General features: G+C 38.7%; 1 protein-coding gene across 1 annotated transcript; it reads right to left on the reverse strand.

Moving 5' to 3' along the window:
- Positions 1-1,418: 1,418 nt before the first annotated feature.
- Lhfpl6 (LHFPL tetraspan subfamily member 6) lies at positions 1,419-231,939 on the reverse strand. Its single transcript, XM_026408748.2, has 4 exons — positions 231,646-231,939; positions 229,580-230,143; positions 32,838-32,936; positions 1,419-2,505 (listed from the first exon to the last, which is right to left on the reverse strand). The coding sequence occupies exons 2-4, from the start codon at positions 229,962-229,964 to the stop codon at positions 2,387-2,389; spliced, it is 603 nt and encodes a 200-aa protein (XP_026264533.1). The 5' UTR covers positions 229,965-230,143; positions 231,646-231,939; the 3' UTR covers positions 1,419-2,386.
- Positions 231,940-277,568: the final 45,629 nt, after the last annotated feature.

The following is a 277,568-nucleotide window of genomic DNA, read 5'->3' on the forward strand; positions in this document are numbered from 1 at the left end:
TACACCCTTAGTTCTTAACTGCATTTTTGACTTAACAATATTTTCAACTTTCTGGTAGTTTTCTCAGAATGTTACCCCCTTATAAGTTGAAGAGCATCTGGATACACTTTTCACACACTTTGTTATTGTTTCATGAATCCTGATTTTCATTTCAAAAGCAATATATATGATCCTTAATAATTTAGATACTTCTCAAAAATATCCTGCAAGAAAAAAAAATCCTATGATTAGATAGGACTTGCAACACAAGAGATTGTCATTTGACTTTGTCAGGTAAAGTGATCAGGTTTTTATTTTAATGAATCTCTCTGATGTTTAAAATCACACAGACTACATGAAAAATGACAATGCCATCGTTAGGCATGTCCAAGAAATGAGACCTTGATGAATTCCATAGAGAAGTCTGACCAGATAATGGAAGCTGAAAAGTCATAATACTATTCTGACAGGAAGGTGCAGGTTAAAAAAAAAAAATGAAAAGCACCAACAATTCATGAAAATGATGGGCTAATTGAGGAAGCAAAGTGCAATCTTCTCCTCTCTGCAGGAAACCACAGAGTGGAGAAGCCCTTGCTCAGCAGACAATGAGACACAATCAAAGGACATTCAGCATGTTATAAATGAAGCATTTGAGAGTGGAATGACTTTCTCTATACCAACAAAGCCTCAGAAAATCCAGAATTTTATTGGTGAGATTCTTGCATTGCAAGAACAATGCAGCATGGATCCTCACCCTGAAATGATTAAAAGTAACTGAAGTAAGTTTGAGGTTTAAGTTAAATTGATAAATATTTATATAGAGTATAAAAAATGTAGTCACATGTGTAAAGAGCTATACTGTTCCATTTCAAATACAAAAAGCATGTAATTTAGAAACTAATTGAAACTGAATTTGTAAGTATTTGCTACACCTCAGACTTGCTTAATAAGAATGTATCCATTATCTAATATGCAATTTTTGCTCCTGGTAGAACTGGTTCTGTTAGGAGGGTCATGAAAGGATCTCAACCCTTTTCCTTAGTCAAGTCTTGCTTTCAGCTATGAGCAGGAGTACAAGATAATCTTTCTTAAATGACCCAAATTTCTAGATCCTTTTGAGAATTTGGTTATGACTGAAATTCAATGCACAGGAAGTTATAATGCTGGTTGCAAAGAATTTAAGCTGAAAATGGAAACCATGTCTCACCTTAAATACACTGTATGTCTAGAACAATTCCTGGTTGGATAATCAGTGAGTGATATAATGGGAGGTCTTAAGAGAAGAGGAAGATTAATAGGACAGTTGCAATTGGAAGGCTATATTGAAGAAATTAAAGAAACAGACCAGATAATTGAATGAACACTCTAGGATTCATCTAGCTATTGAACAAAGAGAGAAATTTATTCACAGAGTTTTTCAAATACAAACAAAATAGCACTTTTTAATTGTTTTTTTTTTTTTACAAAATGAATATTGAAATAAATGTGGTACAGCACAGTACAATAATGGACGAAAGAAAACAAGATCTAATGATTGGAAAATGTCTCTCATGACTCTCATCTCCTCAACGGAAGTCTCTCCTACAGTGGACAGAAATTTGCCCCCTTGACTTCATAAAAATATCATATCAGAAGCTACTCAGAGAAATATTGCATACCTTTGAATAATATTGAAATATGAAGGCTTAACTCTAAAAGTCTGCATAAACACTGAGAACATGTGGAGTGGCTAAAGAGTTTATGCAGGATATACAAAATACTGATACAGTGGCATATTGGTCCATTTATTAGGTTAAATGTATGTTTTATAAAGGGATAATACTGTGTTTTCAATGGATAGTAAAAAGAAAACAGAGGAGTAATGCACTAGGGAACCCCTCCCCCACAGTCTGTGTGATGATTTACCTGTGTTGCGTGTGGCATGTGTGGATGTGTATCTGCGTGTGTGCTCGTGTGCTTTCAGGAGTGGCATTACCTACAGGGAACGTTTGTGGGGTACCCTGCTTCCCACATAATACTGTTTCTACTAGCCCTTTTGATTCTCCCAAGTCCTCGCCATTAAAAAAAAAAAAGCAACCAAAATTCTTGTTTGCATAATTAGATTTGCTTTGCATGTGTATGCGATATATGCTGACAATATTGTGTGGAATAGAAACACCCGATACCCTGCAACTCTTAGCCTTTGTTTGGTCCATTTTTTTTCTTTCCTCCATCATTCTCCATTTCTGTCACCAGCCTCCCACCACCCTCCCTTCATGTATAATGTTCCTTGTCCCATCGGGTTTCCCTTCATTAGCACGGTATTGAATCAGAACCACTATTCCACCTTTTAGAAGTAGCCAGAAGTTTTGGCCCCTTCCAGCCCCTGTGGCCTGTCTTCTCTTCGGCTTCTCCTGATGGCTCCGCCTCAGTATGGGTAGTGCTTCTGTTTCTTGCCCGAGAAGCAAGCCAGCCATGTGCACAGCAGCATGGCGGCAGCGGCACCTGCTCCCGTGCAGTAGTAGGCCCAGCCGATCTCACACTTCCCTAGGGACAACGAAGGGAGAGAGAGCAAGAACAGATGAAGAAGGCTTTGAAGGAGGTTTTGTCTGTTCCGACGTGTGTGCTCTGAAAGAACCTGGTGTTCTCACTCAAATGGAGCGATACTACGCTGAAAGCTATCTTGAGAGTAAGTTGGTTGTATGCAGTTCAGAAGGCTCCCAGGGTCTGTGACTCAGGCCAGCCAAGAGGACAAAAGCCTGTTCCCTTCACCAATGCCCACAGCCCTGGCTGAAAGAACAAGGAATGGTGACACCCGAGAAGTTAGAAGGAGTCGATTCTAATTTGACACCTTTAACCCAAACTCACATGCATAATAAGGCATTTTAGAAGAAGAATTCAAGATACAGGTACCATCTTTCTGCAAACAGGCCACTTTAAGGAAGAGAACCATTTGAAGGGCAAAACTAAAATGAATCCTGTATTTACATGACATTGTTGAATGATCACCCTCTTATTATCCGAATTATAGAACAAAACTCCCTGATTCTCCCAGGGTCAAGGCCTTTAAAGTGTCCTTCGAATGAAAACAATGACAAGAGCCAAATGGCTCCCTCTGTCTCAGTTGGTTGATTATTAATAATAATAACACACCCATGATTCTAAAAACAGAAAGATTTTTTTTTCATATATGGTCTTTGTTGGTTTCTTCTAACAACACTGTGAGGTGAAATGCTGTTGAGAAGCAAGCTAGGATTTAGAAAAGTTAGTGGTTAACCCAAAATCATATGCTTACAATTGTTAGTAAACTGAACCAGGATATAAACCTGAGTTCCAGATTCCAAGAATAAAAAGTCATTTATTGAAAATTTCTTTTCTGAGTTCATGAAAGTGATTTTTGCACTTGTGAACTTTTTTTTAATAGTACATTTTTCTACATTATTCTTTTTTGTGTGCAGAGTGAAGAAGACCTCTGTATGTTACATTAGACTCTGTCCTTTCTGCTCTAATTCTTACTCCTCTTTCCTCAGGTCTGACCATGTTATCAGACAATGTTCCAACAGCAACCGTTTTCCTCTCTTTTGTTCTTGCTTACACATCACCTTAGAAACAACCACAAACAGCGGAGACACTTGGATTTCAATTGCATCAACTATAGGCTGAAAACCATGTCCCTTTTTGCATAAGTCATTCTTGCCTTGTTCATTTGTGATAAAAGTAATAACTTCTCTATTGAGAAATGCAAAGACTGTTAGATTTAATGTGTAGTTCAACTTCATATTTGTTTATAGTTTTGATATGAGGGATCTCCCAAAAGCTCATGTATGAGAAAATTCATAAATAGAGGTGATATGAACAGATTATAAGAGTCATAATTCAATCAGTGGATTAATCCATTTGATGGCTTAATGGTTTGAAAAGACTACTGTACTTGGTGGTGACTATAGGCAGGTAGGATGTAGCTAGCAAACCTCTCTCTCCGCTTCCTTGCCACTAGGAATCAAGAAGTGCTCCTCCATTATGCCCTTCCGCCATGATCTTGGACCCAGTGCAATGGAGTTGGCTGATCATGGCCTAAACCTCTAAAACCATAAGCCAAACTAAACATTTCCTCCTCTAAGCTGTTCTTGTTAGATATTTTGGTCACAGTGATGCAAAGCTAATTAACATAGTATCTCCACTGGAAGCTTACAGAAAGGGTAGTCGTTATGTGCCCTATGTGTAGATAAGGCAAGGTGAGACAAAGTTAAGCAAGTTATTGGCTTGTGGTCAGCATGAAAAACAGCACAATTAGATCAAGAGCCTTCTCATCTTTAAAGTACCCCAGGATATTACCATGCCCATGGACAGCAGGCTGCATTGTTCAGTCTTCAGCCCAGCTGTCATCCTGGATTTGTCCCTTCTACATGCAATAATAGTAACAGAAAATAATAGACATATATTTATTACTATTTACACAAAATTATTAGGAGAAATTTATGTGAGGTGAATACTAATGTTTCAAACTACTTACAATAGCAAAAATATGAAATCAACCTAGATGTCCATTAGCAGATGAATGGATAAAGAAAATGTCACACACACACACACACACACCCAGAGTGGAATATTATTCAGTCATAAAAGAATGAAATCCTGGGGCTGGGGTTGTGGCTCAGTGGTAGAACGCTTGCCTGGCATGTGTGAGGCACTGGGTTCAATCCCCAGCACCACATAAACAAATTAAATAAACAAAATAAAGTTATTGGGTCTATCTACAACTAAAAAAAAAAGAATGAAATTCTGTCATTTGCAAGATCATGGCTGGAAGTGGAGGTCATTATATGAAGTAAAATAGGTCACATATACAAAGACAAATACCACGTGTTCTCACTTGTAGAGATTAATAAAGTCCATCTCACTGAAAAAGGAAATGGATAGTGATTGCTAGAGACGGGGAAGGTCGAGAGGCAAAGGAACATGAAAACAAAGTATATGAGATAGAAAATATTCAGAAAATGAATAAGTTCAGGTTCTTCCATAGCACAGTAGGGTAACAGTTGATTTAAACAATCTATGGTATATTTCAAAGTGACTAGAAGAGTATGAAATTTCCAGTCCACAAAAAAGATCAGTGTTCCAAGAGAAATATTTATTATGCTGTCGTCACACGTTATACACATACATTGAACTAACAATAATAAACCCTATAAAGATGTACAAACATTGTCTCAATAACATTTTTTAAAAATATATTGATGCATTTGATTCTCATGAGAACACAGTGTGGCAGGTAAGTGAATGTCATCCCCATCTTTCAGACAGGAAATTTAAGGCCAAGCAAAGTTTGATGTCCTGTGTCCCTCTCCCCAGTGCCTGCCGAATCCCTGGCATCCCTGGCCACTGTGTCTGCTGCCCTTGTCCACCTGTCTCTCTGCTTCTACTCACATAATCACAGCACAAAGAAGGCAACCATCTTTTGAAAGATAAATCAGATCAAGTCACTTTTTGACTTAAAACCCTTGAAAGAATTCTCCAAAATCCGTCTCCTCCCTGTGGGCTCTGGGGTCTCAAATAAGCTGGTATTTGCTGTCCTCTCCGGCTTCATGGTCACCCTCCTCCTGTGCCTCTCCAGCCACACTGGCCACCTTCTCTGTAGCACATCCAGCTAGTTGCTGATATGAGAGCTCCACATTAACTATTCCTTCTATCCAGAAAATTCTACATCCAGACTGTTGCAGAACTAACTGACTCCTTCTCCCAGTGGCAGCTCCCAAAAGACACCTCCCACCCACTGTGGCCTCTGTGGTTGCTCTCTTGCCTCTGCTCACTGTATTGCCTCCACAGCACTTTCCATGGATTATAAATTCAGTGTGTGCACTTGATTTCAGTCTCCATCTCTAGAATGAAAACTTCAATAAGGGGAGACTTCCTATATTTTATTCCCAACTATCCACTACCACTGTGCCTGACCCGCAGTGGATACTCGATAAATGACTGATGAATAAAAGGCAAGATAAAATAAAAATAAAGAAAGGAAACAAAGCAGGCAGGCAACCGGCTCCTAAAAAAACAGTAAATCTGGGATTTTATTTTAAGAATAACTCTAATCCTATTTTGGAAATGAATTTTTGGAAAGACGTTCCCCAAAGCAAGTATGTATTTCCAAACCTCCTACAGAGTATTTTAAATTTAACAGGGAGCTCAATTCTGAAGGATCACATCTCCACCTTGGGTAGGTGGGTCTCACAGGCACAATGACCTCCATTAATTCTGATAGACAGCATAAGCATTTTTCAAGGGTAACAAAGTCCCCCTTCACGGACCACGTTTGCTAATGTGGCTTGTGAGTCCTGGGAACTATCTCCATTTTGAATTATTCTTTACCTTGATTAAATAAATCTAGAAGGGAAAATTAGAAGGCAGCTAAAAGATGGCCAGTGGTTTAGACCCTTCCAGAGAGTCAGCAGAATGTGTCGTCTATCTGTTCCACACAGAGCTCCTGACGTGGAATAGAAGCCATTGCTCATTATTAACAAGGTATTGACCTACATGCAGTTCCATGACCTGACACGCAAAGCAGAGTATATAATTCTTTATTAATTATAGGACACTTTCTTGAGAAAAAGAGGCTGGCAAGGATAATTATTTCAGAATAGTATATGTGACAGCAGCACTGCTTATTAAAGATGAAAAGGGGGGAGGCTACTAAAGCATTGATCATCAGAGGGCCAAGGTTAGAGGGGATAATATTTTTTCCTATAGTTAAGTCAATAAAATATAAAAACTTCAGAGGCTTGTGCCTGGAGGGGAAACTATAACTGATGGTGTAGATGCTCCGCCCCATTCCTCTGGATCCCGCTGATGTTTCTGGGCTCTTAGTCCACAACTTCTGCTTGCATTTTGCTCCTAACAGCTCTCACTTGAAACCCACCTCAGAGGACCCATGAGAAAAATGGAACCAATTTGCCTCTCCTCTCTGACAGCTGAAGTGGTCCCCAGTATGACCTGTAGCCCAGGTGATGACTCAGGACTGGGGCACAAGGGTGAAGACCCAGTGACTTCTTGCCTCTCAATGGGGCAGACTGTGCAGTGTAAGGAAATGTTCCAGAACACCTGTGAGCCGAGGCTGGGACCTCACCTCAGATTGCACCTGTGCCTGGTATTCAGTCCTTCATCACTTTGCTTTGAAATCTGGCTCATTTCCTGAACCACTTGAACACCAATCTTCACCTCAGCATTTGCTCTAGGGGACCAGATCTTAGATAGCAGCAATGAACAAAGTTTTCTTGTTTTTCTTGACCAGAGGGGCTTGTAGTCTCTTCAGGTGTCCAAGGCTTAAGCACCCCACCTACCTACTCACCCGAGTCCTGTCAGCCCCTGAAAGACTCGGAGCCTGAGCCACTCTTCCCTGTGCTGCCGTTTTCCAGGGCAAGCCCAAATCCTTGTCGAGAACAGTGTGTAACTGTCGTTTCTAATCACTGTCATGTTCCTGGATCCATTCTAGTTTATGTCACAAAGCACATGGTGGGCCCATCAGACCAATGGTCGATCAGCTGGGAGGAAACTAAATAAAGGTTCTTAAAATGTTTGGCAATATAAGAAAATGTGATCCCTGATTACACACATCTATGCAAGTTCATATGTTATGATTTATACATTTCGTGGTTAAATCCAGCGGCTGATTAAGGACCAAATGAGCAATTAATGTTTAGTGCAGTTTGAAACAAAATTATTCCTGTATTTCAGATACGAAGATAATTAGGCAATTTGAGAAAAAAAATTAAATCAAAGGTGACTTTGATTTGTTCTAGTATTCTGGATTACACAGAAATAGAGCCATCTCATCAAACCATCCTCAAAAATATATGAAATATACGAGCACTCCCACACACATATCTTTAGAAAAGCAAAATAATAATCCAGATCAGTCCAGTAAGACCAAGATGTATCAACAGGGTTCAGGCAAACATGAAGAAACATTAAGTCTACAAACCCCTGGTTCTTTATTCCCTCCCTTCCTTCTCTCCCTCCTTCTTTTCTTTTCTCCCTTTTTCCTCTCATTCATTGATTCAACAAATACGGATTGAGGGCCTGGGCCCACTGGCAATCACTGAGTCCTATGAAGTTAGTGGAGAATAAGATGAATATAATTCCTGCTCTCCAGCTTATTGTCTAGTCAAGGAAATAAATACTAAATAATATTCTTACACTTACACAATAAGTATGATAGGCTCTTGAAAGGAAAAAAAAATCCAAGATACTACGGCAGCAAATCTCAAGAGATGTATATAGTGTGGTCAAGTCACTGAGGGAATGCCTTAAATTAGGAGTGAAATTTGAACAGAGTCTTGCCAGATGAGTAGAAAGCATGAACATGGGAGGCCTAGTTCATTATTATCTCAGCACTGATCACGCAAGTCCTGGTCCAGTTGCTCCTGCCTTGGGGTAGTTTCCACTCATCACAAGATCTTTAAGGATCAGAATTGTTGTTCCTGGAATCTAAGGTGCTTGACTTGAAGCAAAGGACACAGATGAAAAACGGAGACAGAGATGCCAAGCTTTTTATATCTGCAGGCCCAAGTAAAGTGTCAGTGTTTTTAGCAAAATGAGACTCTTAAGTCCTTGTTCCATGATCACTCCCTGAGTTTGAGAGCATGAATTCTGGAAATTTCTTCTTTACAATTTTCATTTAATTTGCTGGATAGAAATATAAGATACTCCACAATCACAAATGAATCTTAACGACCTATTTTCTGTTTTGCAAAGTTATAGAAACTGGAGATACCACAGTGAATAATACTGACAGGGTCCTTGGTCACATGAAGCCTACTTTCTAATATGACATTAGCTGCATTATTTAAATATATCCTGTGTATATTGTACATAAGTTTTATAGAAATTCAATGAAATAACACAGACATAAATTTTTCTTTTCATAGAACTATAAAGTGAAACATCTGAAAGTCTCTGAGAGACTGGATTTATGAGTCATAGACTTAACAGTATGTCTTCAATTGCTGCAAAGAAAGGGAAAGTAGATTTTTCTTCCTGAGCATGATTTCATTGTTAAAACCCACATGCTCAATGATTAAAAAAAAAAAAGTACCGTGTTTTACAGTCATATAAGAAAAATATCCTTCTGAATACTTTAGGCTATTAGAAAACCGGAGACGTTTACATTTATATGTTTGAAGTAGCACAGTTTCCCATGAATTTTAATAGAACTAACTGGAACCAGGAAATTTGGTGTGTGTGGTGGGGTGTGGGGGGGGGGTGGAGGGAGAGCCTCTCAGGGCCTCTCTTTTTGCCTGTCATGGCAATAAATGTTTGTTATTATAATGCAAACAGAAAGCATTTTACCAGAGGGCAAGTTTTGTCTGTGATCCTTTCAGGAAATTAGAGAGGCAAATCTATTTAAACTTTCCCTTTTGCTCTCCGTAATGCTCCATCAAACAGGACTCCAAGCTTGCTTGGTTGGCAAATTGCTGCTTTCAACAATGGGGAATACTATTCTTGACAGATAAAATAGAGGTTAATGGGACAGAAAGCAGCATACCATAGCCACATGCCAAGTCCACAGACAAAGGCTCCGTGGCAGCATTCCAGGGCAGCTCCAGTGTGGGACAGCGGTGTGGAGAGGTGTGGTGGGGTTTTTTTGGTTTTTTGTTTTTTTTGTTTTTTTTTTTAGGGTGGCTTAAATTCGTTTTTAGTGCATCTTTTGGAAGTAATAGAGAAAGAGGCGCTCCAAAGAACTTGGCCCGACTTCAAATAACCATGGCATTCCATTGATCTTTTCATCTTTTAAGGACATTGCAGTTTAACCTCTGGCCCTCCATTAATTTGTTCAATTAATGTTTTGGTGTCTATGATGCGCGACCGCCAATGCGCGTTGTGTGTCCTGTGCTCAGAGCAGCACCTGGACCCAGGAAGACAACCCATACACATTTGAGGCCTGAATGGACATCAGAGCCTTGACCTGTGCTGACAGAAGAAATCCAACATTAATGATTATATAATAGCTGTCATGTAAACACTGAGGGAGGGGCTAAACCGTTAAGAAATGACACCTCACCTCAATTCATCATTTTTGTCTATGATCCTGTTAGGGTATGAGAGAGGCAAATCTGTTTGTATTTTCTCAATCTGATTTCCATGAAAGTTTGTATTTTCTCAATCTGATTTCCATGAAAGCAAAGTAATGAGCTCTTTACTTATATTAAGTAAATGGTGAACTTGAGCTTGAACTTGGATCAAACTGATTCTAGAATTTTTTTTCTGTCCTCAGATGATATGTAAGGAAGATCTAAATTAAATTTATTTTTTCTTATTTGCTAGGTATCTAGTAGTTAATCTTTGCTAGAACTCATATGCCAAGAAAAAAAGTTCATCTTACCCCTTTGACTTGGTGAGTCTTCTTAAGAGACTCTACATCCTCATGTCCACCTTGGTTGGAAGGTTCTAATTATCAGAGGACTATATCTCACAGAATTCCCCCCACCCCCCAGTTCCTAAGCCAATGGAACCAAACTTGGTACTCTAAAGAATGTGTCGAGGTGAAGTCTAAAACAAATTTGCTCAAGGGATTCTGACAACCTGTGTTTCTGACATGAGAACCTAGCTTACCATGTGCCTCCAGACTTGGCGTGTATGGCCTGCCTGGTTCTGTCTTGAGCCCTGCCTGATGAAGGGCTCCAGGTAGTGGGCATTCTCCAATTCTCCTCCAGGGCTGCTGATAGATGATGGAACATTTGGGGACTGGGATCTTCAGGGAGGACCTTAGGTCATTGGGGACATGCCCTAGAAGGAGACTGTGTAACCTCAATCTCTTTTTCTTTCTCTGTGCTCTGGTTAAAGCTATGATCACTTGCTGCTACATGTGTCCTGCCAAAATGTTATCTACTATCAGAAGTCAAACCAATGGGGCCACCTGATCTTATACTTGAATTTTCAAAGTTGTGAGCTAAATGAACCTTTTCTGTTTATAAAGTTAGTTGCTTTGGGTATTTGTTTGTAGTAATGCAAAGCTGACTAGTACACCATTTGTCACAGAATCTTGATCTTTGCTGTGTCTTCCTGTCTCTATTTTGAACTTGAGCTCCATGGGTTCTTAACTTATTTCTCTTTTCTTATAAGAGCGCTGCTGAGCTCCCAGCATGCCTTGTAACCACAAGTGCCTGCATCAGGACAAACAAAGCTGATAGACTTCATTTATCAAGGCTTAATATTTTCTTTGATATTTTGAAATTGTTAATGCCTTAAGGTATAAATGCAAAGTCTAAGTAAGAGAAACAGACACATTAGATTTTGTCCTTGTTCCTTATAAATAACCAAATCCAGAAGGTAATAGGATCAATGGAAAGAGAAAAAAATCTTCTGTAGTCTTAACCACCACAGACAAAATTTGATAGGTCTTTCTACTCTTGAATAAATTCCTTCATACCTCTTCCTATTCAGACCTTCTTTACATAAACATTAAAATACAGAACAAAAAGAATATATCATGAGACCAATTCCACCTGCTCTTTTGTGAAATTACTGAACAAAAGTGGCACTTGTACAAAGAAAAATTATTGAACCTTTGACCTAAAACATACAAAGTCTTTAATTCAAACTTTTAATGGAACAAGTAGTAAAAAAAACCATACTTCAGGTGTCTGTAAAGAGAAGAACTTGGTTGGTGGGCAGAAAATAAAGAAGTCAAAAGGTTGAAAGAATGTGAGGTTTGGTTCTTCTTAAAACCTTTGCTTGTTTCTTATGTCTGTGTATAACTGGAAGTATGAATTCAAATTAATTATCAGTGTTGAACTGTGCGTGACTCTAAGGGCTCCATTTATGTTGCAGTTTTTGCACTCCCTAGAGATGGGCCCCAGGGGGTGCTGTCCTCAAGCAAATAATGGGAAGGAGCCCCCCCCACCCCCCCACCCCGCACACCACCACCATCACCAGTGTGTCCTTAAAGACTAAGTGGTGAAGAGATGTGGGTAATGGTAGAATCTCCCCCACCTCTATCCAAGTACTGAGTCTATTTACAGAATATTCCAAGAAGTGGACATTTTGATGCCTCCGGAGTCACCACAGTGAGGGGCCCAGCATTGCTCCTCAGCAAAACCTCTCAACTCTAATGTATGAGACTGACTTTTCTGTCCGTCCAGCTCATTTTTTCTCAGGTTTAAGGGACTAAATGGTAGAGATGGGGTCACTCATGTGCATCTTTCATTTGCTGTACCCAGGGTTCAGTTGGTCTGGCCCAGTATGGTAGGATGTAGACTCTCTTTGAAATAGAACAATCTTTTCCCCAAAACACATAGTGTACGTATGTCAGTACGAGATGTTCAGCAAGACATTCGAAAAAAAAAAAAAAAAAAAGATCCCCTCATCACACACCTTTATTATGTGCTCTTCTTTTTCCATAAAGCTAACTGGGATGCTGGAAGTCAGAATGTACAGTGCCGATGTGTCTGTTGGTGAGAACCCTCACCCCAAGCTATGGCAGTACCCAGTATTCTCTATATCTACACATGTTAAAGGGAGCAGGGATTTAGTTTGGGGAAAAGATATATATCTACAAACAGCTTACAACAGCACTACCTCTCAGGAGATATATTAGGGGGTAAAGTTTAATGGGAAAATATTTATCAACCTTGTATTTATCCAATGCAGTTTAATTCATTCTGTCACCAGAATGCAAAGAATAGGAAGGGCCTATACAGTACAGAGGGAAACATTAGAGGGAATGACCATCTGTTCAAACACTACACTTAAATACAAGTTCAGACTTTAAAGAAAAGGAAAAATTAAAACTTCTCAAATTATTTCTATTGTATGCATGGTATATAGGTTTTTCTTCTGGGTTCCCACAGAAATTTTGCTGAATAGTCATAATTTTAATTTGCTTGATTTTGTCTCTTGCTCTGAAAGAAATATTTTAGCTCCACCCTTGGATTAAGGGGCTGAGGAAAAAGAAAAAAAATAGTTTTAGCCAACTTATTGTTCCCCAAGGGGTATCATTGACATAGGAATTTACCAGGAAGTACTCTCCAAGATCACATACTTGCATAGCTGCTTCAGCTCAGGAAAAGGGCAGAAGACACAGAAGAGGGGCTGAAATTGATGTGTGGTTCACTAGCACTGAGCCCAAGTTACTAGGGGTAAGAAGACATGGCCATTCATCAGCAGCATTGTTATTACTATTATTAAAATCTTTCCCTACATCTTAACAATTTCTAACAATAGTGTACAGGTTTGGGAAGCAAAATTTTATTTTATTTTTTTTAAACTTAGAGCATCAGGAGATTTTATTTTATTTAGTGGTGCTGGGGATTGAAACCAGAGCTTTATGCATGCTAGGTAAGCACTCTGCCACTGAGCTACAACCCCAGCCCTGGGTATTTTAAAGAGTGCTTTGTGCTTGTTACACTTTGCAAGTAGAAAACCATAAAACACAAAGAAAATCCACAAGAAGAAATAGAAAATAAATTCCATTTCTTTTATTAATAATTCTGTACTAAAAAAATATTATCAATATAAAGTCTATATATTGGGTAATAATAGAATGTCAATGTTGATCTCCTAATTTTGGCAACTGTATGGCCAGATCAGAGAATGGCATTTTTTTAAAGGAACTACCTAAGTAATTTCTGAGAATGAGTGGGAAGGAGACAAAGAATGATAAGGCAAATGTGACGACATTTACTTTTAGAGGAAACTAGGGGGAGAGTATACAGTAGTAATTCTTCATGTTATTTTTGCAACTTTTCTACATATTTCAAGATTAAGGTTTAAAAAGTTTAAATATGTAAACGTATATTTATTTATATTCATGTACATGTACTACAAAATCAGTGAAGGACTTCTATGTTTGTAAGTATAAGGAAAAAATCAATAAATACATGGGTAATATGGCAGGCAAAATGAGAAACTGGGATAATGAATCAGTCTCTCTCTCTCTCTCTCTCTGTCTCTGTCCTAGGAATCAAACTCAGGGCCCCACACACATGCTAGGCAAGCACTCTACAGATGAGTTACATCCCCAGCCCATTGACTATTTTTATTCTATAATTTTCCTTATGAAAATCAGGTAAGTATTCATTTACCTTCTGTTATCGTTAGGATCTGAAATGTGCCTCAAAGGCTTGTGTATGGAAGGCTTGGTCCTCAATACAGCAGTGTTCAGAGGGCAGGCTTTTGTGAAGTGATCGAATCATGAGTGCTCTGACCTTACTGGTGGATTAATCCACTAATGGATTCATAATTGAATGGATTGTTGGGAGGCAATAGAAACTGTAGGAGGCTGGAGGAAGTAGATCACCAGGGCATGCACTGAAGGGTAGATCTTGTGCCCAGTCCCTTCTTCTTTCTCCTCCTCCTGCTCTTCCTCCTCCTCCTCCTCCTTCCTCCTCCCCTCTCCCTCTCCCTCTCCCTCTCCCTCTCTCTCTCTCCTTCTTGGCTGCTGCCATGAGGTGAGCAGTATTGCTCCATTACACCCTCCCCACCATGATATTTTGCCTCCCTATAGGCCACAGCAATGGGACCAAGTGACTGTGAACTAAAACTTCTTAAACCGTGAGCCAAGATAAACCTTTTCCCTCTTTTAAGTTGTTTTTCTTAGGTATTTTTGTCACAGTGATGAAAAGGTGCCTAACAAACTTCTTACATCCCACTTGCAAGTGTAGCTTTATAAAGCACAGCACACAATGAGGTGGCTTAGATGGTTCCTGCCCTCTGGCCACATCCCATCTAAGATAAAACCTTGTCCTGTTCCTACCAACCACAATCAACAAAGCAAACAGCCAATAAATTAAATCACTTAAGTCAAGATGACCTTCTAGCATTAATCATGCAATCTAACAATGATAGGTGAGATGGATACGTATGCAGGACCCCTGTGCCCAGGTGGGAGGGAACCGAGCACCCATCCATCAGAGCACCACACAGGACCAGGGCAGCACACAGGGGCACAGGAAACCCATTTTCCTCAACAAAATGCCTCTGGCCTGGCAAGATAAAGTGGTTCTATATTCCACATGGGAAACAATTATATCTCACAGAAGGAAAGGAATTTTTCCAGCTGATACATTTGAAGGATTTTATACAAGCAGAGCATGTGCTCCACAGAGAAAGACGACAGGATTTTTATGTGCAATCAAAGTCGTTCCAGGCAACTCCAGCTGTGAATGCTTCAGGCAAAACAGGAAGGCAGGAGGGATGGGAGGCAGGGATTACTGTGAAGGGATTAGACCTGAACAGGACACAGCCTCTTTTAAATTCAAGCCTTGTCAAGAACCAGCGCATCAGCCTCTATTTCCATGTCCTTTTGACTTTATCCTTCTCTCACTTCTCCTGCCACTGAACACATCCCAGCATCACAGATTTTATTTATTTATTTTTATTAGTTGTTCAAAACATTACAAAGTTCTTGACATATCATATTTCATACATTTGATTCAAGTGGATTATGAGCTCCCATTTTTACCCTATATACATAATGCAGTTTCACATCCACTTTTTTACCTACTGCCATACTAGTGTATGTTGTATTCTGCTGCCTTTCCTAACCTCTACTATCCCCCCTCCCCTCCCCTTCCCTCCCCTCCCATCCCCTCCCTTCCCGTCTTCTCTCCCTACCCCATCTACTGTAATTCATTTCTCTCTTGTTTTTTTTCCCCCTTTCCCCTCACTTCCTCTTATATGTAATTTTGTGTAACAATAAGGGTCTCCTTCCTTTACCTTGCAATTTTCCTTCTCTCTCTCTTTCCCTCCCCCCTCTCATCCCTGTTTAGTGGTGATCTTCTCATGCTCTTCCTCTCTATTCTGTTCTTAGTTGCTCTCCACCATCTCTAGCAGTCAGAGAAATGCATCACAGATTTTAGACCCAAAGAGACCTGGGAGAAAGTTCACACAGGTCAAGGGATTGGCAATCTGATTCTAAACAGGGCCAGACAGTAAGTGTGTTAGTTCAAAGGCAACCACAGACGCAAAATAAATGAATGAGCATAGCTGTGTTCTTATACATATATATATATATATATATTTTTTTTTTAAATTTACAGAAACATGCAAACCAGATTTGGCCCTGAGTTTGATAATCCTGTATCCATGTCACCTCCTGTATTTTATTCATGAGGACACTATTGTCCAGGATACTGGAATGACTTTCTAAGATCTCTTAAATGTGTTCTGTTCAGTGACTATTTTCTTTTGCTTATAATTTATAATTTCCTGGTTGTCAAAGTAAAGCAGGCTGGTGTAGCTGTGTTATTTATTCTTAATAAAAAAATAATCTAGTCCTACCAGGCGCAGTAGCACATACCCGTAATCCTAGTGGCTCTCTGGAGGGTGAGGCAGGAGGATTGTGAGTTCAAAGCCAGCCTTGGCAACAGCCAGGTGCTAAGCAACTCAGTGAGACCCTGTCTCTAAATAAAATACAAAATAGGGCTGGGGATGTGGCTCAGTGGTTGAGTGCCCCTGAGTTCAATCTCTGGTACCCCCCGCCACACATATCTAGACCTATTTGGGTAATGAGTATATATACCACATAATTACCTGCCTGCATTTTAAAAGGTGAGTCACATACTCAAAGCAAAGTATAAAGTTAACGGGGAGAAATAAGCCAACAACCTTTTTCTCTTTTGCCAACAATCCTGGACATTTGGAGAAACAGCTGGGGCTCAGTATCTGCTATCTATGCATCACAGATTCAACCTACTTCAGAGCAAAAATATGCACACATTTCCAAACTGTGCTACACGATACAGTTTAATATATATACATACACACACACACATACAACACACACACACACACACACACACACACACACACGGCAGTTAAACTGTATTAGGTACCATAAGTCGTCTACGGATTATTTAAAGTATGCATGAGGATGTGTTCTTTGTATGCAAGTCCTAGGCTATTTTACAGAAGAAACTTGAGCATCTTCTGACTCTGGCCTCCATGAAGGATCCTGGAACCAATCCCTTTTGGATGGTGAGGGCTGACTGTGTGCACTTCATGTCAGTATATGTAAACCACCAGTGTAAAAGAGATCTAGACCAAACAAAAGGAGCAGGGCTCACCTAGAAAGGAAGACACAGAGTTGGGGAAGTCAGAGCTCTAAGAAATGGACATTCCTGCCATGTTGCCAGGCATGAGGACCACACAGAAACAGACACTTCTTCACTTCCTCTCTAGGTTCCTGGGGGATTACCCTTTCATACCATAGCGAACCTCATTCTTTTTCCTCTAAGTACCAGATGGACTCAGGATCCTCCCTCCTGGACTTTACATTGAATCAAGGCCCTGCATCACCCCCTCCTGAGATTCCAACAAGAATCACAGAGCCACGAAGAGGATGGCATCTCTGCCTCTTGGCATCCTCTCAAGGCAAAGGAATGCCCAAGAAACAAAAGTACCTTGGCTCCTCCAGAAACAGCATTAAATTTCAGTGAAAGTGTTAAAAAAAAAAAAAAAAAAAAGCAGGATGAGAAAGTAGAGCGGCTTCTGAATTCTTTTGCTCCCACCCGTGAAACGGGCCTCTGTTCTGTGACCCACTGGATACAGTTCTTAATACACACATTTGCACCAGGTACACATAAAAAGCAGTTTACCCTTTGTCTTGTCCTGCAGGCTGAGTGTCTGCAAGCGCAGTTGCTATTAATCCTTGACCCTTAGCACTGAAGCCATCCTAAAAGTTTCACTAGAGCTCATCCACTGTTAAGATGACATTGGCTCTGTGTACAGAATGTACAGTGGTGGCCTTTGTGTTCCCACTGTGAACTGACACAGAATCCGATCTCCGTGTGGGGGTGGCTAAGATAACCAGCAGGGTTTCACTCAGGGTAGGGAGATAAAGATTCTTCTTTACCTTTCTGTCTGTAGCTGCTGTTTATAAAGGCTGGGACTACCTGAAACTCAGGTCTTTGATTCATGGATGGCCCAAAAAAAAAAGAGTGTGAAAAGGCTTGGTGTGTCTCTAAACTACGGTTCCCCGGTGTGTCCCAGGGATGCAGCCAATGTTCCAACAAACCTGTGGGAAGAGGTGCTACATTCCATCCGGATGACATTTCATCCGCCCTCCCTGTCGGTACCCATCACACCTCCCTCAGCTGCCAAGTGGCCTCTGCAGATCCTCTCTAGGCATCCGGTTCAATGGGATTGTGCTGCAGCAAGGACTGCTTTGATGTTGGTCAGCTACCCTCAGTCTAAGAGGTTTTCCTTGTTGATCCCTGCAGGCTTGTAAGGCAGCTCTTGGAAACGGAACTAAATCCAGTTTGGTCAAGCCCAACCTTGCGACCCTTTTTGGCAAATTCCAATACCCATTTAAAAAAAAAAATGTAAGAGATTGTGAGGGATAGTTATTCTTTCACAAATTATAATGAAAGCAAGTCTCAGACCAATCCGGCTACACATGCAGATACTTATTTAATGAAAAGCCATCAAAGAACAGGCACAAAATAGCTCATCACTGTGTGCTGGGAGCTAGACAGATCCTCACTTTCTGTCTTTCTAGGTATTTGGGTTACCAACTTGAATGAAAGACAAATGGGGCAAGCTTCCAGGTTTCTGTTCCCATTGACAACAACCAACCAGGTGTGCTTCAAACGGAAGATTAAAACCAGAACCCTTTACGGGTGATTTGTCCATAGATGCCATTTCTCAGAGCACACAACTTGAATGCATCATTACAGCTGTATTGTGGTCAAAATATGAAAATACATACCTCTGTACTGGGAGGTAAACAGCCATGGATCCAAGTTCCTCAAATATCCTACAGTGTCTCTTTTCCCTTGAGGACCATAGAAAATCCTAGCCTCGGGCGGGCTCCAGATTACAAAGAGTTGAAAGACCTAAGCAATCTCATTCTACTTGGGACCTCATTTTGCTTGGAAACTTAACCTCTGACCTACTGTAGTCCTAAAGTCAGGAAAATACTACAGAAAAGCTCCGTGGAAACAGTTCTCTGGAAAAGCCGCAGATGGTGATCACCTAAAATAGGCCAAGATATGCACATATCTGAAATTCCAGATGGCCCCCACCTAGGTGTGGTGACCAGTATCTAAGAGAAGCCCTGCAGTTTGGCAGGTACCCCCCCTTTTGACATCCTCACGATTTAAACCAATCAATTTTAAGTGCGTCAACCCCTTGAACTAACCAATAATTCTTTCCAGATTCTTTCCCACCACTTGATACACTAATCATGTTTTAGAGTTGTTATTTGATTTTCCCGTGGTGTGTGATGATTTGCTAAGAGATGCTGTGATGTATGTGGGGGTCCCTGCCTTCTCCAAAGAATGTATAAAACTACTGCAAACCCTGGGCTCAGGGCCTCTTAGCATCACCTGTTGCTGTGTGTGCATGGAGGACCAAGCTAGCTCGAAATAAACACCTTTTTGCTGCTTACATCGATCTTGGTCTCTGGTGGTCTTTTGGGGGTCCCGAATTCGAGCATAACAGAGTTAATGGCTGTCCCAGGAGGTACCCCGTGGGAGCCTGCTTTCGCACAGTGGCCAGCATTTCTTTTAGTTCTGATTCCTCAGAGTCTAGGACATATTGGTTATTCAGTATTTTGACTATTACTCAGGCCAAGAAGAATGCCTCTGTGCCTGGATGGATCCTTAAATCCTTTCATGCAAGGATACGATATAGCTCAAGCTATTTTAGCCAATCTATAGTCCTGAATATTTTGATTTTACCAATTAAAGTCCATTTTTAAACATTCACCACGTTAATTAATAAAGCACTAATTATATGAATAAAAATCCATTTCTGAAAACTGTTACACCAATTAGTAAAGCTTCTGGTGTCGGTGGAGATATGAATGACAGCAGTATTTGTACTAGCAGCATTGACTATCTGCCCTGGAGTGTATACTTGAGCTGAGGTTTTTTCCTCAAGAGCATGCGTACATCAATATGCTGAAGTATTTTAAAATGAATCATAGTCGTACTACCAGTGCTGTTAAGAACTGTGAAAGGTCTGAGGTTCTACTCTGTTTGTGAGCTAGAGTGAGACTGCCAAAATTTCATGGATGCTGGCAAAAGGTAGGAGACTTCTGGATCAGAGACAAGAGGACTGTGTTACTCACATAGTACCATCCGGCAACATGAGCTTCCTGTTTGTGTCCATTAACTTTGCCTGCCCAAGTAGAAAAAGCAAACAGTGGGTTTGTGTCACAGTTGAAGAATCTTTCCTAATGGGCTGCAAGAAAATCTGTCCAATTTTTACCTCAGAAGGAGATAATATATATTATACTGAACAATAAAACAAACCTGGCCCCAATTTTGTCTTCCAAGACTGTTTACAACACAAATATCTTTGAAAAGATAATCCAGAAAAAGTGCCTCTTATCACAAGATATGCTGAAATGTGACCTCCATGGAGAACTGTCTCCAATGTGGCACAAACAAAACTGGTTAAGATCATAAAGGAAAGCATATGTAACTCACTAAGAAGATTGAGCAGTCAATTGCACGGATGTGATTTCTAATTAAAATGGTGTATAGGAGTACTTATTTCCACAATGCTTATTGTACATGGGGACATTTTCCCCTACACCATTCACCTGACAAATACTTTCATATATAATGAAATCAAGTCAAAGGGGTCCCATGGCTTTACAGCCTCTTGGGGAGATTTGAGGTTTTTCCAGGAGGTTATATCTAACATTCAGATCCCTGAGCTTTCCAGTGTCAGACTTCCCAATGTTGTTTGCCAGAGGTTCTGTCTTCAGATATCAAGAACCAATTAGAATGATGAAAAGAAAATCACATGTACCTAGCACATAAAAATTACACACAGCTTCAGTAGGTTTACAAATTCTCTGAAGCCTGATGATGAACTATGGGCCCCTTGAAATGGTCTGGAAACCTCAAGTTAAAATAAATCCATGGATCAAGGTTACCATAACATTGAGCTCATTTACTGGTGTCATCAACACATCCTGTTGCTAACCCTAAGAAGCATGCTTATGCAAATGGCATATTCAGCTGTCCAAAGTATGACCCCAAATCAGGAAGTTAAAAAGCATTGGCCAGAGCATACAAATGTCAGTGCTTCAATGATATGAAGTTCACAGAAACAGAAAACTGAACAGTGCTTCTTTAATGTGTGGCTGCAAAATGACTTATGATAATTAGACAGGACACAAATTAGAAGTGAGGGAGCGAGAAACAAAAGACATAACTAATAATGGCAGTATATAATAGGTGACAGCGTGTCATAAAACTGCTTCAAAACAAAACAAACCAAACCAGAAAGAACTAGAAAGTTCTTTCAGTCTTGGTTATTCAGTAAAGGTGCACAACAGTTAATGTGTGTCCAGAACTCTTAGGAAGGACTCCATATAACAGTATAATTTTTGCTTATTTACTTTTTATATATTCTGGTTGAAATGATGGGGACATAACATACTTCATCCTTAAATTATTTCAATGTTGTTGTAGTCAGTTTTTGCAATGCTGTGACCAAAAGACCTGAAAAGAACAAGTTAAAGGAGGAAAAGTTTGTTTTGGCTCATTGTTTCAGAGGCTGACTCCATAGCTCTGGGCCCAAGATGAGGGAGAGCATCATGGCAGAAGAATATGGCAGAGAAAAGCATCTCAAGATGTGTCAACCAGGAAACACAGAGAGCTCTGCTCACCAGTGACAAAATATGAACCCCAAGGGCATGCTCCCAGTGACTTACTTCCTCCAGCCAAATCCTACTGCCTCTAGTTACCACACAGCGACACCATATTAGTAGAGCCTTCCAGACATTAATTTAAAGCTTTCAGAATCGAATCATTTCCTCTCTGTGCATTCTTGCATTGCCTCACCCAGAGGAAAAACCATAACCATATCTAAACCGTAACAACATGATTAAAATAAAGACTGTGTTGGTATTTTAGGCAGAACGGAGGACTAACACTTGTTGGATTTTTTCCATGTGCAAAACAATTCAGGCTGTCATACTGAGTCTTTTCAATAGTCATGTGAGAAGCAGGTATTGTTATCCCCTTTTAGAGAGGGAATTGAGATCCTGAATCAAGTTGTTGTAAGGGATTGACATTGAGATTCAAATCCAGTTCATAGCTGGTCAATTTGTTTGTTTCCCATTAACTAACGCTTTCGGGGGAAAAATACATTTATTTGGAATAATCCTTTCTTATGGTATTTTCTGAAAAGATCTGATAAATGAAGTCCCACTATAGACCATTGCTCATTTAGTGATTTTTTTAATAATTCCTCTTTATTCCTTATGTTTGTCAATATATTACTAGGTTAAAAATCAGACTAGAAGTCAGATGAGTCCTTTTATTATTTCTGGTGATCCCAATGAATAATGCTTACAAATGACCTTTGCCTAACTGCGGGACACCTGTTAAAACCAGTGGCTACTTTCCATCTTTTGTTATGGAATGAAGGCAAAAAACACAGGGGCAGATCACTAACACCTGAGGAAGCCCATCAATATGAATTTTCAGTTCTGGGGCAGAAATATTTTTCTTGGGAGTAAGGGCTCTTATAGAAAGATTTGAAAGAACTCTCTTCAAATGTCTGGTAAAGACAAATCTCCCAGCAACATCAGAATAGTGTTACTGGTCTAAACGCACGTGATTAGAGAAGAGACTATTCCAAGACACCTCTGTGAATGTTTTCAATTATAAGCCCCATGAAGGCAAGGAGCAGGCAGGGGACTTTCCACGGGGACTGTATTACATTATCAGAAGTAGTCAGATGGTGTCCTGAAACATCATCCCCAAACCCTCGCTACCAGAACATTTTAATATAATCTATGGGTTTAAGCAAGACGGTGCTCATATCGACAATTTGTCTCAATTGTCCTTTCTTCCTTTCCTACCTCATTGACACAGTCTGTTGAATAAAGCTCACTCCTGAGAGATGATCCCAAACATTAAAAAATATCTTCCCCAAACAGTTACATTTGAAATGAAGTGTTTTTCTGGCTCCCATTTAACATTCAAATGAGACATGGTAGTAAAGAGCTGAGCGCACCTGATACAAAAGAATCATCAGAATGAAACTGTTCAGGTTCCTAAATCTCCTTCAGGACTTTACACCCCACCTAAGAAGGCACAGAACTTAGGTAGACCTTTGTTTTTCAAATAAAAATATTGAAAAAAAATTAAGAAGAATCTTGAAAGGAGAGACCAGCATATTCTCTGGCCGTGCCTCAAGACATCCTATTTTCCAAGAGAATTTCCCTCTTTCTTCAGCCATAGATTGCTGTAAGCTACTGAATAAGGTTTTTTAAAGGTATTAATGTAAGAGGGGGAATGATTCTGCACTGAAATAACCTAATCAAAAAAAGAACTGAGGAAGAAAAGAATTTCAAGCAATTTTCTGTTTTCACCTATCAGAGTATTTGGTTCTTTAAACTATGACCCTGATCTTGATTTTTTCTGGGAGGAGACTAAACTATTACAGAATGATGCTACCATTTTTGCCAGGTATTCAGAGCCAAATATATGCAGAAATGTGACAGCAGTTGCTTTTTTAGTTGTTAAAAATTTATAGTAAGTTTTTTTTTTCCTTCTTTTCTTCATTTCTTGCTTCCTTCCTTTCCCCTGGTCCTCCTTTCTGGGATTCTTTTCACCATTCAGTAGATGGCAGATACACAGCATGCAGGTAGGGATCATGTCTATCTTATTCATAATTTTTTTGGAGGGATATCAGGGTTTGAACTCAGGGGCACTTGACCACTGAGCCACATCCCCAGCCCTATTTTGTATTTTATTTAGAGACAGGGTCTCACGGAGCTGTTAGTGCCTTGCTTTTGCTGAGGCTAGTTTTGAACTCGAAATCTTCCTGCCTCAGCTTCCAGAGCCGCTGGGATTACAGCTGTGTGCCATCTATCTTATTCATAATTTTATCTGTGTGGCGAAACTTGGTACTTAGAATGTGCTTAATAAATATTTGTCGAATAAATCCATGCATCCATTGAATTTCAAACACTAAGCTAAGAGCTTTAACTGCAAGAATCCTGTCCCAGAATTCCAGATGACTGGAACTTGCAAAGATGTATTTAGGGATGCAGACAGAATGAGATTTATGATTGTACAGAATGGGGCACTTTTTCCTAAAGCAGGACCAGAGTCATTTACTAAGTCATAACTTAAAGTGGAAACATTCACATTCTAATTTTGTTATCATGGAATCTACTGGAAGGGGCAGTTTGAATAAATGTCCCAGAGATGAATGTGGTATTCTTTCTGTGCTCTGGAATGAATGTAGAAAACCCCTTATCACAAGAAAAGAAGGCACTAAGAAGACTGAGTGACATGACCAGAATCCTGATTGGCTTTTTGCCCTGGAGGTACCTGAATACTGCACTCAGTCATGTCATCACCCACCAGCTTAGTTTCTTTGGCCTGTGGAAGTTTCCCAATATTATCTGGAGCTAATTTTGGCTTGGTTTAACTCTTAGAAGCTTCCTGGCTTTTCTCTATCATCCTCCTGCAATCAAGCTCTGGATGAGGGAATCCAGGCTCATACTGAACCTTCCAATGACTTCCAGTGACTTGAACCTAAAGTTTAGAATAGCTCCATTCATAGCCACATAGAAGGCAAGACACCATTGTTGCTTTAAGGACTTAAAATCTGGTTAAACCTCAATGCAATTCTCAATGCATGTTCAATACATTACTATTAAACAGTTTCCCAACTAGCAATCTCCTAATGGAATAATATATTTACTTCAAGCAATAATCAGTGAATGCATCATGTGGGAGGGGTCCCTTGTTGAACTGAGGGAGGACCCTTTAGCTGCTGGTTGTAACAGGCAAGTCCTGCTCTGGCACAAACTTGAAGTCCCTGGGTAGAGCTTCAGCTGCCTGACCTGGCTGAGCACAAAGCATCCATAGAGGTCCACATGAGCCAAAGGAGACTTCTAACTTCTGGCCAAAATGATGCTTGCTACATTAGATGTCATACAGACCAACATTAGGTTCTTCTAGTGTCATCTCCAGTGTCATCTCCAGTAATAGAGTCTTCTATGTGAATGACAAGAAAACTAGGATCGCTTAGCTGGAGAAGGACCCGCAAACCCCAAGCTTAAAAAGTATACTATTTTTGTTTCTATCTTTACCCACATGTTCTTCTTGCAAATCAAGTATGATTAAATTTGAGGAAGGAAAACGTGAGTCAGGTGTCAAAGAGCTAAAGGAGATGTGTCCAAAGACGGGTGGGCTGGCCACTAATCAGACAAGACTAGAAAGGATTTCTCTCCTAGACTGAAGATAGAAACAAACAGACTGTCATTTTCTCCAACATTGCTGCGCTCCGAGTTTAGAGTTTATGGTACTGTTCGTAAGACACCAACAGCATAATTTCAGGAACAGGAAACATGATGGCTTCTTAATCAAATTAAATAGCAAAATGAAAGCAATAATTACTCAAATTTACTTGGCAAATTAGCAAGACAAATTAATTGAAACACTACTTTTGATCATAAGGGGATATAATTAGAAAATTCTTTGGTGGATGAAAATATCTCTGAGGCATGAATTAAATCAATTGGACAACCTGATTATAAAGACCTTATGCTTAATGTATAAATTCAAATTTTCTGATATGAAATATAAAATGAAGAACAAAGATTGAACAGTAAATATTCATTAAAAATGGTCCTGTCCAATAGCAAACACCGTCCTGACTTTTGTTATGTGCCAGATGGCTATGCTATGGATTATTCTTATCAGTAGTACTGTTTTGAACTCCCAAAAAGTAATAAGTAAAATCACCATTGTTTATGCTTCAAAGCATAAATAATTACTGACCCTTTGTTTACAACCACATTAATGGAAGGGGCAGTGACAATAAAAAAGATAGGCATGCTTCTTAGCTTCATCTACAATTTACAAATCCAACAACTTCTCAGAAAAATCCAGTTCCAGAAAACTCTAAGCACTTCCAAGAAGCTACTTACCATATGACATCCCCCTAGCAGCAGCTTCTGTTCATGAGCAAACATGCAACAAATTTGGCCCAACTTGACTGAGTAGAGGAGCTGGGGGAGAAGCTTGCCCTCTCTTTTGGAGAGAGTCATAAGTGCCAAATGTATTTATGACCACAGAAGAACTAGCTTCAGGATGAAGCCAGCCTACAGATGGCAGATGGTAGTAGCCAATCTACAGATGGTGCTTCCCAAACATGGGCCCTGGGCATCTCTTTGAGTCCTTGGATCAGTCAAGACTGCAGCTCATCCCTGCTCTGGCCTTGCTGTAATAAAAGATTTTAAGTGTCTTCTTAGTTTTATCCAGGTGTTGAGTCAGGCTTTTGTAACTTAAACCTAAAAATGATCTATGTTTAAAACAAAAATGAGAGTCATAGTTTCTGATGCTTGGATACTAAAAATCTACATTCTCGACAGGACAGCTTCTGATTCTAACACTATAGGTCGAGAGCTACTATCAAGGCAAATGACACTTCCAGTTGGAGAATTTTGACATTCATTGTGAAGCCTATTGACACTCCTGTTTTCCTGTATTAAAAATGCTCCACAAATGCTCCCTTCTTCTTGATAAATAAGCTAATTCAAACATGGCAAGGTAACAATTTTGATCTGTAAAAGTGGACACTTTTGCAAAATCACTTCAAGATTACACTTAATACACAAATGCTTGATAAATCATCAGTAGACTTATAAAAACATTAAGGCCTGTAAAAACAAAACAAAAATACCCTTCTTTCTCATTTTGCTTTCTAATTTTTTTTTTTAAATTGTAGATTCCTACCACATTGCATTACAACCACGATTGTAAGTTTCTTATGAAATCTCTTCTTGCCTAACTACTTTCAGTTTGGGATTCAGTTTAAATGTTCTTCCCTTGGAGTTTCCTTCTACCCACCCACCCACAAGCTAAGTAAAATATTACTTTGTATCTTGTCTCATGACTGATATTTGGGATTAAAACAAGTTGAAACAGGAAAGTAGAACATAAAGTAGGCTCCCTCCTGACTCTTCCCCCTGCCTGCCCTATAGCCCACCCACACCCACTCTTTACCAGCCTAAACCTTATGTAGCCTTGAGTGCTCAGGTAAACACACTTCTTTACGAAGCTCCAAGCAAGGTCTGATGGCCTTGAATTGTGATCTAGCAAAAAACTACCAAACTGCTACCAGACTGCTTTCAGGTGCAGGTGCAGGTGCAGGTAAGTGAGTTTCAGGGATGGCTGATCCACAGGCTGTGAATCCACCTCTGTCCATACTCCCCTGTTTACTCCTATGCTTCCACCTGGTCAGAGGGGCAGCCAGGGAAGGGAGAGCACATCTTCTGGTGCCCTTCTTCAGAAACCTCTGTTTATACCTCCTCCAGTCTCACTGGCCTCAGTGGGTCGAAGCCTTCCCATCCCATGCTAGTGCAAGGGGCACTGTGACCAAGATAGATTTACAGTGCACCTTGTTTCCCACCATAACCCAACCTGGAATGTACAGTATTTGCACCGCTCACTGGGGTAACTGAACAGGGCTGCTTAGTGCAGAGTTTCCACTGCCCTCAATCCTGACTGGCTACCCTAGAGGCCTCCAGGATCAGTAAATGACATAATTTGAAATGAAACCATTTCTGACTTGTCAGAGATGTTATTTGAACAAAATCAGACATTACCAAACTATGACCCCAGGGCCTGCTTTTGTAAATGAAGTTTTATTAGGGCCATAGCCACCTATGTCCCATATACCTATTGACGTTATGGCTGCACAACTGCGCAGCTGCCACAGAGACCACATGCTTGCAAAGCTTACAGTCTGGCTCTCTGCATAAATGCCTGCCAATCTCTGACTCTCACGGATCAACTAGGGTGGAATAAGCTCAGCAAGCCAACCACAATGCCCACTGTAGCTCCTGACACTCTGCCTGTCCGACATACTTTATATGAATATTATCTGTGTTAATATCTAGTTTTAAACACCCCGAGGGTCATAAATAGTTCTTTGACACTGTAAACACGACATACATATTTGTTGGCTGAATAATTGAAATGAATTCACTCTTCAAATAATCCACCATGGAGAAACCAAAGCAATTACTTCTTTCAGGATGCTCTGGCCAAGACAGTAACAGCAATTCAAAAACAGGATGCCAGGGCCAGGGGTGTAGCTCAGCTGTAGAGCACTTGCTTAGCATGAGCAAGGCCCTGAGTTCAACTCCCAGCTTCATCGACATACAAACAAACAAAAACCCCAGCATGGCAAGAAAGGGACCCAGGGTCCACATAAAGGACTGCATGAGCTTTACTAACAGTACTGTTTCCCAACCTTTGAGAGGAACATGTGCCCACAAAGTGTCCTCTTTAAAATGAGGTAGAGATGAGCTTGCATACTCAGAAGAGGCAGGGAGGGTATGGTTGGGGCCAGCAGTGTGCATGCCACTGAAAAGTGGCCCCGGAGCCCTCCTTAGGGAGGATGCTCACCCTTGGACTCCTGTTGTCCACCAGCCCTGGTCCTAAATGCACTCTCAATTTAGTTCTGTAATTTCTGTTTTTCTTTTTTGTGGCATAGTGGGGTGAACCAAGGGCGAAAACCACTGAGCCACATCGCCAACCCTTTTTATATTTTATTTAGGGACGGGGTCTCACTGAGTTACTTAAGGCCTCTCTAAATTCTTGAGGCTGGCTTTCAACTAGAGATCTTCCTGCCTCAGCCTCCTGAACCACTGGGATTACAGGCATGCACCACTGTACCCAGCTAGCGCTGTAATTTCTGTCTTCACTAATCCACAGAGTTTATCCATCATCGGAGTTCAGGGGAGTAATAACAAATTTTTAAAGGAAGGAAGCATAGGAAATTAGGTGGGATGGGCCTAGTGATGTACAGTTTCTCTTTGGGTCTCTTTTGAAAGAAAAGATAACAGAGTTCCCAAAATAAAAACCTAAAGCAACAGAGGTCAATAAGCACAAAATATTTTTTCAGGGTACCTAGAATTCCTTTTATCTGTAGATGATAACTTTGCACCTTCTCGTCCAGTCTAAGAGACATTTAAAAGCAAAAGGGCAGAAATTAAAACAGGACTATCATTCCTCAAATTGGTTTTATTGAATTTAATAAGAAATCATAATCACCAGTGAATAAAAAAATCACAAATGTCTTTTTAGGTTTTAATGTGACATTCAAATTTTTAACCCACAAGTCTGAGAGGATACAAAATACTGGGGTGCCGTAGGAAAACAGCAGCAGTAACAGGAAGGGAGTTTCATTATGATCTGCTAATTAATATAGCAATGCACAATAACAACAGGTCAGCGAGAACAGGATTCTAATCAAGTCTGGGCCTGGAATGCTTCAAACACGGGAGAAAGAAAAATGCCAAACATCATATTAAAATATCTCCCTGGGCACAGTTTGCTTTCCAAAAAAAAAACAAAACAAAAAAGCTGGTGGACAATTTTGTGCCAGCATTTTTTTTTTCTCTTTTCTACATTATGCCAATCACAAAATTAATCCAGACAGGAAAACCTGTCCTCAAGGAGAGGAGAACAGGCAAAGGGGAAGATATGATTCTTTTTATCCATGCAAATTAGGTGAGTATTTAAAAGCCAGGAGAAGTGGCTCACACCTGTAATTCTAGCAGCTCCTGAAGCTGAGGCAGGAGGATCGAAAGTTCAAAGCCAGCCTCAGCAAAAGTGAGATGGTAAGCAACTCAGTGAGACCCTGTCTCTAAATAAAATACAAAAAAAGGGCTGGGGATGTGGCTCAGTGGTTGAATGCCCCTGAGTTCAATTCCTGGAAGGAAGGAAGGAAGGAAGGGAGGGAGGAAGAAAGAAAAGAAAAGAAAAGAAAAGAAAAGAAAAGAAAAGAAAAGAAAAGAAAAGAAAAGAAAAGAAAAGAAAAGAAAAGAAAAGAAAAGAAAAGAAAAGAAAAGAAAAGAAAAGAAAAGAAAAGAAAAGAAAAGAAAAGAAAAGAAAAGAAAAAGAAGGTTAGTATTTGGTCTCAGAATTAATTTTGAGGAAAGCAGAGTGGTTGTCATCCATTGATGACAAACAAATTGGTTTGTTTTGAAATTCACAGACTTCTGATATTGTATCAGTTCTATTTTCTTCATTATCTTAAAAAAATTTCATGGGTGTGTTCTAACATAGAAATCAATGATTTGGCATTTACTAATACTGCCATTTGACCAACAGAAGTTTTCTTCTTGGAGTGAGATATTGCATGTGAAAAGGAGATGTCGAAGCTATTAACTAGCTGGAACATTAACTGTCAGGAATCTGGTCCTTCCATATGGAAAATCCACTTGCTATCATTATGCACCAGTTGGCTTTGGGACACATTACGTGTGCTGCTCCAAAATATATTTGAGAAAATAACAGAAGCAGGAAGGTCACTCTGACCTTACCTTGCCTTCTCCCCTATAAGTCTTATAAAACTAGGAGGGATTGTGTGAACTGCCCCTTGAAGCAGGAGACAGGATCCTAAGACCTCTGAAACCATGAGCCCCAAATAAACTTTCCTCTTCTATAATTGTTCTGGTCAGATCTTTTAGTCACAGCAGCGTACTAAAACACAGCCTTTAGCTCTGAAGACAGGGACACAGAGGAATCTGAACAAACTGGCCTCACTAGCTCTCCCCCAATCTACCACCATTCCATGTGTTCCCATTGTCTAATTACATTTCTCCATGACTACCCACTTCCTCATTACCCTGCATAAAATGTACACAAGTTTACCCTTTTTCATCATGTCTTTATTTCCTTATGAAGTTTCTCTTATTGGGCTCAGTTGGTAGAGTGCTTGCTTTGGATACACAAAACCCTGGGTTTGATTCCCAGCACTGCCAAAATTAAAAAAAAAAAAAAAGGTTCTCTTGTCATGCAAAACTTATCTTAAATAAATTTCTACTTTTTTCTCTTGTTAATCTGCCTTTTGCTTCAGGAGCCTTAGCCATGCACATGGGGATGAGTGAGGAAAACATACTTACTTTTCCATACAGCAATAAGTATTTTGTAGGTTCTCTATTAATTCTAGAAAAATACTCTGAAGGAAATAATTCAGTAGAGATGACACAGTCATGAAATGATTCAGTATCATATGTCTTAAAACAATAGAAACTGAAATAGACTAACTGTTCAATCATAAAGGAAAAAGGAAGTAGTTACATAATAGAGAATGAGAGGCTGCTTTTACTAAGAAGCACTGACTCTTGGGCTTAAAGATGTCTGATGGGTAACTAAAGAGGCAAAAACAAAAACAAACATACCAAAAACTTGGCATCTCAGCCTTCTTCTTCTTTTTTTTTTTTTTTTTTTTTTGTATCAAGAATTGAATGAGCCAAATCCCCAGCCCCTTTTTTTGTATTTTATTTAGAGCCAGGGTCTCACTGAGTTGCCTAGTGCCTTGCTTTTGCTGAGGCTGGCTTTGAACTTACAATCCTCCTGCATCAGCCTCCCTAGCCTCTGGGATCACAGGCATGCACCACCACGCCCAGCTCTGTCTTCATTTTGTAACTGTCTCCTTTCTACCTTAATCTTTGGGTCAGATTCCTGCTCAGCTATGCAACAGATATATTAACCATTTAAAGAGTGTCTGCCTAAAGACTAGCGATACAAGGATGATTACTTCTAGTTTCACCTAACTTCTCTTGTGCCACTTCACTAAGATAAAAGCAAGACATCTTCAAGATTCCAGGAACAGTGAGCCTTACAAGCCGATCACCCCATGATGGAACCGTCCCCCACAAATAGAAGCCATTACCCCCCAATACAAACTGCAGCTACCCCCCAGAGCAGAAGCAATCATCTCGTCCCACAAAGGATAATGACTTCACCAGAGTCTTCAGGACTTCTCAGAACCAGACCTGAATTGATGGTTGGCCAATCAGACCACACTTTGACCAAGGCGGCTTACCTGTGCAAACTTCTTGCCCCACACACTCTTGTTTCTGTCCATATTTAAAGCTGCAACTCTTATCAGTACCCCCGGAAGACAGGGCTGAGGACATTTGGTCTCCCCTTGTTTCCCCAGTATGGATATACTGAAAAAAATTCCTTCCCTGCTTTTCACCTTTTCCATTTGATTTTTGGAGTGAGTGCCCAGATCTGATCTACTGGGACTCCCTGAAATGAAGACCCCTCTGGCCTAGGACATCAGTAACAATTAAGTAAGTGTAGGTTTATCAATGAAGTGAAACGTTACCCAACTATTACAAATTAAAATGATGCACAGTATGTAGTACAGTGCAAAATTTTGATAGGTCGCCCAGTAAAAGACTCTATAGCTACAGTTGGAAAATACCTAAAATTTTCTCAATATACAGAAAAGCAAATCGATGAGGTGCCCTTCATCAGTGTGTGAACTCTTACCTACTCACCATATCTTTACAGTGGCACCTATTCCTACTGATGGGGAGGGTCTCCTCTGTAGTCTCCCATTGAGCTTTTCTCATCTCTTCTTGTCCCTTTGCTGTACTGTTCCTTTGTTTAACTGCTAAGTGCTCTGTCTACTCCTGAGAAGCCACAGACTCACCTCATCCAAGACCTGTCTCCATTCTCGCCTCTTTCAGAAAGTGGTCTATTACCTCGAACTGAAATTGCTTCGGATTCCTCTGCCCTCATTGTCATTTCCTTGATTGTTCTGTTTGCTTTGTGTTCTCAGCTAGACTGCGAATTCCACAGTTGTTCTCAGCCCATGAGTAAATACGTGATTTTGAATGAATTGATCAATGAATATTAAACTCTTGAAAGCAGGGCCATTTCTTATCCTTGCATCTACAGTACAAATCATTGCGCTGGACAAACAGTAGATTATCACTAAACAAATGGATAAAGGAGTGTACATATATCGTCACACATGACTACCAGCTGCAATATAGTTTCCTTCTCCATTATTTTTCCACCTTCTGCTTCTAGGAAATATCACGTGAGGTTCTTTTTGTAAAAGAAGTGCCATTCATGAAGAGAACTTACCCAGGTCAAACTGGCCAGAAATGTAGCCACAAGTCTGTCGGACTTCCTCACTGTCCCAGCCCAAGGGGTACAGGGCACAGCCAGCACCAATCAACAAGCCTGCAAAGAGATAAGACAAGAGAGCCTTTACCAGTGCACCTCTGCCTCCCTGGGTAAGAGGAACAAAGGATCAATATTTGCAACATAACAAGACCCCCAGCCTGCATTTGGAAAGCACCATCCTAAACTCCCTTAAACAATCTGAGGTCAGTTTAATTCTAAGAACAATATCAAGTTTGCCTAAAAGAAAAAAAAAAAAAAAGCCTGACAGCTCAGTTTGGTTCCAACTTGGCCTTTCAAAAGCATTAAAAGCCTTGCAAATCCTGTTTAGGAAATACAATCCACAGCCCTTTTAATCACTCTTGTAAAAAACCAACCAATTCCACCATTAATCCATGTAAACAAGTAATTTAAGAGCAAGCAAAATTTCTTAGTAGGTTATCCATCATTCTTTCGATTTATTTATTTATTTTTGTTTCCCACGTGAAAATCAAAATAGAATGTTTCAACCTTGTCAAATTTTACCAGGGGCAAAAGACACAAAAGATTTTCATGAACCACTTCAGCATGTTGATTGAACCTCTGAACTGTACTGCCTGTTTTATGCTCCACTGAGAATGACTGAGCATCTACACCTCTCAGAAATACTTCACGAGACAGACACACTGTAATCTGTGTCCTCCTTACAGCAGAAGCCAAAAGGTTTGAGGATTAAACTGAAGAAAGCGATGATGGCTTGATTCTAATGTAAATTAAGTTATCATGACCGCACACTGCGCTGACAGCTTTCGATTAGTGAGTCTTTAATTTTGCATCAAAACCTCATATGATTTTACAAGAACCTGAAGGAGATTTCAACACTCACTATTTGAATCCGTGGGCTCATCTGAAAGTAAGATCTTGTCCTGTCAATCAATGAGCATTCTCATCACCTGTTAGTACCACAAGCTGCTGAGGCAGTAGGACCAAGGCATACTTAGCTGGATGGGTGAGAAAGAGGGTTATCAGGTGCTAAACAGGAGGTACCCATTGGGAAATGCATTAATATGGTAATGTGGAGGAGGAATGGCAGAGCCCTAAGTGCATCTAGAAGAGGAAAGCTTCAATATTTACGTACTGAGTCCTTTCTGTCCTTTCCTGTCCCTCTTTTGTCCTGCTTTCACCTCCCAGAGGGTGACTAAGTATAAATAACCTGTTTCCTCACAGGATCTAAGGTCAGGCAGCTGTCCAGCTCCTCCCCAGGCACCATGCTGAGACCTAAGGACAGACATCCCCAAAGTACTGGCACTCATTTTCCTACCCTGGCATCCTTCCCCTCAGCCTGCCCCTTGGTGCACAGGAAAATGACCATCAAATACAGAGCTGCTTCCATCAGAGGGAGTGCCCAGAATCACTGTAACTGCAAATCACAAATCATGTCCTAGGTACAACTGTACAAGGATGAATTGTGTTGAAGGTGAAGAACAATCCAGAAAGCAGTATTATATGAGGTTTTGCTGACTAGGCTGTTTTCCTCAGTGATTTTTTTCCCCCCCCATGAAATAGAATTTACAGTATTCTGAAGACAAATCCTAATTAGTTTTATCCATCATCAGGTAAAGAGGTAATTAATGAGGATGCCAAACTTTGTATAAATTGAAATTTATGCATGTTCAATAAACAATGTGGAACCATTTTCAAGATACTGGGTTCTGAAATTAACAGAAAACACACCCTCTTTTTGAGATCTTTTGAGTAATTTTTTTTTTCTATTTTAAATTGTTTATTTAAATTTTCCAGCAAATGGATGGATCTGGAGACTATCGTGCTATGTGAAGTAAGCCAGTTTCCAAAACCAAAGGTTGAATGTTTTCTCTGATATGTGGAAGGTAACACTCAATAAGGGGGGTGGGAAGGGAAGAATAGAAGTACAGTAGATTAAACAATGGGGAATGGAGGGAAGGGAGAGCGGATAGGCTAAGGAAAGACAGTGGAATAAATCTGACATAATTTTCCCATGTACATATATGAAAACAACATAATGATTCCCACAATCATGTACATCCATAAGAATGGGGTTCTAACTAGAAAAAGATATAATCCATGATTGCATGGTTATGTCAAAATGGATCCTGCTTTCATGTATAACTAAAAAGAACCAATAAATAAGAAGGTAGGGGGCTGGGGATGTAGCTCAGTGGTAGAGCACTTGCCTAGCATGCATGAGGCACTGGGTTCTATCCTTAGCACTGCATAAAAATAAACAAAAGAATTCTGTCTATTTATAATTACAAAAAATTAAAAGCAAACAAAAAACAGAGGGTAGTAGAAAGAAGAAAGGTAGAAATAAAATATAGGACAATGAAATGAAACAGAAATAGGACGTTGGCACCCCACAACTATATCATTTAAGTGTAAGAAAAAGTGCTGAGTTATCATTTTATTTTATAAAATGTTACAAACATTTACACTTAAATGAGTTTAGATGTCAAAAAACATGTTACTTTTTCCTTAGTCAAATTCTAAATCATGCACTGATACATCACCAGATTATTTTCTTCACTTCTTTGATTACATACATCTATGTCCCTCTCACACCCCACTTCTCACAAACCCTGAAAGGCCTAAGGAAGGATTCCTCTGTTCTGCTTCTTTAAGGACAAAAGTAGAAAGGTATTTGGAATCAGTAGAAAGTAAATATTGAACTGTAAGAAAAAATGAAAAATAGTAACATTTAAGCAATTAGTAGTGAAACAAATGATAGTCTGATTTGCTAAGGTTTCTTTTTCCTTTCTTTCTTTTCTTTTTTTCTTTTTTGGTATGCCTGAAAAATAGGTGTCATGAAATCACAAACACCTACATTGGTCCAGTTTTATGCTGGCCATTTTTGGACACCAAATAGAAAGGAGCTTATAAACTCCTATATGTATGGCAAGTGGGCCAGAGGTTCAGAAAGTGGCAGAAGACCTGGCAATTGAGGATCTTTTGTTAAAACACTGGACTATCTTTGTGATGCTATCAAATGTAGCTTCAACTGTATAAATTAGGAGTAATTTTATACACAGTAAATTTGTGTTATGTGTATGATTTTTTTAAAAAAAACATTTATTTTTTAGTTGTAGGTGGACATAATACCTTTATTTTATTTTATTTTGAAAAACATTTGTTTATTTATTTTTAGGTGGTACTGAGGATGGAACCCAGTGCCTTACGCATACTTGGCAAGCGCTCTTCCTCTGAGCCACAACCCCAGCCCCTGTGTATGAGTTTTTAAATACCATGAACTATTTTTTAAAATGTTGTTTCATAGAAGGCAACTCGTCATCTGAATTTTTATATTAATATTTATGTAGTCTTTGTTCTGTTCTCTGCTACTGCTTGCTAACAGGAAAAATACCACAGACTAAAGATTTGGGAAACATTTCTGTGAGATAAGTGTATATTGCAAACAGGCTAATTAGCTGTCACAATTATTCGGGTCTGTAGGTAAACATCAGCAGCACCTCCACTGCGTACATTGTTTGCATGGTGAGAGTGCATCTCATGCGGGCTCTGGAGACTGAGAGAGAAGGATTGCAAGTTCAAAGCCAGCCTCAGCAATGGGGAGGCGCTAAGCAACTCAGTGAGACACTATCTCTACATAAAATACAAAATAAGGCTGGGGATGTAGCTTAGTGGTTGAGTGCCCGAGTTCAATACCCAGTACCAAAAAAAAAAAAAAAAAAAAAAAAAAAAACATTCCTTGGGAGAGTGTGTCTCAGACTGAATGCCACCAAATACCCAACTGATGTTTAATAGGCAGTGAGTATCACAAGCAGTTGGGAAACCAACTGCATAAACTCAGGGAAATCCTGCCTCCCCCAATCACATAGTCACCCTAACAAGTACCTCACGTGAAATTCTTGACACACCATGAACCCAACAAATACCAGAGAGCAGGATCAGGGAAATTCAGTTCCAATCAGGGAACAGTGTCTTCCATGAAATGGAAGAGAAGAGGGGTCAGGCGGAGGAAAAATATGGGTTCTCACCTGCTTGTCCAAAACAGCAGCCTTGAGCTACATGTAGATAGTTAAATTTAAGTTTATTTAAATTAAATAAAACTCAAAATTCCATCCCTCAGTCTAGCCACATTTCAAGTGTTCAATAGCCATACATAGGGTGCTAGTGGACAGCACAAGTACACACCATTTTGGTAACCACAGGAGGTTGCACTGGGGAGGGCTGCTGTGGGCCTCAGTCATTCCTGGAAAGGATGCTGGGCTTGTCAGATTCTTGTCCTGGGCCTGATATTGCTTGTGAAGAGTCAAAATCTTAGCCAGGCACATTGGTGCATGCCTGTAATTCCAGCGGCTCAGGAGGCTGAGGCAGGAGAATCACCAGTTTAAAGCCAGCCTCAGCAATTTAGCAAGGCCCTAAGAAACTCAGCGAAACCCTGTCTCTAAATAGGGATATAGCTCAGTGATTAAGTGGTCCTGGGTTCAAAAAAAAAAAAAAATCAAAGTCTCCCTAGTCTTAGCTTCTTCCTTTCAAGGTAGGACTAGAGGCTATGAAACTGTTTGGGGAACTCTCTGGCTGGCAGGAGTTTTGTCACACTGTGTCAAGGAGAAGCTGATGTGTGGGACTGAGAAGCTAAAAGGGAAGGGTGAACTGTTGTCCCCACTGGCGGCTGCAGCCTGGAGCAGTCTTTCTGCAGACGTAGATGGGATATTTGGGGACTGGCTTCCAGACTCCTCCTCATCACCCACTGTAGAGCAGAGAATCCACTTCCTGTGATCCCAACACGACCTGGTTTCCTGAATTCTTCAAAGCAGCTTCTCTGACTTTCACTTTCCCAGATCTTCAAATTCATGGGCTGCATCTCCTCCTATTTGAGTTATCTAGTGCTTTATTTTACTGCTCGAACCTGACTGGTATATATATATATATATATACTCTACTCCTGTAAGGGCAGAGGGGCCAATGTAGATCTTTACTATATGATCATATTCCCTGAACATTATTCATAGCCTCGATTAAAAATTATCTCGAATACAATTTATGCTAATTATTAAGTCTCTTGGGCAAGAACAGACAGTGATATTCAAAGGCTCTGCCTTTAATATCCTGTGGTATCCTCTCTGGTTAGGGAATTTAACATGCTAATTAACCTCTCCAGGAGTGCAAATTTCTAAAGAGGACATTTCAATTGTTAACTAACTGCCCTTAGGGTGTGGACTGACATTAACTAGCACTTTATGGTCTGTGCTGAAAGTACTATACTGTAGAGACAATTAAATGTGAAAATGAGAACATCTTTTTAATGAAAGAAATTTGCCACTGTCCAGTTTTAGCAGTGCTAAACCTTAGTCCGAGTTGTGGGATCAAGTTTTGAAGGAAGCAGAGTTTTAAAATTCCTGAATTAGATTCCAGTTGGGTATTATAGGCTGACATGAGGTTCGCACAACAGTCTAAAATCTGAAGCGATTGCCCAAATGGTATCTTAGTGATCCATGAGGTTTGAATAGATCTAGTGGTCTAATTTGCCCCTGGGCAATAAGTAGCTCAATTAGAATCTCTAGCTCACAAACTTTAATAGTATTTACAGGGATTTTCTTTATTAGATTTATAAACCTTGTGGTTACCACATGAGCTTAATTTTAACCAAGTTCCTTTGACACTGCCATAAAAGACATCATGAAAAAAGCCACATTATCACACTTCTTAAAACTGTGCATTTGGAAGTGGAAGTGAGAAAAGGCGCTGTGAAAGGAGACAAGAGCCTGAGGAAGGTGCTATCAGGTGATCAGCTGCAGGAGGTGTGAGATCATTTGCAGCTACAGGCTCACTAGCAATTAAGCAGCAACCTTCCCCCCACCCCAATCCTAAAAAAATGCAACTTTGAAGGGGTCATGAGCAAATTACAAATTGTAAATCAGCTCAATCTTTGGTGGGCACCCAGCACCACCACTGAAATCAGCTACTCAGAGGGGAGGCAGCAGACCATTCTGCAAGAGATGCTGCCAGAAAGAAAGAAAGAAAGAAACCCAACAGATGACTCAATAATTCAAAATATTTAATAATGCATTGATGATGAGGCCATTTCATCCTGAGTACCCAGGGGTTTGGGACTCACTCTGTTCAAGGACAATTAAAATATTTTAAGAGCTCAGTCAGCGGAATGACATTTAAGGAGAAGCCAATGTTAATAGAAAAGAGAGGTGGGCACTTGAGTGCTTGAGCAATGACACTGTGGTAGAAAAAGAAGTCTATTCTTTAGTCCAAATGAGCTCCTGGGCCAGACCTTAGCCCGGATACACTCTCTTTTGTCCATAAACCACCTGCAGGAGAGTTTCTAGTAGTTCTCTTAGTTTTCACAAAATGCTACAAATATCTGCCATGATACTAATTATTTTTTTAGAATTTGAGCGTGAAGCCTGAAGTGTGTGAAGAGCTCAGTGGCCCAGGAACGAACATGGGGCTGGGAATTTTCCCTTCTGTAAAATGCTTTCTATTCAAAGGCAGCACTTAACACTTAGACAGTGGAATATTAACATAACAATTCAGCTCCTGCCAAGAAGGCAAAACAAATCTCTAGTCAGCCAGGGCCAATTACTCTCCACAGGTGGGAAGAATGGAGTCTTCATGGCCAACTTATAAAGCCTTATTTTTTCCAGGCTACTTTTGAAAGTTTTTGTGATCTCACTTTTTTCCCCCCATGACTATCGCTCCATTCTTTTTCCACACTTTATTATGTTGTTTTTTTTTTTATAGCGTGACTTTTTCCACCCACTGCCCCTCAGTGGTCACACCCATGTTTCCCATCAATTCATCTTTTATGTTTTTTTGGATACTTTGATCCGTCGTCTAGTTCCTTTATCTTCCTTTCTGTGGCAAGCACCGAGGGAAATCGTTTTCTTTACTGTTCTCAGGAAAGCTGCTCGATCTTGTAGCCTGTTATCTGGACTTCCCTTTGGAAGGGGTTGGCACGTTTCCATCTCCAAGTCTCCATATGCTAATTTCTGGACGTGATATCCCTCCATTTCCATCTCAGATAAGGGCCCTTTGACAAAATGTAATAACAAAATAAAGCCCGTGGTGGAGAGGGAACAACAGCAAGGGCCAGTATTATAACTCTTCAGACCCTGAAAATGCAAGTAGAACTATGTAAATATTCTACTTGGAAGCTCAGTGTGGCTCTAGTAAACTGTATCTCTTTTCCAAGAATTTTCTGGAAACTGAGGCACAAGGAATATCAAAGGTTTGACCAAAGATACGGAGCCCAGATTAAGCCCAGGATTCCTAGATCCCAGCTCAAGGATCTTTTCCACCTACCATGGGCCCAATGCTTGGCCAGAAGTCTATTCCAGGGTCACATACTCACCACCCACAACCTGAGGTCAAGGCGGGATATGTTGGCTTTGGCAAGCATCACATTTTACTCTTCATTTCTTTAAACTCTGATGTCTCCTGTCTCTTGAATAACTGAGGTCCCGGGGCTGAGCTCACATGCAACTGTCTAGAACCATCCTGTTAAGCAGCTCTAGCCCTGGCCAATCTCAAAGGCACTTCCAACTGGGGATCCCTGTTACTGCACCTACTGCTGCTGGCTCTTTGCATATGTCTTGAGCTTTTTCTTCGGATTCCTTCTCTCTGACTGAGATGCTCTCTCCTTCCTTACCCTAGTAAGGAAGCTCTCTTCTTCCTTGCCCAGAATCCACTGTCAACATACTAAATGAAACCTCACTACACTGCCTTGCCTGGGCACCCCAGCAGCAGCAAGCTACAGATTTCACTCCTCTCTGAGCTCCTATGGTGACACACTCTATGATTTATTTGAGGATTACCATTTTGCACTGCAGTTATTTATGTAAGTATTACATCTCCTGGGAGACCAGAAACTCCACTGTACTGATCTGAATCCAACTCACTCATTCATAAAATTTGTCAAATATTAAGAAATAGTTATATTTATTTGATATTTACAAAAGCCTCATAAAACATGTAATAGTTATTATATATAATTACATATATAAATAATTGTGTAATAAATATAAACAGTTATTATATAGTTATATTTATATACTATCCCAACTCTGGGCCTTCTATGTCCACATGGGTACTGAACCCTGCATATAAATGGAAGAGGAGAAATGCAGAGTAAGATAAGCACAGATTTCATGTTACCATTTCTTGGAAGAATGACTCTGCTTCGGCCATGGGGAACACTCTTACTGTTGCCTGTGATTATAGACAAGGGGTAGGTTCTTTGGATCCTGCAAATTGCCTGCTCCCTGGGTGCTGGTGACCCAGGTGTGAGCTCTAGCACACAAAGAGTTTCTGTCCACAAAGAGCACCCACCTTCAGGCACCAAGATGAGCAATGAGCTTCTTATCATCAGACACTTATCTCAGCACTAAAGTAGACAATGGGAATATGGTAATTTTTTAACCATGGGAAATATTCTATGAAATCACAATGAGTGAGACTATTTCTGTGCTTGAAAAGATTTTGAAGAAGACTGTATAATTTGTGTTTTCTTGAGATTTTTTTTCCCCCTAAATATCTCATTGATTCCCATCTCTTTTCCTTTTCCAGCTCATGTCAAAGAAGACATCAAACACAGATACATTGGGTTGGGTACCAGAATACCTGTGTCTTAGCTCAGAGCAGAAATTCACAAGCTAATTTCAGCCATGAGTGACTTGTCATCTTTTCTCTTTCTAGGGTCCCGTTGCTAGGGGAAAAAAAAAATAATAATAATAAGTTGTTTCAAACAATGAAACTTTGGGGGAGATTTTGCAAAGGGTATGTGAAAGTTTTCTGGAAAATGCCATCTGACTTAAAGCAAAATCTTTCTCATCTCAGGAGTGAAGAGCATCTCAGGCCCAGCAATTCACTTCTCGAGGACTTGGTTTTCCTGATCTGTAAAACAGGAACAACACTTGCCTCTTGGAGCTGAGGTGGGTTTTGGAAAGAGGCAGAGATGGTGCTTCCAGCCAGCATTCAATGAGTGGTCTTCATTGTTAAACTTTAGATCTGTGCTGCAGATAGGAAAAGGTGGTGGTGGATTTGGTTCATGCCAATGTGTTTTTGTACACAGTGATCTAATATTGACCGGGTCTTTTACTCTCAGAGAATATCCTCTTCTGAGAGGGACTGCAAGGAGGCCCCCAGCAAGAGCATCCTAGCCATGAGCAATGAACACCGCCCAGCAATCACATCCACCAGATACACCCCATTGAGTGCTAGTGGAACAGCCATAAGTGGTGACCTCACCCTTGAGGGAGGATTAGTCCACCACTACCATGATGAGAGGGCTTTTGCCTGTTCCTTTTTGCTTGTTGTTTGATTTTTAACTTTAAAGGCATCTTTAGCTTTTTCTGTGAGGCGGCTAGAGCCAGAACTGATGTCCCACTTATGGATGAAGAAATAGAGTCACAGACAGGTTGGGTGATGTAACTGCCATTCATCACCTGGGTCATGAACTCGGGGCTTGACTCCTGTTATAGGAATAGGAACTTGGTTTCACTGCCTTCACTCAGGCTGCTGGAAGGGAAGCTGACGGGCCGAGCACTGCGGCCACACCTCTGAGATGAAAGAAATATTAGTTTCCTAGGATGTCTCATACCAGGAGAAAAATAAAGATTGGTCCAGTACAGAGTTGCTAGACTGATATGCACAAGAAACAGCCAGGGCCTTGTTAAAATGGAGATTCTGGTTTCAAATTCTGATCAGGGCTGATCTCCTGAGTTTCAAACCACCTCCCGAGGAGGACCACACTGCTGCCCAGGACCTCACTTGCTGCAGCGAGGGTCTAGTGAAATAATAGCTCAGGCTTTGAAGTCCTTCATGGCAGGTTTCAATCGTGATACCACCTCAGTTGACGGGTGACCTTGAGCAGCATGGCTTTGACTCCTCTGAGCTCAGGTTTTCGTCTATAAAATACACCTAATGGTTCCCATATCTCTAGCATGGTGCCTGTATTTTTAGCATTGTTATTAGAAATAAACGAAAGGCTGAATAAAAGTACCCGGTTCAGAGCTTGACATATATTAGGGACTCAGTATACTGTAGCTGTTTGTGTGGATATTAATAATGATCTTGCTGCTTGTCTTAGAATTGCAAACATGACATTCCCTTGCACCTGCCAATTTCAGATTCTTCATTAGCAGCTCTAGGTGTTCATGATTTTAAAGTAAGGACCTACACAAAAACATTACCTAATCCAAAGCAGAGTCTCTGTCTTATTGTTTGCTTGTGTCTTCACAATTAATCTATTTTCTGAAACTGTCCACAGCTCTACAACTAAGAACTATTACATTCACTTCTAACATGATATTATAAAAAAAAAATTCAAATTTACAGAAAAGTTGGAATAAATTTATAATGAACACAAAGACATCCACCATATAGATTTTATGATTAACAGGTTTTTGAAAATTTTTTTATCATCTATCTACCTAGTTTTTTTACATTCCTTTATGGGTCCAAAACTCCATCTTTTCGAAGGGGGATGTGGATGCTTGTCATAGAAGGTTTCAGCCTCAATATGTATAAAGTTTCCTGTCCCCATTCATGCATTATCTTTTTTCCTTCATTTGGCCCAGGAAAGACCATATTGCATGTCATATGCAGACCCATGACACCAACACAGAAGTCAGAATCCCAGAGCCGTAAGTGACACAAGAATGCTGAACTAGGGCACGTCAACTTGAAAAGTGATTTCTATACAACTCTAGAAGCGATGGATACTTCTAATCATTTTGCATTTCTCAAACGACTATCCAACAACCTAAAATAGGACCACCTTGCTCCAGCTCTATCCCAGAAATACCAAACAAAACTTAGACAAAACAAAAACAAAAGCAAAATCTCAACTCTAAGATACACTGAGCACCTGGAACCCATTCCAGCTCTGCTTTGAAAATACAATGCTAATTCCAAACCAGACTCCATTTGGTGCATATTGTCAAACTGTGTTTACCTGAATTCAGATGAATATTTCAGAGGTAAACTGTCCAGAACAAGAGCTTTGGAATCAAGAGTCCCGTGTTGGAATACTGGGTCTGCTACTACATACTGGCAGAGCAAATCTCAACTTGAGTCCCCACAGTTTATTCCATAAAATGGATGTACCAGTGCTTCTTACAGAGTTGTTGAGATACTGGACAAACTGTGTTTAAAGTTGCAATGCCATAAAAAACACACAGAAGTAGTTTCTCATATGAAATGACAGGGAAGGGGAGGGAACACTCTAAACATTTATTTTTATTTTATGTAACAGTTGCTTTACGAAAAGGAAATACTCCTTTCGTATGCACTGTTTTGTGGGACAGCTGCAGAACATATGCAGATGATACCAGGAACCTCAAACCTCACACAACACAACTCAGCATCATGAAGCAGAATGCTATCCGAGCATCCCCCTGACATCACCATGGACCATGGCTTTGATTCCTGATAAAGCGCTGCTAACTCAGTTTCCTTCACCGCGAGGGTATACAGGGTTTGCTCGGGGTGTGGGAAATGACATCCTTCTATGCCCCATGCACTCATTGTGTAATCTTCCCTGGCTGAGGTGACACCAGGGACGCTGGTGATGGGCAGTGTGTAGACAGCGTGGCTGGAGCACAGGCTCCTGCTGTCCCCTGCCTCCTGCAGAAAGTGGAGTTGGTTTGGGGGGTTCTGTCCTGTTGGAATGGAGACGTTGGTTAACCCCAGCTGCCCCAGTGCTGTGCAGATCATGTGGGCGGCTACTGTCTTGCTAATGCATAGTGGATCCTTCCTCTGGGAAGAGGCTGGCTGGGTGGGAACTGGTGGGCTGTGACCAAATTTTCTTTGAAGAAAGGAGAACCAGGAATGTGGGTTGGGGAGAAGGGAAGCAGGGGTTGAACCTGTCCACAGGGTTGTGAGAAACATTAATTTGTACATTTTTAATTGTTATTTACCACCAAAATGAGTGAAGAAGGGGCATGGTCAAGATTTTTTTATTATTATTATTTGTCGTTTCTAGTTATACCTGACAGTAGAGTGTATTTTGACATGTCATATGTACATGGAGTGGAACTCCCCATTCTTGTGGTTGTACATGATGTGGAATTACATTTGTCATGTATTCATATATGAACATAGGAAAGTTATGTCTGATTCATTCTATTGTCTTTCCCATTCCCATCCCCTCTCCCATCCTCTCAACCCCACCTCCAATCTGTTAAACTTCCACTCCCCCCACCCCTCCCAACCTATTGTGAGTCAGCATCTGCATATCAGAGAGAACATTCATTCTGCCTTTGGTTTGGGAGGATTGGCTTATTTCACTTAGCATGATAGTCTCCACTTCTATACATTTATGGGCAAATGCCATAATTTCATTCTTCTTTACAGCTAAGTAATATTCCATTGTGTATATGGACCACATTTTCTTTAGCCATTCATCTATTGAAGGGCACTTAGGTTGGTTCCATAGCTTAGCTATTGTGAATTCAACTGCTATGAACATTGATGTGGCTGCATCACTGTAGTATGCTGATTTTAAGTCCTCTGGGTATAAATGAAGGAGTGGGATAACTGGATCAAATGGTGGTTCCATTCAAAGTTTTCTGCTTTCTAGAATGGCTGCATCAATATGCAGTCCCACCAGCAATGTATGAGTGTACCTTTTTCCCCACCTTCTTGCCAGCATTTATTCTTACTTGTATTCTTGATGATTGCCATTCTAGTTAGAGTGAGATGAAATCTCGGTGTACTTTTAATTTGCATTTCTCTAACTGCTAGTGATGTTAAACATTTTTTTCATATATTTGTTGACCACTCGTATTTCTTCTTCTGTAAACTATCTATTCAGTTCCTTTACCCATTTATTGATTGAGTTATTTGATTTTTTTGGTGTTAAGTTTTTTGAACTCTTTGTATATCCTGGAGATTAATGCTCTATCTGAGCTGTAGGTGGCAAAGATTTTCTCCCATTCTGTAGACTTTCTCTTCACGTTCTTGATTGCTTCCTTTGCTATGAAGACGCTTTTTAGTTTTATAATATCCCATTTATTGATTCGTGATTTTACTTCTTGCACTTTAAGAGTCGTGTTGAGGAAGTCAGTTCTTAAGCCGACTTGATGAAGTGTTGGGCCTACTTTTTCTTCTAGGAGGTGCAGGGGCTCTGGTCTAATGCCTAGGTCCTTGATCCACTTTGAGTTGAGTTTTGTATGGGGTGAGAGATAAGTAATAAAGGATTTCTAGTTCTCGCAGCACATCATCAGTATTTAACAAATGAGGTCTTGAATTGGGGGCCTGTGGTACAAGAAGTACAGTCAGAGTTGGAGCAAGAGGGCCTTCTTGTGAGTGGCTTTAGTCAAGTCACTTGCTTTGTGCTTTGGCACTGACTCGGGGCTAGTATGAATGAAGCCACCTGCACCTCTCGGAGATAGTGTGACATCAAGCAAAATACAAAGCCACCCAAACCCTGCTAGGTGCTGTGGTATCTGGTAGCTTACCACAGTCACACAGGAGAAGGGAGACTGCTGTGTAGAGAACCACTCAGGATAGAGTCACAGAGAGGGCTGGCTTCAGAAGACAGTATCTCCCTTTCTGGTTTCAAAAAATTCTGAAGACAGGTATAGAAATTTAGAAGATTTCAGGTACAGAAATCTTCTAAAGGGATGATAAGTTCCCTGGGAATGTTCCCTGGGAGTTTCTCTGGATAGGTAAACTCTATTTTAGAAAGCTGTTTTAGCTCCAACATAATATTGATAAGGAAGAGGAAAAACTCTCTCCCACCAAAACCCTGGACCAACACATCAAGTGCTGACAGATGTGCAGATTCCTTGCTCCCAAACGCTCTTCATATTCACATTTTTCTAAGGTCCATAACTAAGTTAATCAGAACCCACAACAACACTGAAGTAGGACACCAGGCATATTTATAAGAAGTGGTAGAATCTACACCTGATGAAATACAGTGGGTGACTTTCTACCAGATGAGCTTAGATGAGGATTCTGTGAAGTCTGTAACCTGCCACAGCCACTTGAAGTTTTCAAGGGGGGAGAGTATTTAAAAAATACTTTTTAAAAATGGAATGATGAAAATCCTATGCGGTACTGAAAACAAGCATATCATATTTGACGTGGCATTTTTTCTCTTTTTTAAGTTCTGGATATTCTGATGGCAGTCACTACGTATTCCTAGCTTGCAAACAAGAAAATTAAATCATGAAGTTACATGGATTATGATCTTGATAAATACCATGGCAGAGGCTCACCTTGCCTCCAGGTCTTTCCTACTCGTTTGGTTGCCTGATTGAGACATGTTTGCAAGGTGATTAAGGGTACAGCTTTAGAAGTATGGTCACTGCTAAACAGAGTTTATAGGAGCCCATGGGTTTAGACTGCGCTCCTGTGCTCGGTGGTAACAGACCAGACCCAAATGGAGTTGCTCTTGCTAAAGCTGCACAGCACCCAGCCGAAACTAACTTGTTATCTGATCTTCAAGAAACCAGCAGAGAGAAATAACAGCCAAATCCTCAAATAGCCCGTTTTAGCCAGAATGATATGGAAGCCCCCTTTGCTTTGACCCTTCCCAAAATGTCACCTGACGTTAACCAGGTTTTTTCCTACTGTTCCGTGTCCTTGTTCCCACTGTGTGCTGTTGCCCAGGGAGCTCTTGCTCTGTGTGGTAGGATGAAGGCTGTCTAGATTCCTGAATGGCAAATAAAAGCCATTAAGTCCATAACTAAAATTGTTATAATTTTGTTCTTTGGTACCACATTCCCCTCTGGCTTTGAAATGCCAACATTGTTGCCTTTCTCTTAGCCACGTTTCCTCATCAGTAAAACAGGAATAAAACTCATAACATAGAGATGTGGTAAGGAATAATATATATATTATATATTGCAGATATAATATATAAACACACACATATAAATGCATACACATGTGTTTATTTGCAAATACACATATATAGACTTTACATATAATTATATAACAATTATGTATGAAGCTTATATCATTATTTGGATATAGTATGTACATATTTGAATAGACCATATATGACATTTATAACAGATTTCTACTAGGTTTTCAACTTAGGATACATTTTTTTTTCATAAAGTCTTCTTCTCACCATTACAATTTTAGAGAATATGCACATATCATAAGAGTATTGATAGGTACCATCAATATGGTGGTAGAGGTGGCCAACACACTCAAAATTCTTTAAAGATATTTTTTTTCCTGCATCTACCTTCTGGGACATCAGGAAATAAGAACCTCATCTAGTTTCCTCAGGTCTTTTAAAAATGCCATCAATTCCACACAAAAAACAGTAAAGCCATCTGGAATAGCTGACAGACAACAATTTGGAAGCAATTTCTTTTAAGACATCTATAATGATTTTCCTTTCTGTTTTCTTTCCCTCGTGAAATGTCAAGGATAACTGAAACTCTTTACTTTTCCATCTGTGGTTTAATGATCAGTCCCAAACAAGTTTTAAAAGTACTCGAGAATTTCCAAGTCAGTTCAATTCTGTTTTTTAACTTTAGCTGAAAGTTTTAACTACTTTATTCTATCTTTAATAGTTTTTAACTTCTAAAAAAATGAAATATTTATTAAAAACATATATTGAATGATGTTTACCAAATATTTCACAGTGGGAAAGATATTCCATTTAAAATATTGTGATGAGAACTCACAATTAAATCACTCATAATTTTTAAACAGCACATTAAAAAGAAGTAAAAATCAAACTGTCAAATGAGTAAATGCTGTATCTCACATTGAAGAACTAACAGAAGATATGATCGAGAATACTCGTTTTTAGCCTGATGAATAATTATCTGAATATGATTTTTATACAAACAAAACCCTGAACATTGAACACCTAATGTAGACCCAGGGTTCAAATAATGAAATGTATTTTAAAATACTTAAAAAATAGATTTCTACTGTCATGTATATCTAGAAAGAACAAATTTTTTTAAAAAATCAACATTTTTTAAAAATTAAAAAATAAAAAATTATTTGTAATACACATAAAATAAATATATGAATATAAAGTATATTTTAAAACATGTTATATAGAGGAAACAATATGGATAGATCTCTGCTTCATGAATGCAGCAGGCAAGCTTTTGACTCCCCACCCAGCCTGATGCTTGTCATGTGAAAGAATTAAAAAGTAAACAAACAAAAAACCTGAAGAAACGATCCATTTACTCCAGCATTGGAGAGGAAGAAAATGAATGCAGAAACAACCACAATTCAAAGTTGTATCCCTGTCATGTTAGTAAACAAACCAATAATCACCTTAGAAGTCAGTTAATTTCAGGCTGGGAATAATGTAAGGTGACCTTCATAGGATGAGTGAGTTCAGTCCATGGACACAGTTCTGTCATTAATTCTGGGCCAAGGAAGTTGGCCTGCCTTTAGTAGGCAAAGGGACACTATATTAGTCTGCTTCAGTGACCATAACAAAACACCACGGACTGGGTGACTCCGACAACAGAAATTAATTTTCTTATGGTTCAGACACTAAAAACCCAGGATCAAAGTGTGGGCAGGGCTGGTTTCTCCTGAGCCTTCTCTCCATGGCTTGCTGCTGGCTGCCTTCTCCCTGCCTGCTCACGTGGCCTTTCCTGTGTGTGTCTGAATTTCCTCTTCTATAAAGTCATCAGTAGGATGAGGCTTCACCCTAATGCTTCATCTTCTTAATCACTTCTTTAAGGCCCTATCTCCAGACATAGTTACATGCTGAGATATCGGAGGATTAGAACCTCAACATATGAATTTGTGGGATGTGAAATCTGGCTGGTAACAGGCATCCAAAGGTTTGGGGTTTGAATTCCCAAAGGTAAGAATTGAAAGGGCCTCTCAAAGTGAATCTCATCTGGGGCTTCAAAATATTCCTCAACCAGTCCTCTTCCGAAACAGATTTCTCTTATGTCTTTTTGAAAACTTATTGTGGAATTTTCCATTCTACTCCACAGATAGTCTGTTTTTAATATATAAAAAATGCTTTCCCCAGAATGCTGGAGTAAAACTGATGCTCGGGTAAGGTATCTGGAGTTTATCCTGTGCCTTCACGAATCCATAGCACATCATCTGTCTCCCTTTTAGTATATGTGTGGCTTAGTGTTAGAAGGCTGAATCCTAGCTGCAGCTCAGAAAGATTAGTGGCATGCTCCATGTCACAGTTAGGTAGGGAAAACCATCAGAAATGCAATGAAATCTTTTACTTCTCATCTGAAACTTTTTCTGCAATATCACATTGTCACACAGACAAGAACGAAGTGGCTGATGTTACCTGCATAGGCCATGCCACATTCAAAAAGGTTCAGAGGTTACCCAGTACAGTGTGGAATGAGACACGGACTTCCCCAGTGGGCCCCCACCAACCAGCAGCCCGGCCAGTCACTGCCCCCCTGCAATGCTGCAAAAAGAACAGCCCGAGAGGTGCCAAAGAGGTGGCTCAGACCAGGCTGTCTCTAGGGGAGCGATCCTCAGTGGCAAATTCCTAGCTTATCTATGAAGGGAGAGCATTGTTTCGGATAAACGCCTCCTTTTCCGAGTAGAACTGAGCAGCTGCTAATCAAAGGCTGTCAAGTATGATTTGTACTAACCAGGGCTTCATGGGAGGCATAAAAAGAAAAACCTCAGTGCCATGTTTATCTCCCTTCCATTGCTGTTTCTGGCAACAGTATTACACTCAGGCAGCCTGAATCCAAACAATTTTCTAAAAATATGGATCAGCTGAGACCATGTAAACCCTCCTTTTATAGAGTTATCATCAGATTCTCCCCTTTGGGTTGCTTTGTGTATGCTTTCCCAGAACTGTCTCTTCACTATCTAAGCATCTAAAAATTACAGTTCTTACTCTTTGCCAGGGGACTTGCAGTCTCTGGAGGACTGATAAGCAGGTCTTCGATCTTCCCAGGAGCCTGAGAAACTATAACTAAGGGTCCCATTGGTGGACACAGCCTGATCTCAGTCAGACTCTGCGTTGGGCAGTAATTGGTTTTGTTGGTGGACCTCGTGCTGCTCAGCAAGTGGGCTTGGCTGTGGATCAGTTTCAGTATTTCTAAGAACGAATTTTCCACCTTCTCCGTTTTTACAAAAGGAGGAAGTTAGATTCTCCAGAGTGAGCTGTAGGCCACGGTTCTATAAGAATGTCAAAATTTAGGGGGACGGGTGGTATCAGCCCTCAGTTTGTAGTAGGCTTTTCATCCAGATCTATTTGAATGGCTGATGCTGGCAATTCTAAGTGGACATTGGAGGGAGGCTGGACTCTATTTCCTTTATATTAAAACTAATAAAGGAAATGAAACAGCTTTCAAACAAACTTTATAAAGGGGCTATTTTCAGAATTTATGTTCCTTAAAACTGCCTACTTGGAAAAGGAACCCAATGGAACATGGAGTTCCACAGCTTTATGTTGTTCCTCAGATCCCTGATCGGGGGAGAAGGGGGGTCTCTGTGGAGTCTAAAGAGTAAGTGCTTAGGTGGGAAAGAGAAAGGAGGCCTGGGAGGGCTGAAGGGTGGGGAAGCTGGGCTCCAGGCTGCTCCCACAGAGCTGTGCGGCTCCTCCCTGCTGTCTGGTGGAGCTACCCTAGGAGAGCAAGGTCGGGCTCCTGAATATATTTAAAAATGACACCAACCTGGTATTATGGGTTTGACTGTGTTGCCCTCTCCCCCAGAAAAGAGATAGAGAGAGGTCCTAACCCCCACCGACACTGCAGACCATGATCTTATTTGGAAACACAGCAGTTTTAAGTGTGATTAGTTCAGACGAGGTCAGACTGGAGGAGGGTGCGTCCCTAATGCAATATGACTGGTGTCCTAATGTGGAGACAGGGGCAGCCACACAGACGCAGAAGGAAGATGACCCTCCAAGATGGTCACCCAAACTAGCCTTCCATAAAGCTTGGAAGAGGGAAGAGAAGACTTCTCTAGAACCCTCAGAAGGATCATGGCCCTGCCAACATCCTGATTTCTGACTTCTAGGCTCCGTTAAAAATATATCCCTCGCTCATGCTCTGTTTAACTCTCTGGGCACTAAGTTTGTACAGTAAATGGACAGATTAAAAAGTAGAAAGTTACTTCCACAGTTTGCTGACCTGGGTCCCCACCTCCACCCCCCAGATGTCTCTTAGGGAAAGTTCTCCAACAGGAAGGCATACATAGAGGCTCTAGTTTCTCCAAGCACAAGGCCAAACTTCAAAGAGGTGTCTGTTCTCAGATGCCACACATAGCACTGTAAATCTCTCCCTTAACATTGGGTCAAAGAGGGAAGGTCAAGCAGGGATCCTCATCTTTAAAACCTGGAGGAAACATAACTTACACATCAGACACAGCTAACCAGGCATGCCTGACATGTGAGATGCAAAGCTGCATAATCATAATTTATATTTAAATAGCTCCTTTATCCAAAGAGCTTGAAGAAATTTACAGACTTTTACTTAATTAATCCTTGCAAGCCATCCATGACAAAGGAAAGTAAGGTCATCTATCCCTCTCTCCTCTGGCATTTCAAGGTTTAGCCGTTTGTTCTCCTCCTTATTCTTGTTTTCAGGATTGTTAAGTTTCTCCTTTCTCAATACACAGACTTTTATTTTGAAGCTGATAATCATATTTCCAATATGCCCCTATTTCTGGGAGCTCCTGGTTAGCTGAAGAAAATAATCTCCATCACATCTTCTTTTATTGGGTTGGGGGTTTTGCTCAGAAAGTCCCAATTTATTCTGAAAGAATTTGATGGGGAAAAAAGGCAAAGGGAAAAATAGAGGTTGGGAGCAAAGTCCTTCCTTTTTCGTTTTCCTTGATTATTGTTCCATCACACATTCCAGCCACGCAGCCCTCGGAGGAGGGCCAAGGAACAGCCCTAAGAACTGGTAAAGATGTGCTTGCAGAGGGACTTGGAGCTTTAACTACCAAGTTATTTTGAAATCTAGGAAACTCAGAATGTGTGTGTGTGTGTGTGTGTGTGTGTGTGTGTGTGTGTGTGTGTAAAGAAAAACCGTAGCTTTGCCAAGGAGCATAAAAGGTGTTTGAAGGGTGAGGCAGCTTCTCGGCAGACACCTTGTCACTCTGCAGGCACATCTTTAAGGACTCTTTTGGTCCCTCCTCAGGATGTTCCATTGGCCCTCCTCTGAGAGCTGCAAGGCTGGAGTAAATGATGGAACAATAATCAAGGAAAACAAAAAAAAGGGAAAGACTCTGGTTCCAACCCGTATTTCTCCTTTACCTGTTTTCCTGTTGAGCTGCTGGGAAAGCCATTCTGTCTCCTGAGCATCCTCGGAGATGTTGCATGAAGATTTAAGAGACAGCAGCACATTTCTTTGAGCTCTTTGGTGAAAGATGTTATTTAAAAAGAAAAAGAAAATGCAACGTAACATTGGATTCTCTGGACCTAGCCTGTGAGGCTCATTCTTTTAATTTATCCAACAGTGAAAAATGTTACCTATATTTCTCCATTGCCTAACTGTCCCAGTTCTTTTGCCAAGGGCAGTGCAACTGTAGCCACTTCAATCTCTGCTGGTCCCCATCTTTGAGGTGACTCAGCAGAATCCATACTTTCAGCCTTGGAAGTTGGGTTGTTACTAGGTTGCCATCTTGGATATTGTTCATTGATTGGATTTAACCAAGAGCCACCAGCTCCTTAATATAGGAAAGCACTTTTCACAATCTTTTGACATGTGTGGAGCCAGGACACCCTACAACCCAAGTTTTTTCTGGAATCAATGAGTGTAAGCACTCACATTTTTAAAACCTCTATTATTCAGACTCTATAAGAACTTCAATAAAGAGTTCTCAGTGTTTCAACACAAACAAGTGGTTTGTAAGCCAAAAGGGCTTAATGTTCAATCTGGCTTATCCTGCTGCTTCTATTAAAATCTATTAACTAACCACATTTATATAGTATTTATAGCTATCTCGTTGAGAAAGACAGTACGGCATTACAATCTAAAGTAGTTTTTAGTTATTCATTTCTCCTATTAGTCTGGAAGATTGATTTAATCAGGAGCTTAGGATAGTAAAAATTAACTCTTGCTTATTGAAAAAGGAGAAATGTGGGTTTGAAAGGGGAGTGAGTGCTCTATATAGATCAAACTAGAAAAGCAAAGAAATTCATTGAAAGGCTAAAATAATATGGCTCATACCACCTTCTTCTTGCGTTTGAGGCAGGATGAATTCTGTTATCAGGGGCTGAAGGGGCTCCAAGATAAAAAGACTCTGATAGGGTTTAAAGAAAAAAAGATATAAAATAAACTTTGATCCAGGAAGGCAAACCCAAGGTGAGGTGGAAATTATTAATGGCCAAATTAAAAAGAAAGATGGTGGTCATGTGGTTTCATGTGCTTCACTTGGTACTTTCTGTTAATGTTAGCTTGTAAAAAAAAAAATATTTGAGTTCAATAAAAATGTAAATTTTTAGAAAATATAATTAAATTTTCAGTGCCACCAGCATGCTGGCCACATTCCACATGTTCCACAGACACACATGGCCAGTGGTCACCACAGGGGCAGCACAGACATAGGGCATTTTCATCATTTCTAGACAGTTCCATTAGACAGTGCTGCTTTAGAGAGAATGCCTTTCAGACTTTTCAGACTCTTAAAAGGATAGCTGATATCAGTAATATCCCTTTATATCTTCTCAGCCCCAAGTCACCTGTCAGCATCAACCACCGTGTTTATTCTAAACTTCCTTCATTCCTTTTCACTATTACGTATTAGTTTCACCCATTTTCAAGCTTAATCATCAAAGAAATAAACCTAGACAAAGTATCACAGAAAATGACAAATTAAAAAATGTATACTTCATACATAGAAAACCAATTTGGATTATTCCTTCATAGAGCCTATGTGACATCAAATCCTGATCTCATGGTTATGTTAAGTATAATTACAAATATCCATAGCAGACACACTGAGTATTCTGAGTCCAACAATTATGCATTGTTATGGTTTGGATGTGAGGTGTCCCCCAGAAGCTCACGTCTAAGGCAATGCAAGATGGTTCAGAGGAAAAATGATTGGATTGTGAAAGTCTTGTCCCAAACAGCGAGTTAATCCCCCTGTGGGATTAACTGAGTGGTAACTGAAGTGGCAGGTTGTGGCTGGAGAAGATAGGAATTAGGGCATAGCTTGGGCTTTGTATCTGGAGAATGGAGTCTTTGCTTCTTGATCACCGGGATGTGAGCTGCTTCCTTCGGCCACACACCCCACCATGATGTTCAGCCTCATCTCAAGCCCCAGAAATGGAGCTGCCCTTCTCTGAAACTGGGGCTGAGGTTGTGGCTCAGCAGTAGAGCATTCGCCTAGAATGTGTGAGGTCTGGGTTTGATCCTCAGCACCACATTAAAAAAATAAGTAAAGATATTGTGTTCAACTACATCTATCTATCTATCTATCTATGTGTGTGTGTGTGTGTATATATATATATATATATATATATTTTTTTTTTTAAAGACTGCAGAAACCATGATCCCTCAAATAAACTCTTCCTCCTCTATAATTGTGCTGCTTGGGTTTTTTTAGTCACAGCAACAAAAAAAAGCTGACTAAAACACACATCTTCCCAAATCCTTTCAAATGTGAGTAACTTTACATCATTTGTTTGGACTTTTTAGAAATGTGCACACAGACCCAAAGTCATTTGCATGAGTCCTCTTACACGAGCCACAATGAAAGTAGAGGCTAGTAGAGGCTAGACAGGAAGAAAACAAGTACGGGTTTGTTTCCTCTCTGTTTCTTTCCTTCAAAACTGAGAATTCACTGCTTTCCTTCAGGGGAGAAACTCATCGGCTTCATGATGATGCAGATGAGGGAAACCTGAGTTCACAGCGGGAAATGTTGAGCTCACTGTTCTAGGCTGTCCATCAGGAGTGTGTGCGAGGGTTGATCTGTATTTGGCTACTGAACACTTGCAATGTGGCTATTCCAATTTGCAATAAGTGCAAAATATACACCAAGTACCAGAACATTATATGAAAAAAGAAAAGGAGGAGGAGGAGGAAGAGGAGGAGGAGGAGGAGGAGGGGGAGAAAAAAGAAAAAAATGCCTCACAAATCATTTTTTATTTATTACATGTTGAGATGACAATACTTTGGCTATCTAAAATACAGTGTTAAAGTTAGTTTCATACGGTTTTGCTTTCTTAAATGCAGGAATTAGAAAATTTAAAATGATATATGTGGCCCACACTGTATTTCTATTGACAATACAGGTATAGACTGTGATCAGAGACTCCATCGTCATACAAAGAGTTTAGAAAATGCTGACTCATGAAAAGCAACCTTAAAAATGATCTGCAATGAGGCAAAAGAATCCTCCAGCAACAAAAGCAGAGGAGTGGCTGGGATTGGAGAAGGCATCATAAATATCTCTGCTATTGAGAGCAACATAAAGGCCAAGCCCGCAGTTGAAACTGCGTAATCTAGCAGTATCAAAAAGAAATCAAACACAGATTTCAAAATCCCTGCCTTCTCTTTTGAACTCACTGTTAGAAAGCAGCTTTCACAGGCTGCTAGGGGTTAGGGCTGTGACTCCCGCAGAACTGAAATCCTCACTTTGATTTTTCTCTTGATCAAAGATGGAACCTCATTACTGAAAAAAAAATAAATGCAAAGCTTCCTGGAAGGAATTTCCTCACACAGTGACGCAAGGAGATAGCAAGGGTCTTTTGACTCATAATTTAAATCTTCAGATATTGAGAAGGAAGGGAAAATAGAGATCAATACATTTCATGCAATATGGGAGGAAAAAAGCTTTTGTCCTTTGCCAGTTCAAGCCATTCACACAGCTAGACAATGAAGGCATTTGCCAGTGAAGAAAAGAGAACATCCAAGTGGCTATCCCATCCTCCTCTATTTCCTTGCTCTGAAGTTCTTTAAGTAGCAAGAAGGGAAGTTAATCAGTGTCTGTTTTCCCAACCAAGAATTTTGTTCTTGTTTCCTTTCCAATCTTTCCAGGCTTCTCTGTTACAAACTCTGCAATTTACTTCAAATTACTTCAGTATAATCAGTGTGATATTATGCATAGATCAGTTAGCTTAAACTTTTATGCCCAGGAGTCACGGAGCTACATACTGAGAAGAATGTTAGGCAAGGGTGGCAAGGTAACGTTCCATCAGAAAGAGCCCTGCTCCAGAGGCAGCTACTACAAACCCTTCTATTATCTGTGTATCAATCAAGAGCAGAAACTTGGCTGATAGCAAATAAACATCAACAATGGGTTTTTATTGGTGAAAGTAGTGTTTTGTTAATTAGCATGATGAATGTAATAATAGGATCTCATTAGTGATGAGGTGGTATTTAAGATATTCAAAGTATGGGCATGAATAAAAATGTTAGACATACCCCCACCATTGTATGAGGATGTTAAGAAACCAGCCAAGCCTGTGTCTTATAGCCTTTAGGCTTAATCTTGCACCTCTCTGAGAATTGGTGCCTGTGGCTTCTTTCCTAGTTGGATCTGTGCCCAGCCACTAGTTTAGGACAACTTTTGATTTACAATACCAAGTAGTAGGCCTGGAATCCTATCCAGTCAGTGCTAGTATTTCTGCCTAAAACCTTTCATGCAGGGCAAGCTCAGCATACTTAGAAGTGCAGAGAGCTGAGACCACATGGAGCTTAAGGAACTTCAACTGTTTGGGGCCTGCTTTGCTAACGGATGTTTAGTTAGTAAGTGTGGGATAGAATTTTGTTTGAAATTTATGTTTTCTAACCTAGTAGCAACGTAAAAATGGAGTGGCTTTGTCTTACCTAACTTTGAAAACTTCTTAGTTGCTACTGTTTAGAGTGATTAATCTCAGTGTTGTGCATGATCAAACTGCCTTAGGTCAGTGAGCAACAGTCTTATCTTTCACCTTGATCCAACAATTGAGCCTTTTTTCCATCCCCTGGTGCATAATCCATGCAACTTTAAGAGGACTGTGATTTCTCTACCAGGTCACTTCTGATTCAATCTTTAGATCTTAACCTAAATCATGGACTCTCAAACTCTGCTGCCTAATAGAACCACCAAGCTTCTAAAACACCCCACTGTCTGTCACACCCATACAAATTTAATAAGTACAGCTGCAGGTGGGAGCCAGGTACCACCTGGCTGTATTTTAAATACTCCCCAGGTGATTTCATTGCATAGGAAAGTTTGGGAACCACTGGCTTCAATATTATTTTTTCAGTAAAATTTTCATTAGTCACTCCATCTAATATAGGTTCCTCCATCATTTTGTTTCCTCTGACTCACGGCTCTCTGCACTTTTCTAATTTTAGAGTTAGTTACACCATCTGTGTTTTGGTGATCACTCGGCTTCCTAGACTAGGCTCAGAGGGCCAAGACTGGTCTGTTATTTTTCATCTCAGCATCTGAAGCATCAGTATAGTGCTCAATATGTTATTTGTGCAAAATGAATGGATTGATTAATTCAGTATATACTTTTCCACTTTCTGCCCCAAATTAAAACTAACCAACCAACCAAATATTTGTGTGCTGTGTGGTGAGTTTTCTAACAGATCCTTTGGAATGAGAAAAGAGAATGCATAAGCAGAATTAATGCATAAAAATCCATAAGAGAGCTGGAGAAGGCAGAATATGTAAAATCCAGGGCTTAAATAAAATGGCAGAAAGTATAGCCAATAAGGATGAACACACATATGGGGACCTGCGTCTCCCTCATCTTAGCGAGCTTGGGCATAGATGGTCTAATTTATAAATCATATAATGCAGGTTGTCTTCATCCATTGCAACTTTGTATCTGTCTCTCAGAATTTCAATTTCACTACTCATCAAGTCCTTCCTGAACTTTATGCAACATTTGCCTAAGTCAGCAGCCTTTCACTTTTCTGAGTCAGAAAACCATTTTCACCTATCAAATGCGAAAGATATAACTTCATTTTGAAAGTTGACTGCCATCTTCATTTCGTTTTGATCAAGCCTTTAGGATAATATTTAAATGATCAGCCCCATGAATCACAGAGCTGTGCTAGGAGAAACAGATTTGTTTGTGTACTCTAAAATATTTTCTCTCTTCACATTTTTTTATCCTCCACCCAAATTCTAGACGACATAAACATTTTCTGAGCTGTCTCTGCAAACCAGGATTCCTGCATCCGGCACAAATAGATAACTCTGGAGCAAGAATCCAGACTGGGGGCAGGGAGCAATAAACACTCTTGCTAATTTTAAGAGGTTGACACACAAACAGACTAAAAGAAGCTCCCAGCACATCTGCCTCATAGCATAAACAGGTGCGCAAATTAAGGTAATGTTCACAGGCCACATCAGAGGGAGAGGAAGAATAAATTCTAAGGAGCTCCAGGGTGAAAGAAGGCATGTGGTAAAGGTACTAATGAAGGACACGCAAGATTAGTCCCAGTTGCTTGAGGGCAGAGACGGCCCTTTCCTAAGCCAAATCTGACTTAATGGCAGGATCATCCTATTAAAGAAAAGGATGGAATTTGTCCAAACTATCCTTGCAATGGGTAACCTTAAAGAGGCCTCGTGGGTGTGACTGACATTAATTTATTATTCTCTGTTGTAACTGAGCTCCCTAGAGTTCAGGATGAATGGGAAACGACAATAAGGCGTTCACAGTGGTTTCACTCCATGGTCCAGCTCGGTCCTGCGCCTTGAAAGCAGCAGATAATACGCCAGGTCAGGGCTTGAGATTGTTATGTAAAATGTCTGGTTGGATGCCTTTTCTTTTTGATAAAAAAAATACACCATTCCAAGAAGAATTGTGTCAGAATAGTATTAATGTGTGGTTTTTTGCCCGCAGTTGAGAATATCCAGAAGTTATTTTTAAAAAATGACTATTCTCAAAGTTCCAAAGTCCAACTTATACAATCTTTGTCTTCTCTTTTAAAATTTATCCAATGCTAACAAGAGTTTTTGGGTGATCTTTGATTAACAATGTGCTTGCATTTATTAATCTAATCAAACTCAAAACCTATAAAATGTTTACAATTTTACTGTTTATGTTCCATAATTGCTTCAATTGTTTCAGTACAAGCAAATGCTACCACACACATAAGTAGTTCTTATGAATATAATAAATTAAAGCTAAATGGCTTTTAAGTTATCTCAAATGGTTCCACATTGCTTATACATTTTCTAAGATTTCAACTTAAGTGGTAGAGCATGTTCTTAGCAAGTCTCCAATCCCCAATACCAAAAATAAACAAAATTTTAAAAAATTAAGATTCAACTTAAAACTTCAAGTCTAAATAGAATAGTCAAATATCTACTTAAATGTAATAAAAAAAACTTTAATGCGGATACTCAAACAAGGTGCCATAAACATTCAATTTTATTAACATAAAAGCTTTTAATGTTATGGGAGAAATTTTTTAAACATTATACATTTAATTTTAAGTCATCATGGAAACAAGTGAACCGCTTCAAAGAATTTTGTGGTCATCCTGACAATATAAAATATAATATAAAAAAAGCAGTGGTTGAATATAAAAAGGCCCAGGGTTACACTCTAGGATTGCAAGTTATCCACAGTAATTTCCCACACTACTATCTTCAATACACCAAGAAAACTATTTGACAGTCATTGGATCAACATGGATCTCAAGACCACATGGAGCCTCTCCCCCAGAGAGATCTCACAGCACAGGTTGCTGGACTTAAGTCAGATCTTTATTTAATTTGCTTCTATCAAAAGAATTTTGAGACCCAGATGAAGATTTGAGGTATATCTTTCATGCTTCAATTGTATCGATTTGTGTTTAATTCATTTCTTCACTGGATTCTGTGGATCTCCTCAGAATTTTGGTCTATACTGACCAAGTAGTTAATGATTTTCCTAATCTCCCTACACTGTTGTAGGATCCTCTACCTGAGAAATAATTTCTAGAGAAGACTCTAATTCTTTCGGACTATGCCTCCCCGATTATTCCACGTTCCAGCCATATCTCATCATGGAGTTCACCTTGATGCATGCTAAGGCATTGATTTGGCACGCAAGTTTTCCATTTTCCAGATTTTTAGCTACAAACATCTTCGCTAACTTTCTTGATCTTCTCCAGGTAAATTCCAAATGGAGTAGGAGTCAAAAGGCTTAAGAAACTGAAAACTGGAAGAAGTACATCATGTTTCCCAAACTTGATATTTGCTAAGGAGAATGACTTGGAAGTGTTTTTGAAGATACCTGCTTGTACCTGAGGGGAAAAATGTGAGCCACAAATAGGAGATAAATGTAATGATCTATGGAAATGATGCTCCCTACATAATGCATATTTGTTTAGAAGGGGGTTTCACTTTTTTATTCATTGTTCAAACATATACCTAAGTAACACAGTACATCTGCTTTGGCTCATGATTACTAATAAAAACTAATTTATGACCTATCGATTTGTTTTCTTTGAGAACATGTTATAGAAGTTGACTTATTTGGCCAGTCATTAATAGCTATCTAAAAAAACCACTTATTACAGTCAGACAAACAGTAGTGAATTCTCCTGAGAAAGAAGTGGGCCCTTCTTCCAGGAGTCAACAGGAGGTGGCCGGTGACTGTCTGGGACACAGCATTCAGCACTCTGCTTTCCTCCTGCATAATAAGTGAGCAGCTGAAGCGGATGCCACAGACTACTCACCCATATTTGACCTGCCATAGGATAAAGCAGGATGTTCATGCTAGCTATCTCAAATCCTTCTTGAAAAACACTGGAAATTAAATAAGTGAAAATGAAATATCAAAAACTATTAAATAAACTTCAATGATGCTGAATAAATAACTGAATTTTAGATAAACTTATTAATAAAATTAGTCATATCAATTAAAATTGTTCTTTTATTGATGACACTATCTCGGTGGTCTAACTTATAAACTACACTTGCCTGCTGTAAGGCAGTCAGAAGTCTTACCCCAGATCATCAGAATAGGCCAGGGAATTGTCCTATAATAATTAAGATATCTTTTCATTTTCAAATTAAAAACAATGTCATAAAGTTCCTGGCATAATCACTTTAATTAAGTGTAATTCATTTGATCCTTATATAGATCTTGCAGGATTACTGCTTGCAATAGCCAATTATAAATATCCAGAGACTTTGCAGTTCTAATTATAAGAAATTAAAATGCATTAATAAATAATGCATCTTCTCACAATTTGGACCCATTCTATTTTGGATATGGTGTCTTCCAATTTTCTACCACACGTACAGTACACCCTTATTCCTTATCTTCAATCTTCTGCTCAGATGGAGCTGTTGTGGCTTGTGTCATTAAAAAATAAAAATCCAGTTCCAGTATATGTGGACCATGACAGAGGATGCCCTGTTACAAATGACAACTGTCTGTTAATAAATGAAAAAGGAAGACATCCAGTTTGGAGCTCCCAGAAGACTAACCAGAAACACAATTTAGAGAAATATTTTTTTAATAGTAATGGAAAGGACAAGAGGTTTGTGCTATTATTTTTAAAATTGGCCAAGGGTCTGTCATCTATAGGAGCATGAGAACTTGCATTTGTTTCGTTTGTTCCATCAAAGTGACCTGGATTTTTTGGTAAAGAGCCATTATGGATGGTGAAAGTTACAGCAGGTCATAGCTCCATGATGGGAAAGTAACTTAGTGAACCCTAAAATATGAGGAATGTGTAGGGACTTTGACTGCATCTCTGCTTGGAGGTCAGTGACTTTTGTCTTGACATATTCTTTGGTTCATTTGATCTGATACACAAATGTTTCATAGTTTAAATTGAAATGTACTGAGATATTGGCCTTGTGAGGCTTCTTTATTCGGGGTGTGCAGTCCCAGTGTTCCTAGCCCTGATGAGCTTTAGGTACTCATGTGTGTCTGGGCCAAGCTGGACTTATTGATTCAAATGCCTTGCTTCCACAGTATGTGCTTGGACATGACTATTCAATATATGCAACAACTCTTCATTTCCCGAAGTAATCATTGAATCATTTAGATAAAATTTACTAGAACCTCTTCCAGTTACAGTGTTCAAAATTGCTGATTGGTTAGGGAAGAGATGATGTGGGGAAGAGAAGGGAAGGAAAGAAGACAGAGAGGGAGGGAAAAGAACATTCAAAATAATCCCTTCTATAATAGGCTCCTTTTGGCCTCAGCCTTTTCTAGAAAAAGAAGATTCCAACATCGTTCAATGCTATTCAGAAGCACGGCAAGATCCCTGAGCAGGTTCTCAAGAGCTTATCATCTTTTGTTCCAGACACAATAATTCTGTGCTAGAGAATGCTCAGCATGAAATGCCAGAAAAATGTTTAATTTAAAATAAAAAATTGTTAAAAGACTACACAGACTCCAGAAATCATTGTTCCGGCACCCAAGTATTATGTCCATAATTTTTGTGTGTTAAAACTGTCTATCTGACAGATGTCTACATCACATTTTGGATAATAAGGATATCATCTGAAGGGGGAAAAATGTTCTAACTATGATGGGGGGAGGTGGAAGCCAAAAACAAAACCTCTTTGACGACAGTTCGAAAATCCTGAGGCCAAATTTATTCATTCCTTTGGCTTTCAAGCAGGCATCTGCTTTGTCCCCAGCAGTATTATGCAAGCTTACTTAAGAATACAGAAGAGCTCAGAAAGCTGGAAATTCTATTCCCATTGCCATGGTGAAAACCAAGAGAAAGAAGACAGCAGCCCCCCAGACGCAAGTAGGGTGGTCTCCAACCCTGAACTTAAAAACCACATTAGAACTTAGAAACGAAGATCTAGGATCCAAAAACACACTTCAAGGAAACAGCTCCTCGTTTTCCCCATCCTATAAACAACAAGGATCACCATGAACGAAACAAACAAGAGATCATCATGAAAGACAGAAATTTTCAGATATCCAAAAAAAAGAAGGTTGATTGACATTCACACCAGATGTTTCCCACATCCTGGGGGAAGGGCAACTCATGGTAGCACAACCTAACCACGAATATTCTGCGCAAAATCACCCAGAGGACACCCCCACTGAGACGAGCAAGGAGCCCACAATAACTTCAGTATGGTTTTCCAAAAACAAAGTCTCTAAAAAATGTTAATAGTTTATTACTTCCTTTCCTAAAGGCTATTAAATCAGGAAATCATTGTCCCTTACCAATCTTTGCAGGGAGAAAACATAATGGCAGAAATCTCCGACAACTTCCTGATAGCACAGCACACCTGCTTGGCTTCCCATCAACATTCAAGCAATGATTACATGTTTAAATCACCGTATTAGAAGTAAGTGGCTTACTACAGGGGAACCTTCCCAGGTGAACATCTCTGTCAGAGGGATATTTGATGATGTTATGTTGCTTAAAATAAACGTATTTGCAGATGGGCAGTATGAAATGTACCTGTGAGTTTATTCCATACCCTGAGGGCGGTTAGTTGCTCTAGAAATACACATTTCAACAATAGTTAACTAGTATTTCATCAAAAGGTCACACTTCAGGGTGACTCCTGCCGATTTACTTTTGTTATTTTTATGCCTAAACTGTGGAAGATTTTATAATTGGAAAAATGGATGTAAGAGGTGTGGGTTTCAGTCAGTGAAAATATTGGTGCTCAAGCTATGTGAATTGGATAAGAGTCTAGAGACATTCTTTACTCTTCTGTGAACATACTAGAAGAATCTAGAAGAATCTAGTGAGCTATGGAGGACATAGACTATGAAATGATTCCTTTGGAGCCTGACTCCAAAACAGTGATGTATCCAGGAATGATTCATAGGACTTTGGTTGCCTGATTGCACTTCTCAGCTCCATTGAAGTCTTGGCCATACAGTGGGGATCTTTCATGTCAGCCATGGTTGAAGTGTCTACAAAGGACAGAGAGCTGACTTTGATGGTTTTCAGGAAAGACCTCAAGATTATTGAGGCTATATGAAGAAATCTCTTCTTAGAATGCTTCTGTATTTGCAGAACTCTCAGGGAGGAGAGATGTACCTCTCAATAATGGCAAATACTGTAGCTCTTCATGAAATTCAATTTCATCTTCTGAGGCACATCCTGAAATTATGTTTCCTGGCCTCTCTTCAACTGGATGTGGGACTTAACTGAATTCTAGTTAAGGAATGTGAGAGGGCGTGATGGTGCCATCTCACATCATGGTTTTTGAGAAATGGATGCACCCTCCACCATGCCCTTTTTCCCATTTTTCAGCTGGATATAGGTACAGATCAGGCTTAGGGAAGTGCATGACTTCAGATAGACTCAAGGTCCTTGAATCATCACATGGAAGATGCTGGTAACATGTGGACTGTAATGTGAGCCAGAAAAAAACCTTCCATTGTGTTTCAGCCATTACATATTCTTGGATCTATTGGTTACCGTAGTCTAGCCTATCTAACTGAATCAGGAGACTGCCAACATTTACATAAAAGAATCTATTAATTGTAAATGACCAGATGGATTGGGAATACTTTAAATATATTTTAGCACAAATGATCCGTGCGCTGTATTTGAAGAATATCTGAGAAACAACTGTATTAAAGAATTAGCACACAGGGTCTTTACTAAGCAATTGTGTATTTTATGTATCATTTTTGATCACTAGTTTGGGGTCTTTTCATTTTTTTTTTCTTTTCTTTTTCTTTCTCAGGAGGAATCCTAATAGGAATTATGATGATACTACAAGGATGACTAAAATTAGCAGCCAACACCTATTGAGCACATAGTATGTGTCAGGAGCTTTATTTATTACACCTTAATTCATTTCCTCTCTACAATTACCCCTAAGAAGTAGGTTTCACGCTTGTCCCCATTTTACAGAGAAGGAGAAAGAAGCCAAGTGATCACAAAATCATACAAATTATAAGGGGGCGGAGAAGCAGCTTGAACCCGTGCAGTCTGACACCAGCATGTCCTTTCTTAAGCTCCTCACAGCACTGCCTGTCTTCTGCAGGTTATCACAGAAGATTCAAAGATGAGTAGAATTGACCCTGCCCAAGGAGCTTACAAAATTAGATGAAAACACACAGTAGTACTATATGCATCACTAAGTGAAATGCAAAACATTAGGGACTTTCAGAAAAGGGAGAGATGATATCTAACTAAAGAAATCTGGAATACTTTCTGGAGGAAAATAGTATTTGTTATTCATTTTAATTCAGTTCAGCATGCTTTTATTGAATACCATTTTATGCCAATTCTTTTAAAGAGTTTGCAGTCAAATAATAAGTACAAAATATATCCACACTGATAGGTACTAAGGAAAATATCCTACTCTTGAACATGGGAAATACGATTTAAATATGCATACATCATGTTTCTATTTAAACTTCAAGCCCAGAGCATCTCTCTTTCTCTCTTTTTTTAAAGTATGTTTTAAATATGTTTTTCTGCTGTTACTCTCTTTAACAAGGGAATCAGTATTTGCATTTGCACAAGTGTATTGAAATCTAGCACACAGATAAGTGTGCCTACAAGGGCACAGCTCAAAGAAGTTTCATAAACTGAACACACCATGTAATCGTCACTCAGATTAAAAAAACAATGTGACCAGTGCCCCAGAAGCCACCTTTCTACTCTCATCCCAAGGGCAACCATTATCCTAACTTCTATCAGAAAAGATTGGTTTTGCCTGTCTTTGTACTTATATAAATGGGATCATAAATTATGTACTCTTCTGTTATAGCTTCTTTCACTCAAATATATATTTAGAAGAGTTGCCCATAGTACTGAGTGTAATTATTATTAGCTTATTTTCATTGCAGTACAGAATTCTGCTGTATAAAAAAACCCCCACAATTTATCCACTCTACAACTGATTGGCTTTTGGATCGTTTCCAGTTTGTGGTGGTAATAACAATGATTCTGTGACCATCTTCATATGTCTTTTCAATCACACATCTATCCATTTTGGAGTGGAATGTACAGAGGCATAGCATTACTAGATCGTAGGGCATAAAAGCATCTAAAAAGATATTTCCTACATAGAAAGCAACCTTGGTAAATAATGTTTCTTGTTAAACTACATTTTCCAGCTTCTTTTCAATTGGAAGTGGGCATTAACTGATGTCTAGCCAAAGAATACGAGAGCAAGTGATGTGTGGCATTTTACACACCAAATCAAAGCAGATGAGTCAAATTAGGAAGCCTTAATAACACATCAGCATTGGTTGTGAGAACGGAAGTGTCAAGGCTCACACAACACATTCCTCCTAATGACTCTTTCTACAGTCAGATTTTAGATACAGTTCAGTGGTACCCCACCCCCACCCCCCATCATGGGGACTGGCGTGCTTTTTCTTATGAAATAGCCTTTCAATTGCCACACTGAGCTTTAGAGCATGTGCTTGGGAACATGTGATGGAGCCCTCATGGTTGATTTTGCCTGGAGTGCGGATGGAGCAGGGCCTCTCTGCATTGAGTGAGCTGAGTCTCCTAAAATCTCTCTTGGGGCACTGTTGGCACTTACTCTCCTTAACTTCAGGTTCAGTCAAGTGCTTCAAATTCCTGTTGCTGTGGGCTCATTTTTACTGCTTATGTTAAAACGTGCTAAGAAGGTCTTGTTTATGAAACTTTGATAGAAGGCATAACACAGCCAATTGTTGGTCTTGTCTCTGCCCAACCACCTAAATGGTATCCTTAGTGATTCATTCCCCCAGCCCCCATGCCTATTGGCATTGACACGGTTGCAAATGTTTGACAAGTTGGGGGAAATTCAACTGAGAGAAATTTAGCATGTTAATTTATTTCAAAACATAAATAATTTACTAGGATCAGTTTAAATCAGTGCCTTTGTGAAGCACGGGACTTGAGTAAAATTCACGATTTGAGCAGGGTCTTTTTTTCTTAGAAACACAATTGAAAGGATGGCTCAGATATTAAAGTCTGAGTTTCTCCCTTTTCCTAAACTGTTAGGTAGCATGTGACTAGTTTATTTGGTGGTGGACACATTCCTCAGTGCCTAGGACAGGCCAACTTGGCTTGGATTAACTTGTGCTGTGCCTTTTTGTAATAGCAACCCAAGACGGAAACATCTGGAAAAATACCACGACTGAGCTGGGGGGATCAAAGACTGAACTGAAATGGCCCATTGTTAATTTCCAGGAACCGACAGAGAGTACAGAATGAAATGATTCAGTTTGGCATGAATGCTGTCGGATTTTTGAAAGACTTGTATATCATCACGTTGCCTCAGCAGATAGAAGAAGGAAAAACAGATCGACAAAGCTGAGAAAAACTAAATCTTGGTGTATGTGTGCGCATGTGTGTATACACATGCATGTGCCAAACCCAACTCTGCATTCAGCGTGTAAACAGTGTATTCCTCTAATGGCAAGGACAATCTGCCATGGAAAATACAGAATTCCAAGGCAAGCTGAAGAAATACTTCAGTTTCTCATGACTCCAAGTCAGGAATTATGTTTGCAAAGAAGCCTCCTGATCTCCTGCCAGACTGAATTCTGGAGGGCAATCGCTGTCGGTTCATCCTTGCTCTCCTCAGCAGCTGCGAGAGTGTCTGGCACAAAAAGTTTACTGGGTGAGGAATAAAGGAGCAAATGAATGAATGGAAGAATAAATAAAATAAGCAGCAAAACTATGTAGGTTCAGTGCTGAAACAAAAGGGAAAAATCTAAACCTGACTCATTTGCAGTTAGAATAGCTCTTCGACCTTTGGAAAATACATTAAGAAATGAAGAGAGGAAAGAAAACAATACTTACCTACCTCAAGTAGAAATCTGATGCTTAGGTTTTTACAGAATTAGGACTAGAAAGGTCTTTCAGATATCACCTCTGTCCATGTCTCTGCCCTTGGGACGTGCTTAATGAAAGGCAGAATGCCCGTGAATTAAAGAAATGTCCCAGAAATGAGATTACACAGACTCCTTGGGAACAAATAAAGGGAGAATACTGAGAAAATATAAATTGCAAGGGAACAGAAAAGAAAATAGGAATTGAAGTTCTCTATTGGGAATAAGAGCACTGAGAATAATTGGGGGAAAATAATCTGAGCAATTAGAATCAGGTTCTACAATTCAACCAGGATCATGCCCTAGATTAAAAACCCCGAGACAGCAGACGTTTTTTTTGTTCTGTTCATCAATATATCCCAAGGGTCTAGTAAAATGCCTGGCACAGCAGAGATGGTAGGCATATGTTTGTTGTATGAATGACAAACATTATGATGTTAAAAAAATAAATAAAACTACATACACACACATTTAAAATGGAGATGTTAGACTCCATTACTGAAGGACATTGGTTGACCAGTCCATTTATTCTATATTTCCTCCAACTGTAGAGTTTACCAAAGAAACTTATGATTACAGAATAAAAAGAAGGGACTGGGGTAGTGGCTCAGTGGTAGAGAGCTTGCCTAGCATGTGTGAGGCACTGGGTTTGATTCTCAGCACCACATAAAAATAAATGAATAAAATAAAGGCCCATCAACAACTAAAATAAATAAAAAGGGGCTCAGTGATGGAGTACCTGCCTTGCATTATAGGCATTGGGTTTGATCCTCAGCACCCCCACAAAATAAATAAATAAATAAAGGTATCATGTCCATCTATAACTAAAAAAAAATGTTAAAAAAAGAATAAAAAAGTAGAGAATAAAGGATTGCCTCCCTTCCCCCACCTTGGGCTCTTTTTCCATACAATCTCTTAAATATTTGGGCAATAAAATCACAAATTTGCAACTGGAGAATAGTAGGGTAAGATTCATCTACTTAATGCAGGAATGCATTATTTAGCTGCAAGAGAAAGTGCTGGCTTTCTCTCGTTTACAGTTTGTGTGAACATAAATCAAACGTAGGGAAGTTACAAAGTCATTGTGCAGTTTTTTAAACTTTTATAACACCGACATCAGAGGTGGCGGAAATAATTTGTAAATGGCGTGTAAATCAAATTTCCCACCTAAAGTTGTTAAAACCTCAGTTCTGCTAGTCCCAGCACCTATTTTCACCTTTTTGCCTACAATAGGCACATAAATATTTGTCACGTTTTGCACAATCACACAAGGTTTTCTTTTGCTAAAACACGAATTAATGCATTTTTTTGTTTTGTTTTAAAATGTCATTTGCAGATTTCTTCTATCCTGCCTCCACAGGGACAGCATTACAGTTCAGAAGAGCCTAAAGGCACATGGAGATAACTCTTCATTCCACAATGGGACAGACCAAGTTGCTTTTATTACACTTCTTATCACTGTCTTTTCTCTCCTGTGACATCATCCTGTGTGATTCATGTCCCTCTTGAGACAGAACAAGGCAGGACTTTACCATAAAGACTAACTACCCACCCTTTCTCCCAGAGGCGCTGTCTGTTGGCAGACAGGGTGCACAAGAACCCGTGTGAAGCCCCCGACTCCTCTGACTCCTGGGCCACAGATTGATGAGGCCAGATGAGGTCACAGCAGCTGCATAATATTAAATAAGACAAGGCTGCCCCAGCAAGTCTAGGAGGCACTTGCGGTCCTCAAAGCTAGAATCGGAAAATCAAAGTGGGAGTTTTTGTTTTGCCTTTTGTAAATACCATTTTTCTCTTTCCCTCCATCATCGTGTAACTGACGGCTCCTCTGACTCTTCCTCAAAAGGGCAAAGAGAAGGGGAAAAGGAGTCACGTTAACTAGCGAGCGATTTTCCTTCGGAAAATTCTTCCCTGTTAGCCATTCTGCAAAAGTTCATTAGCTGAATAAACCATTCTCCACAGGCCTCATTTTTATTCCTCTCTCCTTTCCCCTCCCCCTCCTTTCTTTTTAACCTTTCAGCTCAGAATTAAGTCTTTGTGATGTTCAGCACATCAATGAACTCTCCCCCCTACCCCTCAGCCAGGCAGAGATCCTGGGCCAGGGCTGGGTGACTTTGTGGGCTGCATTCCAATTTAGTGAGGTGGTGACAAGGAGACCCAGCCCCTGCCTCCAAATGGGCCTTCTGTCTCAGTATGATTCATAACACAAACATGTTTAGAAAGCCAAAGAAAGGGAGAAAGGGGCATGGGATTTGGAGTCGTTGAGTCAGGACTATTGCAAAATTGGAGCATTATGAGGAATGAGAGAGAAAGGATTGTCTCTCTCTGTACCTCATCTGTAGGCAGACCTGCATCAAAAGAAGCCAGAATGACATTTCACAGCATCTTGTAAGATAAGCTCAAATTAAAACAAAACCAAGCCAAACTTAACTGCTCTCGCCACCTCACCATCCCACTTTACCCCGTCTTGGCAGAATAAATGAAAGAGTGAATGAATGAACGAGATAAACAATCTCAATAAACACTTTTGGACTATGATCAATCATATTTAGATTTTTTTTTTCTTATGAACAGGGTCGTATACTGAAATAACTAATTCTTTTTTTGTAGGATTTGAAAAAAATGCTGCAGTTATTTAAATATTCAATGAACTTAAAGAAAAAAATTAATTTAGGTATCCTCATTGGGACACAGAAGTTTCCATATGGACTGTAACAAATTCAAAGCTAAGTAATTGCTATGTTCTGACTTCTAAAATAAGATTTGAAAGAAAAGAGAGTAAAGCTTTTTTGTTATTTGTTTTCTCAGGATGCAATAGAATTAATATCTGAGTGAAAGAAACTGGTCATTTTTCTATGACCCCTCCCCACTTTTTTTTTTTAAAATAGAACTGTGTGTATTTTACATTTTATCTAGGAATCTGCTTACAATGCAAGTGGCAGCTGGGGGGAAGTCAAAGCTGCATATTAAAACCAGGGGAGAAGCTAATATCAGCTTGAATGTGTGCAACACTAGTGATTATCAAACGTTTTAAAGGACACACATCTGCAAAGGCCCTCATTAAGGCAGAATTCCTTAAAGCTCCAACTAGCAGCTGTGCACTTTCGTCAGTCATACAAATAACATATCTGATTTGGCCACAGAAACCTCACACTATTGCCTTATCTTTGAGAAATTAACCAGCTTCCCCTTTAGCATTAACATAAAATTTCCACTGTGGTCCATGAGTCCCCTGGACTTCACAGCATGGGAAAAAAAAAATCACATTTATCTTGAGCTGCCTAGGAATCAAATGGGAAAATGATCCAATATTTAGTGACCATATCAGGTGCTATCCAATGAGTAGAATAAAGACCCCATAGATTTACCTTGTTTCAAACATTTCAGTAATGCTTTCCTTATTTTAATTTTTGAAAGAAATGACGAGGGTGTCGATTGCACTTCCCAATGCCCAAACAAATGAATGGAGTCTACATTTTAAACGTTGGGTGCCCTAGTGTGCCCACGCTGCTTATTGACACAGCACCACAAAACTCAAAGCAGGCTGCACTCCTTCTATACTGACCTCAGTCTTGCTGACACAAGAGCAAACAGATGTAAGCATAAGGGGGGGAAAAAGTTAATAACAAGTCGTTTCTCTAAGATTTCTTTCAAGTAAAAATACTTTATTGCATCTTGCAAAAGTACAAGGAAAATCCCTTCCTCAGCAGGTTCAAGCTGATGTCACTGGTGTAAGGCAAGTGGCCCAGGGTCAAAGTCTTTTACACAAAGTCTTTCCCATATTGTCATACAAGACAAGAGAGGAATGTTTACAGGAATCTTTGGATAAAATGGTTTCAAATCATATTTGGTATTACCATCTTCTTCTCTGGAAAAGCCAGAGGGGAAAAAAGAAAGTAAAAAGCTTTACAATTAATAAATGCTCATTCATTCATTGTGAAGCAGGAGTTTTGTTAGTCTTCTGAAATTAATCAAAATATTTTAACTCCAACTAAAGCTGTTATATTTCTAATTATTTGGGGGAAGGTTTTAAGTTCATAATTCCTTCTAAATCCTATTTTTCATTAAAATTTCTAATCATGATGCGTTCTGTACACGCTAGTCAGCCCCAAATAAATAGGAAAAAAAAATCATGTCCCCTGCTGCCCACACAAAGTTCATAAGGTTTTTTCTTACATTTCCTGAGGATTTTGTTTCCAAAGTAAGGCTTAATAATATAGGTTAGCACCAACTAAATTTTTTTTCTAGAAATACTTAAGAATAAAAAAAAAATTAAGCACTTTTTAAAGCTATTAACAATAAGATACTTTTTTTTTGGTAGAAGTAAAAATGTAGATTTTCAACAAAGTAACCAAAAGTACAAAGAAATGGTTCAATAAATGCACTGCTTGACTGTGTGGTCTTAGAAAGTCTCCCACACCATCTGCATTTGTACCTGCTTAGCCGTCCCTGGCCTTCATATTATCATGCAGGCCCTGTTAGCTTTCTGTCACTATAATATATACCTGACATAATCAGCTTATAAAAAGAAAAGGTTATTTTGGTTCAGTTAGAGGATCCAGTCCATGGTCGGTTGGCCCCGTTGTTTTAGACAAGACAACGCATCATGGCAGGAGCACGTGCTGGAGCAAGGAGCCTGGGGTCCCCAAATCCTCTTTGAGGGCACACCCCTAGTGACCTGAAGACCTCACATGGGACTCTACTACCTCACAGTAATGTGAAACTGGGGCCAGAGCCTTTAATACATGGGTCTTGGGGAAATATTTCCCATCCAAACTACAGCAGGCATCCTTCAGATTTGGCTAATGGAGTCTGTCTCCACCCACTTTTCTCCCACAGCTTCACTTCTAATGGATGCTAACCACCCTCTTAGAAATCAGACTTATTTTCCAAAGACTCTGAAGTGTCTGAAGATTTTCTATTCTGGTTCATTATACAATTCTCAACATACGAGCATGCGTTTGCCCATCAAAGTGGAAACTACACCTTATCTTGAGTAGTAATTAATGGTGCTAGCCGTGTAGGGAAAATAAGACTGGCATTTAAAATAACTGTTCTATGGACAAGAATGGTGTTCGCTACGGGCAAGAATGGTGGCCATTGGGAAGGATGCTAGGGGGTGGGGAGGATGGAAAAAAGTCAGATAAGGAGCACAAATATTTCTGATTTTCTATAGCACTAGGTAAGCGGTGGTTATAAGAATCTATGATGCATTTCAAGAGTATGACAGGTCCCAACACATAGAAATGATTACTGTTGTCAGAGATGGAAGTGCTTATTACACACATTTCATCATTACACATAATTCAGTACACACGTATTGAATTATCATACAGTACCCCATAAAAATGTACATAAAGATGTACAAATATGTACTATGTTGCCATAAAAAATATAAAATAACAAATAAAAAAACTGTTCTAAAGGAAGTCAGAGACTGGAAACCTGTCACACCAATTCTCTTAACATCAAAATTATAAGCTTTTTAATATGTGAGTATAACCCAAGACCTCCTTCAAGAAGTGACTTGTGGATACCAAGATTGGGTATTAAAAATTATCACCTCAAGACTTTTGATAAGGAAGGGGAAGGCAGAGTTGGTCAAAATTTAGAAAACTTTCAAAATGCTATCTGAAAAGTTTCAAAGAACTGCATTTTCACCTTCTTTATTTAAATTTTCTTATTAGCTATACATGACAGAATGTATTTTGACATATCTATCGAGAGAATAACTTCTCATTTTTCTGGTTGTACATGATACAGAATTACTTCAGTTGTGTAATCATATATGCACATAGTAATGTCTGGTTCATTCTACTACCTTTCCTATTTCCATGCCCTCTCCCTTCCCTGCATTCCCCTTTGTCTAATCCAAAGTACTTCTATTCTTCCCTATCCACCCCCTTATTGTGAGTTAGCATCCACATATCAAAGAAAACATTTGGCCCTTTTGGGGGAGAGGATCAGTTTATTTCATTTAGCATGATGGTCTCTAGTTCTATCCGTTTACAGGCAAATACCATAATTTCATTCTTCTTTATGGCTGAGTAATATTCAATTGTGCATATATACTACTTTTTCTTTTATCCACTCATCTATTGAAGAGCATCTAGGTGAGTTCCATAGTTTGGTTATTGTGAATTGAGTTGTTATGAACACTGATGTGACTGCATCACCGTATATGCTAAGTTCTTCGGGTATGAAGAGAGGATTGAGATAACTGGGTTAAATGGTGGTTCCATTCCAAGTTTTTTGAGGATCTCCATACTACTTTCCAGAATGGTTGCACCAATTTACATCCCACCAGTAATGTACGAGTGTGCCTTTTCCCTCACACCCTTGCCAACACTAATTGTTGCTTGTATTCTTGATAATTGCCATTCTGACTGGAGTGAGATGGAATCTGGGTGTAGTTTAATTTCTCTAATTGCAAGAGATGTTGAACATCTTTTCATATACTTGTTGACAAATTCATATTTCTTCTTCTGTGAAGTGTCTGTTCACTTCCTTTGCCCATTTATTGACTGGGTTATTTGTTTTAGGAGTTAGGTTTTTGGGGTTCTTTATATATGTTGGAGATTATGCATTTTCACTTTCAGTGTATATGAGCGAGATGAGCATGGGGAGACATGGGAGGAGAGGACCTTCCTGGTCTGTGGCTGGAAACTGTCAGTAAGATCAAAACTGTTAGGAATTTCTCTAATGTGTCTTTGTCCCTCCTACCTGCCCCAGCAGTGCTGGAAGGCAGTCTCCTTCTTTTCTACGGTGCATTCTCAGCAACAGCAGTAACTTGCCTCTAAAGTCTGAGACTGAGTTATCTTTTTTTTCTTCTTCAAACTAGGAAACAGTTTGGTAATAGAATAGAAAAGGAGTGGTGCATTTTCGTTTCTGTTTTGCCAGGAGGGTATTCTTATTCCTGGTGAATCGTTCTGTGCATGTGCTTTATTCTCCTATTGACCTCCTAAAAGACAAGCTGTCAATCATGGAACAAAGTGAAAAGATTGAAAGCAAAACTTCAAAATGTGGCGAAGGGGTGCTGAGGTATTACATTAACTCATTGGTCTAAAATTCCTCCACTATAAAAATGTTTTCTTGACAAATATTTCATAAATTATCATTTAAAAATCACTTCTAGGGATATTACTAAATGTTGGATTCCATACCCTGAAGCCGTAGGTTCATAACGCACCAATCTACACATACTGTGATGAGACAGAGTCTAGCATTATAACCTATCCGACATATTGAAATAATTTAAAAACCATTCTCAATGTCATTTAGACTTCACTGGGTGTTCCACGTTCTGTTTTGCAAGGCATGAAGTCAGATGTTTCATACTAGAAGTTGTTATCATTTCCAAATGAACATTCACCTGGCAAGATCCCATGCTAATGGACTGACAAGCTCAAGGCTCAAGTTCAGTTCCACTGTAAACAATGAAGAAATTAATGAGGCTACTTTAAAAACACAGCCGTGATCTATGCCAACGGACTCAACCCGGTCCAACAGAAGGACCTTCGGGGGAGGATGTGGAAAGGGAGAAAAGTGGTTTCCGTCTGACATAATTTGAAGGCCAGCCATATGAACAAACCCTCTTTAACAATATATTTGAATTCTGTTCCTTTAACCTAGCAAAATACACGCAAAGGAAACCAACCTGAGTACCTGAATACTCACAGAGAACAACTGTGTTATCTTAACACTTGCCTAGCATGGTCATATAAAGGATGGAGTAAGCATAAACAATCTGTTTGGGGATGCTATTGTTGCTATTATTTATTGCTTAAATCTTCAGGAGATGACCTTATCTCTTATCTCATGCAACCTTTCTGGCAGATTTGTCAGAGATCATCATAGGTCAGTAATCCATGGGAAAGTACCTGGATATAACAAGTTATGAAGGAAGTTGGGCTTCTCTGGTGATCCTGTACAGAATGGCAGCAGACCACAAGGACATGCTGTGATGTTAGGTATCACCAATCCTGAAGAAAAGATGCTGGGGTAGTCAACTTTAAGAAGAGAAGGCAATGGGCAATGGCCACGAGTTCTTTGTACATATGCAATCTTTTATCTACAAAGTTCCCACGCAGGGTCTTTTCCCTCAGCAATTTATTTTGGGTAAGGAATCTTATTTGCATGATTTTTAATGCAGCCAAGAATCAAAGGAAGGATTTTTACATGTGTATAATTCTCAACAGATCTTTCGATACTCAGATTATCTCAGATCTTACATGAAGATTTACATGGTTGGAATATCAACACTTCATATATCAAATGACTTTAGCTAAGTCTTGCTTCAAGCATATTTGAAGCATATACTTTTCAAACACACAATGCAACGAAATATGTAAGATTACAAGGACTATATACAAGGTCCCAAGTTCAGCTTTATGAAGCTTCACAAATGCCAGTTTCTACAGTTGAGAATTGTACTTCCAAAGAACCCTCATTGCTCTTTTATTGTTTTAAGTTTATTTCATATTCTAGTGGTGACCACACAATGATCAGCAGTCTCTTGCACTAAACAAAAACCCTTAATGTCTAATACATTATCAGAGTATAAGAGGATTTCTGTTCTCTCTTTATCTGACAACCATCCATTTCCTTGTTCTTCGTTGCAGTGGGAAAACTGCATTCCTGGATCATTTGTGTGTGTATTTGTTTAGTTTGGTACTTACTTTACAGACTGGTCTGTCGCTGGTAACATACCCACCACCTTCTATATAATCACACTATGGACCATGATAAATGTCAAGAAGACATAGGGCTTTGGACTAAGCTGTTACTAAACTGGGGCTCCTTAGACCAAGAGCTGAATCTAGACTTCTGTTTAATATCAATCATTCTTTGAGAAGTTTATAGAGGTAAAATTAAAACTCTACAAAAAATCCCCCCCCCCCCAAAGTCCCTATGGTTATCAAGTGCTTTAAGGATTTGACACTATAATTAAAGCAATGATTAACACAGGTATAACTGGAGTACTCTTTTGACTTTGGTTACATTACTTTTTTTAGACACGAGATGAGACCTAATATAGATTAACACAACATCAGCACAAAGGGTTGGTTGAATGAAACCTTAAGCATCATGACATGAAGCAAAACAATTAAAAAAAAAAAAGATAAAACAAGAAGGATTTGAAATATCAAAAGACTTTTTTAATCAATTTTTAATCAAAGCAACATTGATCAATACTGCCAAAGTTCAAAAGTAAATATTAAAAGATATGCTTTTGCCTAATTAATATGGATGAATTCTCCTGGTATTAACAGCAAATTAAGATTTGATAGAAAAATAATAATTTGAGACAACTGATTCTGCTGCCAACATCTCTTTGACATATGAAAGTGGCTTGATATATACTTGTCTAAAAAAAAAAATTATGTAACATGAATTGTTTTCCCAAGGTCTTTCTGCTTCATATCTCCCAGTGACTGTCACCCTGTATCTTTTATTTCCCTTCTTGACCTGCTTCTCAAATTTCAATACAAGTTAACCTTAATATAAAACTATAATTTTATTTGCAATACAATTTTAGTTTGATTTAATATTTATGTATATCTACATATTTTTATTGGGATAAAATATATAAAATATGAAAGCATACAAAATATTGAAAATTAATCATTTTTAAGATACAGTTCAGTGGTTTTAAGTACATCCATTGTTATGCAACCATCACCCTGTCTATAAAAAATTTTCATCATGCAACCTAGAATTCTTACCCATTATGCAGTAACCCCCCATCTCTACTTCCCCAGCACCTAGTAGGCACTATTCTACTTTCTGTCTCTGTGAATTCGATTATTCTAGATATCTCACATAAGTGAAATTAGGTGGGTTTAATTTTTAAACGCACAAGTAGAATAACATTTATTTCAACAAACTAAACTAATTAGGTTAGGTTTTATTTATGGGTAGCCCTTTTTATTTATTTATTTATTTTTTGGTCTTGGAATGAACTACAATAGGAGGAAGTAAATAGAAAAGAGGAAAGTCCTCCTTTTTTGCTCTAAAATGACCATGAAAGCATTCTGTTGATGATGTGCGCCTTTCCTTTCCAAGATGATCCCTTTGTTACTCAGCTCCTCCCATATACAGATTGGATAGGCAGGTCCTTGATGTTAATCAACTTGAAGATGATCAAGAAAAGCATGGACCCCAACCCAAAGGAGCTCATGATTATAGGGTGAGAGTTATGGCTTGGGTATGAAGTATTGCCCCAAATGTGTTGGAAACATGATATCCAACCTAGTAATGTTCAGAGGTAAAATGATCAGACGACGAGAGCTATAACCTCACGGTGGATGAACTCCTTTGACTGATTGATACTTTTAATTGATTATTGGCTGGTAAGTGTAGGCAGGTGGGGGGTGTCTGGAGGAACATCACTGGGGATGTGCCTTTGGGGGTTCTATTTTGTCCTTGGGGTGCTCTCCCCACCCGCTCTGGGTTTCCCAGCCACTGTGAGCTGAGCAGCTTTCCTCTGCCGCCCTTCCACCATGATGGTCTGCCTCACCCTGGGCCCAGAGCAAGGGGGTGGGCCATCGTGGGCTGAAGCTCTGAAACCTTGAGCCCCAAATAAACTTCTCCTCTTTTAAATTGTTTTTGTCGGGAATTTTGATCACAGTGGTGAAAAGCTGACTCGCACAGAGGAAAACGGTTAACAGGAAACTTCAACACTCCAACACAACGCTCTGATAGGAGTGGTGCAGGATGTCTCACGATGCATGAGGGGCAAAGCCTGAGAAGAAGACTTCCAGGGAGAGGGGTGTGTGAGCTGAGACACGAGACACGGAGACAAGAGGGGCGAGGGAGAAACAGGAGGTGGCAGAGTGATCCCAGCACAGGAAAGAGGGTCTGTGACAAACCACTGAAAGGATTGTAAAGCAGAATGAGTCAAGGATGAGAAAGGAAGTAGAGCAAGATGAGACAGAGGGGAGCAGCACACCTGGACTTGTCTACGTCGAGCTGAGCCGTCTGGGTATTTTTTCCAAAGCAATGGAGACCTACAGAAGGGTTTATGTGGTGTTGTGACAGGATCACCTTTTAGAGCACTCACTCTAGCTAGAACTGAATTAGAGGCAGGAGAAACTGGACCACCCCCCAAAATCAGCCGGGAGACTACCGCATGCTCAAGGTGAAGGATGGGAGTGGGATGAGCTCTGGCGATCGGAGGGAAGTAAGCAAGATCTACCTTGTACTGAATGCCTACTTATACTGAAAAATTCATATAGATATACATAAAATTTTTATTATAGAACACATAAATTCTAAAAGATGACATTCAGAACAGTTAAAAAAACTATAGCTTTTTCCTAAAGTAGCTCATGCATTAGGACGGAAATATAAGCAAAATTACATGCAATTAAGTTGAAAAGTTGCTTAAACCTAGATTTGGAGATTCAATAAAAATTAGAAAAAATACATTTCTAGTCTCAATCCCACCAATTTAGAGAATGAAGTTTTAAGAAAGTTTAAATAAATGAACATTGTGAAAAGGAGGAACACGAGAAGTTATGAACGGATTGTTAAGTGCAGCTGTCAGCTATTGCACTATGAGCTCAGTCTGATATTGATAATCATAATCTGGGGGCAACAGACATCCATATTGTATGAATGTGAAGTGGAAGGGCACATGAGTAAAGGACACTGCAAAGTGTAGCTACCAAAAATTTATCACCTGCTTATGTGCCAGTTTACATTCACATAAATAGGTAGTATGATAACATCCAATTTAATATTATGGGGACTTTTACAAAGTTAAAAATGCTACTGCAATTTTTCAAGGTGATGAAAATGTCCTGGTATAATTTTAGAGATCTGGAATCTATATGGCTACCACATCTCATTTCTGTTTCTAAAATATTAACGTAAAACTTAGCAAGAGAGCACTGTACATTCCTAGAATATTTCCAAGAACTTTTAGATGTAGTAAGGGAAAAGATCTTAGCATTTTTTTCCAGTATAAAAGCTACAGTCTTATTTTGTACCCTTAAATTGTTTTAGACAAATTTATTAGGTATATGCAAAATGCAATAAACACCACATATTTAAAGTGATGAGCTTAGGTATGTCTTTACCCAAGAAACCATGATCACAATTAAGATAATGAGGATAAGTGTCACTCCTTGAAGTTCCCTTGGGTCCACCTGTAATACCTGATCTCTCCCCCTCGGTACACACCTCTGCCCGCATCCATGGGCAATGATTTGCTTTCAGGCATGATAGGTTAGTTTGCATCCTCTAGAGTTAAGAGTATAAATGAAATCATACAGCATGTAATCTTTGTTGGCTTCCTTCATTCAGCATAATTACTTTTGAGTCATCCATGTTTTAGGATATATCAATAGTTTGTTCATTGTTAATATTTAGTAACAGTCCATTGTAAATGTTCATTTATTTACCTGTTGATAACATTTGTATTGTTTCCAATTTTTGACTTAAAAGCAAAGTTGAAATAAACATTTGTATACAAATCTGTGTATGGACATATATTTGCTTTCCTTGGGGGGGGGGGAAATACCTGGGAGTGGAGAGACTAGACACATGATATTTAATTGGGAAATAACTGCAAAACTGCTTTCCAAAGGATTTGACTCTTCCATCAGCAGTTCTGAGAGTCCCACTTCATTAACATCCTCATCCCTATTTTGTGTGGTCTTTCTAATTCTTGCCATTGTAATGGGTAGGGTAGTGGTAGCTAGCACTTTCCTAACTCCTAATGTTCATGTTTGTACTTTTATGTGCTGACCAAATGTGTCATTGTTGGTGAGGTGTCTGTTCAGATCTTTCTCCCATTTTTTTTTTGTCAGTGGATTTTTTTCTTACTAGTAAGTTTAGAGAGCTCTTTATATAATCCAACACAAGTCCTTTATCAATATTGATGTGCTAATATTTCCTTCCTGTCTATGCTTGACTTTTCATGCTAATAGTCTTTATTGTGGTAAAATATGCATAACATAAATCTGCTATTTAAATCACTTTAAGTGTACAATTCAGTGTCATTAATAATTAGGCTTACAATGCTATGTGACTCACCATCATCATTATTTCTAAAACTTTTTCATCACCTCCAACAGAAACTTTGTATCCATTAAGCAATAACTTCCTATTCCTTATCCCCCACAGCCTCTGGTGGCCTCTAATCTACTTTCTGTCTCTATGAATTTGTTTATTCTTGATATTTCAGGTAAGGAGATTCATATAGGATTTGCCCTTTAGCAACTGGCATATTTTCAAAGGTTCGTCCATGCTATGCCATGTTCGACAGCTTTAATTATTTTATGGCTGGATAATATTCTATTACACATAAATACCACATTTCACTTATCCTCAAAAGTATTATAATGAGCAGAAATTTCTATATGTATAAAGTCCAAATTCTCAATTTGTTCTTTTATTTATTTTACAATTGGTAATACATCTTGGACTAAGCAAAGATCACAAAGATTTTCTCGTATGTCTGCTTATCTGTTATACATTTTTATGGTTTTAGAGGTCTTGGCCCTTTTTTTTAATTTAGATAAAGTAGGATATATGGATCAAAGTTCATTTTATTGCATATGACTATAAAATTGTTCTAGCTCTATTCTTTGTTTGGGGGTGGGGGTTACTGGGGATTGAACTCAGGGACACTCAACCACTGAGCCACATCCCCAGCCCTTTTTTTTGTATTTTGAGACAGAGTCTCACTGAGTTACTTAGCCTTGCTATTGCTGAGGCTGGCTTTGAACTGGTGATCCTCCTGCCTTGGCCTCCCAAGCCCTGGGATTACAGGCATGTGCCACCATGCCAGGCTTAGCTCTTTTCTTCATCCACTGACTTGCCTCTGAATTTTTCTCAATAATACACACACACACACACACACACACACACACACACACACACACACTGCAATACATAAATATAAATTTAATTTTATGTTATTTCCTGAAACTTTGCTAAATTCATTCATTAGTTCAAGAAGCTTTTTATGGGGATTCCTTTTAATTTTGTACATACATGGTATCTGAGAAAAAAGACAGTTTTCCTTCCTCCCTCATATTCTGGGTGACTGTGTTTCTTTCTGTTGTTTTATTGTACTGATCAGAACCTCCAGTCCAACAATGGTGAATGAAAGTGGGAGACTTTCCTGTTTCTGATCTTCAGGGAAAGCATTCCATCTTTCATTGCTAAAATTTATATTAAATATGTGCTTTTCACAGTTGCCCTGTGTTAAGCTATGGAAGTTCTTTCTATTCCTAGTAGGTGTGGAGTTTTTATCAGGTACAAATGTTGGGTTTTTCAAATGTTTTACTGCATCTACTGAATAATTAGATGCCTTATTTAGTTTAAAATTAGGTCACATGTAGATTGATTTTATAAAATATTGAACCAGCTCTGGATTATTGGGATAATTCTAATCAGCATGATATATTTTTCACATATTGTTGTATATGACTTGGGAAAATTTTTATTTTATTTTATTTAGTTGTAGATGGACACAATACCTTTATTTTGTTTATTTTTATGTGGTGCTGAGGATCAAACCAGTGCCTCACACATGCTAGGCAAGAGTTCTACCACTGAGCTACAACCCCAGCCCAATTTGGTAAAATTTTTAAAGAACTCTGCCTCTTGGTTTCATGTGTGATAGTGATCTGTAGATTTCTTTTCTTGTAATGTCTTTATCTGGCCTTACAGATAATGTTGGCTTTATAAAATGAAGTGGGAAATACTCTCTCCTATTCAATTTTCTGGATAAGATTTGAAGAATTGCTATTACTTCTTCTTAAATGGATGGTAAAAATTATCAGTGAAGTTAACTTGGACTACAGTTTCTTATAGAGAATATGTTTTGCTACACATTCATTTTTTAAAATAGATATAGTATTACTGATATTTTCTATGCTTCCTTTAGTTTATGTGTTTTTTTAAGTAATTTTCCATTTCATCTAAGTTGTCAAATTTATTAGCATGCAGTGATTCAGAATATTCCCTTATTATTCTTTTAATAACTATAGAATCCTCAGTGATTGTGCCTCTTACATTCCTGATATATATAATTTATGTCTTTTATCCTCCCCTCACCACTTCATCAGCTTGACTAGAGCTTCATTAATTTAATTCAACTTCTCAAAGATCTAGATTTTGATTTCACCAATATCCCCCCGCCCACTTTCGATTTTATATATCATTGTTTTCCACTCTAATACTATGCTTTCCTTTCTTATCTTTTGCTTCTTCTTCTGATTTTTGAAGTGAAAGTAGAGACCATTAATTTGAGACATTTCTATTTTAACAGAGAAGTAACAGTAAATTTCCCTTCAAATATTACTCGAACAGTATCTTAAAATTTTGAATTATTTGCTTTTATTTTCATTCTGTTCAAAATACTTTCTAATTTCCTTTTTTTAAATTTTTATTTTATTTGATTTCTTTGACCCATAGGTATTCAGAAGTGTCTTAGTTAATAAATAATTACTAATTGTCATGTATCTTTATATTATTATTTCTAATTCAATTCCATTGTGATCAAACAACATGTATATGACTTGAATCTTTTAACATATATTTAGACTTGTTTTAGTTAGGACTATCTTGGTTAATGTTCCTTTTGCACCTGGAAAAAAAAAAATGTGTGCTCTGTTCCTGTTCAGTGGAGTGTTCTGCAAATGCTAACTAGGACAAGTTGATTGACAGTGTTGTTCAATTCTTCCATTTCCTTGATGCCTTTTTTTTCTAATTGTTCCATCAATTAGCAAAAGAAGGATATTGAAATCTCTTACTATAATTGTGGATTTACCTATTTCTCCTTGAAATTCTATCAGTATCTGCCTCACGTATTTTAAAACTCTATTGTTAGGTGAAAAAATATTTAGGATTTTTAAGTATCCTAATACATTAATCCCTCTATCACTGAAATGATCTTCTTACTTCCTGATGACACTCTTTGCTCTAAAATCTACTTTGTCTGCTATTGATAAAGCCACTCCAGCTTTCTCTTGATTATTGGTAGCATGATCTACTTTTTCCCTAACCTTTTATTTTTAACTAATTGTGCCTTTGAATTTATATTGCATTTTTCTAAGCACCATACCATTGAGTCTTTCATTTTTATTCAGTCTGACAATATTTGCTTTATATTTGTATTGAATGTGATTAATGATAATGATTTTTTTGGGGGGGTTCTTCTTATAAAACTCCTTAAAAGAATGGTGTGCGTGCACTATCTCTAAATCTTTTCCCTTTTTCTTTTGAGCTGGCTCGGTCTGGCTCTAGTCACCTATCAAGAACCCAAGGACCTGGAGAATTCTTGGTAGTTTTCTCTCATATTCTATATCAAATTTGTCACCAAACCCATTGGCCCTATTTTCAAACAATTTAATCATGTCTCACCATTATTGCAAAATCTCCAGGTCAATTCTCAGTACATTTGACCTCTCTGCAGCACTTAACGTAGGTGATCACTGTGTCCTTAAAGCACATTTCTTTGCTGGTTGGCAGGACTCCATCCTCTCCTTGCACTCATTGAACAGCTCTGATGATTTCTTCACAAGAGTCCTTTGGTCTTTCCTTCTTATTTCCCCACCCTGTTAAAACCTCATAATGCCCTGGGGCTCAGGGATCAGTCCTTGGACATCTCTAACCACATTCATTTTTTTCCAGTGATCTCATCCTTCCTCCAGACTTAAATACTACCTGCAGTGGACGCTGGGTGTGTCATCCCGATCCCTCATTCTTTAGGAGAAGGCATCCATTTCCCCTCCTGTTGATAGCTGATATCCCAAAGCTTGTTCTTCTACAAGTCACTGCCCTCAGCTGAACAGAGCTGGCTCACTCAAGGTCACACTCTTGGGCTTCTAGTAACTTGTTGATGTTGGGGGTTATAAATTATGAAAGTTCTGTGTAGGGTCTTTCCAACTTGAGAGCTTTCTTTGGGATTGGTGAAAGCACTTACTGATGATCTTATTATTCTTTACAACTATTTCTCTCCAGAGTCTTTCGCAATAAACTGTCAGGTGCAAGTTCCCATCTCAGTGTCTGTCTTTTGGGAAAGCAGATCTGTGACATCACAGATTATATGTTGACACCTACAAGCTTACACAAGCAGCATATGGCATATCTTTTGTCTGAACCTCAATATTGAATATCTTGGTTCTTGACTCCTCAGCTTTTCTTCTCATTTTGATGTCTAATGGAATTCTCAAATTCATCCTATCTGAAAGGGAAACTTGATCAAAACCATTCCCCTTTCACTAACCCCAAAGCTACCCAACAAACACTATTTCATTTAAATGGATAAAAATCCCAACTTCCCGTGGTAGTTTTCTCTCATATTCCATATCAAATTTGTCACCAAAACTGTTGGCCCTATTTTCAAACCATTTAGCCATTTCTCATGATTCCAAAATATTGCTTTGAGCCAAGCCATCATTATCTTTCCCCTGGATTACTTGCAATTCCTTCCTACCTTTTTCCTTGACCCTTTTTTATGTTCTGAATGTGTTCCCCAAAATTCCTGTGTAGAAACTTAACCTCCCCGTCACACTGCAGTCATATCAAGAAGTGGAGTCTTTGAAGGAGACATCCCCTCTTTTCAATGGATTAGTGCCTCACAGGGATAGAGGAAGTAGTTTAGGCCCAGTTAGGTCCCTTCTGCGTCTTGAAGACACCTATAAGGCACCCTCGACGAGGAGGAGGTCTTCACCAAACTCCAAACCTCCCAGCTTCTTGATCTTGGACTTCCTAGCTTTCAGAATTGTGAAGAATTAGATTTCAATTATTTATAAATTACCCAGCCTAAAGCTTTCATTGTCGTTATTGTTTAATAGCAGCACAAATAGACTAAGACACTTTCTACAGTGTCACTTTAGCACAGTGGCAAAAGTGATCCTACTCAAACATTAGACAGATCACTTCATCTTTGATCTAACTGGCTTCTCTCCTTCAGTTTCCTCCTTACCCACCCCAACTCCTTTCTCTGACCTTATGTTCAGCACTCGCTGCCCTTCTTTTTCTTCCTCAGGGTCTTGGTACTGAGCCCCAAGTGCTCCTCTCTCAGACCTCCCCAGCTCTGCTGGGCTCATTCCCTCTTCTATGTCAGGTCTTTGCTCAAATCCCTGTTAGGTCTGTCTCAACTCCTTCATTAAGACTGTAGCCCCATCCCTGCTGCTGTTTCCTTTCCTGGCTTTGTTATTCTTCTCTTCCTTGGCACTTAATGTCTTTTAATAGACTTAGAAATTTTTTATTTTTTACTTTTTGCAGTCGTGGGAATTAAACCCAGGATCTCACCCCTGCCAGGCAAGAGCTCAACCACCGAGCTGCATACCCCAGCCCTGCAATTTATTGTTTTAAGGTTGTCTGTCACCAATTCCCAGAAATTAAATCCCATAAAGTCATATGCTTTTTCTTACCTGTTTTATTTATTGTTGTTTACACCTGGTATAAGATAGACAGTCAATATGTGGTTGTTAAATCAATTCATCAATGAATTAAGCAATCAATTACTGAATTGATGACAAAACATGTTTTGTTTTGCCTTAATTTTTGTGGCTGAAATACAAGAAAACAAAATACATACATGCATATGATATATCATTAGTGAATATATACCCAAACAGAAAGTAAATTCTTTTCAATTTATCCTCCCATGAGACAAAAGAATACATATACAAAAACTCATTTAAATTATTTAATCACTAAGATCATTCTTTTATGCTAAAATCAATAAATATGGGTTCTATTTGTAACTATGACTTTTCTAAGTTGGATTTTTTCCTCATCTTCAGTATTAGGGAACTGACTAGAGAAGCTCTCCTACCTATAAGTTGCTATAATGTTCTGATTAAGTATCAGAAACAACTAATTTGGTGAGTAATCCCTTTCTCTCCAAATGGCAGTTAACTTTCACCATGGCATGTATTTAATTGTAGCTAATGAGTCAACTGACAAATTAAACAAACCAAAAATCCTAATAAAATTATACATTTCTTGTGCATATAATGACTTGGCTGGTGGGTACAGAGCACTAGAGTGACAGAACTTGGACTTAGCATTTGCAAGACCCTGACTTTGATCCCAGCACCAAATAAATAAAATAAACACAAAAGAAATTTATAACTTATATGCTAGATGTGTGTGTGCAAGACTATCTTTAATACCCTTTGTATAAAGAGCATGCAATATGTATGTGTAATCCTTTGATGATCCATCATGTTGAGGAATGCTGACTACATATCAAAAAGCAGCAATTAAGCCAGGGGAAACTCCTGACAGGTTGCAGACATCTGGACATGCACATCTGTTCAAAAGTCAGTGATCTGTACAGAAGACTCCAGAGAAAAAAATCAGTGTCAATCCAATATTTGATGACAAATGATTATACCAAAAATCCAATATGACATCAGGGATAACAATAAAACTGACAAGTTAAGTATAAAGTGAGTGACCTCAGATGCTTGGAAATTTGAAGCCTATGATAGCTGCTCAAAGCTGCCACGTTGGCAAGAAAATTCTCACCCAGCCTACGAGTGTAAGAATTCGTACTCTCCAGCCTGGCCCTATCAACCAACCAACTCTCTCTGCCACAGAGTTGGAATAATCCAGCAGTTACCAGGGGTCTCCTTTGCAATACAGTTTATTTCTTCTACTTCTTTCCCTGGCTCTCTGGACATACCTGTGACCCTCCTCCTGTTTGGGGGACTCATAGATACTCATCTGGCTTTTGGACTTTTGTGTGTCACTCCAGCTTCTGACATTACATCTAATGGATTCTCAAGTTGCACTCTCAAGGGGCAGATATGGTCCAGAGAAGAGACTTCTTGGCCTAAGCCCCGGATTCGGAGAGATATTCCCATGCTTTTAATACAAATCCAACAGCTATATCCTACCTAATGGGTACCCTATCAGGTGCTTTCCGTACAGTAGTCTCACTTAAATTCTACATCTTAGTGAGAAAATCCATTATTATTGACATTTTAAAGATGAAAAAAACTGAGAAATTAAATTATGACTTGTCCCAAATCACAGAGCTAAAAAAAGTACACTGAGAGACACCAGGATTCTAATGGCAGAGTGCATGCTTTCTGCTTTGTCAGTTTCCCTACCAAGTATTTATAGCATGAGTGATTCCAAGGCTATGTCCCCCTCTGTATATCATACAGTAGTCAAAGGGACACAAATGTATTGATCATTTTGGTGCCAAGTTTTTTTTAAAAAATTAAATTTAATTGCCAGCGTCAGTTAAGAATATCATTGATGAAGTGAAAATTATCAATTTTATTAGTATCACACCTTGAGTACACGGTTTTAATATTTGATTTGATAAAATTGGAAGTACACACAGAGAAATGTGACGGATGTCTTGAGATAAAACACTGGCACAGAAGATTTTTGATTTAAGCTGAACTAGTCTCATTTTTCTCACAAAACACCATTTTTGCTTGAAACAAAAAATGAAAAAGTGTTGTTCAGACTTCTGTATTTGGCAAAAGTTTTCAGGACAATGCAAAAAGTTGAGCCCAGCATTTACAGTTTTTATGTTGCCAGTGATAAAATCTGAGTTTTCAAGAAAAATCAGCATTTTGGAACATTTGTTTACATCATAGTATGCTTGGTGGCTTGCGAACACTTAAAGACTTTTCAGATGAGATCCTCAGTGATTGTAATAAATATATATTTTTACATTTTTACATATTATAACATGATATATACCAATACTTGGAAGACATACACAACTCAGTAAATCAATGTTTTTCCAAATGACTCATGTATGGTGGCACAAAATTACGCAGGGGTAAATGTTCTTTTCAAAATGCAAGCTAGGCTGGTGGAGTTAGCACATACATATGTATGCATTACTACTTACCTAACAGAATATGAGAAGTTCATGGATTCCACATTTCAATCAACATTTCTAGAAACAACCACTTGTCAAATTTTAGTGTGGCACCCATAATTATCTGAAAATATCGTTCAAGTACCACTGTCTTTTACAGGTACCTATTTGTGCGTATAAATAGTTCTTTATTTATACTAACACGGTTTAAGTATAATATGGTCTCTAAATTAATAAATATGTTAAACTTTCCTAGTTTTAATATCTACAAAGGTAAGCATCAATAACTACAATACATATAAACCAGAGTTCTTTGGAGTCCCCAATAATTCTGAAGCATGTAAAGGAGTCTGGAGACCACATTGTTTGAAAACTGGTAATGTAAGAGAAGATTAGGGAGCTACTAAACATTCCAGGAGAGTACACCCAAAAGGTTTCAAAATATAAAATATAATACACATGAGAAAAGGAACTGAAGAGAAATGAACTTCAATGTTCAAAGTATCTGCAAAGATGTGAAATTGTAGTAATTTTATTTTGATGTTTTGGTAAGTTTTTATAAAATAAGCATGGCTTGCTTAAGTAAAAAGCTAACAAAATAAACAAATAACTGCATTGAGTTATATACTATGAGTTTAGTTGAGGAAAGAATCATTCTTCATTGCCCTTTTCCTTTGTATCAATCCCTCCCTTTCTTCTTGCTGTGACAGAGAATTTGGGTGGGGGTAGGGGGTTGAAGGGGTGCGGGGGAGTGGGGGGTGGGGGTTATTAGAAATAGAACCCAGGAGCACTCTACCACTGAGCTACAGTACCAGCCCTTTTAATTTTTTTGAGACAGGGTCTTGCTAAATTGCTTAGGGACTCACTAAATTGGTGAGGCTAGCCTTGAACTGGGAACCCTCTTGCCACAGTCTCCCTAGTCACTGGGATTACAAACAGCTGGCATTGGGCATTGTTTTAATAGTGAAAGTGGCTACTCTCTCCTTTGGTCTACACTAACTGCTTTTAAGCTTTGACAGTCAACACACAGTCTGAAGCATGAAGTATCAGATGGAGAAAGCTGGCCATTTAAAAGGGCAGAGAAGGAGACCACATAATCTCTAACCTAGATGACCAGGAGTTATTGTGGGGAGAACAATCTGCAGAAATTGTGCAATAATATATAATATCTCATAAAGACAAGGAAGTATAATGTAGGGCAGGGGTGGTGGAAAAAGACTTGAAGACAAACTTTCTTAATTCTACAGTTTAATTGTGAGTTGGCTTTATAACAGAGCTTTGGTGTGGTCTATATTCTGCTCAAAAATCAGAGAGACAATACCTAGGCTCTTCCTTTAATTTTATTTGTAATCGCTTAGTTATACCCTTCCAGTGCTTGACACCTGCCTTGTTAGATGCATCGGTCATTGGACTCTCAATTGATCAGGAAATCAAAAAAGCCTAACAAAGGACCAGAAACCACCAAAGTCAGAGTGACTTAAAATAGAGCTAACAATTTGTAGACGTAAAGAAGTCAATTTTAAGCATTTTTCCAATTATAGTTTTTGATGTGAAAGAAAAAGTTTATCCCTCGTTCAGATATATTGCTTTAATTTTCTCATCAGTTAAATTCAGAATTCCTGGGGATGGGGGGACAGACTGCCTCGAAGATCAAATATTCTTCTGTGACTGAGGGAGAAAACAGAATCCTTAGAAAATTAAATAAGGGGCTGGGGGTGTAGCTCAGTGGTAGAGCACTTGCCTAGCATGGGTGAGGCACTGGGTTCGATTCTCAGCATCGCATATAAATAAATAAAACAAAGGTCTATCAACAACTAAAATAATATTTTAAAAAAATCAAAGAAAATTGCCCATGTTTCAATAAGTGATCCATTAAATTCTTTTAAATGTCATATCACAAATGCTTTGTGCTTCCCATCATGAAATAACATCTCTACATATTAAGAGATGATGCGTGAGAGCGATAGTGTAAGAAGCTCTGGAAGAAGCAAGCAAGAAAAACACTGAATACTTGTCTTGCAATTAAAAAAAAAAAGAGGTTCCCACATGGGCAGAAACTTTCTGGGAAGACTCATGTTCACATTTAAAGTATCATTCTGCAAAGTGCTAAAGGTCTGTGTGGGCAATAACTAGCTGCCATGGCAAGGGAAGGGCTGACAGCTGAAGCCCCGGGCTGGAAGTCAGAAGAGAAAACAGGTCTTGACGCACTCCTCATTAGGTGTGTGGCTTTGCCCAAGTGTCTTTATCTTGACCTTGTTTCTATGAGTGTCAGGTTGAGAAGATTAGACCTGAAGGGCTCAGAGGGCTCTGATATTGTATCCTTAATTTCTTTTCTTGCACTGTGAATTTTTTCTAGTGCCAGTTCTCAGCCTTTTGGATTTCTCTGTATCATTTGGCACTACTGACAACAGTGTCCTTCTTCAAACTCTATCCTTGATTGATGGTGAGGACAACTCCGGGACTCATTCCACTTACCTTTGTGATGGTTGGCTCAGTTTCTGAACTAAACGCCCTGTCTGTCTGTCTCCCTCTCTCCTTCTTTCTCTCTTTTTCTTTCCTCAGTGTCTTTACATTGGTAACTTACAATTTCTGTTTGCAGGCTACACGATGTCAGATCAGACAATGAAAAGCATCTGGATTTGGAACTTAACAATACTTAGAGAGGGCCTTTAATTCATGACTTTGTAAAGACCTGCTGAAAATAACTTTTCCAGTTTTACAAATTAAAAAGCAAAGGATTAGAGAAGCCAGACTAATTACCTATCCATGTACTAAATTGGACCCAGCCAAAATTAATGGAAGAGTGCCCAGTCTTAATACTGAACAGATTTCAACAAACTTTTGTTACAATATTCTTTGAATTCCCTGCCAGGTGAGGTATTGAAAGACACAAACATTTGGAATAATTACTCAGGGATTCATAGTTACTTGCTTTTCCATAATTTATTTAACAGGTTTTTTTCCAAGTAACTATTCAATTGTTCATTAAGGGACATGTATTGGTACAGCCTGCATATTTGTAGCAGAATAAAACAAACACAAAGAAAAAGGAAATGGTACTGTCAGAATAACCTGGATTCTTCAAATGGCAGCTTAGAGTCTTCCAAGTAGAAACCCCACCTGAGAGGACACTGAAGCCTCTGCAAAGGAAACAGAAACAACCTCTCCAAAATGAGTCTTCAAAGATGGTAAAGCAAAAGAGCTTTAAATTTAGCCCTCCCCCGCCCCCAGCATAGTACTTTAAGTACAACAGATGGATCTTCATAATTAGTATCACATTTGCATTTTTCTCTCCATAAGAAAAAAAAGAGCTAATAATCTTAGAAGGAGAATTAAAAAGCATCATTCCATCATATTTTTATTGATCTTATTTATAATTTGTATGCCAGGTCTTCTTTATGGTGCCTATGATTTCCAACCCTCTCCTAAGAGACCAACAAATTTACAAATGAGGAAATGAGCAGAGTAGTTACTCAGGGACACAGACTTAAAACTGACTTTAGGACTATAACTAACTGGAAGGTCCTGATAAAGTGGAAGGAATTGGAGGTTCAGATTCAGCTTGAAGCCCATCCCTGCAATTTCCCTCAACAGAGTAGGTCTATTTATCTTTTGTCTACATTTCTATGAGACCCTTATCTTCTCCTTTTGCCATGCAACCCTCAGCACTCAGCATCATTCAGTTTAAAGATGCTCTTGAAGAAATGAAACCATTGAACAAATTGCCCTTGGTCTACAGCTGGAGATAGCAGTTGCATGAACAAGAATGGGTGAGGGTTGAACAGATGCCATTGACAGAATACAGAGGGGTGGAAAAGGTCCTGCATGTAAAGTGTGGAGATTGCATCCCCCAAGAACTGGGCTGATGGAAACAAGGATCATATTCCACCCTGCATGCAATAGTTAACATTATAACCTCCTTAATCCTTACAACTTTTCGATGAAGCTGATGTCATCTTATTGTGTAGAGATTCTAAGATTTTGAAAAGTGAAACATGTTGTCCAAAGTATTCTCACAAAATGGCAAACTTAGGATTTTCTTTCAGATCCCATCCAACACAAACTTTAAAATCATAACTGGTGTGATATTTTGACCTGTCAACTATATGCAACAATTTTGCACTGATCAAGGGTTTGCTTTGATCTAACCATACCCAATCCTCTGCAATCAATAACATAACCTTGCAAGTCACCTAAATAGGGATTAGGTGTGTAATCAATGACCATGAAACAGAGAAGATAAACCGGTCCACAGGGAAACTGAACTCTTGACCTAAGGCTCTCTGGGGCTGCGTTCTAACAAAGTCAGTTAATTAGCCACAGGCGATTAAATGAACAAATCCCTTCAAACCACATATCTGAACTGACCCCGCAGGAGCACAGAGTTAATATGCACTGACTTTGAATATGTCCTAGTTAGTACAGTGCAGGCCCTTGGAGTAAAACAATGGAATTATAGAGGAGAATTATATATTTTTTAAACTTTCTCTTTCAGTAATAATGCTCATATACTAATGTTCTATTTTTTTCTGCTTTGGAAATGATATATCCAATCGAGGAATCAATCCCTTAAAAAAAGTATCCTGGTCAAATGACAGATTTTCAAAAGATTGATTCAACTTCTCTGCATAGGTCAACTCAGACGTGGAGTTCTTGAGTTGGAGGATAATCCCATGAAAAATACTGAGTGTCCTAAATAAGAAGCAATAACAACACGCACCACTGGTGAGATCTGAGATCCCATCAAAGGAATCCCCTTTCTGTAACCTGTTGCTACAGGACTTAGGCCTCTTCAACAACACGGAGCGCACGTTCTGCACACCAGGCTCAGTCTCACCCACCTACTTCTCACCCAAAACGATGTCATTCAAGAGCTGGTTTCTGGCCAGGCAGAAGAGGAAAGAGAAGGAGGCAAGTTGGGAGAGTTTCATCCTTCAAAAAATACAGTGTTTAGGCTGTCGCTCTTTTCTACCCTCCATTAGCCATTGATGATTTTGAAAGGAATGTAAAAGAAGAAACAGAAAGAGTAAAGGGAAGGAAGAGAAAAGAGAAGAGGAACCTTACCTGGAGCTACTCTTTCATTCCTTCTCCCTCGGTCTGGACTCTAACATATCATTCCCTATCTTTGTTCTAATTTCTTGACCCAGAACATTTGCACCACCCCATTCCCAAATCCCTAATCTTCATTGTGGTAGGCCCTGGGCTATAGCAATCCCATGTTCAGAATTGTGGAGATTGTCTCCCACTTCCCAGGAAAAAACGGGAAGGCGCACAGGTCAAAGCTACAGAGTTTTAGTGAGAGTAAATTTGTTGGTGGGCACTTAATTTAGAAGCCTGACTTTTGGTAGAAATAATGTTCTCCAAAATGACAGAGTTACATTGCACCATTATTCAGGGTACATTTTGAGTTCAACAGGCTCTGCTGGCTAGCCTTAGATTCTAAATATCATGTGGTAACATTCTCAGTTCCAAACACATTTTTGGAACTCAACTTGCTCCTTGGGGAGCCTTGCCTCTTCTGTGCTGTGCTCATTCACTCATCAAGTAGAAAATGGGAAAGGGTACAAAACAGAGAAGTGTGTTTTGAGGACGCAGGAATGATGTTATCTCAAGAATCTGGCCCACTGAATAAATTCTATAATCATGAAGCATAAGACCATGCATTAGACACAATATAAATCATTGTTCATTCCAATATCTCCAACTTTATTTTCTGTAAACAATGTACCACTTAATGTACAAAATTACTAGGATCATATCTGATGGTAGCTCTGGGTTGAGATATGGGAAAGCCTGACTAAGAGAAATCACATGGTGATAATTATTTTTAATGGAACTTTCAGTTATTCAAACCATCATTCATGAGGGAACACTGAATCCAGAAAAGCGAAATATTCTATTCATTTTCTGATGTTAATCCAACAAGATCATTTGGAAATATTTAAAATGCCTATAACAGAAACCATTTACTGGAAGACTATAATGAATTCCTTACTGTGTTTATTTCAGGACAAAAATAAGAGTAATGTTCCTCCTTTTTTTTAAAAAAAAAAAAAAGAGGGAACATTAACAAGATTAGATTTACAATGGAGGGAACTTGAAGGAATTTGGCCAGTTAGAAGCAGGCAAAACAATGTAAACATATGCATGGGACAAGATCTGACCTGGGAAACTGATCCTGATACTATCATACCTTCTATAGCTGATTCAACCACGTGGATGCAAAAATGGAAACTTCTCAGTTTGCAGCTTTCACAGAGGCAAAGGAAGTCTACTTACTTCACAGTAGGAGGGAGTTTTTCCACTGCATTTCATATGTCTACCTCTCACAGATGCAGAAGTCCAGATCAACCAGGAGTTGAGCCTCTCAACCAAATGACCACTGATTTTCCTTTTCTTTCTTTTTTTTTTTTTTTTGTCCTGGGGATCAAACCCAAGGATGCTTAACCACTGACTCACACTCCCAGCCCTTTTTATATTTTATTTTGAGATAGGGCCTTACTGAGTTGCTGAAGCTGATCTTGAACTCAAGATCCTCCTCCCTCAGCCTCCCCAGCCACTGGGATTATAGGTGAGCATCACTGTGCCTGGCTACCAGGGATATTTCACTTTATGTTTTATGACACGTAGGCTGAAATATGCACTAAACTCATAAAGTTTTGAAATGCACTTAATGGCAGACCTAAGAAACGGACACTCATTTCCAAATCAGGCAAATAGGCTCTACTTATGCAATTATAAAGGTTTAAGGTTAAAATTAATACTTTCTAAAGTCTCATGGTCCAAAGTAAAAATGAATATGACATTATGAATAGTGAGAAAGTAATATTGATAGGAAAATCAATTTTTAAAGGTTGCAACTACTATGAGTTATCTATAATCCTTTTTACCAAAAAAATTATAATTATAATTTTAATATTAAAATTATAAATTTAAGATTTAATATTAAAATTATAATTTTAAGATTATAATTTTTATCATTTAAAAATACAGTGATTACGAAATAGTTAACATTCACCTCAACTTTTAGATTTAAAAATGGGCCAAAATTTATGCAATATACTGCCCTACCTTTAATTTACATGATAAAATTTTTCAAAGGACAGAATATCAGATATAGAATGATCCAGATTATCCAAACATTGAAGATTTCATTACTGTAGACACCACTGGATCCCACACTGAAAATTAAATGGTATTTTGCTGACCTAGAGATAATAACAATATCTATGACCCAATTGCCAAGTCTACTCCAGGTCAATGCTTAAGGGATCAGTGATTCTAATGTGCAAAAGAAACAAAAGGAATTCCAAACTAAAGTTGAAATATCGGTGATTTTCAGCAGCTGTGCAACAGATTTACCATCTCTGGTTCCTTACAGTGACATCGCACTTACCTACAAACATCCACCTGGCAACCTAAAATATCTAGAATGTAACTGAGATCAATCACAGAAGTCAAACTACAAAACTCTTCACTATGTCTTGGAGGAGAAATTCTTGCACAATTAATTTCAAAAATGATTTGCTTTTACACTTTGTCTACAAATATTACAAGATTGGTAACCTGTTTTCTAAATGCAAAGCATTTTCTAAATGTGAAACCATGAGTAGGTGGGTTGAGTCTTGCCATAGGTCTTACAAGAGCAGAGAGATGATGGTCAATAATGAGAGAGAAAATAGGAAAGCCATTAGAACTAGCAAAAGCTTAAAAAGCACAATATTTTTGGAAGATGGCAATAAAACCAAATGCAACTTACATGGTCCGGCTGTATCACAATATGAGATGAGTGGCAGATCTGATATTTAGTCTGAGGTCTAATTCATTCTGTTTGCTTTGTTTAGTTTAATAAGTTATGAAAAGTGTCAATCCCTTTTAGGAAGCTATCCATTTAAAAGGTTCAAAATAACATTTATACATATGTGTGTGTGTGCATGTGTGTACATGTGTAGATGGGTGTGAGACACTCATCCAGGTACAGATAAAGAGAGACATTTGTCCATGTGTCTACTTATTGAGAGATGCTTAGATTCTGGGAACTTCAAGCCAACTTTGCCTGTACTCATTTGTTACACCCAGCAGTAACTCAAAGGGTGGCTTCTATCCATGAAAGAGTAGGCTTGTTGTACATCTGATCTAAGTGAATTCCATTTTGTAGGCCAAAACAGTCAAATACCCACCTTTTCCTGTGGCTCTAGCTAATACTGTACTTTTCCAAACATTACAGGACATTTTGTGATCTCTGTATTTTGTCCATATTATATTTTACCAAGCTCAATTATAACATTAGACTAAATTGTAAGCATACCGTCACTGAATATTAGAGACTCAAACTTGAAAGAAAATTATCATTTATATTCTAATAGAAACCACAGTGATGAAAAAAATGCTAATATCTGAAAGGTGATTTGAAAGGACCCTCAAGCTCCACAAATTTGCCATGGAGAGTTTAATTCAAATTCGTATTAATATTTCATAATATCTCTACCGTCTAGAAGAAGCAGGGACGTAAACTCCAGTTGCTGACTTATGATCACATAGGAAATGTGGACCAAAGCAGAATTAGATGTTAACTTTTTCTCTCAGGCCTGAGACCTCTTTTGTTGTTTGTATGTTTTAGCAAGGGAGAAGTAGTTAAATATAGTGTTCACAGCCAATGGAAAAAATTATAAATTTGTCCATATTTCTAGCAGAAACAACAACAACAAAAAGCCTCAACATTTGTTTTATTCTACAATGACTAACCTTTTGGGTGACGAGCAATAGACAAATGTCAACCACCAGTTGGTTTTATTAGAAACACTCATATCTGAGAGTATGTTTTTTGGTTTAAGAAGATCAGGACTTATAATCATTGGTAATTTTTTCAAAGAAACAACTGACCTGCAGTCAACCTGTTACATAACCTAACCAAGAGGAGAAAACAGTTCACAAAAATCTGCAATACTGAATATTTTATTTGTGAACTTAAATGACCTTGTTTTGTGCCTAAATGTAAGTCATTCAGAAGATGAAAGTAATATGTTTTATTATTAGAACAAAAGCTGTTATCACCAAGCATGGTATTAGAATAATAGTTTAATTCTTTCCATGTCCTATAGCACAAATCTCTACTGCTAATACTCTCTTTTCATTATGTCTCCTAAAGTAGGCATAAACCAAATTGATTTTATTTTCCTGTTTTTTTAAAGCTTTATCAAGCTATATCCTTCATTAATATTCCTAAAGATTCAAGCACATTCAAATCATTTCTGTTAATTATTAGGGGAAAAAAATCCTAAGTATGGTAATAAAACTACAGAAAGCAGAAGCATAAAGCTACAGGAAATATATATATGTGTGAATATTGCTCTTCTGAGAATAGATAGTCTTAAGAAATATTTTTGGATCAGGGCCATGAACTGAATAAACATGGACTTCATGGAGCCCCAAGAGGAGCCCTGCACATTAAAGGAACAAAAGCTGCCTACAGAAAATTTGTTATGTACAGCTACATCAAGTTCTAACAAAAAAAAAAAAAAGGAGTGTAAGAGAGCTTAAAAGAGGTCAGCAGAATTGCACCAGCTGGTCCCACTCCCCACGGGGCTGCAAAGGGAAGTGAGGCAATCCACAGGATACCTGAGGCTTAATCCAGACAAAGCATCACAGAAAGAAAATCAACGCAGTTAAATTGCACTGAAAACAATCACCAGCCCTCCCACATTATGCAACATTAATAGAACTTAATATTCGAAATGTTTGCCCTTCAAAGAGAAACTCTTAAGCTCATTAGCTCTGATTTCAATACAAATTGCCAAATTCAAAAATATAGCCTTGCACATAAGAAAAAGGAGGGTCGTGCATTTTGGTGAATGCAAACATAAAACCATACTTGCCAACAGAAGAATAAGGTTCTTAGGATCTGAAGTGGAACAGTAGGGAGATGCTCCACCATTTCTTTACAAATACCAGAGCTGTCCCACTTGGGTGCTGCAGGGTGGGGAGAGGGACTTCGCACAGACTCTGATATGGTTCATTATGATGATACCCAGACACTGGACGCCTCACACACATTCCTCTTCTGCTGCCTCTTTAAGTCTTTCCTTCAAATATAGGAGTTCAGATGTTGAGGAAATAATTCAAGTTCAAGGAAGAGTAGCAGGAATAATGACCAGTGCCTAAATGTAGACTGTAGAAGCAGACATGTCCATTGATTGAATTAAGTGTGACAGTCACTAGATTAAAGGAAAGGACATTCTAGTCTTTTTCCTTTTATGATGTCCCCTTGCCTAGCCAGTCTTGTTCTCCCAATACACCCTTTGGCTTTGATATATCCCAATTTTCTCCCCTCAGAGAGTCTGACCTTAATGTCACTCTCCAAATAGGCAGTAGATGCATACTCCAAGGGCAATCTGGGTAAAACTGAGATGCTAAGAGCAAAGAGGTCTCCCTGGAATCCAGACCTTTACAAGATTTTTATGAACCCCTGGGATAAAGAGAAGCTGACCGACTTTGCTCAACTATATACACTGGACAAAGAAACATACAGGGCCATTCTTTTTTAGCCTTACCCTGGGAGTCGAATCATTCTTCCACCTAAGAGAAGTAAATGCTTTAGTTGAAGAACTGCATTCACATGATGACATTGTGATACTGTTTTAAATAAGATGAGTTTATTCAAATAAAATAACTTAACAATGTATCATTGAATGTACATGCAAAAATTTTAGAAAGGCAGGGGTTGGGGTTATGGCTCAGCGGTAGAGCACTTGCCTAGCATGTGTGAGGCACTGGGTTCAATCCTTAGCACCACATAAAAACAAAATAATGGCATTGTGTCCATCTACAAACAAAATTTTTAAAAAATTTAAAAAGGCAGCATCAAATAAATTAAGAAAGATTAGGCTACATGGATTATAGACTTTTGTAGTACTTGTGTTTTTATTGTAAGTAAGACTTGAAGTATATCATGATGGGTATTTAAATTTATGCATTGCCTTTCATTTAAAAAAGCAAATAACTTCTGTGTATCATGTGTTTTGTAGTCCTTAAATTAAAAAAAATTAGATTAATAATGTTATTTGATTTTCATTAAAATATCTGACATCGGGAAGGCAGGTGTTATTATCTCTGTCATGGACTAGAAACTGATATAAGCAGCTAAATGAAATTCAGGGCCCACAGTTGGTAAGGGAGTGTTTCTGTTTCTACTTCATCACTAGCTACCTGACCTGAAGTGGGACCCTTCCCTTAATCCATTCCTTCAATCTCTAGTTCAACACCATGACTGTGGGTTGAAGAAAAGAGACTATTGCAATATTTTTACCATCACTGGAGAAAGAATTCAACAAGCAAGTCATGTATGATACATTTAAAGGAAAGAAAAATCTAACTCTCTCTTCAATACACTAAGCCGTGAACCATGAGAATTAGAAGAGACCCAAATCAAGGACAGGGTCAGAAGTTTTGAGAGTCGATATGTGCTGGCCTGAATATACTTCACTTGAGTATCTTACTGCGTCCCCCACGCAAATGTGATTAATTTCAAAATTATTTACTCCTTTGAATGGTCCAACCTAGTTTACTTCCATCTGTGGAGATAATTTAAAAATTGATATAAAATTGAGAATTTAAGGACTATTAGACCCGACACTACTATAATAACCTTTTAATATGTCTCTTGTAAAAGTTATTATATCTCTACAGGACAAGTTAAGAGAATAGCACAATAAAACCAAGGTTACTGAGATCTATAGTTAACACTTTAAAACATCATGCAATGCCATTGACCATCTGGGTTGGTGACACTCTCCTTTTCTGTATAACATTTCCTGAAGAGCTATAATCGTGGGGTACTCTGATAACAGTCAGGGATTGCTTGAAGTACTTAAATTCTTTCCAAAATTCCATTTTAGCATCACCTGACCAACATTAATACTTTAAAGAACTGCCTTTTGTAGATAGAACAAATAGATTATTACACATATTCATCACTTCTGGCTTCCTAGTAATACAGTTCAAAGGGTGGAGAAATATATTCATCCAATAGTTCATAGTGCCTATAATTTCTGACATCTTAACAGTTTGGAAAAGTAAATGTTATTATAGCTCCTTCACTTTTGTCTTTTTTACTACTGTCATTTTGGAGAGTCTTGTTAATAAGAGTCAAGCGGTTTTCCATTGTTTAAATGTCTATATCACTAAGATCAACACGCATAAATCAAAGGCATTCCTGTATATCAGCGACAAATCCTCTGAAACGGAAATGAGGACAACTACTCCATTCACAATATCCCCCCAAAAAATAAAATACTTGGGAATCAACCTAACAAAAGAGGTGAAAGATTTATACAATGAAAATTACAGAACCCTAAAGAAAGACATAGAAGAAGACCTTAGAAGATGGAAAAATATACCCTGCTCATGGATAGGCAGAACTAACATCATCAAAATGGCGATATTACCAAAAGTTCTCTATAAGTTCAATGCAATGCCAATCAAAATCCCAACAGCATATCTTGTAGAAATAGATAAAAGAATCATGAAATTCATATGGAATAATAAAAGACCCAGAATAGCAAAAACAATGCTAAGCAGGAAGTGTGAATCAGGCGGTATAGCGATACCAGACTTCAAACTATACTACAGAGCAATAGTAACAAAAACAGCATGGTACTGGTACCAAAACAGGCGGGTGGACCAATGGTACAGAATAGAGGACACAGTAACCAATCCACAAAACTACAACTATCTTATATTTCATAGAGGGGCTAAAAGCATGCAATGGAGGAAGGATAGCATCTTCAACAAATGGTGCTGGGAAAACTGGAAATCCATTTGCATCAAAATGAATCTGAATCCCTATCTCTCACCATGCACAAAAGTTAACTCAAAATGGGTCAAGGAGCTTGATATTAAATCAGAGACACGGCATCTGATAGAAGAAAAAGTTGGTTATGATCTACATGCTGTGGGATCGGGCTCCAAATTCCTCAATAGGACACCCATAGCGCAAGAGTTAACAACTAGAATCAACAAATGGGACTTACTCAAACTAAAAAGTTTTTTCTCAGCAAAAGAAACAATAAGAGAGATAAACAGGGAGCCTACATCCTGGGAACAAATCTTTACTCCACACACTTCAGATAGAGCCCTAATAACCAGAATATACAAAGAACTCAAAAAATTAGACAATAAGATAACAAATAACCCAATCAATAAATGGGCCAAGGACCTGAACAGACACTTCTCAGAGGAGGACATACAATCAATCAATAAGTACATGAAAAAATGCTCACCATCGCTAGCAGTCAGAGAAATGCAAATCAAAACTACCCTAAGATACCATCTCACTCCAGTAAGATTGGCAGCCATTAGGAAGTCAAACAACAATAAGTGCTGGAGAGGATGCGGGGAAAAGGGCACTCTTGTTCATTGCTGGTGGGACTGCAAATTGGTGCAGCCAATTTGGAAAGCAGTATGGAGATTTCTTGGAAAGCTGGGAATGGAACCACCATTTGACCCAGCTATTCCCCTTCTCGGTCTATTCCCTAAAGACCTAATAAGAGCATGCTACAGGGACACTGCTACATCGATGTTCATAGCAGCTCAATTCACGATAGCAAGACTGTGGAATCAGCCTAGATGCCCTTCAATAGATGAATGGATAAAAAAATGTGGCATTTATACACTATGGAGTATTACTCTGCATTAAAAAATGACAAAATCATAGAATTTGGAGGGAAATGGATGGCATTAGAGCAGATTATGCTAAGTGAAGCTAGTCAATCTTTAAAAAACAAATACCAAATGACTCCTTTGATATAAGGGGAGTAAACAAGGACAGGGTAGGGGCGAAGAGCTTGAGAAGAAGATTTACATTAAACAGGGATGAGAGGTGGGAGGGAAAGGGAGTGAGAAGGGAAATCGCATGGAAATGGAAGGCGATCCTCAGGGTTATACAAAATGACATATAAGAGGAAAGGAGGGGTAAGACAAGATAATACAAATCGAAGAAATGATTTACAGTAGAAGGGGTAGAGAGAGAAAAGGGGAGGGGAGGGAAGGGGAGGGGGGATAGTAGAGAATAGGACAGATAGCAGAATACATCAGACACTAGAAAGGCAATATGTCAATCAATGGAAGGGTAACTGATGTGATACAGCAATCTGTATACGGGGTAAAAGTGGGAGTTCATAACCCACTTGAATCAAGCCGTGTAATATGACGTATTAAGAACTATGTAATGTTTTGAACGACCAATAATAAAATAAAAAAAAATAAATGTCTATATCACTTAATAAAATTTTCTGAGAACCCGGATGGAGTCCCCAAGAACGCACCACCTGGAGTAGCTGCAAGAGGCAGGAGCAGTTGCTCAGCTGGCCCTGCAATCTGGGTTGGTCACTGAAGAAGACAGGAAGTGGGAGAGCTGACGTTTTTCCCAGAATGCTCTGAAATAACTGGATTTAAAAATACACTCTAACTCCATCCCCAAAAGAAAGGTGTGGCCATCCATGTTTAACATCAAAACATTTATTGTTTAACTAACAAATCCTTTCTTCTATCTTGTCAAAAATAATGACCTGTATTATAAATCTCCAAGAGTTTCATTAGTTCTGGAGAAAGCAGACATGCCATCACAGCAGCAGTGAGACCTGCTTAGAAGCCTAAGGAAGAAAGACAGTTTATGAGAACAATAACCTGGTTTTATTTCACTAGGGAACAGGCTTTCAAGTCTCCTGTTACTTCTCGAGGTAGAGGTAATGTATTTATCAAATGTTGCAAAGCATTTACTTCGTCTGCTCTAGTCATTAGTGGCAAATAAGATTACCATGTGCCAGAGTAGAGACAGGAAGCTGTTTTCCTACCACATTAAACCATGCAACCAATGTTAAATGAACAGACACATGCAAAAAAAGAAGTTGGAGAAGTTTGATTACATTTCTGATAAGCCATATGTGTATAGGAATATATGCATGCATATGTCTCTGAAACCACATCGTCCCTCTCAAACAATAGACAGGTCTCGAGTATATTGATTTTTAGAGGTTTGACTGCCAGAGGCTGAAGGTGATAAAAGCTGCAATGCACTGCTCAGCATGGTGACCAAAGAAAGAGGAACAGTCTAATAGCAAGCGAGGAAAGGACACAAGCTTCCAAAGTGCAAAAGCTATTGCTAATGAATTTGGACTCACATCTACACAAGTGTCAGTTTCTTATAAGTGCTTATTATTTGACCTGAGCCAAATCTTTTTGGGGATAACTTGTAGACTGGCAGAAAATTGAGCCCTTTTGGGAAAAAAAAAATTTTCTTTTCCAAATCTCAGAGGATTGTTTAAAAGACAAACTAAAGGATTTAGCTTTACCCCCAAGTCTGTAAAAGACTGACATTAGATTACAGAAATACACTTTTGGTTGGTAGGTTGGGAAAAGTCAAGGGATCGACATATTTCCTTGCTCAAATGGATTTCAGTATGTCAGGATATCCTCACTGTTATCCATGAAACTATCTGGCCTAAAAATCTAGAACAAGTCCAGAAATGTAAGGGTTGGAGGGAGGAATGAGAAGAGCTACATGAAGTATGTCAGTCTCACTGGGTTTATCACAGCATTTTAAAACACAAATTTAGAAATAATGCCAAAGCTAAGAAGCTTTATTTTTTATTTTTTTTTAGTTGTCGATGGATATTTATTTAATTAATTAATTTGTTTATATGTAGTGCTGAGAATTGAACCCAGTGCCTCACACATGCCAGGCAAATGCTCTACCACTGAGCTACAATCCCAGCCCTAAGAAGTTTATTTCAGAAAGAGAAGAAGAGGAAACACGTCCCAAATCACTTTATGAGATGTATAAGTATCCTGATGCTGAAATAAGTCAAAGACGTTACAAGAAAAGAGAACAAAAGACCAGAATACATAAAGGTTAAAAGACAAAAATTGACTACGGAATCCGAACCCACTAGTATTATGCTGTTTTTAAATCCTTTGGGTATAGACCGAGGAGAGTGATAGCTGGGTCAAATGGTGGTTCCATTCCCAGTTTTCCAAGGAATCTCCATACTGCTTTCCATATTGGCTGCACCAATTTGCAGTTCCACCAGCAATGTATGAGTGTGCCTTTTTCCCCACATCCTCGCCAACATTTATTGTTGTTTGTATTCTTGATAGCTGCCATTCTGACTGGAGTGAGATGAAATCTTAGAGTGGTTTTGATTTGCATTTCTCTAATTGCTAGAGATAATGAACATTTTTTCATATATTTGTGGATTGATTGTATATCCTCTTCTGAGAAGTGTCTGTTCAGGTCCTTGGCCATTTATTGATTGGTTATTTGTTTTTTTTGGTGCTTAGCTTTTTGAGTTCTTTGTATACCCTAGAGATTAGTGCTCTATCCGATTTGTGAGGGCTAAAGATTTGCTCCCAGGATGTAGGCTCACAGATTGTTTCTTTTGCTGAGAAGAAACTTTTTAGTTTGAGTCCATCCCATTTATCAATTGTTGGTTTTAATTCTAAAAAATAAAAACAATTAAAAAAACCTGAATCCACCACTGTATAATTAGGACAACCTCATGACCATGTAAGGATTTTCCCAGGAATTAATGATAATTTATGCAATTATTAATGGATACTTTTGACAAAGATAAAAAGATAATTCAATGAGGGAAATGATAAACTTTTCAATAAATGCTACTGGATCAACTGATCATCCTTAGAGGGACCAATACTGCATTAAAAAATCAAGCATAAGTGGATTAGGGGTCTCAATATAAAAGATAAAGAATAGGAGAGAAGATTTGTGACATTTAGTTAAGCAAAGATTTCTTAAGCAAGAATTGAAAAGAAAAAAACCTGCTAAAATGGACTTCATCAAAATGAAAAACTTGACTATTTGAAAGATACAATTAAGAAAACAAAATTATAAGAAACAGACTGGGAGAAAATATTTGCAAATGTATCCTCCCAAAATAGGTTTTATCAGAATGTATAAAAGATCCTTTCAATTGAAGAAGACAGACAAACTCAAAAGGAACAAAAGATTTGAGCAGACACTTCACAAACGAAGGTATACTAATGGGTAAAACAAGTGCACAAGAAGAAGTCCTATAGCACTAGTTATGAGAGAAATGTAAATTAAAACCGCAAAAGATAACACCACACAGTTAAAGAGGCTGACAATACTAAGTGTTAGAAAGGATGTGGAATAAAAGGCATGCTTGCTACTGAGAATGAGGGGAAAAAAAATTGGAAAACAGTATGGCAATTTCTTATAAAATTAAAGCTCCATTTACTGTATGATCCCGGCCACTCCATTCCCACGCATTTACTCAAGAGAAGTGAAAAGTTACATCTGCACAGAGGCAAAACCACAAGACAAAAAGCACATTAGAGAGAAGACTAAGCCTAGAGATCCCAAGGCAACTTTTTAAGGTGAGGAAGCTGTTTTATATCTTGATAACGGTGGTGGTGAAGCTATTGTATACATTACCCGTATCCATCAAGCCACACCATTAAAGTGAATGCGGGTTATTGTATGAAATAATACCTACGTAAATCACAGTTAAAGCTATGTAAGTGTTCCTATTTATCCACTGCTTCTTGGTATAGAAAATAACAGAATGTTCTTACAGAATGACACAGTGAAATTAAAACTTGGAGAGGAGAATGATCAGAAACCCAGAGTCTAAAATGTCAAGTTCAGCCCAAATAGACTCCCTTCGAACATTATAAATATCATCCAGTAGCTTTTATTTTTGTGGGAAAGTCTTCATCAGATGAGGGGAAAAACAGTAATAATAGCTGGTTCTGGGTACACTGGATTGCATAATGGAGAAAGAGCTGAGTCTAATAACAGATTTCCAATGTCAGTCATCAGCCATGGAAAGGAGAGAGGAAAGAGCAGGATAGGGATAGAATGGAGGAAAGAGAGTTAAAGAGAAAAGGCGGTGGCATCAGAGCACTTAACTGGCTTGTGCCACACCTGGGTTCAATCCCCAGCCCTGCAAAAGAAAACAACAACAACAAAAAAAAAAAAAAAAAAGGAAAAAGAGGAAAAGCAGAGAGGGACACCAGCCAGCAGAAAAGTACCAGGCAGGGAAAGAGGTTAAGGGAAACACAGAGGAACAATTGAATGAGGCAAATGGAAAAGCATAAAGAAAAATGAGACACGAGAAAGAAATCAAGCTAAATGGAGGCAAGCTGAGTCTGAAACGGCATTAAAAGGCTAGAGAGAAGAGAAAGACATGGAAACTTCAAAACAACACACACACACACACACACACACACACACACACACACACAGAACTTAAAGAGGGCTAAGAAGTCCAAATTTGGAGGAGAATGTGAGATATGAGACTGCCGGTGTTATTATTTTGTTGCGAAGTTAAAATATGGTAAGGGAATATCAAAGAAATAACTTTAAGAATTTCTATCCAGATGTTTTCAATTCAATTCTTTCTCCATCTATGAAATGTGACCTTTGGGGGCTTTCAAAATCTTATTTGGCTCCCTTAAACTTAAATAACTCAACCTAAAACACAGTTTCCCTTCCAAGGAGTTTTCCTTTCAATAATAATCTTCATGGATTTTCAAATGCTTACAAAAGGACTTCCCACCGTGAAGCAAAGGAACAAGAGGGAGACAGATTATAAAGACCTACCTCTATTCCAAGTGCAGGTCTGTCATGACTGTGTGAACTGGACTAGTCACTGTCTGTGTGTGTATATCTTAACAAAATAAATTCTTTCCCAGTTTTCTTTATTTCATTCTCTCTTTCTCTCTTACCTTTTATTACTTACTTAGTTCCCTAATTCTTTTCTCAAGCCCCCCCCACCCACCTTTCTTCCTATCTCCTTCCCTCCTTTTGCTCTTTTTCGGCAAAGGTTAAGAATGTAGACCAGGCTGAGCACTCATTGCCAAAGGCACAAAACCACACTCCACTCAGTTCTGGCTCAAGGTTTGCTTCCCTGGAAGATGGCTCATTTATCCTCCAATGCTTTAACAATAAGGAGAAACAACTGTTGAACCCTCTACTTTTTAATATCAATCCTTTTAAATGCAAAAGTAAGATTTTTCTTTTGGTAAATTTAAGTCTCTTTGGACACAACATTTTTCTTGTTATACCCTCATTTATCTCTCCATTTCCTAAATGTCATGTCTTCACATTTCAGTTTGGAATTTTTTAACTCAGCCTGACAAGACAGCCTGAGGGTCCTTCCTAGTTGAGGCTATAAACATAATCATGGGAACTTGAGGATAATCGTTGGTGGCAGTAAGGAAATTTACCAACAACCTAAAATAGAAACACCTTCAGAAAAATGTGCTGCATTTTGGCAAAGGCTTTGATGTGCAAAAATCACTTAAAGTAGGTTTGAAAACATCCTAACCGGCACAAGGGATGTACCCCAGTATCCCTTTCAACTCTCCAGGTTCCCACAATCATCAGAGAGAATATAGAATAAGATTTTTTTTTAAAAGATCTTAATCCCTCTCTTCCTTATTTTATGCTGTCCAATTAATCCCTTAAGCATCTGTAGAAATTTCCCTTCTTATGCTGCTGTAATTTAGGTCTTAAGTGTGTCCAACAGGTCCATGTGGTGAAGACTTGTTGGGAGGTGGTGGTGCTTTAGGAGGTGGGGCCTAATGGGAGGTCTTTAGGTCATTGGGGATGTGCCTTGAATGGCACTGTGGGACCATGGCTATTTCTTCTTCTTCCCTTTAGCTTGCAGCCCACAAGGTGAGTGGTTTGCTCAGCCACACCTTGCCATCATGATGTGCTGCCTTGCCACAGAAGCAACAGAGCCAACTGACTGTGGAATAAAGTATCCAAAACGATGAGCCAAAATAAACCTTTCTCTTTAGAGGCTGACTATTCAACTATTTGTTGTTGTGATGGGAAGCGGACTAACACATATTCCATGACAAACTAGTCTCTGCAAATAAGCAGGTGTTCCAATCGAAACTTCACGTGAAATCCTTGGTAATTCACTTGATAAGACATGTGAGAGCAGGCTCAAGAAAGAGCAAAGCTCATGTTCCCTTTTACAAAAGCCAAGGTTCGAGAATCCAAGGGTTGATTACCTACAGTACGATCATGAAAAGTCCTCGGATTGAATTAATAAGAAACTCCAACCTTTTCCTTTGGGAGAGGAATGGCCGCTCAGATCATTCCCCCACCTGTACCCAAAGCTCTCTCTTAGACTAGAGGAGACACTTCAACAAGAACAATGGTCCAAATATAAAAAATGCCTGTTTGTGAGACAGCACGCATTTGTGGGAGAAAAGACAACACCACAATCAGCTAGTTCAAGATGCACAACATCTCTCTCAGAGCAAAGCCGAATTACGATTTCCTAAAATCAATACCTGCTTCTTTTAAGTCACATGGTACAGAACCCGGGGTAACATTTGTGTGCACTTAATCAACAGTATTTGATGGGAAAACAAACGCAAGCAGTGTTGGCAATTTGTGCTCCTGAATGACCTGAACTCCTAACACGTGCTCTATGCAGGAGTTAGGCTCCTGTAGAGTAAATATTTAATTTGCTTTTTAGACATATGAATGGAGGAAAAAAGACGCTGTGATCTTGTCAGTGCTTTATAACAAGATATCTTTTCATCTGTGTAGGTTTACAGCTGTGTGTGGGCAATGGTCAGTGAATATAATTCTACAGCCTAGAGCTGGTCTGGAGAACTTTAACATCATCCCAAGTCACTTTCCTTTAAGCAAGTTCTCCCTCACAGTTAGGACATTATGAAGGATGATTAATATTCAGAGATGCTAGAATTATTCTATGTAAATATATATATATGAATATATATGATCTAGGATACACCTGGGAAAGGGAACAGGGATGAATGGAGGCAGAGGGATGGTTGTGCTCTGGTTTGTGCCTAAGGTTTTCCCCCAAGGGTTCATGTAGTATAAGTTCAGGCCCCAAAGTGGTGGTGTTAAGAGGTAATGGAACCTTTAGGAGACATGGTTTAGTGCAGGTAATTATAGGTCATTGAGGGCACTGCTCTCAGATGGAATTAATATAGTTCTCATGGGACCCGAATAAGTTCCAGTGAGAGAAGGTTGTTACAAAAGAGCAAGACTGTCCTCTTCTTTCTCTCTGGTTTTCTTCTGGCTATGTGATCCCTTCCATAGACATTCCCTGCACTGGGATGCCATTTGCCATAAGGTCCTCACCAAAGACCAAATAGATAGGCTGAGTGATCTTGGACTTTCAGCCACCAAACCTCAGTTAAATAAACCTCTTTTTTATACATGATGCAGCCTCAGGCATTTTGTTATAGTAATAGAAAACAGACTAATGCATTTGGAAAAGGCAAGATAAAAATCTGCTCAGAAATTTGCAATTGAAATATACAGCTTGAAAAAATTCTCATCCCAGCATAAGATGGTACACTCAAATGGAGTTTCTTCTCCCCTTAATACGAGCTTACTCCAGGCCTTTGTCATGTCAGCAACTATTAGTATCTTAAGAGTCAGAAATCTCTTCCAACAGACAGAAGAGCAGACTAGGTATTTTAAAAAGCCCCGTGGCTGAGTCTTATCATCTAGTCTATCATCTAATTTAGGCCCCATCTTGGGGCAAAACTTACCAGAGATGGGGCTGACTCTACTGGGTCTCCTGCCTCAGATAGGTTTAGGAAACATAGCAACCAGCTGTCAATCTCCTTTCAATGAACTATGGCTACCCTAACTCTCTGAGGATGAGTGGACACTCAGTAGCTGATCCCCTTTCTCTCATTCTCTCTCAGAAAGCCTGGGGACCACACATGCTAACATCCACCTCTGGCTCAACACTCATAAACTTCCCCAATGATTTATTTATCCACATATCACAATGATAATCATAATCTTCCCAAATAGTGCTTCCTCAATAGGGAGCTTCTTTTAAGCTTCAACTAAAATTTCTTTGCTTTGGTGGCCTGTGTGTGTGTGTGTGCTGCTACATTTCACACACTATATTCTAGAAAGCTTAGCAGATAGAAAATATCTGGCTTTTTGTTCTCACTTACATAATTGTCAATTGTTTTCATTTTAGGTCATTTCCCTCTACAAATATTTTCAAATTCTATCATCTTATTGCTATAAAGTTGTATGTCACTCAAAGACTTTTAGGAAAAGAAAATAAACCCATTTTAAGCAGCAAATAAGTGTAATGCTAGGCTGTGCACTTGTCATTTGTGAGCTCACTCTATGAAATGAGAGGTGCATGTCACTTTCACCATTTTACAGATGAGGGAACAAATTCAGGTAAGTCATACAAGTGGTACATGGAAGAAGTAAGAATAAAATCAGGTTTGTGTGATTCCAGGTTCCAGTGGTGTTCTTTCCTCTGCTTAGTGGGATACTCAACAAATCTCAGGATTTAAAGTGTTGTGAGAACAAGGGGGGAGACTCCCTTGATAGGTTTGGAATCATTCTTTGGGATAAGGATAGGGGTGTTGTTATTGTTCTCTACCATGAAATGGCTATAGCAAACCAAACTGTTATAATACAAGCCAGTCCTGGCCAGTGCTGTCTAATTCTACAAAAAGGGTTCCCTGAGAAAGTTCAAGAAAGGAAAGAGAATTATCATCCAAAGGGAATTACACAGGAGTACTCTTTCTCTACCTCGCCCACAAAGGAGCAACAGGAAACAGATTTCATCATTACTGTCAGCTCAAATAGAGAGATTCTATTAAAGGTGATGGGTTGAAAAGATTCTGGGCCATGACAAGAGCACAGAATTGATTAGCAAATGCTCACAGCCCTTCCTTCATTTAAGACCCTGGTGTGATTCTACCCAAATGATTCCAACCTCATATGACCTCAGTCTCTTTTATCATCATCCCTACATTTTTCTCCAACCATAAAACCATTTTTTCTTTGTTAATTTACATATTGTCAAATTATAAAAAGGATGGAGGTGGTTTTGATATAACTAGTGGAGACTGATCAGAGATAGTCTTGGCAGGGTGTTTATATTAATAAACTACTCAACATAGCAAAAGTGCCTCCAATATAAAATGATCTAATATATTCAAACTTTTTATTAACATACATATTACATTCAAATATTTATTTGAATAGGGGTAAAGGTCACTTTACCTTAATTTCTCAGTAGGTGCCTATGACAGTCCATGAGTCCCCTGAATGAAACACTCTACCATTGAATGAGAAAGTCTGAAGATTTCAGCTAGAAACTTTGAATCAAACAAATCAGGACAGAAAGAGGCAGGGAGGTGTGGATTCTCTGTTATTTTTCTTTGCAGTGGAGAATTCTCCTATAGCAATGGTTTGCTAGGGGGCTCTGTTGTACTGCACCCTTACTTTGATTGACCCTATCTAAATGAAAAAAAAATCTGATATGAATTGCACATATAATACACTGCACTTGGTCTGCAACTCCCACCCATCAGCCTCAGTCTAAAGACTTTATGGGTATGCAAACTGAGAAAGCCTAATATGTTGATGCTGATTGGATGTGGAGGCCTTTATTATGATGAGGTAGCCCTCCTATTGCTTTTGACAAGGCTATGCCAGAACTGGGACTTGGAATTGTCCCAGTTCTGAGACATACATACATTTTATACAAGCAAACTATGCCAGGCACACAGGGAGTTATGAACTAGGGAGATGCTCAGAAAGGTGTTTTCAAATAGATCTATGATTTGCATTTCTTTTTATAATTCAGTCATGAAGTAGTGCATGAATTAGAACTCAAAGGAGTGTCATATTAATAAATCTGCAGTTACACACAGAAACTATGGTGAGAACAGGTGGATCACAGCAAACTAGAAGTAATATTTTGGGACCAAGCAAATCCTTCCAATGGTAATTTTGATACAAATCAATGAATCGAGGGACTGGTGCTAAGAAATGGACCTTAGGCCAGGTGTGGTGGTGTACGCCTGTGATCCCAGAGGCTCAGGAGGCTAAGACAGGAGGATTGCAAGTTCAAAGCCAACCTCAGCAAGGTACTAATCAATTCAGTGAGACCCTGTCTCTAAATAAAATACAAAATAGGGCTGGAGATTTGGCTCAGTGGTTGAGTGACCCCGAGTTCAATCCAGTACCAAAATAAATAAATAAATAAAATAAAACAGCAAAATAAATGAACCATATATAAAACAGCAAATGACAATCTTCATTTCACATTTGACTTAGACTAACAAAGTTAAAAAAGCTAATTAAACAGGCACAGAAGCCAAATGGAACTGAAGATAAACTCATAACCATAATAGTTGCTAAGGACTATAAATATTGAATTTGAAGTGATCCATAGTACTTGATTCCATTATGAGAGAATGCCAATAAAAATGTTTTAATACCAAACTGCTACAAAAATATGAAGAAGCCCAAATCTGTGTTTCTTTTATTCTGCTACATGATGTCCATTAACTAAAGGTGTAGCAAAATATGATTTTATTATTATAACATGAAATGTTGATGGAAATAAATGTAGGTATCGGGCTGGGGCTGTAGCTCAGTGGCAGAGCACTTGCCTAGCACCAATAAGGCACTGGGTTGGAACCTTAGCACCACATAAAACTAAAACAAATAAAATAAAGACACTCTGTCCATCTAAAATAAATGCAAGTATCACAGGAGAAAAAAAAACACCTATTTTGTCAAACCTAAAGTTTTACTTTGTTTGGGTTTTGAAGATTGGTCACTGTGTATATAAAGTCTATAATCTATTCCAGAAAGCTGAGAATCATGTACTTGTTTCTCGCCTTAATCAATAACATACAATGGGGAAATCACAGCCTTAACTGTTATTCAAGCTAATTATCCTGGAAGGAGATCTCAGACTCATACTGCAGGAGTCCTTCAGACAGCTCAGTATATATTATAACTGGGAATATGGTCTTCTAATAGGGGCACTTATTAGCTAAAGAAGAACAAAGAATCAATACTCTTCAGGGATGGCTGCTGTCAAACAACATAAATCAGAGATAACAATTGATCACCTAATTTGAGCAGCAAAACCAGATTTGGTTGCTATGGCAATAAAGATAGGATTGAAGATCTGATCACCAAAGAGATTCCTTATTCTCATGGGACTTCACAGAAATCAGCAACCACAAAAAGAAAGTGCCCATTTGTACTGACCACAGCCATAAAGTAATGATACTTTAAAAATCATTTTTCTTTTGAATAAGTGGTTTTACCAGTAAAAAATTTTTAGAGTGACCTGAGAAAGCTAGTGCCATCCCATGCCATCATTTCCAAGACACTCACTGAGGTGATTTCTAGAAAGAACATAGATTGGAGCTCAAAAATTCTAGTCTTGCCTGTCTCTGTGAGCCCCAAAGAACTCACTCCTCCTCATGTAGGAAGTACTTTCCCACAACTTTCCAAGTTTTAAACTACCACTACTCAATTAATGAAATGCTAGGTTAAAGAAAGTGAGAATACTAGCTGTTCTGAGATCAGAGCCCACCAAAATGCTGCCTTCAGTCCTGGAAACTCAATTCTAGAAAGAAGAGTGAGGGAGTGGAGCAGGTCCTATAACTAGGCATGCTCATCTGGAAAAGACAAACTGGCAATGGCTCAATAACCCTTGTCGGAAAATACTTGAAATATTCATCGGTAGGAAACAAAAACAAAATCGCAAAAATGATGGAGTGTCTCCTACATGGTTTCCAGGGGCAGAATTCCTGGGTAGCCTAGAGAGAAGAGGCAGCTGGTGAGAAGAATCCTGGTTTGGGTTTGAATCAATATGAAGTCATCTGCTTGGTGTGAGACAGAGAGCTCCTTTCACTGAAAAAAGGTCTATCAGAGGCCTAGAGTGACCTGGTGAGGAGGGTCTTTGGAGGATTCCTCAGACTGCACAGAAGACTGGGCTGGAGAAGGTCCCTTGTGGCTTCCTCTTCAATCCAGTGACTTTTCCTGAGTCTGGTGCTACTGGGTAGAGAGTTCTTGGTCATACCTGGAACACTGCTTTCTGCTCTATGAAAAAGTGCTTCCTTCCTGAGGCCAGTCTTTAAGCAGGGCAGGCTCTGTTTATGGGGGAAAGTCCACTTTCCCCATTCTTTAGCTCTGCATCTTTCACAGGTGGAGAGATTCAGATTCAGCAGCATGACTTAGTAAATCTTGTTTTACAGCCAAACTGTTGGATCTGAGTTTGTTCGATTTTTCCCTCAGGTTCTCTCAATATTGTCCCATAATTCTAGATACTCCCAGAGAGAAAAATGGAACACTTAGGCACTCTGGGCAGAGGGGCGAGATCTCTCAATTTGGATTAATCTCCACCGGACATCATCAGCATGGGTTCAAGTTGAAAAATATCAATGATGCCCCTGGAGACATGCGTAGAACTGCTGTGTGTGGTAATAAAATCAGAAGTGACTATTTCTGTGTTTACACATCACCATGTTGAATAGAAGATTTTAAGCACCTTATGAGTGTGCTTACTACACAGTACTTGAGAAATAAGAAAAAAATAAGATTCAAGAAATTACAGCATTCTCTTTCAGGGTGCTTATTTAGGCAAGTATTCCATTAATAGTTTGAAGCTCAAGCTTTGGATGGCCAGGCTGAACTATTAGTCAGTCAACAACGAACTTAGTTGTTTGGAATATCTTCTCATTTTATAGCATTTATAAAATTAATTAAAGTCTTTACTCCTCTTTCATATGTCCAGATAAAATAAATAATAGTTGAGTTTATGTAAGACTTCACAGTTCATCAGCGAACATTTTTTTTTTCTAAGCAAATCTGTTAGGCATTTATCATACAATGGCACTGAAGAATAAATCGCATTTGTTGTTCATTGGTAAGATTTTTAAAAAGAAACTTTCTGTTCACCATATATCAAATGTGTAAGAGAGAAACAGAACTTTTATACTGCCTTGATTCATCTGCTGGCTTTATCCTGTAAGTCCTTTCTTCTAAATCTAAAGCATTCCATACACATTTGTCGAATGGGTGAAGGAATGAATCTTCTCTAAATTATTTTCAACAGTCATCCTTCATAATTTTTGTAAGGTGTCTCCATGTCCATAGGGCTTCAGACCCCTCCTGCCTGCATATTAATGCTGCACTTCTTTCCCTCCGGTTCAAGATCCCTTCCATGCACTGCAATCAGTCTTTCCCAACCACTACTGTCAGTGAAATCTTTGAAGTATTGCTGTCTTTTTCTACCAAACCCAAATCTTCAAACTTGTTGTATGTAATGCAAACTTCATTCGTAGTAGCTGATCGGTGCAAGCCTCTGTACTTGGGATATTCCTCTCACACTTTTCTCCTGTTTCCTTTCCGGAAAAATCTTCACTCCATAATTCCTATTTCCCTTTTCATTTTTCCATAATACAAAAAGACCATTAAGCAGTTCCCTCTCCAGCTGCTGTACCTTCATCGAGCATTTCTATCTGGCTTTAATTACTTGATTCCAAAGAGTGAGCTGGGTGAGGGCAGCAGGGACTGGATCTTATCACCTGTGCTCCAATCATTTGGCAAAGCACCTGGTACTGAGTAGTTCCTGGTGGGGAAATGGCTGCTTTTTTGAATTGGGCCAAGAGCCATGAGCTAGCTTGACATTTCTGTCATTGGCACAAGGACTCCAAGATGCTCTTCATCCTTGGCCATGTCCTAAAAGTAATGTCATGAATTGCACTTTGAAGGCCATCAAAATTATTCATAGTCTCCAGGAAATTATCTGAATGTAGTTTCCTGACTGAAAACATCCAACATTATTATCCTTTTACGGTCTCATTACTGACCACTTACGACTTCCCCACATAGGATAAAAAGTCTCCCAGGAAGCCAAGTCGAAGAATGTTTCTCGCCCATCAAAAATTCAATCCTGGCTTCAGAGGGGAATTAACGTTATCATTAGTCAGCAACCTCGTTTCACCGTTTCTATACTTGGAAGATGCCAAAATGTAAGAGCAAAAGCCTAAATGGGTTCAGATTTCGACATTCTATCAGGTAGATGCCCAAGCATGGATTCCTAAGCTGGCGGAGGGAGTTTTAACTCCGTTTGTACACCCCAGGCTAGCGTTAACTCCTACTGCTCTTCTAGAAGAAAAACCCTACCCGTAAAGATTTCAACTGAAAGTTACTAGCATGACATTTCTTAACTCTCTTGGCAGCAGAGATGTCCTCAGAGCATCAGGTTAGGCTCTGCGTGTTGTCTCCTGGCCTCCCTGACAGATTTTTTCCTCTTTCCTCCCACCTCTTTCTCACACCCTCCACTTTCCATCACACCCATGCTGCCAGCAGCTGGGAAGTAACTCAGCCTTTAAAACTTAGGCTCTTGTGGTGACTCATTTCAGGGTTCCATCCCTGCCCACTCCTCCAGCCTTATGTGCACCACCAACCACTGCTCTCACATAAAAGATGTGCAACATACGAGTCTCCCAAGGTGCCTTATACCAGGTCGTCCTCTCCTGGGCAGGAACTCCAAATCACAGTGCTGCTTCCTTGCAAATGCATATAAACAATAGGGACCAAAAACTCCATTAGAAAAAATCCTCAAAAGAATACAGGAAGTCCTGTCTTTGGAAGGACAAATGGGCTAATGGCATGAACTCCACATTTGTGGATTTGATTGACCAAGTAGGCTACCAAAGTGAAACACCAAAGGATAATTAATTTCATAAGTTTCTTTTGGACATCCACTGTGTGCTCAACAAGGGGGGGAAACAAAGATAAAAATGCCACATGCTGCCTCTTTCTGCAAGGCCCTTACAACCAGTTGTAGGCCCAGACATAGATATAATCACACTGTGATATGAGGACACAAATCACCAGTAATCAAGTATGCCTCAGGGAAGAGAAAAGGGAATATTAAAAAAGTACAACAAGAGGTGGTATTTATATCCAGAACTGGCAGTGAAGTGGCATTCCAGGTTTGCATAATCCAGCTAGCCATCTCAGTTCTCTGCACACATGTAGAATACAGAGAATCAAAACAAAGTCAAAAGAGGCAGCTAAAATAAAAGATCCCTTTGATAAAACTTTTGCTAAACTAAATAGGCAAGATGAACTCTTTTTCTTTTTCAGTGTCTCTCTCATATAAAGTATAGTATTTTGTACTGAGTGTGTTAAAAGAAGTACAAAGGAAAACCATCCACTGTGTTTAATTTGTTAAGAAAGCTCTTGTCAGACTTAGGGAATAATGAGCTTTGCTTTCACTTTAATGTTATTTAGTAATTTATTCATATTCTATTTTTTTATACTTTCAACTTTTCAATCACTATCCTCTTCAGTTTTTCTCATGGTAATTACATATCAGCTGTTAAAACTAAATCAAAATGGAAACTTCTTTCAATTACAGATACAGACTTAAAAAATTCTCAACAAGGGCTGCAGTTGTAGCTTAGTGGTAGAGCACTTGCCTAGCATGTGTGAGGCACTGGATTTGATCCTCAGCACCACATAAAATAAATACATAAAATAAAGGTCTATCTACAAATACATATATCAAAAAATCAAACAAATCAAAATGAAACTTTTATTTTATCCTGCGGATATAATAGATTTTTAAATTTTTTTTTGTATATGGACACAATGTTTTTATTTATTTTTAGGTGGTGATGAGGATTGAACCCAAGGCCTCACAGGTGCTAGGCAAGCATTCTACCACTGAGTCACAACCCCAGCCTGATAAAATAGATTTTAATTCAGCTGTAAACATATTCTTCTAACTTACCAAGCAGAGAAGCAGTCAGTCCCATATCATTGCAGTCAATGCTATGCTGATCTATTATTTATAATCAATTGTTACTAATAGATGAATATGTCAAACCATGGAGAAAAAGCCTGATTCCTGATCCACCAACTTTCTGAACTAGAAAGTTAAAGAGAATTTAGGTGCAAAACAACACTGATTTCAAAACAAGTTTACTAAACTCAGGTTTCAGAGAATGCTTTTCCATTTGCCAGACATTATTACATGATGGTACTACACATTTCAATTAGTCGTTCAAATCAGAAATCTGATCGCTGCCCTATGTGCCTTCTTCTCCCTGATTCTCCACTCCGGGAATTCAGACATTTGCTCTCTAAATAGTCATTGTGCAACCACAGTGAGCAAAGATCTATTCTAGCCACTGCCAACCACATAGCTGAACCCAAGGGGTCCTTCAGAAAGGACTTCAGAGACCAGCCAGAGAGACAGCCAAGAGAAGAAATTGCATCCTGCAGTTATGCCAGAAGCAGAAGTGGGGCAGCATCCGAGTGGACAGAGGAAGAAGGTTTTCTGGTGGAAGTGACACCTGTACTGAATGAATATGAAAGACAGACGGAGGAGAGAGGCTCTGCAGGCAGAGGAGGCACGACTTCCTATCATTTCCACCTCGCCACCCTGCCCACACTGCTCAAGTCTGCGTCCTCACCTCCACCCTCGCTGCCACTGCTTGGATTCAGACCTCCAGCATTTTCTACTGGAAGACATGAGTAAATGAATTCCCTGGAGGTACCAAGATAACTTGCGGTCCACTGAGGGCAGAAAGGAAAGGTGGTCCCTTAACTACAGGGCAGACAGCTAGGATGCCTTTAGAGTCCTCAGCCACTCACAGCCCACCCAGCAAGTCCCATAAAATTGTCACCTTGTGGGTCATGGGGGCTTAGAGACTCTATCCAAGGCTGTGTCCCAGACTTATCTCTGAACCCTTGCATAAAGATTTAGCAAGAACATCCACAGATGGTGTTAAGTAGAATTTTAACTTGTCTTACATTACCTACTATTGCTTAGGTGTGTTTTGTGTTGTTTGTACTGTATCTAGAGACCGGGATGGACAACTCTGCAGAAAGATTAATCAAAGCACAATAATTCATATATGACATTAGGTATGATTCAGGTAGTGCAAAACTTTAAGCTAATGTAAACACAATCATCATTCCCATTCATTGTTAGCCTAGAAAATCCAAAGTTTTTTTCCCAAAGAATAAAGGATTTACTCTAACTTTTTTTTTCAACAACTCATCACCAAGTGAGTCTTAATCTTTGTCCACAAGATGGTATGAATGAGATACATAGAAAGCATTTATTGTCTTTCACCTGCTCTCACTGGAAAGGAAAGTGGTATTCTGAAAATTACATAGTAAATAAGTGAGAGACCTAAAGCCAGAACCTGGGACTCCTGGGTCTTCTGGCTCTCTATCCATTTTTCTTTCACCTTTTCATGTCTTCTTCCTGTGACTTTGTATCCTTTATCAACTATTCCGTTATTGGCACAGGAGAAAGAAATCAGATAATAACGATTAAAATCACTAACTGTTTTAAATCCAATTTAAAATGCCTTCCCCTTCTGAGTTAGTAGCATCCTTACAACTTCCGTCCACTTTCTTAAAGGCCCTTTCCCCCATTAGAAGTACGTAAGGAAGACAACTAGAATGAGTTCAAACACAGAAGCAAATGAGCCCCTATTCCCATTCCCGGGGTGTCCTCATTGTTATAGGATTTGTGCTTTGAAGTCTGATAAACAACACACAGCTTCTGTTTGTTTTATTTCCTGGGGAATATGCCAAGGCTCAGCAGTGGGAGAAGGAACCCTATTTTCCCTCTTAATGAACTTGAAAGGTTTCTTTCCTTTCCTTATTAACAGCAGTCCTTTGCCCTGATACACTCCTTTCTGCAACTTCATCTAAAATCCCTTGACAGTATTAGCCCTTCAAAGATAACTCTGCATTGTGTGAGTGGCAATTACAGAGCGAGGAGGACAGCTGAAGCCAAGCCAGGGTGTTTGTCTCCAGAGATCAGAGCACTCCCCGAACCCTCCAACTGTCAGGGACACAAATATGGGGTAGAGTTGGAAGGTGGGGATGCGGACCAAGGAGCAGAGGCTTCCATGGATTCCTCCTCTAATGCCAGACTTTTAAAAATGGCCAAGGTCCTCTCTGTAGCCACGAAGGCCAGGCCCTGATGCCACCTCTCCTGCCCCCTTTGAATAAGTGTGTGTTAGGAACCGAAAGTCTCTAGGGAAATGTTCACTTATTCCAGAATAAGGAGAAAAATCCCAGAATGCACACAAGTGCGCGCGCGCACGCGCGCACACACACACACACACACACGTGCGTTTATATGTATGCACATATTAAACAGAAATACATTTTTAAAAACTTACTCATCCAATATGCTATGCTGAGGTACATTACTTTAAATATCCAGATAATCACTGAGTTCCTTAGGGACTCCAGAGTGAAAGAATGAAAGCCAAGGATGGTTTAGGTGACCCATGTGACATTTTGTTCTCCTTCGATACTACACAAACTTAGTTTAATTTCTCCCAATATAAATATGTCCAATTTCACTTATTTAGTTAAATCACAAGATTTTATATATTTGAGCATTCTTCTTTCTTTAAGTCCCTCTTGGCTTCAACCACAAAAGTCCTACTTGGGTCACTTTATGTGAGTATGCCACCCACTGACATTCAAGAATGGAAGAACTCTTTGGTGGACAGGGGTACAAACTACAAAACAAAACTACCGTGTTGTGAAGAATTTATGAGAACCAAATACTAGCCCAGGTCCAGTGCTAACGGTCTTCAAAACAGTCTTCAGAACACTTTAAATGGGTGAGAAATCCAAGTGCAGCTTATGACACAGGAGGGTTCTGGGAGGGAATGGTATTTACATGTGGGTGTAAATATCAACAGGTCACCCCGTGGTCAGTTGCAATACCAATATGAATTTCCACAGAGACAAATTTATAATTGCCTGTGCAAATGAGAGTCTGGCAAACAGCAACCTTAAAGCTAAATTAAGTCATCAGTGCTACTTCAGAATCTTCACTAGATTCTTTTTGTATGACTACAGAGCACGTGAAGACCATTTCTATCCTTTATTCTGGAGAAACAGAGAGACACAAAGAGGGAAAACTTGCAGGACTAGCTGACCATTTAGTAAATTTCCAATTACACAAAATGCCCTCAATAGGTTGGGACAGTTTGGAGAAAGGGTAACTATTCAATATGTGGCCATTGATTGGAGGGTAATGTTGGGTGAATAAAATTGCAATTGTAACACCAGAAGAATTCTGCCATAGAGCCTCTGCTTACACATATTTTATGGGTATGCCTTTTTTTTAATGACCCTATATTAAATATTCTGTACCTTGTGGTCTGTGAAAATATAATAAAAAAAGGCTTAAGTAATATTGCTTTAGAAAGAAAAGGAACAAATTATCTACTTGTTATAATAATACAGCTTTCTTATTTTATGGATTTGTTTAAAATAATAACACAAATTAATTTTCAGTTTCATGAAGAGAATTTCACTTGTATTTGCCTTTGCCTTTTCTTTGATCTGAGTCAACGTTCACTTTTCATGTGAGAAGAAACTGGGCCCACAAGTTGTTAACAACTTATTTCTATTCAGATTTGACTTTTCTCTCATAACTGAAAATGTGCTATTATTACTTTCCCCTTAGTTGCCTCTTTTTAGAAAGAAGAAGAAAATGTTTCCTTACCTTCTTTCTCAACTTCCTAAGTCAAACTAACAAGTCATTGTGACCAATTGAAAGAATGTTCTTAGGTTCACTCAATGCCATGACACACTAAGTCTGAGTTGGCAATGAACCAATAAATAAACATTCACTACATTTTATTTGGTATGAGGCCTTGAGATAAGTACTGGTCAAAGGAAGCTGGGAGATAATGTTCCTACCCACAAGGAGCCTGTGCAGCCGTGGCAGAGACAGGTGCATACCACCAACAGTGACACGTTCCACTCCTCACAACGTCAGGGGAACAGGTGGAGAGGAGACCCTCTCAACCAAGAGAGAAGAGAACATGAGAGCCTGCAGGGAGGAAGGGAGGGCCTCCCAGATGGATGGCGGCAGAATTGATTCTTCCAAGAAGGAATTCAGCTTGTAGATCAGTGGTTCTCACATTTTAGATTGAACTTGTTAAAAATAGAGTCCAACACTGCTTTTTTTGGAGAATCTATGCAGTACATTTCAGATGTGACCCAGAATTCTGTGTTTTAATAAGCTTTCCATCTGATCTTGATTCAAGTAGTCCCAGGACTATCCTTGGAGAACCACACAGCAGACAGATGGGATGGGTAGTGGGGGTGGGGGTAGCATGTCAGGCAGAAAGCACCATCTGTGAGACTATAAGTAGGGCAGAAAGCACAGGCAAAGAATGACTGACACACTGGAAGGTGAGGGTGTCAGAGACATAGGCAGGTGCCTGATCAGGAAGACTTGTTTGCCAAGTGTTGGAATTTGAATGTAATCCTAACCCATTTAAGGATTAAAAAAAATACAAGAAATGTGTTTAGATGTGCTTCATAGCATGCTAAAATTTATATTTTTAGCAGATACATAAAAAAATCATTATTAATGAGGTATTAAGTAATGTCTCAATACATGTATACCTTGTGGTGTTTAAATCAGGTTAAACACATCCATCTCTCCAAACATTTGTCATTTCTTTATGGCAAAAACATTCAACATCATTTCTTGTAGCTTTTTGAAATGTACAGTACATTTTCATTATCTATAGTCTCCATACTATGTAACAGCATGCCACAACTTCTTAGAACCCATTCCTCAATTTTTCCCCATCACCCGCCCCCCTACAGCCACCAGTAACCACCATTCTACCCTCAACTTCAATTAGATCAATGATGTTATATTCCATAGATGAGTGAGACCATGCAGCACCTGCTGTCTTTCTGTGCCTGGCTTATTTTACTTTATATATTGTCTGCAGCTCCATCCATTCGTTTTTATGGCTGAATGATATTCCATGGTATATATGTATCACAGTTTCTTTGCCCATTCATTCATATGTTAATGACATTAGAGATGTGCTTAATAACCTTTAATGATAGCAACAAAGTGAAAGATCAACCTTTTCAATTTGATTATTTGATATATTTTATTTTGTAGTAAAGCCATGAAGAAGTAAAAAAAATACCTTCCCAGTGTAGTTTTTAAAGCAGAGAGTGATATCAGAATACAATGAATTAAAATATCCATCCAATTTTTAAGGGTGCTATGGTGGTGGCATATCTTACAACAGATAACATGGGGAGCTGTGAATGCTGCAGATACCATCTGCAGCCACTCACACAGGGTTTCTAAGACAGCACTGACTTTTTCTTTGGTACCATGAGGTCTTCATGCCACTCAGGTGAGACCTGAGGCGAGAGATGTTGAAAGTAGCAAAGATCACAGAATAACGAAGCAAGAGTAGTTATGAGTCCCAGTAAAGACTGTAAAGGATCACCACCCTCCACCCACACCCCGCCCCCCAAAGGAAGCACAAACAACAGGTAGCACTTCCATAAGAAATGAAGCGTTGTGTCCTCATTCCCCTTGGTCCCCAAGTAGAGAAGCTACCTCACAGAAAAAGCTCCACAGTGCAGCAAATGAAAAATAATTCAGGTGATGATTGTGTGCTTCTATCTATTCTGACTATATGTCATCAGTATTTTTTAAAATTTTGTGCCAACTACAAAAATTGATTTCCTTTTTCCATAACAGAGTATATAAACAGAGTATTCACTATTTCTATTAACAAATTATGGCAAAAATACATGATTAATGGTGTGCTTAACCTAACTGATGTACTTTGTGTGGACATATTATCTTTTTAAAATCTAGCTCCATTACTTAGGTGTGATGGCTCATTTTTTGTGCTAATTTGACAGCCCCATGAGATGCCTATGTCAAACCTATTACTGGGTGTGTCTGTAGGGATATCTCCAGATGAGATTAGCTTTGAATCAGTGGACTCAGTAGAGCTGATGGCCCTCCCAAGGTGGGTGGGCTTCATTCAGTCCTGGGCAGAAAAAGAAGGAACTCACCTCTCTTGCTTCCTGTCTGCCTGCTAGAACTGGACTCCATCGTTTCCTGTCCTTAGGCAGAGATTTATACCACTGGTTCCCCTGGTGCTCAAGCCTTCAAACTTGGATCAGAATTACACCATAGGCTTTCCTGGGCTGCCCACTTGCAGACAGCAGGTCACGGGACTTCTTAGCCTATATACTTGCATGAGCCAATTCCTCACACACACAAAATGAAGAATAATATATATATAACTCTACAGATTTGTATATTATGTTTTATATATATATATATATATATATGTTTATAAATACATATACTTAGAGAGATATGTAATTGAATGTAGAGAAAAAATATATGTGTATGTGTGAATATGCATATTCAAGTGCATATAGAGAGAAAGAGAGAGGGTGTGTAAAATCTCTAATGACTCAGGTTATTAATAAATTTTATTTTAGTGTTACAACACACTTTTATAGTTTCCAAAGTCTGTATTATAAATGTAGTATATTCACATTAAAAGCAAACACTACTTATTGAAAGAAACTTAAAACCGCATTGGAAACATATATAAAAATGGTAAAAAGAGTAATATGTCACAGAAGAGACTTATTTGAACATTTATTAAAACGGGAGGGGAATTTTTGTGGCCTAATCTCTGCTCTGTCTCAGCTCTCTAGCTATACACCCCTCCCCATTGTCTTCTCTCTGGGGGTCACATTTGGAGCAAAGCACCAATGGAGAAATGGCACCAATATTGTGACTTTGGAGAGCAACCAGAAAATGAAACTTTTCCATGCCCCCTAACTCAAATCTAACATAAAAATGTCACATATACAAAAACAATAGGTCTGAATTATCCCAAGCCCTTGTCTTCCTGGTTACAATTTTTTTTTAACAAAACCATATCTTGCTACTTGTCATCCAATTCTGCCCCAGGGAAAGGCATTTTATGATGTCATGAAACACACAGTTTATTGGTACAGATTCCATTTCCTTTAATATTTTTTAGATGAAACACTGAAGCAGGTTTCTTCATTGGTTTCAGAATCCAAGTGGAACAAATTTAGAAGTTTACAGACACACCAAAAATCAATGCAGAGGGAAAGAAGATGGAGCCGCCAATGTAAATAGCTTATTGACTGATAAACAGGAAGAGGCTGAGATATTCGTGTAAGTGAATCCTGCATGGGAAGAGAATGGCTTAAGGTTCACTGCTGTTTGCTTCTCAGCACATACAAGGGACTCAAGATGCTTAAGGCAGTTTGAAAGTTGGCATCCCATAAGGAAGAAGGTTTGTTACTGATCAGGCCACAGGAAGCATTACTTACCTTCTTGCTTGAATAATTATTTTTCTCAGTTTAAAAACATTCATTTGGAGGAGAACTATAACAAGATTGGTTCTTCTCAAATATTCTGTTTACACTTGTGTGTGTGTGTGTGTGTGTGTGTGTGAGAGAGAGAGAGAGAGAGAGAGAGAGAGAGAGAGAGAGAGATTGATTCTGATACCAGTCTTGGAAATCAGCATTGGATCCTGATTCCTCTGTGTTGAAGATTAAACACCCAAGAAACACCAAGACAAAGCATACAAAGCAAATTTTATTTAAGAGAGAGAACAGAGAGACAGAGATAGACTTCTCTGGAAAGCTGGGACTCAGGTGCCCATGAGAGTGGGAGTCTCTTGTCTTTTTATAGACCACCCACCCTCTCTCTCTCTTTCCTGCCCAGAAGCGGGAAAAGAGCTCCCCAGGGGGGTGTTGAGGGCCACAGCTCCACAGGGGGGTGTTGGGATGACCATGGCATTTTTGCCAGAATGGAGTGGTGGAGAGGTGATGCCAGCAAGCCTTTGAGATGATGATGGTTTATGTTAAGCTGTGTATTCAATTGTATATTAGAACCCTGCTGTCTGCCTTCCCGGAGGAGGGATTTCCGGTTGGTGTGGTGTCTCCCGGGAGAAGGCTGCGTGCGTGGCGTGCGTGGGAGTTCGGAAGTAAAGTTTGTTCCTGCTTGAGTGGCTCATGATTTGTGCCCAGCCAGACTGCGGCAGGGGAGTAACTGCTTATGTTGGAAAGAGTGATCCTTCCCCTCCCCCGGAGGTGTTAGCAACCAACTATGTACCCACTTCCTTTTCTTGGGTAATCAGCTACTTGTCCTTTGCCCTGGTCTCAAATCCACCCAGAGCTATGCTTTGTCATCCAGTTCTTTTTGCCAATCCTATCCTCTTTACCAAGCTCTAGATTCATTTAATTCATTCAGATCATTCAGTTGCTCTTAAGCTATTTCACATTCAACAACACATAGCCAGGAGGAACTTGCAATTCCCTAAATCCACATTCTTTTACCCTAAAATGTGTGTCTCTCTTAGCAGTTATCAGAACATGTCTCTGCCATCTACCTATTTGCTTTAGCTCTAAACTTTAGAAATGGGCTCGATGTCTCCTTCGTGTGTTGCGGTTGTTAGAAAATTGAGAGCATCCCCAGGCTGATCAGAAAAACCATTTCTTCATGAGCACATGACCCTGATTCATAAATGATGTGGATTCTCCTAGGGAAAGCAGCTAGTGATGGAAAATTGAAAGCGCCTCCCTCTTGCTTCTTTTCTCGTCTTCCCTTTATTTTCCTCTCTTATTCCTCATTCCTCTACAGGATATGCTTTCCTTTTTAAAAAAGTTCTCTCCATCAATGTAAACTCCCTCTAACAGAAACAAGCATGTAAGCAGGAGACTGCAGTCAGCTGCGAAGGTTTTAAATACTGGATGATATCAGCCTGTACCTTGCTGGCATTTGCAACAAACCACTCTCAGGAAGATCCTTCATTGCATGCAGAGATTCTCACTTCGGGGGTTGAATACCAAAATGAGGTGGTACAGCCTGTGTGTGATAGACAAATTCCCTAGAGATTTACATATGAGGCTGCCTATCATCGCCCTAACCTTCAGAATGGCTGATGGACTTTTTCTCCCTTCCTTATTTAGACAAAGGGAATATACTGATATTTACAGTGATGAAAACAAACGCCCAAACATGGCAGTTCTCATCTGTACACAATTCGCAATTATCCATTTGTAAACCTGTGGATTTTCCCATGACCTATATATTCAATTCTAGAAAGGTTTCTACTAATACCCCATATGTTCAGACTCACTTTCCCCTCATTAGTCAGTGACCACTTAGGGAGTAACAATTACACTTAATATAAGATTAAGCAAAATATGGAAGGAAGACAAATCATCAGAAAAAAAAATCATGCTGCATACAAATCATGAATAGGAATGTTTTCAGAAGTGTCAGATAGTTCGCATTATCAACATCATGATTTTTTATAGCCGAACAATGCCTTAGAGGCATTTTAATATGGAATGGAAATTTTATTTTTTAGATTCAAAGAAATCTAAATTCTGGAACACATACAAAGGATTGTAGAGGTTTTCTGGAAACATCTGGAACTTTTATTTTTTAGGTTAAAAGAAATGGATTCAGCTATTTTTCCAAATATACTACAATTAATTACTTAATTCATAAGTGAGTCAAAAGAAATCTCTTCTTCCAGATGATAGTCATCTTTTAGTCATTGCTGATGTCATGAGGAGCACCATGGGGTCAATGGGAAAGAAATAAAAGGAAGACAAAAATGAATTCATTTTGCTGCAAGATTGGGCTAGAAAACATACTAAAATAAGGTTTCTTGTTGTTCTACCTTGGAATTTTAATTATTTATATGTTCCTTGGCTTCCGTCACTGTGGATAATCAAGAGCCAACAGATATGAAAGCAGCTATGAAAATAAGTACGTTTTCAGAGAACAAAAGAAATCAGGATGAAACTAAAAAAAAAAATGAATGAGCCCAATTTTTAAAATCTAGAAACTGTAGTGAAATAAATTTAAATTTGCTTTGACCTCCTATAGCATTTACACATATACCAACAACTTAACACTCAGTCCACACTTATTCTTAGTAAGAAATAATGGGGTATTTATTAGTCGAAGGCTTTGTAGGACACCTTACCAACAAGGTTTCTAATCCTTGCAAAAGCTCCTCAGGATCAGTATTGCCATACCCATTTTACTGATGAGAAAAATAAGGTTCAGGGATGAGTAATCTGCTGAAGGCCATGAAATCCACTGGGTCAATAAGGGTTGGAGGCTAGACAGGCTGACCCTCACACCCATTCCACACAGCTTTGTCAATCGGGCATGACCATTTATAGGTCTGATCCTTTTTCTTATTGAGGAACTAGACACATTCACTGGAGGATGGGGTGGGCTTTTTTCATGGAACAAGACCTTGACTTCCACAGTTCCAGTGGAGTGCTCAATAAGCACTATGGATTGGGTCTCCATTTTGGCAGATGTTTTCTGTCTTAGAGTCATTTTTGTTTCCATCGAAAGACAGCTACAGCAATACAGTTGCTATATAGGGAGATAGCAGGGCTTTTGCTATCAACAGTATAGATGGGGTCAACTAATACATTTTAAAAATGCATTGCAACCCTTTACCATCACTTTTAAATGGATGGCATATATACAAACCTATCCCAAGGGGACCTACAAACCAGAAATCTCTGAGGCAGACAGAGGCTACTGCAGGTCACTAATGAGAACAGACATAGGGGCATAAACCGTATCATCCCAAGCAGTTACAGAGTATTACCGCCAACGCAATGACTGTGGTCAGGGTGTCTCGCTTTTCTCTAAAGATAGATTTGCCAGTAAGAGAGGCATCGCAATCTGTCACTACAAAGGGTAAGTGCAATCTCACCAGCTTAAAATGCAGGGGTCACTTTGAGCCCCTTTTATAGAATAGAAGAAAATGCTAACATACCAGGGTGATGCAAGTCAAAAGAATAGTTTAGCTTCTTATTGTATTACTCTGGCTCAATAATTTCAAATGAGTATGTGGCCCAAAAGAAAAGCTTCAAATTGTGCCTTTGCTTATTAAAATTTGCTAAAATTGTTTGAATATTCTTGTTAATTCATTCAATAGTACTTAGTCAGCACATGACAGACACTTTGGTACAAATGCTATCTTCTGAGGAAGCGACACTTCACACAAGAGCCAAAACTCAATGAAATGGAAAAGTACCTTTTTAATATAAAAAGGAAGATGAATCACTGATATATGAAACTCAAGCCGTTTCTCACAAATGAAACGTAATCTTAGGCATTTTTGGAAACCATCACAAACAAAAGTTCCACTCCTTTTGGAAGCATTTCTTCCAAAACTGGTTAAAATTGATAAACGGGCCAATCGTCAGTCAGGCAATCCTCTACGTCCCTCTGATATTAGCCAAGAAACAAATGGAGACAGAATAGAGATTATTCAATATTCAAAACTTTGCAATGACTTTTTGGCTTGATTTCTAGCAGATTAAAAAAAAAAAAAAAGAACAATGTCTCCATTTTTAGTAGACAAAGGATGCTGCCGCAGCCTGGAGCTCGCCTGTCCTGCTTTGGTTGTACCACTGGTTTCCTAAGTGACCTTGGGCAAAGCACTTAACCTTCCTACATTTTTGTGTGTCCAACTGTGAAATAAGAAAGATAATGACAACAACAATAATAAGGCTCTGCACCTACATGCCTTGATGAAGTGTCTTATGAATTAATCATACTGGGCTTCTTTGAAAGTGCTTTGATGCTTTCAAAGCATCTGACAAACAGTTAGCAAGCTCCCACATGCATGTAATATACCTGGTCCATAGAGTTATGTCAGGGACTTTGCATGGTAAAGTGTGTTTGGGTTACTTTGTAGGCAAACCTTTACGTGACATTTAAAGAAATACTTTCCTTAATTGCTTTTGCTATTTACCCCACCGAGGAAAAGGAAGAAATCTATTTTTCAGAAGCCTTCTCCAATGCTATGGTTGAATATTTGTGTTTGCCCCAAAATTCATGGTGAAACCTTCCCTACAATGGGGTGGTATTAAGCAGTGGGTTCTTTGGAAGAGGAATAGGTCACAGCTGCTCCGCCTGCATGGATAGGTCGTGGGCCCTGCTCATGGAGGACCTTCCACCATGTAAGGACATCATGAGCAGGTGCCATCTATGAGAATGAGGCCTCATCGGACGCATCTGTTTCCAGGGCCTTGATTTTGGAATTTTTACCTTCTAGAATGATGAGCAATAAATATTTGTTGTTTTTAAGCCACCAGTTTATAATGATTTCATTATGACTGCTCAAAAAAAGATGTCTGGTTGAGTGCAAATTATAAAAGTGTCCAAGTAAAAGATCAGCCTTTGAGAGTTTTAATGCCAGCTCTGAGAACAGGTAATGGATAATTGGTGAATCTGTGTTCTCTTTTATCCCCGCAATCTATTCCTTTCCCTATCCTTCCCTTCACAATGACCTCCCTCTCACTCTCCACCACATCCTATCTTCTTCCCCCATTAAAGATGCAATTTCTAAGTTCAATTTCTCAAATTAGACAAATCCTCCTATCCCCACATGAAGAAAAACTTAAACAAAATTAAGATGTAGTTGTGTCTTGTGGCAATGGTTAACTGCAGTGCACCTTATGTTGACATATAGTCCCAGTAGACTCAGCACCTACGGGCCAGGCTAGGGCTCCCATTTCCTGAAGAGAAACATGAAGCTGAGAACACTACTCCTCACTTATGTGGCTGTGCAATGGATGGTGCTGACTAGTTTTAAAACATCCTTACATATTTACCACAGCAACATGGTTCCAAAACTAAATGATTACTCACACCTACCACTTGCACTCAAAACCTGTGACTCTGCAGGTATTGCTTTACATTCTATATCCTTCAACCTACATTTGAAAGGTAGGAACAAAAACATCTTTAAAAGAAAACTGTTGGGTTTAGGTGGTTCCTTATTTTTTTTTCTTTGTCTGTTGGCTTTACCTTCCTTTTACTCCATCTTCATGCCTGAAGATTGTTCAGCTCTGATGGGTTCTTGGCTGCTGATTGTGAACTACTACACAAACTTCTAGAGAGCTGGAATAAAGTTTAGACTTCTATTTAGAGAACTACAGAAGTAATCATCTACATAAAAACAATAAAGATACTAGATATGAAACTTAAAGCAAGCACCAATTTAAATCAAATCCAAATTGCTGTTCCTTTAATGTCAGCTAGAAAGCTGGAGACCAGAAGTAGTAACAGGTAAAAAAAAAAAAAAAAAAGAAAAAAGAAAAAATCGGAAAAATAGTGAGTTAAAGAGGATGCTATAGGGGACCTGGTCTCTTTTTATGCCTCACTTATTCCTCTTTACTGATACAGAAAAGACACAGGAATTATTTAGTTATCCTATTAATTATCCTATGCTCCACATAGATAAGATAGAGAAGACACAAGAGGGAGAGAAGTCCATAAAAGCTTGATAGGGGACCAGAGCAGGTGGACAAAATCATAATGTGTAATGGGGGCAAGGATGAATAAGACTCATAGGATACCCACAAAGAGGGCAGTTCTAGTTTTGCCAGTGGTTGGGCATTTCTCAGGTATGTCAATCTGGACGTCATGAATGTTGATTTCTGGAGTGTGTAGTGAAAGGACCTGGCAATCACAAGCCAGTGGTTGCTAATGCTGGAATTACAGCTACATCTGCAGCCATGTAATTAGCTGTGCAGCTAAGCATCTGCCACAAGAGTACAACTATAATATGTTCACTGATAACGCCTACGATTAAAACAATAACACCACACACGAAGTCTCAAGGAGGCTTCAATTATTCATTTAATCTGAAAAGTGAAGCTAGAGCGGACGGCTACAGAAGATGCAGCTTGTCTTCACAAATCGATGCTTATTTGGCTTGGGAGTTTTTCAATTGGTAATGCAATTCTTTCTGCATTTAACGAACTCCGATTTTCAGCTCTACAAAATGATCAGTATAAAATCCCTGTGTTTCTAATTATATGCAGCAGGTAGGCAAAATATTAACTCCCTAAAATGGACAATCAACTCAAACTTCAATAGAATAAAGACCACACTGCTATTTAAGGCCCTCAAATGATGCTATGAAAATAAAGATAGTGATTGCAGTGTGTCTCAAAATTTAGTAAACAAAGATTTGTGCGTCCTATATGTGGTACGTATAAACTATTCTAAGACTTTACAGTGTAAAAGAAGGAAAAAAAATTTACAAGGGGCCCAATACAACATGATGAAGATTTGGGCCTACTTTTTCTCCTGTAATAAGACTCCTATAGCCCAAGAATTAAAATCAAGAATCAATAAATTGGATGGATTCAAACTAAAAAGGTTCTTCTCAGTAAAAGAGACAACCAGTGAGGTGAATAGAAAGCTTACAGAATGGGAGCAAATTTTTACCACATGCACATCAGATAGAGCACTAATCTCTAGGGTATATAAAGAACTCAAAAATCTTAACACCAAAAAAACAGATAACCCAAATAATAAATGGGCCAAGGAACTGAACAGACACTTCTCAGAAAATGATATACAATTAATATGTATGAAAAAGTGTTCAACATCTCTAGCAATTAGAGAAATCAAAACTACTCTTAAGATTTCATCTCTCTCCAGTCAGAATGGCAGCTATTAAGAATACAAACAACAAGAAGTGTTGGCAAGGATGTGGGGGAAAAGGCACAACCATACATTGCTGGTGGGACTGCAAATTGGTGCAACCAATATGGAAAGCAGTATGGAGATTCCTTGGAAAACTGGAAATGGAACCACCATTTGACCCAGCTATCCAACTCTTTGGTTTATACCCAAAGGAATTAAAAACAGCATATTACAGTGACACAGCCACATCAATGTTTAATAACAGCACAATTCACAATAGCTAAATTGTGGAACCAACCTAGATGCCCTTCAGTAGATGAATAGATAAAGAAAATGTGGTATATATACACAATGTTATACTACTCAGCATTAAGAGAATATCATCATGGCATTTGCAGATAAATAAATGGATGGAGTTGGAGAATATTATGCTAAGTAAGCCAATCCCAAAAAACCAAATGCTAAATGTTTTCTCTGATATGAGGATGCTGATCCATAATGGGTATAGTGGGTGGGGGAGCATGGGAGGAATGGAGGAACTTTGGACAGGGCAAAGGGGAGCTCCTGTTATGGTTTCGATATGAAGTGTCCCCTAAAGACTCATGTGTGGAAGGCTTGGAACCCAGTGAAACAGTATTCAGAGGTGGACTTTTGAGAAGTGAATATACCATAACAGCTCTGATTTCATCAATGGATTAATCCACTGAAGAATTTATAATCTGACGGCATTATGGAAGTTGGTAGAAATTTTAGGAGCTGGGGCCGACTTGGAGGAAGCTGGTTACTTGGCGGGGGGTGTCTTGAGTGTGTGTGTGTGTGTGTGTGTGTGTCTGTCTGTCTGTCTGTCTGTCTTTCTCCTTCCTGACATGAGCTGAGCAGCTTTCCTCCACCATGTTTTTCCATCATGATGTTCTTCTTCACCTCAGACCCAAGCAATGGAGCCAGCCAACCATGAACTTAAACCGTGAGCCAAACTTTCCTGTTTTAAGCTGTTTTTGTCAGGTATTTTGGTCATAGCAACAAAAAGCTGACTAACACAGTTCTGACGAGGATGTGCAAAGTCAATTATCTGTCTGACGAGCATGTGCAAAGTCAATTATCTGTCTGACGAGCATGTGCAAAGTCAATTTCAAGGGAAACACTTGGAATCCTCTTGGGAGGCTACAGTAAGTCTGGGAGGGATTTGGTAAGGACGTGGAGTGAAAATGATGGGAAAGGACAGGTCCCTCTTCCTACAGCAGGGCTCTGCAATATAACTTTTTTCACTATCTGATGCCACCAGCTGAACTTGAAGTATGACTAGGGCAATACAGAAAATAAATTTTTAATTTTATTTAATTTAGATTTAAATAACTACATGTGATTACTGTATTATATAGTGAATTCTCAAGTAATAAACATTGCCACAGGTAATATGTCAAGAAAATAAATATAAATAACTACATAAAGATATTTAAATAACTAGAGGTAAAATATTATATTACTTTGGCTATTAAATTTTTGGTAATGAGCCAAATGTCCATTCAAATAGATTATGCTGTGACTTCCACTGGGGGGACAGAAATAGTTTTCATTCATCTTTCCATCTCCTTATCCCTAATACAGTGCCCAGCACTTCAAGTGCTCAATGAACACCTCTAAATGAATGAATGAATGAGTTAGGAAATGAACACATTGTGAGCAGGCAGTCATTCCTTAATTGCTACAAAAATTAAGACTCGAGAGCATATAAACTAAAGAGACTGAAGAATGGACACATGCTTCTCTTAGTAACACTGGCGTATCATTTTTGTTTAAGAACGTTGTTTAAGAACGTTAAAACAGCTGGAAGGATTCATATGAATGCTAGAACCTTAAGACCATTGTCCATTTAGTTAAATGCATTTAGAAAGCAATTTTCTGTAGACACTTTGTAATGCATTAAAATAATAAAAGAGACAATGAAAGTTACCTGAAGTTTTTTAACCAAAGGCATTGGTTGTTATTATGTTTCCTTTATGTCTTTGTTCTGTGTGTATAAAATACAAGTCTATAAACTTTTCTTCCAAAAAGGCAAATAGTAATATTATGAGCAATGTGGATTTTCTTCTAAAACAATTTTAATAGTTGTATATATTCCATCATGTGAATGTGCCGTAGATTATATAACCATCTCCTTATTGTTGATCACTTCTTTGTTCCAGTCTTCTTCTTTTTAAAATATTTTTAGTTGTAGATGGACACAATACCTTTATCTATCTATCTATCTATCTATCTATCTATCTATCTATCTATTTATTTCTAATGTGGTGCTGGGGAACAAACCCAGTGCCTCACGCATATAAGGCAAGCGCACTACCACTGAGCCATAACCCCAGCCCTATTTTGTTCCAGCCTTCTAAAATGCCATTTGCCAATACACATTAGGTGACTTAAAATACTTATAGTCTTGATCAAGTAATTCCACTCTGAGGAATATATTTTCAGGAAATGATACCCAATGGGCATCAAAATATCATTCATAAGAGAAAAAGATTACTAAAGGGCATTAGTATTAAATAACAAAAGAACAGTAAAAAATGTCCCGTGAATGTGATACCACTTAGCTACTAATGGAAAATCTGAAATGAGATAGGAAATATTTATAAAACTAAAAGTATATAGAACCAAATTACATAGAAAGTATAATCACCGCTTTTTAAGCCAAAACCTAAACATAAGCATGGGAGGTGCCTGGCTTACGATAAAATATTAGCAATAGTTGTCCTTGGCAAAGACACTGTACTTTTATTTGCTTCCACCCCCAACTTTCCCACACATTAAAAGCTCTACAGAAGATACATTTTCTGTTAATGAGTTAATAGGGCATTCTGGTTAAGAACACAGGGTGCTCTGACTGCTACTAATGTCCTCAAGGAAGACATCACAGCCCACGGTGATATCCAGTAACTTCTCTTTTACTGTTTAGAACCCTGGGAGCCCAGTTTCTCCCTGTTCCTACATAGAACAGCAAGCAAGCATGATTTCTAAGCTTAAAAACACAGACTTCACAGGGAATTGCAACCCAGGACACATTTTGGTCCTTCTGAGAGGGTGCAAAGATTTAGTACCCAAGTTTTAAATCTTGGACAATAGATACCATGTTAACCTAGTCTATTTCCCCCAAAAAGGAAAAAATCATTACACTGCCATCTTGAAGAGTCCCAGACCCCACGTAGAGGATTCTGCCAAGGGTCCCCCACATATCATCCCAAATCTCTGGGCAGGTGCTTTTTATTCCTAGTGATGGCCATAGTGCTAAAGCAACCACCATGTGAAAAGGAAGAAAGTACCACTAAGGACAATGGTCTCCAGTGCCATTGGCCATCTGCAAGACTGCTGCCAATGCTTGCTCGCTCTCAGCACTGTCCATAGGAAGCTACTCTGCTAAGTCGTTCATATCATTTTTCACCATTCATTTCTCCCTTTGGTAGCAGAGAAACAGTCAGTGAAGACATGTTCCAATCCCCATTTTAAACATGGGGGAGATTAAAGGATGTTGAAGGTAACCTGTCTGAGGTCTCTTATTAAAAAGCATCCAAGCAGCTCATCTCCAGAGCCTGATTCGCTCATGTCCACTGTGACTCCACCACGCTTTTAACCCCTGCTCAATATTATTCCCATAGTCAGGTTGGAGTGCTCACCTTACGCAAACAATGGTTAATTAATGTAAAAAATTATCCCAGGAATATCAAAGTACAAAACTAATCCACAATAACCTCAATAAGCTATAAACTAAAGCTTGGTAAACTATAGATGGTAGCTAATATATTTAACTGGAATTAGGTTTGACAGTCATTGAAAATTTAATTTGACTAAAATATGCTACACTTAACCGTATCGACATATTTACAGAACAGAACTATGCAGTGCCTAGATAAAGGGGTCTCTGACTCAGATTATGGGCATTCCTTTTCTAATTAATTAGAGAGTTCAGAAATTTCCCTTTATATTGACAGGTTGCTTATAATGAGCTGGAAGCAAGCAAGTCATTTGACTGTGTAGGTACTCCACTGTATATGTCAGTCATAGGTATTTGGTTAGAACATGAAATGACTGCACCCCTTTCTCATCTCCAGCTCTCCTTACTCTCCACATTCACGTCTGCTGGCAGACGGGAGCAATGGGAAACAAGTGAATCCAACTAGCTCTCAGATAGAGAAAATCAGGCCTTCAGAAACACGTACTGTGGATCAAAGAGGGTCATCTATTTTCCAAGTAGATTTATGATGTATTGTCTTCAGATATTGCAATGCATTTTATTAACATAAAAACATCTCTAAATCACTGGATCTGTTCAGATTTCATGGCACTGGTCTCCCAAAACCTCTTTGCTAGGTACAATTCCCAACTTACAACTTCTTTCACTCTGACCCATTGATTTCCTTTAATAGGATTCAGTGACTCCAGTCAATCATACGTGGAATTTCTCTTATAACTCGTTTTATAACAACAGTACCTTTCATTTGTATTGTACTTTCGTATTGGGCTTTTTTGTAAGTGCACAAATCCCTAAGTACCAAAGAGGATTGTTTGCAGGACCCCCAGACACCAAAGTCCTTGGGTGCCCAGTCCCTTCTATAATAATTCGGTTCTTGCATAGAACCCACATGCATCCTTTTAAATACTTTAAATCATCTCTAGATTTCTTATAACACCCACTATAATGTACATATCATCTAAATAATTATTATACTCTATTGTTTAGGAAAAAAATGACAAGGAAAAAAAAGTCCACTAATGTTTAGTACAGATAAAATTATTTTTTTTCCAAATGTTCTCATGGTTGGTTCAATTCATGGGCACAGAATTCATGAATATGGAAGGGACCAATTGTATATGTTGATTTAATGATCAAAGTATTGCTTGTTACCTACTCAAAATGGCTAGGCATAAATATTCATAACATGCCTACTAAGTGCCAGGAATCATCTCAAGCTGAGGATAATAATAATAATAATAATTATTATTATTAGAATTTTCCAGGTTGTGCTGCTGCTTGGCCAGAGTTGGGGCCAGTAGAGTTATGAAAGCACTCAGGATTTACGGACCTGGGATTAAATCCAGCTCAATTATTAAACAACTAGGTGACCTTGGAAGTCATTTTACCTCTCCGAACGTTAAGTGTTTTTTTATTTTTTATTTTATTTCAAGTCAGGAGAAACAATCTCTCAAAGCAAACACATAGGTATAATAAGACAATAGATTAAAAAGGGCCTGGTACACAGCAGGTATATAATTAATGGTTACTCTTAAAAGAGATCAGAGAAGAAGAGAAACGGAGAGCTCAGTCAGCTCCATCCCTGTGTCTTAGTCTGCTTAGGATGCTCTAATAAATAACCATGAACCAAGGAGTTTATAAATGACTGATGTTTCTTTCTCACATTCTGGAGTCTGAGCAGTCCAAGATGGACAGTGGATCTGGAGTCTGGGGAGGACCCATCTTCTTGCTGTGTTCTCACATGGGGCCAGGGAGCTCTCTGGGGCCTCTCTTATAGAGGCCCAAATCTCATTCACAGAGCCTCCACCCTCATGACCTAATCACCCAAAGGCCTTACTTCCTAGCCCATCACCTGAGGGGCAGGATTCTAACACTTGACAGCTTTAGGGAAATACAGTCAGAGTACCCCGAAACCTGGATGAAACAAGTTGAATAAAATGTGGTAGATCAAAACCCTAAAGAAGGCTCTTTGAACTGGGCCCAGTGGTGCCATACCCAGTTACTCAAAGACAGCCTGGGCAACTTAGAGAGACCCTGACTCAAAATAAAACATCAAATTTTTAATAAGGCTGGGGATATAGCTCCAAGGTAGAGTGCCCCTGGGTTCAATCTCCAGTATAGCAAGGGGAATGGTGGAAGAAGGTTCTCTCAAAACCCAAACCCAGTACTTCAAAACTACATGCATGCTGGTACTAGCACCAAAACAGGCATTGGAAGAGAACAGAAGACACGGATAATCCCACATAAATACAGTTATCTGATATCAGACAAAGGTGCCAAAAACATACTGTAGAAAAAAGATAGTCTTTTAAATAAATGGTGCTGGGAAAACTGGAAATCCTCATGTTGCAAAATGAAAACACACCCCCCATCTCTCACCCCACACAAAACTCAACTCAAAGTGGATCAAAGACCTAAGAATTAGACCAGAAACCCTACACCTACTAGAAGAAAATATAGGCCCAGCATTCGAATGTGTCAGCTTAGAAACTGACTTCTTCAACAAGACCCCTGAAGTGCAAGAAGTAAAATTAAAACCCAATAAATGGGAAGGTATCAAACTAAAAAGCTTCTTCACTTAAAACACACACACACACACAATAATAAGTCAATCAATAAGTGGGCAAAGGAACTGAACAGGCACTACTCAAAAGAAGAAATATAAATGGTCAATAAATATATGAAAACCTATTCAGCATCTCTAGTAATGAGAAATACAAATTAAAACTACATTGAGATTTATTTCATCTCATTCCAATCAGTATGGTAACTGTGAAGAATAAAAGTAACAGTAAATATTGGTGAGAATATGAGGGAATAGGCACACTCATACATTGTTTGGTGGGACTGCAAATTGGTGCAACCACTCTGAAAAGCAGTATGGAGATTCCTTAAAAAACTAGGAATGGAACCACCATATGACCCAGCTATTCCAACTCCTTGGTATATACCCAAAGGATTTAAAATTAGCATACTACAGTGACATGGCCACGTTAATGTTTATGGCAGCACAATTCACCATAACCAAGCTATAAAGCCAACCTAGGTACCTTTCAACAGATGAAGTGGATAAAGAAAATGTGGTACTTATACACATTGAAGTATCACTCAGGTATAAAGAAGAATGACTTCGTGGCATTTGCTGGCAAATGAATGGAACTGGAGACTATCATGCTGAGTGAAATAAGCCAGGCTCCAAAAGTCAAAGATATAATGTTATCTCTTGTATGAAGAAGTTAATTCAAAATAAGGGGGGGGGGAGGTAGATAAAAAAATAGAAGAAAGATCATTGGAGGAGACAAAGGGGAATGAAGGGAAGGGAGGAAGAATGGGATAAAGAAAGATAGTAGGATATATCTGATATAACTTCACTATGTATATATATGACTATACCACAGTGAATATCACTATCGTGTACGTCCACAAGACATTGATTTTAAAAAATAAACTACAGATAAATAGCAGAAAGATCAGTAAAGAGATGGAGGAGGGAAGGGGAAGTACTAGGGACTGAATTAGAACAAAGTGTATCCCATGCCTTTATAATTAGGTCAAAATGAATCCTACTGTCACGTATAATTAAAAAGAACACACACACACACATACGTAATACATGCATGCAATTACAATTATACCTCCCAAATGCAAAAGGTATCAGGTGTCTGAATGCCAAAGAGAGTGATATCCTTCCTGGACAAAATGGGGTAAATCCTCAGCAGAGAGCTACAGAAAAGAGCACACAACTTCATAAGTAGCCAGACCAAAAATAGTCTCCCTGGAAGGCAGGCCATCTATCATTTAGTGAAAAGGCTAATTACATCCCATTTTAGAAAATGTTTGCTCTACTAGCCACCATTGAAATCCAGGGGGCGCTCTTGCCCAAGACATCTCCAATGACCGGCTTGGGGTAAAGAGCTATCATTACTTTCCACAAAACTCTGGGTGTATCTCAGTTGCCAGAGGAGATGACCACAGCATTGGCAGCCTCTCTGATGTGCAGGCTGCAGGTGGCTCCATGAAACCCCTGCACTAAAATCATAACACTCTGAAATCCCAAAGGCAGATGACTATCCCAAATCTAACTGCTGGCTGTAAATTGTGGAGCCAGAAAAATAAAATGGAACTATTACCTTCAGCAGGGAGTATGGATTCGGCGATGGAGTGCTTTGCTCTTCATCTGGAGCAAGTAAACTACTTTCAAAATCCACTAATGGGCTTCAAGCCAAACCCCCACTTATTGCAGTCTCCACGAGAGGCAGATGGGGGCATAATGTCAGGTTTTATGGTAATGCTGAGCAAAAGAGAAGAGAAAATCAGGTAATCACAAAACTACAAGGGCTTTCATTACTGGCCCTGACTTTGAACACTACGAGAGAAAGGTCAAGGTGAAAGAGTTATGAAAGAGCTGATTTTATTCTCCATACAGAGTTTCCAATTTGACTGTCTTCGTCATGACGGGGGAGGGAGTGGGGAAATGAAGAGAGAATGCAGAATGCTCCTATTTACAGAAACTCTACCAAATTTCCAGTAGGAACTTCATGTCATCCCGGGTGCCGTTCTCATGCTAGGAACATGCAAGGAACAGACTCATTAGAACAAAATGAGCATTTTTTTTTTTTTAAATAAGTGCTTGGCTAAAATATACTAGCACAATTCGCTTCTCATAAGCAGAATTTTCTCTTCTGACTTTGTACAGCCACAGGAAAAATTAATTTGTGACTAATGAATTTGTAATATTTGAATAGGCATCAATCAGCAAGAAGCTCTCCTGCTTTGATTTTATATTTAATCTCCTGAGATTATGACAGCAATCCCAAAGGGGGGGGGAGAGGCTCACGCAGCTGTTTAATTTAGGGCTTATTTTCTCCCATCCCTTTAGAGCGTTGAGAGTGCCAGAGATGACGCTAATAGCATTATCTGATTTGATTTGAGTGGCAATCTTTTCAATTTAATATCTCGGATGTCAGTTTCTCTGTCATGTTGCCAAGTTTAATTCCCACTTCTACCGCGATTAATACTCTAATGAAGACACTGATTTCAGTGCTAGTACACACTTGGAAAGCTCCGCTCTTCTCAGCTATAACTGCAGGCTCTGCAGACAACTATGCTGAATCCACCCGGCCCCGGAGTCCCTATCAGTTATGAGATGAAAAATCACTGAGTGGTTCCATGTCACTCTAAACCTGTATCACTGCCTGACATATTTAACATCTTGGCTTCACTTTACTTTTGGGTGACTCTTTCCAAACCAATCCACAAACACTTTTCTGGTTCTAGAGGAACTTCCGGAGGACAAGCAGCTTTCCCAAGATCAGAGTTATCCCATAACCCAACTCAGAATCAGCTGGCAATCTGTTTCCTGGTCAGCTGCTCCATTAAGGTAAAGCATCCCCTCTGTGAAGGCTGAGCTAAACTTAGCTACCTTTCAGTAATGTGCTTCTTTCCTATTTACATATGAAATAGGCAGTGTGTCAAGATGGTTTTTAATTCTAGAAAGCCATATTCATCATTTTACCCGGAAATTTGTTCATTTCAAAGGTTAAAATTATGGAGGAAAAAAAAAAATCAGTAGAGAAAACAAGTCTGAATAACTAGAGGCTGCAACCGTGGTTTGGAAGTCTACTCTTAAAGCTTACAACATTTACACTGAGGAAAGATATACAAGCCCTCAGATACCTAATTTAATGAAAGTAAGAGAAAAGTACTGTCAGCTCTTTGTGCTAAAAATTTAAGGGTAAAGGATGTAGGGAGCAAATGTCCAGTTCTACACCCCTGGGTACCACCAGCTGCACAGTTCATTTTGGGCCCCCCTCCCCCCATAACACCCCAGCAACTACAAAAACCTCCCCTGGTAATACCGTGAGGCTCTCTTTTTCCCCAAACTTCTCAACTTCACAATAAGTATTAACAGCACCCATTAATCTCTTCCCTACACTCCAGGCAGGACAATGAGCTGTTTTCCTCTTACTGACCTGTTAAAAGTCAGGGTGATTATTTCCTTACAGCAATGATCATAGTTTGTCCTCTTGGGTTTTGCAGGAATGAATACGAACCTTGCCTTCATCCATCTGTACCTGGATCAAACAGCATCCGTGAGCTGGAGTCCTTCCTGGGTCCTCTGCTCCCTTGGTGATCCCTCTAGTGGGCTCATCCCTCAACCACCCTAGACACACCTTTTCTGTAACCACAGTCCCGCTTCCAAAGGAACCCCACTTAGTGGCCCTACCTACCATCTTTTGGGAAGGATGTGGACCTGGTCTAGACTGTCTGAAGTAAAGGCTCAATTTTAGGATACTATCTGGGGTTTTGATGACTTAACACAGGCCTGGAGCTTCAGGTCACTAACTTAGTGATGCAAGAAGGGTACCTCCCTGAGAAAGGGGTTGGCACAGAGATAACAAGGAGACCCATAAATAGTGACTGGCTGGAGCTCCTGGGCCTGGCAGGCCCCGAGTCAGTTCTTCTCTGATCTCTATTGACATGAGTTGAGAGATCCTGTTTTGATCCAGGCACTTTCATTTGGGTTTCTGTCACTGCTGAATGATCACAGCTGGTACAACTGCACACGTCTCTGACAGAACACTCTGACTCCGACTCTTCAAAGATGCTGCCTTTCTCGGGATGCTACCAGAGTTTCCCCAGAAATACAAATGAGTTCATTCTTCCTTTCCAAACTCCACTTTCCAGTTTGGTCCTTTTACTTTCCAAAGAGCCACTTTCTCTCTGCCTGGACCCCCTCCAGGACCTCAGTGCATTTCCCCAAACTCTTTTTCATTTCCCTTTTCAAGTAAAAATCCTTTTGCATCTTTCAGTGCTTTTCTCCAAACAAGTCTCGATCTTTACTCTACCTCCCACCAGCACCTCTTCATCTCCTGAACTCATTATTGGGCACCTGAAGATAGATTAATGGAAGCATTGTTCCCTCCATTAAATTATAAATTTCTTTAGAAATCATGAATCACGAATGTCTCAAACCTTGTAAAATGTATGTTTCTCTTTTTTAATAACTGTAAAAACTTCTATACCTCTTTTAACACTTTTTAACATTTATTTGGAAATCTCAAAATAAATAATCTGACCCAAACCAAGTCCAATATTCAACATAAAATCAAATATGCATTATTAAACTTGGATAAGAAATGTGGACGGTGTGCCCTCAGACCAGTGGTTCTCAAACTTGAGCACGTATCAGAATCACCCAGAAAGCTCAGGAAAATGCAGATTGCTAGGCTCTACCCTGAACATGGCTTTTCAATAGGTCTGGAGTGGCCTGAGAATGGGAATTTCAAAAACATTCCCAAGTGATGCTGAGGGTCCCTGACCTGAAGGTGTATCCTTTCTCCCCTCTGCCCTATTTTTGAGGGAAGTATCTTCTCAAAAGGATCTAGTTTTGAGGTCCAGATCCAGAACTTCATTTCCCGCTGTCTGCGATCATAAGAAATTATGACCTGAGGCAACAGCTCAAGGTTCTGAGTACGAACAAACTCTGCAGTCAGACCAAGGAAGTTCCCTTCCCAGGCCTCCTGGGGTTGGGTGTCCTTGACTGGGCTCCAGGTGTAGCTCAGCAGCAGAGTTCTTGCCTAGCATGAACAAGGCCCTGAGTTTGAGCCTCTGCACCACAAAAAAAGTAAAAATTAAAAAAAAAAATTTAAAAAGCTTGAATTTCTTAATGCATAGCATGAAGCAGTAATAGAACTTCCTTTATATATAAGGGTTAAAAGTGAAGTCCTTCTCATAAAGCCTGGTGCATGATGAGTGCTCATTCGATTCTGAATATTACTACTACTGTCGCTATTATTGCTGTCAGAAAAAGGAATTGAGGGATGGGATTGTGGCTCAGTGGTACAGCGCTCGCCTCACACGCATAAGGCCCTGGGTTAGATCCTCAGCACCACATAAAAATAGATAAATAGAAATAAAGATACTGTGTCCATCTGCAACTAAAAAAATAATTTAAAAAATTTTAAAAAGAGAAAGAAAGTTGATGTTTGAGGCAGGACTAGTCTTCTCATTCTCAGTCCAGGTTCTTTTAACTCGGTCACAATATTTTTTATGTGAATATGTATATACCTTTCATTAGAGTAACAGACTCTAAGTTATCCTTTCTCGTGTTATTCTATTCTGCTATTAGAATGTTTGAAATTATCTTCCTTTGAACAGTCCAGAATTATGTCCTTAGACCATAAAATATAATTTGTAGTCATCCCTAATTCAATTAAAATTCAACTTTTAGAAAGTCTATGCATTAAAAGAAATGTGACACTGTGCCTAAAATCGCCCTCTTTTTCTCCCCTAACCATTAACAATTTTCTTACAAAGTATATTAAGGCTTCCCAGAGGATCCTTCTTTGGATTTTCAACCTTGTTGCCACCATGAAGGATGGTTATTTGTGGCATTTCATTAGGGAGAAAGAAAAGGTTCATTGTTTTCTGCTCTCTTTCCACTCACTCCGTGAGCACAGACCTGAACCCTTGCTCTTGCTGTGGCCATGAAGTTCCTCAAGAGGCATCAACCACGTGTTCCAAAGCTTGACAAGGGGCTGCCTCAGAGTGAGTCCGGGCAGGGAAGCATGATGCTAAGGAAAACAGGAGCCAAGAGTCAAGCAATTAACATTTTTTTCATGCTTCACCATAATTAGCCAGATCAAAGGGGACCCTGGCTCACCGATTTCATCAGGCCCACATGACACTCTGAGAACAGCTAGCAAACAGTCCAGTGGGCCTGAAGAACAACTGATTGTTGACAGGAAGAACTCATTTTCTGGTAAACCACTCTCCTATGCATCTTTTACCAGTTATTCCCACTCTCAAGAGCTACCTGGGGACAAGCCCTGGGACTTACATGGCTCCCATTTACTGAGTGTTCCCTGTGTGTGTGGCAGACTGTTCAACTCCTCAACACAGCCTGTGGAGTGGGCATTGAGGCTCAAGGTGGTCACCTGACCAATGCCTAGCTGCTAGGAAGTGGCAGCAATGGAACTCAGATTTTTCAAACTGACAGTGATTTGAACATGTTCCTGAAAATAAAAGAAATATCCAAGTTGCTTTTTAACGATGCACATTTTGATCCCAGCAGGTCTGGGGTAAAGTTGGGAGACAGGATCTTTAACAAAGCTCCAAGCAATTCTTATTTTTATTCAGATTTGATAAACCACTTCCAAATACTAAGAGACCATCTGTGGAACTTTACTCCCAACATATTACAAACAGAAATTCCATTGCACAGGAGTTTTAAAGAATTCCTGATATGACCATCTCTTCTAGTCTTTTTTTTTTAAATTGAGAGACTTAGAATAATAAATGCACTGTCTATCACAGTCCACACATATGAGTCCTCTGCCCAGAACCTGAGAAATTCCTAGCTGCATTTAATACAAGATCCAGAATCCCTCCAATGGCCTAACAAGAGCTATGTTATCTGGCCTACTCTGACCTCTTTGATACAACACTCCCTGACTCATTCTCCAGACACACTGCCTCCCTGCCATTCCACAAGCACTCTAGAAATTCCCACCTTTATGTCTTTGCATTGGTTTATTCCCTCTGCCTACACTCTTTGCCTCTGGCTCATCCACCTGGCCAACTTCCTCACCTCCTATCTGCTCAAACCTCCATGCAATGAGGACTATCATGACCATCTTATTTACCAATGTATCCATCCCACACTACCACTTCTAATCCCCTTTTCCTTCTGCCACTTTTTCTTTTTTTCCCATAGTACAGTCACCTTCTTAATATATCACACAATTTACTTATTATGCTTATTATTTATCATGTACTTTTTCCCACTTCCAAGTAAGCTCTATGAGGTTAGGGATCCTTGTCTGTTTGTCTGTTGGTGTATCTCAAGCATCTAATGACAGTGCTTGGTATACAGCAGGTGCCATATGTATGTCAAGTTAATGAATATAACCACAATAGAATTTTATACAATGATTAGCCTTACTATGTTAAGGAAGGTTATCAATGTATCTGATATTGCCCACCTGATTCTATTCTAACTTATGTAAGTGTTGGCTGCAACCCACTAATTGGTAACCCACAGTTTGTAATGCAGACACATAATTAATGTTCTGTCTCCATTTTGTCAGTAACTTGCTGGGTGCCTATTTGGGTCACTGGATCAATTTCCCACAAGGTGCTCTTTGGCCAAACATGAAAAGCTTCTTCCAAAAATCCTTGGGCAGGCTAACAATTATATGTGATTAGAGACCATGTGAAAATAAGAAAAAAATAAAGTGATGAAATTGGAAGTTTGGGCATATAATTCCTTGGCAAAATCATAGCTTTGGTGATGCATGACAAAGTAATAAAAATATGAGTGTAGTGGGGCAGCACATCAGTTAGTCACCACAAGGACTGCTAGCATGCCTCAAATTACATTAATTTAGTGATTGTAGAGAATAAAGTTTTAAAGCATATAATTTAGTCACCATGCTTTGTGAGTTTTCCTTTCAAAACTCTTAAGAACAAGAAGAATTGGGTTTATTTCAAATGAAAAATTACAGATGAATAAGATCAGTAGATCCAATATTATCTCTAATAACCAAATATTTGTAGATATATCTGATAAGATATTTGATTTTATATCTTCTTTAATCTTAGCTTGGGTTCGCACTGAGAATTTACTCAATAGGCATTTTCTCATTTTACTAATTTACTAGGGCTGCCATAACAAAGTACCATACACTAGACAGTTTAAAGAACAAAAGTTTATTTTCTCATAATTCTGGAGGTTACATGTTCAAGGTCAAAATGTTGGCAAGGTTGATTTCTTCTAAGCCTCTCTCCTTGGCCTATACATGGCCATCTTCTCCCTGTGTCTTCACAGGGTCTTCCTTCTGGAACAACAGTCATATTACATTAGGGGTCAGCCTAATGACTTCATTTTAACTTCATCACCTCTTCAAAGACTATATCCAAACACATTCCCAATCTAAAGTACTGGAATCTAGGGCTTCAACATATGAATTGTTTTGGAGAGGAAGAACATAATAAAGCCCATAATACCCACATCACCCACAAAATGCCAAAAGCTAAAGAAAAATACACAATTTCATATGCAATGTACATGACCTTTCTGAAATAAACAGAAATGAACTGGCTAGTAAGTGAACTAATTAACTACAAATAAAATTTCTAGTTAGTTCTCATCAAATAGAGAGGAAAAATAACTTTTTTTTTCTGTTTCCTCTATTTTTTTATTAGTTGCTCAAGACAATACAATGATCTTGATAGATATTTGACTCAAATAGGGTATGAATTCTCATTTTTCCACATGTACAGATTGCAAAATAAATAATTTTTTTAAAAAAGAACTTATATTTTCCTCAAAGGTCAGGCTTCTTTCCTAGATCTTTCATGCTAGATTAGTTTATATCAACATGTCTTTTTCTCCTAAACATCCTTTTCTGTGCACTGGTGCAAATTAAAAAGAGAAAGGAAGGGTGGATTCACCAACCAAGGAAGGAGGAAATAGAAATCACATGAATAGTTTAAACATTGATGATATCAACCTCAAAACATCCTAGGAATCACTGCTATTTCCACATTCCAAATAGTAGGACCTTAGTAGAATGCAGTTGCCAGTAGAATTTCAGTGGATATGACTGGTGTCAGGCTTCTGTCAAGACCTTCACTGAGACCTACTGTGTGCAAGGAATTGCGCAAGACCCTAGAGGAGACTTAGAAACTACTGAAATAAGTGAGGACTATTTTACGTGGGGAGTGAACTAAGAATTTTAGTGGAAATATGAGTACTATCTGAAAAACTGGGGCGGGGGGGGGTGGGCTTCCAGGCAGAAGAGGATTCAATTTATTCTCAAAGGCTCCAGAATGTCAAGTTTCATCAATTGGTTAAAATGCCAAGAGGCTGATTTTGGATAAAAGATGGATGACCTTTCCAACAGAACTATCCAATAACAGCAGGGTAGTGACTTCCCTCACGTTGAATGTGTTTAATATTGTTTGAGGGTCTCATGGAGGGATTCATGTGTCAGGTGGAGATGCCTTCCTTGGCTTCTTCCAAAGCTAAGAATCTTCCAGTAGGCCTAAACCTTCTATAGGTTTCCAGTGATGGAGCGGAAGACAATACGTACATCTATGCATCATCTAAATTATATTTTGCCTTAAGTACCCAAAAAAATTATCTATGCAAGGATGGCTTATTAGTCAGCTTTATATCATTGTAATCAAAATACCTGATAAGAGCAACTTAAAGAAAGAAAAGTTTATTTTGGCTCATCATTCTTGAAGTTTGGTCAGCCGAATTCATTGCTCTAGGCCCAAGGTGAGGCAGGACACCAGGGTAGAAGGACATGGTGAAGGAGCACTGCTCCATTCATGGGGCTAGGAAGCAGAGAAAGGAGGAGGGGATACAGGGAAGTTGTACCTTTCCAGGGCATGCCTCCAGTGATCCATCTTCACCTGCCATATCCCCAACTGCCTATTCAAACTAGGATGAACTGATTAGGTCACAGCTCTCACAATCCTATCATTTCATCTCCAAATAGTCCTATGTAAACACAGGTGCATTTGGGGAACACCTCAAATCCAAGACATAACAGATGGATTTCCTTACTATCATAGAGATATTATCAATGGTTTCTTATTAGTCATTACACAGAATCTATGAAATATCTCTCTCCACATATCCTACCACTTATCTCAGACATTTCCATTCAAAACTGACCTCTTTGTCAGGCCAGTGATCAAGCATCAACTAAGTTCTTTTTTTTTTTTTAACAGACAAAATAACCCCAAGTACACTGCCCCAGGAAAAAAGAAATAAAATCACATAACTTTATGCTCTACCATGATGGAATTGTGTTTGTCACCTTTTTGTCACTATGACAAAATACCTGAGATAAACAATTTATAAGGAGGCTAGATTTATTTTGGCTGATGGTTTCAGAGGTTTCAGCCCACAGTGGGTTAGTCTTGTTGCATTAGATCTGGGGTGGCACATTCCATCACGGCAGGAGCAAGTGGCAGAAAAGACTTTTAACCTCATGATGTCCAGGAAGCAGAGAGAGAGAGAGAGAGAGAGAGAGAAAGGGACCAGGGGTCCCAGTATGCCCTCTCTTCAAGGGCATGACCTCAAATGACAACTTCCTTCCACTAGCACCCCTAGCCCTAAAGGTTCCACCACGACCCAGGAGTGCCACAGCCTGAGAGATTAAGACTTTCATACATGGGCCTCTGGGGGACAGTCAATGCAAACTCTAGCAGTGATTTTTGTGCATTATCTTTCTCACAATAACAACTCTTAGGGAATAATGTGATGATTTCCGAAATTCAGTACTTGCTTTTGTGGACTTCCTATTCTATGATCCACAGTGCAGTTAGTAGTTGTGATTAGGAAAGAAAAAAAAAAAGTAAGAGGCTGCCACAAAATATATCTGAATGAGGACCCGCAGTCGCAGCTCTCGATAAGTTTGCCAAGTTCTTCAGGAGGGGTGAGGGTCGGAATAGTGTCCAGCTGCGAATATCATGATCAGCTGTGCGAGAGGACCTGAAGAACCTCAGAACAGCAGTAGGGACACTGACTACAAGAGAGTAAACATTTGTCAAAGTTAAGTTCCATCTGATTTCACACTCTGCTGAGCAGTAGAAAACCAAATTACCTAATTTTCTACCCAGCCAGGTTAGGATGATGATCCACAGTGAGAAACATTTGACACTCAAGTCAGTTATTTCATTTTATTTTATTTTATTTTTGCTTGTCACCCTTAAATTAATCAGGGCCACTTCCGTTCGGCAGCTTAATCAACAGAGCTCCATCATTCTGTCAGGTCCTTAAGAAGGAAGGGTGAGGAAGAAGGCCAGGGTGGGGGAGGGCTGGGTGGCAGAGAGGGGAGGAGGTGGAACAGGGAGGAAAAGAGAGAGGGAAAGGTGTGGAAAAATAATGTGAGATCTCACGTATAATCTGAAGCTGAGGCAGCCGTGTAATTATAAAGCTAGCTTTTCTTTCACTTGACAGCACAAGAAAAGGAGGTGAAGAGAAGCTTTTAAATGAAACATGACATTCCCTTATTAAAGTCTGATTTAGATTTTAAATGGCTTAGTGCTTTGCATCTACTTCCACGCTCCAGGCTAGGCAAGAAGTAGATGTTTAATGGAAACAGAAACCACAATATATATATATATATATTTTTTTGAACTGTGGACATGCATGTGTCTAAACAATTTCTTGATAAACATTCTTGTGCTTATAAAAGCTTTTCGCGTTATCCAAGCAATAGCTGGCCATCTTTTGGTAAACATAAATATATTCCAGCATACTGGGAAAAAAATGCATGGTATGTCTTTTGTTTAAAAATTACATGAGACATAATGTGCGCAATGCATTAAGAATTTATTGCCGTTTTTTGCTTCAGTTCCTCTCTGTTGGGGGTAGACCACAGAAACTGCACGTCCTTACAAGCAGTGCTCTGTGGCCCACATTAAATCGGACCAGTGCATGCTGGGACCCGTAGACCCCAATCAGGAGGGCAGCTGCAATACATTTCCTGTGCAGTCAGAGGTCTAACAAGTTGCAGGTTTGATCTTCCATTTCACAGCAAAAGGTGACATACCTGCTTCTTCCGTCCACCTCACACTTACTTCAACATCCAGACATTTACCCCCCATGTGGAAGGTAAATGACCCAAATTGCTGCAGTTTGTATCTGCAAGTGAAATATCATCAATGATGTTCATAATAATGGCAAATATTTCTTGAGGATTTGCATATTGAAAAAGTATATTTTTCTCACATTATCTGTGTATCAGGAGGATATTAGTAACTCTGTGTTACAGAAAAGAAAACTGAGCTCAGAGAGGTTATGCAATTTGCAAGTAAATGGAGGATCCAGGACCCCAGCCCAGGTCTCTGATTTCAAAACCTTTCCTCCCACCTCCCTCCCTCTCTTCCTTTTTCCCCCTTCTTCCTTGTCTTTCTTTTAAACAGCTTTATTGAGATATAATTTACACACAAAAAGCTGAAGTATACCATTTTATAAATTTTAATGTACAGATAATAGTAAGAATACCCTCAAAATTAAAATAATAAATACATCCATGGCCTCATCAAGTTTCCTTGTGATCCTTCACAATTTCTCCCTCTCCCCTTTCCAGACTTCTCCATCCCAGGTAACTCTTAACTTTCTTTCACTATGGATTAGCTTGAATTTTCAAGAATTTTATATAAATGGAATCATCCAGCATATATGTTTTTATCTAGCTTTTTTCATTCAGCATAATTATTTTAAAATTCATCCTTGTATCATCCATTCATTCTTTTTTGTTGCTGAATAATATTCTAGTGCATATAGTTATACTACAAATTGTTCACCCATTTGTCTACTGATGATATTTGCATTGCTTCCATCTTGGGCTATTACAACATTAATGAACATTCATACGCAAGACTTCATAAGAATATATACTTTCATTTCTTTTTGGTAAATATCCACAGGTGGAATGGCTGGGTAGTTTGGTGCTATAGTTTAGATCTGGAGTGTCCCTGAAAGGTCCATAGGTTAAAGGCTTGGTCCCCAGCTTGTGACACTCTTGGGAGGTAATAGAATCTTTCAGAGATGAGGCCCAGTTGTTAGGAAGTTAGATCATCAGGGCATGCCCTTAGAGACATTGAGACCCTGGCCTCTTTCTGACTTTTTGCTGGCCACGCCATGAGGCGAGCAATTCTGTTCCACCACATACTCCCCACCATGATGTGCTGGCTCACTATAGTCCCAAAGCAAGAGGGCCAACTGATCATGGACTACAAGCCGTGAAACCTTAGCCAAAATATACCTCTCTTTTAAAAAATGTTATTATCTCAGTTATTTTATTACAAAAACAAAAAAACTGTCTAGCACAACTGGTATGCACATGTATGACCTTTTAAAGAAGCTGTCAAACTGCTTTCCAAAGTAGCTGTAACATTTTACATTGCCACCAGCAGAACTTGAAAGTTCCAATTCATCCCCATCCTCATTTACACTGAGTATAGTTAGTAAGTGTTTGTGTTAGTTTTTCATCATTGTGACCACAATATCAAACAGCAACAACAACAAAAAACTACAAAGAGAAAAAGGTGATCTCAGCTCATGATTTCAGAGGTTCAGTCTATAATCAGCCAATTCCATTGCTCTGTGCCAAGGTAAGGCAGACATCATGGTGGGAAGGCCTGGCAGAGGAGTGCTACTTCAATCATGGCAAACAGGAAGGAGAGAGAGAGAGAGAGAGCGAGAGAGAGAGAGAGAGAGAGAGAGAGAGAGAGAGAGAGAGAGAGAGAGAGAGATGGGGTAAGAGACACAGGGAAGAAAAACACAGGAGTTTTGGAAGGACACCTCATTGCTAACCATATCAGACTTTTTAACTAGTCATTCTACCAGGTGCTCAATGGTATCTCATTGTGGTTTTAATTTATATATCCCTAAAGAAAAATCAGGTTGAACATCTTATCATGTGATAATCTGACATCCACATATTTGTTCAAACATTCTGCCCACTTTTTAAAAATTGTTCTCTTATTATCAAGTTATGAGTGTTTTAAAACAATTTGGATGAAAAGTTATTTAGCAGATAAGGGATAAGAAAATAGATTTATGATTCTTTTCTTTTATGAATCATGCTTTTAATGTTGATCTAAGAAATCTTAGCCTAACACAAGGTCATAAATATTTCCTTCCTCTGTTTTATTCCAGAAGTTTTATATTCTGCAAATTTTACATTTAGGAACATAAAATATTTGGTATTAGTTTGGTATATGGTGCAAAGCATGGAAAAAACTGGCATGTGCATATATTATAATTTGATTATTTTTCATTCCACAATTTCATATTTGACTATCTTTTTTATTTCAAGACTCTCTTATATTCTAGTATTAGCAATGCTTTTTCTTTAAGAATACCAAGATGATCAATAAAGAAAGGATTCTAAAGAAAAGACGGTTAGATGGTATAACTAGATAATATTAAAATCACAACTTGTAAGAAATAGAATAGGCTCTGAGACACGAACTCAAGGTGCTCAATGAGAATCCTGAAGAAGGTTGCCTTCTATTCAACTGCCCATGGGCAGATGGTAACAACGAAGGCTAATAATAAATATGCAGTGTTCTGGAGTGCGCTACGATCAAGGCATCTCAACAGACACTCACAGGAAATTGAAGACAGCATCATCCACCGAAGGCAGAGTTAAGTCTGTAGAATGCTATAAATGACCCATGCTGAGTGGTGCTGGCTTCTAAGTAACATTCTTCAATTTTTTTTTTTTTTTACCCCATTCCTCATTATAAAACCTATTTTCACATGACACTATTTTCCAGAAGTCACTTTGACCCTGGGACAAACTGTGGAGATATCTGTCCTCGTTGCCAAGAGGACTGCTGTGTCCCTCCCCAGGGAGAAGTCACTAGAAAGGGCAAGACCAGAACCTGAGTCCTCCTTCTGCTTTCAGCATTGGGAGCTGGGGCTGGCACGTGCCTGAGAAACTGTATTTTACATAGGTCTAAAATCACTGGTCTATAACCTAAATTCTCCACCAAATCCTATGTTAGTCAACAGGTCAGAATGCATCTGTCCAGAGAAAGAATACACATGCAAATGGAGAAGGTAGAAAGCTAGGGGTCATAGAAATTAATTAAAAGGATGTATTCTTTACAGAAATGGGCAATTTGGCTTTCTGGTTGGTAAGTAAAACAAAACAAAAACATTTGGAGGAAAAACTGCAATTTAAACCTCAAATTAAATTACTGGATCTGGTATTTTTAATTATCATTTTAAATATCTTCTAATAAAGTACTTCCAATATACAAAAGGTCATGGGTTAATATAGTCAATACTTTGAATCCACTTCCCAAATTGTCAAATCTTAACATTTTGTGCCAAATCTGTTTGTTTATTTATTATTATTATATTTTTTTTTTGGTGGTACTGGGGATCGAATCCAGGGCCTGCACATCCTAGGCAAAGGCTCTACCACAGAGCTACCTCCCCCAAATCTGTTAATTTCTTAGAGTAATATATTATTATACATGTACTCACTTTTGATTAAAAATTTACAAATGAGGATGAACTATAAGACCTGACAAATAGACTGAGCATACTTCATCTTTGGCGGACATCCATAACCAAGCATAGCACTCTGTTTCTAACAATTTATTAAAATTGCCTCCAAAAGAAAAACAGAAAAGAAGTACTTTTGCCATCTCTAATAAATACATAAGAGCCATAAACAAAGGAGTCAACTAAAGTCAAGGGGAAACAGTTGAGCTTTTCAGCCCAATTAGCTTGACTTTTTAAACAAAGAATGCTTTAGAGTATACAATTCAACAACGACAGAAATTTTGCTTTATGAAAAATGAATAACTTCAGGTTAACCTATTTTCTTTCTTTCTTTACAAAACCTAATTTTTCTTTCTTTTAAGGGCAAAGTTTAGGAAGATAATAAAAACTATTTTTCCCTCTGAATTTTAGTAAAAATTTTACAATCAATTACCAATTTAAGATCACGTTTAACTTTTCTCTAGATCAAGAGTTACCTTGAAGAGGTATTTGCTGTGCATGTTTCTGTATGTGGTGCTACTGAGCATGATTTTGCCTGTGTTAGGAATCTACTCTTGTGGAATATGAGTAGGGGCAGAGCTCTCCTTGAGAAATACTTCTCCACAGTAGCAATGACATGTCCCTTCCTACACTTTCTACTGTAACTTTCTATCATTCTTTAATGTTTTCCATAACTTTCTGGAAATCAGATTTCTCATCCATCCCAGTCTATGCCTCTGCCTCCTCTGAATATTTCCTTTTCCTGACAAGTGGTTTCTAGGTCTCCCTGGGACCACGTACTAATTAATACCTATTGTTTTCTGTTCCAGAGTGCAATGGCTCATTAAAATGCCTTTTTATTTGAAGATCTTATAAGCAGAAAGATCATATCAAGTCTTGATATCTGTCTATGGTTTCTTTCGGATCCTTATCCTCTCCATCATGCTTCAGCCTGTCTTCATGTTCTTCCTTATCTCACCCTAACTCTACAAATCCGTGTGGAATCTGTTTCCTTGACCAAAAACCAAGTGATGCCTTTCACTCCTTCTTTTCAGAATACAGAAAGCATGTAAGAAATAAGATCAAGTGTCTCTGTCATCAGTTACAAAGTGACCGAGCCAGCCCTATCCTCATTTCATATTTTACTCCATTGCAGTTGTTTTGGAAAATATTCATATCTTCGGACCACTCTTCAATCCCCAAAACAGAGCAAATTGATGAGCCCTGGCATGTGTGGAATCTGGCAAAATACAGATGGGGATCCAGGCACTCCCCCTGCCAATTTGGTTCCAAGGACCATCCCCAGTCCTGGGAGGGGCAGGATGGTAGGCCGGGTTAGAAAGTTCCAGCCAACAACAAGCTACTTTGTTCTGCCTTTCATTTCTCTGCTACTGGTCACTTCATTGAGACTTATGACCCAGATGTTCTGTGTTCCCAAAGGAAAAAATATCCCACCATTCACAGGCTGTATACCTTGACCTTTCCTTATCCTCTATCCCCCATTCTGTGCAAGTGTCAAAGTGTATTTTCTGAATAACAGTGAATAATCTAACAGTGGTTTTTACAGGGTTCATCCATGTGAGGTGGAATCATTTTACATCAAATCATTTAACCCCCAATTGAAAGAATGGTTTCAACTTCCTAAGAAGGGGACTACCCTTCTTTTAGAATTCCATGGGATTCTGACCTTAAACTATTATTTTTTTTTTCTGATCCTAAGAGTAAAGTTTTCTCAGCTGTCCTCTCTGATATACCCAAGGTTGTGAATCTTCTAAATTTAGCCTCGCTTCTGACATGCGTCTCTATCCTTCATCTCCCAGGGTTTTTCTTGATTGAATCTCTTTCTCAAAATATATTCTGAAAATTGTATGGGAAAAAATGTATACAAAGATAAAATGCTCTGAGAGTGAAGAAATAAGTATACCATCTCTCTAGGGTGCTCAGAAAGGTAGGCCTTGGAGAAATGTCAAAATGAGGAACGTAAACTGTACTTTATTGGGGACCTATTATGATCCAGGCACTGTAGAAGAAGCTTTACATTGTTATTGTATTTATTCTTCATAAGAGTTCTATAAACTAGGTATTACTTCTTTGACAGGTTGGTAACTAAACTTCAAAAAGATAAGTTTCAGTGTGACATCTTCTAAGCCAAGATCCAAAGCCAGGACTTCATGAGGGAAGAAACAACATATATAGGACCCTCATTAGCTTGCCTAATGCCTTTCCACTTGCTGAGTATGTATTCTGCCATGCTTACTGTACCAGAATTCTGTTGGATAAATGGTACATACAATTTAGCCTCTCCTGTTAGCAGCTTAAGTATGAATAGATTCCATTACTTCCAAGACAGAGTCAAATAATGAACTTTAAAAATTGGGGTTGAGGGTCACAAAAAATAAATAAATAACAATATTTTAGGAGAGTTAGACCTTGATGGAGATATAGAAATGGAAAATCTCATGGAGAAGGACTAACTAAAGCAAGTCTTAATGAAGCTTAAGATTTCTGTCTGCACTCACCTTGTCTGTGTATTTTCTTTCACAGACTATTCAATGTTATACTGGGGTGTCCTGGAATACCAATTCTAGCTCAATCTTATTGTAAAAAAGATGAGAATTCTCAAGCCCAAAGATAAAGCAATACAATTTAGTTTACCCAGTTAAAAAGGATCAAACTTGAGATTCTGATCTTGCCCCTTGTTGAATTTTATGTGTCTTCCACTATACTACAGTGCCAAAGCATTCTCAATAGTCATTCGTGCATTTTTTCTTCAACCAATATTCAGTCCCAAGTGTATTCCAGAGAGAGACAGAAGCTGAGGAAATAATAGGGAATATGCCAGGTGCAATCTTCACTCGACAGAACTTATAATTTGGATGTGGATTCCCCAACCCCAACAAAACCAACAAAGCCATAGACTAGAGCTACAGAACAGTTATTCCTCCCTCATGAAGTTCAAGAGATAATTAGTTATCTGTGAATCTTAGCTTCTTCTCATATAAATGTTCCCTTATGACCCATTCAGTTTCATAACTATAGTCTATGCCAAAGGGAGGACAGAAAGAATCCTTTAGATCAGTGGTTCTCAAACTTGAGCACCCATTAGAATCACCTGGGAGATTTGTTAAAACACAAATTGCTGGACTCTACCCAGTTTGTGATACATTAGATCAGAAATGGTGCCTGAGAATTTGCAATTCCACTAAGCTCCCAGGTGATGCTGCTGGTGCTGGTGGTGGTCTGGGGACCACACTCTGAGAAGCACCAGGTTAGATCAACCTCAAAATGAGCAGCCTCGTACACGAGAAACCTAGGACAGAATGGACGTGTTCATATCATCTCTTCCACGGTGAGAAGTATTTTCACTGTGACTTTACGTATACGGGAGTGGAACCAAAGGAAAAGTCAAATAGCTTGCCCAGGAAGAACTGTGTCAAATGGCTCTTGGCTTGTCAAAATGAAAGCTAGGAGGTTAGATTTTCCCAAGCAAAACTAAAAGGTGTCACAGAGAATAAGACTTAGATCTTTATGCAATCATCAAGGAATGACACTCTGAGAACCAGTTTTTTTTTAAAGGGATAAATTCATCCTGAACCCACTCTTTCCAACAAGATTCTTGAAATCCATAATCTTCATAACCACTTCTTCACATTAAAAAAAAAAAAGCCTGAATGATGGAGTCTAAGAGGATTTGAGAATGTGAGAGACCCACATTCAGCTCTCATTTTAGTCACTGATGATTTAATCTGTCCAAATTAAAGTAACTGAGCTCACTCCCTTCCTACATGAAACAAATAGAGGTGACTTCCAAAGCCCCTTCAAGTTCCAGCATTTTATAAGTCCTTCTTATTTCTCTGGTTGTGAATAGATTAGACGGGTGAGGGGGTAGAGGGAAACCACAAGTGACCAAGCTCTAAGTGCCAGGGTCTCTTCTGTAAGCACAGAACAGAAGCCCTGTGCCCTCTCTGCATCTGAGGCTCAGTCTATTCTCTGGAAGTCCAGTTAGTCTAAACACCGAACTGATAAAGGGAAGGTGCTTTGGCATCCATACGGGTCCCTTGGCATCATGTTTGTACCTGTGCTGGTTATCAGATGATCGTTCTCGTCCAGTTACAAAGAACCATGATCATCTGAGCAAGAACACCACGCTGCAAGCAAAAGCAAGATTTCACCAAAGAAACGGGAGCCACGCACCTGCCTGTGTAGTTTGCTATTATCCAACCAGTGTCAACCAATGGCTGCCAAACGATGGGAGCAGGGGAAAGGCACCTTGTCACTCTCTGTAGAGCTCCAAAAACAGGGACAGGGAAGGGGCAGCAAAAGTGCCAAATTCAACATTTACTTAGAAAAAGAATATACTCCCAAAGCTGAAAAAGCCAATGAGAACATATGGATTGATGTAAACTCAAACTCCAGCCAGAAGCCAAAAGAATGAGAGTGAAGGGCGAAAGGACAAGGGACTCCCATCCCCCAGGTGATGTCTCATATTAGAAAACAAGCTCCGAGAATGTGTCAGACGAACATGTGAGTTTTCTAGGAACTTGCAGGAGTAGATCAAATCAATAAATAACTACCAGCTCAGAGTCCTACACCTTCCTTTTAGGACCCCCTGAGCCCCTCTGTTGAACGGTGTTGATTTGATCCTGATCACACCTGAATCCCCTATAAATGGAGTGGCTGCACCTGTGACAGCTCTGCCCACTTCACCTGGCAAAGAATCTTATGCTGTTTTATATTTCGTGGTATTGCTGACAAAATCCTGTCCCTGCCTGTTGGCTGCACTCACAAAGCAATCCAGGCTGGAGATGCATGGATGTCGCCTTCAAGAAGAGGGGCACCCCCGCACTCCTGCCTCTTCTGCAGGTCTGCCACTTTTCCATCAAGGGTCGAGGGTTTTTCTCTTCAGGAAGGAAAATAAAAGCCCGAGGCACACGAAGCTATAAATCAGTGGCAGGAAACAAGGTCATGCATTTTACAGCGTATGATCCAAACACATGCTGTGCCAAATTGGCCTTTAGTCACTTGAATTGACATAAAATGTGCCGGGGTTGACACTTTATTTTACCATTTGCCCTTTTTGCAAGATAAAGGCTGCCCCTTTTCCCCTTCCAGGGGACTTCTCTCTGGTTTAACAGCTTAGTAAATGCTTGCCTTTGTTTGATAATCATTTTAAGGTATTGTTTTAAATCATCATTCTCTCTTTCTAAATTATCTCTGTCAGACAGCAAAGCAGCGCCAGCTATCTGGCAGAGGCAGGTGATTAACTGGCTCACTGATTGCCCCTGTATTAACATTAACAGGGTCTCCCCAGCCATCAGGATACAGAAGTGGTAAAGAGGGAAGAGAGAGAAGGAACACAAGTTGAAGAAATTACTTAAAAAAAAAAAAAAAAAAACGGTTTACTCACTAAAGAGGAAGGCCAATAATAAAAAAAAATATTTGCTTTCATTAAAAAAAAAAAAAAGCAACTATGGGAAAACAATTTAGCCAGAGAGGGCAAAAACAGAGCATAACCTGGATCATGTTTCCAATAAATTTGTTCCTCTAAAGTTACATAATTACAGTATATCCTTATCCTTCTGTATATTCATGGTATGCAACACAACTTCATTAATTAAATTTCACCCAAGGAATTTTCAAAGTGCTTTTGCATTCCAGCATATCCTAGAAGGCTCAAGACTATGGAGGCTAATTATGGGTTCCAGCTGTCTAATTCTTCTGAATAGTCTCTTGCTGGATTCCTGCAAGTTTTACATTTTGTATCTGGGCTATAAAGCTCTTGAGCAGCAGCAACCACAACAAAATATCTAACAGCTATGCCACACTTTCAATAGCCTCTAGGAAATGAATGCAAAATATGTGTGTCCTGGCAAAGACTTTGTGCCCCTGAAGTGAAGTAATTTATTTGTAGGCCATCCTGCCTTCTGCCATGCCAGCTTTCAAATACCAGACAGTATATGACTTATCATGGAACGCCACTCAAGCACCTAGTGGTAAGCCTAAGCAGCCCCTGTCTTGACTTTGCTGGCATGGGGTAACAAACCCCTAGAGAGCCGCATCTGCCATGCAGGAGATTATAATAATTGGTCTCTATATGTTTCTCATTTTCAGGTAAAAGATAATTCACGAGCATGCAGGATGTCCCATAAATCCCATAGGCGTTGAGGGTCCTTAAACACAGCCAGTTCATAACAAGAGCGACAAGGATGACGAGATGATAATTAACTGATGGATGAATATATAATGCAGGAATCGAATCAACAGGAACTAAAAGAAGACTCCTCCAAGCAAAGACATTAAAGTGTTAGATGACCTTGGCCAAGCACTAGACCTCTGTAAGCCTCAATTAGCCAAATAGTAAAATTAAATAAAACAAAAAACCTTGATGAAAATTAGATGTTGAATTTAATTTATTCTGATGAGCTTGCCCGAGTAATTTACAGTCCCAAAGACAATAGTCAAAACACAAAGCAAGCTTCAAACATGCCCACACAGGAGGGAGTCTTATCAATGCAGCGGTCCAACATATTACAGAAATCATCTTACATCAGCCTGTGAGACATTCTATTAATTTAAAGCACAGGGCTTGATAATCACTTAAATCTTTCATGTTGAAATAGAGTGTGCTTTGTAGTTCTAGAAGAACCATGTGATCTCTCCATGTGATCCAAAGACAATACCTTTTCTAGAAATTGTGTTCAAGGAAAAGGCTTGCCAAATGCTCCAAAGGTTCCAAAGAAAAATACTGTAGACTGTAGGGGGTAATGAGAACTTTTACACTTCTAAATTATATAATTAGTTCCTCAGTGCCCAAGACGATTTAGAATGTAATTTGCTAATTGGAAAGGAAACAAGTAATGAAGTACAAAGAGCATAAATGAAGATACCACTTGTAAAGCCAGGGAATAGTTCATAGTATGGGGGGAAAAACCAATTCCTATGTACTCATTTAATTTTCAATGCTTTTGATTTTCAAGGGGATCAAATGAAGAACAACATTTTTGCTCTGGTTTTTCAAACACATACAGGACACTTGACTCTCTTCATTTTATCCAAAAATCTGGAATAACCTTCAGTAATCAGGGGATCATCTTTTATCACTCTTATCTATACCGAAGACCCCAAATATGTGTCTCTGGCCCAGATATTCTTCCTGCCCTCTAGATCCAAATATTTGCCCAACTTCTCTCAACTTCTTAAAAATCCCTACAAGTTATCCTTGTTCTCTCCACACTTAGCCCCTTTATATGTCCCCAACTGTCTGGATCAGTTTTAGATCATGCTTGTCATTCTGGGATAATTCTAAATATCTTCCTTTCACTTTCACAATGGTCCACATGGGAAGGATAAATTATGTGGTCACCATATGCACATTTCCCACCCACTCTGTTCCACTCCCCCTAATCAGGAAGATGTGCGTCATCGACTCTAGCTCCAACTGTTGAAATAATCTATTGACTGGCATCCAGTCTACACAACAGCTTCTCCTTCCTCTGAAGCATCCATTCACTCCAACAGAGCGCTTTCTAAAGTGAGAGATCTTATTAGGCCACCTCCTGCCTTTGATGGCTTCCCCTGTATCAGGATAAAGCTTAAACTTCTAAAGTAGTGAAGTTCACAATTCTCCATGATTTTACTTCCCTCAGTAAACCTCTCATGGCATGTTTGTTGAATTCAACTGGTTAATAATTTTACAAAATTTGGAGTTGGTTTTCCCAGATCCCGGGAAGTATTGAAATGCCAATAATTTAGGTGTCAAAACACTTCCATTCTGGTATAAGACCAATAGATCCAAGATGTTTGGCTACTGTCCCCAGTTGGTTGTGTTTTGAAAAACTACATGCAAATATGTCACACTTTTAAACAACTTACATTTTTAAAATCAACTTATTATCTTGAATATACCAAAGAAGATTTCTATTAGAAACAGTGTCATAGAAAATCCCAAGTAGTGAAAGATTCTCCTATAATGAATATTTTGCCTTTGTTAACTTCACATCTTCAAAAATTTTCCAAATCTTTTCCAAGCCTTTCTAATAGTTCACATTGAACCAACCCTCACGGAATCTCAGGGTTGGAAACATTTCTTCAGACCATACCTATATGATATTTGAATACCTGTATTCAAATTTCTCAGCATGGGAAGACGTTAGAATCACCCGGAGAGCTTTTAAAAACTACAGATGCTCAGGCAGCCCACCAGTGGTTTCAGGAATCAACAACAAAGGTGTTTGCTGATGACAATGATGAGTAGCATCCAGTCTGTGACAGAGCCTCCAAAACACAAGCAAATCTGCAAAACCAAAGCTTATCTGATGTTAAAATGAGAATTAATAAACCAGATGTTAAGCAAAGCAACTATCTGGAAAGTCAGAACCCATGTATGAGATAAACTTTAAAACATATAAATAAGCACACTGGAATCCATTTATTATAATCTTTCTTCATACTGTCCAAGAATTTTACATAATCCTCAAAGTGTGACTACATATATGAAGCACATAGCAAAGCTAAGTATATTATCAACTTGTGCATATAAAAAGCTGTTAAGAGAAAACTGGATCTAGAGTTCAAACCAGCATTCCATCATGATCTTGTAAGTTTCATGTGGTGCATATACCTGACATATTACATTGCTAATGATACAATTCTCTAAGACACAGTTCATCAATAAATCCATGAATCATATACTACCAATATGACACTTTACTTATGAGCCAAGATACACAGCTAAGAAACCTAGATTGCAGGCAAGAGTGCATTCCCAGTGCCTTATTGTCCCAGCAACATTCCTATTGTCTTTAGGGCTAAGAATTAAGATCAAAATAATTAACCCTTTAAGAGCTCAAAAATGTAAAATAGGATTATCTGTAAGTACCTAGAAAGCAAGGTTTCTCAAAAGCACTTTCTTCTCACCAAAAAGTGAAAACAACTATCCTAAACCTCAACACTCCTGGAGACCATTTCACTTCTTAAAATAAAGCAAACACATAAGACAGCTCTTCTTTATGTCAGTTTTCAGTGATCCCAAAATGACCTCAAAAGTCAAAATCCTGATTCCACTGGGTTTCTCTTCTTAGAATCATAGTTCATACTATCTGTCAAAAAGTTGTCAAATCATTGCCTATCGTATAAATTGAGGTATTTTGGTCAGAATGGATCAGGAGACAGGCAAATGGTACTGAAAGCTACTTAGTGAGTTTTTGGATATTAGAACACAAGCAGGTTCTAATTCCCTTCCAACTCACAATAACAAAAAAACAACATGCTCATAAAAATTATTTACTTTAAAACAATCAAATCTCCAAAAACCAGCAACAGTTTACCGAAATGAAAATACTATCGTTATAATAAGTCTTTCTACTATGGTGTCTCAAAACCACAGATTGTAAACAGATCTATCAAAACATTTCAACACACAATGTTTGCAAACACTACAATTTGCAAATCCAACTCAAATATAAATATACTTAGAGAGTTCGATAATGGTAGAAATTCTACCATAAACCCACTTTTAAAGACTTGCTAATTTATTTGACTTATTGTTGACATTTGAACATATCAATTTTTCAATTGAGCTAGTACCATTTCCTCAAATTACTGATCAGGTCAACATCAAAATCCCAGCACACTCTGAGTATTAAAAGTTTTGAGAGATTATTTCCTTCCTCAACTCCCCCTCAGCCTATAATTAAGGTCAAATATCAATTATACTAAAATTTTCTTCTCATTTCATGACTTCAACAACAAGCAAAATCCTTACTTATTGAGCATTAATAGACATATATTTTTTTCTTTTTCTTTTTCTTTTCCCCAAACCAGTTAACATTGCTGAAACTCAGTATAAGATGATAAATACACTATTGAGGGCAGAGACCAGAGGTACTGAGCTGAGATTTCAACCTCTGAAACCATGAACCAAAATAAACGCTTTCTCTTTATAAGTTAATTATCTCAGATATTTTGTTATGTTGACAGGAAGCTAACACCAACTCTTTGCCTTTCTTTTAACAACTATCTTCCTAGTTCTGAAATAGACCATTTACACAAATCAGAGGCAGACAAAGGCCCTTGCTCAGAGTGTCAATCAATCAATGCTCCTTCCCTGTTTGAAGTCAAGATGCCCTATTTTTAAACTGGGTCACTGTGAGGGCTGCACATTGTAGTACCTCTGTGATCCTTTCATCTTGAATTAAATCTAGGAGAGAAGAACTTCAGTGTCCTGAAATATCAAACATTACACACAACCAAGTTGTACTGGTAGCCTATGAGCTGCTAACCATGTGTTCTGTGTTTATTTCATGTGTAGAAAAGGAGATTAGAGGCTTAAAATGAGTCTTATATTTCCTCCTTCATATTTGAAGAACCTCTGATCATCATGTTCCTATCATTTGGTCAGTACGTACCAACAGGGCTCTGGTAAGTCATGCCGTGTGCTGGCTTTATCCTGGGTATTATTAACCACATCTTATTAACCACATCTACACAGAGAGCGAAAAATTGAATGGCTTCTTCAAGTTTACAGAAGTAAAATGTGGTTATGATAAAGACTTACTATCCATCCAGATATCGACAACATGTCTTACTGTGCCTGTAGCCTAGCAGTTGAAAGATTCTTGATTATTTGCTTTTGGCTAATAACTTTTTTTCTCTCCAAAAGTCAGAAAAGAAAAAAAAGAGTTTGTGACTCAAGACTTATGAACCACTAAGGCTAGCCCAATGAGCAAAAAGGAAAATTAGTGGAATCCTGAAAGAAAGTGGCTCTCTCACATTCTCTTTACACCCTCCCTCATTATTTCTTACCCAATCCATCGGCTTTCTGATTGCTTCCACTACAGTCGCCACCTCACCCCAACAGCCGGCCACACATACAACCTCTCCTCAATCCATCCTTCTCATCCTCACTAGAGAAAGCATTCTGCTTCCAACTTCTGTCATGCCCCTTTCCTACACCAAAAATCTACCCTCTATTGAACAAGCATTTAATACCAGGTACCAGGCACTGTGTAAGTGCTTCACAAATATTAACATACCCTCACAAAAATCTTAACAGGAAATTGATATTTTAAGAGATTTTTCAGATAGGTAAATCAAGAGGCAGAAGATTTCGGTAAATTTCCTAAGGATATGCAGTGAGTAGAGGGGCAGCACAGGACTCAAGTCCAGGTGGCCTGCTTCTTATCAGTAAGTAGTACACAGTCAACAGCATCAACAGCATTGCCAAGTCCAAGATCTTTGGTGTGGCAAAGTCATAACCCAGATCTCCGGTGCTGTTCTATACTGTGCTAAGAGCCCCATGCTGAAGTGAAAGCAGAGAACTCACCTTCCACTTATGTACCTGCCCCAGGCTGATACCCATATGCAGGTGAGATCATCATGGCCTGCACAGCCTGCCACATCCCCTTTGAGGTACAGCTTGCACATGACCAATGAGAGATGGACTCCCTCTGCCACCAGACAAGATGCGGCCCCTACCATTCAACTAGGTCTGTATATATCCAGGAGAAATTCATCACAGTATACACATAATTACCTGTAGACTGGTTTGTTCTTTCCTCCTCTGAAGCCACAAAAGACAATATTTTGTTCTTTTTGCTATATAGACAGGATCTAATATGGTGCCTCACTCCTGTTGATTTCAGTTGCATTAAATTCTTAGGCATGATATCGAAATATTAGTTGAATGGCATGATAGTTAGAGGGATTTGTAGCTTGTAAATTAACTGTACCTAAAAAGAGCTGGTTCATCAACTCTCTCTGAAATGCGCTGCATCAGGGACAGTCGCCCTGACAGGAAGCTTCTGGTGCTGGGCAACTCTCCTGTGTTCTAGGTCCTGTCTCAACGAACACTTTTTGGCAATAACTTGCAAGCAGGCACAGAAAGAATGTTTATGAGGTATTAAAGGATGCAAGAAGTATGAAAGGAAGGGAAAATTGAATTATAATAAAATCAGTCTTAAAGAAGAGCATAGTTGGAATATCATATGAATTGGTATCTGACATTAGTAAATGTTAAAGATGTAGGATGAGGGAAATACAACTTCAGGGGTCTTTACAGAAAAAAAAAATATAAATCTACTTGACTCTTCCTAACTGCATGTCCTTGGACAATTTACATAACTACTTTGGGCCTTTATTTCCTCCTCTATCTAATCTTATGCTTTGGAACTAATACATGCAATGTGCCTGCTATGCTGAATTCAGGCAGTCTCAGGTAATTATTATTGTCATTATTATTATAGGGAGTTCAGGTTAGGTTAGTTAGGTTGCTGAAAACTAATACAAGTCAAAAGTATGTCATGACTATGAATACGAAGAGCCAGATCATAGGAAGAATGATCCAACTGGACTCTTCATCAGTTAGAAAACTCTACAACGGGAGTGGATTCTGGAGAGCTTTCCAGAAAGATTTCCCAAAAGAAAACATAAAAAGTCTGAAAGAAAATTCTTAGATATAGAACTTATTTTTGTATCATTTTCTACCACAGCTACTCTGCTACATAGACATACTGATACAAGTGAGCACATAATGTAAAAGTTGCAGAATCCAGGCTGGTATTTGAATCAATGAGAGGCAAGAGACAGAAAAGAGCTTAAAGGAAGAGAGCCTTAGAGGTAAAGAAAGACTCCATAAATACGAGTTAACAGGATCTTAACCCTGAAAAGAAAGGTTTGTTTGAACAGTCTCATTACCGAGGGACAGGAGAAGATGGCATAAGAAGACATAAAAGGTGTCATAAAGCCAGGGCGGATAACAGGACGGTTGAAGTTCAAGCAGGCCATTCTTTAATAATGTAAAGAAACTGGTGATGATCTAAATTATAAAATGCAAGCTTAGATAAAGAAAGAAGCTAAGGGATTCAAGAACACCTCTGCAATCTTGAGAAATGAATGTAATCGTCCCTGGGTATGGGTGGTGGTGGGTTCCAGCCCCACCCATGAAACACACACACACCCAAATCCACAGATACCAGGTCGCTTACATAAAATGGTATAGTATTTGCATATAACCAAAACACATTTTCCTTCACACTTTAAAACATCTCTGGATGACTTATAATACCTATGTGAATATTATTCCATGGTATTGTTTAGGGAACACAAATAAGAAAAAGAAGACTATACATGTTCAGTACAGCCATAACTTTTTCCTGAACATTTTTAGTCCACAGCCGGTTGATCCCAAGGATGCAGAACCTGGGACTACAGGGGGCCGACTGTGTTCAACAAATGTCAATTTAGTACAAATATTGAGGGAAATCCAGCTTATATTGACTTTATATACCCCGAATTTTCCTCAAAATAAGTATAATTTAATCAGCAGGACTTTTTAGGAAAGTTGTAATTCAGAGATAAGGCCTGTCTGAAAACAGCAGAATAGGAGGCAGACAGACCGCCATGTCTTCAAGGGGGTTCATAAATATCACATAATTTTCAGGACCAGGACATATTTGGAGCTGGTAACCTTTCCTGGCTCAAAGCCTCATTGAAAGAGAAAGGAACAAGGTCTTGATTTTACTTTCTAGGACATTTGCACTTAATATATTTTGACCTATAGAAGGTATGCAAAAAGAAGGAGCATGCCCAAATTTTTATAAAATACATGTCTTTTGGCTAAAAGTACTTTGAAAGAATGGTATAAATGTGCATAAATATCAGCCACACTTGTTGGACTTCTTTCTCTTTACACTTACTGTGCAACAGTGAACCCAGTGAGAAATAAGACAAATAGATTTCCAGCTATCATGGACTAGACAGGCCATCAGGGAGACGGTCCTTCACACAACTAAGTATAGAGATAATGAACTACTTTCTTGGTAAATGTCCTAAGGAAGCAGAAACAGGCCCTAAAATAGCATGGAACTGAGATTACTCTTCTAGTCTGGGGTATAGAAATGTTGACAATGTAAGATCAGCACAGGAAATAAAACTTTTTGAATAATTTGATTATCTGCCAAGGAGAGGCAACTTTGCCATACGGCTAATGAAAATAAAATAAAATAACCTCAACTGACATAAAGGAAAGGGAAGGTGACTGCAGAAAAGGAAGAATGTACCTGAGGATCACCTATGGCAAAGGCTCAGGGCGTCTGAGCTCTGTACAAAGGAACCAGAACAGCCAGAAGGATGCAACACAAGCTACCTACTGTTTTCCTCCCAGTCTTGATGCAACCCTTTGAATGGCATGGGCTTTGTCTTGTTTTTTATTTATTTATTTTTTTAAGACGTGAATCATATTTCTAACTGTGAAAGAGCCATTCTCATTACAGACCCTAATCATGGGCTTGTTTCTGAGGTCACCACCTGAGAAATGATATCATCTTTTCTAAAATTCAAATTTCTGAGCATTGTAACAACAGTTCTCTCTTTTCACTTAAAATTCATATTAAGGGGATAATGAAATAACTAATTTCCATAACAATATATTTTGTCATAGTATTGCATTTCTGGAAGGATATCATCCTGTTTGGCAATAGATTTCTCTCTATTTAATTTATCTTAGCTCTCCATGTCAGCCATAATGAATTTACTGTTAGTTACTAATTCAAGAGGAATCACTTAAGGGTTAATTTAACAGTGAGAAGTGACCAGAAAAGGAGGGCAACTGCTAAATGTTAATTTTAGTGACTGCATAACCTTGCATCTTCCTCTTGACATTGAAGAACAGTGACAATTTAAAATTATTAATGATGACCAGGTCAAGAACACGGGGCCACAAGTCACAGCATGTATTGGAGGAGCTCTGCCTCTTCTTCAGCTGGTCCATCAGGAAGGTGCAAAACTGCATGATGCAGACCAGTGCGTGCAAAAGGCACTCGTCATCATCTATGCAATAAAAACATCATCCTCACCAAGTCTCGTGGTTGCAGATTTATAACAATTTTTCTCCCTTTCACATAAAACTCAATGGATATAAGAATGTTAATAAGGAATGCTTCTGGACAGTCACAGAGAAAAAAGAAAATACTACACAATAGGCACTAATCCTTAAGGAATACAGCACCCAAGATAGAAACCAGTCTTGCCAGTTAAAATAAAGACTCTCATCTCCCTCTATTAACATGGTTTCACAGCATTATCTTTGTGTTATACAGGAATAAATATATGCATAATGCCCCCAAGTAAGCAGAAATCTAAAAATAATTGTGTTATGTAATAACAATAATAATCCATTATATTGACTGACAAAAGCTCTCGGAGCTTATTTACCATTGTATTGCAAGGCCCTAGTACAGAGATTAGCACATTGCAATAAATTCTAGTTGATCTGGAATTAATTGAACTACATTTTAAATAGCCATGCTATTTATGGTAGATAGATATGTAGATACTGATATTTATAGCAGATGGATTTATAGATATTGATATAGATCTTAATGATATAGATATACATGGGAGAGGTTGGAGGGAGAAAATGATTTTGGTACCCAAAAGAAAAAAAAAAACCTAAGCTATATTAAAGACACAAATATTGGTGTTTAAGAAATATCTGGGACTATTCCCACTGTAATAATTACTTCAAAATACTGCAATGACAACTAATAATGAAAGCAATCTACAACTAGCCAAATGTGGTTGGAGAAAATTTCCCTGAGTTTACATTCTAGATTCTTTCTGCCTGTCTAGCGCTCTTAATGCATTACCCCACGTTTGGCCAGCCACTTTGCATTAGTGTTTAGCATCCGATGTGCTGATTCTACATGACATAATCAGAGACTAGAACAGCATCTCATGAAGTCAGACACTTATTCATTCTGTCCCTACTTGCTTTGCCTTCAGACCCTACAATCTAGCCTCAAAGTAGTAATTGTCACCATTGAAATCATGTGTAATCTCATTTTTAAATCTGTAATTTTGAAGGCTTTGAGTGCATCTCCACTCTCAGAAGCAGCAACGTTGAAATAAACATAAATCTTGGGTTGTGAATGCCTTCAAGAATCAAACAGTAGATACTGAGAGAACCTTGATCTTTTGAAATCAATTTTCAAGTGACAGATTTATTGAAATTTCAAAATGACATCTTTAATCAGTTTGTTCAAAATTCTGTTAAGTTGTACTACAGGTTTTGTGTTACATCTACAGACTTTCTGGCTCCCCCACAGTAATACTGGCACTTAAAAATCTCAGCCATTGCATGGTACACACACCTATAATCCCAGCTACTAGGGAGGCCAAGGCAGGAGGATCACAAGTTCAAAGCCAGCCTCAGCAACTTTGTGAGGCCATAAGCAACTTAGAAAGGCTCTATCTCAAAAGAAAAAAATAAAAGGGCTGGAGGGTGTGACTCAGTGATTAAGTGCCCTTGGGTTCAATTCCTGGTACCAAAAAAATGAAATTAAAAAAAAATCTCAGCAACCTTCCATGCAGTAAAAAGTGTATCTGTCTGGGATTAGCATTCTGGGGTAAAGTCTTACATTTCCCTTTGTTCAATCATAAAGATTTCTTATTAAATAATGATTGTATGATGTTGCATGCTCCCTAGTGTCTTCTTTTCCTCAACTGATCCCTGGCCCACCAAACTGTAACACATATCCCTAGCAAAGAGACCTTTGAACTTCATGATGCTGCCTGAGGTGGTGTGCTTTCAAACCACTCCAACACAGTATCATGCAATGAGCAGGATCCTCCTGCTTATTAAGGACACTATTCTCCAGAAGAAACCTACAATAACTTCAGTGGAGGCTAAGTCCATGTTGATAGATTTCTGTCTCCTGTCCCTCTTTGAACTATTGACAGCATGGTTCCATCTGTGTTAGGAAAAAAAACAAATGTATTCTACCATCTGATGAAATCCAAATTTACCTCCTTGAGTAGACAGGAACACACCTGGGGTTGTTTCCTTATTCTTTCCTATGACAGACCTGTGCTGTTATCCATGGACCTGCATCGTGGAGGCCAATTCCACAGGATGCCCCTGTGCTCCCAGAAGCAGAAATCATTTAATGCTCAGAACAGACTGTGAGGTTTCAAGTCTAACCCTGATACAAGAACTACCAATGTTGGTATCAAGCTGAGGTCTGCTTCTGGTTATATATTCCTCATTTTTCTGATTTCTTGCTCCTTAGCTTTTACAGATGTTTTTAATTTTCTCAAATATATTATAAAACCAGTAGGACAGGTATAAACTCTTACATTTCTCTTTATTTCTATCACAGAAACTTCCCTGCACCCACTAAGGGTTTGACCATGTTGTCAGAGTTAAGAACTTCCAATAATCTTTATTTCTAAATTAATCATTAATCTTCAATTTCCAAATTAATCTTATTTCTTTAAAGTAGGTGGTCATAAAATTTTAAGCTAAAAAATGTTTTTCTATCTGACCTGTCTCCTATTTTGTACAGACTTGATAGTTTATGGTCAAATACTTCCGGATGAGATGGTCCTACAAGAAGGGCAGACATCATTTTGACTTTTGTTCAATCATAACGATTTTTTTTATATAATGACTGTATGGTGCTTGCATGCTCCCTTGTGTGTAAGGTCAGAAAAGGAGTTTCTGGTCCAATTATGAATAAAATAGAATAATAAAATTATGAATAAAATAGAAACATTTCCCCACTCTGAACCAAAGAGCCAAAGTCAGCTCTAAACTCCTGAATATCCTCTAGTCCTGCCCTGTCCCCCAGAAACAAGGCTGAATCTGATTCTTAACAGGGATACAGACCACCTACCTCTCAACTTTTCTCTCCTCTGCCTTTATTTTATTTATTTTTATGTGGTGCTGGGGATTGAGCCCAGTGCCTCACACATGCTAGGGAAGTCCTCTACCACTGAGCCACAATTGCAGCCCTTCTACTCTGCCTGATCTCTGGATATTGCACATGCTGATCAAGAAAGAAAAATTACAACTCTTCTCATCAGCTCCTACAGTCACCCGCTAGTCTTTAAAAGCAGCTTGAAGACCCCAAAGCGGAATAGTAATGACAAGACCAGCAGCATCCTGAAGAGCTCAAGGGCTGGGCTGTAGGGCATCCTTCTCTCCCAGAGACCAGCTACTAAAATAGACCTGTGTCCCCATGAGCATCCACCCACCACACTGCCACTTTTACAAATGACAGTGGAATTTCTCTGTCTCTCCTCTCTCTTTCTCTCTCTATCTCTCTTTAGATATTAAAAATTATTTCCATTTTAGGGAAAGTGGCAGACAAGATAAAACAGAGTGGAAAATAGAATTTATGAGCTGCTTCCCGCACTGGTGGGCTACAATTCTTGCACTTGTCACCCCTATTGACAAAGTTAAAATAAAACCATGGACTTTTATTTTTAGGTCTCCAGCCATTCTTCCGGGAATTCCCTGTAAATTCATTTTTCCCCTTTGGCAAGAATTAACACAACACAGAATGAATAATGAACTGATAGTATTGCTTATACTCTTTGGAATGGGAAAAAATGTATATGACTTGATTTTCAAAGAATTTACTCTATCTTGTCAAAAGCAAGGAAGATGGCTAAGGCCATGAAGACTAGCTACTTCTATTTAAGACAGCTGGAGGGCAAGCTTATTATCACCTAGTAGCCAATTAGCAGAGATGCCACTGCCATGAAAGAACACACAAAATATATGCCAACTCCTTCGCTTCTAGCTACAACCATATATAATGGCAGAGTCTGTGTGCCATGTGCATTGATTCAATAGGCATTCACAGGTCCCTACTGTGTTCAGGGTCCTAGGAAGTGGGGGGAAGAGAACTCCTAATGGCTGAACACTCCAGTATGCTCACACCTGGTGTATGAGGGCTGCTAATGTGTTAGGCACTATGCTGTGATGTACAGATGTGATCTCATCTGAAGTCTAAGGACACAGTAAAAACAAAGAATAATTAGTCTTGAGCTATTTTCTTTTTGTCCTCCCCTGAGTGCTTAGCAGCCTCCTGCCCTGATAGTCTTCTTCCCTCCAGCATTTGCACACCCCGAACCATGTTTCAAATCATTTTTGGTTCAACCATGAGAGTATTAAAGAATGACGGTAATCCATGGATACAGATTATGTTATGGTTTCAATCTGGAATGTCCCCCCAAAGACTCATGCAGAGAAGACTTGGTCTCCGGTGCAACAAGGTTCACAGGAGGGGTCTTTGTGAAGTGACTGAATCATGAGGGCTCTAACCTCATAAATGGGCTAATCCACTGATGATGCATAGATGAATGGGCTATTAGGAGGTGGGGGGGGTCTATGTGGAAGAAGTAGGCACTGGGAAGGGTGTGCCTTAGAAAGATTCCTTTTGTCTGTCTCTGTCTCTCTGTCTGTCTCTCTGTGTATGTGCAGCACCTCCCACCCCCCATATGTCTATCTATCTTTCGCTTTCTCCTTCATGACCACCATGGGGTGAGCAGCTTGGCTCTGCCATGATGATATTCTGCCTGACCACAGGCCCAGAAACAATGGAACCAGCTGACAATGGACTGAAACTGTGAGCAAAAATAAACCTTTCCTCCTTTAAGTTGTTATGGCAACGACAAGCTAACTAATACACCTTTGGTGGCTTCCAAGTGCTATTAAAGTAGGCATAAACTCACAGCCTTGAACAATATATCTCTAATAGACATTTTTCAATCTAACAACTAATTCACACTGCTCACAAATACTAGCAACGATCTATCAACTTATTTTTATTGTAGTAACACAATTTTCCTCCCAATCCTGTACATGATCCAAATAATATAAAGCAAATACCGTTTGTCATTCATAATTAATAAATCAATTCAAATTTATGTTATTTTCTGCCTATAAAAATAAATACTATATAATTTACTGTACTCTGTATAGAGCCTATGACACTAAATGTGAGGTACTTCAAGGTATTACCTTTAAAATAAGGTAAATATGAATCCAGAAGATGAAGATGTGAACTGCCTAGGTCTCTGGGTTGAGTGTCTTAGGATGCAATCTAAGCTGCTGAAAACAGGACCCCCAAAACACAAGGTTTCAGTGAGATAGTGTTTACTTCTCCCTTGAGAAGTCTCCCAGGCCTCTGTCCTCACTATGTGGCTTTCCTCTTGGGTCCAAGAGCTCCTATTCCCACCATCACACACATGTGTATCTGAACAGTAAGATAAGAAACAGTGAAGACACACTTTCCTTTTAAGGGTAGGACTTGGAAGTGCCCCATATCCCTTTCATCCATATCTCACTGGCCAGAACTTGGCTACCTGTCACATATAGCTACAAAGGAGGCTGGTACCAGCTGCCTAGCTAAGTTGCTGACACCCCTCCTCCCCCCCAAAAAGGAGATTCTGCTACCATGTTTCTTGCAAAGATATCATCAAGTGGAAGAAAAGGACTCCCCTTCCCCATTGGTGTCCATGCCAAGAATGAAGGTCTCTGGATGAGCTTATGGAAGTACTGGCTACTCATCTTGTTTCTACAGCAGATTGGAAGACACATGGTCTTTTAGGTGTCCCTGTGTCTGCAGCATAGTGGTAATGCCACAGATACTTCCCCACTCCTTCACCCACACAAATATCATTTCACATCCTCCCAACTGCCCGCTATAAGTTTCCAGGGAATAACCTATAACCCCGTAGTTAAGTGGTAGCAACAATAATTTGGGAGTGGCATGTTGGGTTCTGCGTGTCACTGGCTCACAACCTCAGTATAAAATACACATATACCTTTGTTTTTCTGATCCTACTTAGGAGCTTTCAGAAATATCAAAACCAGGCTCTTTACTTTGCTGTACATAAGTTCAATACAAAGAAAAATTAGATTTATAACACCAAAGAAATAGTGTTTTTCAGTAATGACAAGTTAAAGACAAGGGGTAAGTATTTGAACATGAAACTTACCTTGAGGCAATTTGGCAGTAATCAGGACTACCTATAAATATTTCCATTTTTTACTCTTTTCAGGATCCTAGAGCACAAATGGAATTTGATCCTGTTCCAAAAGTAAACACTTCTTTTATATTCTTTAGGCAAAGGAAATTGAAGCTTTTTTGTTAATCCTTCTGCCTGTACCCAAGAACAGGTTCAATAAAATATGTAAACTACTTTGCATAGTACCTGACACATGGTAATTTTCAAAACATGGTAGTACTATGCATTCCATGTATGGGGCACTAACCCTGACAGCAACATAAAGTAGACAAAGACAATCACTGGGTTTCATAGATCAAATTTAAATTTTCTTTATTACATAGTAGCTCTAGAATCATTAAAAGATCTCAAAAGATGTTGGAAGTGAAAAAAATCAGCATTCAAAATGTGTAAACAGCATGCTGCCATCTGTTGAGAGGTATGAGAGAAAGTAGATTTTTATGTGCTTGTGAATACTTTGCATACTTTCAAATGATATCTAGGAAAGTGGTAAGGGTGGTTGTCCTCTGGGGGAGACCTGGGTAGGTAGAGGAGAATGTCATGAGCGATGCTTCTGTGTTATACCTGTATGAAACTGTAACATATCCCTACTTTATCAATTCAAATAAACTGAAAGTAGCAATTATATCTTTTTTTTCTTATTGCTATTGTACAATCTCTTCACTCTCTTACTATTTGAAATACTACACATATTATTTTCCATACTATTTTCCAAAGGCTGCCATAACTGGTTATCATAAGACAGTAAGCATGTGTTCTCTCCTAGTTCTGGAGGCTTGAAGTCTGAAATCAAGGTCAGGCAGAGCTGTACTCTCTGCCAAGCCTCTAGGGAAGGATCCTTCCTTGCCTCTTCCAGCTTCTCATGGCTCCAAACATTTCCTGATTTGTGGCAGCACAGTGTGTAGTATCTGCCTCTGTCATTGTATAGCATTCTCTGTGTGTCTTTGTCCAAATGTCCCTGTTCTTGTAAGGACCCCCATCATATTAGATTAGGGCCCACTCTAGTGACTTCATGTTAGCCTGATTCTATCTGTAAAGAACATATTTTCAAACAAGATCACATTCACAGGTACCTGGAGATAGGACTTCAACATGTTTTGGGTGAACACCATTCAACCCAAAATGCTACCATAATCCATACCCTCGCACACTACGTTCTATGAACCTCCGTTCTCTGTCCCTTATTTTTCTTCTGAGCTCCATACAACACAGCGACTAAGTAGTCCCACTAATTGCTTGTCTTCTTATTTAGCTGACATCGTAAAGAATGAAAATGTATTTCTTATTGGAATATATTTAGATAAAAATCTAAAAGAACAGAGACTGGATGGATATTTTAAAGCTATTTTTGCAGGAAATAAGGTCATCCTATATCACCAAATGGGAATTTCAGGCGCTCAATCAGCTTACTCCGTGGATTCAGAGACAGTGTACACACTCTGTTTTGTTACTTACCAATTTTTATCTGGGAAGTTGAAATACATAGATTTGTGTGTTGTTGCATTTTTACAGCTGAATTAAAGCAAACAAGAAATTAATTGAAGTTTTGTTAAACACAAAACATTCTTCTGCTGCGATTTCATCTCTTCGTTTGAGATTCAAAATCACCTGTTCCTATTTATTAAAGTGAATAAGTGGTCAAGCTCAGGATATAATAAAGAAGGGGCATGAGGGATGACCAAGACCATGAACATTCTAAAGAAGTATCTCAAGCAAGCAGAGAACAGAAAAAATTTATCCAACCTTCCATGACACCAACTTGATCACCTACTTCAGCTTTCCACCTGACACTGTGTAGAGAAGGAAAGATGAGACCTGGGGAACTCATTCCATTCTCTTCATGCATTAAGTGCCTTTCACCATCTTGTTGGCAAGACATCTACTAGTTTGTTATATCACAGCCCCATGTCCAGCAAGCAGCAAGAAGCAAATATTCTTTATCAAAACATTTTTTCCTCTAGAGCAAATTCTATAATGTTAAAGAAATAAATATTGCAGAGGGTCACTCTTTGGCCCTCTCTGTTCAGTTTAATTATACAACCAGGTGACTGCCATGAGAACATAAAGCCCCAGAATGAAGAGAAGGAATGATACTAGTTTCCCTCATGATCTCTGTATGGCAGGCATGGAGCTACCTCTCAAAGGTAGAGGAGAGTGAACAGATGGACATTGGTTGTCACAGCTTCAGTCCCTCTGCACACATGCCAAAGCCAGGCCTCCTCCAATGCGCTCCCAGCCAGTGATTGAGCATTAGATCTAGCCATTAGTTCTACCATTTCTGCCCACCACAAGATTCTTCTAATAGGCAACTCTGGCTCTAAGACTCCCCATTAGCCTCGCTAAGATCTTTGTAGAACTGCACCAAAGTCTGCAGTCTTCCTACCCAACCTTTCTTCCTTCCTTTCCTCATTTCACAGTCTCAGCCAGTTTGGCAGCTCTTCCTCCCTCTTCCTAACCCCTCCCCTTTTATCTTCCACCTGCATTTCCCTCCCCACACACCCAAATGTCTTGCACATCTGACAAGCAGAATGCAATTTAAATTCTACTTAAACTAGTATAATAATAAACCAGTGCATTATGAGTCTAGTTCCGATGTACCACTCTTCTACTTACAACATCGTGAGCAAGTAACAGGCAGTTTCTTCTTAGGCAATTTTTTACTTTTCCTAAAACAATGGATTATGATTCTTTAATTTTCAATTCCTGAATTAGAATTAGAACAGGTCTTCTCTGTACCTATTCTAACACATCCATTCCAAGAGTAGCTGAGACACCTCCCTGAGGTCATTATGAAGCTGTTGAGCGTGTTCCCTCTGAGGGGCTTATAACTCTGCACCTGTCATTTTGATTAACTGTCTTCCTGCTGATGGAAGCCCTCGGAGCCAGGTGGGAATTTTTAAAGTTCATTCACTCTTCTGTCTGCAGTGTCCTCGCTCCTCATACTCAAGCCCTCCTCTTGCCTTAAATGCCTTCCTGTCTCACAAGAATGGGACAGCATTAGGTCACTGGCAGCTCTAAGTCTACAGCCCTAAACACACACCAAACAATTCTACAGGATTTGGGGTAAGGTGCATCCAAAACTAGACTTGGGCTGTAAAACACAACTTTATGAACCGAGGGAATAATAAGTATCAAGCAAAATAGGAAACTTAAGACTAACACCATGAAAGTCCATTTTAAAAGGTCGCAAGTCCCAGCTCGTGTCTGCCTCAGGCAGATTTATTCTTCCATATCCAGTATATTTCATGTTAAGCAACTGTGCCAACTCTACAAACTTCCATGCTGAAAAATTTCAGAGCTTTCAAACTTCATTCAAGTTTTTAGCCATTATAATTACCTAAAGGCAACTGTTAACTTACTGCTTGGTTTTCTCCAAGTCTCAATGACCACATTTCTTTCACATCTCATTATCCAGAGTTACAATCTTTCATCATTTTTGTTATTTTTCTCTGCTATTGTTTCACTTAAAAAGAAATACAACTAAAATGCAAACCTGAACAATTCAGAACCCTAACAAGGCCCAAGTATCAGGAAAACAGGTCTAGGTCCATTAAACTCAACCATGACAAAAGGATTTCATTGATTCGGAATACAATCCAGACACAAGACCATTTGAAAAGCAACAGTGAGTCAAGGTCAGGTTATTACGCAAGGTAGGCAGCCTGGAACAATAAAGGCAGTCAGAAATCAATGTCAGCTTGCAAGTTCCACCACCAAATCCTTATTCCTAGCACTCCGGATGCTATTTTTCTTATCTTTAAAAAAACTTGTTGAATAAGCTAATAGTCAACCTCAGTGTCACTAATCATGGCACAAATCCTCAGAATTGGAGCAGATTTGAGAATCATTTTGGGCAATTTCTGGCCCCTGTTTAGCTCCAATGTAATTGAGATCTAGCTTCCAGTTTAAATAAATCCAGGGTCCACAGGAACACAGCCAATGATTCCACTTGCAAACAACCATATATATTACAGATATGTTCTACAGGACGAAAGGCATGGACTTCTCAGGAAGTCACTGTCATGACAAAAGGGGCATGTCTGGATTCAAGATTCTTGAGAGGCACAGTCACCAGATTCAAGGATAGTCTTGGAGGGACTCTGTCTTGGAAAAACCAGTTACAACTGAGAACATTTCATAAGAATGTATCAAATTACATTAAGCAATTGCTATTAATTTTGTTAGGCATAATAATTCAGCTTGACTATATAGAAATACTGCTTTTTTACAAGATATTTACTAAAGGAATTAGGGGTGGGATGTAAAGGTATCTGTAATTTACATTAAAATATCTCTATGTAAAACGTGATTTATTCATCTACCCTAGATATTAGCATACTTTTTCTGTAATGGGCAAATAGTAAATAATTTTGGCCTCACAAACCATATAGATTATGTTGCAATTGCCAATGTTACCACTGTGACATGAAAGCAACCACAGATGATTCTTAATTGTGTGTGCATGGCTGTGCTTCAATAATACTTTATTTACAAAAAAGAAAGAAAGAAATAGGAACTTACAGGCCACAGTTTACCAACCCCTGTTCTATGCTTTCATTTTAAAATAGACACTGAGCTCATGACAAATATAGTCCGTGGCCCCAGTATACAGCATAACATTTCCTTAGCATTTTAGTTTTTTCATTTTACATTTAAAATAGCAGCAACATATGGTTCCTATTCACATTGAGATCCATATTATCTGCCAAGTGTTTTCCTAAACAGTTAGTCTTTTCTCTATTATATGATTCAGATATTTTACTTAAAAAACAAAAGTAATATGTGTACAAAATGCAATAATCATATCAGACGACGGCTGAATTCTGAAAAGGCTCTTATAGCCCATGGACCAAATGCACCAGGGATCTTTGGCCCTGGAGGTGACTAGTATTTGACAAGTATAGTCACCTATTGTTAACTGTAATAAAGACCTGAAGTAGATTGTTATGGTTTGGATATGAGTGTCCCAAAGACTCATGTGTTGAAAGCTTGGTCTCCAGAGGTGCCCAGGATTTGGGGAACTGTTTGGATCATCAGGGTTCTGGCCTCTTCAGTCGATGAATCCATTTTTGAATAATTTGATAGCATTATTAGTAGGTGATGCTAACTATAGGGAGTAGGACATGATTGGAGGAAGTAGGTCACTAGGGACATGCCCTTGGGGACTCTATCTTGTCCCTCCTCCCCCATACACACTCTTCCTGGCTCCACCGTGAGCTGAGCAGTTTTCCTTCGCCATGCTCTTCCACCATGAAGTTCTGCCTCTTCAGATCCAAAGTAATGGAGCTGGTGACCATGAACTGAACCCTCTGAAACCGTGAGCCAAATCAAATCCTTCCTCCTCTAAGTTGTTTTTCTCAGGTGTTTGTCACAGTGACAAAAAGCTGACTGACACACAAATAACTTTAAAAAGAGGAAATGGTTATTTTGGCTCCTGGTTGGGGAGGGTTCAGTCCATGACCCACTGGCCAGTTTGCTTGTGGCATAGTGTGCATCATGGTGAGCATGTGGCAGAGGAGGCCCATTCACCTTGAATGAGGGGAATGAGAAAAAGATAACAGGAAGAGGCTGGGGTCCCACAATCCCCTTCAATCAAATGCCACTAGTCTCCACCTCCTATGGTGTCCACCTCCTATGTGTCCACCTCCTATGGTGTCCACCTCCTATAATGCCAACCTAGAGACCAAGCCTTTAACACAAAAACCAGTCCTTTGTGTCAAAGGCTTGCTCTCCACACATGACATTTCAGACCCAAACTACAGCAACCAGTTTATGAAAGCGAGTGGAAAAGTCATTGGGTTTTTCACTTCACTTCTCTCCTGGAACCCAACTCTTTCTTTCACCTCCTACATAATATGCTGCTCAGGCTCATGGCCTGGGAGACTGAATACAGGTTCCCGGTGATACTGGGTAAACTATCATCAGCAATAAGCCACTGGGGAAATTGGACTCAATTAACCTGTGTACAGCATAGGTGAAGTCAGTGCCTCTTTACCGAACAGAGGCAGAGGCAGATGCAGATGCAATTTATATATATATATATATATATATATATATATATATATATATATGTCTTTCTAGATGCTTATAAATGAACACTCTTCTAAGAATGAGCCCCAAAACTCAGACTGCTCTTCAAGATGACATTAGAAATATTTACAAGTCAGCATTAAATATTTAGTGAACTAATTAAGTTGCACCATTGGTTCATAGAGCCTATTAAAAGTTTACCTGTCACAGAACACGTCAGTCTCTTTCGTTTTGTGCTCTTCCATTAAAACTGCATGTAATAAACTTTTATAGAATATAACATGTTCATGAAATTTAAATAGACTCCGTTTCTGAAAGAATTCCATAAAGATGGCAAGTAAAAACTGAGATAAAATACATGTTATATAGATTCTTATTAATGAAAACAAAGCTAAATTATGATTTAAAACTTTAAAAAAAAACTCACAGTTAAGTTAGCCTATAAATTCTTTGGAAATATAAAAGGATGGGGATGGAGTGGTAGAATTCCTGCCAAATCATAAAAGTAGCTGGAATGGAACACAAAGCTGTATATAGGACCACATTTTTCATGATAATATATTCATTGTTCAAAGTGGGCAGGAAAATAGGAGACTGATGAAAAAATAGACTAGCACATTAGAGTCTTCTAATTAATTCTATGTATTATTTGGGTAATCTTAAATTAAATTGACCAGAAACTATACTTTTAATTCTTATTAGAAAGTTGTTTATGGATATAATGTTTTATTTAAATATGATTTATTTTTTAAAATATCTGCTTTTAAGTGTCCTACTTCCCAGGACATGATACACACATTACTAGAAATATTGCATTTCTATAACAATCTGTGCCTTGAAGCACATGTTAATGTTATTGAAAGGAGAGGAAATTTATCTCTTCCCTAACCCAGTAGAAAGTTTTTTTTGTTTTTGTTTTTGGGGTTCTTTTTATGGAAATAAGATCACCAGATTATGAAGAGTTTACTTAATATAATAATTCATTGTGGATTTTAATCCATGGTGGGGGGGCTTGGAATTTATAATTCATATTATAACTATAAAAATGGTTTCATCCTTCTGTAAAACACGTTTCCATTGGACAATATTTACCTAAGAGTGGGAACAATTATGTTAATGAAGAAAAATTATAAAATTACACTCTTATCAAAGTGAACCGTCAAACCTCTGTTTAGCTAATTTAGGATTTCCTCTTAATGACTTGGATCAAAGGGCACTTTGCCAGGGAGTAGAAACAAATGCATTTACAAGTATTTTTTTTCCTCTCAAAACATTTACACACCAATAAACAGAAAAGAAATTGAAACTATGTTTCAGTCTTGAATAGAAGTTTATGTGAAAACAGAATGGCTGGCAGGAAGGACTCTGGCATGGAGAAACAATTATATGTATAGATAGTTGCTGTACCCTGGCTATTCAGGACCTGGCAGGATTGGTAAGGTTTGTGTCTCCAGTAACTTAGCAGGTCATGTAAATGACATCAGAATGCACAGCATGGGAATATGAGCTACCCTGGGCTGCCCAGTATCACTCCTCCTTCTCCACAGTCCAGCTGGGCCCTTGCTGGGTAAATGGATCTCATGGACAGCCAACCAGGGAAGAGTTTGGTTTGGGTCACTCTAAGACCACAGCTTGAAAACAAATTAAGTCCTGCCATTTTTACCTTTTGGCTCTCTATGAAAAAATTTTTAAAATTACTCAACTGGCAATGACAATAACCACGCATACAAACAACAGATTATCTGTCCTGCTTGAGTCTTCACTCCATTGTGTTGAATGTGACCCCACCACCAGCTCAGACCTTCTTAGAAGGCTCCACCCATAACTGTGTAAGACAAGCTGCTCTGCTGTCCGGATGCCAAACCTCTGGCAAGAGCTATTTTTGCCACTGTGGGAATCTATCCTGCCAGAGTGAGCTGGAATCCCCACTTCTCTGCAATCCCTGACAAATTTCTCTCCCATCCCTTCTCCTCTGGTGCCAGGTTCAATTCAATTCAACAAATGCTTATTAAGCTATGTGGTAATTGCTAGGGAAGGAATTAAAATGAATAAAACATCTTCCTAGGTGGTTGTGCATGAAGCAAAATACCCATGACATAAAATTTACCATTTTAGCCATTTTTAGGTATAACAATTCAGTGCCATCAAATACATCCATGATGCACAACCATCAACACTATCACCTCCCCAAACTTTTTTCATCTTCCCAATCAGAAACTCTGTACCCATTAAACAATAACTCCTCACTCTCCTCCTCCCCAGGGCTTAGTACCCACCATTCTATTTCCTGGTTCTATGAATATGCCTAGGGTAAGTTCCCTATGTTAGTGGAACAATACAATATTTTTTTTTCTGTGCCTGAATTATTTTGCTTAGTAAAATGTTTTCAAGGTTCAGCCACGTTATAGCAGTTACCAGAATTTCATTTAAGGATGAAAAATATTCCATTATATACACATACCACAAATTATTTATCATTCAATGCCTCCTGTTTTTGAGTTTATTGATTTGCAAGAAAAAATGTACCACTCTTTTGTCTACCAATTTGCAGATCTTTTGTCAAGTATCTGTCTCCGCACCCCAGAAGCATCCATCCCAATATACTCAGTGATCTGCCTGGAAGACATACCTCACCATGCCACTGCCCGTCATGGTGCTGGCAATAATCATAGTCATCCCTTAGTAAACCAAACCTAGGGATTGGTTTCAGGACCCCTGAGTATTCCCAAATCTTCAGATGTTCAAATCCCTTATGCAAAATTATCTGGTATTTGCATATAACCCATACACCCATCCTCCTGTGGGCCTTTCAAAATTATCTCTGGATTACTATAGTATTTAATACAATCTAAATGCCATGCAAGTAGTTGTTATATTGTATTGTTTAGGGAGTAACAAGAAAAACGAATCTGCGCATGTTCTGCACAGACACAGTTTATTATTTTGAATAAAGTTATTGTCAATCTGCAGTTGGCTGACTTTGCAGATGTTGAACCTGTGCAATTGGAGGGCTGACTGTAAGGGCAAATGGCGCTGAATCTGGAGTCAAGGGATATGAACTCGAGTTCCAGCTTTGCTATGACGTAACCTCACCAAGTCATAGGTTTCTCAGGCCTCAGGAATCGGTGGCTATAGTCCAAAATAAGGCTGCTGAAGCAGTTCCATCCAGAAATTGTCTGATGCAAATTAGCATAAAACAGACACAGCAATATCTTGATGAACTGTTTCAGACACATCTGGATAATGTCTTAAAAGATTCCAAAAAGTTCTTATGATCTACCACATTCTTTAATTTACAGCTTCTTTAGCAATTCCATTGTGTCACTTCTCATATCTCAACCACTTAAAAACTATCCATGACTTTTATAAGAAGTGTCATTTCCTACTGGACCTGGATTACTTAACTGTCATCCCTGAAGAGCAGAAGGAAATAAAGCTTATTTTGCCTAAAAACTTGAAGAATGGAGTGAACCTACTACTAAAAGAGAGAAAAATGTTAATAGATGTAAAATTTGGGGAAATTGTTTAAGCTCTTTGACCAAGGAAGAATTTATTTTGCAGTCATCTTTGGCCACCATAGGGTCTTTTATGGTTTTAGAACCCTATCTAAATATATGATCAAAGAATTAAATTATTAGACACCTTGCTGGCTTATCCAATGCTGTTTGGCTACTTGCAGAAGGCAACTGATGAAATCTAAAAAGAGGAATCAAACACCAGTGGATTAATAGAGCAAGGATAAGCTCCTTCTAGTACAGCACTACAGCTTTTCTTCAATGATGCTGCTTAAGAATCCAAGGAGCTCCCGTGGTAATCCTATGAGTGTCCTGGGAGTGTCCTTGGCCTCCTTATTGGGGGATGATCAGGGAATAATGATTGCAAACCATAGTAGAACAGGTAAGATGAACAGAAGCCCTCTCAGTGAATGGGAATGATTCCTTCCTCATAAAATATCAAACTAACTTATTATAAATTCACATGTAAAGAATGAAAAAAACCTACAATCAGGTAGTAAGAGAAAATGATGCTAAAATGAACTTGTCAGTGGGAAAACTCCTAAGAATACACCTGAAGTCAAAAGTTTCAAGTATTTTTTTCATTATTAATTTTGCATTGTTCATTGATGATCCAAATAGATTTTTAGAGATTGGAACTCAATCTTTGGGCATAGGAGTCTACATGTTTAATAAGCACCTGTGAATATTCTGGTGCACATTTTCATTTGAGAACCAGTAATCTAGTATTCTCAAGTTTTAGTCTCTGCAAAACTTTGGTACTTTTTAGAAATCCAAATTCTTGGGTCCACTTGACCCTAGTGAACCAGAAGTTCTGGGACAAACCAGCCATCGGTACTAGAAATGACAGTATAGTGTGGGAATCCCAGCATTAATCTGCACCTGCTCATCCAAACATAGCCAGAGATAAAGGCACAGAACCAGAAACCCAGGATCATCCTTGACTCGACCCCTCTCTTTCCCTCACATGCCAAATCCAGCCAACCAGCAAGTACTATTTTGCCCTCTTTCCATCCCTACCTCTAGTTCTCTATTCCAAGTCTCCGTTTGCTTACTCCTTGAATTAGATAGAAGTCTCCTTCCAAATTGCTTTCCAGTATTATTACTTTCAAATTCAATACCTAAATTTCAAATACTTTCAAATTCGCACCTAGATTGCAAAACTGACAAGGTCACCTCCTGCTTAGCATTGCTCAATAGCGTCTCATTGCTCTTGAGACTAAAGATCCTCAACACGGCTTACAAATCCTTTCATGCTCTGCCTTTACTTACCATTTCAGTCTCACCAACAACCATCCCTGTCTCCAATTTCCTGCCCTAACAGCACCAAATCGCTTTAAAAAGTTTCTTCCCCAAATTCTGCTGTTTTCCACATCTAAACTTCAGCTCCTGCTACTCTTTCTCCTTCACATTCCACTCTCCCCACTCCAGGGTCTGGTTACTTGGATTAGTTCTAACTTTTACTTCCTTGTTATCAGGAGGGAGGGGGATCCCAAGCACTTTTGATCCTTCTCCCAAGCCTGACGTCTATTCCATTCAGTGGTTTCCCATGAGTCATCTCTTGCACCAGTTACCTGCACTCATCTTTGCATCCCCAATAACTAACACAGTGCACTGACACACAATGAAACCAAAATTAACATGCTGAACCATTAAATTCACCAATAACAAGCATTTACTATGCTTTTTTGGCTGAAACTGGGTATGTGGTCTGTGGCCAGTACTTTATTTCAATAGAGAGTCTTTCCAAGGAACTGGTCTCAAATGCCTTCCCACAATTCTCAAATTAACTAATTTAGTGAACACAGACACTATATCCTGAATTCTTAGCAAAACAGTAAGATACTATACAAATCTGGCCTTTTTTAGCTACAAGGCTTCTCTTTCAGATGCTGCTAAACTTAAAACCTACAGACCAAAAAGTTCTGCCAATTTTGAAATCATAAAATTTTACAAATCAAAAAGCATATGTAACACTTCCAGACTCTGTTTTAATTATTTATTCTTTCTTTTGCTTTCCTCTGGTGTTATGAATGAAGTATTCTTCTGATATTAATTACTGATTTCAATGATCAGAATCAATAGAGATCCAAAGATAGGAATGCTGTGCTATACTGTATCTTTTTTTAAAAAAAAAAAATCTTTATTTTGTTTATTTATTTTCATGTGGTGCTGAGGATCAAACCTAGTGCCTCACATGTGCGAGGCAAGTGCTTCGCCACTGAGTCACAACCCCAGTCCACTATACAGTATCTTAGATGCAATTTTATAAGACATTTTCTTCTTGAAAGACATGAGACTTACATATACTGACCCCTGACTCACCCATAGGAAAACCAACAAAATATGAATGCCATAAAATTCAGTGGGACCACACTGTCTTATCTCACAGATAAATAATTGCCAAGGCAAGAAGAGAAGGGCTTAGAGATGTTCGCCAAGTATTATAAAATATTGCTTCCAAAAGAGGACATCTAGGTAATAAAATGAAACTAGAATATTATAAAAACATTACCTAGAAAATCGCCTATTTTCATATATGCAGGAATCGGATATTGCTTCCCACTATTTGGATGACAACAGTTCTCCAAGAGGTTAGCCACTAAGGAAGGTTAGGTACAGGTCAGATGGGATATGTCTGAAGACAACTCACAGACACTTAGGAACTTTTTTCCTTATTCATGTTTGGAAAAGTCATATTACCTAACTTAAGGATAAAGGTCACATCCAAAATAATTATGCAGAATTACTCGCAAATTTAAGGGAAGAAAAGATTTTTTTAAAAAAAATCAAAATTCCACCTCCTTAATACCATATCTTAGCAAAAGAAACCACCCCTTTTCCAGAGAAATGGCTGATTCCAGTGTTGGCAAGCAAAGCACAGGGTGAGGCAAGGGATATCTTGTACCAGAAATGATGAAAGGCTTAGGGGGCATGTCATGGGATACAGGAGTCAGCTTTAAAACATCAAAAGCACAATCAATACAGATAGAACGGATAAACCAGACTTCATCGAAATCAAAAACTTCCTTAAAGGACACTGCTCAGAAGAATGAAAAGAGAAGTCATAGAAAATATTGCAAACTACATATTTGATGAAGAATTTGTATTCAGGATATATGAAGAGATCTCAAGACTTACTCCTGTTAAAACAATCCAGTTGCAAAATAAAAACAAAAGATTTCTTTTTTTAAATTTTTTTAAAGAGAGAGAGAGAGAGAATTTTTAAATATTTATTTTTTAGTTTTCGATGGACACAACATCTTTATTTTATATTATGTGGTGCTGAGGATCAAACCCAGCGCCCCGCGCATGCCAGGCGAGTGCATTACCGCTTGAGCCACATCACCAGCCCGAAAACAAAAGATTTAGAAGAAATGCTTTACCAAAGAAAATGCATAGATGGTACACAGGAATATGAAATGATACTCACTGATCATTAGGAAAATGCAAATTGAAATCAAATATATATTCAACTCATCTTTAACCAAAGTGCACAGGCAATTCAGTGGAGAAGGAATAATTTTTACAACTATGATGTTAAAACAATTGTGTATCATATGCAAAAAAAAAAAAAATTAAAAACTTGACTTCCACCATATGTAAAAAAATAGATCTAAGTGTAAAATTTAAAACAATCGAACTTATAAAAGAAAATATGGAAGAAATCTTTGTAACCTTGATTTTGGCAAAAATTTCTTAGACACATCCCCAAAATCACAATGAAATACCACTACTACAATTTCAGAATACCTCAAATTAAATACACAAATCATACACAGTGTTGGCAAAGATTATATATATATATATATATATATATATATATATATATATTTATATTTATATTTATATATTTATATTTATATAAAACTGGATTTCTCATATATTGTTTGTGGGAATGTGAAATGATACAGCCACTTTGTAAAACACCTTGGCTTGTAAAGTTCTGCACACATTACCACATAAGCTAATAGTTTTACTTCCAGTTGTTTCTCCAATAAAATGAAAACTTGTGCTCATACAAAAGTTTCGGGCAAATGTTTAGCTTTTTTATCACTAAAAACTAAAAAGAAAAGAAAACAAGTATTTGAGACCCACATAAGCAAGACCACAGTATGCTACCCTGAAATAAAAAAGCAACAAGATACTGGTTTATGCAAGAATATGGATGAATCCCAATCACCTTATGCCATGTGAAAGCTGCCAGACTCAAAAGGCTACATTAGACACAAAGTGGTTTAGTGGTTTCCTGGGACTGTAGAGTGTGCGGGGAAACAGGGAAATGGGAATACCAATAAATGGGTATTAGATTTCTTTTGAATTGATAAAAATGTTCTAAAATTGATTTTAATGATGACTGGACATCGTTGCAAATATACCAGAAACTTTTATTTGCATACTTTTTTTTAGGGGCAGAGAGAGGTACTGGGAATTGAACCCAGGGGTACTTTACCAATGTGCCACATTCAATCCTTTTATTTTTTAATTTTGAGATAGGGCCTGGCTAAGTTGCTGAGGCTGGCCTGGAACTTGTGATCCTCCTTCCTCAGTTTCCCAAGTTACTGGGATTATAGGCACGCGCTACCACACAGGGCCTGATTTGTGTACTTTAAAAGAGTAAACTCAATGGTATGTAAATTTTATCTCAATAAAGTTTTTTTTAAGTTATATATATATTTTATACAGCCTTCTGGAAGAGGTAAAACTATAGATACAGAAAACAGATCACTGGTTGTCAGGGTGGGTGGTAGGGTGACCACCAGGGGCTAGAGGGAACCCTGGGGGGTGGGTGGAGCTTTGTGTATCTTGATTTATACTTTTGTCAAAACTCACAGAACTCGACAAGATGACTTTACTCCAAGTAAATAATATGTCGGTAAATCTGACATTTTTTTTTTTTTTACACAACTACATTTTCCATTAAGAAAAATAGACTTTAGTTTTATGGCTTTTAAATTGTATACTGAAGTGATAGGACTAAGTCACCTACTCTCAGGTATCTTATTGGTCAGCAGGTGGTCACTATAATTGTGGGATTCCAAACATTTAGCTTGTCATTGTATTTTTATAACTGAAGTGGTTTCATTCCACTCTTTAAATTTTCCGAATAAGTCTGAGGTAATGCAGTAATACACATTTCCAGTCACAATTATAAAGCTATTAACTAGGTCTGACTCTATTTATTATGGTTTTATGAATAAGATAAATTCAGTTTACATATGCTTATTAAGTTAACAATGGGCTTTGCATGCTTGAAAAGCTTATGCAAAGGAAAATTTAATTGTCTGGTTAAAAGAAATGCTCCAAAATTGAATTATTGGGTTTTAGATACCTTTTAAATGTATGCTAGATATTCCTATTAAGGAAGCAGAATTTTTTTTAAATCAGAAAAAAAAATTCAAACATGCAAAAAATTTGCAAGAATAAGAACATTTAAATAACATTTACCCAGATTTACTTATTGCTGAACTTTTAACCATGTTATCATTTGTGTATATACATACATAAACACCTTTGAGCTGTCTCTTCTCTCCACTGATCTATGTGTCTTTCCCTTTGCCAATCCCACTAATCTGGATTAATGAAGCCTTTCGATGAATATTGAAATCATTGTCAGAGTATTCCAAATTAATTCTTATTTTTCAAAATTATTTTGGCTACATTTATTCTATTATTTTTCCATTTAAATTTCTGAATCAACTTGCCAGCATCTACATAAAGTCCAGCTGTGATTCTGATTTTGATTGGGCATGCTCTGAATCTATATTTCTACTAGGGGAAAACTAACATCTTAACCACAAAGACTTTCCACACAATGGAAACACAGTGTATCTCTTTATTTATTTGATTTTTTTTTCTAAAGGGAAATTTAGTTTTCATTTCCGGCATCTTTGATTCCTACCTATCCCTTACTCCATTCCCCACATTTTGACACATTATAGAATATGCTTCAAACACAGACAAAAGTAATATATATTTTTAAGTGTTTGATTACTAACATAATGATAGCTCTCTGTACCTAGAAGTTTTACTTAACAATGACTCAGAATATCTTAGCTAACTTCTTTAATTATGTGTCAATAAGCTAAATAGGTTGGCCTATCCTTTTTTTAAATATTTTTTTAATTGCCAATGGACCTTTATTTTATTTCTTTATATGCAGTGCTGAGAATTGAACCCAATGCCTCACACATGCTAAGCAAGCCCTGTACCACTGAGCCACAACCCCAGCCCTTGTCTATGTTTTTTATTAGACAAGGATGAATATTTGAACACCAGAAAAAATCCACAAGAATTTTTTCAAAAAATTTCAAAAATTCTGTGCAATGCACCATTTCCTTCATGGATCAAAAACAGTGTGTTTATCTCACTCACGAGGTTTTTTGATCAAAATAAATTATACACATGGGTAACCTAACCCCAATATCAGCAAGTGGCTTAATCACATCCCCTTAAAACCTATAACAGAGGCCAGGGCCAGCATTAATATAAGGAGAATCCATTAACCGAGAGGAACACACAGGACCCCATTCAAAGACTATGATTGTGACAGTAATTGGTAAACTGAATATTTTTCAAAAAGTCTCTTTGTTCTTAATGGCACAGAAGCCTTTGTTAGGCGATGACACACTGTCCCTGTTCTGAAGGCTATAGACTATTGGTGCACTCCAAAGATCAAAAGCTGTGATGAAAGGGTCTGTAATTAATAATAATTGCTTCCCAAGTGTCTATTTTACATAAAGATTCCACTTCATAGGGAACACATTCAAGTCCACTGGATAGGCTTAATATTTTCACTGTGGGTGGTCTTTTCTGGAAAAGCTATTCAAAGGCTCTACAGGGGGCTAGCAAAACATCATTAATAAGAATGATGTAGGCGAATTACAGAGACAAAGCACACCTTGCCACTGGTGACATTTTACAGTGCACCAACCTTATAGCAAAAGCAGCCCTGCAAGCTTCAGAAGCTGCAAGATGAAGGTCTCCACCCAGGGACAATGAAGGTACAGTGACATTTATTCAAATGCTTTTATTTACTGAGAGCTTTTTAGGAAATGGTACCAAGAGTGAAATGATGCTTTGGGATGTTTTATTTGCAGGATCAGTGCCTACCTACACTATTATTCTGTGGGTAATTTTAGGTGAACAAGGGAAATTTTATTAATGCTTTTGAATGCAGTTAAATGCAGAAATACAAAGCCTCAGAAACCAAGTGAAGGGAACTCTGAAGAATATTCCTATAATTCCAACAAAATGTGGGTCATTTAAACAAATATTTCAACACTTTTAGGTTTACCTTAGAAAAATCATTCATTTTAATTTTCATTGGGAAACAATTGGATATAATTAATGAAATATCACTTTTAAATTATTTTGATCATCACCTAATGATTATGAATCACTCTAGTGGACTGATTCTAGCATAGCCTCATTTTTCACCCCTTCCTATAGCTATAGTCCTTGAAATGTTATTGGCTGTTACACCCCATGACACTGGATTGGCCTTGTAACTTGCTTTGGCCAAGAGAATGTAGTGTAATAGACATTGTGTCAGTACTGAGATTAGATCTCAAAAGGCCATGTACACCTGGGAATCTTGCCCCTGCTGTTATGAAAACAAACAGGCCAGGCCTGCTGGATGATGAGAGCCAGACACACAACATCATTCCAGCAAGGTTCCTCCTAGACCAGCCAGCCACCAGCCAGACACATGACTGAAAGCAGATGTCTCTAACCTAAGCCAGCCAGCGCAGACCTAATGAATCACCCTGCCAACCCATAAACTCATAAGCATCCTTAGCATGTGGTTGTTGTCTTAAGATTTAGGGATATTTGTTATAGGGCACATGGTAACTGATACAATCACCTTCCTTCCAAAGTTGCTCCTTGGACTTCATTCTGTCCCTCCTTTTTTTCCCTCCCTTTCTGTTTTCTCAGTTACTATGAGCACTATATCTTATGACTCCTGATTCATCAATGCACTTTGATCTCTCCTCTAGTTTACTTCACATTATCGGTCATTTAAGCTTGTAAATTCTGTACATAATTGGATCCCAAAGCTCTGCTATTATTCTCCATTATTTTTGTCACTGCACTAATATAGACCTTCATTATTTGTCCTCTAAAAGGTTTCTTTTCCTCATTCTTTGGCTCCTTTAATACACTCTTCAATCATGACAGTACTTTTTTTACTAAGTCAAAATTGTTATTTGACTACAATATTATGTCAGGACATATCATCACATAAATGCAAGTCAGATCTTTAATAGCTGCCAAGGTCATAAAGAATGCTCTGAACAAATTAGCATGGGATTCAAGATGTCCCACTATCTCATCCCAACGTTTCCTTCTAGTTGTTCTCTACTGCATCTCTTCCCACTTGTTCAGGCACATCAAACCAGAATCACCAAACAACCAACCACATTCTTTTGCATCTCTGTGATTTGAAATGTTGTTCACTTCCCCTCTGACCTACTAAAATTCTGATCAACCAATTAATTTAACCATTGACAACTCTTCTCCAACAGGTACCAACCATCCTTGCCACCCCATCCCCTTCCCGGTGCCATGGTCACATGGATTTGTCCTTTCCCCTTAACATCTTGAACTGCATCATGAGAAGTTTTTCACTGCAGCTTAATCTCTATTTAGTCAAATGCTGGAGTGTTATAAATTATTTGACAGTATGGCATACGAATCTCTGTACCCCTCATATGCACACATATATGTACAAGGCTTCATATGCTAAATGCAATGTGCTACATGGATCTTGCAGACTCAGAGGGCAGAGGAACTGTTCAGAGGGAGTTCAACTTTCTGGCCAAGAGATAAATACAGGTATGGGGCAAATAGATATCTCTGACCCATGATCAAAATGAAAAGCAATGTAGAACAGAAAGTTAGCTTTTGGCTTCTTCAGAATTCATCACTTAAAACATCACAATACAGCATCAACTACTTCACTCCTAGGCAGGAAAATGACAAATGTAACTATGTGAATATCAATTACAACCAGGCCTCAGAAGTATTGTAATATATTTCTATTCTAACCCTTGTCTATCTTACATAATTGGCAGTATCAGAAAACTCTTTGCTCTTTGTAAAACAGACTCCCTCGCCCCATTCTGCTATGAAAATAAAGAGTTCACTGCTAGGACTCCCATACTCAAGCAATAACTATTTACATGGACAAATTATTATATTCAGAAGAAAGTTCTGTAATCACATAGTCAGTGTGCCTCCAAAAAGAAACACAGTGACCCTGAGCAGTGTCTCGTAATTTTTCTAGGTCACTATTCCTTACCTACAAAATAAATGTCTCAAACTAAGTGAGCACTAAACTTCAGTGAGTTTGTCAAAACATTAGTTTATTAAAACTGATGTTCACAATAATGTTCACATAAGGGAATGCCAGGGTTTTTGCGACAAAAATTTAAGTGTTATGTTATGCACAATACAAAGATAACAACACACACCAATATAATTTTGAACGATCTTGAACAAAGTAAAGGAGTTATTTTCATGGCCTCCAATGATGAACTTCAACTAAAAGGAACACTCTATCCCTACCACGTGGTCCAGTTAATCAAGGTACTATTTTACAAATTAAAATACTGGAATAATAGAGAACGATAAAAGGCTTTGTGGGTGAATGAGCTGTAAGGCCTAAGACAGGATAGCTACCCTTCATCCCATTATGTGAAAAATTGCAATAATAATTTCTGTCTCATTGGAGGTTGCAAAGATTGAACGAGATAATATCCCCACGGTGACTAGAACAGAGAAGATGCTACATAAATGTTAATTTTCCTTTCTCCACCATCCCCAAGGAAGTTCAATAGAGCACTTCATGCATAGTTGGAAGCTACCTCTCAGCTGATTAATGTGCTTATTTATTTTTCCATGATCCAACATTCTTTCATAATGATGAAATGTTGTATTTTCACAGATAATACTTCCTTTAGCGTCATTCATCTCCTCTGCTTATATAAGGCAGGCTGATAATAGCATTAAATAGGCCACAGGGGCTGGGGTTATGGCTTGGTAGTACAGCACTTGCCTAGCAAGTAAGAGGTACTGGATTCAATCCTCAGCACCACATACATAAACAGAATAAAGATACTGTGTCCATGTACAACTAAAAAAAAATATTTTAAAAAAAAAGGTCACAACAGGGTTGGGGTTGTGGCTCAGTGGTGGAGCACTCTTGCCGGGCATGTGCAATCCTGGCACTGAGTTTGATCCTCAGCACAACATGCACACATACCTATGTAAAATACAGGTATTGTGTCCATCTACAACTAAAATAATTTTTTTTTAAAAAAAAAAGGCCACAATATGCTGGGTGCAGTGGCACACAACTGTAATCCTAGCAGCTCAAAAGGCTGAGGCAGAAGGATCCTGAGTTCAAAGCCAGCCTCAGCAACAGTGAGGTGTTAAGCAACCCAGTGAGACCCTGTCTCTAAATAGAATACAAAATAGGATGGGGGATGTGGCTCCTTGGTTGAGTGCCCCTGAGTTCAATCCCTAGTACCAAAAAATAAAAATAAAAAGCCACAATAAATTTATTCACAAAACAGGTCTCACACAAGTTTTGGCTTCAGTTGTATACTGGCATATGAGATAAATAATTAGGTAATATTAGACTATCTCTTTGTTTAGCAGAAATACTAGAGAGAATGGAAAGCTTTGATCTGCTCTCCTCTGTACTAGGCAGGATACTCCACTTTAGGAAGGGAAGAATCTAGCACCTTCTTACAGAATGCTTTCTAGTCTCTAAATGCCATCCTCGTCATAAACATAAGCAAAATCGACCTGTCAAAAAAATTTTATTAGAAATGAGGAGCATGTGTCCCCACTCTGAGGGTGAGAAATCAGACAGGAAGACAACTGTCTGCACCTTAAGAAGTTAAAGTCTAGTAGAGGAGGCAAACAGAGGAGGTTGTGTTCAGTGTGAGGAGCGCCAAGCTGCAGACAGGCACTGCATGCTGCCAAGCACAGGAGGGGCCCTAACCTAGATGCCGCGGAGTGGGGAAAACCTTCTTGACCATATTCAATACGTGTCGCTGAATTAAATCACAGGCCGTTCTGTGACAATTCCCTGTCTTCTCTTCCCTAGAGAGAAAACATCTCTTTGACTTTATTTTTAAACATTTAAGAAAATCTATCATAGTCTTTACTGAACACCCTTTAAATTCTCTCAGCATTGCCCAATCAGACAAATGGTAGTGTGTGCCACCAACAAAACCACCTTCTGGTGTACCAAGGCAAAAGAATACCATACAGGAGAAGAGGCACTCTGCAATTTATGAACCTGGTAACTGTCCATATCTACAGGTTACCTCCTAGGCAATATCAGCTCAAAATCAACAGCTCTTCAGGATCCAGACTGCCCAGTTCTAGGAACCTTTTGCCCAGATGGCCCAGTTCTAGGAATCTTTGCCTGCCTCCTCCCCTTTCCCCAGTGGGAACAGATCTCTTTCTGTCTCACTGTATTTTAGAATGCCTGTAATAAAGCAGCACTAACCACCTGCATCAGGACTGTCTCGCCAACTCTCCCTACAGCCTTTCTATTCAAGCTTGGTCTCTGGACCAGCAACATCAACATCCCCCCAAACCTACAGCATCAGGGTTGACGCTGTTAAAATACCCATGACTTATGTGCCCTTTACACTTTGAGAACATCGCTCACAGGCTATGAATTTCAGGATAAGAGATGTGGAGTCTTATTTATTAAGAACTTAGCCCAGGACCCAGCACTACATAAATACTAAGTACAATAAATGTCATCAAAATGATGACATGCTCTTATTTGATTCCCTCAACAGCACTCTGAGGTAGGTACTGCTCTATGTTACAACAGAGAACTCAGGCTAGATAGAGACTTGAGGTCATTTTGCTAAAACTCACAGCCAAAGACCAGCAAGATGAGTTTAAATTCCTGTAACTTCAAATTCTGTATTCTTGTCACTTCCCTACAATCTCTGCCATGCATTATAAATCAGAACAAATATTTATGCAATAACTCTCACAACATTTATGCTAGAACTAGAAAATTGCCCAGACAGGGTTCACAGTCATTTTGCTTCCATGTTCATGGACTTATTTATTAGTGTAGATGGCAAGAACCTATTGTGCTCCCATCATGGGCAATGCATTACACTCTGTATTAAACATGAAGAGACAAATAAAGCAAATCAGTTCCTGCCTTCATGGGGGTACCAACCCATAAAGACCAATCCTCAACCAAGGTGAGAAGTACTGTGCGCACGCTTCTGTGTGTGTGTGCACACCGTGTGCATGCATGCAATAAACAGTAAAAATATGAGGAAAGGTATTTTAACACAACTATAACACAGACTGCCAAACAAAATCTGGTAAGGAAAGATAGAGAAAAAGACCCACCAGGGTTCCATTCAGTTTTCAATGCATCAAAGATTTACACACTCTTCCCATTATCATTAATGGCTGTTATGAATGTAATTTGTCCCCACGCACCAAGGGGAGAATAAATTCCTCACAGAGGGGAAATGGAGGGTATTCAAGGAAAAAAATATTTTACACAGAAAGCTGATGACTGGTAGTTGATAATGAATGCAACAGGAATAATAGTATTGTCTTTTAATTCCTCAGGACATTAGTCATTAAGGTCACGGGGCGATGCCAGAAAGACACACACACACACACACACACACACACACACACACACACCACATAGCACCTCTGAATTATCTAGCAAAGCAACAATGGAAAAAAATGGCCTTTTAAAATTCAGGGCTAACGAAATTAAAAATGAAAGTCAGGATGCAATAAAAATTAAAAGGAACAGAATTCCCATAACTTTACATTGGAAAGATGACATTGGAAGCAGAGAAGTAAAAGGATGGTCAAAGAAGAAAGTCCCTTCTTCTGAAAGTCCATGCTCCCCCACGTCACTAGAGCTACCAATGACAGAAACAAAATACAGAAAGACATCCTGTACAGGAAATAAGGCAAACCCATTCTTAAAAGTGACTAGAATAAATGAGTCCAGGGGGTTGATAAGTGAATACAGATAATGGCATGAGGGACCACAAATATTCTTAGAGGTAAAGCTTGCAAGTCAGCAGACAGAGAGGTTTCTGTGAGCAGCACTATTGCATATTTTAATGCCCTCTTGGCTAATAAGAATCAAACAGACAGGCCAAGTGGAGATATGGGACTTGGAAAATAATTTCTGCCTTCCTGGGGGCAGCATATCTTCAGGTGATTGGGAGGTTTTTGCTCCTCATCAGATCTTTATTAATCCATTGTCATGTCTCTGTATTTTATTATTCCTGCCAGGGTAACAGATTATATTCATGATTTCAGGTCATAAAGTATAACAACTAGCTCAGGGGACTAGAAACAATTTTAAAATTAAGAATGAGATACTCCACATTCCTTTTCTTCTCTGAGCCTCTTCTTTTTCGCTCTGTACAATGAGGTTAACACACACTATCCCCAGGGCTGTCACCTAAGAGAACAGACTCTTCTTGTAGATTTCCCAAAGGCAATGAAAATCCTGTAACGTGTAGCCTCCCAGTACCATGCTGGCCCCACGGGGAGCACTCGGTATAAACATGGGCTGCTACTGTCACTGCAGTGGAAACACTGCCACCATCCAGAGTCATGAAAGCCAGAAGCCTATGAGCTGTTGTCCTCTGATAGTTCATTTTTATTTATTTTTAATAGAAACACATTACAAATTTGGCCAAATTGGCAGACAAGTTGCCAAGGCCAGGAACAACCTTGACTTAGTATGCTCTGATTCTAACATCTGGTTCACCGTTATAGAATGCTTAATGAGAAATATTTCAGAAAATATGGTAAACTCTACAGCCAGGACTTGGATTCCTTCCAAAAGGAAGCAGTAAAGGAAACAATGAGTATTAACTATAACTATCTGTTTATAGTAAATTCATCCAGACAATGATATCCATATGGAGTCAGAGGAAGGAATATTTGTGCACCTTTATATTACTGAACTTCAGTGAGTGGACCATGCAGTACAAAACTCAGGAGCACTAAATAATGGTCTGGCTCTGCCTGTAATTCATCACCCATAACCGCCCTACCTGGAAGTGAACTATATATCAAAAAGAAGTACTGTGGTGCCAAACGAGGCTCCTTAAAGCTGCATGGTGATATTACACTCCTTTGGTTGCCTTTGGGAAATATATAGGTAAGTATCTAGCCATAGGTAAGTTAAATGAGTTTGGGATTGAGGAAATAGAAACTCTGATGGAAAATCAAGTTTGTGTACTTAAAGGAGAGACTTTTGTGCATGAAGGGTTAAGAATACTACATACCACCCTCCGCCAATGAGCAATTGGAGCAGTATACTAACTCTAATGGGAGAAATTTTTAAATGCTGATGGAACAAGGTTTTGTAAAACTTGTCTTCACACTTTATTATATCTTGATTTAATATTATTATCAATAATAAGTAGAAGAAGTTATTTAAATATTGTACTTTTGCAGAAGAACTGCTCTGGATGAGTGGCCCTCGAAAAGTTTAAATGCCTCCATTCCATCGTTGTAATAATATTCCAAGGGTCAAAATGAACCCCCCTTTGCTTTTAAAATAAAGTCACTTAGAGCTGGAGGTGTAGATCAGTGGTAAGACAGTCACCTGGGATGCATAAGACCCTGGGTTTGATCTCTAGCACCAAAAAGCAGAAAAAGAAAAAAAATAGTATAAAAGATACCATTTGCTTAGAATAAAAACAAACTGCCTTGAAATAAATTTACCATCCAGTTCATCCCATACCAGGAGGTAGACAAATGGAGAAAGAATAAACAGAAGGGAAAGCAATGGCATCACAATATCAAGGGGTGACAGAGTATTCTTAAAAAATTAGATCCAGTTTATATCAAAGAGAATATCAGTTCTAAACCCTATAGACAAAAAAAAAACACTTTTTTTTTAAAAATTGCATTTTGTTGTTCAAGTTTACTGTAAATTACACATGACAAAGTAGTTCTTAAATAGTGCAAAATGAAGCGGCAACTACAATTTTGGTGCTGCAGTTTTTATATTTGGGTAGCTGTTAAAATAAGATGGAATGCTGGCACCACTATCACAGCAGAAAACCAGCCACTGAATGAAGAGGAAATGGCCAAAGAAACACTGAGAAGTGACTGATAGTTTCCAAGGGATTTTAGTGGGATGATGAGGGGTTTTTTTAGTCAGCTTTACTTGGGTTATTTCTGAATGAACATTTGCTTATTATAAAAGGGCATTCTGTGTATAATCTAGTAAAACTGAAGATTCCTGGCAGAGTCAATTCAAAAGAATGAAGCTGACAACCCCAGCCTTCTTTCGAAACTATTTGCAGGAGAATCATCACTCTGAAGCAAGCAAATTCCAGTCTGTTTCCTCACTCCCTCAGCCACCTACTCTGGGGCTCCTCTGGTTGCCTTTGGGAAATATATAGGTAAACATCTAGCCATAGGTAAGTGAAATGAGTTTGGGATTGAGGAAATAGAAACTCTGATGGAAAATTAAGTTTGTGTACTTAAAGGAGAGACTTTTATGCATGAAGGGTTAAGAATACTTAACCCTTGGGATTGCAGAACCAATCAGCTCATGGGAGTCAAGTGGGGAATGACAATCTGAAGGCACCAGATCAACAGAAAGGCCATTTTATTTATATTTTAACTCAACTTTTAAACGATTACGTCCTAAGATGTATCTGAAACAGAAACTCAAACAAATGCCGAAAGAACTTCTGGGAACTTGAGAAACTGAATTCTTTTTATGGCAAGTATGTGCCTCTCAAGTTGAAAGTTCCAAACTTATGATTTTAACTCCTTGGAGAGACTGGAAAGAAAGAGGAGGAGGATGCCTTCAAACAGAATTCGCCCTTCTGTTTGAGGGTAGAAACTTTTTTTTTTTATTGGTTGTTCAAAACATTACAAAGCTCATGACATATCATCTTTCATACATTTGATTCAAGTGGTATGAACTCCCATTTTTACCCCTAATACAAATTGCAGAATCACATCGATTACACATTCATATTTTTACATACTGCCATATTTGTGACTGTTGTATTCTGCTACCTTTCCTATCCCCTACTATCCTCCCTCCCCTCCCCTCCCATCTTCCCTCTCTACCTCATCTGCTGTTGTTCAATTCTCTCCCTTGTTTTTTTTTCCCCCCTTTCCCCTCACAACCTCTTATATGTAATTTTGTGTAACATTGAGAAACTGTATTTAACTGCACAGAAGAACACAGGATCATGAGATTGCTCATTTTCCCACCCCTCCCTTTTTTGTTAAATTCTCTAAGGCAACTGGATTTTTCCACGTGCTCAACTTGAAGCATCATTTGAAATATTAATAAATCCTTAGAAAGCAGAAAGCATGACTCAGTGACTCTCAACAAACATTACCTATTTGCAGTATCACTTGCATATGGTTCCTGAGATGGAACAACGTCATTAACAACAGAGTTCACTTTGAAGGACATTGAAAGAAAACTGAAAGTGACCCTGCTTGGAGAATTGGCCCCAAACCTGAGTTAAAGCCCATTTCTGCCACTTCCTGGCTGGGACAAGTTTCCCATTTTCTCTGTATCTTTACTTCCTTGACTTTAAAATGGGTTTTTAATCACACCTATCTTTTAAAATAGTGAGAAAATGTAAGGTAAGCACTTAGCAGGGCACCTTTCACATAGTAACCACTGAATGTTAACTGTGTTATTTTTTGGCTAATGTCAAAGAACATCGCTATCATTGAAAAGGTCTTGGTGTGGTTGGTTTATGCTCCAAATAAAGATCTGGAAACTCCAAATTTCAGGCATAGAATTTAAAAGGAAAACATAATTAGTTTTTACGATCTCACTTAAAAACACCTTTCAAAGTAAGAGAATAATGTACATTTCGAAAACTCCCTGTAAAATCTTAAGTTTTAAAAGAATGAAGCAACCAAAGAAAACTATCAGTATTTCTTCTGATACCCAATATACTCTCAAAAGTTTAACACTGCCTTCTTCCCTAATACATTTTCTTGCTCCGTATTACTGAAAGTGGAAGCATGAAAAAATAGAAAATAAGTGCAAAATCAAATCCATAACTCCAAATTATCAAGCAAAGTCAATAATCTTTGAGCTGAAGGGTTAAAAGACTTTTTCCATAAAATTCCAAACAGCAAAGAAATAAATTAGGCTTTGTGGGCCACCTAAGGGGTGTGTTTGAGGGGAGTGGGGAGTGTCCCTCTCCTTCCTCCTCTTCTTCTTTTTCTTCTTCTTCTTCCTTTTCCTGTTCCTCTCTCCTCCTCCTTCTCCTATTTTAGCAATGCTTTAAAATTGTGAACCCCATCCCTTGCACAACGGCCAGATAAAAACAGGCCTCAGGGCTGGATTGCTAACAGGAGTCAACAAACCATAGAGCAGAGGTCAGATCCTGCCTGCAGCCTATTTTGTAAATAAAGTTTTATTAAAAAACAGCCTGTGCCATTCATTGACAAATTCCCTATGGCTACTTTTCCACCCCCAAAACAGAGATGAATTATTTTCACAGAGACCTTATAGCCCACAAGGCAAAAATATTTACTCTCTGGCCTTTTTTTATAGGAAAATGTTTGCCACTGTCTGCACGAGAGTATTGAGGATATTCATGAATATCACTTTTCTCTTTCCCTCGCCCCTAGGAGAAGAATTAGAGCAAATGGTCTTGGTTACATCCCTGAGAGTTGGCTTTTCTTGCCAATGTGAAATACCATAAAAGTCAAAACATGACAGATTTTATATACGAAACTAGCGTTAGGTAGAGAAAACTTCCAGACACCCATTTGTTTCTTAAAATGGGTGGCATGTATTTTCATACATTTTGTAGCAGCAGAGAATGGGAAATGCTGCCTTTTATGAAATGCTGTGAGAAAGCAATAAGAAGCTGAAATAGCCCATCTAAAAACCCCAGGATAAGATATACAACGTATACACAGGCAGAAAAACACCCTTTTGAAGCATATGAATGTTGGGTGAGCATGCATGGTACTTTAGAGAACACAGCTGTGTCGTTTTAGTCAGGATGATTACCTGCTTCTACCTACCCATTTCAATTCAGTCCATTAAAAGGTATAAAACTAGGTAAATAGAGTAAAACACTCTACACATGTGTATACATTAATACAAAATCTAGCCCAAACAAAATCATTTCCAAAAGCTGCACTTCTTAACTAGTCAGCTCTCTCTCAATTCTATATATGGAATATTTTATCTTAGGAACTAGATTTGGAAAGTACTTTGAAACCGTTTTTATATCTGTTTGGTTTTCACTTTCCCTCTGTAACATGCATAGTCAAAACTCCTTCCCGCCCGGCAGAAGCTCCAGGCTCTGACTCTATCCTGCCAAGTTTTGATGGTGGCCAGTCCAGCCTCAAGGGAAGAACCTGCTTTACTGCCTGGCGAAAGACTAGAATTTGAGTTGATTGTCTCCAGTGACCTCAATCCTAGAGGCTGGGAGATGATGGAGGATTCAGCAAACAGAGATTCTTCTGTTGAACCCTCACTGTCTTCAATCATCCTCCAACCTGAGCAGTCAGCTATTTTCATTGGTGCATAAAACCATTTTCCATACTGGTTTCCATGACTGCTTGGAAATTGAAAATCCCAGCAGAATAACTCCCATGCAGGCAGAGATCATGTCTGTTTGAGCTCCCCAAAATATATTTAGCCCTTAGTGTATTTCACAGCATAATCACTGTAAATCCATTCACATATTTCATGAGTATTCATGCATCCTTATCTTGCACCAAAGATAGTTTTTGAAATAAATGTTTTTTTTCAGTATACTGGCATAATTAAAATAAATAAACTAAAGCTTATCATTGCGATCACAACTCATTTTTTTGAAAAAAAAATTGTCATAAAATCTAAGACAATTATTCAATGAGACAGGTAACTCAGTGCCTGGCATATATTAGAAGGTTAGTGCACAGATGGGTGGATGGATGGATGGGTGTATGGGTGGACATATGGGTGGGTGGATGGATGAATGGATGGGTGGATAGGTAGGTGGGTAGATGGGTAGATGAATGGATGGATGGATGGATGGATGGATGGATAGGTGGGTGGGTGGGTAGATAAGTGGGTGGATGAGTGAATGGATGGGTGGGTGGGTGGATGGATGGATGGATCCATGCATGTATGGGTGGCAATGCCAAACATCAGATTTGTGCTTAGTTTCTCGATTATGCAGTTTGTCCACAAATTTCTCTGAATACCTATTTGAATAAGCTTGTGCCTCTTGCTCACTTCTGTTGAGAGCAAAAAGTGATATAGGAATTTGTTATAGGGATCTATTAGCAATGAATTGATAGCAAGGATTTCAGTAAGCTAAAAATCCAGGGCTTGCAACCCATCAAACTCTTATTTTCTCTCAGTTTTAAAAGGAGAAAACGTTAACTTTGTGAAACACAAATCAATAATTTTATTGTTAAAGCCTGAAAAACATTGCTAATTTAAGTATTAGCCAAATATCTTTAAAGACTTTCTCAAGAAAAAGGTGATTACCAGAAAGAAGCACTGTATCTCTGAAAATAAACTGTATTAAATTCACCTCAGTTTTAGTTTTCATACAAGAAAAAAATGGTATAAGTATGATGTGTCTTCATTTTAACAAGATATTTGACAATGTTGATGTTCTTTCTGGTCAAAATGCAGATTGGCTGGCAGTAAGGTGATTGGAAAAAAGCAATGGCTAAAGATGCCATTAATAAATGACTATGTGAGTCTTCTTGGATGTGCAGAAATGTCCAGCTAGAAGTGAGCAGGAGGCATGAACTTGAATAATAAAAAAAAATTGAAAATGTTGACCATTCTGCTGTAAAGTGGATGAAACAATTTCTGGAAGTCTTAAGCATTTGATTAACCACAAGTGGCTCTACCCATAGAGAGGGAATGACTTGGAGCAATGGAGAATGGTGGGAGAAAAACAAACTCATGCACTGTTCACTTTGAAATTCTAAGAGCCTATGAAACACCTATGCAGAAAAAAAAAAAAACATGTGTATCTTCTGGCCCCCACTGAGATTTTCATGCCTAATCTTTCTTTGTTCATATTTACCACTTTAGCAAAATTATAATATGCATAGTTTCCCAAAGACACACCACAATTTCTAACTTTTTCAGATTCTTTTCTATTTTATCATTAATATTTTATATTCATATTATAATTTTCTTCCATGAGTAAAATTCTTCTCACCCTCTCAGTCCATCTCCTAAGAGACCTTCAGCTCTTCTTCATCCCACCCACTCTCCATTTCATATCTTGGCCTTTCTTGGGTAACATCATCTTGTACATCCTACAAGGGATTTCTCTTATTCAGCATATATTCTGCTTAGTGCTCTCCTGGCTTCTATGTGCTTTCTAATAATCTCTTTCACTATGATGACTTCAACATCATCATACACTGACAAGTACAAAATTTATGTCTTGTCACAATGACACCTTCAAATGTGACCATTACAGCTGAATGCTTGCAGGTTCACTCTACTTCAAACTCAATAGTGTTCAAAACTGAAAATATGACCGATATCCTTCAAAATACCCTACCTTCTGAGCTCTTTATTTCAGTTGTTGACACAACCAAAGACCCAGTTCCCAACACCAGTGCCTGATGATTTCACCCCTTAATATAGTGAATTCCAAGTCGTCTTCTCCATTTCAATTGCTACTTTAGTTTATACTAATCTCTCACCTAGATGGGCCATCCTTTGGCCTGAATCATTCCTGTTACAAATCTACTCTACAGAAAGTGGTCTACCTAAAACATAGATGCAATCATTACTTGACCTTGCTTAAGCCCTTTAATACTCCCCCTCGCATCAAGTTAAGTCCAAGAGCCTCAAAACTGCCCTAAGGAAGACCTGTTCTACAAGGCTGAACTCACAATGTTAAATGCAGTAAGGTTTGAAACCTAAAGGCTATCTGATTCCAAAACCCTCCTTAACCAAAATGCCACATTGCTTGTACTGTTTGCAAACTCTTCTTTGGAAACTGAAACTAGAAACCATAGTTTTATCAGCATCTTTAAGCAATAAAGAGAAGCGAATCTTTTCCATTTCTATACATATCCTTGGAAGGCTTTGGTGACAACCCAAAGAAAGCAGTACTTCCTTCAATGATTTCTTTTGTGTTCCAAACCACCAATACACATGATCTAGATAATTAAAAGTCCTACTTCACTCTTGAGAAGATTTATATAATTTTTAAATATCCAGAATTTATTAAAAATGTGTCAAAAAAAGAGGAGGTAGGAGTGGAACTTTAAATAACTGAATAATAATCAAAGAGCTATTCAAGAAAAATGGCCACATAATTAGCATCCGTGGGTAACAACTATTTAATCATGATTAAAGCTATGACAGATATAATATAGTTACACTTTAAGTACTATAACTGTCAGTGTATTCGCCACATTGAGAGAGAGTGTGTGTTTTCTAAGTATTTAAGGCATTGGCCTAATGTAAATGAAGTTATTCCTTGAAGAGGAAAGCTTACAGGGAGGAGAAGCCTATAATTTCATTAAACTACAGTTTGCTTTCTTCATCTAATCATCCAATCAGATTCAGTAGGTAATAATTGATAATTCCCATCAGCATAAATATATCACCACTCAATTGAAACTGCTACCAAAACAATGAAAAAATAAGTATTTCATGTAGTTCAAGTTTTAGGCAAACTTATTCTTTTTAGGAAATCTTAAGTTGTACCTCAGTCCACACAAAGTCTAGAGAACTATTCCAATCAATGTCTGTAATCGCACAGGTAACAATCAATGTCTGTAACGGCACAGGTAAAAGGTTATAAATATAACCATTAAATCAGGGGGGGAAGACATGACCTGTTCAAGGCACTATATCCCAGGACAAGGAACTCCTAGAGTTGTGTCTGTGTCCTACCTAAGAAGCAATCAGATAGCAATATAGTGAACTCTCATAGAACTACTTAAAAGACACCTAAAATTGAACAATCAAATATACAATAAAGCATTTAAGACACAGAACCAGCTAGACATACTCATCAAAGGTTCACAGTTACAGTAGTGTATTTTTTAAAGTTTTGTGTGTCAGAGTCACAGTCCCCATTGAGAATCAGAAAAGGTCTGAGACTTCCTATTCTAGAAACATAAACATACGCACAAATGCAGAGCCCAGACACAGCTCTTCTCCAAACGCATGGAATAAGAAGCCCCTAATTGAGAGGTTCAAATTCCATCCTCAGTAAGGAACATTACAGAGTACGTGCCTCTCTTATTACTCCAAAGCCTCTCTGTAAGAAAGTGTCAGCGCTATCCCTAATTATTGTAGCTTTTTAGAGAAGCAAAGCACACCACTGTCTAATTTTCTACACACAGCAAGCCTGGCCACTTATCTTCCTTGTGCTCATGTCTAAACTGTGCTGCTTCCTTGTCTCCTGTCACTTTCTGCCTGCCTGTCCTATCCTCTGTTGGCTTTGATCATCCCTGTACTTTAAGACTCAGCTGCTACACAAATAGCTGTATCTTAACCTTCTGAGTGTGTGTACTTGAACCATCAAAAATTGGTGGAAAAAATATCTTTCTCCTAAAAAAGAGGATTTCTGGGAGACTTTAGTTAGTAACCATTAGCTTCTCTTCCTCCAAGTCAGCCAGAGTCACAGGGTCTTTAAGCATCTAGGTCAAAAGCCTAGGGGCAAGAAGATCGAAGTCACCAGAAAGTAATGAATAATGTTAGTGAGGTTAAAGGTTAAGCATCAGTCTGATGTTTGATGACTGAAACTGTCCTAGCTTTTATTCACATAAAGAAAAAACAACTAGGTCTAAAGATAAATTCATTGCATACTGATTTTTAACCTAACAAAAGCTATAACATATTGATTTTTGAAGATTCTAAAAACAAATGTAATATAACAAGTAATATATACAAATAAATATGATATTTTGGGCACAAGATAAATAAGAGATTTTAAATAGGTGAAATATTTTAAATAGATGAAAATGGCAAATAGAGATTATTTCTTGCTTAAACACTCCTATTTTTATGAAGTGGAATAAAAATTAGGTAAAATGAACTAATTCCTAAAATAGATTATTCTACTACTTAAATATGAGTATCATCAGATCCTAGTGTTCAAAAGGCTTTTTTAATGCATGTTTTTAAAAAGAACAGTTCACATAGAGTTTGTACTGGGATTAGAAAATACTTGGAAGATATGAATGAAAATACAGAACAAAGGAGATAATTTGAAGGGATCAATAATCATCACAATAGATTAAAATTTGTGAATGAATCTCTGCATCCCATTGTGAAAATTTCTGAACTTGAAGGTTAAAATCTTTTAAATTCATTCACACGATATACCTTTTCACAAAATACTTCTAGCTTAAATTTATAAACTTGTTTTTTTGTTGTGATGTAGGTTTTTTGTTTATTGGAAGTGCTGGATATTAAACCTGGGGCCTTGTATATGCAAGGCAAGGGCTCTTCTCTTCCACTGAATCAAATCGCTTCCCTCCACCCCTAAACTGATGTTTTTAAATGAGAGTGTGCCTTTATTCTACTTTTCCCCAAAAAACAATTATTGGAGATAATCTTGCATCAGTAAATCTCTCCTAATATTAACATTTATAAGGAGGCTAATAGTTATCAATTTTATACAAGATATTTACAAAATATTTTTAAAAGAAAGTTTGAAATATTTTTCCTCTATTTTCTCCTATTTTCAAGCCACAGGTGTCTGCAGGCCTAGTTCAAAATGTACCTGTGGGTCCATGGCACCTTCTCTGACCATTTCAGGAAAAAATGTGAAGTGTCTCCTAGAAGAAGATACACAGTTTTACTGCAATTCACCTGAGTCTCAGCAGGAAGGAGCACATTAGAGTGGGAAGAAACAGTTCTGGGCTTACCTGATTGGTGTTTGAATTCTGTTAGAGTAGGTGGCTTAGAAAGATATGAGCAAGAGAGGTGGGAAAGGAAGTCCAGGCTGTACACCTGGGCAGCATCCAAGAGGCCATTACACCACCAGGACTTCCGTCTGCAGTCAGACAACTCCCTATTAGTCTGTAGAAAATTGATACAACCTACGCTGGAAATTTTTCAACAAGACAAAATGGGCTCAGAAGCACTAAGCCAGGGTGGAAGCTGCAATAACACCCCAAATACATCATACACGAGGAGAGAGGTTCTCAGACCAAATATAAAAACTTGCCTCACGGGCAACCCCAGGCCATTTCCTTTATTAGATGCATCAGCTCCATGTCAAGGTATACCTCCATCTCACCAAATAAACCCTTCATGCGTTTTCCAACTATGTGTCTCGACTGAAATCTTTTAGGAAGACAACAACCAAGGAAGCCTCCACCCAGTAACAACTTCAACTGGCCGCTAGCTTGCTACCCACCTCAGCTTTCTCATCTGTGAAATGGAGCCAACAGTGCTTTATAGAGACGTGGTAAAGATCACAAATAAACCTGTCTCACCTATGGTGGGTACATAATGGATCACATTTCATACAAATTAGATCATTTATCATTGTCCATATGTTTCAATCTTGTTCTCCGAGGTATACTTCAGGGCTAAATTAAGCATCCATAGTTGGTTGGACGATGATCTACCCAGATTCACAAGGCCTGAAGTGCTGGACAGGTCAATCAGGACATGGGGGCATGGTTCTATCCTTCATCAGGAAAGGAGATGTCTTCCAAATGTTCATTCTGTCCTTTCCTCAGTCTCTGCTGGATGAGTATCTTGTCATATGAAAACGCAATGAGGATCACACATGGGTGACCAGAGCTGTGTTGCCCTTCCTGGGAGAAGCAGGGTTCAAGCTCCAATGTTGATAAGCTCTGGTGTGGGATTCTGCTCATGCCCACCAAGCAGCCATTTCTGAAACTACGCCTGCACTTACTTGCATTTCAAACTTTAGTACACAGATGAGAAATAATGATGTTTAAATACGTTTTCTCAAGTTACCCGCACTTTGTTATCTCTATACATCAACAAATACAATGAAAATCCACAGTCAGATGATTTTAGTCACAACATACTCCTAATTCACTACTGAATCTCTGCCCAGGACCAAGCAACCAGATTTTTTGTTTTGTTTTGTTTTGTTTTATCTGAATTTCCAAAGCCCTACTACCTCTTGCTTACAAGTGACAATATCTGAAGGCGGTTACCTATGGCAGAAGCAGTAGCTACAAACTTTGGCAGCAACCTGCTCTTCAGACAGTTCAAAGTCCCAAGGTGGGAAGGACAAAGAGACAGCTATAATGTGGGCAGCCTTTTTCCTAGGCAGTTCCTTTCTGGCCAGATATGCACAGTTCTCCTTGTGGCTCATTTTGTGGCACAGGACAGCCGGGGACAACCTACAGACTGCTCTGCTCCTGATCTTCAGACTGACTTTCAGTGGCTGAAGGATAATCTCTACTGACCCATCAGACTAGAAATTCCCAGTGTACTTTCAAATATGTGGGAAACTGCAGAGGGGCCAACATTTACTTTCCATTCAGGTTTATGGACTGTGCAAGGAGTCCTGGAGAAGGTCTGTCTTCTTTCCGCTTTATTACAGTTCAATTTCACGTGTAAGCTGAACCACCCCCACGGGACTTCTTAAACGTGCAGGTTTCTCTTACCTCTTCCTGGAACCCGAAACTGGCAATTCCACTTTAGATTTTTCCCTCTGTCTCCAAAACTAGAGAGAAATAAGCCCATTTTTCACTCCTTTAATTTTTAATCATCTACTAGAGTTCATACAGAGTAGATCTCAGGTCAAAATGATTTACTTGTACAGCACAGTTAAAGTCTGCAAAAAATAGCAGGGCCACAAATGAGAATAGATTGCTTAGGTTCCTGGAGTTTACTGCTTTAAATTTTGCACGAAGAGAACTGGCAAAAGCTGACTTCAAAGATGGTAAATTAAGCATTAGTTCCTATTTGGAACGAATATAGCCACTAGGATTAAGCACTTGTTCTCCCTAATTCATCAGGAATCTCAGAAGCAAAGTTTTCATACTATGAACTAGAATTGAAAGAACGAAGTACATTTACCTCCCAAGCAAAAATACAAGATGGGAATTCAAACTTTGCCTCCTTTCTGCTTTAGAGAAGGGTGGTTTCAGTGTTTAACCTGCGCAGCCTCACAGGGGTACCCTTAGTTTTAGTGCTCTTCTGTCACTTTTTTGAAATTCTCAATAACTTTTTTACCAAAGGCCATGCATTTTCATTTTTCGTGCCTCTTGCAAATTATGTCACCTGATGTATTTTAGATAAAGAACATGATTACTCGGTTGCCCTTGCCGTTTTATTAATACAATAGAATTCAACCTTGCATTCATTCATCATTAATAGCCTACTTTGTTGAGACCTACTATGTGCTAGAGATGAAAGAAACTCAAGTAAGACAGATATATTCACTGCCTTCATAATTATCAGTCTAAAGGGAAAAAAACAGTGAAAATTATAACATTTAAGGGAAAAAATATACATGCTAAACTGACCTTTAATGCTTAAACAAAAATTCCGCAGTTTATAAAAGGATATATTTCTAGAAGCTGGGGATATAGCTCAGTTGGTAGAATGCTTGCTTCACATGAGCAAGGCCCTGGGTTAAATCCCTAGCATCACACACACACACACACACACACACACACACACACACACACACGGATATATTTCTAAATTAAGTAAATATACCTAACCAATTTTGCTGTTCCTCTTACTTGTCCAAAGTCTACCCCTTCTTTCTACAGGCTGAGTGATATAGCAGTACTACTCCTCCATGCAAAACTCAAGTAGCTAATACTTGAGGGCCAAGTGCAGCCCAGTTTCGGGAAACTTTTTCAAATTTGGGAAGATTAGCATTTTGGAAAGGAACATAAGTGCTTCCAAGTGCAAGTTAAAAGAACATAACACACATCACATGCTCTCAGGAGATCTACTTGTCTAGAAGGACCAAGTTCCAAGCACTCCCATCAGCTGCTGTCCTATTAGATGTATTTTGATCATCTACCAGAGGCAGTGCGGCAAGGTGATCCTAGTGACCAGTATAACTGCATTAATAGGTATCTTATCGGTGTCCTTCCAACAACGCAGGACTGACACCTAGATTGCTAATATTTTGAAATAGAAATGTTTGGTAACACAAACTTAAGAATGCCCTGGTAGCGGGCCAGAAAAGACATATTATCCACCAACAAAGACTGAGTTAAAGAGAATGTTTCTGAGTACATTTACCACCTTTAAAATACACAGTGGCAGTGAGTCTCAACCCCTATCCCTGGTAATTTCTCCTTTTCCTTTTAGAAAAAGAGTAAATAAGTTCATTTTGTTTAAAGTAAATGGCCAAGGTAATCATCATGGTGTGCTGGCAGAAGCACCTGCTAAAGACCCTTGACAAAAATGACTGGATCAATAAGAAGCAATGTCTGTGAATCATCTTGAGGTAACATTTTCAACTGTTGACTATTTCCATGCCACCACTGGTACTAATATAAGAAAAATGGAAAGGAAAAATAAAGACCAGCATTTGATATTAACTTGATCAGAAATATTTACATTTAAACAGGTCTTTATTTTAAGCACAGAGTTATTGACATGCAAAACAGAAAATTTTGGAGAATTTCCACTGTACGATGAGGTATTACAGTATCAGACATAGAAACGATAGAAACGACCTTATCACAAAAAAAAAAAAGGAGGGGAAAATGAACAGTGTAACACAGAGTTGAAAATGGGATTATATAGAGGACACAAGAAACCTTAGAAGATTCAGTTTGGCTAAAGTAAAATGCACAAGAAGGAGACCAGCGAACCTGGACCTGTGCTCCTAGAGACACAGTGTAGAAGGTCTTCATTTTACAGGGATATTTTAAGTATGAAGGGCCACAATTAGTGTCAGAAACATCCTCTGTCAGAAACATGAGGATGGATTGGAGGAAGAAAGGAACACAGGAACAGAGTCAGCAAAGGACAGATACTCCCCATTCACCAATGAGCCATTTTGAAATCAAGATGATAGTGCACCATGACACTAAATAATATTTATTTAATGCCAAGTGACTTTTTAAATGATCACCCAGATCTTATGACAGCATCTTTCACTCATATATAGTTGTATATTACATTAAGCAACCATCTCAAAGTATATTCAAGAAACATTTTTCTCATTCTAATGGATTGAGCCTCTGGTCTCAAAATAATTCAGAATTACATCCTTCTGGTCCATCTTTAATTTCAGTTTCGAAATATTTTTTTATCTTTCCCTTACAGTGTACTTGTTACAGTTTTTAAAGAATTACATACAACCATCAAAGGTATTTTATTTGTATTTTGCTCAGTTCCCCTGAGTATCAAGAATGAAAGCTTCTAAACCTTTGAAATGAGCTCTAACCTTAGAGAACACACACCTGCAACTATCACTGGCAAGCTTTATTTTTTGAAGATAGAATAACAATCTAGCTACATAACACAATACTGAAGTTTGTTGTTGGTAGAATAACAGTAACATCTTTCTGAGAGAAAGAGTCTAGGAACCAAAGCAATAAATGTATATATTTCTGGGTTATGCCCTGTATTATAGTTGCTCCTTTTGTTTCACCAATCAGAGTTTCAAACACAAAGCTGTAACACAGTATTGAGATTATATGAGAAAATGTGTAAATAAATGTTCTGTGTATTGTACAATGCTACATTAAAAGTACCTGACACTAATTGACTTAGAATTCTGAAAAATGAATTTTACTTTTTAATTGGTCTCCATTGTTAGCAAAAAAATAAATAAAATAGAAATTTTATGAACAAATACTTATAACAGGTTATATATACATGTGAGTATATTGGAGGTGGGGATGTTAAAGGAAGGATGAAGGGTTTCAGGGTGGGCGTATAACTCAGTGGTAGAGCGCTTGCCTAGCATGTGCAAGATCCTGGGTTCTATCCCATCTCTCTCTCTCTCTCTCTCTCACACACACACACACACACACACACACACACACATGAAGGGAAAAAAAGAAAAGAAAGAGCCTTACAAATATGACAGGTGGTATTTAAAAGTACCACCATGAGCAAACAAACTCACAATATAGTGGCAAATAAAAAACAATGAAAAACATTTGTGAGACATTAGACTATCTATATAGATAACTATATGATATTTCAAGTTATGGTCTCTGGAGTCCAATACACCTAACAACCAAGTGTATTATCTGATCCTGAATACAAAAAAATCTGCTGCTGATAACTCTATCATTAGTTCACATACCAGTTGAGAATATGTCAAGGGGAGCAACAGTAAACTAAAAATAGATGAAAATACAATTAAAGTTCTGTATTTCCTTTCTTTTCCTTTTCTTTCCTTTCCTATTCGGTGCTACAGACAAAATTATTTCTTTACAGCTATTTATTAGTCTGCTTCTGTTCGTTACTTTGTCCCCAGAATCTAGAATGTTGCCCAGCACAGGGCAGGATTCAGTAAATGTCTATGTAATAACTCTGTTAGAAACAATCCCATTTATTAGGAATCTACTTTATCAGGGTAATATTAGGTGACTTACATATACTTCAAATTCACAAACATTCAATGAGTTCATACCTCTACTCATACTAAATGAAGGCACTAAAGTGAGAGTCAGTAACTTGCCCAGAGCCATGAAACTGATGAGTGTCTCCCACTGAGAGTCCACAACCTGGGGTTGGCCAGCTTGGTAAAACAAGGCATGGCCATAGAATCATGTGAACCCATCAACAGAAAGCAGTACTTTGAGAATTATGAAGACAAGAAAAAGTACTAACATTTAACTTTACATACCATCCCAAGGAAAATAAATATTGTTAAAAAATCTGATTGCATGTAAAATTCTGAAGCATCTCACCTAGAGAAAAACATGTTGTTATCCTCATCTTAAGCTGTAAGTAATGCTACAGAAGCAATCTGCCAAACATTACAAGCTTAACGAGCCAAGTAAGAAAAGTATGGAGAGACACACTGCATCTCCCTGGTGCGTTATCATCTGCTATCTTAAAATCCCATGAGGTTCAGGTTTCCAGGTCTACCCTAACTAGACTGCACGACTCTTGTGGTAAAACCACTCTCCACAAAGGACAATTGTCTGAAATTACACTAAAATCAAATGTATATCGAAAGATGCCACACAGGGAAGACGCACGCACTGCTGTGTAATTTAATGAAACCTACTGAGCACTGAGGGCACAGGCTGCCAAATTGAATTTTAAATGGTTCCTACCAGGAGGCTATAATCAGGAGAGCCACGGTGGGGGGAAGAGATAAATGAACTGACTTTCTTCCACCAGGTGATCAAAATAGAATGCCATCTTTATGCATGAGATGAAAAAAAAGTTAAAATATTCACCCTTCACACTTCTGCTTTTTTTTTCTTTCCTACTAGTTCATGGTCATTTCTAGACTCTGTCTTTCCCAAGGCAACTTTGTGTTAATGAACCTCACACAAAATGATCTTTTTTCCCACCCTGATTTTTATTGCATTTGATGCTAGATAAATATAAAATCTTTCCTTATACAGTACAAACTTCTCCATAATCCAGCAGACCCAGTCCAACACGAGGCTGAAGATTGAAGATTCAGTCACAGTAGGAGCTTGCCTTTCCAGAACAGTCAAGAAAGTGTCAAGAAGCAAAAGTCATGTCTTGTTAAGAGCAAATAAAGTGACAGCCTCACATGTGAAGATTTTTTAAATGCTCTTTGTATAAATCCATATATTTAGCTCTGATCTTTCTCATGAACTCCATGCCCAACAGTCCCAACTGTCCACCTGATTTTCCACCAAAGTTTTAGTTAGCTTTTTGTCACTGTGATCAAAATACTCAACAAGAGCATTAGAGGAGGGAAAGTTTATTTGGGGCTCATGGTTTCAGAGGTCTTAGTCCACAGACAGCCAACTCCACTGCTCAGGGCCCAAAGTGGGGCAGCATGTCACAGGGAAGGGTCCAGTGGAAGCTGCTCAGCTTATGATGGTGACAGGAAGCAGAGAGGGAGGGAAGCAAAAATGTGTCATCCAAGACATGCCCCAGTGACCCACCTCCTCCAGCCACTCCCCACCTGCCCAGTTACAATCCAGGTATAGTCCATTCAAAAGGTCATAAATCTCTTAATCCAATCATTTCACCTCTGACTATTCCTGCATTAATGGGGGCTTTGGGAAGACATCTCACATCCAAACCATAACAAAGTCCCACGGAACTTGAACTACAAACTGCCTGGAACCGAATGGATCAGGTTCCAGGGTCTCACAAATCAGGACTCACCTCCCTATTCCCGTAAAGGACTGCCCCATTCTAGAAAGCAGGTGGGTTTGAAAACAGGGAGCAAGCACTGATGCTCAATCCCACCAATGACAATGAACTGCCAAGCCACATCTGTTGTATTTTGATCCCATCTTTCATATCTCTGTGTCTCTAACATTTTATGGAATCCAAGCCCTCATTCTGTAGATCACTTGGAAGAGGAGCCAGGTCCAACAAAGAGAACTGCAGACTTTTTTCTTACTGAAGCACTTGAGGGCAAGGCAAACAGGGAAACCAAGGCAGAGGCAATGCTATGAAGCACGATGCAGGGAGAAGATTGAAATTCAATGACCATGTGGCTACGGTGGCTAGCTAGTCCCTGGCCAATGAGGAACATTACAAAATTCCTAATGTATCTTTGCCTAGCTTTTTTGTTTGTTTCTTGGCTTTTTTCCCATGGTAAAACTGAAGACCCAAGAGGAAGGACTCAGGATCTGTAGCTGGAGTTGGGCTAAGGATTTGCATGAGCTGACCTTGTTCCATAGCCTACCCACTATGTGTGCCACACAGGATCTTGGGGGCATCTCTCTGAATCCTCTTTGCACCTGCATCACATCATCTGTCCAACTCTTTATACGAAATGTGGAGCCTCGTGATAGCAGACATTGTCATATTCAAGTCCATTTCAACACGGGCCTAGCACTGCCATTTAGCAAAGTAGGGGATCTGATCAACAGTTGCAAGATCAAACTGAATTAAAGGTACATTCTTAGTAGCTTTTCAAAGAGTCTATATTATATCAAGTTTCAAGCAGATGGCAAATTATTATTGCCTATTCTCTCACATGCACTCTACTAGGTTCCAGAAACAGGGCATTAAAATAGACCACACCTGAGTCCTCAGGGATTACAACCCATCAGAGAATAAAGACATTATACACCTAATTGCAAAACTTAAATAAGTAATCTCAAGCATATAAAGCCCTGTGAAGAAAGAGAACAGGGTACAAAACAGCTATATCCCCTAACTAAATACCCTAGACACTGAATTACCTAACTTACACAAAGTATAGACAGAAAAATGTCATTATAACTTTTTTCAAAATATAATAATAGTTCTGCCTCAAAGGACGGGTTTAAGTAAAAGAATCCAGGTGATTTCCAACCAACCACCTCTCAACTTAAGTCTCTCACAATTTACCTTAAATAAATGAGCTTCTTATGTGGGCAGGGAGAGGAATATATCCCACCTTCCTGCACAAACCTCTTCATCTTTTCATGGGTTTCTACCTCTGAGATCAACACTGAGCCCAGCATTCACAGAAGCTTTTGGCACCTCATTTCCAAATCATAATAAAGTCCCACCATAGATTGAACTTGAACCACAGATTGCCTAGAACTGAAGAGATCATCTTGCCTCACAAATCAGGCCTCACCTCCCCATTCATTTGCCAGGGTCCAGGGCCTCGTTGTGTGGATCACTAAGAGTAGCCAGGTCCACCATTAAGCCAGTGTCCCCTCTCCAGTCTCATCTATTCCATCCTCCCTTGTGCATTCTGGTCTACGCTGCTACAAAGGCAACCTGCCCCCTCATACCTGAGGACCTAGTCCCTGCCATCGCCCACATGAGAGACACTCTTCCTTCCTGTCCCTCTGGGCATCAGGTCTCAACTCAAACCTGACTTCTTCAGGAATCTCAGCCTTTGGCACCCCATCCATATCACCTCTAATGATGCACCTTTTCTTTCTAATATTTATTATAATTTTATAGTTATTTTTGAGAGTATTCAATTAACGTTGGTCTCCCTCACTAGACTTAAATTCTAATTAGACCCAGAACCCTAGATTTTTAATCAGCATTCTGTATCCAGTGCCTAGAACAAACCTAACTAAAAAATATTTATTGAATAAGTAAATAAAGAAAAGTCCCAAGATACAGTAAATTTTTCTTTGTTTTCACACCTACTATGTACCAGAGTAACTTCCTTTAAGATTAAAATGACTATTCTTGCTCAAAGCACCATTAGGAGAATTAACACTTTCTGAGAAGTGAATATAGAATCTACAAAGGAATTGCTTTAATACATAGGAATCGCAATATTCTCTTTAGACTGGTTAACATAATCACAAATGAGAAAAATAAAACAATAACAAAAAGTGATGTCCCACCATATACTAAATTGCAGAAAATGAGTCCATTGAAGCCCCCTTCTAGACATAAAGAGAACAGGGAAAAATCTTATTCTTCTATCCAAGACAATTGTGCACATTTAGCAGGGGAGTAGAAATAATATGGGGAAGTTGGACTGTTATGGGAACCAAGCATTGCCAGGACTGAGTAAGCTACACTGACCTTGAACATGGCTCTGTGTCCCCCTTCCCAATCACACTAGTGTTAAAATGCTATGGTCCTATGTGGACCCAGTGCTTGCTCTGTGTGCCTAGTTTCACCCAGCATTACCTACTATGATCTGCCATTCACACAGAAGGTATATTAGTGGAGTACTGAGAGGACAATATGGGTCATCTCACCACAACTTTGGGGCATGTGTTTTTTTGGGTTTTTGAGGTGTTTTGTCTGGTTTAGTTTGGTTTGATGTTTTTGTTGTTGTTGTTTGTTTGGGGAGGGGTTTGGTACCTAGGATTGAACTCAGGGGCACTTGACCATGGAGCCACAACACCAGCCCTATTTTGTATTTTATATAGAGACAGGATCTCACTGAGTTGTTTAGCATCTTACTGTTGCTGAGGCTGGCTGTGAACTGGCGATCCTCCTGCCTCAGCCTCCTGAGCATGGGATTCCAGGCATGCGCCATCGCACTGGGCAAGGCATGTGTTTTAATACAATTACCAGAGCTTAGAGGAACAGCTGCACAGACAACTAAAAACAAGCCATGCCCACACAGTTTCACCAAGGAGACTCAAATGAGGATTCCATTTAATCACAGAATCAAAATATTTTAGAGCTTAAAGGCACATTACTTCTTTTTTTTTCCTTCAAAGACTCAATGTGACAAATATATGGGAACTACAAATTACACTGGGATGACAGAAGAACACATTGTGCTTTGTGACCTTTGATGCAATTGGCTTTTACATGACATGAATGTTAACTCATAGAGGAAAATCAAGAGGTAACTAGTTTCTTTATTTTCTTTGCTTTAATACAGAGCTATAACATGACTAACATCAGCTATGACAGTCATCTATTGGGTTTCCAAACCATATGATTCATTTATAATATGTAAGTGACTGCAGTTTTCAATTATGAACATGTTAATAAATGACCATCCTGTGGTCAATCTGTGGCCATTCCCTGACCTCACATCAGATCTTCTCATAATCCCTTGGCTTTGAGGACTTGGTGTTCTTCTTCCCCAAGCTCCAGGGAGCCTCCAGCAGATGAGCCCCAACTCAGTTACCATCTCTGCACTGGAGCCTTCACAGAGAGAATGGTGCTTCTCCTCTGAACATATGCGGCATTCATTCATATTTCACTGGGCTCTAGGCATTCCTAGACTAAACTTTAATGATTTTTGTCTACACACACATACACACACACACACACAGTTCAAGGAAGACATAATCCACTACTTGGCTGAGATATGAATTTGAAATTTGTGTTGTATTTCAGCCAGGGTCTGCCCAGGGAAGCAGAAACCATCCAAGGTATTTCAACATAAAGAATCTAACAAAAGAAATTAACATAAGAAAGACAGCATTACTAGTAACTAGAGGAACCAGCCCTCCAATTAAGGTGGATCATGTCAGTGATTTCTGATGGAACTTGGGATAATGGGTAGGGTTTCTAGGAGGAGAGACACCTCCTGCCTACCATATAGCCTAAGGAAGAGCCAAAGTGGGAGTAATAACTTGCCCTCTCCCTGCCTCTCACCTCCAAAGTGCCTCCCTCAGGCTAAATTTGTTCAGATGCTGATGTCATGGGGAATGTAGTCCTTGGGGCTACACAACCAAGTAGGGGAAAAACAGAATGGAAAAGAAAAGGGACACACCAAAGAAGGTTGCTGAGTGAATCATCTGATCTCCATCTGCAATGAAACATGGAAGTGTGTGTGACGCATTAGGAGTCCTTCAGACTGTAAGTATACATCACATGTTGGTTTCCTCCATAAGACTATAAGCTTTGCAATAGTCTAAACCATATCCCAAGTTTTATCTCAACAACATCCCTATTTTTATTACATTATTTGACAATATATGCTTGTTTGTTTATGGTGCTGGGGACTGAACCCAGGGCTTTGTGCATGCAAGGCAGGCACTCTAACAACTGAGCTATATCCACAGCCCTATAATAGGCTCTTAATAAGCAAATGCTCATAAGCCCATTCCAATCTTCTGGAATCACCACATATTTAACTGAACATTTCCCAGTGTTTATTCTGCCAACCATTAACTCAGAGATAGCAAGCAATGCATATTACAGGTAAATGGAACCTTGACATTCCCAAGTAAGTTTGTGAAACACAATGTTAAAATTAAGATGATGTATTTGTTGCAAAATTGTTCTGAACTTTTAAAATGTGCTTGGAGATGGAACTGTGGTATTATGCAGCATCATTTAAACATATATAGAACACTTTTTTCAAAGAACAAACATTATACAGGGACATGAGTTAAAGGGACACTGTTTTAGTGTCATCACATTAACAGCATTATTTTACTTCACATTTGAAATATTCCTGTGAGGTATAGAAGAATAAGGTTGCACCGTGTAGATACAAGTGTCACTGAAAAGTAATTAAGACTAAATAATGCATAAAATATTAATTTAATATATCAGTGTGTCATTTACTAGTCTCATCACTATAGATCTAGAAGAAAAATACGCTATGGTTCCCTAGTGCCCTACTGAAAGAGATAAGACAAGAAAAACCAGAGAACCATAAAGTAAAATTTCATTTTTTTAATTCAACAACATTTTTACACATGCTTTGATATACTAAGATACCAGATGTTGTCTATTTATTAAAAATTTGAGACATATGGGGGACAAATATTTACTAGAGAGATAAACAGGTCCGTTGTGGAGCCTACAATTTTAGCTTCATGAATTCTGAGAGCAAATTACTAGCTGGAATGACCTCCATCATATAAACAAAAGAAAGGATACCAAATTCCCCAATAATAAGTCAGCAACATCAATGGCTAGACCTGGGCAATGCTGTGTCCAACCACACTATCCTCTAAAAATAACTATTCAAAACCCCCAAACCCTCAAGAAATCCTTGGGCTCCTTTATTATGATCTAGCTAGAACTTTAAAAGTTCTGTTTGTTTCTATGACATTACCCTTGATTTTTTAAAGAGCGATACAAAGTCTTTGGCTTGGTCATGGAAGAGATGTGTCCTCTGGAATTAATATTATCTGTATCTTAACAAAGGATTGTTACCAAGCTTTTTAAAATACAGTATGTTTGTTTGTTTGGGTTTTCTCCCGTAATGACCACTCTATCACACATTACATTCTTCGCATTAAACCGTAATATTCTTTTTGAAAAGTGGCAAAAATTCATCATATCACATTGCTGTGAGTTTTCTATTGTACCAGAAGCAAAAACTGAGGGAACAACAACAACAAAACACCACTTATGTCAAGAGTCTTATTATCTTCGCATCCACAACAGTCAAAAATTCTATATTCTAAATATAACATAAGGAAGGATTAATTAACACTTTAATGTGATGGTGACAGTATTCATAGATATTCACCAACTAAAGGGATAACTTTGGGTGTCACTCTTTGGACTTCAGTGTTCTCATCTGTAAAAAGAATGAATAACCTGCTTCACTGAGGTGAAATGGAAACCAACTCACAGTTCTCTTCAGGATGCTAGGCTCAAATAAGTTAGGGAAACAATACTATATTTCAACCCTTTCTGCCCAGGAGATTGGCAATTTGCATAACATACCAAAGACTCTGTGTCAAGTTCTGTTCTAATGAAAGCTCTTAACTTCCCCTAGCCAAGAACTTCTCAAATCTCCTTGTCCCTACATCATTTTGCTTTTTCCTATCAATACATATTGGTATACCCAAGATTAACGTCCCTCGGAACACACTTGAGGATGACACTTTAAAAGAGCAACAAGATCAGTTTTAATGACATCAGGAATAAAAGGCTTGAACTGATGCTTTTATTCTTCTTTATTTCAACCAACACCCACAGTAAAACACCCTTGCCAAGCTGGAGGGTTGAAATACTGTCGGTGTACAATGACAACTTTGTGTGGAGTGCAAATATTATGCATCTTGTGATACTATATAGAATAGTGTAAAGATCTCTTGAGTGCTTTTTGAGTCCTTTCTATGGTTTATGGATTTGCATTTGACAGTTGATTTCCTTGGCAACTAACAAAATTTTTTTTTAAAGACAACTAACCAATATACAGTCTATGTGTTAGCAAGGCTAATTATCCATACTACCCCTGGTCTCAGTAGTCTCTGTCTCTGACTATGGCTGGGTTAGCTGGTGGTAACAAAGGAAAGTAAATGGAAAAAAAAATCAAACGACTCTCTTTGGAAGACTGTACCCTGCAAAAAAAAAAAAAAAATGGAGAGGAACCGAGGTTGTGGCTCAGTGGTAGAGTGCTTGCCTAGCACATGTGAGGCACTGGGTTTGATCCTCAGCACGACATAAAAAATAAATAAATAAACAAAGGTATTGTGTTCATCTATGACTAAAAAAAATTTGAAAAAATAAGTGGAGAATTGGACCATGTTAAAAAAAAAGAAGAAAATTTAAAGAATTCTAGTGGGGAGGAGGGTTGCAGGGTTGTTAATATGACAGGTCCAAGAGCAATGGATAATTTTATATTCCACCATTTTTAAGAACTGTTATCATTATTACTACTTAAGAGATTCAATGGTAGAAAATAAAATCCATTAACTTAAAATAGAAAAAAAAAAACCTGAGTACATTTGGAAGAAAAGAAATGAAGGATCTGAGAACACTCTAATTGAATGTGAACCAACAACATGACATCGTCTCAGGGTGAAGGATGTAAGAACATAGAACCTGGGATGGCAGTGGGAGCCTGTCATCTACAGCTTGAGTCACAAATCAAAATACAGTCTTCCTCGAAGCATGGAAAATATTTGGTTCTTCTGCTTCATGAGAGCATATGGATGGGTGAAAATCACTTAAAGTCAGCAAGATACTCTAAAGGAGAAACCAATCGCAGTATTGAGGCATCTGTTCCTACAGCCATTCTGATATTCTCCAGCTCAAATCCCATCACCATGAAAATAATTATTACAGATGTAACAAGTCTGATGATTCACTGAAAGCTTATTGGTTTTGTAAGTCTATACCATAATACTAATATAACATGAGGTTTAAAGGGGATGACATGGATTTGTTTCTCAAAATGTGGCCTTTCAACCATCTGGCTCTAGAGCACCAGTGGAATTTATTCCAAGTGCTCCACCTGGGCCTCACTCACCCAGACCTGCCCAACACACTCTGTGGGGCAGGACCTTGTATTATCCATGGGGAACAAAGCTTTCTAGTGATTTTTTCCAGGCCCACTAGAAAACTAAAGGAACATTGTAGGGAACCAGAATATGGAGAATTCTGATTCGTAGGAAGACATCAAAAACTTCCTAGGTTAAAACTTAGAAAACAAGTTCCTCTAGAAAAAAAAATAAGTAAAAATAATAATAAAACTGCTATCAATGATTATCTGAAAATGTCATTTTAAAACATTATTACACAGGCTGGGAATGTCACTCAGTGGCAGAATGCTCACCTAGAATACACAAGACCTTGGTTTTGATTTCCCAGCACTAGGGAAAACAAAGTATTAGGTATGAAAATATAAAGTTTGGCATTCTAGATTTTATAAATTATCAATTGGCCACCATCCCTGCCTCTATGAAATCCAGACTTGGAGTAGATGAACTCTGTTGGTTCACTGCTGGTGTTTGTCCACAATGTAGCTTCCTTCCACTCTTTCCTGGTGGCAAAGCCTGCCTCCCAGGGCTGCACTGTTTATGCTCCATCTCAAGCTTCTTTCTGTGCATGATCAGTGTGCACAGTTGCGATAAAAGATGTGGTCTATGGTTCTAGAAAGTCCTACCACTGAGCAAGAGTAAATCATCTTCTTCCCTACAGATGCTTAGGACTAGGAAACATGTTCACTAGCCAGAGCTGAATTAAGTGCCATCCTGCCTAGCAGCAGAGTTCAGAATAGCTGATTCCTAAGCCACACTCCTGGTTTGATCATCCTGCTTTTCCTAAATGGACATGGCTACATCGAGTTGGCCAGGGGCCATCAAGGCCCATCCCTATGGTCTGTTGTATGGATTTCTTATTTTTCAATTGGTAATTCCTTACTGAAAAACCACTGCATGCAAACTACAGAGAATGTTATAGGGTCTTATTTTTAGTTTTCATCGATAAAATCTTGTTTCTGGTATAAGAGAATGGTAGATAAAAGGAAATAAGGAAATTCAATATGTAATTTATCATACACACACACACACACACACACACACACACACACACACACCCCTTTGGCTTAGAACTTAAAGATCACTCACCTGGACCTCATATCATAGCTTAGAGCAAACTGACTAAAACACAAAATAGTAATCTATATGACCTAACCTAGAGAAGAACAAAAAAAGCTTTGCCTCCTCCCCAACATCCTAAAAATCCCAGAATTTCTTAAAATTAGAGCAACTGCTTTCAGTTAAGACACCAACATTAGAAAGCCAGGATTCCCATTAATATGCCAACACTTATTATTTACCTTATTATTCAGCTGTCACTTGACAGAGAGCTGGATATAAAGGAAAGCATAACCTGCATATCAGATGACAGATCAGGCTTAAAGTACAGCAAAGGAAGGAGAGTTTGGAGCAATCTCCCCAAAGAATGAAAGACAGGCCCAGGTGGGGTCCTCCAGCGAGGGCACCCTGGAAAGGCATGGTGCTTTCAGCACACAGAGAAAAGGATGTTCCAAGAGACACTCTGTCTTCATTAGTGTCACGAACAGCACTCAACTATCAATTAGTTGAGGAGAGGATCTCCCCTGGCTTCTTAGAACAGAGGAGTGTCTAAACTGGAAAGACACTATGCTGCTGGCTAGCGTCCCACCCCCTTATACATATAGGTGACACACATCCAAACTAAACAGTGGAAATTGGGGGCTTTCTTTGATTTTTTCCCTCATTACAGCACCAGCAGTCTCTTAAGATGAAATCTACAAATTCAGATACTGACATTCACAAGCACAAGTTCACAGAAATTACAGATTTACTATATCTTCACAATATTCCTGCTGTCTCTTTTAGAGGTAAATAAAACATTTTACTACTGCATCAGAGAGTTTGCCATCAATTTTCTAAAGTTCTGTTGGAGTCCTTAATGAGCACAACAGTATTTGAAGGCGCATACTTTTATGTTGAACAAAAACAACTTTAACACCTCTGTGTTCTCAGAGGAACCTTGCCTATCACATACATGTTAACACTTTCATCATACATTATATTTTCCAAAGTCTTTCTATATGCATTTTTTTAAAAAATCAATTGAAAGTAGATTTCAACTCTTACTAATTTTTTAAAAATTATAATGTAAACGTGTCTTATAGTATGAGACGGAGATGGCAGAAATTAAGTTTGTGTCCAAGTGACCACAGGAAATTGCACTCATCTTTGATTCCTTCAGTTTTCCTAGGACAGGTAGCAAACATCCATATACAACCAGCCCATTTCATGTTGCTCTATCAGTTGACAAGTGAAATTTTTACCTCTAGCCATCCATAGCAAGAAGATTCAAAATTAAGGTTGACATTTTGTCCTTTAACTTGTTCCAAAGTACTGCAGGGGTTTTACTGCCTGATGTTACACCATATGTGCAGACTCCAGATACAGCAGGCGGGGTTAAGCAGGATGCCTCTGTATTTTGCCATTCTCCTGCTTCCTGTTGTTTTTGGAGCAACCATCACTTTAGCTAAACATAACCCTTCTGGGCGAATCATTTTTAGTAAGAGAATCTGCCTCACAGCAGAGTTCCCTGTATGTTGATTACATTTCTAAAACATGCAGTCTATGAGATTCACAGAACTGACTGGTTTGGAATTTTGCAGAGATCTTTATAAAAACTCACTCATTTTATTAAAAAAAAGTAACAAAACAAATTACTTACCACATAAGATTTAATGAATAGAAACTCAAACAATTACGAAATGAACAATTACAGAAATTCTTTTTGGAGTGTTTTGTTGTGTCATCTGGTCTCTTATTACTTGAGAGTGATTAATAACAGATTTTCAAAACCTGTTATATATTTCAAGCTATTTTTTTTAAATTCTAAAGTTACCATTATCTTTGGTAATTGGTATATTTACTCACTGGTACTCTCAAGAAGTTAGAGTCAGAAAAACCCTCCAGGAAGTGAAGCCAAGGGAGGGGACATGGGAGTAGGAATGATAGTAGAATGAATTGGACATTATGACCCTATGTACGTATATGATTACATGACAACCAAATGAATGAGAAGTTAGACTCCACTTATGTATGATGTGTTCAAATGCATTCTACTGTCATGTATAACTAATTAGAACAAAAAAAAAGAAAAAAGAAAAGAAAACCCCTCTTAGGTTTTAATTCAGAATTACTGTTTGCTGATATAAGAAATACATATATACACTTGAGAAATGAAATATTATCAACTGCTAATAACAGATCATAACTTTAGCTTATGGTGAGTAACTCTTACCAAATCAGGGTGCACCAAAAGCATAAACAAAGAAAAAACCTGGTTTCTTTTAAGATACATATAACTTTCCCAATTGTCTGTCCCTTGGGTATTCTGTAAAGTAGAACATTTAGCTCTATATAATTCAAAAAAAATCTATACATAGCTCAGAGAGGGAAGCATAAATCTCATGGGTGTCAGATTTACTTCCTGTTGCCTTCCTTCATTATATGTTTAAAGATAATCAATAAAAACTGATTTCTCTTTGTAAGCATTTTCCTATTCTGCCAGAAATAATAGCAGTCTCTGCCCTAAAATGAAGAAAAAATGAAAGTAATATTTACCATAAGAGGAGAAAATGAAACTGCCTAAGCATTTTTCCAGAGCCAAGTGAAACAAACAGCAAACCCAGTTTATTCTTAAAGAAAAATTTTTAAAATGCTTCTGGCATTAGTTCTATTCTAAAAACCTGTGCTATGAACAAGTTTTGAACACTGAGTTTTTATTTCAATGATAACCTCTATATGTTTCCTAATAGTTTTATCATATTTCTGTACAGACACACGTCACAGGCAAGATTTTTATTAGTGAATACTGAAGCAGTAAGGACTGAATTTTTAGGTCCCCCAACTTTCCTCTAGGCAGACTAAGATGCAAAACCACAGGAACAACAACAACAAAAAGTTAATTCAGAAGAAGGAAGTGAAGAACTGCAAACATGTCTAATTCTCATTCCAAAGCACAAATATTTTGCCACTTGCATTTTAAACACCCTTGAAATGTTACTTGAACATTTTCTACTAAATAAGCTGAAACAATCCATTTGGGGTTCCCAAGTATGTACTGGCTATCTCAGAACTATGCATTATTAATGCTTCTTTTTCTTCTTCCATATTCTTCCTAAAAGAATACAGGAGAACACCAAATGGGAGCATTACAGACTTCTACTTTGTCATGAGGTTACAAATACATTTTATAAGTTTTCCAGGTTTCCCATTTCCCTTCAGTCTGCACTATCTATGGAGGTTGTCATATTTCACCAGGGTGGATTGTAAATCAGACAAGTTCAGCCAGTCAGGTTGAAGAATGGAGGTGAAAACCACAGTGGAAAATATATAAAGTGCAATTAGAACCATATGACCAGAGATACTGAAGCAATACTTTCTGGAGGAAAGCCAAGTAAAAATCAAACCTTTTCGGTGTGAGTGAAACTATCCAGTCCATTTGGGACAAGCACACCTCATTTGTTAAATACAGTATTCTTTGTTTTTCCGCATAGCAAAAGCACCCAGGAACATTTAAGTCCTAACATGGTAATTAGGCCTATGGCTATCTTGGTAGTATAATTAAGTTTATAGTTGTTAATATAAAACTGTTCTCTAGTTTAAAATAATAACATTTATTTAGAAATATGGTTTATGTCTGGGCAAGGGTCGATTTGAGACCCATCAAGGAGTCTTGGAGGCTTATGAGGACAATGTTGAACCAAAAACCCTTTGTGCTTTTCTAGGAAAGCTTTACTTCTAAAGACCTGAAGTTCCCAGTATGACAAATATAATCTAATTGCCTATTGTTGAACATAAAAGAGCAAGAAGCTGTAAAATCCATACTCCCCAACTACAACACAATGTAGATGATACTGTCTCCCACAAGATGGTAGTTAGTAGGCCCATGGTGTGTGTGTGTGTGTGTGTGTGTGTGTGTGTGTGTGTGTGTGTGTATGTCTAGGCATGTACAGAAATTAAGAGCCCTTGAAGTTGTGAAGCAATTCCAGTAAAAATCTTTGATTTTGATAGTCTATCACCAAAGCCATTCCATATCTACTTCTCCTGTGAATTCCAATCCAATATCTCAATAGACAAATGACACATATAATTTTCAACATGGCTTTGGGATTCTGGTAAACAATTCGAGTTTAGCAGGTCACTTACCCCCCAGAAACTGAATTCCTCCAGCCACTCTTCCCACGGTCCTGGAGATGAGCTCCGACACACAGCAACCCATGAGAGCGGTGAGCGCCACCAGGAGGAGCAGGCCACAGCCCAGGCCTGTCACTATGGTACAGATCCTCCATTCTGCGCTGGGAATGCCCTGGAAGGAGGCATAGCGCCCGCATTCCTCCACCATCACCATCATCTGCCGACTCTCATCATGCACAGGATACGAGCACCTCCGGAAAGTACCAAAGGACACAGGCTTGCCCAGCTGTGATCCCCAGAGCCAGTAAGGCATAAAGAAGCCCACACAGGAGGTGGCAGCACAAAGAAAAGAGAGCAGAGCCCAGATCACTCCAGTACAAGTCAGGCTGGATGCCATCTTTCACCAAATAGGGCAATGAGGGCCTGAACTCAACGTTCTGGAACTGCAGGAATGAGTCAAGGTGTGAAACCACCAGAAAACACAGGAAATCCACAGGAGAGTGTCTATGAACAAAACAGATCTTCCAATCTCACTGGGCATCAACTTCCCATCTTCTGTAGTAAGGATGATGGTCCCTGGAAAACAGCAATAGGAAATATAAAAAGCTAAATACTTTCAGAGAATTGATAACGCCTATCCAGTTGGCCCACAGTTGAAGGAATATCCAAACTTGACTCAATACTTCAAAAGTGGGAAGAACTAATTCCCTCTATAAACTGCTCTATAACTCAAGCTTTTGCAAACTACCTGAAAGCGTTTTCACATCTTTATCTCGTATAAATGCTCCCAAATGAACTCTGACAGCTATTTACTTAAAGAAATGCATTCTATTTACCACAGCAGTGAATTCATTTCATATATTCACATTAAAAGTAATGTAGCATTTTTACTGGCACTAAACATAATTCAGGGTATTAAAATAAAATGAACTACACTGTGGTTTGTTTATTTGGCTTGCAAGTTCATGCTCACAGTTTATAGCAACTTTTCCATGTCCCTTTAAGGGTGTATTATTTCTGCATGAACCCAATCAAAATAATTAGGATAATATTTTTACAATTGCAGAATACCATAAATTTAACCAGCATTATGACTATCTAAGCACAGACATTGGACACAATTATTATCGGACACTTCCAGTACTCAATCAGTAGCATTTGAGAATTCCTTCAGTCTTAATAATTATCTTCTAGTATAAAAGAAAACCTGTGTGTATCTTATTTTCACATCTGCTATTCTGATTCATTGGTTCCAATAATTTCACCGCAACCACTCCTGTGGCAGAACACTTGTCTAATATGAAAGGTAATCCACACTTTTCAGCACTCACCATTAAACCTCAGTCATTCAAATGGTTCCACGTGCATTTTCTTCCACTCCTGACATTGAAAACGAGTTTCTCAACCATTCCCACACTTTTCATAAAGAAATGAATCCAGAAGCACAGAGCCCCCCACCTTCCTAACTCTAGTTTTGGAGGTCCATAAAATATTCCTAGCCCCCACTTGTCTCTTCCCCACACAATGCCCCATCTCCAATGCTGTATATCATTCAAAGGGAACTCAGGGTTTTTTTATTCATTCATTCATTCATTCGTTCATTCATTTAATTTTGTTAATCTTGCCGACTAAGATCAGCGGCTGAAGTTCTTTCTGAGCCCAGCCCAGAGGTTGGCTCCGAAGACCAGCAGGGAGTGGCGTGGGGCGCGAGGGCCCTCTTCTCCATATGAGATGAGAAGCTCTTGTCCAGACAAGCCCAGATTCAGCCCCCTGCAATTGCCTCACCTCCACCCCACCCATGAAGACACACAAGGATCCCTCAATTCCAAAAGAGGGAAAGAGGCATTTTCCAGCCGGCTCTTGGAGAAAATAGGAGATAAGGATGGGAAGGCAGCACCCCCCGGAGGCCAATGCCAACAGCAAACGCGGCAGTCAGGCAGAGCCGGCAGAACAGCCGAGCTCGCGAAGTCTGGAGCCCCGGACCAGCCCAACTCCAGCGTCCGGGTCAGAGGGTCAGAGGGGGCCCGAGGGAAAGAAGCTGAACCCACGCTCGTGGGGCAGCCGAGTGCTTTACTTACATGGCTGAAGCACAGCGGCCACCTTCTCTCCCGGGTCCCGGGCGCAACACACAACTTGCCGTCCTTCCCGGACCGGAACATCCAAGGCACAGAAGAACGTCCTTCTCTTTTTTTGCCGCTGTCCTTAACAGCCGCAGAGACCCGGGGCCGACTTGGGAGAGCTGAGGCAGGCAGGAGCTGAGGGTCTCAGGAAAGACCGGCAGCGGAACGCAGTGGAGACCCCACTCCGGAGTCTCCGGGGCGGCTCGGGCGGAGCGCTGCGGCCGCGCGCGGGGCGCCGGGGATCGCACGCAGATGAACAGCTCTCCGTTTGGCAGGCGAGGCACGCACCGCCTCCTCCCCTCGGCTGCCGGGCCCTCCTCTTTCTCCTGTCCCCTCCCCTCGCGCCCCGCGGGACCCAGCGCAGACAGATCGAGGACGCGGCGCGGCCGCCGGCGACGTTCCAGGCGCGCACGGCGGGGAGGGGGCGCGCCCCGCTGCCCACGCGGGTGCAAGCCCACCCCTGGGGAGCAGCCTTCCCGGCTCTGCCAGCCCGGAATCCCTCTTCCCCGCCCCCTCTCTTCGCGTCTTCTTCAAAGGGCAGAGGGGGAGAGGCTGACGGACTGAGAAGTAGGGGAGAAAGTTCCTGGGCTTCTCGGGTGCTCCCGAGGGGTCACGAAAACGGGTCACGAAAACGGGACACGGTCCTTGTTTGGCTTTCGGAGTATTTAGGTTCAAGTTCCGATTCTCCTACCGTCTTTAGGAGACATGGATGAGCAGAAGGGCCTTAAAGAGTGGGTAAAGTGAGCTTTCTGAGCTTTGGGAAGGTTCTTGAGCAGTGGTCACTTTGGAAGGCGGTGAACAAGGCGGGTGTGGACGTGGGAGTGAGAAGATGGCTCAAAGCCTAAGACTCAAGGATTCCGTGGGGACAGTCGTCTTTCCAGACAATCCGGGAGAAGTCAGGAGGCGACTCCTAACGGGTCTTTCCCAAGAAATACCGCCTTTGGGAACGTTTTTCAAGGAATTCCTCTTCTCCCTCTGGCTCATCCTCCTCATCCTCTGCTTCTTCCCCCTCCCCTTTCTACCCCCTCCCTCCTTTCTGCATTCTCTGTTCTCTCTCCCTTCCTTCCTGTTGGCGCCTCATTCCCTTCTCCATCCTTCTAATAAATCTTGCAATCTATACTACTTTTCTGGAAAGTATCTATTTTCGATTTCCCCTCTGGACTTGATTTTTTTTTTCTTTTTACTCGTCATTAGCACTAACCCTTTGGAAGTCTAGAACTAAAATCAGTGGATGACTGTGGGAATCTCTGCGGACGACAGTATTTTAAGAAGCAGAAGTCTGCCATCTGGGAGTAGCAGTTTTTGAAGTAGATACTTTCCCAGATGTAGGCTTTTTTGATGGATGCCTTCAAAGTAGTTGAAAGTAATAAACGGGCAGATATATATTCTATAATACATTTTCAAATGACACCATTTAATTAGCATGATGGTGTACATTTTTCCCCCACAACTACCACTGGAGATGTGTGTTCTATTGTTATTAGTTTGAAAGGTTTTAAGTGATTGGTTCCAACCTCTTCGAGGTCATAGACCTTTATAAGAATGTGATGAAACTAATGAACCTCTCAGGGAAAAAAAAGTGCACATATATAATAAAGTTTTCAAGAGGGAGAAGGGGAATATGTTCTCCCACTCAGGAGACCTTCAGCAAGGTCTGAAGATATTTTTGGTTATGGCCTATGACTGGAGAGGTGCTTCTGGCATCTAGGCGATAAAGGCCAGGGAACCCGCTAACTACAGCGCACAGGTCAGTCCCCTGAATGATTGGGCCCAAAGTGTCAATAAATGCCAAGGTTGAGAAAGTCTGTTTAAATGAATTGTTAGGTGGTTTTATGCCACGAAGCACCCATGAATCCTAAGTTCAGAATCCGAGGGTTGGGTTTTTTTTTTTTTTTTAATTCCTCTTCTAGAAATCACCAGTTACTGAGCTCAGTGGGCAGCATAATGGTTGGTCTGACTCCCAGTTAGGTACCACACCCTTAGTTATTACACAGAGGCTTCATATCTATATAATATGAAGGTGAAAGATATGATCATAAAAGACAAAATAATAATAGTGTGATTCAGATTCACCCCTACACAACCTGCTGGGAAAATGGACCTAGGACATTTCCCCAAGTTAGGAGTAGCTTTAAATACCTGCAATGGATAGCTGGGGAGACACTAATGGTATTCATGGTTACCACAGATTGGGTCCTTGCTGTGTTTTAGTCTGCACACTAGACTATCTAGTCCTCCAAAAAGAAAAGAAAAAAACCTCTAAAGATACAATTCAATTTTTATTTTACAGAGATAAAATCATGCACCCAAAGACTTAATCACTAAAAAGTGGACTTTTAAAGAATCTCATTATTTGCATTTTATTACACAGAGTAAATGCTCTCAGAGAGATTCTGCCTGAGATGAAAAACTAAGAAAGAGGCCAAATGTTTAAAATCATATTGAGAAGCAATATCAATTATTTGTGATATCAAGCATTGTGTGCTATATACTGAGACTCAAATTTCTAACTTAAATGAGTAAATTGAGACAAATGGTGACCTTTCTAAGTTGTCTCATTTGTAAAAAAGAACTTGAAATAAATGAATTCTAATGTTACTTTAGCTATGACTTTCAGCATGATGATTATAGAGGTTCTCTTACATTTGAGAAGGACTGAGGGATCCTCTAATCTTGTTCAAGTACATAATTTTACAGACGAGGAAACGGGCTTAGAATACTGCCAGTAGTTTATCCAAAGCAGAGCCTAGAATCCTTGCATCTTGATTTCTCTTTTCATTCCACCATGTAATTATCTTCCCAAACTATAAAATCTTCTAAATTTCTCCTTGGGTTCTTACATGCATGTTTTATAGCAAAATACATTATAATATCTCTAAAACCTTTGCATTAAATTTACACTTTCACAGGATCTTTAAATGACTTCATTGCCAGAAGTTCCCACATGGTGGATGCTGCTTATACTTCTTATTCCAATTTTGGATTTCCAGAATGTTTGGCTAGTAGTCCGTTGAGTCATGGGATCATGAATGTAAAAGTATGTGGAAAACTCTAAGGCATTTATGACAATGCTCTTTGTTGACCACTACTCAATATTAATTCCCAATCCCCTAATTCTTCCTCACCAGACACTCTGCTAGACTTCCTTAAAGCTGTTAGTGGTCATTTGACCCCATTCTAGCCAATAAGTCTGCTAAGGAGACCTCTGAGAAATATTGCACTCTCTGATAAAACAAGGAGGCACAAGATAATCATTCTGTCACTATCTTGGCTGTCATTGTGCACATTCTTGAAGGATGAGATATTTGGAGCTGTGGCAGCCATCTTACAATCATGGGGACAGAGGGCATCAAAGAAACATGATCCCAGCACCCTCATCTTGGGGAGCTCCTGTTCAGCTGCTTTTGAATTTTTAAAAAGCAAATTATTGTTATTATGAGTTATACATATTGTTATAACTAATTATAGATTGTTAATAAGGTTTAAGTCACTGTGAGTTGAATTTCCTTTGAGTATCTGAAAGTATTCTTAATTGATTAACCACAGTACAGATAAGATATATATTCAGTGACAGGAAATATACATTTGTCAACATTGTATTTCAGTGATTAGCAGAAGTAAGTAGATACTCAATAATTAAAGATGAACTGAGGAATTCAATGAATAAATCAGTAACCTTGTGATTATTATCCCTATTCTAGTGAAATCTGCAAAATGGTTATTGGCTTTTAAACAACTGATGTGTGCTATAAGAGGGGTATGATAGTGAAAAATAGGAAATATGGAATCAATCACTCCTGACCATTGGGGATAAGTCAGTAAGGGATTTCTTTAGTTCACATTGGAGGCAAACACTATAGTTTGGCTGGTAAAAGTCATTTCCTACTCTCTTCTTCTTCGTGTGTGTGTGTGTGTGTGTGTGTGTGTGTGTGTGTATGTGTGTGTGTGTGTGTGTGTGTGTGTGTGTGTATATATATATATATATATATATATATATATATAATCTTTATTTTTTTTTCAGTAACAGAGGTTGAACCCAAGGCTGCTCTACCACTGAGCTACATCCCCAGCCCTTTTGAATTTTTATTTCAAGACAGGTTCTTGCTAAGTTGCCCAGGCTGGCTTTGAACTTGCAATCCTCCTGCTTCAGCCTCTGGAGTCACTGAAATTACAGGCATACACCATTCCATATCTTTCTCTCCTATAGCAGCTCTAAAGCTAAGATCTGCATTTCCCAGGCTCAGGGGAAGTATGAGCGGCCATATAATAGTTTTGACCGATGAGGGGTGCTGGTACCATCACACCCACTTCCTCTCTCTTCTAGCCCAGAGAATGGCCATGATAACATTCTGTAGCACAGCGTCCATCTTTCAACATGAAGTGGCAAGCATGAAGACAAAAGCCAACACACTAAGAACGATGGAATCAAATGGCAAAAAATCAGGATCCTCAAGACCTTTGTTAGGCTACTATTTCAACTGAGAACTTCCCGGGTCAACCAATAACCCTTTCCTTTTTATGTCACTGTTATTACCTGTGTGACTCTTCCCACTGACTTTTATTCTTTTGCAATCAAGAAACCAGCACCAGACAAGTAGATTAGATACAGAGTACACATGAGAGAGGACAGAACAGTGCCCAGGGAGACCCATTCTCAGGCAAATGGTGACTATGGCAGGCATTCATTGTCTTCGCATGTGTTAGAGATTACAGACCCTCTTTAAAGTGTGGCCAGAGAAACAGGATCAGCAATGAAAATAGTCTGTAAAATGTCTCTTCTTCAAGTCTTAATTTTCAGCAATCCCAAGAGGCAGAAGTCCTCAGTGGTATAAAATGGCCTGATGCAAAGAGGTTTCACTTAAATACAGACCAGCAAGAGAGAGAAGCAGGAAGGTGGGAGAACTAATAGACTAGTATGAAAGAGAACTAGCAGGCAGCAAAACAGATACTCTAATAGGGCTAGGGAAGAGAGATTTCCTTTGACTGCAGTTTTTTGTTGGTTGGTTGATGCAATACTGAGGATTGAGCCCAGGGACTCTCTATCTCTGAACTACATCTGCAGCCCTTTTAATTTTTGCTACAGGGTCTGGCTAAGTTGCCCAGGCTAGCCTCCAACTTGGAATGCTTCAATCTCAGCCTTTCAAGTAGCTAGGATTATAGGTGTGTACCGCCACACCTGATCTCCTCCATTCTCTAGCACTGAAAAACTAAATCAATTGTTCTCCAACTGATAGGATGAGATACGTTGCACTGGCTGAAAAAACACAGTTATAGGTTTTAGTACAAAGGAAGCATACAAAAATAAATACTGTGAGATCATGATAAATTCCTCCCTTTTACCATTTTCTTCCTTTTTTCATTACTAACTCATTCTTTCCCATCACAAGTCTCTTCTTAAGATGAATTTAAGTGGGTATCACTGTGGTATCTTTTTGCATCACGTTAATCTTATACATAGGGAAAAGAATCTCAGGGGACATGTGACCCTTCAGGTTTCCTGGTCCTGGATCAGTCTACCAGTGAGAAAGTGTATTTCTTTTAGCATGCTTATTTTCCTATTTGTATACACATATTTACTAGCTATTCCAACAACCTGTTAAGCTGAGGTGCCCAATTTCTTTTGCCAAGAACTTTCTTTTCTTTCATGTGTTTGATGGACTCCAAACATGCCTCCTGTAGAAGTTATTTTGTATAGTTATGCACAATTTCTGAACCTAGTTATTTGTATAACTATATCTCCCATGAATTCTCATGGAAATAAGGCATGTACTGTCTGTGATCTGGTCCCAAGGGTATGCTCGCATTATTCATTTAAAGTTAGCAAATTACTTTGGAAATATAAAATGTTATATATTTCTATATATCACTCTTTTATAAATTAAAGTGGCATGCAGATTTGAAATCAGTAGCTTACCAAAAGAAAAGTGTGAAGTATTAAATTATGTTGTGTATAGAAAATGCTTCACATTAAGTCATCAAAATACATATTTTTTTTGCCACATGACTGAGTGTGCCTTTTAAAGCAATACATAATTATGTCCAATACTGAATCACTCATCATGTTTGTGCTACTTTTGAATTGTTTTACTTTTTTTTCTAGCACCAAAAAATCATCTCAGACACCTTTATGACTATGTTTTCTGTTTTTATTTTCCTGTAATATGTAGAAAAATGAGTAGTATCAATATGACATAAGAAGAGAAAAATTTTTAAGTCTATAATATTTGCCACTAATCAATTATAATTTCTGATAAAATTTGCAAAGATTTGTTTCCTACAATATCTTAAAATCCAAAATTTTCCCATCACCACAATAAGGCACAATAAGGTATGGACCAAATATGCTAAACAAAAAAATCTAAAAGAAGAAAGCCAAAATGGAAAAACTTAACAAGATAATATAATTCTTAAGAGCAGTTAGAGAGCCAAAATTCTCCTAAACTTTTTCCTTTATAGTCATGATGAAATATAATAAAGGGAAAATACCTCTTCCCAGCTCTCTGATTTTCCCCAGGAGTATATTTCCTGCAGAGCACCCAGCCTCTGCCCACTCTTGGAACACTTGGGTCAATTGCAGAAAGGGCACAGTCCCTTCCCTGACTCCTCTCTGTGGGTAACTAGGAGGCGGCCCCAGCCACACTACTGAGACAGCAGCAAGCTGACAAGTGTGCTGAGCTCAGGGTTCCATTTCCAAGCCCATTTGCCTTTCACCTACATGCCCCCTTGGCCATCTTCAATAAGAAAAATATTTGGTTTCTGCCACTCTTATTTCCCTTTCCCTCTCAATATTTTTCAGATTGCAGATGGGGAAGAAGACTGCTATTTATTTTTTGGCCCCCTTCAGAGACCCTGATGGGAACTATCACAAAGTGAAAATTGGCATATTCATTTCAATTTTAGTTACTCTTACTATTTTGTGACCAGTATGCCGACAACATCAGGGATGTACTAATGGGTTAGAGAGGCACTCAGGGAGCTCATGGCAGCGTTAGCCTTGGCTTGCCAGGCCAGAGATTGTATCTTAAGTGGTACGTTTTGTTGACCTGCCAACTATAGTGAAAGTGAATGAAAGGAGAAAGGTATTTGTCTGGTTAAATCTTTGAAAGATCAATGTCTCGGCATGGTAAGAACTAAGGAGCTTGGACAAGGAGGTGACAGACTGATTCAAACAGGAAGAAAAAAACCATGAAAACAGAATTAAGAGCGGTAGGTGACTGGAGCAGCCAGAGGACACCAGAGTGTGGGAGAAAGGTGGAAGAAAGCAGGAGTCCAGATACTAACAGATGGAAGGAGGAGACTGAGGGAGAGACCCCAAATTTCCTGGGCTAATTTGATATCTTTGGGACTCACAGGTCCCAAAACAGACACTTTGGATCAATTTTCTCTTTAACATTTCTGTAATAGCTCTGACCTCTATCCAGCAAGCCTCCTGAATTTCTGCATATTCCTTGGAGAAACCCTGGCCTCTTCTCAGGGAACTGTGGGGCCTCACATCTGCGTCCCTGGAGTTCTCTCCTGCCAAATGCAAAGTGGAAGAGACTTCTTGTTTATCTCAAAGGAAGAGACACCATGGGTGGCGGATTTTCTGAAGCCTTCGAGAATGACCAAGGAGGTGGCTTGCACATTTTAGCACTTCATAACAATCCACCCAAAACTGGAACACTGGGCCTTCTAATCCCTGAGCCCCCTGCCCTGGGCAGTTTCTCATGGGCTGCTCTTTCCTTAGGGATTTCTGCCTGCTGCTACTTTACACCACCCTGCTGTTCTTCAACCCCTCCCACATAAATAACTTCCTCTGAGTCTCTAGACACCTCTCTCCCAGACCACCCTTGGGAGCTGAAGTCTCCAACTTGGTCTCTGAGCATTTTAGCACCCCGCCTCGCCCTTGTCCTGCTGGTGTTATTCCTCTGAGGAGTGATTGTGAATAAAAAGCCCTATGAGAATCCTCCCCCCAATTAAAGAGTCCTCTTGCTAAGATGATTTGAATGTGTGCTTCACCAAAGACTAACTGATTCAAACATCAGTCTGTTTAAAAAAAAAAAAAAAAAAAACGCAAAACCAACTTATTTAAAATATTTTATTAGACTATGTTCCAAAGGAAACTTCTTTAAAAACAGTCACTTTGCATCTGTTTAGCATGAGTTTTATATCATCTTTAAGCCCAGGGCTGTGGCTGTGGCTCAGTGGTAGAGTGCTTGCCTAGCATGTGTGAGGCACTGGGTTCGATTCTCAGCACCACTTATAAATAAATTGAATAAAATAAAGGTCCATCAGGAACTAAGAAAAAGATAAACTATTTTGTCATTGACTAACTTTCCCATTTCTTGCTCCTATACTGCTTAGATAATAATAATGTCCATATAATTACTGACTCAAGAAAGAACACTTAACATGCCTTGCTACACTGTTGTCTGACAGATCCATCTTTTCCAGAAGACATCTGAGTGGCTTCTGGCCATCATAACAAAAGAGCAGTGTTCAGCAGTGCAAAGAATCCACACAGCACATTAAAGATCTGAGTTCAAATCCAGAGTCTGGGTATTGAACGAAGTAATTATGACTCAGATATACTTCTGTTGCAAACACATTGATGCTGGGCAGCATCCTTACCTAATAAAATTATTTGCTGTCATATCTGACCACTTGTCTGAGGTGATGTGAATCAATCTGCTCATTCATATCACTTAGTAGTACGGCTTGTATTAATGATGGTGCTTGGATGAGAATGTGATTCTCCTGAAGTATTGTTTCTTGATACCAGAAGCCTCCTAGTGGCAGAAGTGCATAAAAAGGAGAGGGGATCTTCAGTGATTTTGCTTCTAGATAAAGGTACATGTTACATTTCAGTTTAACTTTGACTCTTTTGTTAATTGGTTGGCATCCGAAATAACATCTCTACTCTTTATTTTTTTTTTTTTTTTTTTAACATCTCTACTCTTTACACATTAACATGGGCATGGGTTGGTTTAGTAGAGGGATATTGAAAACTGCAGTAAGCCAAGCTAAGTCCATGTTCAGTCTTTACCATGAACACTTCATCACTTAATTATATCATTTTTCTTCTTTTGTTTTTGCTTTTACACATGTAGGCTATTATTTCTTTCACAGACACGATGCTCAATCAGGAATAATGGATAACACTCTGCAAAGTTTTAAGTCTTTTCTTACCACCTGCTTTTGATCCAAATCTGTCACAAGTCTTATTTGAACCTGGATTTAGTTCAGAAAACAATGATGCTGTGGTAAAGAGAGGAAAGGCCTGATTTTCAAAGAAGACTTTGAGTCTGGTTGGACAGATAGAGAATAAACACCCAGTGTTTGATTGATGCCAACTTGTGTCTTTGTGTGTAGAGAAGCAGAAAAGGGGAGGCACTAAAAGGAGCTCTGATGAGAAGTAGAAGTCAGGCACACTCAGTTCTGGGCTTGATTTAGTTCTCTGACCTTGGACAAGTAACATTGTAAAATGAGGAATCTGGTCATCCTGTTCTCTCCTCCAACCATAGCTGCCTGGGTCCATTTGGGCTGCTATAACAGAATACCAAAAAGTAGTGGCTTATAGACAGTAGAAATGTGTCTGGAGGCTTGGAAGTCCCAAATCAATGTGCCAGCAGATGCAGTGTCTGGCAAGAACTGGCTTTCTGATTTATTGACAGTTCTGTTTTTTGCTTCATCTTCTCTCACTTGACAGAAGGAAGAGGGAACCCACTGGGTCTCTTTTATAAGGGCACTAATCCCATTCACAAGAGCTCCACAAGATCACCTCCCACACATCCCACCTCCAAATACCAAGGAGTTGATGATAAGGCCTCAAGGTACAAATTTGTAGGGGAAACAAACATTTAGTTTATAGTAATGGCTTACTTAAAGCTTGTGTAATGAAACTGATAAACAGCCAAGCAGGACAGTGTCAGGTTTCTTGTCCCAGTGTTAGCTAAGATTATGTGAGATAAACTTCTTGAAAGTTCAACACACCCCAGCAAGGATTTAGATGCAGGGATAAACCATTTTGTCATTGAATAACTTTCCCATTTCTTGCTCCTATACTGCTTAGATAAAAATAATACCCTTTATAAAATTTTAAAGCTATAATATTGATTCGGTTATAATCAGTACTAATCAGTGTTAGAGAATGATAGCATAATATTATGCCAAGCTTCCCCATGTGCTAAATTAATCTAAACCATCTATTTTTAGTCATTTATTTCCCCAACCAGGTTCTGCCAAACTGCTGTCATCTGAGAATTCACTTAGTAAAAAGCAATCCAAGTCTGCACCAAAAGTCTGCACACCCTTTTAGGATGAACTTTAAGGTAAGACTCATTTGCCAGGAACATGCTAAGATCAAGATCCTGAATACCAAACAGTACAATGAACTTAAATCCAATTGTTTTCTCTATTTTATATTGAAGAGAAAAAATTTTTGTCTAGATGGTTTTCCAAGTTTCTTGGATTAAATGTTGATATGAGATAGTGTAATGTCTTGCTGCCACTGTAAGGGGATTGATCTGAATTTAATCCAGCTACAGAAACACCCATAAGAGAAGGTCAGTTGTCATTTAGAGTAAACAGATTCTGGACATTGCCACTCACTGAGTTTCTGACTTTAGATAAGCTACTTAGTCTATGTCTAAACACCAATTTGCTTTCCTACAAAATGGAGATAATAATCTCTTCCCATTGTGTTATTTTTAAATACTAAATGAGATAATGTGAGTAAAGTAATTAAAATAGTTTCCAGGTTGTATTAACTACTCAAAAAGTGGTGGATAATATTTTAATTTATCTTCTACTATCTTAGAATCATTTAGAATAAATAACCTAACACGTTCAAACCTAAGATCTAAGTATGATCTACCCTTATAAGATGTTATATAAAATCAAGTGAACTTCTGTTTTAAAATATGGTTCAGAATTCAGTCTATTATGCTTTCCACAGTTCCTTTTTAAAAAGAAGACAAATTCAGACCAAGTCTTTAATATAAATAAAGTATCAGAATATGCCCTAAACTTTGATGCAACGTTCAGTTTGCTGTACTAAACAAAAATAAAAGTTTCCCAGTGGAAATGATCTTAGATATACTGATACATGTTAAGGAAAAGTGAACATTGGGGAAGGGGTACAAATATATGTTTACTTTGTGTTCAAGAAATCTCAGGGGCACCTCTCCAAAAGGTAAATATTCCTTCTTCTAATCAGGCTTTGCTTCCTCTCTCCCTATCTCTGAACCTATTTTTTTTTTTTTTTTGGTACTGAGGATTGAGCACAGGGGCATTCAACCACTGAACCACATCCCCAGACTTAGTTTGTATTAGAGATAGGGTCTCACTGAGTTGCTTAGCACCTCACTTTTTTGCTGAGGCTGGCTTTGAACTCACGATCCTTCTGTCTCACCCTCCCAAACCACTGGGATTACAGGTATGTGCACCATGCTGGGTCTGAACCTATCTTGACATCAAATCCAGTTTAGTAGCCACCTAAACTACCGCACTCTATCATTTGAGGCCCAGATGGTAATCTTAAATAACCTTTTTTTATTCTCTGCTTACTAAATTTTTTGTTAAGAATGAGAAGATTAACATTCAGTAAATGAAGAGGCACTAGAGACCTAGAAAATCCACCAACTTTGGGTCCTATGGATTCATTAATATGATCCTCAAAGTCTTTACTAAATAATATGCATACTATAACCCCCACTGATACCTATATATCAATTTTAACGAATAACTAATCTTGAAAATGACTGCTGTAGGTGAAATTAAAAAAAAAAAAACCATGAGGAAGCCTACCAATAGAATTGAAAATTAAATTGAATACCCATGTTTCCTCCATAGAAGTCTTCAGATTTTGAAATTGTTGTAAAAGGGCTCACACATCACTTTGCCTTATTCAGGTTTCAGAAGTGGAATCAATTTTTTATTATTTTAACTTAAAACATATTCTGGGCTGAATTACAAATGATGGATACAGCACTTTGCTTCTCCAGTCCACAGCAAGAGTTACAGACCAGAAGAGCCAGAAGCCACACAGCTGTTACTCAACAGCGACACCTACTGGTGCCTTAGGGGTATGGTTTGCTTCATTAGGAAGCTCAGCTCTTGGGCATTCCTGTGACTAGACTGGTAATCACTCTCCAGGCGTGAAAAAGCTTGTACTCTAGTTGGTGGATTTTCTAGGTCTTTAGTGCTTCTTCATTTATCCCCTGTTCTCTGCCAGTTGACTGAATGTTAATCTTCTCAATCTTAACAAAATGTTAAGTAAGCAGAGAATAAAAAAACGAAACCTCATATCAATGAATATTGCTTCTCTTCATAGATGGTTTAAAAATAAGTTCCTGACAGAAGAATTCCAATTATTACACGTAGATATCACCCCATCGACTCTATTTAAGGGGTGGAATTTATCCCCCTCTGCCTTGAAGGTGAATTGGACTGAGAGACTTACAAAGACTGGAGTATGGAGGGCAATGGTCACTTTAAAGTGGAGAAACCTGGCAGACATTACCCAGTGACCAAGGTGAACAGCACTGAAGGGAGAATTAAAGGCAGCAGTCAGTGTAGACAGGTCATTGGGTCTGATCAAGAAAATGGAGTCTGATTTGTGTCCAGGAAGTTGGAGGCCACCCCTGGGAGATTGGAATGTTAATGCCTCCAGAGCCCTTTGATGACTGATTACCTGCCTATTCTGCCCCTCTCAGAAGGTTGTTAATGAAGCACCTCTGAACAGACAGGGAGCTGCTAATTACTACCCGCTGGGCTGTGAGTCCCTTCCCGCCTGGTGGCTCCATCTTGGCCTGGTGGCTGCATCTTGGCCCTTCCAGCCCGCCTGCTTCTTATCTTCTGGTCATCCCAATGGCATCTCCTGCACCTGGTCACATGCCTAAGGAAGGAGAGAGGTCAGGGGGAAGAGGGCTGGAGAACAAAGAAAACCTAAAATGTATAAAAGAGACAGGATGCTTTCACTTCTGGGGATTCCAGAATACCAGCTATGGCCCCCTTCTCCCTTCTGGGAGAAGTCTGTGTTACCATTTTTTAAATAAAGCTTGCTTTCTTGGCTTGTCTCAGCCGCTTCTCTAATGTTCAGACTTCCACATTTGAGGAAGCAGAACTCATCACTGAAAACCCGTGAAAACCCGACGGTATCAGCACCAGTGACGTTGTGTGGGTTCCAGGTAGCTGTGTCATGATGTGACCAGAGGGCATTTGACTTCTGTGGTGTTCTTTCCCAAAACTCCCACAAAGGACCAATGCAGATTGAGGCCATTTTACTCAATACTGACCTCAGAACGCCCCAAACCTGTCAAGATCAGAAAAACAAGGAAGTTAGAGAAACTGCCCAGGAGCAGAGGAAATTCCAGAGACTAAATGCAATGTGGTATCCCACATGGGATCTTGGAGCTAAAAAGGAAATTCGCGGGGAAAAAAAAATGCTAAAATTGTTTGGTGAAAGTTTGGCAGTAGTTAATAGTAGTGGACCAATGTTGGTGTCTAAGTGTGGATGAATTTGCCAAGGGGACTTAAACCTCTAGCAATAGGGCAAACTAAAACTGAGTGAGGGGTATATGTACTCTCTTTGCAAGTTTTCCATAAATTTACAAGTATTCCAAATTTTTTTAAAAAAATTATTTTGAAAATCTTAAGGATTTATTGGATGTCCATTTCTGTACTGCACATTCTTGGGGCTAATACCTCACATTCAAAGAACGTGTCACAGGTTAGAATGTGTTTGCAAATATTTTCTCTCATTAAATTCCCACAATAGCTGTGTGAGGCAAATAAGATGGATTTCTCCATCTACTGATGAGAAAACAGACACAGAGAAGTTTTGTCCTATTCAGACAAGGAATAAGAAGCAGAGCCAGGACCCAACCACAGGACTCTGGTCCCAACTCCAGGACACTTTCTTCACCTCTGGAGAGTTTGTGGCCTTTAAATTTGAAGGCAGCTGAGGATGTAGCCCAGGGGTAAAGGAGTCAACTAGTATTCACAAGGCCTTGAGTTTGATCCCCAGCGCTGCCCAAATTTAACAAACAAATAATCATAGTAAATTTGAATAGACATGGTTCCACTGGAAATGGTGACATGGTAACATGGGACTGTTGGATTTAGTACATCCACGTTATCCTTGCCACTCTGTGAGGATTTCAGTGCTAAAAACAGAAATGAATGCTATCAGGAAAAATAACCAAAGTGAGAAAGAATAAGTCAAAGTCTCAATGCTTTATTTCCAGACTTCATCTGCCAAAGAAAACTCTGTCATCCTTTTAAGCTCAGCTCAAGAATGACCTTTCTCTGCCACTCCCCTCTGCTATTCAGAGGATACTCCTGACCTCTGCATCTCAGTAGCACTTGTCAATGCCCTTCCCCCTCTTTTTTAGATTGGGGCAGATGAGACATAAAGACTAAAAATACACAATTAGTAATTTTCTGACATATGAAATTACTGTCTCTTCTTTCCTTACAACTTCTTTTTCTATTCAGATTTAACCTTCAAACATTTTTTTTTTTTTTTTTTTGTCAAAATGACTCAATGTGGATGGGTATGTTAAATTACAATGTCTGCAGAGACCAGATGAGAAGCACAAATGGGTAAAGTCCCCAGTAGAGAAGTCAGGGGGCCTTTCCTTATCTTTGATGTTCTGGTTTTGGGAAGACCCAGGGAAACTGTTTTTGGCTTTTGTTTTTCTCCTATAAATAAAGAGTGCTTCATAGTGAGTGACCACAGACATTTGACCTCAGAATTTATTTGTGAGGGAGTAATGAGTATTTGCCACAAACTGGAAAGTACATAGACTGTGAAAGGGAATTTGCAAGATGATCCTGGAATGTATCATAAAAGAAAACAAGCAAATATTCAGACAATGATGGAAAAGTAGCAAAAGAACCCAGGAGCCAGCTTGGGTGGTTTCCCACCCAGCAAATCTGGGACAATTTGAGTATTAAAAAAATAATACTGATAATAATAAATTATGACTGGGCTGGGGTTGTGGCTCAGCGGTGGAATGCTCGCCTAGCACGCGCGAGGCCCTGGATTCAATCCTTAGCACCACATAAAAATAAACTAAAAAAATAAAGGTATTGTGTCCAACTACAACTAAAAAACTAAACTGAAATAAAAGATAAATTATGACTCATGAAATAAAATAGTAACAAAACTTAAGTCTCCAAATAAGTTTAAAGTTTGATGAGAAATGGGATATTAAATAGTTTCAAAACATCCTCCTACAAAAATACTTATTTAATAGAAATGGGAAAGGAGTAATTTTACAGGGAAGAATCCTGGCAGACACCACTTTAATCAAATCAAAGTGAATATCATCAGTAATTGGACAAATTAAAATTCTGCACCACCTGGTAAGACGCAATAAGAACACAGAATCCACTCAAATGATATTCCTATTAATTCCCGTTGAATCTAATGAGGAAATGATGTTTCGTGTCCATCATCCATCACCAGAGCTCTTTCATCTTGCAAAATGGAAACTCTATATCCATTAAACAATAGATGCCCATTCTGCCATCCCCCCAGTTCCTGGCAACCACAATGCTATTATCTGTCTCTATAATTTTGGTTCCTCTAAGTACCTCATCATAAGTGAAATCAGATGTGTTTTTGTGACTGGCCTAATTCACTTAGCATAATGTTTTCAAGGTTTATCCATGTTGCAATATGTTCAGAATTTTCTTCTTTTTAAGTGTAAACAATAGTCCATGGGATGTAGATGCTCCATTGTGCTTATCCATTCATCTGTCAATGGCCATTTGGGTGTTTCCACATTTTGGCTATTGTTCACAATGCTGCTGAAAACATGGGAACACCAACAATTATTTGAGATTGCTTTCATTGCTTTTGGGTAAATATCAAGAAGTGCAATTACTGGATCATATGTTCGTCCTATTTTTAATTTTTTTGAGAAACCACCATTACTGTTTACCACCACAGCTATGCCATTTAAAATTCCTACTGATAACACCAAGAATTCCAATTTCTCCACATCTTTTCTGACCTTGTTATTTTCAGTTTCTTAATGGTAGTCTTTCTAATGGATGTCAGGTGATATCTCAATGTGGGCTTTGCCCCACCCCCATATTGGATGCTTTACCACAAAGCTACATCCCCAGAACTTATTTTTTCTTTTGAGACAGGATCTCACTAAGTGGCCAAGGCTAGCCTTAAACTTGCAATCCTCCTTCCTGAACCTCCTGAATAGCTGAGATTATAGGTGTGTGCGAGGATGCCTGGCTCAAAGTGGTTTTGACTTGCATTTATTTAATGGTTAATGATGTTGAATGTCTTTTCTTGTCCCTATTGTCCATTCATGTTATCTTCTTTGGAGAAGTGTCTATTCAAGTCTTTTGTCCATTTTTGAGTAGGGCTATTTATTTTTTTCTTGTTGAACTTTAGAAATTCTCTACATATTATAAATATACTAGTGACTTAACAGATACATGATTTGCAAATATCTCCTCTTATTCAGTATTTTAGTTTAGTTTTTTTTTAAGTATTTTTAACTGTAGATGGACAAAATCTTTTATTTATTTATATGTGGTGCTGAGGATTGAACCCAGTGCCTTACATGTGTTTGGCAAGTGCTCTACCACTGGGTTACAACCCCAGCCCTTTAGTTTTGTTGATAGTATCCTTGATAGATAGACATTTATTTTTTAAGCAATCTAATTTGTCTACTTTTTTTCTGTTGCCAGTGTCTTTCATCATGTTCAAGAATTTATTGCCAAACCCAGTGTCATAAATCTTTTTCCCCATGTTGTCTTCTATGAGTTTTATATCTAGTTCTTATGTTTAGGTCTCTAATGGGTTTTGAGTTAATTTATGCATTTGGTATTAGGCAAGGGACCAACTTCATTCCTTTGTACGTGGATATCCACTTTGCCCATCACTATTTATTGGAAAGTGTCTTTTCCCTACTGAATGATTTTAGCACATTTGTCAAACATTATTTGGACACAAACACAAGGGGTTAATTTGGGGCTCTTTATTCTTTCCATTGGTCTAGAAGTCTGCTTTATGTCAGTACCATACTGTTTTTATTACCAGAGCTTTTCAATAAGTTTTGAAATTAGGAAGTGTGAGTCCACCAACTTTGTTATTTTTCCAAGAAAAAAGAAAAAAGCTTTGGTTATGTGGGGTTTCTTCAGATTCCACATACATTTTAATATGGATGTTTCTATTTCTGAAAAAATGCTTTTAGGATTCTGATAGGGGTTTGTGTTGAATCTGTAGATCACTTTGGACAGTATTGATGTCTTAGCAACCTTAAGTCTTTCAATTGACAAATAAGGAGTAGCTTTCCAATTATTGGCATCTTCTCTGATGAAAATCTATGAAATACTGCTCTCAGCAGTATTTCATAGTTTTTCATTATACAAGTCTTTTAGCTCCTTAGTTAATATCTAAGTATTTTATTCTTTTTGATGCTATTGTAAATGGAGTTGTTTTCTTAATTTCTTTTCATATTGTCTATTTCAACTAGGTTATCTATTTTGTTGGCATACAGTTTGAATAGAACTCTTTTGTAATCCTTCTGTAGAATTGGTAGTAATGTCTCCAACATTCATTTCTTAATTTAGAAATTTGAATATTTTTCATTTTTTCTTAGTCAATCTAGCTGAATACTCATCAATTTTGTTGATCTTTTCAAAGATCCAACTTTTTGTTTTATTGGTTTTTCTCTGTTTTTCTTGTCTATATTTCATTTATCTCTGTTTCATGTTCATTTTTCTCTCCCTTATGTTAACTTTGGGTTTAGTTTGTTCTTTTTCTAGCTCTTTTTTTTTTTTTTTTGGTGCTGGGGATTGAACCCAGGGCCTTGTGCATGCAAGGCAAGCGCCCTACAAACTGAGCTATATCCCCAGCCCCCTTTTCTAGCTCTTAAGTTGTAAAGTTCAACTGTTGTTTTGAGATTTTTCTTGGTTTTTACTGTAAGCATTTAAAGCTATAAATTTCCCCTTTAACCTACTTTTGCTGTGACTGATAAGTTTTGGTATGTTGTACTTTCATTTGCATTCATTTCTAAGTATTTTCCCATTTCCTTTGTGATTTCTTCTTTGGTCAATGGATTAAGAGTATAATCTTCAATTTCTACAGACTTGTGAATTTTCCATCATTTCCTGTGTTATTGATGTAGGGTTCCATCCTGTTGTAATTAGAGAAGTCACCTTGTATGAGTCTATCTTAAAGTCTATTGAGTCTTTTTTTGTTTTTGTTAATATATTTTAGTTATAGATGGACGCAATATCTTTATTTTGTTTATTTATTTTTATGTGATGCTGAGGATCGAACCCAGTGCCTCACATGTGCGAGGTGGGGGCTCTGCTACAGCCCCAACCCCAAAGTCTTTTGAGTCTTAATTTGTGGCCTAAGATGTATTTTATCCTGAAAACCATCCCATGTGCACTTGAGAAGAACAGACATTCTTCTGAGTATACTGTCCTGTGTTGGATCTAGTTGTTCATCATGTTGTTTGAGTCCTTTGTTTTCTTACCTATCTTGGGTCTGAGTGCTCTATTTGATACTGAGAATGGGGTATTGAAACCTACAGTTATCACTGTATAAATGACTACTTTTCCTTTCAATTTTTGCTTCTTTTTTGATAGTCTGTTATTATGTTTACAAATATGTACAATTGTTACCTTCTTGCTGCATCAGATCTTACATAATGTCCTCTCTTGTGAACTTTTAAAATTTGTTATTTTGCCTGATTTTAATGTAACTACCTTACTCTCTTTTGGCTACTATGTATATGGAATATCTTTTTTCGTCTTTTCACTTTTTTAAAACAACTTTTTACCTGTTGATAGACCTATATTTTATTTATTTATATGCAGTACTGAGAACCTAACCCAGTGCCTCACACAGGTAGGCAAGTGCACTACCACTGAGTCACAGCCCCAACTCCCATCTTTTCACTTTTAACTTATTTGTAACTTTAGGTTGAAAGTGTCTCTTGCAGACAACCTATAGTTACATCATTTAAAAAAATCCTTTCTGCCAATCTCTGAGTTTTGCCTGGAGATTTTAATCCATTTACATGTAAAGAATTACTGATAAGGAGGTTTTTCCTGCTACCATTTTGTTATTTGTTCTTTCTGTGCTATATAGCTTTTGTGACCCCATCACTATCTCTTTTTTTAAATATTTATTTTGTGGTTATAGTTGGACACAATACCTTTATTTTACTTATTTATTTTTATGTGGTGCTGAGGATCGAACCCAGAACCTTGTGTGTGCGAGGTGAGTGCTCTACCACTGAGCCACAACCCCAGTCCCTCACTATCTCTTTTTATCCCTGAATCACTCCCTTTTTTGTTATTAGTTGATTTTATACAGCAAAACATTCTAATTCTCTTCTTGTTTCATGTTTTTATGAATTCTATAACTATTTTGTGATTTTTACTGGAATTACATTTAATATCTCAAAATATCACTAATTTGAGTTTATTTCTGCTTAACTTCAATAATGTACAAATTTTCTGTTCAGTTACAACTCTGTCCCTCCTTTCAGTTATTGATGTCACGAAATTACATATTTGTGCACGTGTCCCAAAATATAAACTAATTTTTTAATTCATTAGTTTCTTAAATTATGTAAAGAACCAAACATGGAGTTACAAACCGAGGCTACATCCTACTAGCTTTTAGACTAATAATTTTCTTCAATCATGTAGAAAACCGAAGTAGAGTTACAAATCAGTGTTATAATAACACTAGCCTTGATAATTTCCCATGTATTTCCCTTTACTGAAATATCTATTCCTTCATATAACTGAACAAAGAGCTGAAATCCACAACTGAATTAAAAGCTGAAATTGACCAAAATTAACTGCAATTTATAATTCAAGAAGTGCCCTAGAATTTGCACACCTTTAGTAGACTTCAGAACTGCACAATGGTTATATCAAACAGACTCTGCCAGAGAAATTTCTGTCTAGATGTGAAGCTTCCCACACCTGGTGTTTCATATTCTGCTCTCTTCCCATAATTCTCTTTCCTAATTTTTCTACTGACACTTTTATATTTCACTTAGGTAAGAAATAAGCTATTATTTATTTTTAGTGAAGACTTTTTCCTATGAGTCGTCCGTTCTCCCACATGATGTTTCACTCCTTGAAAACCTGATATTTTTCTCCATGTTTATGTCCTCATTTATATATGTTGCATATGCATAAAATAAACTTTCATATGCAAATATATAAAATGTCTATATTAATATTTTCATGCTTGCTAATTGTTATGGTTTGGATGTGAGGTGCCTCCCAAATCTCACATGTGAGTCAGTGCAAAAAGATTTAGAAGAAAAATGATTGGGTTATAAGAGTCTTAACCCAATCAGTGATTTAGTCCCCTGATAGGGATTAACTGAGTGATACCTGAAGTAGCAGGGTGTGGCTGGAGGAGGTGGGAATTGGGGGCGTGGCTTTGCGATGTATTATTTGTATCTGGCCAGTGGAGTCTTTCTCTGCTCACTGATCATGATGTGAGTTGCTTCCCTCTGCCGCACTCTTCTGCTATGATGTCCTGCCTCCCCTGAAGTCCCAAGGAATGGAGTTGGCCTTCCATGAACTAAGACCTCTGAAACCATTAGCTCTCAAATAAACATTTCCTCTCCTAAAATTGTTCTGGTCAGATCATTTAGTCACAGCAGTGAAAAAGCTGACTACAACACTAATTTTATTTAATATTTCTATTCTGTTCTATTTCTAATACACATTTAAAGTAGCCCTTTCACTCATTTAATAACCAAACATCTTACAATGCATGGACATTCAAAATGTTATGTAAAAATGTACAACTAATGCAAATATAGCATTTTAAAGGAAGAACTAGTGGGGATAGTTTTAAAAGCAATTCAAATATTATCTGAGACGTTTTGGAAAAGATCCCTTTCTTTGAATTAAACATAAGGCTTTGATTGCAAAATATATTCTTTGCACCCTACTGGGAGCAAATGGAAAAGTTAGGCTCAATAATATGCATTCATTTTTCTGTCTTATGTCTGTATTTTATGCTCTTCTTTCTGATGGAAACAGCCTCATTATTGAATCATTAATGTTATTGCTTAAAGAAGACACAGACAGTTAACTAGGTGTTCTTTCATTATATTAGATTATTTCCTACCTTTTGAAGGACATCATAATTTCAGCAAATAATTAAGTTTTTTATGTAAAATTTTACCTAAGAAATTAACATGTATGTATTCAGAGATAACATCTATTTAACATATGATATTAAAGTAAACTAAATATATGGCATTTTCAAGTCTTTTGTTTAACAAAAAAGTAATGCTGGTATCATTAGAGATTGTAAAAATTTGGCGTTGCTTCCCAAAGTTGAATAGAAATATAGTATATCAATTCAATGACTTTGAAAGCATTCCCAATTTAAAAATTCTCTACATAAATTTGTATCAAGCATGGTAAAGTAGGTTAGACACATACTTCATAAATAATTTTCCTTTTTTTTAAAGAGAGAGAGAATTTTAATATTTATTTTTTAGTTCTCGGCAGACACAACATCTTTGTTGGTATGTGGTGCTGAGGATCGAACCCCGGCCGCACGCATGCCAGGCGAGCGCGCTACCGCTTGAGCCACATCCCCAGCCCAAATAATTTTCCTTTTGATGGCAACTTCCTGTCAAAAGCAGTTGATTTATAAGATTTTTATTAATAACAAGAGCAATAATGATGCTTTATCCTAAAAATAACAACAACAACAAAAAGCAGTCAATAGGTTTTAGACACAGAACTCAGAAATCAGTCTGAGTTATGCAGGAGAAAAATAGAGCATATGGCAACCCATTGCGTATGCTTTCTAGAACAGAGGTCTCAAAGGGAGACCAGGTCTGATTTCGGGACTCCACCAAGAGTGAGAGGATCTAGTTGTGTTTTTTCTCAGTATTTCTGAGATGTGTAAATTAGTTTTGGAAAACTCTCATCTTGATTAAGAGTACTCCCCCACCCTCCCACATCACTATGAGAAAAGTGAAAGTTTACTCCAACATAATTAGATACACTTTTTTAAAAAACTTTTCTCCTTTTTTTTTTAAAGGGAGATAGAGAAAGAGAGAGAGAGAAATTTAAAAAAATTTTTTTTTTTTTTCAGTTTTTGGCAGACACGACATCTTTGTTTGTATGTGGTGCTAAGGCTCAAACCCGGGCTTGCACGCATGCCAGGTGAGCGCGCTACCGCTTGAGCCACATCCCCAGCCCTAGATACACTTTTTATTCTATCATATATAAAGAGCAGGGCTATGCTCAGTAACATGCTGTCCATAGTTTTCAGGTTTCTTAGCCAAGATCCTGGGACATCACAAAGCTTGCCGAGAGAATTCATTCATTCTCCCTCTTTTCCCAAGCTTTCCTTTCTGCTCTTCTCTCCCTTGATAGAAAGTACCAGCTGGTTACTTGTCTTCTCAGCCTTATAATTGAATTCCTTGGAGAGAATGAACCACTCCATCTTTGACATCAGGAAGCTCTTTAAACCTAATGGTCACAAATTCCAAACCAAATAACCCCAGGGGTAAACTACTTGTTATGAGGGATATAATCACTCATTTTCATCTGCCAATGGCTGGAAAGTGATTGAAATGTTACTGACCAGCCGCTGTTGACAGTTTTACTTTCAAATTTCCTATGATAGAGTCTCACCCGACTTCAGTCTTTCTGTTTCTGAGCAATTACTGCCTTAAGCTGACAAAAATTGTACTGCCTGAATATTTACAATTAAAAAATCAATGATTACTCCAGCGCAGTGACAGAATGGCTGCTACTGAATGTCACTGAATTTCTCATTAATATTAATTTGCAGTTTGTAGAGAAATGGCTTAACACCCAGTTACACAAATCTAATGCAAATATTGATTAACTGAGCCATAAATCTGTGCTCATAAAAGAAATTGCTTTTAACCATCTGTGTTTGATTTTATGGTCTGTCTTTGCATTTTCAAAATTCATCACAGTTCAGTGATAGTATGAACATTTTCTAGTAGGTTAGTTAGCAAATATTTGCCAATTTGCTGATCAGTCTAAACTTGTTTTAGGTTATCAGAAGTGACATACAATTTTCCAATGAATTCTTTACTTATAGATTTTATAACCCTGAACCCTGTTGTCAATGTTATCATCATCAGCTATAATTTACTGAATATTTTAAGAACCTGACACTGACCTAAGAACCAGATCTTTTTCTTATAGGAAAACGATGTCTATTAATCCCAAATTGGTAGGATACTAAACTTGAATTGTGATCCTCAATTGCCATAATTAACTTCCACTATGGGTAAGATACTAACACACGTCATGTTGGTATTACTAGATGATCATAGAGCCCAAAGCCCATGTGACAGCAATAACAAGAATTAACTAGCAAGCATCTCTAAAGGGATGCTTTGCACATTTCAAAAAAGTGAACAGTCCCCTTGTATAAGTGATCAGTTCAATATGTTTTCACTAACAAATATGTATTAAATGTATAAAGCATTATACTAATTGTTGCTTGGGGTAAATAAAGGAGTGACACAAGATTTTAAATTCTCAAGGTGTCTTATATTAGCTAGGAAAATAGACAAGGCATTTATGTAGTAATAGGAATATAAATTTTGCTTTTTATTTCTTTCATATATAAATAATACCGTTTCCATAGGTGGTTTGTAAAAACGAGAGAGGGTGGGAGAGAGAAAGAGTGCAAAGTCATTGCAGAGCTGTGGCTTGTCTTTGGAGCCCGTCTGTGTATTCCTTCAGAGAGAGAACACGTGCTTTACCCCAGGGCAGTAGAATATAAACTTTAGTATCTAGGGGGCAGAGGTTGTTGAAACACATATTTTTGGGCCCCACACATCCTTAGCATTTCTGATCACTGGGTCTAGAGTGGGGCCTGAGAATTTGATTTTCCAGCCAGTTTCCAGGCAATGATGGAGTTCCTGTCCAGCGGCCACACTCTGACAACTGCCGGATCAAACACTCTCCACATTGATCAGCAGTGAAAAATTACACAGGGAACTTTTCCTTTTCTTTTAAACCCTTCCTTTCTTCCCTCCTTCTTTCCTCTTCTCCCTTCTTCTTTTCTTTTTTAACATAGAACTTCCTCATCCTCCTTCTGAAGATACTCAATGGCTCTGTGCTAGGGATCAAAACTGAATAGTTTTTAAAAGCTTATGCCACACTTTCCTGAATTCTGAGATAGTTAATTTTTCTATTTCATTGTACTGGGAGGAACTAAATAGGAGAGGAAGATTAGGGGAACATGGTAGGTACGTATAAAGGTACTAGTTGGTACTCTTTGATTTGATTCACGCATCGGCACTAAAATTACCTTCTTTACAAATATTCAGGTGGGCTTCCTTGGGTGTTTGCAGTAGTTAGGATCTTGAATGTTCCAGGTCTATGTGTTAAAGGCTTGGTCCCGACAGTGTCACTAGGGTGGAACCTAAGAGGTGGGGCCTAATAAGAAGTGTTGAGGTCATTGAGGGCATGCTCTTGAAGAAGACAGTGTGGCAAGGGCCCCTTTTTCTTTCTCTTCTCATTTGCTCCCTAGCCATAAGATGAGCGGTTCTGCTCTGCCTCACACTCCTGCCATGATGTGCTCTCTCACCACCGGCTCAAAAGCAACGGAGCCAACTGATCATGAACTGGAACCCCAAAATCATGATGCAAAATAAACATTTTCTTGGCCGGGTGCATGCCTGTAATCCCAGCGGCTCAGGAGGTGGAGGCAGGAGGACCGTGAGTTCAAAGGCAGCCTCAGCAATTTAACGAGGTGCTAAGCAACTCAGTGAGTGTGACCCTGTCTCTAATAAAATACAAAATAGGGCTAGGGATGCAGCTCAGTGGTCCAGTGCCCCTGAGTTCAATCCCTGGTACCCTCCTCCACCCCCCAAAAAACCCCAAAATAAACATTTTTCTTTTTATAAACTGATTATCTTACTCAGGTATTTTGTTACGGTGACAAATACACACCCATTGTTCAAAGGTGGCAGAGGTTAGAACATGCTCAGAGGCCAGTTCTCTTTGCTGAGGAGCCTTCAGAGAAGGCTATCCATCAGGAGCTATGGGTGGCATTGGGCAGGGGCTATTACCAGGGATGACTCTGAATTTTTATGAGCTGTGTTCTGCCTCTTTGACCACATGAATCTTTTCTTATTTTAAAACAATTTTAAGGTACTATGCCAGGCTTATTCTCACCATGCCTAATTTAGTAACAAAACCATTTCCTAAGCTGGAACAGGTGAACACCATGAATAACTATAAGGCACCTGCCAGCATTGGTTTTAATGTAAAAGTGCATTTCCACATTCTCTCTCAGAAGAGACTCCAATGTCAAGTATTTCAAACACCAGGGAAGTGTGTGTGTGCTTGTGTGTGTACTTGTGCACATTTATGTTTTTAATTTTTTCTTGAAATCATATTAACAGTTCTAGTCACAAACAATATTCACAACCATTAACTGTTTCTTCTGATTGCTAAATAGTCAAAACTCAGTATCAAAAATGTCAAAACCAGTCCTGCTATAAATTATGTTACTTTCATTACCCCAAGTGTCCCACTAATCTTTTCCTACAGAAGATAATAGATAATATCACACTGAATGAGCAGTTTTAATATTTCTTATTATCAGCAGGATGAACTCCTCTAAAAGAAACTTATACATAATCAATTACTGAACTAGTTAATATGTAAAAGAATGAAAATGCCTATGAAACCTAAATGATTCTTATTTTTAAAATGGTAACTAGGGGCTGGAGATGTGGCTCAGCGGTAGCGCGCTCGCCTGGCATGCGTGCGGCCCAGGTTCGATCCTCAGCACCACATACCAACAAAGATGTTGTGTCCGCCGAGAACTAAAAAATAAATGTTAAAAATTCTCTCTCTCTCTCTCCTCTCTCACTCTCTCTTTAAAAAAAAAATGGTAACTAATAGATAGACAATAAATAAAGTAGGAAATGGTCAATACAATTGAGAAATGGCAGATGATCTTAAAATATATCTACATTCTACTTGGAAATGGCCTTTAGAAAACTGGCATTTCTTTTTGCTCCAAATCATAGATTCATGTAGTTGAAGAAACTTGTTTCCTGTTCCACTAAATGGAGAAGTATATTCCTCAACACCACTGGAAAATTTTCTGCTGAATCTTCCTTCACCCCTTTGAATGAGCGTAAATTTACGACCATTTCCTTGCTTGCAGCTCTAAATGATGGTTATTCCTTTCCAAAATTTCCTCTATATTGCTAAAATAATTTCGTGGGTCAGGTAACTCTGATTTCAAAGCTCATATTGTTTCATTGTATCACACTGCCTCTGAATAAATGTCTACTATGTACCAAGAAGTTTTCAGAGTAATTGATAGGAACAGAAGAGTCAATGAGACCCAACACCACTCCCTAAAGTGCTTATAATCTCCTCATAGAAGAGATAATTACAGGCACATAATTATTTCTCATTGAACTGCTGAAGAAAGCCTTAAAATTCTATGAAACTTCATTCAAATGAGGTAAAAAGGATGAAACCCAGACAGAAGGAGATTCTATTCAGGAAAAGTCTGGGAGGTGGTGATACAGGGCTCAAGGGCTAGAACATTCCAGGCAGAAGAGAGGGCATGTGCATGGTAGGCAGGAAAAACACTGGGCATGTTTAGAAACAGGGGATTAGAACCCTTGAAATGCTGCAGAAAATAAACAAGGCAGCCTTTAATAAAATACAAGGATGCTCTTCTTAAGTTGATTCAATTAAGTTATAAAGCATCTGGAAGCCAGAGACATCAGTATGGATTCTATTCTCTATACTAATATTCTCCAGTGTAGGATGTAAATCCCAAGATGTTGGTAAGAGAATGTAATGGGGGGTGTGAGAAGATGTCAGAATTTCTATTTATCTTTAAATTTTATTCTTAAAAACAAAAGAAATTAAGCACTATTAAAATATAACCCTTCACGGTCTTTATTTAAGGTCTCATGCTGTATTTCATGCGCCGGACAGGAAGCATGCTTTGGGGAGAGCTGGAGCTCCATGATGCAGGATTAAAAGCGTCTCTTCACTCCTTATTACATTTTAGGGAATCCCTCGAGCGCAGTGCACTGCATTCCAGTGAGTTGGCAAATAAGGGAGCCCAGTTAGGCGAGTTCATAGATTATGCCATCTAATTTCAAATATGGTTAACCTGTGAACAACACAAGTTTAAATTATATAGGCCCACTTCTCTGCAGATTTTGTTGGAGATTTCTGACAATTTGAGAAAACTTGTGGATGAAACTTGTAGGCTAAAAATACTGGAAAAAAGAAAAATTATGAATGTCATGAATGCATAAAATGTGTAGTTTTGACTGTGGAGGGGTCAGCATCCCCTAACACTTGCAATATTCAAAGGTCAGCTGTAAATTCATCCACCAAAATGACAATAGCTTTAAAAGTGTCCTTCAGAGAATTCACAGATTTGGACATAAAACTCATAATATAATCATAAATTTTAAAAAAAGTGGTGGGCCTATATTCCTCCTACCCTAAGTACAAGGTGTTCAACAGCCACATTACAAGACAAAAACAGGACTAATCAATGAAATTTGACAGGAAATACTATTCTAAAGAGTGACATTTAAAATGAGGATTATAGATCCAACTTTATTTATGATGAATCGTCTCATAAATATCATAAATGGCATATGCCTTTAAGAAATGCCGAGAGGCTTATTTTGTTGTTGGTTGGTTGGTTAGGTTTGCTCTGAAGATTCTTGAATCAGATTGAAATAAACTGAATTTGGAACTAGGACAGTAACTTCAGTTTCTATATTGCAAAGTATTCAACGAAGATCTTAAAAAACAATTATATATATATATATATATATATATGATAAATATGAATGCATATAAAACATATAAATATAAAAGAAGCATATATAATTCATAAATCATATACATATATAAATAAACATATATGACATAGTACTAGTGACACAAATTTAGAGAGTCAAAATGTTCTTTGAAATATTAATGAGATCGAAGTTATTAAAAATACTTTTTTCTTTTTCCTTAATCTTGAAAATGTTATGCCTACTTTAGATGGTACCTCACTATTGGTATAATCATATATTTAAGTATATTTATAAATATGTGTGTGCCTGTAGACTGTTCATTCTCAAAATGTTTTACCTGAGAGGAGTTGGTAATTTTTAACAGTTTGGGGACTACTATGTTACATTTGGGAGTAGGGATTCATTGAAAGTTTGATCCAGAAAGTGACACATCAATATGTCAAGACTCATTAATAACTCAGGAAAAAAAAGCAAGGTACTAATGTGAGGTGAATTTAAAGAACAAAAGAAGAGAGATGACTAATGAGTTGTTAAGATCCTAATCATGAGTGCTGTCTTTTGGACCTAATTACTCCCTGTGTTACTTTATGTTACTATAACAAATTCCTGATGTATTAGTTAGCTTCCTCTGACTGTGACAAAATGTCTGAGACAATCAACTTATAAAAAGTAGAGGTGCACTTTGGCTCACAGTTTCAGAGGTGTCAGCTCATGATCAATAGGTCCCCTTGCTTTTGGACCTATGTTGAGGAAGTACATTATTATAGCCAGATGGTGGTGGAGCAATCTGATTACCCCATGACGGTTAAGCAAAAGAGACTGGAAGAAGAAGATGCTGGCATCCCACAGTCTCCTTCAATGGCACACCCCCTATGACTTAAGACTTCCTAGTAGGCGCTCTTCCTAAAGATTTCATGACCACAAGGCTGGGGATATAGCTCAGTTGGTAGAGTACTTGCTTTGCATGCATAAGGCGCTGGGTTGGATCCCTAGCATCAAAGACAAAACAAACAAACAAAAGGATTTCATAATCTCTTATTTATGCCATTGGCTTGAGATGAACTCTTTAACACGTGGCTCTTTTAGGGACATTCCAGATCAAAACTATACCATTCCACCCCAGCTACCAAAGGTTCGTGTCCTTTTTCACAAGGCAAAAATGCATTCAGTTTATGTCCAGGAGTTCCCAAAATAAGGGGATAATTTTGGATTGCATTTTCACAGGTTCAAATTCATGCGTGATTGGTCCCATTGGTTTTAGACCTGTGGTGAGGCAGTATATCATGGCAGGAGTTGTGGTGAAGCAAGTTCCTCACTTCATGAAGAGAAAAGGACAGAATTGTTCCAAAGCCCAAGTGCAAAATCTCCCCAAAGACTCAAGGCAAACTCAGCTGTGAGCCTCTATAAAAATCATAAAGAAAATTACATAATTTGGAGGGTAAACATTCCCAATCCAAAGGAAGGAATCAGAACAAAAGACCAAAACCCAGCAGGGAAAGCTTTAAATCCTGATGTTACATGTTTGCCATCTTGGGCACATTATGGCAAAATGTGGCCCTCCGAGGACTCAGCCAACTCTGTCCCTGTGGACTTGCTGCTACAACCTATGTAAACCCTCTCTTGAGTTGATCTCCTGGCGACCTCCGCAGCTTCCCTCAGGAGGCTGCGTCTCTGTCTTCTTGGGGCTTCCACTGCAGCTTCAACTTTACTTTCACAGCTCCACAGGTCACAGTGTTAGGGGTTCCAACTCTGATACATGCTGCCTGACATCCTAAGCTTTCCTCCAGAGTCTCAGTGGAAATCTCCATCACCCCAAAACTCTTGCATTCTACATGAGCATTGAGTGGATGATGCCAACATCTGTTGACAGTGTAAGCTGTATCAGGCCACTTGAACCATGGCTGCCTTGATGCTTGAAACTTTGAGCACCTTAATGGAAGAGCATAGGAAAATGAATTCCTGACAATCTATATGTTCGGTGGCCCTAGCTCAGCAATCGGGGTGCAAGAGGGGTCAGGGTGCACCTGGGTTAAATCTTCTCAAATGAAGATATGGTGATAGGTGAGGTCTTACAGATTCCTGAGATGCCCTCAAGTCATCTTTCCTGTTGTCCTGGTGCCAAGGACTTGACTTATTTTAATGGTATTAATCTCTTTAGGAATTACTCTCTCCTTGGCTGCCCCTTTAAATATGCCCCTTTTCTAGCCGAATGCAAGTTTTTCAAATGTTTCTGCTCAGATCCTATTTGCTCTTGATTCTCACAGTAAATTTGACTAAAAGTTGCCAGTAATACTCATGTCATTGACTGAAATTCGTGCTGCCTTGTCATTGATTCCCTTCATCAGATAAACTAGTCTGTCACCTTTAAATGCATCCTCCTACAAAGTCTCAAGGCATGGGCATAATGCATCCAAAATGTTTGCCATAATATGAAAATGGTGGTCTTTAGCCCAATTCCAAACAGAGTCCTTATTTCCCTGTGAAAGATCATAAGCATAGCCTTTATTAACTTCATTTCTATTAGCAGACTGGTCTTCTGAACTCTTACCAGCTTTGCCTGCTAAGTCCACTGACAGCACTGTAGTCTTTCTCTAGCCTGCTTATCCAAACTTTTCCAAACTCCCCCAGCAAACCAATTCCAAAAATTCTCCCACAGCATTTTGATACAGTCACAGCAATAGATGTATTCGCAATGCTAATTTTATTTGATAGTCAACTTTCCATCAATGAAATAAAATACACGGGATAACAAACTTATAGGGAGAAAAGGTTTATTTTGGATCACATTTTCAGAGGTTCAAGTTCATGCTCGATTGCTCCCATTGGTTTTAGACCTGTGGTGAGGCAGGAGTTGTGGTGGAGCAAGTTCCCCACTTCATGAAGAGAAAGGGACAGGAAGAAGAAAGGACTAGTGACACATAATTCCCTTTCAAGGATGTACCCCATTGGCCTAAGACTATCCTCTAGGCCCTGCCCACCTCTTAAAAGTTCCACTACCTCCTAATAGCACCGAGGTGGGGACCTGTTGTATGTTATGTATGCACTGTTTTGTGTTGTATGTCTGTATGTGTGTATGTCCATATTTCATTTATGAGGAGCGCTCATGTATAAATGGATCCAAAATTTTTTTTTTATTCACTTGATTTAAATGGTTTAATTTAAATTAGGTAAACAACTGTTAAAAATTTGTTTTTAAAGGTGGTTAACAGATCTATTTGTTTACTTTCACCTTTCCTTTTCATTATATTTAATAATTCTGTTCAGGATAATGTCTCTTTAGCATCATGGCCAGAATTCCCATCTCCATCCCAGTGCCGGTGAAGACTAAGATAAAACCAGACTACAGCTTCTATGATAACTATCACAGTAAACTGTATAAACTGATACATCAATCAATATAACTCAACAAGTAATGCTCAATCAAGGACTTAATTTACTTTGGGAGGAAATGGACATATTGATAGACTCCTCCACTTTGAACTGCTTACACAACTAGCCTGGACTATGTATCACTTGTATGCATTGTGCTCTATTTGTTGATACAGCGAATTGGTAGTGCTGAAATATCTTAGCTGATGTGTCACCAGTGTTACTATTTTTCCTAAGGAGCCATCAATTGACTTGATGTCGTGGCATTTCTGCATCCTCCTCCCTTCTACTAGTGATGGTCTAATTTTGGGGGCCAACTGAGGTGAGGCAAAGAACCTCACCCCCCCACCGGCACCAAGGCCAAATTTGGGGGCCAACAGAGGTGAGGCAAAGAACCTCACCCCCCCACTGGTGCATAGGCCTATTCCACAGATATGGCTATATACTGGACCGGTAGTCAGTGACAGGTATGATTCGGTTGCAGTGGTATCAACCTAAGACAGGACGCTGACGCATAAAGGTCAGTTTTCCGATGATGGGTAAGAACCATATGTTGAATTGGACATACCTAACAGGCACGGTCCCTAGCCACATTGCCTGTTGCTTAATTAAACAGAAGGGGGCAGATGCTAGGAGCCACAGCAAAAGTATTATGATACATGGCACCTTTGGTTTAGGTGACTGTCAGCTAGCCATTGAGATGATATGATTATGTTAAGCTTTACATTCATAGGGAAATTGGACTCCTGCTGTTCACCTCGGCCTGTTAAGGGACTCATGTTACGGGACTCCCGGAGAGTTCCCATTGGTTGGGGAAGGATAGTAGGAGGGAATTTCCGGTGGAGGTCTGGGCCCCCGGTTCTGGTGGAGAGACACGTGTGTCGACCGGCTTCTTAGCAGGGCGCACACGGGGACTGGTGGCCTTTTTAAAAATAAAGCTTTGTTTCCTGCTTGAGTGGCTTGTGTTTCTGTGCCCAGCCGGGTTGCGGCAGGGACCAAACCTTTAACAGAAGGATCTTTGAAGTATGTTCCACATTTAAACAATAGCACCTCTGAAAGACCCATTTCCTAATACTATCACCTTTGGGGTCAGAATTCAACATAAAAATTTGGGGGGAATATAGACATTCAGATTGTAGCACTTACACAGTTTCAGAGAGTACATAAGTTATCAAGTATTTGAAGACCAGGGGTACTAGTAGGAATAATGAAAAATCAGTGGATAATTTTACAGAACATGGAAATTATAGTGAAGAAATCATATGTAGGATGATTTGAAAATGCACCCAACTTGGAAGATGTTTGGGAGATGAGATTTCTGAGCTCTTGAGTAAGTGCTAAGGAAGAAGGAAGGAAGTGCATTCCAGGCAGAGGGGCAGAATGGCCAAGGAACAGCACAGCATGTGTAGGAAACTCAAGTGCAACAGAAATCAGAGTGCCTCTGATAGGTAGCTTAGCTCTGCTAAGATGCCATGGTCTCATGTAGTCTGAAAGAAAAATCAATACCAATCAATTAAAAGCAGAAAGCTGTCAGGCCTATGCAGAAAAGTCATGTGGATGCCTCCCAGAAAGAAGGGGGAATAGATAGTTTATATGGTAAAGCTGTTGCATAGATATGAAACCTTGAAAATACTAACTGTGGATATTTAAATTGAAGACATCGTTACACAGATATTAAATGTGTTATATGTTAAATGAGAGGGGCCAGCTGGCAATCCTGTAGATTGGGACCACAAGAACAGACTGTGAGCCCAGTGAAAGCTTGCTTTTAGAGAATAAATGCATCCTTGCCATGAAAGAGGACCTAGTCCAAGATTTAGATGGTACATGAATATTTACACCTTGGTACTAAACTATGCATTTATGTGCATGCATGGACATGTGTGTGCCAGATGAGACTAGAAACTGAAAGGAAATAGAAAATGTGTTAAAATATTTCTGCATTTTTTGAGAATGTGGAAATGTTCTGCAAGACTTGGGCAAGAAGGAAGGCTTGTTATATAGTTCCACTGTACAATAATAGCTAGTGGTGTGAAATTGCTTAAATGTGGCCACTGTGTGTTACTTTATGGGCTAGATAATACAGCCTGTACACAAAGTCTGATTACTCTATAATATAGGTATTGTTATTGTATTTTGCAGATAAGGGACTGAGACGCAGTGGCATAAACTGAGTTGGCTGGTGTCATGTGGTAAGATCCAAACCATATTTTCTAACTCTCAGATCAGGGCATTTTAGCTGTGGTTTTCAAACGGTCTTCATAGGCCTTTGGGTTTTGTACATTTACCTCAGGGACAGCATGGTGAACATGTGTGACTTTTTGATTGTCAGACAATATTTTTCCTTTGATGACAATGCCTCAGTATCCTTTAAAAAAATTATTAGTTGAAGCTTTTTAAAAAATATATACCTAAAAATAAATTTTGTGCACAGAAAGGAATCCTTACATCTACATTCATTTTCATTAATAATCCAGATATTCAAATTTTATTATTTATTTATTTATTTGTTTAAAAGCCTACTGGATTTAAGCTAAGGAATTAAGGCTTTATTCACCAAGTATTGAAGAGCAATTAAACGCTATAGCCCAGAAAATTTCCCAGAGATACTTCTTCTTCTTTTTTTTTTTTTAAGAGAGAGAGAGAGAGAGAGAGAATTTTTTAATATTTATTTTTTAGTTTTCGGCGGACACAACATCTTTGTTTGTATTTGGTGCTGAGGATCGAACCCGGGCAGCACCCAAGCTAGGCGAGCGTGCTACCGCTTGAGCCACATCCCCAGCCTAGATATTCAAATTTTAAATGTGAATTGTAGATAAAATTTACGAATCAAGTAAATATACTTACATATCTAGTAATTCCTAATTTATACTTGTGTAGTTTCTGAACTTAGAGTATTGTTTATCCAAGCATTTATATGCAACTTTAGTTTATAAGTTATTTTGAACATTTCATATTAAGTTCACCCAAGTCATATATTCTCCTAAATACTCAAAGGTCTTTGTAAATGTGATTGATTTAACAATCGGAAAAATTTTGACTTCAAGGAAATATCTAATGTACCTGGTTTTCTAAAGTATTTCAAACAGATGAGGAGGTGGAATTATAAATTTAACACACAAGCTTTTCTTAAGTACTCAAATTTACTTGAGCACTTAAAGTTATAACTGGTACTAAGAAGCCTAACCATAAAGACTTAATGATTCAGACCATTTAAATTTGATAAATATAGTAGTATCCTCTTATCTGTGGAATCACTTTCTGCAGCTTTGGTTATCTGTGATCAACCACAGTCCAGATATTTCAAATGGAAAATTCCACAAATAAAAAATTCCTAAGTGTTATTATAGCTTATCAGTATAATTGTTTTAACATTATTTATTGTTGTTTGTTCCTTAAAGTGCCAATTTACAAATTAAGCTTTATTATAGGTATGTAAGTATAGAAAAAGACATACTACAGATAGGGTTTGGTACTATCCATGGTTTTAGTATCTACTGGGGGCCTTGGAACACATCCCATGCAGATGAGGGGGTGCTAAGATACTCTCTTTAAAACTTACCAAATAATACTACATATTTTTAAATGAAAATCATTATTACACATCTTTTCAAACTGAAATTAGATGTTTAGTTGTCAGATTTAGAAAAAAAACAATGTACATTATTCAGTTGATTCCACATGGTTTGAATGGCTCTTTTTATTTTTATTTTTTTAAATTTTATTTATTTTTTGGTATGTGGTGCTGAGAATCGAACCCAGTGCCTCACACAAGCTAGGCAAGCACTCTACCACTGAGCAACAACCCCAGCTCTTTTTATTTTTCATTTATTTTTTTTCAGTTATGGTCATCTCAAATGACTTTTGCTTTATAAATTTGATACAAAACTATAGATACCAAGGATTTCATCTTGATTTTTGTCTGTATGTTTGTTTTTACACTATCCTGGATTACTAAGTCACTTATCATCTCTTTACTCAAAAGGATTCAGGCTGTGCTTAGAGATTTTGGATGGGGACCTGGAACCTAGTGGCAATTTGTAGAGATATTCAACCTGTGCTGTGGGGTAATACACTGAGCCTGTTCATGTAGAAAGGGAGGCTTTTCAAGTCTTTTCTTTTTCTCGCAAACTGCTACAATTGACCCCTCCTTAGCTATTTTATTTTTATTGAAACTTCTGATATAACTCTTAATGTAATTTTTCCCATCAATCTAGTTGCCTAACTTGGGTACACCACTTCTTATTTCTAACCCACCTCTTAACCCCACCACCCAGTTGCAATTGATCTCGGCTCTCTGTTCAAGTTAATTGAAATCTGCACATCCGCTCTTTCCACTCCCCCAAGCTGGAACTGTGACTAATCTTTTTACTATCTGCTTGGATTTTGCACCTTTCTTATATAGATTACTTTCTTACCTGTCTCGTGGACCACAAATTTATAGTTATTACATTGACTAGAATTACCTCTTTGGTGATGTGTGCTGTCGAGTTGGGACAGTAGATCATGGTGTCATGACCAGTGAGCAGGCATTTGGCCAAAGTGGACTTGCTTCGGGGCTTTGAATATTGAACAAAAGCAGAAAAATAACTAGCAGCAGTGTCCAAAAACTGGCAAATGTTTCCTGCTACTGAGATCTCCTGTTGCTGGTTGGTTTCCAGTCCAATTTTCAGTTCTTTGAGCCGTTTCTTATACTTCCAATAAATTACCCTCTCTGCTGCTTTGCAACGGCAGCCCCCCTGCAGCCACCGGGGTCTGCACAGAGGACTAGATGGGTACACTGAGCAGAGAGAGGGCTGGAGGCCATGTTCCTGCTCCTCGGATCAGTCACTGCTACCTTTCTGCAGGTTTCATTTGAAGAGGGGAATCTATTGCTAAAGGTTTTGAAATCTTTACATCTGTGACTTGTGAGGTTTCAATCACTAAACCCAAATTTGGAGAATTTCAAGGACAAATTAGAGGATAAAAACAACCCTCGGGAAAAAAATCTCTGAAGCGGAAAGAAAATGGAGCAGGTTTCAAATTGATGAGGTAACAGAAAGAAGAAAGAAATCAAGGGATATTTCTTTGTGAAAATCTTCAATGCCTAAAAATTGAGGACTCAGCAGTGAAGGCAAATAATAGGAGGCACAAAGAAAAGGCCAAGAGAGTTATGATGAAAGACAGGTCGGAAACACGGGATCCGCACTTCAAAATCCCTGAGGGAGATGGAGCACAGAGTACATGGACTCCAGAACAAAAAGTTAGTTACAAGGACTTTTACAGAGGAATTGATGGGACTAAAATAAAAGGTGAAATTTTGTCCTTGATTTCTCAGCGTTTCTAGAAACTAGAAAATGTACTTTAGCTTCACCAATCAGACACACAACCACAGACTCATGGTCCAGGGACCCAAGGAAACTGGCATTGTGAGGAATGGTGATGTTTGTGTCACAACATCAGTTTCCAGGGCCGGTAGTGCTGTTGTGGCTGATGACAGGTGTATAGAGAATCAGCTAAAGAATCTAAGACTCAGCTTTCAGGCCACTGATGTCCTTATCAAACTGGATCTAGGGAGGCCTTTCTTCTGTGCATCTGACTACTGGATTTACCTTTGTTTCTGCTAATTTTCTAAGTTTGATTCTCCAGGTTTTTTTTTTAACTTGATTTGCCAAATTTCTTCCTATTTTCTGAGCTTGATTCGCTCAGTATCACAGAGCATCTTTGATTTGTCCATTAATAACTAATTCTGAAGGAAAACATGGGAGAACTAATATTTGTCATCTGGTCTGATGGGTGTTGAAGACACTAAAACTAGATGGTACCAATGGATAGAGCTGGAGCAGACTGTGGCATGTGTAACTCTTGCTACCTGTGGTCAATCTTGAGAAACAGGCCTATTAATGGCAGGGCTTTGAGAGGACCGTGTACCTACTACTGTAAGAAGAACATAAAATTCAGTTATCATGGAGTGAGTGACTCTGTCTTATGTTACTGAACAGTACCAAGAATGATAAGCACAGATTCCTAAATTTTTGGTTAAAGATACAAACTGAGATTCAACAACTATGTATGAGATATGCCAAAAGAATTTCTGTCCCTTATAGCTACAGGACAGAGGGAACCAGAAAGAAAAAAAGAAAAGGAAATAAAAGGAAAGAAGGAGAGAAAGAAAGAAAACATGGTAAAATTTGTCAAGTGATTTGCCCAGTGTCAATCAATGCACTGTCTTACCAAGTGACTTATGTGAGAATTAGGACATTGATTGGTAAAGAATCCAGAACTGGAATGTACATATGCAATCAGATTTGGAAAACTTAGAATACTCAAATCCTCAACTTACACCAGAACGTCCCTTGACATCCCAAACAGCACATACTCTCCTATATAGGATGATGATCTTCAGCCTAAACTAGTCAGATTTCAGCCTTTGCTACTTAAAAGAAATCATCAACAATTTATGTAGTATGTGTAGGAATACACTTCAAGGGTGAATATAATTTTAGCTCTGACTGAGTGTACTGAGGTGGATACACTTATTATAAATTCTTGTTTCTGTAGACCATGTGCTGGCTCAGATAGCTGGAAGAGGTTAAATTGTTCAGGTCACTGATTTAAGGTTCTCTCCATTCTTGCCTATGATAAAAGAAGTTGAAGTACCAGAAAATACTTGGTTTAATGTGGAGGAAGGACTCAACATGCTTAAGGAAATAAAGATATTCAAGTGTTGGGCTTTATTTCCTCCTGATTCTAGCACCTCTCTAATTTTGTCTTTTAAGGAGAATCTAAACACTGTCTTCTCTAAGGACTCAAGGCATAGATTGGTATGAAAAAAATCCTTGAAAAACTTGGAAACAGTTTCCTTATGTAGATTGTGAATACTGATGGAGATATAACAGTTCAAATGGTTTCCACAATTTTGAACAATATGGTGTAATCATTTTGCATTCTAGCCAAGCAATAGCACATAACTACCAGGAAAGATGCTTATGATCACTACACTGGGTAGCATGGCAGATGTTATAATATGATCCAACTTATAAAAATATTCAGCAGTGCATAGAACCCAAATTAAATACTTCATTAAGGTCTTTTTGATTCCTTTATCACTCCTACCTCAGCCCATACTCTGGCCTCAAGAGAAGTTCACTGTGGTTGATCACATAGAAAGCAGAATATTTGAACCAAGTGTGCATGCAATATTGATGCCTGTAATTCTTCTACCAGGTAAAAGCCATCTGCTGTAGATATCGATCTGTTTCATGGATGTTTCTGAAGGACAGTGGAAAGGGAAATCTTCACATTTTGCTGTTCAATTTACCTGAGAAAATAGGATCAAGATAAGAATTTATGCTGGTTCACAAACAGTGGATAAGGGTTTGGTTCACTTGACAAACACCTGTTCAAAACAAAGTGGAAATACTGGTGACAAGAAGGCTTAAAGAAGAAATATGTGACTGTGTCCTGGGTTAAAATTTTTCTGAGTCAGATGAATATGTGTATGAATGAAGAGGCCCCATTGCAATGAATGCTCTCAATAACCAGATGGAAAAAAACAACAAACATTCACTCTGTGGACTTCATTCATTCTTCTTCCTAACCACCCCTGATTTACTAATTTATGCCCATGCACAAAGTAAAACAGTGACAAGGAATCCAATCTATAACCTGTCTTTTCCTTCACCTGACTTCCACCACTGCTGAGTGCCCAATTTGCCAGTGGTAGCCAAACCTGAGCCTCTGGTATGCTAACTCATCCCAGTAGGCATAACAGCTACTGAATAATTAGATTCTTTCTCCCATGGAGGGAGAGATATTTTGTTCTTTTCAACTGGAGTCACACTTGAATTTGGTTGATTTTTTCCTACCACCCACTGACTTATTGAATCCTTCATTGCCACCATAATTTCACATTCAACTTGTTTCTTATGTAGGAAATTACTATAAAATAAAAGAAGTAATACCTGTGAAATTCATCAGTCTTATTACTTACTTCACTATGAAGAAGCAACCACATAATAGTGTAGAAGCTACTAATGAGCCATTACAGCAACAGCCAGGAGACCATACCTCCTAAGTACATGCTCTTCTCAACTAAAGATCAGTTTTTTTGTCCAGTTTCTTTCATAGTCAGCATATATATACTCTAGGAACAAAGTGTGTATGAGGGGTGGGGTCCAGGGGATGGAATTACTTACTATATTATTCATTTGTAAACATTTTTCTGTTTCCAAAAGTCTGATACCATTTCTTTTTTATATATTCATTTTTTAGTTGTTGTTGGACACAATATCTTTATTTTATTTATTTATTTTTATGTGGTGCTGAGGATCGAACCCAGAGCCTCACACATGCTAGGCAAGTGCTCTGCCACTGAGCCACAACCCGAGACCCTGATACCATTTCTAATGCTGCCCTTGAAACTCTTTGTTTCTAAAATCTCTGCTGCCTCTTGAAACTGTTAAAACAGAAGTTTATAACTGAGCCTAGGTCTTGTGATTTAAGCTGTTAGGATGCTTGGATTGAGAATTTATAAGGTAAAAACATTCCTTAAGCATATGTGTATGGGGGTGGGGAGAGTCTATGTTGATATTGCCTATCTGAAGGACAACCTCTGGTGGACATTTGACATCCACCCACCCATCCATCCATCCATCCATCCATCCATCCATCCATCCATCCATTCATGTGCTTGTTAGTGGGAATGGAGCTTGCACAGTACATAAATTCTTTTTCTGTATTGGATCAATTTTCTATTTTCTCAGTTCTCCTGGCATTAGGCCCAAACCTATTATCTAAGCTCTGAAATGAGAAGTATCTGTCCTTGACCTTTTTTTATTTGTTTATTTTGGTACTGAGGATTGAACCCAGGGGCGCTCTATAGCTGAGCTACATCCCCAGGTCATTTTATTTTGAGACAGGGCTGTTGAGCCTGTTTATTTATTTGTTTGTTCTAATTAGTTGTACATGACAGCAGAATGTTCTTCGATTCATTGTACACAAATAGAGCAGAAATTTTAACTTCTCTGGTTGTACCCAAAGGAGGGTTACACCATTCGTGCAATCATACGTGTACCTAGGGTAATGATGACTGTCTCATTCCACCATCTTTTCTACCCCCATGCCCTTTCCTCTCTCCCCTTTGCCCCATCCAAAGTTCCTCCACTCATCCCGTGCCCCCCACTCATTTGGGATTAGCATCCACTTATCATAGAAAATATTTGGCCTTTGGTTTGCATGATATTCTCTAACTCCATCCATTTACCTGCAAATGCCATAACTTTATTCTTTTATTGCTGAGTAAATGGGGAAGAGAGGAAGAGCATGGGAAGAAGATTACATCTACATAGGGAAGAGGGGTGGGAGGGAAAGGGAGGAAGAAAGGGAATTGCATGGATGGTGGAAGGAGACCCTCATTGTTATACAAAATACATGTATGAATATGTGAGGAAAAAAAAAGAATAGCATTACCCTAGATTAGGTAGAGAGAAGTGTTGGGAGGGGAAGGGAGGGGTTGGGAAGATAGGAAGGATAGTAGAATGAGACATTATTATTACTGTGTGTATATATGTGACTGCATGACCAATGTGATTCTGCAAACTGCATACTCAGAAAAATGAGAAATTATATCCCATCTGATTCAAATGTATGATATGTCAAGATCATTGTACTGTCATGTGTAACTAAGTAAAAAAAATAAAATAAATATTTCATTGTGTATATATACCACAGTTTTTTACCCACTCATCTATTAAAGGGCATCTAGGTTGGTTCCAGTTTGGCTATTATGAATTGACCTGCTGTAAACACTGATGTGGCTGCATTACTAGAGTATGCTATTTTTAAGTCCTTTGGGTATAGACTGAGGAGTGGGAGTACTGGGTCAAATGGTAATTCCATTTCCAGTTTTCAAGGAGTGACCACACTGCTTTCCAGATTGCCTGTACCAATTTTCAGTTCCACCAGCAATATGTGAGTGTTTTCCCCCCGCACCCTTGCCAACACTTATTGTTGTTTGTATTCTTGGTAATTGCCATTCTGACTGGTGTGAGATGAAATCTTAGTTTTGATTTTCATTTCTCTAATTACTAGAGGCATTGAACATTTTTTCATATATCTGTTGATCGAATGCATATCTTCTTCTAACAAGTGTCTGTTCAGCTCCTTAGTCCACTTATTGATTGGGTTCTTTGTTTTATGTTAAGTTTTTTGAGTTCTTATATATACTGGAAATTAGTGCTCTATGTGATGTGCATGTGGCAAAAATTTGCTCCCAAAATGTAGGTTCTCTGTTCACCTCATTGGTTGTTTCTTTTGCTGAGAGGAAGCCTTTTAGTTTGAATTCATCCCATTTATTGATTCTTGATTTTATTTCTTGCACTTTTGGCTGGCCTTGAATTTAACAATCTTCTTGCCTCAACCTCTGGGGTCGCTGGGATTACAGATGTGCATCACAGCACCCCAGCCTGTCCTAGACTTTGCATCAAGAGAAAGTGACACAAAAATCATGGACAGTGAAGACTTCTTCAGAGGGTAATAGAATTTTAGGCAACACAGAGTTTCCAGGCACAGCATCAGCAGCTGTGCCACAGAGGAATCTTGTGTCTAGGATCACTATGTGGGTAGAAAATCTGATGACAGCAGATCTATGACAAGTTGTTCTGTGCAGTGATTTTGTGTATTTGCTTTTGGTGGCTTCTGCCTCTCTTACAAACTTGGTTCTTTCTCTTTCCTATTGATTCTAAGACATACTCAAAATTCCTTCAGTAAATAATTTTCTACTTAACTCATGCACAGTTTGCTCCTTTTAGCTTCACTTATGAACCATAACTTATAAAACCATAAAACTTCAATACTTTTCATTTGTTAAGGATTTAACTTACGGATATATGTTATGCAACATGCTGTGCTGGAAACTAGGAAGGTAGAGATGCCTGACAGAGTCTCCATTATGTAGGTACTTTGAGTCTAGCTGGAGAACAGCAAATACATAAATCATTTTTTAAAATAATCAGATGAGGCAAGTTATAATAGGCATCATATGTTAAGGGCTATGGAATTTGCATAAGAGATTAGTTAATTCTGCTTAAGGAGAGCTGCATTGTGAACATGCAGAGAAGAATTGATATCTGTGGGGAATCCTGAGGATAAATATAATTTGATCAATCTCACAAGAGCAGGCATTCCTAGGACAGTGGTGTTAGGTCTGAGTGTTTGTTAGAATTCATATGTTGAAATCCTAACCCCCCAAATGGGGATATATGGAGGCTGGCAGAGCCTTGAGAAGTGATTAGAGCATAAGAGCAAAGGTCCCAGGTTTGGGATTATAAAGGAGACCCCAGAGAACTAGCCAGTCTCTCCCTTCCACCAGGTGAGATTAACAATGAAAAGATGACTGTCTATTGGATCATGAAGTAGGCCCTCATCAGCACTGAATCTGCTGACTACTTGATCTTGAACTTCCTAGCCCCCAGAACTGTAAGAAATCAATTTCTATTCTTTATAAGCCATCCAGTCCAAGGCAAGTTTTGTTATAGCAGCCTGACTGGACTGAGACAAGAGGGTTGTAAGAGTGAATGAATGGAGACTTAAGTTTGTGATGTGTTTGTATCCAACAAACACAATATCACAGTCATGGAGCAGGTGCCAGAATTAAGGTTAAAGTGATAATGTGAGATCTGATCATGAAGGTCTGATTATGAAGTCTCATGTGTACCCTGCTAAAATGTTCTTTTATTCACTAATTGCCATCATGGCTTTAAAAATTTTTATTTGTATATGGCAGTGGAATGCATTATAATTCTTTTTTAGGTAATTTTTTTATTTATATATGACAGCAGAATGCATTACAATTCTTATTATACATATAGAGCACATTTTTTCATATCTCTGGTTGTATACAACCATCATGGATTTTAAAGCCAAAAAAAACCCCACTAAATCTGTGTTTTAGAAAAATAATGCTGTTGTCAGTGTGAAGACATTAAAAACCATATCAAGACAAACACAGACCACATTTGAAACTTCACCTGCAGAAGTTTTTTTTTTCTCTTTGCCTACATTTCAAGGAGAGGTGTATACAACTCAAAACTGGAACCAAGGAAGCAGTAATAGAATCTTGTTTCTAACTGCCAAGTAAACGAGTAATAGCTATGTGATCTGAGGTTAGTCATATGACCTTGGAAAGATTCCTTAGCCTTAGATTACTCATCAGTAACAGAGTACTAATTACATGATAACATGGGAATGATTCTCATGTTGTAGGGTAATTGTGAAGATAATAATAGTGTATGAAAAGAGTCTAGCAGAGTCTGATACTCAATAAATGCAGATGCTAAGTAATGGGAGCTATTATTATTAATGTAATGAAAAATGCAGAAGGCTGAAAATTCTGATTCACTAAATGTGGATTTAATAAATGTCCTTTTGATGAAACCACAGTGGTCAATATAATGTGACTTCCACTTATCTTGGAAGCCAAAAAGCAAGCAAGCTTAAATAAGCACTCACATGAGGGTGGGAAACCGGATGGGACCTCCCTCCATTCAACTATCATGTGTAAGAAAAAAAAACGCTAGTTTATCTCAGCTTGTCGTAGCTTGGCAAACATCCTTTACTCTTTTATATGCACAGATTTGTTTTCCCATTATTTGGGTCAGATCCTTTCTTTTAATTCTGTTAGTACTTACTTCAATTGTAGATAAATATTGATTTTTTAGCGCTTACACTATAATTTATAGTTAGCGTCACGAAATTATGTGATACCAGCTAAAAGTTGCAAAGTGTTATCCTGAATGAATGAAAGCACTCTAATTTGTTTAGTCCCCCATAGATAACACTTTGGTTGTCTGCCTCCCTAACTTTCTCCCCACTTCTCTCTCTTCCCTCCCTGTGTACTTCTATTTTGTTTCTTTCTAATACAAAACATGATGTGGTGAATATCTTTGATTGCACACTTTGGGAAATTTTTGTATTACCTCTATAGTAGATACCTAATAGTAAGAGTGCCACATAATGATGACATTCAGTCAGTTCTGTGGAGAGGTCCACAGAGCTAACTTATACCAACATGTAGCATTGAGTTGCCAGCTATATGAGTGAGCCATCTTGAAGCAGATCCTCCAACCCCCAATAAGCTTTTAGATGATGCAGTCCTAGTTGATACTGGACTGCAACTTCATGAGATACCTTGAGCCTAAATCACCTAATAACCTTGTCAACTCATGCTGTAGTTCCTGACCAATAAACTGCAATGAATATTCTTTTAAAACACAAGTTTAAGGGTAATTTTTTCTTTTCTTTTTGTTTTGATACTGGGTATTAAAACCAAGGGTGCTTTACCCTGAGCCAGATCTCCAGTCCTTTCTATTTTTTGAAAGTACTGGGGGTTGAACTAAGGGGCACTCAACCACTGAGCCTCATCCCTAGTCCTATTTTGTATTTTTATTTAGAGATAGGGTTTCACTGAGTTGCTTAGCGTCTCCCCATTGCTGAGGCTGGCTTTGAACTCGGGATACTCCTATCTCAGCCACCTTAGCCACTGGGATTACAGGTGTGTGCCACTGTGCCCAGCTATGTTTTATTTTGCAACAGCTTCATGCTAAATTGCTGAGGCTGACTTAGAATTTTCGATGCTCCTGCCTCTGTCTCTGGAGGAGCTGGGATTATAGGTGTGTGACACTGTGTTAAGTTTGGGTAATTTGTCAAAAGTAACATTAGGGAACTAATATCTTTAAGGCTTAGAATAATGGTTCTCAAACTAGGGCAAATTTGGCCCTCAGGGACATTTAGCAATTTATGAAAACATTTTTGATAGTTCTAACTGGGGATGGTGCTACTGGCATTTAGTGGGTAGGGGCCTGGAATGCTGCTAAACATCCTATGATGAACAGAATACGTCATTGATCTCTTGTAAGCTTTTCTCAATAAGTCAGAGGTCTCTCATGCAGTCTCCAGATACCTTTTTGTGTCTTTCCAGAATGTACTCCATTGCCCTGGCACAACTGGGCTATGCATGTGGCAATTGGTGAGCACTGCAGGAAGTCAAAGAAAATGCTGAGCACAGAGACTATGGCAGTTGGAAAGGGGAAATGTGGTGTGTGGGGCGGGGGGTGGGGGGCCGTGGCAACTATTATGGATGCTTGGGGACCACCTTTTGAATATGGCGATTGATGCACCAAACACCCCCAAAAGTATGGGAAATACTGTTGCTAGTGAGCAAGCAGTGTGGCCTAAAGAGAAAGAGTTATGCAAAATAGCAGCAGTGTGGGATGAGCAGCAGCTCACTACAGAAGCAGAGCTGCAAGCCCAAGTCCGTGTTGCAGGAGGAAATAAAGTTGGAGCGTGAAGTGACTTTAACTCAAGCACGGACTACAGAGGCCTGGGACAAGCTGATGGAGGAGCCAGTGGCAGGAACCAGAACAATTATAACCCCAAAGGTAGAGACGATAGACCTTGGCGAGTGATGTTGAGCATCTGCTCCTTCCCAGCCAGCACACACAAATTCTCCATGAGAGATTATAGTGCTGCTGAGTTGGCAGAACAACTTTAGACACAAAGCCAGGGAGAACGGAGCAGGATGACTGACATGTCTCTCACGCATAACTTATTTTCTACAGTCTATCAGAATCATATACTCTGTATTCAGTAAATACTCTTCGGAAAGACGAATCGGATAAAGTTAAGAAGAAGTGTTTCATTGAACGCGTATGCCAG

This window comes from Urocitellus parryii, chromosome 2 (genome assembly GCF_045843805.1).
Source record: "Urocitellus parryii isolate mUroPar1 chromosome 2, mUroPar1.hap1, whole genome shotgun sequence".
Lineage (NCBI taxonomy): Eukaryota > Metazoa > Chordata > Mammalia > Rodentia > Sciuridae > Urocitellus > Urocitellus parryii.

Excerpts from the sequence above, each read along its gene's own strand:
- Lhfpl6 (XM_026408748.2), bottom strand. The coding sequence starts at position 229,964 with ATGGCATCCAGCCTGACTTGTACTGGAGTGATCTGGGCTCTGCTCTCT. Across the intron at positions 32,937-229,579 it reads AGGAATTCAGTTTCTGGGGG|GCTTGTTGATTGGTGCTGGC; the intron begins GTAAGTGACCTG and ends ATCTCTTTGCAG. Across the intron at positions 2,506-32,837 it reads TTCTGGCCAGTTTGACCTGG|GGAAGTGTGAGATCGGCTGG; the intron begins GTAAGTTCTCTT and ends CGTTGTCCCTAG.